Source organism: Schistocerca piceifrons, chromosome 1 (assembly GCF_021461385.2).
Source record: "Schistocerca piceifrons isolate TAMUIC-IGC-003096 chromosome 1, iqSchPice1.1, whole genome shotgun sequence".
In the NCBI taxonomy this organism is placed as follows: Eukaryota; Metazoa; Arthropoda; class Insecta; order Orthoptera; family Acrididae; genus Schistocerca; species Schistocerca piceifrons.
In genome coordinates, this window is record NC_060138.1 from 125532248 (window position 1) to 125820605 (window position 288358).

The window sequence follows — 288358 nt, forward strand, 5'->3', positions numbered from 1 at the left end:
ACAGCCGTCCTTATGATGTAATTTATTTTATGGTTACCACTTTAGGTGCTTCAGTGCACCATCTTCAGGCCTTACCTGACGCTAATGGGGTTAACACCATCGGTATGCACGATGCATCAGTGGCCAACATCTATAACTGCTTTTCGCAGACTACCTTTAACAGCGATGTTGCCCCTCCAACCATCAACTATAGCTAATGGTTGGATGATGTTGGTGACAACATTGTCTCTCCAACCATCAACTATAGTTGGTGACAACATCGTTGTTGAAGGTAGTCTGTGAAAACCAGTTCCATAAGTTGGCCACTGATGCATCGTGTATACAGATGGTGTTAACCCTATTAGCGTCAGCTAAGGCTTGAAGGTGGTGCACTGAAGCACTGAAACTGGCAGCCCAAAATCAATGACTTCATAAGGACGGTTGCAGGTGTTACATTTTATTATATAACTGAACAGTCGAAGTCCCTCAGACCTCTAATCACAAGGGTGGATACACAATAACTTGGAGAACGTTTTGATTGACAAGAGAAAAAGGGTGCCTGAAGATACTAAGTATCTCAATACTAAACACACTTGTTCTTCTTTCACTCCATTTTACGTGCCGCATCCTACGCCAGTACCAAAGCTCAAATGCATCAATATGCTGCTTGTCTCTGTCCGTAAGGGTTCATGTTTCGCAACCATAAAAGAAGAGGGAAAAATTACTGTTTCAACAAGCCTGACCCTTGGGGTGTCCGCTATTGCTCTGGTCTATCAGATCTCGGTGTGCTTTTTCATAGCCACTCGTCCCAGCGTGACCCGTCTTCTTACCTCATCCTCAAAGAGTGCACGACTTCCAGTTCCTTTAATCGACCTGTGAGTTTGGCCTGGCAGAGCAATTATCATGCGTTTGGACTGGCTGAGATTGAGGTCCAATACATATGATATATTAATGTCCTTTACTTTTGTTATTATCTCAAAAATGTCGTCTTCGCCGTTGGCTGAAACCACGGTGTAATCAGAAAATCGGTTGTTAATAGTTCTACCACCAATTGGGATGCCTTTAGTCCAACCATCTAGAGCACTGCTAATAACATGCACTGCATAGACGTTGTGTAGTTGGGGTGGATAGAACACAAGCCTGTCTGACACGTTTGGAAACACTGGAGAGTTCAGACGCCCCAGCTTCAAGCTTCACAGACGTGGGGCTATTACTGTATAGACTTCTGACCAGTGCGGTCAAGTGCTGTAGGACACCGGACTCTGCAAGCACCATCCACAACTTTTCCCAGCCAGCACAAAGGCGTTCCTGTAGACAAGGAAGCAGATGGCGAACACTGAACTCTCGCGCTTTCTCGACTGTTTGTCGTATGTTGAAAATCCGTACTCGAGGTCCTTTTTCTTCGAAAAAATCTGCGTGTTATGTGGATTTGTGAGGTTGAACATATGGCTTCAGACAATGGTTCAGGATGTAGAGCAAAGTTTTCATTGCGTGGGATATGAAGGCAATAGTTTGGTAGTTGGAACAATTCCTGATTGATCTTTACACATCACTATCTCTTTAGAAAGCATATTGAGAGTAAAATTGGTATTTTTTAAATTTTTTGTGGTAGTCGTAAGATACCCGCCAATCCCTTGGTAGTGCGTGTTACTGAAAGTGTGTTAGCATTGCTAAGAATGTGCTAAAAGATATTTAGGTTCGTCAGTACCTCTTTGAAAAGTACAGTATTGACATAAGTCAACAACAATTAACAATTTCTTGAAGGTGGGCATGAAGTTCCCCCACCCTCACTGCTTTACACCCACGGCCCACCATCGTAACACGCGCTGCGGAAAATACGTAGGTATTGTTACGCTTAAATGACTTCCTTATGGCGCTCAAGACCTACCAGTAGCTCAGAGCATTTCACTTAAGGATACTATTTGTAAGTTGCGTCAACACGCTGCAACCCTATTACGGTGTGTAGCAGAGAGTACTGGTGGTATTACTACCATTGCAAAGTTCGCTGTTCAATTTGTGAATGGACGATAATGATGTAATTTCGCCAGAGCTCAGATTTCTCCGATTTTCTTGTTGTTCGCATTTCACGAGATGTACCTAGAAGTAACACGTTTCCTTTCTCTCCTTTGCAGGTACGCTCTCAGAATTTCAAAAGTAAACCACTTTTGCATCGTCTGCAACCGGTGTTTGCAGAGCATCGCTTGAGTTTACAAAACGACCCCCTGTAAGAACTCTTGCCATTACGTTGTCTATTATCATTAACCCAGTCTTTAACGGTGGTACACTGTTGCGCAATACGAAAGAATCGGTCGAACGATTATTTCGTTATTAGCGTTTTTCCACAATATATCAAATTTTCTTTGAGATTCTTCCAGTGCGCTGAGAATACCTTTTTCATTATGTCCAGTGAATAGCCATTAGAATGAGTCACAAGGACAATTTCCAACTATTAACTGAACAAAGAACCGTAATATATGGGTTCCATCTACAGTTCTTTGTTCAGAGATTTTCGTAAAACATACATATTGCAAGCAACTATATGTCTTCCCATTTACATGCAAAATTGAAATATATGAAATATAACTGTGTAATTTCAGAACAATCGTCTTGAAAAACGCTGTCTTGAGTTTTTATGCACTTCTGCTTCTTAAAAAAGGGATTAATAATTCAGAGATCTGATTTCGAGGAACCTTACCCCAGTGTTTCAACTCATTCTATGAAGTCGGTAGAGACACGTCGTTGGAGCCTGACCTATTACATAGATACGGGAGGAGGAAGGGAGTGAAAGGATTAAATTGAAATCTACAGTATGGTACTGCTGCGTATTTTCATGTCCATACGAAAACATCACTTCAGTTGCAAATTGGTTCCCATGACGGATACCAATTCTGCTAATTTTCCACATGCACCCACAAAAGATACGGTCTATTAATTCCGCTGCCTGTTACGGGCAACAGCAACAGAAAATTTCACAATCTTACAGATCAGCAACATAATTCGCTCTACAAGACTGGAGGATGGACGCCATTCTTTTCATAAAACTACGGAGAGCTAGAGACTTACAAGTGAGCCGCACATCGCAGCACCCTTCGGTTACTTTGCGCCACATGCAGGATTTCATGATCTCTGAAACAGATGAAAAGTTGTCAACTTGTTTATTTGTTTAAGTAAAGACGTCAACAGTCGATCAGATTAGATGACTTTTATACGTCTTTCGATGGCTTGCCTGTGACTCAACGTCAGAATCTAAAAGGAATAAAGATAAATTTTTATTCTGTATTACACAAGGCGTTCTCTGCTAAGAAATGCAAAGAAAACAGATAGGGCGTTTACTAGCGGAAGTTGACCTATTAAAGTTTATCGCTTACATTTGGGAGTGTCTAATTCTAAATAATAGAAAACTAATTTCTGCCAGATAGAGGATCGCCTTTTCAGTATCGCAGTAACTTCTCGTTTGTTTTGTAATAAGTGGGAATTATTTTGCATACCGTTAAGCAACAATCATGATGGAATGATTTCGATTAAAATGCTTGCATATTTATTTGTTGTCTTCGTCCCATCCTAATATGTAATAATATTGTGTTTTCGTAAGTAAGGTACTGAAACTATTATCAAGTATTTGTTTTGTCGTTCAGTCACGAGTTCGAATATCTCTCTTCTGCTTCCCTCATAGAGTAGAAATATCTCTGGAATGAGCATTCAGAAGCGCAGAATTTATTTTGTGTTGTCAACATACGTTGCCACAATGGTCACGTGATCTCGGGACGCCGCAGATTTGTCCGACATTTGTCCCATAAATTTTGAATGTTGTCATATCGCTAGTAAAGACAGATTCCCTTCGTAATTGTTGTTGATTTAGTATAGACGTTTGCAGGCACCATAGCAGTTTACGTCTGATATTTTGAAATAAATGGGGCTCTTAGCTTTGAAGAGCAAAATGAACGAGCATGACGTCACAGAAGTTTCACGTCAGCATGTATTTACAATGTCTTTCATGTCACATCTCGTCAAGTCGCTTAACACAGTATTGAACGGCGAAATTGGGGTTTTGAGTCACCATCCCTAATATGCATAAAATGTTAGAGCATAGTATCAGAACTGAGGAGCTAACAACGACAAAATTTGTCAATGGCCGAAGCAAACTTTATGACCTATGTTCTTGATCAATTATGTTTGGTAAATTACTGAGAAGTGACACAGCGTTTCAAAACATCGACAGTTATTTGCTAGGGAAAATATGTACATTCATACAGACCAAAGAAAGATTCAAACGAATTAATGAAGCCTGTTAAACTTATCCATTATGTTTTTTCTTACGCAGTTAATAACATCATAAATTTTACTCCTTCATTAAAGCTGACTTTTTTGCTTAAAATGTCATATGGTGGAATTTGCTTTGTCTACTTATGTTCTTATACATACACATTGTGGGCGTCAGCGCCGTTGTGTTATCGTAAAACCTAAATAACTTTTCGCCTTCAGATATACGACCTCGGTTGTGTGAGAAAGTGGAAAAAATATCCCAGTCGTCATGGAACATCTCCAATTTGTCACTAAAACAAAGCGCTATTATAAAATAAAGATTATGAAGATACAACAGTACAAAAACCACTATTATAAGGAGAATGAGCGCGGCGAAAATAAGTTAACTTAAGATGTTAACAGACTGGTACCGTCAAAATTTTCTTCCCGAGAAACCTTGACGTACCGTGAAATGACGTGACGTTCCGTTGACGACCTGTGCGAATGCCTCCATTCGAAAGGATTGTAGAATGTTTTGGTGTTATGTGACGAGACGTGACGTCACCTGATGGCGGACGCGAATTGGCGTTAAACAATCGACGTCATCCCTAGATCATGTGACAATTCCAGTTTAATGTTGACAACATGCGCAGGACGCAATGCTCACTCCAGAGATATTTCTGCTCTATGGCTTCCCTGCGTTGTATTCATGGTTGTGCCAGTTAATATCATGGAGGTAAAAAAAGAAAGGATATGGTACTATAGACTTACACTGTACGTTGTTTTGAAGCCAGGCCTGTCGCCATTTTAAGTAGCCCAAAACATTAGCAGATATTGTTTACCATTGCTTCTTGCCAATTATTTCTGTCGTGTGCATGCAACAACTGCTTTAAATATTAAAATTACAGTGCTTGCACAATAACATAGTATCAGGAAGGCAATTTCGAACGTTTTTCTGTTCTTGAATGCGTATTTACTTTAGTAATACGACACACTTGGCCTCGTTAATGTAACTTGCTTTTGTTGGTGCATTTCGAATAACTACGGCGAAAAGGATGTGACGTGAAAGAGTCCTATCGTAATGCATTTTATTCCACTTTTACTATACCTATATCGACAGCAACTGAAGCTAGAACTCCGAAGCTAATGCTTGTTAATTGGAAATGCTTCTTGTTAGTCACTTTTAGCTTTCAATTCGTATTCACAATCTTTTTTAATGTTCACATTTGCAAAATTCTTACTTACGTGTTCTTTGTTAGCCTATAAATGCGTGGGCTGAGGAAAGAATCAAGGCAGGCTGTCGTATCTTGTGCATGTCAACAAAGTGAACGATTATGGAAATGCCAAAGAAAGAGAACTGCATAGAGGTATACATCCATGCAGAATACAGTTAGACTGTCTGTGCATTAGTTTCACTGTAGTTTAAACACCTTCTCACTTTGGAATATTACCTATGATTTGTCATTCAGAGTGTGACCAATAACAGCATTGTGGAATGCTATAAATGTGTAAGGGAATGTGATTAAGGGAATGGATATTTTGCTGTAACATGCATGTAAGTAATTTTTTTACTAATGATTGCCTAACCTGTGTAAGGTGTAGGCCTAAGTTTCCAACAGTGGCCTATTTGGTTCTTTTCCCAGAATATTTGTCTGCCAGTGTTTGAGGAATAACCAAACATAGCACAATTGGAATGTACACCTACTTTGATCATTGATTCATTTTACTTATGAATTTTATTTTGAAGTTTTCAAAGTGCATAAACCTGTACCATGCTTTGTGATATACCAATAGTTACTTAGTTAGTTTCATGTTCCATGTATCATTTCACGATAAATCGTAATAATGTGGAACGAGTCAGTATACTGTATACTGATCAATTTTTTTTTATAAATATGCCTCCATGCTGGTAATTTAATAGTTTCTTTCCTTTTTTTACTAAAGACAGACAGATGTTAGTCAGCAATTCCTAGGCATCACCATTTACGCCTTACAGTAACAGATAATCTTCCGTGGAATAGGAGGAGTTCTCAAAGAGAAACGTTTTCAGTTTATTTTCAAATTTTACTTTGATGTCTGTCAGGCATTTTATATAAATGGATAGGTGATCAGAACTTTTGGTTGCAGCGTTGTGAACCCTGTTTGTGCCACAGACAACCTTAATGCAGCGTAATGAATGTCATTTTTTTCTTCAGGTATTGTAATTATGTATAACATTGTTCCTGTTGAAGTGCAATATATTATTTACAACAAGCTTCATCAGGGTATAAGTAGACTGTGAAATGGTTAAATTACTATTCGCATGCCGCGTTGCGGGCAGGCACAACGAAAAGAGTGTTCTCATAAGTTTTCAGTCAAAGCATTCTTCAGAAAGAAAGCAAAGAAGCAAAGCACACATACACATTCATACAATCAAACAACAAAAACTCACACACACATGACCACTGTCTCTGGCTGTTCTAGTCAGAATCCTTTTTAAAGGGGGAGGAAATGTGAACAATGAAAAATTACCAGCGGGAGGAATTTACACCGTAGAAGCTGCAGCAACAATCAATGCGGTTACGTAGTCGTGTGTTGTGCGGCGGCGAGACCGTTGACACAGTATGGCTCGAACGTAGGAGCGTTTGCGATTTGGAAGGCAATGAAAAACACAGGAAAGAAGGGAAAGAACGGACACTGAGTCAAGTAAGGCAAATCTAAAGTCAAATGGCAGAAATAAAACCAGTACGATAAAAGTAAACTGTTGTGGATTGGCAAGACAGCCAACCCACTATGAGAGGAAGCCGAAAGGCACGCGTTTTAGCTCACGCGGGCTGGCGTGAGGTCTGGAACAGGTCAAGGAAATGAGACTAACAAAAAACGTACGTAGCTGCTGGAATACTTAACTTTAATCCATAATTGGTGAACATCGCTCTTGATGGTACATGTTTTACAGCATCAATAGTAACTGGTAATGGCGCCTTGCTAGGTCGTAGCAAATGACGTAGCTGAAGGCAATGCTAACTATCGTCTCGGCAAATGAGAGCGTATTTTGTCAGTGAACCATCGCTAGCAAAGTCGGCTGTACAACTGGGGCGAGTGCTAGGAAGTCTCTCTAGACCTGCCGTGTGGCGGCGCTCGGTCTGCAATCACTGATAGTGGCGACATGCGAGTCCGACGTATACTACGGACCGCGGCCGATTTAAAGGCTACCACCTAGAAAGTGTGGGGTCTGTCGGTGACACCACATAAACAGTCCACCCATAATTCATGTATACAAAAGAAAATATTACTAGAACGGCTCCGCTTACCAATCGACTGTGATTCTTACGATCGGATTGATTAGTATAGCCGTAAAAAACGCAAGCTGACATTTTTGGTGAAACAACTACGTCTCCACACAGTCAAAGCACCCACCACGATCAAAACTGGGCTCGGGCACGGCAATGTGACGCTACGAGGAACATCAGGTGAACGATGGAGATATGAATGCGGTGAACCTAATGTTTTGGGTTACTTAAGATGGCGGACATCGGCTTCAAGTCTGTGACGTAATGACAACTCTCTTCTTTTTTTACCTCCTCTGTAAACATATTAAGTTGCAAGCAGTGATCTCATACAGATTGCTGGTTGTAAATTCTGATTCAACGAAAGGGACTACATATGTACGTGAAGTAGACAATCTTTGACGTTTTATAGCTTCAATGCTCTTGGCTTTTTATGACGCATCTGTGTATTCTGTTCTACTAAAAGCTTCGCACTGTTTTACGATAACGCGCAACGTCATCTGTAACAACAGAGGGATGTACATGTTTGCAGTTAATTAAATACGTACGTCTGTTATTAAAGTAAGTGTCTTTTAGTTATGTTTAGATATTCGTCTACATTTTACATAAAGTGAATCTTGTGGGTAGAACGTAAATCAGTAGAAGAAATGCACTAAATTTCGCTCTTTCTGATACAAACAATTATTCAGGAATGTATCCATTCTACGGAATGAATCTGACTCCGGAAAAACCGACTGTCAACTTTGGCATGCCAGTGTACAACCCAGCATTACGACCGTAAATTAGCGGTTAACATAGTTTTATACTGCACTTATTTTTCGTTTCGATGCAGCATTAAACTGCGTATGTGAAATACGAAGTTCCTACGACCAAGTCGTTTGCTTGGATGTCCAGCTCCTTTTACATTTCTCCGCGAGCTCTTCACAGTGATGTAATGATGTGTAGCCTAGTAGTTTGTATTGAGAGTCAATAGACAATAACAGTTTTGTGACTCTACTTTTTCTTCACACAATCTACCAGTTATTATGACAGGTAGAGTTTGTGAAGAAAAAGTAAAACTTGGTTTTCAGGATTAACTTCTCACATGTTCCCCTCACCCCCATTCTCCCTCGTAACCGAGTGTTGGGCAAATGTTTTATTTTAAAGATCAATAGTCGGACTTATTATCCACAACGTTTTGGCAACAGTTACAATATGCTTCTGCCCCATTGTGTTTTCATTTGATTTACAGTGCCATTACATACTCACAATGATATGCACGATAATACTGGACAGAGATTTCCGGAATAGATATTACAATTTTTACGAATTTACCTTAGGTTTTTAGTTATTTGTAAAGTATGTTTTGTTAGAAATGGGATGAATATTGGAAAATTCAGATTCTTTCCGAAATTAGAAGTGACTGACTCAGCTACAAGGCACTAAATATATATCGTGATTTTCATGTGAAAGATATACCAATCGCCATGACTGTTGTTTAAAAGCAGTTTTGTGCAGCATGCTCGGGTCTAGTAAAGCAGGGGATACAACCCGTCGGCTTTGACCAGTGACGTCATACATTCCTCATAGATAATAATGTCTTTACTTTCAGCCATAGGTAATAAAACAATTCTGTGATCCGGATGTGATTTTGAAAGAGATCGCCACATATTGCTCAAAATATTCTTCCTGTGCATTTATTTAAATAATTGGTTGTTTGCAATTCATTCGGTATTTAATTTCATTCTTAGTGATATTGAGGTAATTTGGACTATTAGCTTCTTATTTTACGACAATTTTTAGTACCTCAATTTCGTTTGTAGGTATGGATTTATCTGTTCCGATGAACCTGAATGATTTGAGAGAGGCTATGGACGTAGACATGTTGGCCACGATTTGTTTTTTTACAAATGTGTGGTCTCGTTGCCGAGTATGTTCGATGTCGTGAGTGCGGCGAACATGTGCGCCTCACAAATGTATCTCGTCGCCGTACTCACGACTTACTCGTATGGCGCTGCAGCAAAGATCGATTGTGGCGGTCCATTAGACGAGGGACGTGGTTCGAAAAATCTAAGCTCGCCTTGAGAGATATCATGAAAATCACGTACTGTAGGTGTTTGAGATATCCTGTGTGGCTGTGTGTCTATGAATGTCGTGTGAGTAAGCGTAACAGTTGTGGTTCAAAATGGTTCAAATGGCTCTGAGCACTATGGGACCTAACTTCTTACGTCATCAGTCCCCTAGAACTTAGAACTACTTAAACCTAACTAACCTAAGGACATCACACACATCCATGCACGAGGCAGGATTCGAACCTGCGACCGTAGCGGTCGCGCCGTTCCAGACTGTAGCGCCTAGAACCGCTCGGCCACTCCGGCCGGCAAGGTTGTCGATTGGTGATCTTTTTATAGGGAAATTTGTGGGGAATACATGAAATATAGGGGGCCATTGAGGGGGGCCGGGTGTTATGTTCGAAACTGACGAGTGGCATTTTGGCAAAAGGAAGTACAACAGGGGGAATTATGGGTTTGGGGGGCTGTAGTTTCTGGTCAAGAGTGTGACGATATAGTGTTGAAAGTAGTGCCCAATCGAAGGAAGGAAGTTATGGTCAGCTTAATTGAAGATCACCTTGCAGAGGTTTCCACTGTAATTTCAGATGGTTTTTCTTCATATAGGGATTTAGGAGAAAGGGGTTATCAGCAAAATGGCTCTGAGCGCTATGGGACTTAACGTCTGAGGTCATCAGTCCCCTAGAACTTAGAACTACTTAAACCTAACTAACCTAAAGACATCACACACATCCATGCACGAGGCAGGATTCGAACCTGCGACCGTAGCGGTCGCGTCGTTCCAGACTGTAGCGCCTAGAACCGCTCGGCCACTCCGGCCGGCACAGTTGTGGATTGGTGCTCTTTTTGTAGGGAAATTTGTGGGGAATACATGAAATATAGGGGGCCGTTGGGGGGCCGGGTGTTATGTTCGAAATTGACGAGTGGCATTTTGGCAAAAGGAAGTACAACAGGGGGGATTATGGGTTTGGGGGGCTGTAGTTTCTGGTCAAGAGTGGGACGATGTAGTGTTTAAAGTAGTACCCAATCGAAGGAAGGAAGTTATGGTCAGCTTAATTGAAGATCACCTTGCAGAGGTTTCCACTGTAATTTCAGATGGTTTTTCTTCATATAGGGATTTAGGAGAAAGGGGTTATCAGCAAAATGGCTCTGAGCGCTATGGGACTTAACGTCTGAGGTCATCAGTCCCCTAGAACTTAGAACTACTTAAACCTAACTAACCTAAAGACATCACACACATCCATGCACGAGGCAGGATTCGAACCTGCGACCGTAGCGGTCGCGTCGTTCCAGACTGTAGCGCCTAGAACCGCTCGGCCACTCCGGCCGGCACAGTTGTGGATTGGTGCTCTTTTTGTAGGGAAATTTGTGGGGAATACATGAAATATAGGGGGCCGTTGGGGGGCCGGGTGTTATGTTCGAAATTGACGAGTGGCATTTTGGCAAAAGGAAGTACAACAGGGGGGATTATGGGTTTGGGGGGCTGTAGTTTCTGGTCAAGAGTGGGACGATGTAGTGTTTAAAGTAGTACCCAATCGAAGGAAGGAAGTTTTGGTCAGCTTAATTGAAGATCACGTTGCAGAGGTTTCCACTGTAATTTCAGATGGTTTTTCTTCATATAAGGATTTAGGAGAAAGGGGTCATCAGCAAAATGGCTCTGAGCACTATGGGACTTAACGTCTGAGGTCATTAGTCCCCTAGAACTTAGAACTACTTAAACCTAACTAACCTAAGGACATCACACACATCCATGCCCGAGGCAGGATTCGAACCTGCGACGGTAGCGCTCGCGCGGTTCCTAGAAGCGCCTAGAACCGGTCGGCCACATCGGCCGACTGGTTATCAGCATCTCGTAGTTAATCACAATATTGATTTCAGATAGTTATCCACGGGGGCTTGCACAAGTAGCATAGATGGTTATTGGTCAGCTGTGAAATCTCTTGTAGGGAAGGGGAAACGCCGGATTTCCCCACTTCAAGGTCACTTAGGCGAATATTTATGGAGACGTACTATTCCCCAAACATATTGCCCGTTTAAATGTCTTTTTAAACATGTTGGGTAAATGTACTGTCCGAAGTACGTTAGCCAATTTCACATTAGAATAGGGGGTGGGGTAGGGTGGGATGGGGAGGGTGACTGTGTGTGTGTGTGTGTGTGTTTTAGTAATGTTTTGTTTGTTGTGTATGTGGGTATGTGACTTTGGTTGTCTTTCTAGGTGACTTCGGTTCTTTTTTAGAAGTTCCCGTGCGGTAAGTTTAGTTTTCCATTTTTTTTCTTTTTCTGCATTTGACGATTGACGTGTTTCATTGTTGTATTACACCAATACGTATGTCTTAGTGTACTCCAGTACTTAATAGATATTTCGCAGCTGTCGTTCTTCTTTCGTTTCCCAGCACGAGTATCAGTACGATTTTTTCGAATCTGTACTAGTAGTATTAAAGACGAAACGCCCGACACAACTAAAATTTGTATCCCGTCCTTCAGTTGACCCTTAAACACTGACACTGCCTGTTCGAAAAGAACGACGTATGAGATTTACCTACATATGTCAACTGCAGAGCAGGATACAAATGTTGTGTATAGCTATATAGCTCAACTAAAGAATGGGATACTATTGCCACTGCTGTGATCAAAACTGTAACTTTCTGTCGATACTATTAGCATCAAAGGTAAAAAAAAAAGTTATGGTCCGTAGTGATGTACGGGATACAAATTGTATATGTGTCGTTTTATTGCCTCTTCGCGTAGTTCAACCGAGGTACAGGTTGCAAACGTTAGCAGTATATATATGTCAACGGATGTATGGGATACAAATATTATGTACGTAGCTCCTTCTGCCATCGGTAGTAGTACTATCTAATTAAGAACAGACTATTACTGGTAACGGAGGCGAAAGAAACAACACATTTAAAATTTGTATCCCGTGCTTCAGTTGACATATATTTCAACTGAACAACAGGATGTTAATGGTAACGAAAACGAAGGAATCGACGTACGCTAAACTTGTATCCCGTAGTGCAGTTAACCAATACAGTTCGAATGAGGTTCGACATACAACCCATACATATGTGACGTGATGTATTCTATGCTACTAACATTTCAAACCATTTTTCCCCTTCATTTTCCACATAAATAATACGATACAAACACGCGATATTAACGTGACAATACTACTTGCCTTGATATATGTCAACTATATTTTTCGTCTCTCGTATTCCTTTGTTCCTGAACAGTCTGTGTGATAAATGCTCTCTGGCCATTTTTGACGTCATTGGTCAAAGCTTACCGGTTGTATCCCTACTTCACTAGACTCGCATGCTCTCGCCTACTTTTATGTAGTCTATAATGCAGAATGCATTTCGAAGCCTGTGTCTTCATTAGGCTATAGACTGATCATATTTATTCTGTGGAAATTTCTTAGTTTGCAATATACTGTTGCAAGTGGTTACAGACGAAACATGATTAGGTTTCTTACAATTCTCTGAACAAGATTTCTTGACCACGTGTTCAATAAGCAGGTATTGTAAATATTGCCAAGCTCCAACATTACTAGTTCCTGTAGATTTAACTTAATTTTTTGCTGTAAATCAAGAACTACTTCTACGAATTGTGTGTTGCACCTTAGATGTTACAATATCTTTGTTATGCATGCTTGACTTGTTTGGATGTCTACTCGTAGAACATGGTCATGTTCTGGCCTCCCAAAAGGTAGAGTACGTATTGTACTAGCGATACCGAATGAACTATTATACGTCTACATAGATGGTCCGCAAGCCGTTTGTAGTGAATAGCAGAGGGTACTTTGAACCATTGCTAGTTCTTACCTTTCATGCTCCACTTGCAAATGAAGCGAGGGAGAAGTGTTTATCTGTATAACTCCGAACAAACCCTAACCTCCCTGACTGCATACTTATTGTCCTAACCCAAGGTACGTTAGAGGCAGCAGAATGGTTCTGCTGTCTGTCACAAAAACTGGTTAGCTACACTCCTTCAATACCGCCACCTTCTGTCAAAGGAGTCCCACGCAAGTTCATTTCCGCAATGCTTTCGTACTGACGGAACCCACGGGACACACAAAGCGGCTTGACACAGAATTGCTTCATCTTCCTTTAATCCGACCTCGTGCCGATTCCAAACAACAAAGCGATACTCAAAAAGGCGCCGCACAAAAATTGAGAATGCGGTCTCCTTATAGGTAGCACATCTGCTGCAAATCTTCCAAAAAACCGCAATTGATCCTTTGCCTTTCTTACAACTCACGTTATGTGCTAGTTCCATTTTATATCGTTTCACAGCATCACGCTTAGCTATTAATACGTATATTCTGTTTCCACAAAACATTTGTATTAAAGTAAATTGAACTGCTTTTTAAATAATATACGATTTATCACACCAGAGCTAAATTCTTTCCAAGCCATCATGAATATAGTAGCATTATCGGTAAAGTCTATTTGCTCCTAAGCCTATCCGACAGGTTGATCAGGGAAACAGTATATAAGCAGTTGTATCACACTTCCCTGGGGCAATTCTGATCTTCCTTTTGTACATAAAAATTGCGACTGCTTACAATTTACGTTAACGATTTACGTTAACGATTCAAACTATAAATACTGTAGGTTGGAAAGAAACGCTACAAAATGAACACATAAATATATTTGTGTGATAGCTAGGATGATTTTGAACACAGCTGAAAAACTATGGGAAATGATAAGAGAAAAAAGATCTGGCTCTGATTAGAACCATCAAGCTGTGTTTTACATCGGACCAGTTTTTCACACATGCAGTATCCTTTTTCATTATAGTTATCTAAGAAATAACATCTTTAATATGACAAATAGTATTAAAATGATTTGAGTGCCCGTAGTGACAATGTGAGTAAATAAGACTGACTACGAACTCATAAAGTTAATACTGGCATTACTTCTACTAGTGCTGCTGTTGCTACTAATACGATAACAGTGGTAACAATAATAATAATAATAATAATAATAATAATGACAATGATAACTAAAATGATAGTGGCAGATGCGCAAAGAATTTATAGGTGTACAAAATATATGTTTTCTCATACAGTGAGTCCTGGGGAAAGGAAATTTAAGGAGACTGCAGCAGCTAAGAGTAGTGAGAAATGAGGAATATCTGGCTGGAAAGAAGGATATACAAAGGTAACGAGTGCGTGTAGCGACTTTGGTAATCAGTATTGTTGCTTTGGTAGTATGCCATTAACTGTCTCCCGAAGCTGAAGATGGTATGTCATTAACTGTCTTCTGAACCTGGAGATGTTATTCAGTTATCTAATATAAAGTGGGAGGTTATTCCAGATTCGGGTTCTTGCTACTGAGAAGGCCTTCGCGAAAGTGGCTGAACGATGGAGTGGGCACAAAGTATTCTGCACTGATGGGACGGAAGTGTCTGCTATGTTTTTCAGACAAGAGCGCTAAGGTCGCGGAAGCATATGGGGCAGTGGACGTTGATAAGGCAGTAGAGTAGACAGAGGGTATGGCATTCTCTGCAATTTTCTACACGCAGCTAGGACAGGTGTGCATGTGACGGTGAAATATGATCAAAGAATCGAACGTTACAGACATAACAAACACAGATATTCGTAACCAGTTGCAGATGCCGTGAGATTTCCAGAGATAACATCGCTGTAATCAATAATTGGAAGTATAAGTGTTCGTACAAGTTGCTTTTTCAGGCCACGAGAGAAGAGGTTTTTATATTTTTGTAGGGCATCGAAAGGTGCTGATGCCTCCTTGTTTATTGCAGTTACGCACTCACTCCAATTTAGGTTTTCATTTATTATTACTTCTTGGCCATTTTCTGAAGGAGAGAAGATGATATTCCTCCCATGTATGATCAAGGATGGTAGGGATTCCCGAAAATTTTCGGCTAGTGAGCCTAGAATAATCAATCAGTACCGCTTCGGTTTTGAATGGGTCGAGGTTTAACCCTATATTCTGCGCCCATTTTGATAGTATACACAGGTCGGTATTGAGATTCTCTATCGGTTTATTCTCTTCAGATTTATTGTTTTTGAACTTCAATACGATTAGAGGTCATCACCGGACATGTGGTATTTCCAGTAGGAAAAAACTAATGACATATCATTGACATGCAATGAAAAGACTACAGGACCTAATACCGAACCCTGTGGTACGTCTGGTACTACCTACCTCCACTGTGATTTTATTGTGCCGAACATGACGCATTGCTGGCGGGGCATCAAGTATGAGCGAGAAATTTAGGCTGCTAATTTTGGCAAGTGAAATATCGAAGTCGACAGTATTAAAGGCTTTGCTGAAGTCTAAACAGCAGATGATAGTCGCCTCTTGTGTATCCATAGGTCATCTGTTAACTTTATTAAGGCAGAAGTTGTGCTGCGATGTCGATGGAACTCTGACTGGTATTCGTCTAGTAGGTTGTTTAAGGTTACACAGCTTATTAGCTGGTCGTCGACTATATTATTCCAAGACCTTGGACTATGTAGGAAGAATGCAAATAGGTCGATAATCAGAGGCTTCTGTGGCAACGTCGTTTTTTGATAATGGCTGAACTAATCCGTGTTTCCAGGCCTCAGGGAAACACTTGGCCAGGCATTAGTTGGAAATATATTATAGTGGCCATTGGTGGGTCAGTAACTAGTTTCATCATTTAGGCTGTGATGCCATCGAGCCCAGTAGATGCTGATCTGATATGCATGGTTGCTCTTATGACTTTATTGCAGGGAAATGCCATAGATAGAATGTCGTGGCTGCAGTCGTTTACACCCATGAAGTAATCAGTGAGTTCTGTTTCCTTTGTGATTCAGCTGTGGTTGTAGGTAATGTGAAGTACCAGTTCAGTTCTTCAGCTGGGACAATGGGATCAGCTGCAACTTTTACTTTGATTATAAAAAGACCACACAGGTTTTTCCATAGAACGGCTGGTCTATTTCTGGCATGGGGCACAGTTTGTATGCCCAGTGCATAGCGTTTCTGAGGTTAATAAGCTATTTTACTCCTTCAGTTAGCCAAAATGATGGTTTCCTTCTTACTTTTCATGTCTTTAGGGAAACGTATTTGTCATATAATTCAGTAAATTTGCTAGTAAATCAATTCAGTTTTTCATTTACGTGCAAGAAAGGAGTAGAAGACGACCCCCAAGCCTTTTCTTGTGTCTCAGTTGCAAGTTCAGATAAATGAATGTGTTCGAAATCGCGGTATGTACTCAGTCGTGTTTTCTTTCTGGGACATTCCATCGAGTATGTCATGAGAATTAGGTCATGGGCAGACATGCCACGTGCAGATATTTGACCGCTATGAATTACTCTGTGGGGGGATCTCGTTGCAAATAAATCTATGAAAGTGTGAATTCTGTTCGTATGACGGGTAGGAGCAAGCTAGAGTAGCGGCATATTTGAAGAAGAAAGCACCGTCTTAAATTTTACACTGGAAGGAATAGTCTATAGAAAATTCACATTACTGTCACCAGCTAGAATTATATGCTCGTAGAAGACACATGTCAGGACTTTTAGTTAAGGGATTTGATATCTAGGAACACATATTCCACTCGTTTAGCTTAATTATTGTTAGTTGTTTGTAGCACAGTAGACGATAAATCAGAGCTTATTTATGCCCTTACTCCACCCCTCGTTTTTTACGTCTGTCATGTCTTGAGCCAAGTCTGCAACAGAAGTATTATATGGATGTCTCTGTATTGAAAAACGTGACGGAACTCGTCGAGATGAGCTGGCAGAGACTGAGCATTTTCGTGTACAATGTGGAGTTTGGTGAGTTCAGGACCAGAGCTTGTGAGGCTGCCCCTACTGGACACTAACGACTCTGGATCAACGCTGGTGGTGGAATAGAGCATAGCGAAGCTCGATGAGGTAGGGGAGGATGGGTTCGAGGTAGTGAAAGTGGCAGGTCTCTTCAGGGAGGAGGGAGATTTTGTCGCCAAGTCTAGCAGAGTTTGCAGCGGTCGCTAAACAGCCAACTGGTGACAGGAAAAGAAACTCGCTAAAAAGATCTAGAAAAATCTGCACGCAACACTGTTGAAAGAAAGGTAAACGGAATAAAAACAGTGTTCTATTATTGGCGCTAATGATGAGTAACAACAATAATATGATGATACATTTCTAAATAAAAAGGGAAGTAAATTACGTTGGTACAGTAACTGACAACGTAAATAAGAAACAACAACAAAACATTATCTTCGATTTTTTATTATTGTAGTACGTTTGTGAATCATGCAATTGTGTATACCTGCATTTGTGTTATGGGAAGAGTTTATAATCCCAGATTGTAATAGCTGACAAGTCACCAGACAATGGGCTGGGCCTGAAAAATGTTGTGAATATGGAAATTAAAAAAACCTCTTAAAGCAGCTACAACATTTTTTCAGCAACCAACAAGCAGTTTTAGAGTAATTTTTACTATAGTAAACCAGGAATTGTTAGTAAGAAAAAACAGTTAACGCATTAGTTGTGTCATGGTTAACTATAATTCACATTAACAGTATAAACAAACAAACTGTTGGCAGCAAGAGTTGACAGACTTTAGAGTTTATCTGCATTGAAAACTGATCTTTTTCCATTTTCAGTCTTCACCATTATCCTGGCATCATTCGTCCATACGTTTTGAAGCCCAAATCTCGAAACTTCACTCTTCAAAATGTTTAAGCTTTTAGAGGTGAGATCCTCTCGTATTGTCAGACCTGACTTCGTGAGTCTCTTCTTCGCTCTGAAGATTCCATATCTTCTTTATCATTGGTCTTGGTTTTGTAGACGCCGACGTCCGATGTCCCACTCTTTGACTTTTGTCAATGTCATTCAGTGCCACCTGCAGGCATAGCTACTCACGAACAAGATTCGTAGCTAATTCACCTGTGTTCTATCTATTTACGTACTGAAACTATATTGGTGGCCAGTTACGGCATTCAGAAGCAGTACAATGTTACCCTCCGTAAGGAATTTTGTAGATTCGACTGTGAAATGCCCAAAGGAGGTTGCCTATCGGACAAGAATTTTAGAGTTACGTAAATACACAGCTAGCAACAGATACTGTTTAGAAACTGTTAACTTTAGTAATATTTACTTTTGAAACTAACCTCAAGATGGTTTGTTGCCTATTATCACAGTCTTTTTAATTTAAAGTCAATGATTAAATAGTTAACTTTAAAGTCCACAAAACATTAAATTGAACTATTTCAATCACTGGGAGGCTTTTACAAAGCTACATTTACTACCTCCCACAATTTTACCAAATCCTTAGTAAATATGAATACTCCCTTTCTACCAAATATCAAACAACATTACTTAATTAATTGTTTGGCTTTGAGGCTTTCATTTGCTACAACAAGGACACTCGGTAATCATAGTTCAAATGGAGAGGAACCTAAGAGTTGTGGTGATAAGGAAAAAATCAATGTAGGTACATAAATTGAGGTATAAGTTAAGTTATATTTGAGCACACTAGAACACCCAATGAGCTGATCCTTCACTTTACATATCTACAATTCCTCCATTGCGTTACAGTGATTGTGCAATGTGGTGGCGAGAACATCTTGGCAGGTGGATTTACAGTTACTAATGTTAAGCTCTGTCATTTCTTGGTGGCGATGATTCTCAGATTATTAAATATAATTTCCAAAACAGAGCCAGCTAATTAATCCATCCATCCGAGGCTTTGGCACAGTGGAAACAAACACAAAAAACCTCGTTCGGCACCAGTACAACTCACTGTTTGAACATGAGCTGTTAGCGGTTCGGTAGCTCGTCTCCGACTAACTCGTTGTCCCACCTCTTCCTTCATGCCAACCACATTTTGATTCCGTTCCCGAGGTAAACCACAACACCTTTTATACATATAAAGAACTAAGAATCCTAAGCGAGGATCAGTATATACAAAGTAGCAACAAGGTATTTTGAACAAAACATATCGTTTGCACATATTTACAATTCTACAAAAAATTATTTACACAAATTCCAGTTATATATGATAAGTTTTGTCTCCCTCCAAGTGAGACGAAGAATTTAACTAATAAAGACAATATGTTACCTAGTATTTTACCAATACATCAAAGTTTTTACAAAGAAAAATATAAATACTCTCATGGTATCGATTCAATCCAACACAACAACATTTACAGAAACTCAACGATATAATATTAAATAAAACAAAAGACAAAATAAATCAGTAGAGCATTAGAGCTATGGTATTACTACCCCTATGTAACACGAAATTCACCACTAGATGTCACGATAGGCGGGCCTTCCAGTATAAAAAAGAGGCAAACGGTATTGCGATGTCAACAGAGAAGCAGTAACAGCGGAATGGATTGTTAAGTAGAGGTCAGAGACTTCGAGCGTGGACTAGTCACCAGATGTCACCGAAGTATCGAATCCATTGGGGATATGTCTACCCGTCTAAAACTGCCAAAGTCAAGTGCGTTGGTGGTGTGATTGTGAAGTGTAAACGCGAAGAGACAGCCAGAGCTAAACCAAGACCAGACAGAATTCATGTATTGAAGCCCAGGGCCTGCCGAGCATCACCGGGTGTGGTTGTAAAAATAGCAAGAACTCAGCGGAAGGAATCACTCACGAGTTCCAAAGTGCTACATGCAGTCCAGCTAGCGCAATGAGTGTGCATGGGGAGTTAAAAAGAATGGGTTACAACAATCGAACTGTCCTCAAAAGCCAACATTTCTGTAGTAACTCATAAGCGACGCTAGAGGTGATGTAAAGAGCGACGTACTGGGCAGTTGACGACCGGAAACGAGTGACTTTGAGTGATAAGGCCAATGGAAGGATTTGGGTTTGGCAGAAGCCTGGAGGACGTTACCTAGCGCTAAAAGTGAAGTATAGAGGAGGTGGTGTTACAGTATGGTGGATGTTTTGTGATTAGGGTGTGCTCACATATTGTTAATAAAACGCTAAATATAGAAGTATATGAAAACATTTTACAACATTATGTATTGAATTATGTATTGATTACAGTAGAGTAACAATTCAGAGACAGTGATTGTTTCAAAATGACCATTCTCTCTGGCATAACACAGCATCTGCTAGGGAATGGTTTCTGGACAATAATATTCCTGAAATGGACTGATCTGGCAAGAATCAAGGCGTGAACCGAAATGAACACCTTTGGGTTTGGTTAGAACGTTCAGCGGCCAACATCAACACCTCATTTGGTTTCGGTGCTTGAGAAGTTCCCAGCAGAGTTCAGACCGTAATAGAGGTAAAGGGTGGACACACTCTAATTAATGTCCACTAATAGGTGTCTGAACACCTTTGGTCAGATAGAGAATATAAATTACAGCAAAACGTACATCGTTTCCCATGACCATCTGTCGCCTGCGCATCGTCCCCATGATGTGGTTGCCACGAAAGATGAGAACTGCTTCGGCTTCGGGGTATGGGCAGAGATTATTGGTGACCCTCTCACGAATTTGGTCGTCCTTCCAAGACGCTTCATTGTCGAGGTATATCCGCACTTCCTGATGGTCAGGGTACGCTTCCTGCCTAGCTGGTAACAACATTCAGTTGCTGTCATGTGGTCTTCCACGTTACGGTGCGCAGCACCATGAGGTCTTGCTGGCCATGGGTCGGATGGGGTGGTCCAATAGCATGAAATTCCCGGCCTCAACCCTTGGGATTTATACCCGTCGAGCACCTGAAAACCATCGTTATATGTGGAATGCATGCGAGTTGTGAAGAGACTGGGATAGCACATTTGTGCTGTCCACAATATCATTCTGATATTGGATGGCACATTTGGAAAAATGGGACAGTCCATCTTGTTGGCTGTGCAAGAAAACCTTGAGGCTGCACAGGCGGGAAGACAGCGCGTTGTCCACCGCAATGAGGTATACAGTGCCTTGTGTGACATTAACAGAAGGGCCTCAACGCTATGTTCTTCAGCCCTTATTTGACCATGCAAAGTATCCTCTTTGGCCCAAAAATACAGAATAAAATCTGTAAGCGCTACCAAAGATATTCAAAAACTTTGGGATAAAACTGTATTCTATAGAATTATTTTTATAGGTAATTATAGAGTAAATATAAAATAAATGAGTTAAAAGCGGAGAAAGGAAACGCCGCTGACTTAACCAGTCGTTCTGGGCGAAATTTCTGGCTACATCTTTTCCTATCTTTCTGATTACGTTTATTGCAGTTTCCTTAAATCATTTCATATATACATAAGGGATTACGCTTCAAGACTATTCATTTCTTCATTGTCTACCAAGTGACATGAGGCATAAAAGGTAATTACTTTAGGGGCAAGTAACAAATATAGTGAAATAGCTATTACCTTAGCTCATCAGGGTCTCCTATAACCTTTTCTTGCATAGCACAGCATTTTCGTCAAGGTGGAAGCTATATGAGCAAAAGGCTCGTCAGTTGCTGTTTACTTTCCCCCAAAATAATCAGCAAGTAGAATCTCTTTGTATTCCAGAAAATCTTGACCATCTCCTTTCTAGAAATTGAAATCGCTGATCCCTTTATGGTGGATGGACCACGAGCTTCTGCTGGTTTGGTTACTGTTTCGTTTCTCACGTGAGGTGGTGGCCCAATGTCTGATTCACAGTTTCCACATTGCTTTTTGTCAGCGTTCAGTAAATGAGACGGCTATCCTGCACGGGGATTTCTCGTAGTTCATTAGCAGTGTACATGGCGGCGCCATACCTTTTTTTTAATGTACGGGGGGCTTCAGCTGTCTAGTACACTTTTAATTACCAATCCACCTAAGGCCGCACTTTTGGGATGTGCTTCATTTATAGTGAACCCATTTTGAAGTTAAACCTCCGATTTTTTAATTGCTGAAAGAGGTATGACTCTTTGTACAACTTCACCAACGTTGGAAGCATTTTTATTGACGATCAGCCGCCCTACAGATGACATTTTATGACACCACATTATTATATTTCATGAATTTGAAGACAACATAATTATACCACTGTAAATAACACACAGAAAATTTACACAGATAAGGATGCCACATTACTGCTCAACATGTACAAACATAAGGAAAACTGGACAATGTACATCAATGATATTTGTGCTGTGTCCAGCAATGTATAAATACACCGGAGCAAAATTAGCCATACCCAGGAAAGATCATCAGAATACCGTTTTACACCAGCTATAGCCTCAGTAATGGTTTCGTGTATCAGCCACATACTGATAATCAGCTCTCATAGAGCTAATAAGCTACTGAGATGTTGAATGGTAAGCTTCATCGGATGTTCCATGTAATTCCAGACATTTGCTGTGTGAGTGTGTGGGTGCTATTCTGCCATTCTGTGCAACGGATTAATCTGAGATGTACCCTTTACCCTGTGGCTCCTGCAAGATGCAATTTCCACCCCTACACTACTACAGAAGTCAGACAAACGCTCCTAACGTTCTAAAGAGAAATGCCTGAAAAACTTTCAGCAATAAATATCTTCTGGACTCGTCCACTCTAAGGAAATGGCACAAAAATTCACAAAATTTCTTACGTAACTAGTGGGATACTTGGGTACTGGAGTAGTGCTCGTTAGTGTAAGAAAAACATGAAACTAACGAAAATTATTATTTATTTTGCAAAAATTCTGAGAAATCACAATGGCACTTTTAGTTATGAACTGAACAAATTATTTCTGGGTTATTTTCGGAATGTGAAGTTACCTCTTAAGGACAGGATTCGCTATTGAAATTTCTATACAAAGTTTAAGATTGTTATTGACTTGGCAGAATGGCTGAGAGCCGCGCCTACTCAACTTGAATAATTATCCATTAGAATGTTGCTAGGTACGGTCGAGGCTGTTGCGTGTGAAATGCTGTGAAGTGTACTGTTGTGGACGAAATATAGAGCACGCAAGAGCTGTAGTGCACAATACCGTAAGCTGCTATGACTGCTGTCTGCGCCGCTCGCTGCTGACAAATAAGATAATTCTCGTTCTATCTGGACTAATCTTTGCCAATCAAACTCTCCCTACGCCTTGATGAAGTCAAGGACTCCTATTCGCCCCTAGTCTAACTATTGGCGTAGTACACCAGTCAGATAACCAGTCAGATAACCAGTCCACCGACTCAAAAATTCGCTCGCAGGCGTTTAACTATAACTCTGTCTGTTCACACCGCACAATAAGTGTGGCGGCCAACACAGTCAACAACGCTTAATCGCAAGGACTCTCGACAGAGGTGCTCTCCCAGTGAAGTACTGAGGAGAGACTTGTTCCTCTCTCTTTGAGTACATGTACACATGCTCTCGTTACGTGTTCTTGCTCCAAGAGCGACAACGGAACGGCCCCTCTTCACGCCAGACGTGAAGGGGTATATCTTTACATTTCTTCCATTACTCCTTCAGCTCAAGGCGTCAGGAATATCGTCTGACAATCAGCATTGCTCTTCTAAAACGGGAGAATGACGTTTCGTTTAAGGCGACCAATCCGGAAATCTGTAGCATCGGCGTTTGCTGTCTCTGTGTGAAAACCTCTGAAACTGGGTGCCATGTTTGTAAAGAATGCGTAGGCTGGGCTCTCCCACTCAATGTAGCGGAATTTGCTTTTAAGCCGAACATGGGGTCATTCTCCCTTTCACTCGTGCAAATGCTGCCTGCTCCACGGGCGGTCGCTGGCCGACGTAGCTGACTCGTCCTCTGAAGGGACCGGCCTCCTGGCATGCGGTCTACCTCTCCCGAACTAAAAGCTCCTGTGACCGTCGTGTCTGGAATGTATGTGTGTACGCCAGCCTCGAGTATTTCAGTCTCGGTGCGCATTTGTGCTTTACTAGTTATTTGCATATCGTTTACATGAATTCATGAGTTTGGGTTCGAATGAAGCTTCTTGATGTGCGGAATATGATTGTGAGGGTGGCATATGTAAGCAATGAAGGTCAGGAGACCATGACGTGTGGGACTAAGATCAGGTTATTAGGTAGCCAGTCGAACAAAAAACTCCCAGAAAAATCACTGAAACACCTCCAACATGAATTACACCCACCACAGAATGTGGGGTAAAGGTCTCATTGAGTCATCAAAGCACCAAACGTCATGCATAATTTTGTCGAGACCCAGGAAGCTGTGGATTCTATGAGCATAGGATGCCGAGTATGGCACAGTGTTATGAAAACGCCCGAGGGCGTCAGTGCTTCAGAGCTGGCTTATTCATGATTCAAAAGCCCAAATAACTTCTCCATGGCGTTGATCGAAGGCGGCAGAGCGGTGGACGCAGCTGGGAATTGCTGCCTCATTCAGCTCAGCGGCGTCTAATTCCCTTCCAGAGTTCAGAAACTGCACCTTCAGAGGAGCAGCGTCATGCCGATTGATGACCAGGATCTCCGCAGGCGTTATCAGCCCCGCTGGGGTGCTGACAGAGTGGCATGCTGCTTTATAGGGTCACTCTCGAAGACATCGTAATTACTCGTCTAGGTTAGCGGCCAACAGCTCCACGTAGGACGATGTCAGCCAGGCAGATGTATGCCCTGCTTCTCGTGGACAGTCAGTGTGTGGAAGGCAGCTAGCAGGTCACCCTCAATTGATCCGCCAGTGGGATATTGGTCGAAGGCGTTTAGGTCTTCACATCAGTGGCAACAAAGGCTTTCTAGAGAAGAGGAGTGCATCAGGCGAGCTGGTATCTTGCAGCTGAAGTCACCAGAAGAATACTTGGGAGCACATGAAACAGTCTCGATGTGGACTCCTTATAAATCACTGCAAGTGACGACTGACTGCTTACAGTACAGAACAGAGTCGAATGGCCTGTGTGCTTCAGAAGTCCCAGTATTTATCTTGGTTGGCTTATGCTGATGATATCAAGCAGTGGCAATGAGCGAATTTGGCCTCGTTTTCTAAGATTGTTAGTTCTTGCGCCATACTGCGGTGTCCCAGTTGTGGCTATTTGCCTTTCAGCTTGGCAATTTGTGCCATATCAGCAGGCTGCATATGATTTACGTGCTGTTGCGCCACTTTACAGTGCTGGCAGAATGATGTTATGATGAGGTCGTTCTGCTGTGACTGCACTCTGTATTCTCTGCTCGAATGTGGTGTGGTAATGCCTCAATTGTGTGCCACGGTAACTGCTGCATTGGCTGTTCTTTCTGGTTACATTCTGGTTTTGATACTGTGCTCGGGCCTGCATTGGATCGGTTCTGCGCTTAAAAAGCTTCAAAGAATTTAGGTCCCCTACGATTACTTGCTGTGTTGCAGCAATTTGGATTGAGGTAAAATAGCGACTCATGGCACCTCAGTGCAAGATCCCAGTCAACTTCTGTCCAGATTCTATATTGTTTGGCCCACTCAAGACAACTTTCTTTATATACCACTGTAAAAAATGGAATTGCACGATACACCCGCCAATCTATGCAGTTTCCTTCGCACTGTTGGTTCGGAAACTGACTGAGACGAACTTATATTCACTGATACTGGGAATACCTGTCAGGTTTAAAACTAGACTACTGGCCATTAAAATTCCTTCACCAAGAAGAAATGCAGATGATAAACGGGTATTCATTGGGCAAATATATTACACTAGAACTGACATGTGATTACATTTTCAGCCAATTTGGGTTCATAGATCGTGAGAAATCAGTATCAAGAACAACCACCTCTGGCCGTAATAACGGCCTTGATACACCTGGACATTAAGTCAAACAGAGCTTGGATTGCGTGTACAGGTACAGCTGCCATGCAGCTTCAACACGATACCACAAATGTAACGTCCACTGTTCAAAGTGCCGTCAATGCGAACAAGAGGTGACCGAGACGTGTAACCAACGGCGCCCCATACCATCACGCAGGGTGATACGCCAGTATGGCGATGACGAATACACTCTTCCAATGTGCGTTCACCGCGATGTTTGCCAAAGACGGATGCGACCATCATGATGCTGTAAACAGAACCTGGATTCATCCGAGAAAATAACGCTTTGCCATTCGTGCACCCAGGTTCGTCGTTGAGTACACCATCGCAGGCGCTCCTGCCTGTGATGCAGCGTCAAGGGTAACCGCAGCCACGGCCTCCGAGCTGATAGTCCATGCTGCTGCAAACGTCGTCGAACTGTTCGTGCAGATGGTTGTTGTCTTGCAAACGTCCCCTTATGTTGACTGAGGGATCGAAACGTGGCTGCACGATCCGTTACAGTCATGCGGATAAGATGCCTGACATCTCGACTGCTAGTGATACGAGGCCCTTGGGATCCAGCACGGCGTTCCGTATTACCCTCCTGAACCCACCGGTTCCATATTCTGCTAACAGTCATTGGATGTCGACCAATGCGAGCAGCAATGTCGCGATACTATAAATCGCAATCGCGATAGGCTACAATCCGACCTTTATCAAAGTCGGAAACGAGAAGGTACGCATTTTTCCTCCTTACACGAAGCATCACAACAACGTTTCACCAGGCAACGCTGGTTAACTGCTGTTTGTGTATGAGAAATCGGTTGGAAACTTTCCTCGTGTCAGCACGTTATAGGTGTCGCTACCGGCGCCAACCTTGTGTGAATGCCCTGAAAAGCTAATCGTTTCCATATCACAGCACCTTCTTCCTGTCGGTTAAATTTCGCGTCTGTAGGACGCCATCTTCGTGGTTTAGCAATTTTAATGGCCAGTAGTGTAATTGTCATTGACAAGGTGAGACACTCGTCTTCGGTCCCTATTGGTTAGGATCTTCTTTCGGTCTCCGTTCTTACGTCGTGTTACGTGACTGTCAAACTCACCCATTAAGAACTTCTTAGCAGAACCATCGATCTACACTTACATAAAAAAGAAGTTGCAAAAACTCTATGAGAAGACTCTCACATCGACCCACCATCTAATTCACTAGCTAGGTACACAATACCCCGACGCTTCAGATAAGAGACCAATCTTCACACTAACAAGACAATTTAGGGAATAACAGTTATAGACAAACAGTGATACATACAAATATCATTTGATAAACCACAAAAGCTATTTCTCAAAATGTCATTCAGCCACGCTAGATGTCTGACGGGCATACAATTACAGATAGACAGCAGCCTTAGATATGTTTATCGTTCATAAAAAAAACTGCTTAATTTGGTGACTCTTTCCTGATGCCTTCAAAAAATGGTCCAAATGGCTCTACGCACTATGGGACTTATCATCTGAGGTCATCAGTCCCCTATACTTAAACCTATCTAACCTAAGGACGTGACACACATCCATGCCCGAGGCAGGATTCGAACCTGCGACTGTAGCAGGAGCGCGGTTCCGGACTGAAGCGCCTAGAACCGCTGGGTCACAGCGGCTGGCCTTGATGTCTTCTTTCATCTTACCATCAGCTCCGATGACAGAACACAAGCACTTAAATTTACGAACCATATCTAGTGGCTTCTTTTGATGGCGGTGTCTTGTCTTCCGTTTTGCTTATAATGATGGATTTTTGCTTCTGGTAACTGCAATCCTTCCATAACTCCTTCACCCAGACTCTATAATTGTGCCGGAGAGTTTCTTCACTATATGCTACAATGACAAGACTTTCTGCAGCAGGCCGATGTAGCCGAGCGGTTCTAGGCGCCTCGGTCTGGAACCTCACGACCGCTACGGTCGCAGGTTCGACTGCTGCCTCGGGCATGGATGTGTGTGATGTCCTTAGGTTAGTTAGGTTTAAGTAGTTCTAAGTTCTAGGAGACTGATGACCTCAGGCGTTAAGTCCCATAGTGCTCAGAGCCATTTGAACTGCTTGCAACATTCAAGCTGGTCTATTGAACGGTTTTCATCTAATGATTTTCTGTTCATATTTAATTCCCATACTTTGCGCAAGGTTCGCAATTGCTCTACATAAAAGATGACTAACTCTATTTTCATGTAGGAACCCCAGGAATTCAACTCTACCAGCTCTGTCAAATGTCTACTCCAAGTCAAAAAGTATAGCATTCGAGGTCTTATTTTTTGCTCAACCTTTGTAAAAATTTGCTTCGTCTTGGATAATTATCAAATGATATCGTGAGTCGAAAACTACTGATACCAATATCTATCGGTCAAGCGGTATTTTAAAAGTAGCAGGAAAAATGAGTACGTTACTGTAGTAATGGTAGTGCAAATACCGTTGTATGGTTGTACACGTCTAACAGTTACTAAACGAGATTTCAGAAATATAGGAATTGCACAGATGAGATTACTGAGTGTGGTACCTGGCTACACATTACCTGACAGAAAGAGAAATAAAGGTATCAGGATAGAATTAAATACGTTTAACCTGAACAAAGGAATAGTACAGCACGATAGCTAACTGAAAGAGCGTGTAATAACAAAGTATGAAAACAGTACAAAAGATATTTCTGAAGAACATTTTAGGTTAAGCTTTACCGTGACTGTTATTGGTATTAAATGAAACAACGAGTTTACTGTTACCAGTCACCGTTTTTTTTATTTCCACGACGCGTTTCAAAGGTTTAAACCTCCATCATCAGGTGGATTTACAATAGTCAGTATGACATTTGTGTGTGTGTTGTATTACGATTTTTTGTTTACAAATGTGACATCATACATGTGATGTGTTACGACAGCGAAAGGAACCTGTGACCACTGGAGGCAGTGCCACAAGTTCCTCCAAAAAAACGTAATACAACACACACACAAATGTCATACTGACTAATGTAAATCCACCCGATGATGGAGGTTTAAACCTTTGAAACACATCATGGAAATAAATAAAACGATGACTGGTAAAAGTAAACTTGTTGTTTCATTTAATATTTCTGAAGTACAGGGTTATTACAAATGATTGAAGCGATTTCACAGCTCTACAATAACTTTATTATTTGAGATATTTTCACAATGCTTTGCACACACATACAAAAACTCAAAAATTTTTTTTAGGCATTCACAAATGTTCGATATGTGCCCCTTTAGTGATTCGGCAGACATCAAGCTGATAATCAAGTTCCTCCCACACTCGGCGCAGCATGTCCCCGTCAATGAGTTCGAAAGCATCGTTGATGCGAGCTCGCACTTCTGGCACGTTTCTTGGTAGAGGAGGTTTAAACACTGAATCTTTCACACCACTATGCGTGAAACTTGCCCGCACGCTTTCAACCGTTTCTTCGCTCACTGCAGGCCGACCCGTTGATTTCCCCTTACAGAGGCATCCAGAAGCTTTAAACTGAGCATGCCATCGCCGAATGGAGTTAGCAGTTGGTGGATCTTTGTTGAACTTCGTCCTGAAGTGTCGTTGCACTGTTATGACTGACTGATGTGAGTGCATTTCAAGCACGACATTCGCTTTCTCGGCTCCTGTCGCCATTTTGTCTCACTGCGCTCTCGAGCGCTCTGGCGGCAGAAACCTGAAGTGCGGCTTCAGCCGAACAAAACTTTATGAGTTTTTCTACGTATCTGTAGTGTGTCGTGACCATATGTCAATGAATGGAGCTACAGTGAATTTATGAAATCGCTTCAATCATTTGTAATAGCCCTGTATAATACAGTAGAAGAAATAAGGGCGATGGGTTGGTGAAACAAAAACATGGAAAGAGCTAAATAGCTGAGGAAAGAAAAGACAAGAGGTGGTTTAACCCTTATTGATGTCGCCGACGAGGAAGACCACTTTTTGAGTAGATATTATAAGTGTAAAGATGAGATCTTGGGTGCTTCTGACTAGAAGAGTAAGGGTGCCTTTTATCTGATTTGTCTATTGTCTACTTTATCAAGCTATTTTCCCAGATCTTAGAGCTATCTGATGACGTACAGAGAGCAGTGAAACTCCTTCATAGTGCTGCACTCGCAATGACCACTTTCATTTAAAAAATAAAAAATATACTTGCAGTAAGTAGTGAGGAGTTGTACCCGACTCAGTTTATTGTTCGAGAAATAGGAAATGTATTTGTGTTGCAGCGCTGAGTAATCGATCGAGATGAACCGTGAGGTGTTCATTGACGACCACCTGATCCCGCTGCGGATCTTCTACCAGCGGCATCACACAGACCCGGACAACGGGCTAAGCGACGAGCGTGCCGCGGTGCTGCTCTCCATGTACGGGCCCAACAAGCTCAAGAGGCCGCCGCAGGAGAACAAGTAAGTCGCGAGTACGTAGGGCAGCACGGTGGTAATCAGCTGAAGAAGAGAAATAGAAATGAGCGTTTGGCGTCATTGGCTGGGAGGCCCCTTACGGGGCAGGTCCGGCCGTCTTGGTGCAGGTCTTATTACATTCGACGCCACATTGGGCGACCTGCGCGTCGGATGGGGACGAAATGATGATGAAGACAACACAACACTTAGTCCCTGAGTGGAGAAGATCCCCGTTCCAGCCGGGAATCGAACCCGGCCCGTAGGACGGCACACCATCACGCTGACCACTTTTTTTTCGGTATTGTTCGCTGCGTTTGGTCTGGGGGACGTTCAGGTTTATCGTTGATTCCTTTACTCAGATTTTTTTATTACAGAGGACGAGCAGCCCTCTGATCGAACACGCTGAGCTACTGTGCCGGCGTCCACTCAGCTGTCGGGGCGGATAGCTGAGGAAGAGGGAGATGGTAAACAAGTTAACTAGGCACTCGACAAAACAGCGAGGCGCCCTTACAGTACTTCAACTCCATATACAGGGTGAAGTGAAATTCGAGCTCTCGGACTTCGCAGCGCGATTCCTCACATGCCAGCGACATTCGTACGGCGAGTACATCCGGCAGGAAAAGGACGTTAAAAAGTGGCAATCCGGCAACACTGTAACCACATGTATGGTAACTACCTCCACTAGCGTTTATTGCTCTTGTTGTACAATTGGTACAGTGGACAGGGTTGTGCGTTAGCATGCGGGAGGTCGATAGTTCGACCTTGGATTGTGGCGCATTTTCTTTATTTACTAATTTCATTCTGACATTGCATACTGTAATATACACCGTTTCCTAGGTCACATGTATTCTAATTTTACAACATTTTGTAACGCTGAACATAACAAATGCGTGGTTAGACAAATAAGAAACAGACTGTTGAAACAAATGACCTATCATAGGACAGAAAAACTAAAAAAACAATATCAGTTTCGGGATGGGAAAGTTGATAGCATACTACAAAAGCACAACATCTACTTGTCATTTATACACACGTAACATGAGGATCCAGATGTCACACGTTAGCAACCAGTGACAATAATAATGTCCATATTAATGACTGCATGACCTTCACAACAGAATACATTGCTCTCAGAACCACAGATGGTCAAAGCGACCTCCCTGCATGTCCAAACATTGCGCAACCCTCCGGATCATACAGCTCTGGACCCTTCGCAGTAAAGCTGCATCCACTGTAACAAGAGCAGCATGAACACGCTCTACCAATTCTCCGATATGCGTCGGCGGAGTAGAGTATATATGCTCCTTCAGGAGTCCCAACAGGAAGAAATCCAGGGGATTTAAATCAGATGAAAGTGGTGGCAATACAACTGGACCCCAGTAGAGAACTGTGAAAACGGAACTAACAAAAACGTTTTTTTACGTTTCGTAACTACAAAAAGTAATATTCTTACCGAGACATGTCAGAGAAAATTTACTACAGATGTTATTATGGTCGTCTTTTCCAGCTAGACGTCTCTGGACAATGGTAATAAGCCGAAACACGTCTGACGTGTAAAGTATTTAAAGAAATAGGAGGGTTGGAAATTTAATAGTGGCAACTATTTATTTACAACTCGTACAAAATAGATACGTGTTTCAAAGTTTTACTGACCTTCAAAGTAGTCACCAGCATTGTGCATAACCCGTTGCCAGCGATGTGGAAGTCGTAGGATACTCTTAGCAGTGCCAGTTGTGTTGACATTTCTAGCGGTGCGGTCTATTGCCCAACGAATTTGTAACAGTTCTGAAGCGAATGCCGTGAAGTGTTTCCTTCAGTTTAGAAATCGAGTTGAACTCACGAGGGCTTAAGTCAGGGGAGTGCAGTAGGTGGTACAGCACTTAGTAGCCCCATCAGTCAAACGTATCAGTAACAGCTTGCACTGTACGTGCTTGAGCATTGTCCTGCAAAATGATGGTCAGGACCTGCAGAAAGTGTCATCACTTCTGTCTCTACGCTGTTCATTTTTGGAACACAACCTACGACCAGCTTAGAGACAGAAATGATGACACTTTCTGCAGGTCCTGACCATCATTTTGCAGGACAATGATCAAGCACGTACAGTGCATGTTTCAACAGACACGACGGCATTGCCGGTCGGAGTGGCCGGGCGGTTCTAAGCGCTACAGTCTGGAACCGCGCGACCGCTACGTCGCAGGTTCGAATCATGCCTCGGGCATGGATGTGTGTGATGTCCTTAGGTTAGTTAGCTTTAAGTAGTTCTAAGTTCTAGGGGACTGATGACCTCAGAAGTTAAGTACCATAGTGCTCAGAGCCATTTGAAGCCATACGACGGCATTATTGTACATTATTGGGGCGATAAGGTAAATGTCCAAGCTGCACACTCAACTAAAAGACATTAATATGAATTTCATGTTTTAAATCTGCCACAACGTTCTTAACGCGCACACATCTATGCATGGGCACGTTCCTGGGCAGACAATTTTTGGCGCGGTTTAACGACAATTACTGCATATATCTCTCTCCCCAACCAATACAAATATTACTCCAGTGTGTGGGGCCTGTACCATACAGGACTAACAGGGGTTATTGGACAAACATGGAGAAGGGCAGAACGAATGGTCACAGGTTTATTTGACCCGTGGGAGAGTCACGGATATGCTGAAGGAACTGAACTACTGAACTAGCAAACGTTTGGAATATAGGCACAACTATGTTGTGAAAACCTACTTGGAACGTTTCTAGAACCAACTTTAAGTGATGAATCTAGGAAGATACTACAATGCCCTACGTATCGCTTACATAGGGATGACAGTAATTACAGCACTCACAGAGGCAACACTCTTCCTGCGATCTGTAATGGATGGAGCGGGAGAAAGACCTAGTGATCGGTACAATGCCACGAATTTCACAGTGGTTTGCAGAATATAGATGCAGATGTGGATTTAAAAAGTGCCTTAGGAATATGTTATGGGGGCAACGGCTTTGCAGCAGTGGATACACCGAAATTAAGCGCTGTCGGGAGTGGCGGGCACTTGGATGGGTGACCAACCGGGCCGCGATGCGCTGTTGCAATTTTTCGGGGTGCACTCAGCCTCGTGATGCCAACTGAGGAGCTACTCGACGGAATAGTAGCGGCTCCGGTCAATGAAAACCATCATAACGACCGGGAGATCGGTGTGCTGACCACACGCCCCTCCTATCCGCATCCTCAGTTGAGGATGACACGGCTGCCGGATGGTTCCGATGGGCCACTTGTGACCTGAAGACAGAGTTTTTTTTAGGAATATGTTGTAATTGTGTATACTCATTCAGTTGTTCACGAACATGTGGAACGGAAATCGACTACTCAATAAGGGCACATTGTTCAATGAATTCATTGTGGTAGTGATGGTGATGACGACTAAATCGTGCTAATGATGGTTTAGGTGAATGTGAATATGAGAACTTTACACTTAACAACAATGTTCAGAATTCTCGAAAAATCATTTCAATATTCGTTGTAGGCATAAATTTGTTGTCGTTAGATGTAATAGCTTTTGTGTCGTCCATTCATGAAGGATAGGTGCAAAATATACATTATCATTAAAGGTTTCCGTGTAGCATTACTGCAGAAAGTACTTTAATGGAGTATCACGACACATTATGTAGAATAAACATCTGTTTGGAAATAACATTCGATCTTTGGCAAAAACATTTGACAATCGGCAACAGAAACCAAAACATTGCATTGAAACAAGCGTTCAGTTCATAGTGCTGTGGAATTTGAGAAAAAACCGCAAATTGGCATTCATAAGAAGAAGAACAACACCAAAAATGCAACAGGAGCGTAATATGTAAGAAATTGTCCACGCGACCTGTAAGTACATTTCAACTCATTACTACCTAATAGGAAATACCAACCACCAGAAATGTTTATAACCTATAGGCACAGTGACGAAAATGTAAATTAAGTAGCTAACATACACTCCTGGAAATGGAAAAAAGAACACATTGACACCGGTGTGTCAGACCCACCATACTTGCTCCGGACACTGCGAGAGGGCTGTACAAGCAATGATCACACGCACGGCACAGCGGACACACCAGGAACCGCGGTGTTGGCCGTCGAATGGCGCTAACTGCGCAGCATTTGTGCACCGCCGCCGTCAGTGTCAGCCAGTTTGCCGTGGCTTACGGAGCTCCATCGCAGTCTTTAACACTGGTAGCATGCCGCGACAGCGTGGACGTGAACCGTATGTGCAGTTGACGGACTTTGAGCGAGGGCGTATAGTGGGCATGCGGGAGGCCGGGTGGACGTACCGCCGAATTGCTCAACACGTGGGGCGTGAGGTCTCCACAGTACATCGATGTTGTCGCCAGTGGTCGGCGGAAGGTGCACGTGCCCGTCGACCTGGGACCGGACCGCAGCGACGCACGGATGCACGCCAAGACCGTAGGATCCTACACAGTGCCGTAGGGGACCGCACTGCCACTTCCCAGCAAATTAGGGACACTGTTGCTCCTGGGGTATCGGCGAGGACCATTCGCAACCGTCTCCATGAAGCTGGGCTACGGTCCCGCACACCGTTAGGCCGTCTTCCGCTCACGCCCCAACATCGTGCAGCCCGCCTCCAGTGGTGTCGCGTCAGGCGTGAATGGAGGGACGAATGGAGACGTGTCGTCTTCAGCGATGAGAGTCGCTTCTGCCTTGGTGCCAATGATGGTCGTATGCGTGTTTGGCGCCGTGCAGGTGAGCGCCACAATCAGGACTGCATACGACCGAGGCACACAGGGCCAACACCCGGCATCATGGTGTGGGGAGCGATCTCCTACACTGGCCATACACCACTGGTGATCGTCGAGGGGACACTGAATAGTGCACGGTACATCCAAACCGTCATCGAACCCATCGTTCTACCATTCCTAGACCGGCAAGGGAACTTGCTGTTCCAACAGGACAATGCACGTCCGCATGTATCCCGTGCCACCCAACGTGCTCTAGAAGGTGTAAATCAACTACCCTGGCCAGCAAGATCTCCGGATCTGTCCCCCATTGAGCATGTTTGAGACTGGATGAAGCGTCGTCTCACGCGGTCTCCACGTCCAGCACGAACGCTGGTCCAACTGAGGCGCCAGGTGGAAATGGCATGGCAAGCCGTTCCACAGGACTACATCCAGCATCTCTACGATCGTCTCCATGGGAGAATAGCAGCCTGCATTGCTGCGAAAGGTGGATATACACTGTACTAGTGCCGACATTGTGCATGCTCTGTTGCCTGTGTCTATGTGCCTGTGGTTCTGTCAGTGTGATCATGTGATGTATCTGACCCCAGGAATGTGTCAATAAAGTTTCCCCTTCCTGGGACAATGAATTCACGGTGTTCTTATTTCAATTTCCAGGAGTGTATTTACATATTCCAGGCCACTGATGATGCGTTGCAGAAAATAAAGGCGAAACGCGTATGGCACTAAAATTGTGTTTTATTCAGTTGCTGTCAGACGGTCCATAAGTAAAAATTATCAATATACCGTAATATTACATGCAACTGAGGAAGACAGGACTACAAGAGTTGAAGATGTCAATACAGATATGTCAAGCATTCCCTGTCAACATGTACAACAGGTTCAAGAAAATGTGGTGTCACCGCCAGACACCACACTCGCTAGGTGGTAGCTTTAAATCGGCCGCGCGCCCTTAGTGCATGTCGGACCCGCGTGTCGCCACTGTGTGGTCGCAGACCGAGCGCCACCACAAGGCAGGTCTCGAGATACGGACTAGCACTCGCCCCAGTTGTACGACGACTTTGCTAGCGACTACACTGACGAAGCCTTTCTCTCATTTGCCGAGAGACAGTTAGAATAGCCTTCAGCTAAGTCAATGGCTACGACCTAGCAAGGTGCCATTAACCATTTTAAGATAGAGTCTCACTTGTATCATCAAGGAATGCTGTATACAAATGATGGATTAAAAGTTAAGTATTATAGCAGCTACGTACTTTTCTTGCTACCATTCATTACGTATCCTGTTTCAGACCTCTCTCTAGCCTACGTGAGATTAACGTCTTGTTACGCCACAACAGAAAATACATCTGAGACTCCATAAGACGATACATCACATAAAATTCAACAAAACATGCAAAAAGAACGATTTAATTCCTTGTTACATTAATGTAAAGGTTAAAAACAGTTCTACAGTGGCACAAAAGTCGAAATCATTTGCAGAACGATATTGGTTACTACACGAAATTAAGATGCTCTATTCGAAAAAACAGCACCTAAACATGATGCTCTATGAGACTCATCCAGAATTGGCAATAAACGTAGGAAACGCCACAGTTTTCATGGCTCTAGTAGAAAAACTGAATACAACACATACACAGCAATGAAATATTTACAAAACAAACATAAACAGAAGATAATGAAACTAAAAGTAAAAAAGACGCAAAAAATACATTCACATTTTAAATGTGAAACCACATGAACACCAACACACATTCGATCCACGTTTAGTTAACGTAACAGAGGCAGAACTACATGAAAATGAAAAAAATGCTCTTGGAAAAAGGTTTGAAACACTGCACGAATAGCAAAGTGAACAATCAATACATAGAAAATCTCATAGTAGAAACTGAACACATGCTTACACGTGAAGAACAACAAAATAATTGTGAAATAAACATAGGACTGACAAGATAACTAGTAAAAGAAGAAATAAAAGGCATAATGAAACAAACACTGCAGACACACAATAAGAACAACCAAACAGAAGCAGCCACTTTGAAAAGGTTAAAACAAAAGTTAACAAACAATAACATATTAATAACAAGAGCAGACAAGGGAAATGTAACATTACTCATGGATAAAGAGCAATACATCACAAAAACCAAGGAATACATAAACACCAATGCCATACAAAAACTGAAGTCAGATCCAACTACACGATTACAGGCAAACGTGAAACGAACACTGAAAACCATTGAACACACACTCACAGACAAACAGAAATACTACATAACACAGAAAAACCCACAAGCTCCAACACTCCGCGGTCAACCGAAAGGACATAAAGACGGAATGTCAATGAGAGCTGTTATCAACTTCAAGAAAGCCCCAACATACCACATAGCCAAACACCTCCAAAAGTTAGTTACAAAACACTATAAAGTAGAAAACAACAGAACAATGATAAACACAGGAAATCTAATAGAAAACATACAGAACATACAGGTACCACACACAGCATCACTGATTTCATTCGACATACAAAATATGTATACCTCCATCCCTATCACAGAAACAATAGAAATCATAGAAGAACATCTCTCATCCCACAGCAACATCACCACAGACGCAATAAAAGAAATAACAGATATGCTCAGACTGACAACTGAACAAAACTACTTTCAGTTTGAGAAAGAATATTATGTACAAAGTGATGGACTGCCCATGGGATCCTCAATATCAGGAACACTATCAAACATTTTCATCCGTCACCTAGAAAATCAGGTATTTGAAAAGATAACCACTAATGAAAGTTTCAAAATCATATATTGGTACAGATACGTGGATGACATTATTTGTCTGGTAGATGAGCCAAGTTGAAAGGTGGCTACACTGAGCCACTGCGCCAGAGATTGCGCCAAAGAGTACTATTAAGCCGCCTCCACAGTGCTTGTTAAGAACTCGTAGAAGTCAGTGCTTGTCGAGAGCTCGTAGTAGTCAGTGCCTGTTAAGATCTCGTAGAAGTCAGTGCGTGGGCAGAGCTCGGAGAAGACAGTTCGTGTTGAGATGTGCTAGTGGGCAAGGCTTGTCGAGATGTTGTAGTAAGGAGTGTTTGTTCCATGTTTTATCCAGTTATTTGATGGGAGAGATAGCAGATGTTATTGTAATGATCAGAGTGCATTTCGTCAATATGTATGAAGGTAAAAACCACAATGTTCTTTTATTATTTGTGTGTCTGAAATAATGCGTCATTACAGGTTCAGTCAACAAAGCATCTGGCTTGTGTTCTTGTATTAGAGTGAATTCTGGTTTTCTTGCGTAATTATAGTTTTTCTAATTTTCTTTTATCACGTCAGTATAATTGGTATTTAAAAATTCTTGTCTTGTTGGAGAAGAACCGTGCCAGATGTGTACGTTGAGTCACACTCCCACATACAGAACAGTTACTCTTGTGCTTATTGGTTTTGTAGGTTTTATAGTTGCTGGGGACTTAATTAATTAACTGTGTTTACGAAAATTTTCTTTCATTGTTTGTTGCAGTCAGATTGCGTAATAATTCTAGTCAGGGCCAACCGATTACGAGAATAGCGTAATCGGACAGACAGCTACTAAAAACGAAAAAGATTAAAAAGTATTTTCAATCATATTTAATTAAGCCCGTATGCACGTGGCGACCGCTGCTTCGGATCGTCCCTTGGAATTCTTCTGATTGTAAAAATAGTAGACCATAGTATTGTTGTAGGAATTTGAGTTTAGTAATTGTAGTCTGTATTGCATGTGTAGATTTGGTAATTGTCATTCTTCTAATGGTATTTTTCAAAATTTAAATTGTTGTCTTGTATACGCGTTTGACAATCTAGTGCAATTATTTCAATTGTTCGATTGATCGTGTTTGAGGGAGACATTGCATGTAAATGGTATTGTTGGAGATAAAGAGTAATTGTGTGTAATTTTCGTACAGTGACGAATTTTTTTTATGTTTTGTAAATGATTACGCGGTCGATGAAAAAGGCGAAAATGATGAATAGTGAGAATGACGAAATTGTTGACATGGCGAACTCGCCAACACAGGAGAACAGTGTGATGAACAATGAAGTGGAAAACAATGTAATAAGTCGGGAAAATAGTCCGGAACCATTTCAAAATTTTTCTCAATCAGAAAATTCACAGAATCTGAGATTAACGACAGAAGATTCTGGAATAGTATCGAACACAGATAGCCTTATGGCTATGCAGAAGGAAGTTAGTTTTGCGGGAAATGTTAGGGGTGAAAAGAATTCTGAACAATTTAATATGGAGCAGTTGATGAGTGCTATATTAAATTTGGGAGCACGTATGGAAACACGGTTAGACTCACAAATAGGAACAATTAAAACAGAGATGGGAACTTTACGATCTGAATTAAAAACTGATATAGGAACAATGGAAACACGGATGGGAACAATGGAAACTCGGATAGATTCACGAATAGGAACATGTTTCAAAAATATGAAAGATGAATTAAAGAAAGAAATCAGAGAAGAAGTACAACCAATTTTGAATGCTCACAATAATAGATTAATTGCAGTAGAAATCAGACAAAGGGAACAGGATAGAGAACAGGAAGAAAGAGATCGCGTGATAGTACAGAAATTTTCAGAGTTAAATTTACAACGTGCAAAGGATAAGGAAGAAATATTTGAGAGAATCGAGGAATCCGTACCAAATGACAGATTAAATAACGTAACACAACAGTATGAACAGTTAGCTACCAAATGTGTCAATACTGAAACCCGAGTCGCGACACTTACGGAAGACGTAAATAAACAGAAAGAACAAATAGGTGATTTATCGGAAAGAGTTGAGGAGATATCAGATAAATTGACAAATCTTAGTTTACATGGGGACAGAGATTCAGATGATACAGCACCATTGCCATTTGCAGAAACCGAAGAGTATCAGAACATAAATAAGCATGTTGAAAATCAGGGAAAATTTAATGAACGCGTGAAAAGGGAATTTGAGGCATTACGAAAGCAAGTCAAACAAATTGAAGGCGAAATAGTAGGAAAGGACAGTAGAAGAAACTTAGAATCACAGATAGCAGAGGGGTATGAAGAAAGTAATTTATTTCATTTACGAGAAGCAACAAGAGAGCGCCAGGCGCGCGAACTTGACAATAATCGACATTCGGACTGGGACAGACGCGGTAGGTCTTTGTCGCCACGAGGCGAAAACTTTGACTATAAACACTTTTTGACTGTTCGGAAATTTAAGATCTTCCGCAATTCTAAGAATGACATACACCCATGTTCATGGTTAGATCAATTTATGTACGCACTCCCACCAAATTGGCCACTAAGTCACAAACTGGAATTTATGTGTGGATATTTAGAAAACGAACCGGCGACGCGGATGCGCGCACTCATTAGAGATTGTAATAATCTAAATGATTTTTATCATGCATTTCTATCGGCATATTGGTCCGAAAACACGCAAGACAGAGTCAAACACAGTCTTATTATGCAGCGTAGTTTCAAACAGTCTGAGTTCCGCACGCCAGCAGAATATTTCGAAGACATGATTCGAAAGAATCAGTTCCTTTCCAACCCTTATAGCCCGACTGAATTAATTCGCATTTGTTTAACTAAGCTGCCACAATCCATAAGACAAATTGCTTTAGCCGGAAGATGTAAAGACGACATTGAGACTTTTAAGACTTTGTTGCAAGAACTCGAGTTTGACAACGACGATGGGACTTCCTGTAATTTTTTCAGTAACAGTAATTACAATAGATTTTCAGAGAAAAGGGATAGTGATCGGAACGGGCGTTATATGGGTAATGTTGAGAATGACAGACGTAACAGACAGGACAATAGATACCAGCCCTATGACAATAACAGACGTTCTAACAGAAATTACACAGACAATTACAATAACGGTAATTCGTACCGGAATGATCAATCATACGGAAACAGTAATCGGTATCATCAGGACAGAAATTATTCATACAGTAATAGAAATTCTTACTACAGAAATAATCAGGGTAGTAGTACAACAATAATTTCAGAAGTGACAGTCGAAATTATACAAGAAGTAGTTATGCAGACAGACAGGAAAACAGAAATTTTAATAACAGACACAACCAAGAATTTGCATCTAACAGACAGGAGGGACCTAATTGGCATCCTCCACGTGACAGAACTTCAGAGAGACAGGTGCAAATAGTAGAAATTGATCCGCGAAACGACGCGAATACTCAAAGACGTGACGCAAACAATCGACAATGACTTGCAGCTTCGGCTTCTGGCAGCAATATAGACGGTTCAGAAAGTAATGACACTACGACTTTACACTACGTACGCCTGGAAGACATGAGAGACATTTTGTTAGACGAAAAGGAAAATAATGTAGACGCATTTTTACACCCTGTTATTGAAGTATGTGTGGGTAAGAATAAGTTCACTGCAGTTTTAGATTCTGGGAGCCCATTGAATGTCATTAGTGAATCAGTTTTTCGTATATGTGAAAGAACTATTGCTTGTCCTGTGTTACCTATTTCTAAAACTACAATTCGAGGAGCGATTTCTGGAAAAAGTGTGGAAGTCAAACAACAGACCAACTTAAATTTCATTTGTCAAGGATACGAATTTTCTGCTAATTTTATTATTGTTCCATTACTCAGTACCCAAATTATATTAGGTATGGAGTTTCTTAACGCACATAAGGCAATTTTGAACTTTAAAGAAGGAAGTGTAAATTTGACTGTTGCTGGAATGCCGAAATGTTTGAAATTTTTCGAGTGTTTAACAAGATCTGAGTCAGATACAAAATGTTTAAGGTTTCTTACTTCTGATGTTTTCGTTGAGTATTATGACGACAATGTGTTCATTCATGACAATGACAATAGATACAGGGACGCGATGGATGATATAGTTAATAGCGAAGAATTAATTAATGAAAAGGTTAAGAAAGCTGAAGTGCCAGATGATGTTGCAAGAGAAGAGCTGCACCACATTTTGACTTCACATGCTACAGTATTTAGTCATGACACAGGAACTATACAAGGCCTACAATATTTATTTAAAGTAAAAGAACACACACCATTTCGGGGGAAAATGTACGCTATTCCTTTGGCTTACAGAGACAAGGTTAAGAATGAACTTCAGTACATGTTAGATCAGGGCATTATTGAGCCTTCAGTCAGTCCTTATACCAGTCCATTACACGTTGTTCTTAAAAAGGATGGGTCAATTCGTTTGGTTTTGGACTCCAGACAGATAAATAATATCATCATTCCTGAAACTGACCGCCCACAAAATTTAGATGAACTTCTTCAACATTTCCATGGAATCAAAGTTTTATCCACGATTGATATGCGCGCAAGTTTTTGGCAAATAGAACTCCACCCTGATTGTAGAAAATATACTGCCTTTTTAGCCTTTGGTAACTGTTACCAGTTTCGGAAATTACCGTTTGGACTTACTGTATCTTCAGCAGCATTCATTCGTAGCTTAAATGAAATTTTACCTGTTTATCTTCGTGACAATATTACTTCATATGTTGACGACATTCTTATTGCTAAACGTTCTTGGAGTGAGCACAACAAAATTTTGGATTCATTATTACGTATTTTTGCGCGAGTTGGCATTACAGTAAACTTGGAAAAATCTGAATTTGGTCGTTCTCAGGTGAAATTTCTCGGTCACATTATTTCTACAGAGGGTATTCTTCCTGATCCAGAAAAATTAGACGCTATTCGTAACTATGCTGTTCCTACCACGAAACGTGATGTTCGTAGCTTCCTTGGTGTCTGTAATTTTCTTAGACGCTTTGTTAGATTGGTCGATTTGGCCACACCTCGTTTATGTGAACTATCTGGAAAGAAATCTAATTGGTGCTGGGATGAGGAAGCTCAGTCAGAATTTGAACAGCTTCGTGATGCTTTAGTTGCTGCTCCACTTCTTTCACATCCGGATTTATCTAAAGAATTTTGTTTGGCAACGGACTCATCATACAAGGGCCTAGGGGCACACTTATTTCAAGAGATAGAAGAAAACGGCGTTGTAGTACAAAAGACTATTGCATTTGGAAGTCGCGTTCTTTCTAAATCAGAAAAGAATTATTCGATTACGGAACTTGAAGCTTTGGCTGTTGTTTGGGCTTTCACAAAATTTCGGACATTTTTGTTTGGCAGACATACTAAGGTTTACACCGACCATCGAGCTCTGGAATTTCTTATGTCAACAAAATTAACTCACGGCAGATTGTCACGATGGGCGTTGTACCTACAGGAATTTGATTTTAGTATTGTTTACATACAGGGTTCTTCAAATATTGTTGCTGATGCTTTATCACGTGCACCTGTGGGTTTGAAACAAAGTGCTGAAGAGGACTGCATAGAAAACAATTATTGTTTGGTGTATATTCAAGGTGTTGCGTTTGAGAACTTTATTTCGTCTTCGCTCCAGGACATCGCTAAGGAGCAAAATAAGGATCCAATCTGGAAGGACATTAAGGAGAAGTGGAGGAGAAAGGAAAGCGTAGCGATTAGACAGCATTATTTAGTCCGCAATGACATTCTTTTTAAACGAAAATCGGTCGACAACTCTGTTAGGTTAGTTTGTATTCCTGATGAGTGGGTTAATAAGCTGATTTGGTATACGCATTTCAGTTATGCACACTTTGGGCCCAGAAAATGCTTTCACAAATTACGAGAAAATTGTTATTTCAGTAATATGAAAAAACGTATTCGATCTGTTCTGGCCAAATGCAAATTATGTCAAAAGGCTAAGCCGCCAACAGTTTCTCACAGAGCACCGTTGTTTCCTATCATTCCAGCGAAATTAAAGGAGATGGCTGCAGTCGATTTGTTCGGTCCAGTGGTTCGATCTACTAATGGTTTTGCGTACATTTTCGTAGCAGTGGAACTGACGTCAAAATATGTGTGTTTTACACCTTTACGCAAAGCAACAGCTCGTTCAGTATCGAATGCTTTCATCAAACATTTTCTTAAAGAAGTTGGTCATGTTGATAAGGTTATATCAGATAATGGATCACAGTTTCGTTCTAAAATTTGGCTTCGTACTTTACAGCGTCGTAAAATTAAACCAATTTTCAGTTCACTTTTTCACCCCCAATCTAACGCTTCAGAGAGATGGATGAAGGAAATCAATAAATTGTGTCGTCTTTATTGTCATCAAAATCACAGAACGTGGGATCAGTATCTTCATATTTTTCAAAACATTCTGAATGAACTCTCTAATGATTCAACTTCTTTACCGCCTATACTGACATTAAAAAATAAAGAACCGACAAATCGCATTTCTGAAATAGTTCCTTTTCCGCCTTCACGGAAACTACGGCATTCTGAAGTTGTCAACCTGGCTCTACGAAATATTGCATCTGCGGCTGCTAGAAGAGAGAGATCAGCTAAGCGTCCTGGTCGTTCAAAAATCTTGTCAGTTGGTCAGAAAGTGTTATTTAAGTCTCATCGTTTGTCTCACAAAGGAAAAGGCTTGTGTCGCAAATTTTTTCTGCTTTATAACGGTCCATATAGAATTCGTAAAATTATTCATGAAAACACTGTCGAAGTAGAAACTCTTAAATCTCGACGCTCTAAGGGAGTACATCATATATCTAACGTAAAAATTTTTGTGGAATGACATACTTTTGAGAAACCAACAGCTAGATGTAAACATGCGGAGAGTACAAGGATACCGCGCTGTGTTTTGGCGGCGGCACATACTCAAAGCAACAGTCAAGTCTGCGCGCCGCAAAAGGCAGTCGTTGACCGCGAACAATTGCTTCCTACGTCACGCGCCTACAGCTGATCGAGCGCTCAGTGCGAATGCACTGACAGTCGTAAACAAATACACAGTTTAATTTCTCCGACTAAATTCAGTATAAAGCTATAGTGACTTGATGAATTCTGTTATTAACATTCAGTATTTTTCAGGATACGGTTCTATAAAATATTTAAGAACTTCAGGTAAATTCTGTGCGTGTCCGACGTTAAGACGACTTGCTGTCGAGAAATTTTCAGGAAGAATGTAATTTCGAAGAAGAAACTAATGAACTAAAAAGGCACCTATTAATTGAGTTTATTTTTCAGGTAACATATTTCCACTTAGGTACGTGCTTTAGACGTAATTTGCTGCTCGCGATTACGTGATTCATACTTTGTGCTAAATTTCATGTTCTATGAAATTACTTGTGAAGCGACGTGCTTGCGTACGTTAACTGATTTTGACAATGATTATTAATGAACTGGGTTGTAACTTGTGTATATTATGCATCGCTTGGCTGCTATGATTTTTCACTGATGTCATATTTTTTAATTATGTGCCTGCTGTGCTTATTTATTTAAATTATAATTGTAACCTGATTTATTGTGCTGATGTGTTTAGGTATGTAAGTTATACTTTGTGATTTATCTGCTTGCGCCTTCATGTTTACTTATTAAGATGACATATGAACATTTATTTGCTTATGCTGATATGATGCTAATGACATGTTTACTGCTTTACGTACAGATTGCATATTTATAAATATCTGTTGTTGTCATAACTACTCTTTAATTTGGTGTATAGAAATGGTGATGTACAGTGTACGAATACAGAGTTTAGGTTACACTATGGTATAGGTTACAGATTGTTCGCTTGGCAGAGCCTCGTTGTAAGGATTGTGCTGCATCCACTTGTTGACATTGTGTTCTCTACTGGTATATTTACTCGCTATTGCTTGTTTTGCTTACGCTCAGTGTCTTATATTTTTAAGATAGGAAAATGAACTGCTATAATTCGACGAACGACATTAGTACAAGAAACTTCATAGAAGTCACATGAGCTGGAGGTTTTATGGAAGCTGTATAACTTTATGCTAATAGGAAGGAAGCTAACGACATGACATACCAACACTAGGTTTAGACCATTGACAGTTATTACACTGCATTTTTCGGGAGCAATTGAAATAGTAAGTGACACTTGACACAAGAAATACTCCACATGTTTGCTTCTGTTTGCCATAATTCTTGAAGTGGTGTGCACACTGTGAAATATTATGATTATTCACATTCCGTAATCGTACTTAATTACTGAGAGTTATTCGAACTAAGTCTGTTAGAGGTCATGTATGCATTTCTTTGTTTATAATTCATAATGAGCAGAAGATTTGGGTCAGATGGATTACACAGAGGTTGTGTGTTGGCAATGTGTCTTCAGATTGTATGGGATGATGAGGTTTGCATTAGGATTTTATCTGTACTTGTTCGAGGAGACTGACTAGAGGAAAGAGTTGTTATGGAAGTGAAATGATATTGGTAATAAGGTTTATATGTATCGACGCATTGAAGAATTATTATTGAGGTATTATTGAGATTGTGTGAAGTTGATGATTATTGGAGTTTTGGTGGATAAGAGGTAAAGTAAGTGAGGAGCATATATTGGCAATAAGGTTTATATGTATCGACGTATTGAAGAGGTATTATTGAGGTATTATTGAGATTGTGTGAAGTTGATGATTATTGGAGTTTTGGTGGATAAGAGGTAAAGTAAGTGAGATGCATATTTTTTTTGTTGGTCTTATGGAACAAGGAGGATGAAGATAGCAGACTAGAACACTAAAGCAGAAGGAAGATAGTCTATACACACACTTTGTTAAATCACTAAGCGGTATATACTTTTTTTGAGGAGAGGAAGTATTTGCATATCTTGGCTCACTGACAGTTGTTCAACAACAGTACATTTGATCTGGCTTCGCAAACATTGCTCTTGACATGATGACTATGATGTTGACTTAACTATTATTGACTGTGATACATTGCTGCCATTACTACTTGATACACACGATGCACATCAGATTTTGACAGAATTACATTTACACAGTTAACACCATTCAATTACACAGTAGTATTTAATGTGGATGAAAGATGAATGAGTGTGTTTTGTGTGTTTTCCTTTCCTAATCCTACCCACCTATCTCGTAAATATTATTTTATTTGTTTGTAGTGGCTTGCACTGACACCCATAAATATTATAGGTTTACTGATATTTGAGTATTTGTAATAGTTAATATGACAATTATCTGAAATCATTTGTGTGTTTATTAGAATTTATATGTTTAGTGTAAAAGCATTTGTATGTGTATTCGAACTATTGTTCATGCCTGAACTGTCTGATTAGTGATGGTAAATATTATGAACTGTTACCTGCACTTTTCAACGTAATGTGTGACACTTAGGAATGATTAATTTCTGCTGATGAACTGAGTGATCAGTGATAGTGAATATTATGGACTGTTACTTGTACTTTATCTACATGATTGGTGTCACTAGGACATGTTTAGTTTCTGCTGATGAACAGTGTGATTAGTGATAGTGAATATCATGGACTGCTCTCTGCACCTGCTCAACATTGCTGGGTGCAACTGATGGACTACTTCTACTGAAATGATGTCACTTGTTGGAGTCTGCACCTGCTCTCAACATTCCTGGGTGCAACTGATGGACTGCTTCTACTGAAATGATGTCACTTGTTGGTGTCTGCACCTGCTCTCAGCATTGCTGGGTGCAACTTATGGACTACTTCTACTGAAATGATGTCACTTGTTGGGGTCTGCACCTGCTCTCAACATTGCTGGGTGCAACTGATGGACTGTTTCTGCTGAAATGACGTCACTTGTCGGTGTCTGCACCTGCTCAACATTGCTGGGTGCAACTGATGGACTGCTTCTACTGAAATGATGTCACTTGTTGGTGTCTGCACCTGCTCTCAACATTGCTGGGTGCAACTGATGGACTACTTCTACTGAAATGATGTCACTTGTTGGTGTCTGCACCTGCTCTCAACATTGCTGGGTGCAACTGATGGACTGTTTTTGCTGAAATGATGTCACTTGCCGGTGTCTGCACCTACTCAACACTACTGGGTGCAACTGATGGACTACTTCTACTGAAATGATGTCACTTGTCGGTGTCTGCACCTGCTCTCAACATTGCTGGGTGCAACTGATGGACTGTTTTTACTGAAATAATGTCACTTGTTGCTGTTATCAACTTCAAGAAAGCCCCAACATACCACATAGCCAAACACCTCCAAAAGTTAGTTACAAAACACTATAAAGTAGGAAACAACAGAACAATGATAAACACAGGAAATCTAATAGAAAACATACAGAACATACAGGTACCACACACAGCATCACTGATTTCATTCGACATACAAAATATGTATACCTCCATCCCTATCACAGAAACAATAGAAATCATAGAAGAACATCTCTCATCCCACAGCAACATCACCACAGACGCAATAAAAGAAATAACAGATATGCTCAGACTGACAACTGAACAAAACTACTTTCAGTTTGAGAAAGAATATTATGTACAAAGTGATGGACTGCCCATGGGATCCTCAATATCAGGAACACTATCAAACATTTTCATCCGTCACCTAGAAAATCAGGTATTTGAAAAGATAACCACTAATGAAAGTTTCAAAATCATATATTGGTACAGATACGTGGATGACATTATTTGTCTGGTAGATGAGCCAAGTTGAAAGGTGGCTACACTGAGCCACTGCGCCAGAGATTGCGCCAAAGAGTACTATTAAGCCGCCTCCACAGTGCTTGTTGAGAACTCGTAGAAGTCAGTGCTTGTCGAGAGCTCGTAGTAGTCAGTGCCTGTTAAGATCTCGTAGAAGTCAGTGCGTGAGCAGAGCTCGGAGAAGACAGTTCGTGTTGAGATGTGCTAGTGGGCAAGGCTTGTCGAGATGTTGTAGTAAGGAGTGTTTGTTCCATGTTTTATCCAGTTATTTGATGGGAGAGATAGCAGATGTTATTGTAATGATCAGAGTGCATTTCGTCAATATGTATGAAGGTAAAAACCACAATGTTCTTTTATTATTTGTGTGTCTGAAATAATGCGTCATTACAGGTTCAGTCAACAAAGCATCTGGCTTGTGTTCTTGTATTAGAGTGAATTCTGGTTTTCTTGCGTAATTATAGTTTTTCTAATTTTCTTTTATCACGTCAGTATAATTGGTATTTAAAAATTCTTGTCTTGTTGGAGAAGAACCGTGCCAGATGTGTACGTTGAGTCACACTCCCACATACAGAACAGTTACTCTTGTGCTTATTGGTTTTGTAGGTTTTATAGTTGCTGGGGACTTAATTAATTAACTGTGTTTACGAAAATTTTCTTTCATTGTTTGTTGCAGTCAGATTGCGTAATAATTCTAGTCAGGGCCAACCGATTACGAGAATAGCGTAATCGGACAGACAGCTACTAAAAACGAAAAAGATTAAAAAGTATTTTCAATCATATTTAATTAAGCCCTTATGCAAAGTGAAAAAATAGATGAACTCCATTCGGAAATAAACAAAGCTCATCAGAACATAAAATTAACACTTGAAAAAGAAAAAGATAATCACATAAATTTTCTTGACATTACAATAAAAAAAGAAAATGGCAAACATACATTTAACATCTTTAGAAAACCAACAGCCACAGACATAATAATACATTCCCCATCCAACGACCCCCACAGCCAGAAACTTGCAGCACTAAGACAAATGTTACATAGATTAAACAGAATCCCACTCAGCAAGAAAAACTATGTACAAGAAATGAGTACAATCATAGTAGCAACGAGTATGACACACATGTGGTACACAGGCTCAATCAAAAAATAAAAACACAAATACAAAACAAACACAACATTTCCAGAATACAAGAGAACTCACAAGCTTAAAACTTACAAACACACTCAACAAACACACACCATGACAACACCACACAGAAAAGAACCAGATGGTACACCATGACCTACACACGTAAACTAACACACAGAGTTGCAAACATCCTGAAGACACAGGGCTTCAAAATAGCATATAAGCCTGGGCAAACCCTCCAATCACACCTAAGCCAGCCAGCTACCAAGAGGGACAAATTCCAACAATCAGGAATATATAAACTTAAATGTCAAAGTTGTGATGCAGTATACATAGGCATGACATGCAGGAATTTTGAAACACGATACAAACAACATATCAGATGTTGGAAGTATGAAACAAAGCATTTCACATTTGCAGAGCATTTAAAACACTATAACCATCATCCTACAAACATGGAATAAGAAATGAAAGTAATGAGAATAAGCAACCATGACAAACATCTTATACAAATGCAAGAAAACTTCCACATCCAGAAAGCCATAGCAGAAAACAAACATGTGATAAATGAACAAACACGCCTCAGCACAGGATCCCTACTACACTTAATAAAGGAAATGATAACATAAAACAAAAAAACTCTTCCCCACACCATCTGGACACACACACACACACACACACACACACACACACACACACACACACACGCGCGCGCACACACACACACACACACACACACACACACACACACACACACACACACACACAAACAGCCCACAAAAAAAGCCATAACACACACACAGCTAAAAAAAATTATATCACACCAAAACACACACACACACACAAACGCACACACAAATGAATACACGAAGAGATCACAGAAATTGTCCACGCAACCTGTAAGTACAGTTCAAATCATTACTACTTAATAGGAAATACCAACCACCAGAACTGTTTATAGCCTATAGGCACAGTCACGAAAATGTAAATTAAATAGCTAACATATTTACATATTCTAGGCCACTGATGATGCCTTGCAGAAAATAGAGGCGAAACGCGTATGGCACTAAAATTGTGTTTTATTCAGTTGCTGTTAGACGGTCCATAACTAAAAATTATCAATATACCGTAAAATCTGCGTGTCTAATGACTTACTAAACTCAATCCTGTTGTTGCAGTTCACCTCATATTTAGAACGGCATCCATGTAAAAGGTAACTAATTCATGGTTTGCTACATTTGCTGCCTTTTTAAGATAATGTACATTGTGATCAGCAGTCACACATTCCATAGTAAAAGAAATTCGTGCTCCTTCCTAGCCTACAGCTATGTATTCGAATTTCATCTGTCCGAAACGTTGCACGAAAGACATTGCGAACACAAGCGAGAAAACTTCCATTAAAGCACTAAATCAGAAGGACTGATAGGCGTAAACTAGTAAAGCTGCAGGTGCTATTCTGGGAAAGGTTTTTGGCACACAGACGGCCTTAACATTGTGATTATCACACGCAAGGCCACGGATGCCTGAATCGGTGCGACTGCACCGTATGAGTTTCAAACTAAGGAGAAGGAAGTGTAATGCTATTCAGTATCGACATTGTTGGAAACGGGGTAACAGTTAACCTAATTAAAATTTGGAAACAGTCGTTTGTGGCTTTGCATAACGAACAAATCAGCTTCCATCGGAAGTGATGCGGTGTAAGCACGAAATACCTAAACCTGAATAACAGGACGGGGCTTTGATGTGGAGACACTTCGCGAGTACGAGTTTCTTGTCTCCCACGCACCGTGTTTGAGGTGTAGTAATCGAAAAGGATAGCTAAATTCCAATGTGCTTCGGCCACAGTACACATTTGAGGTGAATTAAGTTGGGATGACGTTATAAGAATATTTTCAGCTGTAAAAGAACCGTTAGGAACGCTGATAATGCGGACATTCTCAAACTGTTTACTATAACAACCAGAAGAAAAACACAGCCAGACTTTTGTCAGACACATTCGAAACAGTTTCCCCAAGAGAGGAGGGACTCTTACTGCTGGATTATATTGGTGACGTCATAACAAGAAAACAGTGTAATTTCTTAAGGGTTGCAGTTGAACCATTTGCGTGAGAGAATGAAACTACTTCTGCGGTCTTTCGGGTTCATCAAGCGATTTTGGTGACAAATTTAGATGTACGGTCGTATAACAGTTTCTTAAATAAATAAAAAAGTTTACAAAGTTGCACTCGTACCTGAACGAAAATAAATCTGATGCTTTTATAAAGCTGTGGTAAACAATGCCAATCATTTTGGGAAACCTTGAAATACTACCTAAAATAATTTTCTTTGAGGCTTGTCATTGGTAGTTAATCGTTAAATAATAATAATAATAATAATAATAGTTATTATAATTACCCGTCAACAAAGTCAAACATTCTGCAGTGACGATATTAACAAACTCTCTTTGGGAAAAAAACGTGTTCGGAGGAGGGTGATTATGTTGAGGAATAAATATGTAGATAAAGATGTAGACTGTTAATAATTTTGTTTTATTTGGTAAGCTTTGAAAGTATTTGCATAAAATATTCCGAGGCATTACTTTTCAGCATGCCCTCGTACAAGATCCCATACTGCAGATCACACCAGAAATACCTGGACCAATACAGACATCCTTGGCTGGTCTGCCAGATGCCCTAATAAAGTATACTTTTTTTATTTCGGAACGGAACCAGTGACTCACGATGTAGTACCTTCTATTTCCGTGAGTGGGTACGAGTAAAAATTCATACATTTTAGGCTATTGCGTTTCTATTCTCTGGTTTGTAGGATTTCTAGGAATGTGATGGAGTCTTTCACTGTTATCGACCATACTCCATACAGCCTCGACTTGGCCCCATAAGATTTTCATCTGTTTCCAAAACTTGAATAACACGTTCGAGGACTTCACTTTGATAGTGATTAAGTGGTGCAGGCAGAGGACAGGTTGTGGCTCACTGAAGAAAGCGAGACATTCTACAGTGGCGGTATCAGCAAACTAGTGTCTTATTAGGAACAACTGTGATCGTCGCGAGTGTAACTATGTTGATAAATAAATATGTAGATTTGCAGAACTATAGGCCTATATCTCTAACGTCAATCAGTTGTAGAATTTTGGAACACGTATTATGTTCGAGTATAATGACTTTTCTGGAGACTAGAAATATACTCTGTAGGGATCAGCATGGGTTTCGGAAAAGACGATCGTGTGAAACCCAGCTCGCGCTATTCGTCCACGAGACTCAGAGAGCCATAGACACGGGTTCCCAGGTAGATGCCGTGTTTCTTGACCTCCGCAAGGCGTTTGATACAGTTCCCCACAGTCATTTAATGAACAAAGTAAAAGCATATGGACTATCAGACCAATTGTGTGATTGGATTGAAGGGTTCCTAGATAACAGAACGCAGCAAGTCATTCTCAATGGAGAGAAGTCTTCCGAAGTAAGAGTGACTTCAGGTGTGCCGCAGGGGAGTGTCGTGGGACCGCTGCTGTTCACGATATATATAAATGACCTTGTGGATAACATCGAAAGTTCACTGAAGCTTTTTACGGATGATGCTGTAGTATATCGAGAGGTTGTAAGAATGTAAAATTGTGCTGAAATGCAGGAGGATCTGCAACGAACTGACGCATGGTGCAGGGAACGGCAATTGAATCTCAATGTAGACAAGTGTACTGTGCTACGAATACATAGAAAGAAAGATCCTTTATCATTTAGCTACAATATAGCAGGTCAGCAACTAGAAGCAGTTAATTCCATAAATTATCTGGGAGTAGGCAATAGGATTGATTTAAAATGGAATGACAATATAAAATTAATCGTCGGTAAAGCAGAGGCCAGACTGAGATTCATTGGAAGAATCGTAAGGAAATGCAATCCGAAAACAAAGGAAGTTGGTTACAGCACACTTGTTCGCCCACTGCTTGAATACTGCTCACCGATGTGGGATCCGTACCACGTAGGGTTGACAGAAGAGATAGAGAAGATCCAACGGAGAGCAGCGCGCTTCGTTACAGGATCATTTAGTAATCGCGAAAGTGTTACGGAGATGATAGATAAACTCCAGTGGAAGACTCTGCAAGAGAGACATACTAGCTCTGTATGGGCTTTTGTTGAAGTTCCGAGAACATACCTTCACCGAGGAGTCAAGCAGTATATTGCTCCCTCCTACGTATATACTGCGAAGAGACCATGAGGATAAAATCAGAGAGATTAGAGCCCACACAGAGGCATACCGACAATCTTTCTTTCCACGAACAATACGAGACTGGAATAGAAGGGAGAACCGATAGAGGTATTTAAAGTCCCCTCCACCACACACCGTCAGGTGGCTTGCGGAGTATGGATGTGGATGTAGAAGTATGACAATAAAGTTGGTTTTATTTAAAAAGCTTTAAGAATATTCACATAAAAAATTCGGAGGCATTACTTTTCAACACGCCCTCGAATATACCGTATGTTAAGAGTCTTTCACTTACAATGTCGCAGTCCGGAACCACGCGGCTGCTACGGTCCCAGGTTCGAATCCTGCCTCGGGCATGGATGTGTGTGATGTCCTTAGGTTAGTTAGGTTTAAGTAGTTCTAAGGGACTGATGGCCTCATATGGTAAGTCCTATAGTGCTTAAAGCCATTTGAACCACTTTTGAACTTACAATGTCGCAAATCACAAATTTTATCCTCCTTTCTGCGTGCAGAATTTTAGGCGTAGACCTGGTAGAGAGAGAACAAGCAAAAATATATTTGAAAACAAATAGATCATTTAACGCAAACATTATTATTAAATCCCGTTTCAGTGTAAACAACTGAACCTTTTTCATTTTTTAAGAAAAAAGAATCGTTCATAATTCTGGTATAAAATGTGGAGAAACTGAATTACAAAAATAATGAGACCGTCCTGGTTTTGAAAATACAGAAATAGCACAATATAAATTGAGGAAGCTTACACTTAGATACAGCGAAGCGAGTTAGTAGTTACATTTGTGGCGAGCAAGAATAAAAGTATAAGCGAGGTAAAAATGAGGAAACTAGACTATTCTGCATATTTCTGTTCATTGTTAAGTCACAGTTTTCTTTGAAACAATAAAAAAACAAGGTTTTCAGAATACAGAGTTGTGTCACAAGAATTAAATCTGATGTTAGTGCCAGAAGGTCTTAAGAAGTTTATAAACAGTATACAAACTCATTAATGTGCTTCATTGTTGCCAGAATTTCTCATATATTAATAAACAGTTAAAAGAACATTTATAATGTCAAGGCTGAATACAATATCTACAAAAAATTCTCCGAAAAGAGTGAAACAGACAGGTCCAGATGTAATGAAGACCTGTCTGGAATTTAAGAGTAAATCAAAAAACTTGGTTGAGCAACCATTGATACTCCTGTTCCTCAGTTAGACTGTATCTTCACATGGATTCTAAACTGTAATCGGTTGTAAGATAATTCTTATTGGCTGGGTTATACACTGTCGTAAATTTAACTCGTTCTGTTCTATTAAGCGAATATGTTAAACGAAGTGCTCATTGTTGATTATGAACAGAGCGACGCGGAGGAGTGTTTAGCACACTAGACTCACATTTGTTAGGACGTCGATTAAAATTCTAGTTCGACCACCTCGGTGTAGATTTTTCGTGATTTTCCTGACCCGTTCCAGACAAACTACAGGATAGTTCCTTTGAAAGGGCGTGCACGATTCCTTTCCTCATTTTACGTTAATTCGGAGCTTGTGCTCCGCCCCTAATTACGGGCCGTTAGACCCTAATGTCACTTCCAGCCTTCGCTAACTTATTTGCACATATCAGACGCTCCTCTCAGTGGCGGCTAAGTAATTTAACTGATTGTTATGGTGCGGGAAGGTAGGAAATTGGGGCAAGTTGCTCACGTTTTGCACGCTTTACAGGTTCATCAGATTCCTGAAGAACTTCTTCGGCGGGTTCGCGGTGATGCTGTGGGTGGGCTCGCTGCTGTGCTTCATCACGTTCAGCATCCAGAGCATCGAGGCGGACTACGACCACCTGTACCTGGGCGTGGTGCTGGTCACGGTGGTGATCATCACGGGGCTGTTCACGCACTACCAGCAGAGCAAGAGCGGCAAGGTGCTGGAGGCGTTCCAGAGCATGCTGCCCGAGCAAGCCACCGTCATACGCGACGGCCGCAAGCTGGTCGTGTCCGCCGAGGACATCGTGCTGGGGGACGTGGTCGACCTCAGAGCGGGCGACAAGGTGCCGGCCGACATGCGCATCATCGAGTGCCAGGGCCTCAAGGTCACCCGTCTCGTTTTAGTTACCTATTTACTAGTTGTTCCCGGCCACGCGTTACTCTGGCTCCCTCTAGTGAAATGGAAGAGAAAGAAAAACGAAAGCACACGTATGAACATTGGATATAGGCCCTAACCTCCTGCCCCCCTCCTTCCCCTTGTCATTGTCCATCTCCTCCTCCACCTCTCTTTGTCCATCTTCTCCTGCTGCCCCTCTCTGCTCATCACCTCCTAACCCCTCTCTCGGTCCATCAACTCCTAACCCCTCTCACCCCATCTCCCCCTCTCTTTGTCCATCTCCCCACCTTCCACTCTCTGCTCATCACTTCCTAAGGCCGGTATTACACTATCAAATTTCTTTTTCAAAGATATGATCAAAGATGTGATCAAATATTCCGTCAAATATATTTGACAAAGATCTTTGACGTAGCGCTAGAAGGGGTATTACACTGTCATCAAATTTTTTGTCAAAGTTCAAGATGGCTGACAACAACTTGTTATTAACTGCAGCAGTTGTACGTACCCCAATTGCATTGTGTGCACATGCGGAAAAGAAGTGGGGGAAAAAATGGAACTATACATACAAGGTTGACAGTCTTAAAAGTCCTGGGATTACAACTTGATAATAAATTCAGTTGGGAGGAGCACACCACAGAACTGCAGAAAGGCCTTAACAAATCTGTTTGCAGTTCGAGTGTTAGCAGACATAGGTAACATAAAAATGAAAAAGCTTGCATACTTTCATTCCATAATGTCTTATGGTATAATATTTTCGGGTAAATCTTCAAGTCAAACAAAAGTTTTCAGGGTCCAAAAGCGTGTAATACGTATTATTTGTGGAGTAAATTCACGGACGTCCTGTAGAAACCTCTTCAATGAACTGGGTATACTAACTACTGCCTCTCAGTATATTTACTCCTTAATGAAATTTGTCGTAAATAATATATCTCTTTTTCCAACAAACAACTCAGTTCATACATACAATACCAGGAACAAAAATGATCTACACAAGGACTTAAAAGCACTTACTTTAGTTCAAAAAGAGGTCCACTACTCAGGAACACTCATCTTCAATAATTTGCCAGCAAACATAAAAAAATTTAGTTACAAATAAAGATCAGTTTAAAAGGAGCCTGAAAGACTTACTAGTGGCCAACTCCTACTCCACTGACGAATTTTTTAATAGAAACAAATGATGTATTGTATTTACTCATACTATTAGTATTGTTATTTCAGCTTAAAAAAATTGACATGTTCCACATCCACGAGGATCTCCTCAGCACGGATCTATGGAACGAAAAACTAATCTAATCTGGGTGAAGCCGTTGGTTTTACGACGACACGATAAAAGCATTTAACAAAACTTCTTATGTGAGCTTACAGTGGAAGACGTCAAGTGGTACATCAATTACTTAAGAATGGATGAGCAAACATTCCTGTATGTGCTCAGTGAAGTGTATCCTCATATCACAAAGCACAATATTCACTTAAGAACTGCTACATCTTCAGAAGACAGGCTCACTGTAACACTCCGATTCCTTGCTACAGGAGAGGGTTATGTTATGTTAGGTTAGGTTAGGTTAGGTCAGGTCAGGTCAGGTCTCGTCTCCAATCTTCTTATTTTATTTTTGTATTCAGGGTGCCTCATGTTGTAAAGCGCCTCATCAGCATCATACATCTCTATTAATTTTGTAGTTGTCGGCACACACCAATTGTATTTACTGGCAATGTTTATAAAAACAATACAGACGACAGAACGCTGCAGCCATGTGGTAACATGTCACATTGCAGTGAACAGAAGACAAGTGATTTCTTTGATCAAATCTACAGCGAGGCCCTAGATTCGATCAAATATTGGACGACATTTGACAAAGTTCCTATTACACCATCAAATATCTTTGACAAAGATTTTGGACAAAGATATTTGACAAAGAAATTTGATAGTGTAATACCGGGCTAACCTCCTAACCTCTGTCCATCAACTCCTAACCCCTCTCACTTCACCTCCTCCTGCCCCTCTCTTTGTCCATCTCCTCCTCCTTCCCCTCTCTGCTCATCACCTCCTAACCCCTCTCTCTGTCCATGAACTCCTAAGTCTGGTGCTACGATCGTTTGGTAGAGGTCTTTCAGCAGGAAGTGTGGCCCCACCGCCATTACTAGACAAGCTCAAATGTCTGGAGATCCCCTTCACACGTGACATACGGCAATCGGCCTCACTTAACTATAAATGCCTCCTTCAAGAGATGCGCTCCAACATCCGTGGCAATCTCCTGCGTGCATTAGACATGACACAATGGGTGGATTTTGTTAACGCTCAGCTGGCTTACGGCTATCCCATCTGGCACGTATTTTACCGATGCCAAAGGCAACAGAGCACAGACACCGCAGGAGGCGTTTGGCTACCTTCTAAGCGAGGGACTTATAATCAGAGTTCGTTGTGACATGTTAAGTCTTTCTCTTCGTGATGGAGGCCTCAGTCTTGTCAATGTCCATACAACAGCGGAGCAGCTGTCTTTTGTGTAAGTACACTGGTTACATCGTGGACCCTCCAGCGAACTGATTTACGGGAAGGCTGATTGATGAACTGGCCCGTGCCTCCCGAGTGGCGCCCGTTGCAGTAGCACATATTTCTAAGTCCCCCTCACATGTCAGGACCTTTTCCATCGAATACAGTTTTGTCCATACCGACTTGCCTTGTACCAGGAATACTACTAAAAGTGATATTTATCGCCTAATTACGAGAGACCATGTCCGGAATGTGGTGGAAAGACTATACTGTACAGTGAAATGGCCTGTAGCCTGGGTTTCTGTGACCATGTCCTCCTCAACACAAATGCTCGTGCGACCTAGTATCAGGTTGCTAGTGGGACATACACGACACAACTTCGTCTACATGCCATTAACACGACAGATTCGACACTTTGCCCCTAGTTTCAGACGCCTGACAAGGATAAACGTCGACTAATATATGGATCTTCTGTAGAGGTGTGGCAGCTGATTCGGAAAATGCTTGCCTTTCTTTTATGTACGACTCCTCATGCCGTTGCACCGAAGTCACTTCCATTCCCATATGAGACCTATTTCTCATGCACGACGACCAGCGCAGTGAATTGGATAAAAGGTCTATCGATCTCTTACGTGGTTCATGAAGGTGGTTTTTGGACAATCCTGCAAGATCGCTAAACCTTTCTTGCGCAATTCGAGATACCGTTAATACTGTGCAAACTTTAGTGCGTTCTTGGACTCCCCTCCTGCCCCCTGAAGTTGTCGTGTCACGGGTAGGAGGTGATTTCAATGTGAGTGTTAAATACCGGGACTCGGAACACTGTATTGGAAAAATGGAATATTTCTCGATAAGACATGCCCGGAACGTGCCTGACTGCTTTTGGATTCTGAGTGCGTCTACTCACAAGTTGGCAGCGCACTGATGTCATTTTGTTTGTTTCGCCATGAGGGTGTTCTAACTTCCGTTTATGTTTTGTTTGTTACTGATGTTGATTGCGAATCATTAATTGAGCTTGTTTGTCACTCTGAAAGAAAAAAATGGTAAGGCAACCGCTCGATAAAAGCGGGAAATCCGAGCCTGTGTCCTCGTCCGGCACAAATTTTCATTGTCGTCATTCCATAACACAGAAGATGTTTGCCCTTATTTGCAGCTGCGAATACCTTTCATGTGCACATCATAATGTTCTATATTTAGAGTGAGCTAACCGAGTGAATCGGTCGCCAGATTCTCCCTCTGGGAGGGGCGGAGTTATGACGCAACAAACATACGGATGAAAAGACAACTAACTTAATCCTTATCTGTATAAAAATGAATGTCTGCCTGTCCCTTCGGAACGTATCATATAAAAAAGTAATGACCCGATTTACGAGTGTTTTTTTTTTTCAAAATGGTAGGTATTGTCTGGAGAAGGACTGCAGTTATATAGGTATCGAGCAACATTGTACTGGTTTTCCTTTAAAATAGGCTGCAAGAAAGACATTGCCGCAATTCTCGACATTTCGCCTTTTGTATGCTGCGATTTCTGTAAGGTCTCACATGTTGGTACTTCTGTGTAACAGTTTATTTAACTCTATGAGTACTAGTGGATTCTGCCGGAAACCGCCATTTTATTAATTTTATTTTGAAGTACGAATGTTAGGCCTATTTTAGCCCGTTATTTAGCACTATGCTTTGTTTTAGGTGTTATGAGTTCACGGGAGTTCCGAGATGCGGGATTGTGTCTAGGAAAAACGCAAAATTGCTTCCACGTATATCACACTAGATGATAGGTGACTGAAAATAGTATGTCCCAGTGATTCAAAATTGAAGCCACCTCCGTAAAACAATTGATTGTTTACTTTTTGCTGATTCCCTCTTATATTCGTTGCCTACTATGATAACAAAGAACAATTGTGCAAAACAAAATTAAAATTGCTATTGCGACTCAAAGCGTTACCAAAATTGAGTTTTTGAATTCGCTGGATCTTCCTAGTGTCCCATCACATACATAGTCACTCAGAATCGAGCCACCAATAACTCTTTTGCGGAACATTAATCCACCTCGACTGCGCAGTGGAATCAGGTTCGCCGTCAAAAAAGTTATGCTGAACGTCATTCAGGCAACAATTCTCAAACGAAGAAGGTGTGTGAATTACACGTATTCTTATCATTCCGACCGGCATGCCATTCCACTTTAAGCGACTACAGTTCCCCTTCGCCTAGCATTCTCAGTGACCGTTACCAAACCACATTAACAGTCGCGTCAAGTGTGTGGATTATGTGAATTAAACATGGAAAATCCATGCTTCTCACAACGTTGCTTGCTCACGCATGGGACAGCCGAAAAATTTTTCGTTTTCGCACACGATGGAAAGACCAAAAATACTACACTACTGGCCATTAAAATTGCTACACCAAGAAGAAATGCAGATGATAAATGGGTATTCATTGGACAAATATATTATACTAAAACTGACATGTGATTACATTTTCACGCAGTTTGGGTGCATAGATCCTGAGAAATCAGTACCCAGAACAACCTCCGGCCGTAATAACGGCCTTGTTACGCCTGGGCATTGAGTCAAACAGAGCTTGGATGGCGTGTACAGGCACAGCTGCCCATGCAGCTTCAACACGATACCACAGTTTATCAAGAGTAGTGACTTGCGTATTGTGACGAGCCAGTTGCTCGGCCACCATTGACCAGACGTTTTCAGTTGGTGAGAGATCTGGAGAATGTGCTGGCCAGGGCAGCAGTCAAACATTTTCTGTATCCAGAAACGCCCGTACAGGACCTGCAACATGCGGTCGTCCATTATCCTGCTGAAATGTAGGGTTTCGCAGGGGTCGAATGAAGGGTAGAGCCACGGGTCGTAACACATCTGAAATAAAACGTCCACTGTTCAAAGTGCCGTCAATGTGGACAAGAGGTGACCGAGACGTGTAACCAATGGCTCCCCATACCATCACGCCGGGTGATACGGCAGTATGGCAATGACGAAAAAACGCTTCCAATGTGCGTTCACCGCGATGTCGCCAGACACGGATGTGATCATCATGATGCTGTAAACAGCACCTGGATTCATCCGAAAAAATGACGTTTTGCAATTCGTGTACCCAGATTCGTCGTTGAGTACACCATCGCAGGCGCTCCTGTCTGTGGTGCAACGTCAAGGGTAACCGCAGCCATTGTCTCCGAGCTGATAGTCCATGCTACTGCAAACGTCGTCGAACTGTTCGTGCAGATGCTTGTTGTCATGCAAACGTCCCCATCTGTTGACTCAGTGATTACGACGTGGCTGCACGATCCGTTACAGCCATGCGGATAAGATGCCTGTCATCTCGACTGTTAGTGATACGAGGCCGTTGGGATCCAGCACGGCGTTCCGTATTACCTTCCTGAACCCACCGATTCCATATTCTGCTAGCAGTCATTGGCTCTCGACCAACGCGAGCAGCAATGTCGCGATACGATAAACCACAATCGCTATAGGCTACAGTCCGACCTTTATCAAAGTCGGAAACGTGATGGTACGCATTTCTCCTTCTTACACGAGGTTAAATTTCACGTCTGTAGCACGTCATCTTCGTGGTATAGCAATTTTAATGGCCAGTAGTGTATATATCGCATAGCTCTTGAATAAACTTATTCAATATAACGCAATCATGAAGAAAGAATTCTTTTAGTAACACTGTAGAAAAGGGTTTAAAAACATAGACAAATAATGTAGCTACAAAATTATTAACTGCTGTATTGTGCAGTTTGAGGAATCCTGGAATGTAGCGATGGGACACTTTAGTAATTCCATCACAGACGGTGGCAGCTATGGCGCTTTATATTGCTTCAAAATGGTGAAAACTATAGAAATGTTTTTTTTTTTATTTTAGCATAAAACCTGTTCGAAGCTTCGTTCTTTGAACGTTAATTGCACTATAGTCATCAACACAACTATCACCTTCATCATTGCTGCCCTCAACAGTTTTTAAGCGAATGTAAAATATTTGTAGTTGTTTTTGATTACCCCACTTTCGACATGGAATCATGAAAAAAGGAACTTTAAACAAGCTCACGAGATAACAAAGAATTGTTGATGTGACACCATCAGCAAAAAGATAGGCTATGCCTGTGTTTTCACAAAGTACGTTGGCTTGAAGAAAAGTTTTTTCCAAAGGTAAATTTTCACGTCTAAAATCGTAAACAATATAAACGATAGCTAGAAGTTAGTAATTTCATTCATTTACTTTTTTTCGTGCTAAAACTGCTACTCATCATACGGTTGTTCAGAATCAAGCACGAAGCCCACAGTTACATTACGCACACCGTGACGGGACACTAAAAACAAGATAACTGCAGAATGATATTTTCACTCTGCAGCGGAGTGTGCGCTGATATGAAATTTTCTGGAAGATTAAAACTGTGTGCCGGACCGAGACTTGAACTCGGGCCCTTTGCCTTTCGCGGACAAGTGCTCTACCATCTTTTTTTCGTTTTTCTTTCTTTCTTTTTTTGTAGCCTTTTTTTATCTAACAAAAGAAATAAAACAAAATCATAGCCATCCCTACGGGGCACCGCCACTTGTGTCCCTGCGAAACAAAAATGAACTCTTACCTTTTCAGGCGTTGTCTTCCTAACTATACATAACCATCCCCAATCTAAAATGCGAAGAAACTACACTATCCGGGACTAACGTGTGTGCGGCAACCCACAGATAACACGATGAAAGGAAGGGGGAAGGGTATTTCTAGTAGCGTGCGGAAGGTATTTTTTAATTTTTTTAATATTTTGATTGATTTATTTATTTTAATTCTTTTTTTCTTTTATATAGATATCAATGTGAGAACAGTCATAGTTAATCAAGCCTGGAAAACTAACACAGAATGAAGACACCATCGAAGATAGGACACATAAATAACATGAAAAGAAAGCTACCACTTCGTAGTTAGGCTTCCCAGCGACTTCGCTCACTGATAAAGATAGTTCAATATCCGATCGTTTGCAGTTCGTTCTGACCTCATCTGCCACTGCCTGGAATATTCCAGCTACACGGTGGGCTGTGAAAGGCACTCCATATGTGGTTTGCGAAGCATTGTCGATATCTGGTACGCCGGAAATAGCATGATGTCTTTCTTGCAAATAGAGCCAGAGGTCAAGTAAATTATTGTGTCTGTCACGATAGAGGTAAGGGACCGCATGTCCACGTATCCAGGTGACAGAGTTGGTCCGAGTCTTGGGGTAAAATGTCTCATCCGGAAACAATAACGTGCATGCAGATATATGCTCCGGCGTAACTCGCAAGAGATAAGCCAGCATCTGCTGCACTAGGCCATCTGAGCTACCCAAGCACGACTCACGCCCCCTCCTCACAGCTTTACTTCCGCCAGTACCTCGTCTCCTATTTTCCAAACTTCACAGAAGCTCTCCTGCGAACCTTGCAGAACTAGCACTCCTGGAAGTTTCATATCAGCGCACACTCCGCTGCAACGTTAAAATCTCATTCTGGAAACGTCCCCAAGGCTGTGGCTAAGCCATGTCTCCGCAATATCCTTTCTTCCAGGAGTGCTAGTTCTGCAAGGTTCGCAGGAGAGCTTCTGTGAAGTTTGGAAGGTAGGGGACGAGGTACTGGCAGAAGTAAAGCTGTGAGTACCGGGCGTGTGTCGTGCTTCGGTAGCTCAGATGGTAGAGCACTTGCCCGCGAAAGGCAAAGGTCCCGAGTTCGAGTCTCGGTCCGGCACACGGTTTTAATCTGCCAGGAAGTTTCAAGATAACTGCAAATCGTTTGAAGTTACCCCGTTAACCCAATTTTACGGTAATGATGCCGTAGCACCCTGTGAGGTTTACTCAGTATTCTTGTCTGGATGTCGAGTGTGCTCTCACTTGGTGTGAGACATGCAAGATGAAGTCCCGGTGATGTAAGATCGCTGTGTGCCCACATGAATGTTAATGAAGTTTGTACTTTTCTACTATCCAACTTCTACATCGCAAAACATTTTTTTAGTATTGCAATATCTTCTTACAGAGCCAATTACACATACGACTGATCTCGGGAACCTTCACTTTAGTACTGACTCTCGCTTCATAAATGCTTGGGGTCGTTGAAATAAACTCAGAGTCAACTGAAAACGTTTTTTTGACGCCACAAACGGTCGTCAAGCCACAGTCACTAAAACAATGGAATTTTCAAAACGTTACACAACTAGCTAGTATCGACGCACTGAGATTAGTCTTGGTTAGCCCCAAATGGGAGTGCGTAGTCTTTGTAAGATTTGATTAGCAGAAAACAGTAGGATTACGTGCTGCGTTATAGTTTTGGCCTTTCTGCACGTTATAAAATTACGACGTGTGAGCCTTTGTTTGCAGAATGGTCGTTGCATCACTACAGGACGTAACGCAAGAGCATATAATATTTTTCGTCCCGATGCAGTTTTGATCTGCATTGCATAAGTTGTGACATGGCGGATGAACCAAAAATTGTTATGACGTCTTGTGACCCATTTCTGCCGCTTTTTCTTCGTTTACTGGTTTAAGTGTATTTTTCGTAATATTTGGAAGAGGTATGGTTGTAATTAGTTTTCCAAATTTGTAATTACGTTTTAAAAGTGTCATTGTTTTAGTGACCGCGGCTTGACAACCGTTTGTGATGTCCAATAAAGATTTTAAATTTCATTGAGTCACACTCCTTGATGACAGTTATATCGAAATACAAAACCAAAGTCAATTAGTTGTTTACGATATTAAGTTTTGGTAGAAATGTTAAGAAGAGTTTACAGTAGGCGTGAAATTTAGTATGCATAATGATATGTGTTGAACATAGATCCGGTGTTGTAGTACTGGTGCTTAAATATGCAGGTATGGTTTTACAAAATCTTTTGTAAGTAGTACATGTAATTTGACTAGCGTATTGTACTTTGGGTGACCTTTTCAACATTGATTTTTTTTATATATTCCTGAAACCTGTAGTGCTTCTTGTGTTAGCTAATTAGCATGGCAGTGTAAAAAACATACGTGGAATTTTGAGTACGTCAAAGTTGTGAATCTGAATCTGCTGCGTTTTGTATGAGTTGTTTACGACTTAGTAAGATTTGCACTTATCTCGAATAATCCCCAATGTAGCAAGTTTGGAGGAAAGTGCGAGTTTTACCGGCTTCTGCGTCGCCTGAGCATTATGATGGGATATAAACTTCAGCATAGTTAATTAGTTGTTCATTTATGAAGTTTCTTAAATTATGTGTCGTTTGAAATCAAATACTGCTTCTTCTGTATCCCGCCTGGTAGGCGGCGCGTGTGTGTGCTCCTGTGAACTGCTTCTGCAAAATAGGTCGAGAGTGAAGGACGCGAGTAGGAGCAAGGAAAGGTGAAGTACTTCGGTACTGCGTGTAAATTTAAAGCACCTTTACTATAGGAAGAATATGAATACATAAATTGTAACTTAACTTTGGCTGAGATGAGCACGTAGGTGCGAAGCTGTACATCAATCAAATCTAACATCGGCTAGAAGTTACAAAGGAAAAATCTGTAGTGGCTCGCCCACTATGAAATAGAAACAATGTCGCTTGGTCGTCTCCTCGGAATCCACTGGGCAGAATCTGGAGCGGCGCTCGTAGAGCTGCACAGCGCTGGCTAGAGGTCGCTGTCGTCGGTGTCGATTTCGTAGTGCCAACCTAGCAGAGCGCACCTACGTTGTGGCGTCGTAGCTGTAGATACCACAGCTTTCATGTTTTGGTGACTTTAAAGTTGTTTACAAGACGTGGTATATCAGAGACTAGATTGAGCATCATTCCTTTTTTCTATGATCTGGTATTGTTTTATTGCGTAGTTTCATTCATTATAAGAATTTTGGCTTATCACCAACTGTCGCTATATGAAAGAGATGACTGAGTCTTTTACGTCGGTAAGCACATGTCATCATTTCAGATAGTACTGAGAACATTATTATTCAGATTACTAACATTAATCTTCACTTAGAAGTGGAAAATTGTCAAGCGAATTTACTGAGTCCACTTCTGACGAGATCAGTAGTTTGGTTATTGATAATAAAGTGCAGGGAACAATGTGTTGTTGTTGGTGTGGTCTTCAGTCCCCAGACTGGTTTGATGCAGCTCTCCATGCTACTCTATCCTGTGCAAGCTTCATCATCTCCAAGTACCTACTGCAGCCTACATCCGTCTGAATCTGCTTAGTGTATTCATCTCTTGGTCTCCTTCTACGATTTTTACCCTCCATGCTGCCCTCCAGTACTAAATTGGTGATCGCTTGATGCCTCAGAACATGTCCTACCAACCGATCCCTTTTTCTAGTCAAGTTGGGCCACGAACTCCTCCCCAATTCTATTCAATACCTCCTCATTAGTTATGTGATCTACCCATCTAATCTTCAGCATTATTCTGTAGCACCACATTTCGAAAGCTTCTATTCTCTTTTTGCAGAAATTATTTATCGTCCCCGTTTCACTTCCATACAAATACTTTCAGAAACGACTTCCTGACATTTAAATCTATACTCGATGTTAACAAGTTTCTCTTCTTCAGAAACGCTTTCCTTTCCATTGCCAGTTTATATTTTATATCCTCTCTACCTCGACCATCATCAGTTATTTTGCTCTCCAAATAGCAAAACTCCTTTACTACTTTAAGTGTCTCATTTCCTAATCTAATTCCCTCAGCATCACCCGACTTAATTCGACTACATTCCATTATCTTCGGTTTGCTTTTGTTAATGTTCATCTTATATCATCCTTGCAAGACACTGTCCATTCGGTTGAACTGCTCTTCCAAGTCCTATGCTGTCTCTGACAGAATTACAACGTCATCGGCTAACCTCAAAGCTTTTATTTCTTCTCCATGGATTTTAACACGTATTCCGAATTTTTCTTTTGTTTCCTTTACTGCTTGCTCAATACACAGATTGAATAACATCGGGTAGAGGCTACAGCCCTGTCTCGCTCCTTTACTAACCACTGCTTCCCTTTCATTCCCCCTGACTCTTATAGCTGCCATCTGGTTTCTGTACAAATTGTAAATAGCCTTTCGCTCCCTGTATTTTACCCCTGCCACCTTCAGAATTTGAAAGAGAGTATTCCATTCAACATTGTCAAAAGCTTTCTCCAAGTCTACAAATGCTAGAAACGTAGGTTTGCCTTTCCTTAATATATCTTCTAAGATAAGTCATAGGGTCAGTATTGCCCCACGTGTTCCAATATTTCTACGGAATCCAAACTAATCTTCCCCGAAGTTGGCTTTTACCAGTTTTTCCATTCGCCTGTAAAGAATTCGCATTAGTATTTTGCAGCCATTACTTATTGAACTGATAGTTCGGTAATTTTCACATCTGTCAATACCTGCTTTCTTTGGGATTGGAATTGTTATATTCTTCTTGAAGTCTGAGGGTATTTCGCCTGTCTTATACATGTTGCTCACCAGATGGTAGAGTTTTTTGTCAGGACTGGCTCTCCCAAGGCTGTCAGTAGTTCCAATGCAATGTTGTCTACTCTCGGGGCTTTGTTACGACTTAGGTCTTTCAGTGCTCGCAGTATCATATCTCCCATTTCATCTTCATCTACATCCTCTTCCATTTCCATAGTATTGTCCTCAAGTATATCGCTTTTGTATGGACCCTCTATATACTCCTTCCACCTTTCTGCTTTCCCTTCTTTGCTTAGGAGTGGGTTTCCATCTGAGCTCTTGATATTCATACAAGTGGTTCTCTTTTTCCAAAGTTTTCTGTAATTTTCCTGTAGGCGGTATCTATCTTATCCCTTGTGAGATAAACCTCTACATCCTTACATTTGTCCTCCAGCCATGCCCGCTTAGCCATTTTGCAATTCCTGTCGATCTCATTTTTGAGACGTTTGTATTCCTTTTTGCCTGCTTCATTTACTGCATGTTTATATTTTCTCCTTTCATCAATCAATATTTCTTCTGTTACTCAAGGATTTCTAGTAGGCCTCGTATTTTTACCTACTTGATCCTCTGCTGCCTTCACTACTTCATCCCTCAAAGCTACCCATTCTTCTTCTACTGTATTTCTTTCCCCCATTCCTGTCAAATGTTCCCTTATGCTCTGCCTGAAACTCTGTACAACCTCTGATTTAGTCAGTTTATCCAGGTCCCATCTCCTTAAATTCCCACCTGGCCCGAGAACGGGGCTCACAACCCGAACCACACGACACTGTTAAGCACTAATGAAGGTCTGGGTCCCTTACTTCGATTGCACATAATTCATTAAGGTCAATCCAACATATTTATTTCAAGTAACATAAATGAAGTTACATTTGAATCTGTCTGTATTTAACAGGAATAAAATAAACCAATTTCAATATCAGCTGATTTAGTACGTGAAGCGCGAGTTAAGCCAATAACCAGACAAACTAAACAATTCATAGTAATTCGAAAGAAAGAGAAAAACAAAATTTGATCAATACACCCCACTGATTAATATCCAAAAAACCTTATAATACTACTCAAAAGAATATACTGGTGGGGAGCAGTCATTCAGTCGACAGAACACTTCAAAATGAGTTCAATAACACAGCTGCTTGCCCCAGAAAACAGCAAGACATTAAAAAGACTTCATTTGAAGATTAACAAAAACTCATTAACATTACGCCACTCCTGCTTGAACTGCAGTGTCCCTAAGAAACAGGCGCTTATTCTGAAAGAACAATTTTTTATATGTTTAAATTACAGCATTAAGGAATTCCAAAACTTTTCCCTTTCTAGGCGGAGGCTGAGCCAAAAACACAGACTGCTACAAAAACACAGTTTTGCTGTGAAATCTTATAGGACACCCGAAAGCAGTAACAGACAAGGGGTCGGCACCCACAAACAACACAGGCTAAGAATCAGGCTGGGAGCACATCCTACGAGAACTTGTTCTCACTATGCTCACCACAAACTGTAGACATTCCAGCCGAAAATCCGCTTGCGGTGGCTGCCAGAAGGACGAAGCAACCAACAGGCCCACGCCGTGCTTCTCACACAGGCACCTCAATTTGTACAAACATCTAGGCCAACACCAACTCTGGACTCCTCTCTCACTGCGAGGCTTGGCACAGTTTATATGAAATGCCTTCCAGGCAAGCAGTAACCGCCGCAGGAGTTTCACGGTTAGCAAACAGCCCCAGCGTAACCACACATGTTCTTACGCCCGAGCCACAACTCCCCGGTCTCACCCGCCGCCCCAAACCAACTGCCACGCGCCGTTCCAGCCGAAAACGAAAAGATGCTCATGTCCGGGGACGCGCCAAAGATGACAAGCCGTTCGTTGATGATCGACCAGCGATTTGGCTCACCACCTTTTTGCAGGGATCAATACCACAGGAAAATCGTTTCAGCTCGAACAGACGACTTTGTTAGATTTAATGATTTTACGCAGAACTTCGGGCAGAGAGGGTCAGTGGGATATGAATTTCGGAAAAGTTTTGCGCTCTTGTGCAGGTAGACAACTCGTCGCTGACGGGCGAGTCGGAGCCGCAGCCGCGCACGACGGAGCCGACGAGCGACGTGCCGTTCAACACGCACAACATGGCCTTCTACTCGACGCTCGTGGTGTCGGGCACGGGACGCGGCGTCGTCGTCAGCTGCGGCGACTCGAGCGCCATGGGCCGCATCGCCGAGCTGACATCGGGGCTGAAGTCGGCCGAGACGCCGATCGCCCGCGAGATCAAGCACTTCGTGCGCCTCATCACCTGGGTCGCCATCGCCGCCGGCTTCGTCATCGGCGCGCTGTCGCTCAGCATGGGCTACCACTGGCTCGACGCCGTCGTCATCCTGATCGGCATCATCGTGGCCAACGTGCCCGAGGGCCTGCTCGTCACCGTCACGGTCTGCCTGACGCTGTCGGCGCAGCGCATGGCGCGCAAGAACTGCCTCGTCAAGCACCTGGAGGCGGTCGAGACGCTGGGCTCGACGTCCGTCATCTGCTCCGACAAGACGGGCACGCTCACGCAGAACCGCATGACGGTGTCGCACGTGTGGTTCGAGGGCGAGGTGATGGCCGTGGACACGAGCGCCGAGCCGCGCTTCGACAACCTCGACGTCGCCGACGAGCAGTTCCTCGCGCTGGCGCGCGTCGCCATGCTGTGCAGCCGCGCCGAGTTCGACGCCGAGCAGCTGGACCTGCCGGTGTACGCCCGCCGCGTCTTCGGCGATGCCTCGGAGACCGCCATCCTCAAGTTCCTCGAGGCAGCCCTCGGCGGCGTCGAAGAGTACCGCCAACAGCACCAGAAGGTCTTCGAGATACCCTTCTCGTCAGACACCAAGTACCAGGTACTCGTCCACAACGTCTCAGTTTCTATATACAGGGTGTAAATTTTAAGCTGACAAACCAGTATAACTCGAAAAATGAGCTTCACACGACAAAATGTGTAGAATCCAAAGTTGATTATTTTCGAGAGGGACATCTTCTGGTGCTAAAATTAGACCGCCACCCCAACCCCCTGGGGGTGGGGTGGGAGGCAACTCTAAAATTTCAAATGAGAAACCCCATTTTTTATTGCTAAAACCTTTCCGTCTTCTCTATATCTCTTTTGTTACGCAACCTTCCCTTTTACAATTACATATGAAATTCTATTTTACATAAGGATATATAGCCTACAGTTGCAGGTTAACTTTATCGTTTACCTAGGTTTCAACTTAGTAATAACATCTTCTTCAGAACATAAAATATTATTTAAACGTTTGCCTAAAACAGGCCATGTCCTAAGTCAACTGCATAAAACTTGATGCATAACCATAAGGTTTTGTCACTCCTATTACACCAGCTGTAGAAAATTCACTTTAAGCCCGTTGTATGGGCCTCGTCGTGTGACTACAGACTGTCACACGACGAGGCCCATACAACGGGCTTAAAGTGAATTTTCTACAGCTGGTTTAATAGGAGTGACAAAACCTTATGGTTATGCATCAAGATTTATGAAGTTGACTTAGGACATGGCCTGTTTTAGGCAAACGTTTAAATAATATTTTATGTTCTGAAGAAGACGTTATTACTAACATTGAAACCTAGGTAAACGATAACGTTAACCTGCAACTGTAGGGTGTATATCTGTATATAAACAATATCAGTTGCTGTCGGTGCATAAAAGTGTTAAAAATTACGAAATTCACTTTTACAATTACCTATGAAACATTCCCTTACGATTTCTATCTCTTGCTTAATAATAACAAACGAAATCTTCCCTTTGAAATTAATTCTCTTTCTCAATCTTCGCATACAAATTTAAATGCTGCTTATTAAAAGTTACTTGCTGATTATTTCGACGAAACATAGAATGTGTCGTCGTCGTGGCCCTCAGTCGCTATCTGTAATAACCCAAAACTGTTCCTTACCTTCTTTAATGTTACTGGATCGCCATCTGACTGCTACATCGAACTGCGACATGAATATACTTACTCTGTTTTACTATACTCTATTAACTGCTGATGGGCTGTCATAATAAGTGGCTGTATTTATTACCAAAGCTGACGTTATTCTTTAATAGTAAAGCTGACGTTATTCTTTAATTAATTTGACTGAAGTTACGTAATTCATTTTTTTTGGTCATCAGTCTACTGACTCGTTTGATGAGGCCTGCCACGAATTCCTTTTCTGTGCTAACCTCTTCATCTCAGAGTAGCACTTGCTACATACGTCCTCAATTATTTGCTTGACGTATTCCAATCTCTGTCTTCCTCTACAGTTTTTGCCCTCTACAGCTCCCTCTAGTACCATGGAAGTCATTCCCTCATGTCTTAGCAGATGTCCTATCATCCTGTCCCTTCTCCTTATCAGTGTTTTCCACATATTCCTTTCCTCTCCGATTCTGTGAAGAACCTCCTCATTTCTTACCTTATCAGTCCACCTAATTTTCAGCATTCGTCTATAGCACCACATCTCAAATGCTTCGATTCTCTTCTGTTGCGGTTTTCCCACAGTCCATGTTTCACCACCATACAATGCGGTACTCAAGACGTACATCCTCAGAAATTTCTTCCTCAAATTAAGGCCGGTATTTGATATTAGTAGACTTCTCTTGGCCAGAAATGCCTTTTGTGCCATAGCGAGTCTGCTTTTGATGTCCTCCTTGCTCCGTCCGTCATTGGTTATTTTACTGCCTAGGTAGCAGAATTTCTTAACTTCATTGACTTCGTGACCATCGATCCTGATGTTAAGTTTCTCGCTGTTCTCATTTCTACTACTTCTCATTACCTTCGTCTTCTTCCGATTTACTCTCAAACCATACTGTGTACTCATTAGACTGTTCATTCCGTTCAGCAGATCATTTAATTCTTCTTCACTTTCACTCAGGATAGCAATGTCATCAGCGAATCGTATCATTGATATCCTTTCACCTTGTATTTTAATACCACTCCTGAACCTTTCTTTTATTTCCATCATTGCTTCCTCGATGTACAGATTGAAGAGTAGGGGCGAAAGGCTGCAGCCTTCTTAATACGAGCACTTCGTTCTCGATCGTCCACTCTTATTATTCCCTCTTGGTTGTTGTACATATTGTATATGACCCGTCTCTCCCTATAGCTTACCCCTACTTTTTTCAGAATCTCGAACAGCTTGCACCATTTTATATTGTCGAACGCTTTTTCCAGGTCGACAAATCCTATGAAAGTGTCTTGATTTTTCTTTAGCCTTGCTTCCATTATTTGCCGTAACGTCAGAATTGCCTCTCTCGTCCCTTTACTTTTCCTAATGCCGAACTGATCGTCACCTAGCGCATTCTCAATTTTCTTTTCCATTCTTCTGTATATTATTCTTGTAAGCAGCTTCGATGCATGAGCTGTTAAGCTGATAGTGCGATAATTCTCGCACTTGTCAGCTCTTGCCGTCTTCGGAATTGTGTGGATGATGCTTTTCCGAAAGTCAGATGGTATATCGCCAGACTCATATATTCTACACACCAACGTGAATAGTCGTTTTGTTGCCACTTCCCCCAATGATTTTAGAAATTCTGATGGAATGTTATCTATCCCTTCTGCCTTATTTGACCGTAAGTCCTCCAAAGCTCTTTTAAATTCCGATTCTAATACTGGATCCCCTATCTCTTCTAAATCGACTCCTGTTTCTTCTTCTATCACATCAGACAAATCTTCACCCTCATAGAGGCTTTCAATGTATTCTTTCCACCTATCTGCTCTCTCCTCTGCATTTAACAGTGGAATTCCCGTTGCACTCTTAATGTTACCACCGTTGCTTTTAATGTCACCAAAGGTTGTTTTGACTTTCCTGTATGCTGAGTCTTCCGACAATCATATCTTTTTCGATGTCTTCACAATTTTCCTGCAGCCATTTCGTCTTAGCTTCCCTGCACTTCCTATTTATTTCATTCCTCAGCGACTTGTATTTCTGTATTCCTGATTTTCCCGGAACATGTTTGTACTTCCTCCTTTCATCAATCAACTGAAGTATTTCTTCTGTTACCCATGGTTTCTTCGCAGCTACCTTCTTTGTACCTATGTTTTCCTTCCCAACTTCTGTGATGGCCCTTTTTAGAGATGTCCATTCCTCTTCAACTGTACTGCCTACTGCGCTATTCCCTATTGCTGTATCTATAGCGTTAGAGAACTTCAAACGTATCTCGTCATTCCTTAGTACTTCCGTATCCCACTTCTTTCGTATTGATTCTTCCTGACTAATGTCTTGAACTTCAGCCTACTCTTCATCACTACTATATTGTGATCTGAGTCTATATCTGCTCCTGGGTACACCTTACAATCCAGTATCTGATTTCGGAATCTCTGTCTGACCATGATGTAATCCAATTGAAGTCTTCCCGTATCTCCCGGCCTTTCCCAAGTATACCTCCTCCTCTTGTGATTCTTGAACAGGGTATTCGCTATTACTAGCTGAAACTTGTTACAGAACTCAATTAGCCTTTCTCCTCTTTCATTCCTTGTCCCAAGCCCATATTCTCCTGTAACCTTTTCTTCTACTCCTTCCCCTACAACTGCATTCCAGTCGCCCATGACTATTAGATTTTCGTCCCCCTTTACATACTGCATTACCCTTTCAATATCCTCATACACTTTCTCTATCTGTTCACCTTCAGCTTGCGACGGCGGCATGTATACCTGAACTATCGTTGTCGGTGTTGGTTGCTGTCGATTCTGATTAGAACAACCCGGTCACTGAACTGTTCACAGTAACACACCCTCTGCCCTACCTTCCTATTCATAACGAATCCTACACCTGTTATACCATTTTCTGCTGCTGTTGATATTACCCGATACTCATCTGACCAGAAATCCTTGTCTTCCTTCCACTTCACTTCACTGACCCCTACTATATCTAGATTGAGCCTTTGCATTTCCCTTTTCAGATTTTCTAGTTTCCCTACCACGTTAAAGCTTCTGACATTCCACGCCCCGACTCGTAGAACGTTATCCTTTCGTTGATTATTCAATCTTTTTCTCATGGTAACCTCCCCCTCGGCAGTCCCCTCCCGGAGATCCGAATGGGGGACTATTCCGGAATCTTTTGGCAATGGAGAGATCATCATGACACTTCTTCAACTACAGGCCACATGTCCTGTGGATACACGTTACGTGTCTTTAATGCAGTGGTTTCCATTGCCTTCTGCATCCTCATGTCGTTGATCATTGCTGATTCATCCGCCTTTAGGGGCAATTTCCCACCCCTAGGACAAGAGAGTGCCCTGAACCTCTATTCGCTCCTCCGCCCTCTTTGACAAGGCCGTTGGCAGAATGAGGCTGACTTCTTATGCCGGAAGTCTTCGGCCGCCAATGCCGATTATTTATCAAAATTTAGGCAGTGGCGGGGATCGAACCCGGGACCGAAGACGTTTTTGATTATGAATCAAAGGCGCTACCCCTAGACCACGGGTACTTCAACTAAACTTTTCTTGACAACAATAAAATTTTGCAAAGTTTTACGTTGATTGTTTTTGAGATGGATTATAATCAGTAATGCAATATTGCTGGCAAAAATTAATTATATTCTGAATGAAATTATTTTACAAACGTTCAAATGGGACTTACTTTTTACAATAATCTTACAACTAGCGTTGCACAAACATACCTTCAGTAGTCTTGAGTTTCGCAAAGAAAATAATTCAATAATATTAGTTCTTCTTATGATAATAGTTAGCTGATGTCTCTGTACATCAGTTTATAATCTCTTGTAAATCATATCTGGTGGCTGGCGGGCACACTGCTCCTCTCAACCTCTCGCTTCACATCTCGCTTGCTACTGACTTCTTACGAACGTTACAGTGCTGTCTCTCCTGCCAACAATGCTTTCTGGTGCAGACAATCCCTGCTACCACAATTATTTCCGACGTGACAAATATTAATTATTCCTACTTAATCGTATTAATAAAATATGAACATCTTTCATAAATTGTGGTTTGACAATAGACAATAGAAATATACACGTCTTACATTGCAGAATCAGATTCTACATAAAAAACTACGTACATTTTGTCTTAAACATTTGTTTTGATTCTTGGTAGTTGGCGCTGTAATTAAAGAAAATCCATTTTCTCATTTTTGCGTAGAAAATGGTTACGGATGAATAAAAAATACTTATTTACTTCGTAAATTTTGATTCGCTAAAGCTAAAACTCTCCCTCTCTCCCCATAGGGTTGAGTTTGAGAGAGAGGAATTAAGAGTTTTACAAATGTTGACCCAAATATAAATTTTTTACGCAGATTGGGATAAGTTTTGTTTGGTTCCTCTCTCTCAAACCCCACCCTATGGGTAGAGAGGGAGAGTTTTACCTTTAGCGAATCAAAACTTACGAAGTAAATAAGTATTTTTATTTATCCGCAACCATTTTTCACGCAGAAATGAGAACATGTATTTTCTTTAATTACAGCGGCAACTACCAAGAATCGAAACAAATGTTTAAGGCAAAATGTACGTAGTTCTTTATGTAGAATCTGATTCTGCAATAAAAAATGGGGTTCCCATTTGAAATTTTAAAGTTGCCTCCCGCCCCATGGTTCTGGGGTGGCGTGCTAATTTTAGCACCAGCAGATGTCCCCCTCGAAAATAATAAACTTTGGATTCTACACATTTTTTCGTGTGAAGCTTATTTTTTGAGTCATCAACTTAAAATTTACACCCTGTATATAAACATGTAGTGATACATCCCACTCGTCGAATCAGAGCTATCATGTCCTTTAATACATATGCCAGAGAAAAGATGTTCGTGACAGAGCGGACGATAAGTGGTGAGCACACAACTGTTGGAATGGTAATGATGATGATGTTGGTTTGTGGGACGCTAAACATCGTGGTCATCAGCGGCCGTACAGGTTCCAAATCTTTCCATTTCCATTCTCGGCGCTTCCCGAATGATGATGAGATGATGACGACAACACAAATACCGACTCCCCAGGCGAAGAAAATCCCCGACTCGGCCGGGAATCGAACCCAGGACCCCATGTTGCAGCAACTGCTGGGGGGTGCTTTAAATCGTACCAGAGCCAACGGTCCAGTGACTGTAGCGAAGTGGGTAGCAGTCAGACGATCCTGTCTGCTACGGTGAAGATAGGAATTCCATAGAGCGGGCGGTGCGGAAGAAAAACCTCCGTGAAATCTAAGAATGCGAAATGTCAAAGATAATAAATGTACTGAAATTATTAATTATCCAGTTCAATATCTGATCGGTTACGTCTATAGTACGGAGACGCATTATACAAGTTGATAGCTGTCCTCATTTTTCACATATTGACTTGTAGTTTTATCTATGTGGTCGAGTAATTTTCAGCAGCATTAACTGCAGCCTGTACAGAGGCAAAGTCTGTGCCAACTTGGAGGAAGAAAGCCCACGGATTCAGGGCTCAAACTAGCTGGACCGTGAATAATAATAGTTAATGGCGACCGAATATTCAGTAAGCAACATTCATTGCGTATGATAGGAGTGTTCAGCTGGCATGACGTGAAGTACAACAAACCACCACGCAGCCCAAGCCAACCTGAAAAACTTCAAACCAACAACACGGTCGCACTCTCTATCAACAAAATTCTTCAAGGTATGTGGCCGCATGGTCAGTATGTCAAATTTTCCAACGTTTTGGCCTCAGTTGCAAATAGCCTTCCTCAGGGTGCTGAATTGGAGAAACTTAAATTCTTATATTCGAGGGCGCGCTGAACAGTAATTATGTTCTGTAGGCGCCCCCCGGTGGTCCCGGTCGCCTACGGTGGACTGGAGGCCGAGAGGTGACCTCTCCTGTTGTCAGGATGCTAGGAAATGGCTGTAGAAGCGTCAGAAACGCCAAAGAAACATTATTAACTCATAACACCTTTATTCCTGCCGAGTACAATGTGGCTTGGTGGTATCAACAACCTTCCCGAGTCCTCGCTGACTCGTAGCGATGACACCAGATCCGGACCGCACGGTCTTTCTAGCGCAGCGCCGCGTGCTGTGACATAGCAAAGGAATGTCCTTACTTCGTACTTCGGCCACGAGTGGCTGGCGGCGCCCGGCTGGGTGGCCGGCTGGGCTGCGGACAGCAAGAGGCTCCGGGTTGGAGTCCCGACGCTGCCGGCACGAGAGGCGTTCTCGTAGTGCGGAGTGTACTCTATCCCACCCCGTCTTCTTCCCTGCTCCTCCTGGTGGCTCGTCTGCGGTGGACGGGCGGAACGGGCTGCAGTCCCCCAGCGTCATCGGCTCACCCAGTTGCGACGGCGGATACACAGGACCTAGGCTCCGCACGATCTCGACGACGGCTCACTGATGTGGTCAGCATTGGCGGCGAGCGAGTCTGCCGCGATGTCTGCTAATCCTGGGTTGATGATTGACAGTGGCAGCAGAGAGGACCAGAGCTGGTACTGTCCCCTCACGTCTGCTGCTGAATGGGCCGCCCTTACTGCAACATCTCCTTAATAAAGATTAACATGTCGATCACCGAGCTGAGCGCTACGCGGCGACCCAGTACACATCTAACTGCAAGTCTAACTGCGAGTGCCTTGTTGCTATCACAGCTGGCGTATTTAAAGGAAGCACGAGCGACGTCCTGACGTCATGCTCGTTTGTAATGAACGCCTTCGTTCCACTTATACTGCTGATTGATCTGTCGTACTCGACCCTTAGGTGTTCTTGTGACAGAGTTACGTGTTGTTACGGCAGACTTACGCGAAGTTGTGAAATGCAGTACAGCTGACGCTATACCTCTGTCTTGCACTCTACGAAAGTCTCCGTCTAACACAAACCCGCGTGCTAAGCAATTCTCTCTCGCCTGTTGTGTGTAACCAGGCCATTGCCCCTGCGTGACGACACATTCCGATATATGTGCAATCCTCCTACCTCATGGCTAACTTATTGCCTCTGGCTCTCGGCATAGGCAACGAAATTTTGACAATATTCCACGTTTCCAACTCTTTACTATTCTGCACTACAGTCCTTTTAAGCAGGTGACTAATATCTTGTCCGGTAAGCTTACGTTCAGGTTTGCATACCATGTGAACGATGCTTGGGTTGAACCAGCATTCTTCATTGAGACAACTGTGAATCTTACAACACGTGTGGAATTGAATCCAAGTCTCGTCCACAAAACGAGTCACATTCATTTTAATATGATCCAACAATATGAATTCGTGTGCATATTTGGTTTTGCTCAACCTTTAACGTATATGACACCTATCTTTGCACAATACCTTTTCAAAGTTAATTATTGGTGTAAAATATAGCAGACGCTTAATTATGATATACTAGTGGCTTCTATTTAACATGTCTTTAATCACTGTACATCCACAGCGCATTTTGCACTTTACCATTGTTTTCAGGTAACCTTCAAATGATTAATTTTATAGGGAAGTTCGTCCACATTTGAAGTCACTGCTTTCGTAATTGTTGGAAGTGAAAAAAAAAAAAAAGATTCCTTGGGAGAATTTCCATCAGCAATAAATCATACTGAATTGTAACAGTCCGATATTGCAAGATAGATGTATCTCCGAAAACAAAGATCATTATTCCACATCATGTATGAACATGAGTGCCAACTCTACGAGACAGGCCATTTCAGTTCACTTATAGGCTATGTGTGGAACCTGTTCTTTCGGCACTGTCCGAAAAAAAAAAAACAGACACCACACTTGATAGGTGCCTTGACGACAATTGATTTTCATTTCCGACCTCTTGCAGGAATCGGTGTGAGGTTTCGAGCAATGGGAGTAATAGATGGGGACACTACGTATGTAGAGTGTGGCAAGTTGGGAATTTGGGTTAGACGGAAAACATGCTTAAATGGCTGAAACGACAGCCGGCACGGCAGCTCAGCGTGTTCGGTCGGAGAGCAAGCTGGTCTCTGTAATAAAAAAAACTGAGTGAAGGCATCAACAACGAACTTCAACGGATGTCTCATGTGACGTCCGCTACGATCAAATAGAACGAACAAAATTGGATAAAAAAGGTGAAGGTAACCGCTCGTGTAAAGCAGGAAATCCTGGTTCTCACTTATTGTCTTTGAATTTATTTCAATGCTCGATTGCGGCTAATGTAGACATTTCAGTTTCGTCATATTTCACTTTGCATCATACGCCTAATGCCCTGTTTCTGCTCACCACATGTGCACTAGTAGCTCAGTTTTTCTCATTTGTTCAGAATATAATTTATGCAGATGTCCAATATCCTTTTTTTGATTTTTTATATGAGGCCAGACGCAACTTGGTTCAAAAATGGTTGAAATGGCTCTGAGCACTATGGGACTTAACATCTATGGTCATCAGTCCCCTAGAACTTAGAACTACTTAAACCTAACTAACCTAAGGACAGCACACAACACCCAGCCATCACGAGGCAGAGAAAATCCCTGACCCCGCCGGCAATCGAACCCGGGAACACTCGCGTGGGAAGCGAGAACGCTACCGCACGACCACGAGATGCGGGCAGACGCAACTTGGTAAGTAAGTTATATTTTGTGTCAGTCACAGTGATACACAGCGTGTGTTGGGAGAGGGACAGAGAATGTGTCCACTATAGTTTCAAATTATCTTAGACAAGTAAGTTTAATTTTCCCACTGTGGACGTGCAGCTATTACAAGAGGCAACAGTGTTGCTCAGAGTGGTAGAGCAACCCAGGGGTGAAAGGGGCCACTACGTTGCAGATGTGCTGGAGTGGCAGATTCTGAAGGCGGACGTGCTGGTTGGGGGTTTCTAGGGAGACACAGCTGCAAGATACAACGTATTTTATTCGTCTTGGATTACAACGTGGGAATGCTGTGAATTCGCCCTCTTCAGGCGCATGGTCCACGGGCGATGTGGTGACGCCGGAAGGCCGCGCCATGTGATGCCCGTCTGACGTTCACGTCGTGCTTTGCTGACGTTGTTCACCTCACTCAGCCGCAAGTGCAAGAGTTAGCATTATGCGGTCCCGAGTGAGGGGTGCCAGCGCACGTTTGTCTGCTAAATCCCCGTAGGCAGCCACAGCTACTGGGTTAGAAGCTTCCTGTGGTGTGGAGGGAAAGCGGCAGTTCTGCCCTAACAGCGAGCCGCTGTCCTCGAAGGCAGAACATCGGAGCTGCTGTGGCCCCTGAGGGATGACTCCCCGTCGTCACCATGGCGGTGGATTTACAATCGTGAGCTGGTCTGGTGGAGTTAGCCGACTAGACTGGTGTCGTCTGCTGCCTGGCCCATAGCGTGTTGACAACGGGCGGGAACACGATGTCGTGGAGGGTGCTGCCATACAGCACAAAACTGTGCTACAATCAGAGGGAATTTAAGTGATTAGTAAACACTTGTTCCGTCGTTACTATGCTTCCGGGCACCTCAGGGTCCCAACGGTGTGAGAATATACACACATCAAAAAATGTTTTGCATCACCCCGGTTCCCAGAACTCCTGAAGACAGACGTTGACTGTGGATATTGTATCACAGACACAGTCTCTTTGACTGTTCAGAGATGTTGCTAAGTCCGCCCTAAGATGTAAACAACCATGCATGAGCAGCGCCTATGAAACAGAGGGGGTCCGACAGCCCATCAGTTCCAATCATTCCACCAGGAAGGAGGTACACGGCTCGTGTTGTCTGTGGTTCAACCGTGCCTGAACGGTCAATACTGTGCTTCGATCGTCCTCATTGTTACGCTGTGGCCGGAAGGGCTCTCAACAAGGGAAGTACCCAGGCGTCTCGGAGTGAACCAAAACGACGGAGGGGGATACAGAGAGACAGGAACTGTCGATGACATGCCTCGCTCAGGCCCCCTAGAGCCTACTACCACAGTGGATGACCGCTTCCTATGGACTATGGCTCGGAGAAGCACTGACAGCAACGCCACTATGTTGAATAATGCTTTGCGTGCAGCCACAGGACGTCATGTTACGGTTCAAAATGAGCTCAATAGGCTGCATGGTGCGCAGCTTCACAACTTCACTCCCGACGTCCATGATGAGGTCCGGCTTTTCAACCACGACACCATGCAGCGCGGTGCAGATGAGCCCAACAATATGCCGAATGGACCGCTCAGGATTGGCATCACGTTCTCTTCACCGATGAGTGTCGCATACGCCTTCAACCAGACAATCGTCGGAGACGTGTTTGGAGGCAACTCGGTCAGGTTGAACGCCTTACACACACTGTCCGGCAAGTGCAGCAAGGTGGAGGTTCCCTGCTGTTTTGCGGTGGCATTATGTGGAGCCGACGAACGCCGCTGGTGGTCATGGAAGGCACCGTAATGGCTGTACGATACGTGAATGCCATCCTCCGCCTGATGTCTGAAGCATATTGGCGAGGCATTCGTCTTCATGACGACAATTCGCGCCCCCATCGTGCACATCTTGCGAATGACTTGCTTCAGGATAACGACATCGCTCGACTAGCCAGCATGTTCTCCAGACATGAACCCCATGGAACATGCGTGGGATGGGTTGAAAAGGGCTGTTTATGGACGACGTGACCCACCAACCACTCTAATGGATCCACGCCGAATTGCCGTTGAGGAGTGGGACTCTCTGGACCAAAAGTGCCTTGATGAACTTGTGGATAGTATGCCACGACGAACACAGGCATGCCTCAATGCAAGAGGACGTGCTACTGATTACTAGAGGTGCCGGTGTTTACAGCAATCTGGACCACCACCTCTGAAGGTCTCGTTGTATGGTGGTACTACATGCAATGTGTGGTTTTCATGAGCAATAAAAAGGGCGAAAATGATGTTTATGTTGATCTCTATTCCAATTTTCTGTACAGGTTCCGGAACTCTCGGAACCGAGGTGATGCAAAACTTTTTTTGGTGTGTTCTACAGGCCTGTCTGTCGTTGTAAAGCATTTATATGATGTCATCGTTAACTCGGATGCCTTGCGACGTACAAAGTCACTTGCGAAATTACTCATCAGCTTCTGCACCTGCCTGCATGCTTCACACTTGCCTGCCATGCTGTTGTTTCAATCCGCTAACGTTCAAAATTTAGCGACGGCGTTGCAGTGGATTACCCTAGAGACTGTCGATGTCTAGATGACGCCGGCAGACTTCGTTGCTCAATTGTCGGAAATATTCCCCCAATGAAATTTTTTCGGCCTAACGCTGATGGGGTATTTGGTTATAAACAGGTGAAAAAATGTTGGGGTTGACTGTACACAGCCATTACTAGTACAGATGAAAGAACTGCTTCCCCATTAAATTTACTTGGACACAGTTGAGCCACACAGGATAGCAACCTCAAGAAGCGGGATATAGAAAACCCAGATCCGACATATACAGCGAGAGCGCAAAACAACCCTAGTCGGCACCAGGTAACGAGACATTGTTACTAGCATGACAGTAATTCAGCTTCTCAAAATTTCTGGTCCCCTCTAACGAAAGACTGAAGCAGACTCCTGGATAACGTATACTAATAGTAGTACTTGTAATCCATTTACGAGTTTTTACCTCGATGTCAGCAAACGGCTGATATATAAACACTCTGACCTACCGACTACACCATTTGACAAGAAGTAAACCATAGATGGTGATCATAATAGTTGCTTGACGTGTTAACGTTATTAAAACTAAAGTAAATAAAAAGAAAATTAATTTTTAGCTTTCCGTCAACGACGACGTCTTTCCGGATGGGAGTAGAAACTCGAACTGGGAAACTATGGGGGAGGAATTAGGTCGCGTCTCTTTCAAAAGAAGTAACCCAGAACTTAAGGGAAAAACCTGAATGTCGATGGTAAAGTGTTACTTATTGTAGAAACCATATATTTTCTTTAATCTTCAACAAGATTTTCGTTAATGTTTGTAAAGAGCAAGTCTCCTGTGCATGTTTTTTCTGTACTAGTCTCTGTCTATAATAATAAAGTATTCTGTGACACCGTAGCGGAGATTTATCGATGATTAGCAATATTGAAATGGTCCTTTTCTGAAACAGAATAGAGTACGGAAAATTTTTTCTTCTTTTGGCTTAAGAGTACGAGCTGACTCTCTCTTCCTTTGGCATTCTCTCGTGCTCTGCCTTAGCGAATAGACATGCTGTGTAAGATGAGTTATAATAATTTAGTTTGATCGTTTTAGAGTAATTAAATATCGTATCTGTTAAGATTTTTTGCGATTATTTTTGAATTTTACCTCCTCCAAATTGGATAATTGACACGAGTTTTTGCCACAGAAATCAGAGGAGTCGGAAAATCGTTGTGAGGAGACGCAGTGACCGAAGGAGTATTGAATTCAGTTATTAATTTGTACTTTCTCTATAGCAATCAGTAATTCTGATCAACGTCCAATCGTTTTAATGTATGTTGTGATCATTCCCGACAAGATATGTTACAAATGGTTCGGTCATTCGTCGCCGAATGATGCTCTAGGTCTTTGTCCAGGTCAGACACTGCTCCCATGTTTTAATAATTAGTTACTTTGCCCATCTTGCAAAGACGTGTTGACCTCCAGACGAGATAATAAAGGTAAACTACAAAAGAACTTAAACTAAAAACTAAGGAGCAACATGTTAACGGCAATTCTACAGGATATGAGTCTAGTAACTTCATCACTGAACCATTAATTTGATTTTGTTTTTATGTATCTGTTATTTCCGTTCCAAAAAAATGTTCAAATGTGTGTGAAATCTTATGGTACTTAACTGCTAATGTCATCAGTCCCTAAGCTTAGACATTACTTAACCTAAATTATCCTAAGGACAAACACACACACCCATGCTTTCGGGAGGACTCGAACCTCCGCCGGGACCAGCCGCACAATCCATGACTGCAGCGCCCTAGACCGCACGGCTAATCCCGCGCGGCTTTCCATTCCACAGAAGGGACTTGCACAATAGCGGTCATGTTGTCGCTATTCAACCTTTGAATAAAACAAAATAGATTAATAAGAGTGAAAAAGATATGTATTGGAAACTTGATGAGATGTTTTTAATGTGTATAGTCCTGAATCCCGTAAAGATTAGGGTACTGTGGTTTCTCAGTAACTGATCTTGACGCAGAAGGGATTAGAAAAGAAGTGACATGAAAATGAACTTGTAATGAGTTTTAGAGGGGATCCAGAGACAGGGTGTGAATTGTAATAAGTAGGTATAATGGTATATGAATAGGCCTCGAGAGTGTCTTGTCAGGGAGGGTAAGGACGTCGAAATTATCCTGGAAAGGGAAAAAGACACGACGTTTATAGAGCACTGCAAGGTTGTGACACAGGTGCGTATTAAGTCAGTTCTAAAGGTAGGACTGTGTAGGAGATATAGGAGGGTTCCATTTTTCTGGGAACATAGGACAGACGAAAGTACTTGAGGTGTTTCAAAAGATGTATAAAAGTTGGTAAAGAATGCAAGTGTGGGAGGATATCACATATAGAAGGCTATGGTGAATGCAATATGTTCTACGGTTTCGAATAAATGGTAAAATTTGAGAGGGGCAGTTCCATGAAAGAACTACATAGGTGATGATGGGGCAGTTGTACTGTAGCTAAATATCGTATGTATGATAGCTGTATTAACATGAGAATATGCGGCTTATTTTGGAACACTAGGTAACAGAATGTGATTCACAACAAGAGAAAAAATATTATCAATTACTTGACATTGTCCAAGTGCGCATCTACGTCTGCACATACTCCGCAAGCGGAGGGTACCCGGTACCACTACTAGTCATTTTCCACTCGTAAATAGAGAGAGGGATAAACGACTGTGTATATGACTACGTCTGAGCCAGTATCTTACCTTCGCGGTCCTTGGGCGAAATGTATGTTGGCGGCAGTAGAATCATTTTGCACTCAGCTTCAAATGCCGGTTCTCTAAATTTTCTCAGGAGTGTTCCTCGAAAAGAACGTCGCTTTCCTTCGACGGATTCCCATTTGACTTCCCGAAGCACCTCAGGAACACTTCCGAATTATTCGAAACTACCAGTAACAAATCTAGCACCCGCCTCTGAACTGATTCGATGTATTCCTTTAATCCGACCTGGTGGGGATCCCAAACATTCGAACACTACTCAGTAACAGGTCTCACAAGTGTCGTTTGTGCGGTCACCTTTTCAAATGAACCGCAATTTCCTAAAATTCTCCCAATAAACATAAGTCAAGCATTCGCCTTCGCTTCATCTGTTCTCACACGCTTGTTCTATTTCATACTGCTTTGCAACGTTACGCCCAGATATTTAAACTGTATCAGGCAGGACACTACCAATGCTGCGTCCGAACATTACGAGTTTGTTTTCCGTACACATCTGCAATAACTTACATTTTTCTACATCTAGAGCCACTGCCATTTTTTAACCCAACTATAAATTTTGTCTAAGTCATCTTTATATCATCCAACAGTCACCCCGTACACTACAACATTATCAACAAACAACAGCAGATTGCTGCCCACCCTGTCCGCCAAATTATATGTGTATATGGAGAACAACAGCGGTCCTACCACACTTCCCCGTCACACTTCCTGGCGATACCCTCGTCTCTGATGAACACTCATCGTAGAGAACATACTGGGTTCTACACTACTGGCCATTAAAATTGCTACACCACGAAGATGACGTGATACAGACGCGAAATTTAACCGTCAGGAAGAACATGATGTAATATGCAAATGATTAGCTTTTCAGAGCATTCGCACAAGGTTGACGCCGGTGGCGACACCTACAACGTGCTGACATGAGGAAAGTTTCCAACCGATTACTCATACACAAACAGCAGTTGACCGGCCTTGCCTGGTGAAACGTAGTTGTGATGCCTCGTTTAAGGAGGAGAAATGCGTACCATCACGTTTCCGACTTTGATAAAGGTCGGATTGTAGCCTATCACGATTGCGGTTTATCGTATCGCGACATTGCTGCTCGCGTTGCTCGAGACCAGTGACTGTTAGCAGAATATGGAATCGGTGGGTTCAGGAGGGTAATATGGAACGCCGTGCTGGATCCCAACTGCCTCGTATCACTAACAGTCGAGATGACAGGCATCTTATCCGCATGGCTGCAACGGATCGTGCAGCCACGTCTCGATCCCTGAGTCAACAGATGGGGACGTTTGCAAGACAAAAACCATCTGCACGAACAGTTCGACGACGTTTGTACCCTTGACGCTGCATCACAGACAGGAGCGCCTGCGATGGTGTACTCAACGACGAACCTGGGTGCACGAATGGCAAAATGTGATTTTTTCGGATGAATCCAGATTCTGTTTACGGCATCATGATGGTCACATCCGTGTTTGGCGACATCGCGGTGAACGCACATTGGAAGCGTGTATTCGTCATCGCCATACTGGCGTATCACCCAGCGTAATGGTATGGGGTGCCATTGGTTACACGTCTCGGTCACCTCTCGTTCGCACTGACGGCACTTTGAACAGTGGACATTACATTTCAGATGTGTTACGACCCGTGGCTCTACCCTTCATTTAATCCCTGCGAAACCCTACATTTCAACAGGATAATGCACGACCGCATGTTGCATGTCCTGTAAGGGCCTTTCTGGATACAGAAAATGTTCGCCTGCTGCCCTGGCCAGCACATTCTCCAGATCTCTCACCAAATGAAAACGTCTGGTCAATGGTGGCCGAGCTACTGGTTCCAAGCTCTGTTCGACTGAATGCCCAGGAGTATCAAGGCCGTTATTACGGCCAGAGATGGTTGTTCTGGGTACTGATATCTCAGGATCTATGCATCCAAATTGCGTGAAAATGTAATCACATGTCAGTTTAGTATAATATATTTGTCCAATGAACACCCGTTTCGCTACGGTCGCAGGTTCGAATCCTGCCTTGGGCATGGATGTGTGTGATGTCCTTAGGTTAGTTAGGTTTAAGTAGTTCTAAGTTCTAGGGGACTGATGACCTCAGAAGTTAAGTCCCATAGTGCTCAGAGCCATTTGAACCATTTTGAATACCCGTTTATCATCTCCATTTCTTCTTGGTGTAGCAGTTTTAATGGCCAGTAGTGTATTATTTAAGAAGTCTTCGAACTACACATAGATCTGGGACCCTATTGTGTACGCTCGTACCTGCACTGGTGCACCGTGTCAATGCTTTCCGGAAATGTAGAAATATAGAATCTGCCTTTTGCCTTCATCCATAGTTCGCAGTATATTATGTGAGAAAGGGGCAAGCTGAGTTTTGCACTAGCGGTGCTTTCTGAAACCGTAATGTTTCTTAAGCTTCTCCGTCTCAAGAAAACTCGTGCTTAAATAATGAATGCGATGTGGGTTTGCAGGTGTCGGTGCACCGGACGAAGGAGGACGGGCCCTCGGAGTACCTGATGGTGATGAAGGGCGCCCCGGAGCGGCTGCTGGAGCGCTGCACCAGGGTGATGGTGGGGGAGGAGGAGCACCCCCTGGACCACAAGTGGCGGCTGGCCTGCCAGGAGGCGTACGGCCAGATGATGGCCATGGGCGAGCGCGTGCTCGGCTTCTGCGACCTGGCGCTGCCCCCAGACACCTACAAGCGCGGGTACGTCTTCGACGCCGAGAAGCAGAACTTCCCGCAAACGGGCATGCGCTTCGTGGGCTTCATGTCGCTCGTCGATCCACCGCGCCCCGGAGTTCTCGAGGTGAGATTCGTTACGATGCGAGTCGGTAGCGGCTACGTTTTAGCTACTCCGATGTTATGTCTTCATTGCTAGTGATAAGTTTGTGGAAGGCGGCCAGAGATGTCCGTCGCTGTACGAATCTGGACAGGCGAGCAAAAGATTAGGTAAAAAAAGTTGCAATTTTATAAATTTGTATGGTAGAACCTCACTGATCCGTTCCATACGGGATCATATAAAATTTATTGTTGGTAAGGCGGGTGCCAGGTTGAGATTCACTGGGAGAGTCCTTCGAAAATGTAGTCCATCAACAAAGGAGGTGGCTCACAAAACACTCGTTCGACCTATACTTGAGTATTGCTCATCATTGTGGGATCCGTACCAGGTCGGGTTGACAGAGGAGATAGAGAAGATCCAAAGAAGCGAGGCGCGTTTCGTCACAGGGTTATTTGGTAAGCGTGATAGCGTTACGGAGATGTTTAGCAAACTCAAGTGGCAAACTCTTCAGGAGAGGCGCTCTGCATCGCGGTGTACCTTGCGTTGTGTACATAGTTCCGCGTAGTCAGCGCATACACAACTTACCCACTAGAGCACGCCCCGCTAAGCACAACAGCGCAGGCGCAGCGCTCGTCCGTCTCCGCACTACGAGATGGCCCTGCCATAGAGACGGACCAAATTCTGCTTCCACCGATCCGCGTATTAATATGTAACGCAGCCAATGAGATTGCTGCAAATTCTGCTTCCACCGATCCACGTATTAATATGTAACGCAGCCAATGAGATTGCTCCTAACGTAGAACCTTTTCTCCTCACGGATCACACTCGCGCAGTGATACATGAACGCGCGAGGTATTATAACGAGTGTACAGACCTCCAATTACATCTAGAGGGTTGGATCCCCTCCTTCGAAAGCGTCAGATTGCAAAGCCTGGGCTACTCTCAGGGTGGAATCTCCGTCTTCGAAGATTGTGTGTGTCTGTCTGTCTGCCCGCTGCTGTCGCTGTTCGTTCGTTCGTTCGTTCGTTCGTCCGTCCGTCCGCCTGCTGGCTGTCCATCGCCGTCGTCGTAACCGCTGCCGCCGCCGCCGCCGCCGCCGCCTGCTGTTCGTCCGCCTGTTCGACGCCGACGCCGACGCCGACGCCGCCTGCTGTTCGCCGCTGCCCATCGCCGACGCCGACGCCGACGCCGCCTGCTGCACGTCCGTCTGTCCGTCGCCGTTCGTCTGCAATGAGTACTCCCACCTCCACCGTCATCTACACCTCCCCCTCCCCCTCTCCCACAGTCACTTCCTGGAGTGCCGCCTCTGGCCTCCCTCCTTCCACCTCCCCTTCCCTTCCTCCACTTACCCACCCCCCTATCTCCTCCCCTGCTGTATACCCACACCTCTACACCCTTCCTCCAGCCTCCACACCCTCAACAGCTCCCACTACTACCCCCGCCCTCACGTACGCCTCTGTTGCCGCCTCTGCTGCCGCCCCTCAGGTGGTTGGCTTCCCCTCTCTCACCGACCCCGTCGCTTCGTCTTCTGCATCTCCCGCACGCATCACGCTGCGCCGAGCCACCATCGCCACCACTGAACCAGCTGCTTCTCCCGGTGCCTCCACTACGCCACAGGGATCTGCCACCCGCCACCTCCCTCTCCTCCCCGTCCCTCTCCCCTCCTCCCAGCCTCCAGTCTCCAAAAAACCCCAAAAGCGCGTCCTTACCGACTCTGCTCCCGCCACTTCCCACAAAAAATCAACGCCACCTCCCCCTCCCCCTCCCCCTGCCGTCACCATGGACACCACCCCTCCTCCTGCCACCCCTACCTTGGCCCCCACCCTCCACACCTTTGTCCTGTCCACTCCCGATCCTAAGTTCCTCGACGCTCGTACCCTCACCAAGGAAATACGAAAGTACTTACCTGGTGCTCCCATCTCCCAACTCATTCCCCGCAGGGACTCAGTCCTTATCAAGTCCCCATCCCCATCATTTCACACAGACCTCCTGCGAAAACTCCCACGAGTTATGTTTGGCCCCCACGCCTCTCTGACACCCTTCCTTTCCGCTTCCACTCCTCGTCAGCCCCAGCCTCCCCGTCGCCCCCCCACCTACACCGCTGTGATCACCAAGCTCAGCCCGGTGATCACAGAGGATGAAGTGTTGGTAGAATTGAACTCCCACCCGGACTTGGACATCCGCTCTGCTCGCCGTATCCACAATGCCTCTGGTCCCACCTACCTCATGCGGGTATTCTCAGAGTCCGCCCCGTCCATAGACCATCTCCTCACCCAGGGTGCCCTGATATACCACCGTCGCCACCCTGTTGAATCCTCCAAATCCCCTCCCCAATCCTACCGTTGCCAACGGTGCCTGATGTACAATGACCACCTGACTCCCAACTGCAAAAACCCCCCCACCTGTCCCCATTGCAAGGCCTCCCACTTTCTCAAGAACTGCCCCAACCTCGCTGCTCCTCCTTCCTGTAATACCTGCAATGGCCCCCATCCCACATACTCCTACAAGTGTAAAGCTAAACCCCCTCCAGCCACCCCTGAACTTACAGTCCCAGTTCGTCCCGTCGATCCTCCTGTCCATCCTAACAATTCCCTCCGTCCACCCCCCACGGCCGAGGACATCATCCGGTTCATTACCGTTGTACTCCAAAACATTCACCCTTTTCAGCGCCCGCACACCTTCCAACAAATATCCCTTGCTGCTCGCTCTGTGTTCCACCTGAACACCTTCGCCACTTACTCCCACAACCAAGCCCACTTCACCTTCACCCGCCTCGACACCCTAGTTTAAGTCTCTTCCCTTCCCTCTCTTCCCTCCCTCCTTCCCGTCATGGCGCGGCACGAGTCTCGCATCCTCTTCCAGAACATTCGCTCCTTCCGCTCCAACAAATACCTCCTCATGCACACCCTCTCCCACCACCAGGTCGACGCCTTCCTCCTGAATGAAACCTTTCTCCAGCCCCACCATTCTGTCCGCTCCTCCCCCTATATCCTCCACCGCACTGATGCTCCTGGTCCTCGTGCGCAGGGTGGAGTCGCGATTGGCCACCTTAAGCATATCCCCGTCCGGCCACAACCTCTCCTCAATGACCCCACTGAACACCTTATCCTTAGCGTCTTCTTCCCCTCCCTCACCATTACCTGTGCCACCATCTATGTCCGCTCCACTGCTCCTCTTCCTTATGACTTCATCTCACACATTGATCACACCTTCTCCACCTATGTGATTGCCGCCGACCTCAACGTCCATAGCCGCACTCCTGCTGCCCTTCGGCGGTGGCATCAGTTCCTCTCCACAATCCAGGGTGACCTTGTTCCCATTCCCCAGCACACCCGACCCGAAAGTAACACCACCCCCGATGTTGTCATTGCCTCCGCCAACCTCCTTGGGCGTATCACTGTCGCCGTCCTTGACCCCACAGGTAGCGATCACCTCCCTGTCCTTCTCACCATAACGTCTGCAAACCGCCCCCCTCCAGCTCCGCAACCTGCACCCCCTCCCAAGGTCGTCCATGACTATCGCCGTGCCAACTGGGCTGCCTACCGGGACTCCATCTCCACCCAGGTCGAAAGCCACCCTCTTACCTATCGCCATCCTGACGACATCATCCGCGCCTCGTCCTTCCTTCAGACGGTAATTACTGACGCCGTGGAGGCCCATGTTCCTACTAAAACCATCCACCCACACCGTCCCACTCTCCCTCCACGGGCTGTCCTCCTCCTCCGTGAATCCCGCCGCCTCTATCGCTCCTTCCTCCGCACTCGTGACAGGGATACACTCCAACGCCACCGGCAAATACAGCGACACGTACGGAACCTTATTACAGCAACGAAACGCCGGGACTGGCGCCAGACCTGCACACGACTCAATGCCACCCTCCCTATCAACTCCTCCAAGTACTGGTCTGCCTTCCATCGTCTTACTGGTTCCCTTTCCGCTCCCCACTACCCCCTTCTCCATAACGATCGCCCCCTTCCAGACAACCTCAGTAAGGCCAACCACTTCGCTTCCCACCTTTCCGAGGTCTTCTCCATCCCCGATGATCCCCACTTTGATTATTCTCTTTTCCCCACCGTCATGGAACGTGCTGATACCTCAGTTGCTCCACTTGCTCCTAGTCTCCAGTACTTGGGGCAGTTGCCCCCCTCGGACGTCAACACTCCCATCACAGCACAAGACATTAAACTTCTCCTCCAGTCCAAACGCAACACGGCCCCTGGTCACGACTGTGTCACCTACCGTCACCTTCGAGAAAGCCCCTATTCCTTCCTAACTGTCCTCGCCCATCTCTATAATGTCATCCTCTCTACTGGCTTCTACCCTGACCTGTGGAAGACCTCCCGCGTCCTCCTCTTCCTCAAACCCAACAAACCCCCTTCTGCCGCCTCTTCCTATCGTCCCATCTGCCTCACCTCCGTCTTCAGTAAGGTCCTTGAATCCATCCTCTCCCACCGTATCCATCGGCACCTTGCTCAACACCACCTCCTCCCCCTTACCCAGTGTGGCTTCCGACCCTCCTTCTCTGCTGATGACCAACTCCTCAACCTTGTTCACCTTCTGTCCCTCCAGCTCAACTCCCGTCGCTCCGCCATTTTTGTTTCCCTTGACCTCCAAAATGCCTATGACCGTGTATGGCATCCCGGTCTCCTCTTTAAACTCCAAACCTACGCCCTGCCTATCAATTTTGTCCGTCTGGTCGCTTCCTTCCTCTCGCACCGTCCTTCCTATGTCGCCCTCCACAACACCAACTCCCGTATCTTTTATCCCACGGCTGGCGTCCCCCAGGGTTCTGTCCTCTCCCCTCTCCTTTATCTCTTGTATACAGCTGATATGCCCAAGCCACCCCCACCAGTTCACCTTCTCCAATATGCTGATGACACCGCCTTCCTGGCTCTCTATCCTACCCTTCAAAGGTCTCAACGTACCCTCCAAACCCACCTTAACCAGTTCACCACTTGGTGTAACCAGTGGCTCCTCCGTCTCAACCCCTCCAAAACCCAGGCAATCATCATAGGCCGTACCACTCGCTCCTTTCGCCTCCAAGATTTCTACCTCACCCTTTATGGTCGTCCTATCCAACTCACCCCCACCCTGAAATACCTTGGCCTCACCCTTGACCGACACCTCACCTGGACCCCTCATCTCCTGACCATCCAGCAGAAAGCCCATTCCCGCCTCCGCCTGCTGAAACTCCTGTCCGGCCGGACATGGGGATTGCATCCTTCTACCATCCTCCACACCTACAAATCCCTCATCCGTCCTATCCTCTGTTATGCCAGCGTCGCCTGGATCTCCGCCCCCACCCGCTTTTACAAGGCTCTCCAAATCCTTGAACGCCATGCGCTCCGCCTTGCCTTCCGTATCCGCCTTCCTTCCCCCACACGGCTCCTGTATGAACTGATCCCCTTCCCCCACCTCCTCTTGTTCCTCCAACATCTCCGCATCCTTTACATTGTTCGCAGGGTTGATCCCCCCCACCCTCTGGTTTCCTCCTTCCTCTCCACCCCCCGCCCGTTGCCGCGCCTCTATCGCTGTATCCCTCCCTCTCTCCACCTCCACACCCTCCATCTCCTTCATCAGGGCAATTTCCAACGCCTCCCCCTCCCGGATGACGAACTTCGCCGTGACATATACCCTTCCTTCCAACTATAACCCGGCCTTGTTCCCCCCCCCCTCCCCAGGGCCCCCTTCTCCTCTTTCCTCCTTCTCCCAGAGCGGATTCTCCTCCATCCCTCCCTCCCCTGAGACCCTGCACCCCATACTTGCCTCTCTCCTTCCCACATCCCTCCCTACCTGGCCCTCTTCCGAGCGCCCCCCTTTTCCCCTCCCCCATCTCTTCCCCTCCCTCCCTTCTTCAGGTCTCCCTCATCTCCTTGAACCTGGCAGATCCTCTGTATTGATCAACATCAGTGTGCCACGTCAGTGTTGTGTTTCGTGCTTTTCTCGTGTGCGTCAAGAGGTGTGATTTTAATTGTGTGCTGCCTTGAGGTTCGCCGTCAGTGCTACGCTGTGTGCTATGCCAGCCGTCAACACCTTTATGCTCCAGTCATACTGTGCCTTGTGTTTCTTTTAATCGTCGCAGTGTGTGGCTTTTTGTGTGTGCTACTTTTAAACAGTTTTTTATCTCCATTTTACAGTCACCCCGTTTTTTGTATATTGCCTTCCATGATGTTCTCCCTTTTTATATCTATGTTCGCCTTCTTCTCTCCTTTGCTGTTTTTAAATGTCTTCTATTGTTTTGTTCTATGTCTTTCGGCTGAAGAGCAGCGCATATGCTGCTGCCAGCCCGCCCCGATAGGGGAATTGAAATACAATAAAGAAAAAAAAAAAAAAAAAAAAAAACCTCCAATTAGTCAGCCTGGATTTGTCTGCAACAGTCTGTACGAGTTCTACATTTGTCTGTGCCAGTCTATAGTCAAGTTTCAGTCTGCGCCTAATAAGATTACCGTAGTCCTGTACACAGCCATGAAGATAAATGTATAGACACTTTTGTCAAGTATCAGAGATATATGTGGGAATAAGATAACGTACCAATACCAAAGGAACTTCAGATTGTCAATTGTAAATAGCATCCAGAACCAAGTTAAGTAATTTTTATGCTTGTTATTATTTTAATAAATGTGTGTGAAAATTCATCAAGTTCTGTTTAAAGTTGGTCACCGTCAATCTGCTACTCTAAGCGTGCAAGTGGCATTTCTATCGTCTGACCTAACGGCAGAAGATAAAGACGCCACGATAAGACCACGAGACATATTGCTGACACTCGCCTACTTCGTTAGAGCGACAAGTCAAATAATCTGATGGTGTGTGTACTGCAGGTCTTACAGTACGCACACCCCAGCTTGCTGTCCAGGTTTCGAGAGGGTGCATTTCTGGATGAGGTATCGTATATATTGCTTCCCCCTACGCATACCTCTCGAGGAGAGCACGAATGTAAAATTAGAGAGATTCGAGCGCGCACTGAGGCTTTCCGGCAGTCGTTCTTCCCGCGAACCATACGCGACTGGAACAGGAAAGGGAGGTATTGACAGTGACACGTAAAATGCCCTCCGCCACACACCGTTGGGTGGCTTTCGGAGTATAAATGTAGATGTAGATGGATCGGGAGCATGGTCGGGATGTAAAACAATTCGGATTACACAGTGCAGCAAATCTGAACTATCTGTCTTGGCGTGAGATGAAAGTATGTCTTCTTAACTAAATCACATACGCTGATAGCGGAAATGAAATCAGAAATGTTCCATCATGTACTAGTTTTTCCGGAAAATATGTGGCATGTATACCAATATCGAGAAACACTGAAACGATTCAGTAAAAATAGAGGAGGAATCTGTAGTTGATTAATATACCGGTCAAGTAATAAAATTAATCGATTGTATTACAGAACATAAAATAAAATGAAAATAACATCGAGAAAGCTAAATAAAGCTTGAAATTTACTTACAGGTTAGAAACTTTCCCTGGAAACTTTCCGTCTGTGGGTGAATGGTGAAACTTGTTTTGGGAGTTGTCCAGCAGAAATCTGCCAAACGATTTGGTGACCATCTTCCTAAATTTGGATAAGAAACTGTGCGTTTAGTTCTCTTGAGATTCCTATTACTTCCGCCAAACAAAAGTAGTAGTCTGTACTGTGAACTCTAGGTTCCCTCGACAACTGTGGAACGGCAAATGGCATAGATGGGTCGCTTCAATGCATCCAGCCTCTAAAATTGCTGGAACAACTTGAACAACAATCCTGTGGTGCCCAACACTTATCCTCATCTACCTTTGATTCAAAATAAAACTCGTATGTCATTTTGACGATCAGTGAAATGTGATGTCTGTGAGACTTAGTCTTAAACTCGCCACACACATAGCAAAAAATATTTGGTTCAAAATGGTTCAAATGGCTCTGAGCACTATGGGACTTAACAGCTGAGGTCATCAGTCCCCTAGAACTTAGAACTGGCTCTGAGCACTATGGGACTCAACTGCTGAGGTCATTAGTCCCCTAGAACTTAGAACTAGTTAAACCTAACTAACCTAAGGACATCACACACATCCATGCCCGAGGCAGGATTCGAACCTGCGACCGTAGCAGTCGCGCGGTTCCGGACTGCGCGCCTAGAACCGCGAGACCACCGCGGCCGGCCAAAATATTTGGAGAATTAAGTTACTGCCTAGACATCCCTGAGTATAACAAACATGCAAACACGCACACACAATATTCTTGAAGGTAGCGAATGTACACCCGTCAAAAATCGATATCATGTGATTTCACAGTGAGATAGTCGATTGACTGGTGCAACTGCAACTTCCATTTACCTACCCCAAGTGGCTATCTCCCCCTCCCCTCTCTACTCGCACCAATAGGCAATAACATTCTTAAAATAACAGATTGTGACAAGCGCAGCGACAACACAAATAAAGCAGTCGAGCGCAGATAAAATTGCGTTTCGAGAAAAAAGTTTAGGTGATAGCGAACAATGGTTTTCACCGTGATCGTCAGGGCACTGAACTACATAAAAACCTCGTATTTTTATTCTGCTACAGATTTCACTGTCGCACTGTGTAAAAAAAGAAACGAATGGAAATTGTCGACACACTAAAATATATTGCGCCAAAATGTAATGTACAGTAGTGCCCGTACTCGAAAATACGTATGTATCGCAAGGCAAAATATTGTTACTGTGAGTGAAAATTTAGCAACTGTACGTACCTTATGATAGGACTGCACTGGCGCACAACAGAGTCACTGTATGGCGTATGCAGTTAAAGTTCTTGCAGGGACCATTTTGTAGTTTAAGTCAGATTCACGAATGTTATGCACTTTATCAGAGAACAGCTTAAGCTCTTTAATAAAGTTTTCAAACTTCGTAACAAATTCATTGGCACATTCCTCCCAAGCAGACAGCTTCTCGCTGGAACGAATTACATTTCGAACATCGTGTCGTTTTTTCCACAGATATGGCCAGCTTTCACTCGCTGTAAACTTTTCATTTTCATTGCCTCCATCTAATTTTTCGCCCAAATCAGTGACTTTTTTGTCATGATTAGTGCAGATGACCAAGTTCTTTTTCTTCTCTTCTGTTCAGACCACACCAACAAAGCATTGTTTGGAATTTCCCTTTCGTGCTTATTTAAAGTCTTGCATGTTTTCAGTCCGTTGTTATAATCAATCGTCATTGTGTGACTTTCAAGAGTTTTCCTATTTTTTCTCCAGTCTTTAACAGCTGTTACCCTAACATCTACCTCACTTGCAGTGTTTTGAATAGACTCGTCTCTGTCTAACATTAAAAGTACTTTCCGTTTCCCCGCTGAATACAGTGTCACATGGTTATGTTTAATTGAGGGCATAATTTAACTTTTAGACACTTTAATACGTATGAAGAGCACTGTCACTTTTTTGTAAAAAGTCTGTGCGCACAGTAACATTTGTTGATCGAGTTAGAAATAGTTATTTCATAGTAAAGCTGATCAACCTACCGCACCTATCATCAGTCAGCTGCCTACTGACCCGTGTCGCGGACGATGAGTCACTGACATGTCCAAACAAACACCGGAAAATGGATAGTCGGACAGTGAGGGCAGTCGGACCATCCGAGATCGGAATAGCGGGTTTCTACCGTACTCAACTAGTGCGAAAGAACGGATACGCTGTTGACAATCTGTGGCAGAAACGGCTAGCTATAAGCAGAGCCTCGACATGGCCGTGAGTCTAACCACATTGCATGTTTACCGGCGAAGTTAACTATCAACAGTTCGGTGTAACGTTCGGCATCAACTGGCAACTAGATGTGGTCTTGAACTAAAAGTCTGACGCCCAGCTGGCCGCCGCTTACAGCACCGCCCTCGTCGTCTGCATTGGTCGGTGGCTTTGAGGTTCTTCACTGGCGGCGATCTTCAAAGCGCCGCTCGCGGCGCCCCCAGGAATCTTCGAACAACATGGGATTCGCACTTGATAACTGAGACACTTTACAGCATACTTCTCCGTGTTATGTCACTTTACAAACTATTCCATTGCTTCACAAAGGATTTTACGTGCGTATTTTACGTGTATGCGTTGGGCAGCTTTGAACCTCTGTATCTCGGAAACGGATAAAGACATGAAGAAAATTTTCGAAGTTGTTCAAGATCAGTATCTTAGGAATACACGGAAAAAATGTTATCCATTTGCTGTGCGTAGCCCTCTTGGATCCATAGACTGGCTTTTTAGTACGCTGTTGACGGCGAAAACATATTTAAAAACCTTTTTTGTGGGGTTCTCTGAGGAACCTCTGTGAACTAACCGATTTGCTCCATTTACGTAAGCAACTGTACTGTAGAATAGCGACACTAAAACGATCGTTTTATTGGGTATACAAATACTCCCTCCATAACCGTTGACCTACCTTTTTGTCACCAAAAAACCCGATATATGAGCACCGGAAAACCCCGATTGCCGGCCGCGGTGGTCTAGCGGTTCTAGGCGCTCAGTCCGGAACCGCGCGACTGCTACGGTCGCACGTTCGAATCCTGCCTCGGGCATGGATGTGTGTGATGTCCTTAGGTTAGTTAGGTTTAAGTAGTTCTAAGTTCTAGGGGACTGATGACCACAGATGTTAAGTCCCATAGTGCTCAGAGCCATTTGAACCAAACCCCGATTTTATGCGGTGTCTTTTTGGCGTTTTGGAACGTATTAGGTACGCATGCTGTCGCATGCATACCGATTCGGCTACAGAGACAGGATTTCAGAGCTTTAAAGCCAGCACAGTCTAGCGGTGTACACTGGCGCAGCTACAATACTCAAAATTCCCGAACGGTAACAGTCACCAGCCGGAGGCGGCAGTTCTGTTCCTTTTCGCAGCAGTGGGTTGGAAACACGTTATCGTGATTGAACCTGCTACACCTACCTCTTATTTTTACAGCTACACAAATAATTTTTCAGTTCTACAGTATGCAGACTATGGGTTTACCACAATTGACGTTGGTTCAGAGGGTCGATTTGATAGTTAAATATGTTAGTAAATACTTAATTAGATACAAAGGTAAGGTATGGAACAGCTTAAATAAGCGCTCAAAGGGAAATAATTGGGTATGTTGTAGTGCAGGACGAGGTACGTCCGTTGGTTGAAAATGTAGCGCGACATTTTATGCAGCAGCAAGTTTCTAACGAGCATGGCAACAAACATACCAATTATGGAAGTATCGAGCAGGAGCTTTTGGTTTGTTGGGAAAAAAAAACATTTCGGGTATTCAGAAATGCTTTCGCATTTAAAATACGGACCGAAGACAATGTGGTGAAGTTTGCGTATGTATTCCACAGTTAGTTGTCAGTAAACTGGCAGTTCTTGGCGTTTAGTAGAGTTAAAATCAAAGGAGGAATACTTTCGGGCAGAAGGAAAATGAGATGAAGAGACCAGGTGACCGAGGATCTACACCTCATTAAAGTGTCACATTGTACCTTGTGACAGCGATTTTGTGTGACGGATTGGTAATGCTAGTAAATTAGTATGGTAAAGTGAGCATTTAGCAAAGCGATGAGCGCCGCTGCGTTCATTTAATTAATTATTTCATTATTCATTTCCTTTGTCATCCTCATTATGTTGTTATAAATTATAGAATTATTGATTTCGGGAACGTCTGCAGAGGAGCTGTAGGACAGAGATGTAAGCTTTACTTAGATTTTGGTGCCAACCTAACTCTTGTGGGGAAGTGACAAAGATGCATCTGTAGTAGTAGTCTTCGAGGCTTGGAGGATCCCCTTCCCCCCCTCCCGTTCCGCCTTAGGGAAGAGCTGACTGACCGTTAGAAGCGCACCGCCATTCTTCGACATTCGGTTCCTGTTCTGGCTAGAGGGTGGACAGAAGCTATGAACGGCTCCGTAATGTAGTTTGCAATCGTTGAAGAGGATGGGTGTATTATTGTTAAGATGATTACTCCGTTCTCTTTCAACAAAATTACGGTAAGGATTACGTGACGACCATCGTTTGTCGTAATTTTGCACATGATCAGAAGATGGTGTTTTGTCGAGAGCATGGAGCGCAATGGAGTCCAGTAATACAAAGTCAATCTTCAGCACATTTGGAATTATATGAATTCTGTCCTCAGTAATCTTGCTTTTAATGATTAACGTAAATTAGTACGCCAAATATCAAACGATTTTTTTTTACAATGGGCCTCACTCAGCGTGTTCGATACAACCATGTGGTCGCCAAAGTAGAATAAAAGATAGTAGAGATTATAGCACGATTTCTGGTTTGGCGTTTTTCGTGTGAACTTTGTGAGATACTTAAATAAAGTATGCCACGACGAATATAGGCATGCATCGATGAAAGAGGATGTGCTACTGGGTATTAGAGGTACCGGTGTGTACAGCAATCTGGACAACCAACTCTGAACGTCTCGCTGTATGGCGGTACAATATGCTAAGAGTGGTTTTCATGATGAATAAAAATGGCGGAAATGATGCTTATGTTGATCTCTGTTCCAGTTTCCTGTACAGGTTCCATATCTCTCGGAACCGAGGAGATCCAAAACTTTTTTTGATGTGTGTATTTTAAAGTTACGTCGTTCTTGTCTTCAGGTCAGTGTACACTGCGAACCCCCGACTTGTTAACTATCTGAAGAATTCATTAATCTTCCAAGAAACCAGGTGTTGCCAATTCCGATCTTTTAAGGCTTTTATTGCGCCATTAAATACAACGCATATTCGATGACAAGTGTTTTGTTACAGGAGATCTTCTAGGTAACCAATAACAAGGTTTTTCCCATACATACATACACTACTGGCCATTAAAATTGCTACACCAAGAAGAGATGCAGATGATAAACGGGTATTCATTGGACAAATATATTATACTAGTGAAACGTCCCCTTTGAACAATTATACATGACTGTCCTTAAACTGACATACAATATTTTTAGCGCAACGCAATCTGACTTTCAAAATTCCCTACAAAAGAATGGCCCTGACTAACATTAAACTATACCTTTCACAAATCACTTACCTCACAAAAATCTTCGCTGCTCAAGCTACTGCAATACAGGGAGCGCCACTACTGCCAGCTAAATAAAAGATTCAAACTACTGAAGGCACTAACTACTGATAGGGATAGTTAGCAAATGAAAGATATTAATAGAGAACAAACAATGTATTTACCTTGATATCATCATATATAAATATAGCAGTTCATGACAAATTTCAAAACTCCGCCCTCTCTCTCCCCACATCCACCACTGCTGGCGGCTCACCTCCAACTGCCCAACGCTACGCGCTGTTCACATCCAGCTGCCGCTGCCCAACACTACAATGACAGACAACAATGCAAACCAGCCACAGACTGCACACAGCACAGCCAGTGATTTTCAGAGCGCTACGTGGCGTTACCAATATAAGAACCTAAACAGCCTACTTACATAAAGAAAACATAAACAGCATACTTACATAGCCCCCATGCTCCCCACAAAAAATTTTTACAAATGGTGTTGGGCACTGGCCAATACAGATTTGACAAAAATTTTTTCACAATTACAGTAACAAAGATATAAAATGCACACACTTATTGATACAATGTTGGTCAAAAGCTAAAATTTTCTCACAGTCCATAAAGATAGTCCTGATCATTCATCATAATAGTAATTACAGTGTTTTTCCTTTTTTTTTTTTTTTTCAAAGTCTGAACAGTAAAAGAGAATGCACACAAAAGTAGTGGATTTCCATGCAGGTTTGAAGAAGTAGTGTTGTCCTTCCAAAGGAAAGACAGTGCTGACTCTCGACATGCAGACGGGTAATGGGCCACAACAGAGCAAACCCACAGCAGAGTCAGTCGTAGTTTGGAAGAATATTGGTAGGTAGGTCATCACAGAGCAGACCCACTGGAGTCTTGGTAGAGAGTATGGTATTGGTGGGCCACCAGAGGTGCAGACCCACTGCAGACCTTGTAGAAATAATGGCGTTGGTGGGTCATCAAAGATGCAGACCCACTGTAGTCCTTGTAGAGATGGCCAGCAGCCATCTGTTGTGACTGTGCAGGTGCACAATCACCACTGAAGAGTCTTGCGGATAATATAGCAAATCCATAAACCACCACTTGTGCACTCACAAAGTTTTCGGAACTGTCCTTAGAACCAACAATGCTGTTATCCAGTCCCTTGCTGAATTATTAACACACGTGCAAACACTAACAGTCCCTACTTCTCACATATTGTCCATATACTATGACCAACAGAAATGTGTGCAGTGAAATGTAACTTACAAGTTAATAATAAGATGAACTGGTGTCAATTACAATTTTATAACATGAGAATACAATTACAAAGGTACAAAATACATCATTAAAGAACATAACAACACAGATAACATTTGTAGTAAAACAGGCGTTACAAAAGAATAGAAATAGACATATACGTCAGTGTTACAGGAATTATGACATGAGTACATACATAAAAAATCAGAATAACTTTCGAAACATCAACTTCACACATGAGCATTAACACAAAACAGAATAAATAATGTCTAAACATCTTTACAAAGTAAATAACACATTATTAATGCCAATTGTATTTGAGGATAACAGTATTCCTCATCATAGTGAATGTAACTTAGTATTAGAAGAGAAAAAAGTTCTATGAAACAGTACACAGAGACAGGAAGAAAACAAATACACAAGGGTACACAAACATATAGTGGGATAACACCAATAGGAAAGGAGAGGGTTCGTTTTCAGTGTAACATGTGGTACTGCAGTCCAACCCAAAACTTCATATATCTTTCCTCTTATTTCATCCTTTGTTTCCACCAAAAAAATTCTATCTAAGCATGCTTTCTGTATTTATACGTTCACACATTTCTTACCTCAACATTTATTTCCAAGAAAATCCTACCTAAACCTGTTTTCTGTACTTTTTTTCGTATAACTTCTCAATGCATTTCTTCCAATTCATCGCAACTCATTCTCTTAGAGGCTACCCCCTCTTAAGCTAACTTAAATCTACTGAGCTCAGATGCTAAACTATGGGACGAGGCAATGCAGCAGCACATAAAACAATTAATATAAACAGCAATGAAAAAAAATGGAAAATCGCAAAGCAAGCTACAGTAAATCTAAATTACCAAGCAATTCAACATTACAACTAATATGAGGCAATGCGCAGCAAACAAAAAAAAAAATAAATCTGGCTTAGCAGAGTAACACAAATTAAAGTTCAGTAGCACTATGCCTGGCAAACAGCAGCTTATATCTAAACATGACATAGCTCAAGCAGAAAAAATAGTACACTAAAGATAACAATGCAGATAAGGGAAATGTATAATCACACCTTAATGTCTATGTAATTAAAGTGGTGCACCACAACAACTTATTGCAAAAGAAATATTACCATGTACTTGAAAAGAAAATTATGTGTCCAGTTACTGTTACTAGTCCCTTCTTATTGTTCTTTCCTTTCCAAGTGCTCCTTTTTTTTTAAAGAATGTGGATTACAAAATTATCATTTAATAGATCTGTTGACAGAAAGTGTTCACATTAGCAAATGCATTTAAGTTTATTTTACAAAACTAATGCTGTAACACAGCTGGAAAACAGGTATCAAATGAAATAAGCAATTATGCAAACCAAAGCATAAAAATATCATTCAATAGTCATGTGAAATTTCATAAGTTAGTACAAATTCTCTCAACTCTCGTAGAAAGACGCTTGTCGTAATCAGGTGTGCAGATGTAAAAATATTTCTCGTCATTTCATTAGGCATTTCAGTAAATATCATAAATTACGAGCTCCACAGTATGCTTTCAACAAGGAAATGTCAATATGGAGGATAATGGCCTCCCCCCCCCTTTTTTTTTTTTCTACCTGTGCTTCCGGAAAGGCACACCCTAATGGCTTGTTCTCCAGGTGTCTGACACAGCGGTGTGCCGACGACGCAGGTGCAGGTGGTCACTTAACTTTCTTATGGAAATATTTACGACAGCAGTTTCCGCTACAGTGACAGTCTCACATAAAAATATTTCACAGGTCAAGAATTAGCGTTGCAAATCTGTAGAAAGAAAATCCTATAAATATAAGTGTCCAAATAAAATATTCGTCAGCATTGTGATACAGTCACGCATTTACGCACATTTCATAACTCTTAAAGTACGATTCTTGGTTTCCAACATACTTCTTATTCCTCATATACGGTAGCATCATCTTATTGATCATAAACATATCTCAACAGCATAGTACACATCGTCGTCGTAATAATAACATCATAACACCTCAGTCAAATCTCAAAAACGTCGTAGCTTTCTGTAATAATTTCAAAACCAAAAAAAAATTCTCTGCTCATTTCAATAGTGTCATCTACCTAAAACGTACTTTAAAATCATGCTCCCTTACCAAATATATCATTCAAAGCTCTCATAGTATCACAATGGTTCCGAAAAAATATGAACAGTTTACAAAGTACAGACAAAATACAGTTTCATAAGTGTGAAGTTACCCATCTGTGTATTGCATAAACATGTGTCACTGATGTAGTAAAAAAAATGTTTATCTCTCAGTTAAATAATCAGATAGCTGTGTAATTTGTGTGTTAGAGAAATATGGTACCGATGTGTAAAGTTGTATAAGCAAATACCATATTAGCTAGGGTTCCTTGTGGTTGCCACACACATGGTACACAAAGTAAGCGTGTACCCCCCTGAGGATTAATGTAATTATACCCTCAGGTGTTACAGATTACAGCAATGAAATGAAATGTATCACTGAAAACCTTTGTATCATTGTACTTCAAATATCTTTAAAAATAAATGTTTTAAGTACAAAATTAATCACTCAAATACGTGTCCTGTAGCGCTAAATGTGCGTCTTGTTGCAACATAATCTCTGTGGAAGTGTCGTAGTTATCGTCCTCCGAAAGCTAAGTTCTGCAGAAGTCAATGTACTTACCTCATGATAAACAAAAGTGAAATGCTTTGTGTATAGATATCGTAGGTATTACGCTTATTGCCATGATGAAGAAAGTACTGTGCTGTAACGTATTGTTGTGCTACGGAAAAGGCAATCTCATTGTAGCTATACCACAAAAGTTACTACTAAAACCTGTTTTACTTTCCAGAATAAAACAGAAAACTGTGCAGATATAAAACAGAAACACTACAAAAGCAACATTGTAAATTGTCACTCATTAGTAGCGTCGTGATAAAATCGTGTAACTGTCACATAAACTAACACTGTGTCATCTGGTATCTCACAGAAAGTACTTTAAATCCAGAATATATTTTCAAGTCAACCAAAATGTTGCATTAAAATCTCATTAGCAGTACTGGTAAATGTTCTAAATATGTAAGCCTTATAGTCGTTCCATAATCGTGCAACTAACAAGCAAGAATGTACACACACAATAACACTGTGTCGTCTGTTCACTACAACAATGCATTCGTAATTTCTGTTTAAAAATGATCCCTAGGTTCTCGACTGGATATTTAACTTCAAACATAGTTGTATGTTAACAGTTTCTTAAGTCTGACACAGCATACTAGTAATGTAAAGTGAAAAGTTATATGACAAAGACAAAGTTAAAAAGCAGATTATCTTTCAATAAACGGTTTTACATGTGAAATGTGGTGTAAACCTTTACTCTTCCTAGTACGCAGAGTTTCAACTTCAACGCAATTATCATGTGGTATACGTCGGATTCTGTAAGGTCCATTGTAAACTAGAAAGAATTTGTGACTCAAGTGTTTCTTCTTATGTGACAATGAATGAGCTTTAATGAGAACTTTCTGACCAATATACAATTTCTTTGCATTTGCTTTACCGTGTAGTTTTCTCCTTTTGTCTGCTGCAGATTTTATATTTTTAAGAGCCAAATCAATTATGTCTTTGTGTCGAAGTTTACGTGTATTCGGGAAAGGTACAAGCTCTCTGATTCTGTTCGGTGGTTCTTCATTCTTCAGTACAAGAGTAGGTGGTAAAGCAGTGGAATCATGAGGCATTTCATTCAGCACATTTTGAAATAATTGTAGATATCTGTCCCAATGCTGATGCTTTATGTGACAATAAAGTCTGCAAAGCTTATTGATTTCTTTCATAATCCGTTCAGACGGGTTGCAATGTGGTGAGTACAATGAAATAAAAACAGGTTTGATTTTATGATTCCGAAGCGTGCGTGACCAAACAGCAGATCTAAATTGCGGTCCGTTATCTGAAATGACTTTAGCAACGTGGCCAACTTCACGTAAGAAATTTTTAACAAAGGCGTTGGATACAGATCGTCCAGTGGCTTTACGTAACGGAGTGAAAGAAACAAATTTTGAAGTAAGTTCAACAGCGACTAGAACGTACGAAAATCCATTGGATGTTCTGACAAGCGGTCCCAAGAGATCAACAGCAGCAAATTCTTTTAATTTAGAAGGAATAATAGGAAACAACGGAGCACGATGTGAGACAGTAGATGGTTTCGCCTTTTGACAAAGTTTACAAATAGACAAGACTCTTCGAATTCGCTTTTCCATATTGTTAAAATAACAAGTCGTTCGAAGAATATGATAACATTTTCGTGGGCCAAAATGTGCGTAGCTGAAATGAATGTACCAAATGAGCTTATTAACAAAATCGTCTGGAATTCAAAGTACCCATAGCTTGTCATCAACAGTGCAGCGTTTGAACAGTATGTTGTTTCTAACCAGATAATAATGCCGAATCTGTGTGTGTGTCTTTTCATGCCATTTGCTCTTGATGTCTTTCCAAATCGGATCTTTATCTTGTTCATGAGCAATGTCCTTTAAAGATGTGGTGATGAAGTTTTCAAAGGCGACTTTCTGAATGTAAAGAATACTGAAATTTTTCTCGAGGTTGCCTTCTGTGGTACTTTTCTCAAGCCCAGCCGGTGCGCGTGACAGTGCGTCCGCAACAATGTTCTCCTTACCGGGAATGTAGACTATTGTGAAGCGGAATTCTTGCAGAAACAATGCCCAACGTTTTAACCTATCATGATTTAATTTTTTGAAGACATAAGAAATTGTAATGCACGATGATCACTGTATACTTTTACGTGCTTACCAGAAAGAAAGAAACGGAATTTGTTAAATGCCCAAACGATAGCTAAAGCTTCTAATTCAGTAACGGAATAATTTTTTTCAGATTTTGTTAGCACTCGGCTAGCAAAAGCAATGGTTTTCTGAACAGTAGTGTCATTTTCTGTGGCTTCTTGAAATAAATGGGCACCAAGACCGACTTTAGAAGAATCCGTGCTAAGGCAGAAATCTTGTGACAGATCTGGATGAGCTAAGATTGGCGCGTGAAGTAACGCTTCTTTCAAAGAATTGAGTTCCAACTGTGCTTGTTCGTCCCAGTTCCAAATAGTATTTTTTCCAGTGAGAGAACAAAGTTTTGGTGTAACAAGAATTTGCATATTCAGAAAACGACGGTAAAAATTTACGAGACCTAGAAAACTGCGGACTTGTCTTTTTGTGGATAGAACTGGAATGGCTCTGATTGCTTCTAACTTTTCAGGATCCGGCTGAATGCCTTCAGAAGAAATAATATGTCCCAAAAACTTCACCTTTGTCCTACCGAATTCAGACTTTTCCAAGTTAACTGTAATTCTAGATTCTGCAAAAATACGTAACAAACTGTTGAGGATGCGATTATGTAGTTCCCATGAAGCTTCTGCTATTAGAATATCGTCCACATATAAGGTGATGTGACGTTTTAAGAACTCAGGTAATATGGAATTAAGCCCGCGAATGAATGCTGCTGAAGAAATGTTCAAACCAAAGGGAAGTTTCCGAAACTGATAACAAACGCCGAAACAAAGGAAAGCTGTGTATTTTCTACATTCTGGATGAAGTTCGATCTGATAAAAGCTGGATCTGAGATCAACGGAAGACAACACTTTTACACCATTAAAATTTTGAAGAAGTTCTTCTAACGTTTGCGGCCTGTCTGTTTCAGGAATAATGATCGTATTGATTTGTCTCGAATCTAAGACAAGCCTGATCGATCCATTTTTCTTCTCAACAACATGTAATGGATTGTTGTATGAGCTTACTGCAGGCTCAATAATGCCCTCGTCGAGCATAGATTGTATTTCTGTTCTAACACGGTCCCTATAATGTGCTGGAATTACATATGGTCTAACACAAAATTTAGTATGCTCACGAACACGAAATTGGTATTGAAATCCCTTGATTGTTCCTGTTTTATGAGTAAAAACTGTGGGATGTGCTTGTAAAATCTCAAAAAGGTCCTGCCTATCAGTGTCATTACAATTCTCAATTGTTTGAATTTTATTCTGAATTAACTTATTAGTGTCAAATATGCCGTCGACATCATCCCTGTCAGTACTTGCAGAGTGATTGTTAGGGTCTAGTTCCGTAGAAAATTCCGAACTGTTATCTAACAGAAGGTAAAGCCGATTAATTTCTTCGTCATGATTTTAGAGCCAATCTTCAAATTTCAAAGCTACTGACTTACCTTCTTTTTCTAAACTTATTTCAGCATCGTGAAAGTTTAAGATTGCTTTGTATTCATTCAAAAAATCTACTCCCAATATAATTTCCGTCGACAATAATGGAACAATAAGAAAGCTCATAGAAGAATTCTAAGTTGGTTTGTTGGCGTACATCTACACTTTTTCCAAAGATTGCACCTTGTAATTTAATCTTACGTAACGGAAGTGTGGGACAATCGTTCGATTTGTTGCATTTGCGAAAGGCTGTTTCACTAACCACTGAGATGGGACTGCCAGAGTCAAGTACTGCTGTAAATTTTACGTCATTTACAGTAATGTGAATCACAGGATATGCAATGTTGTTAAGTTTTACGTCGTGTTCCTGGAGTAAGATGTCCCTAATGTCTTCCATTTTTACGTAATTACTAGCTACTGCAGCTGCGTCATCAGTTTCATAAGTACGTTTTGTTGCTGCCAGCGGTGTGAGTCATTGCCTATTGTCTCTTTGTTGGCGCGCGTCGTTATTGGGATTTGGAGACCTAAGTTCTACAAATTCACCGTGACGAGAGGGCCCTGCTCTGTTTGAATCCCGCCAGTTCTGATGCAATTCAGGTCTGTCGTTACGATCATATCGTCTGTCGTCATGTCGGTAGATTCCATAGTTTCTTTCTTGTCGGTCACATGGTGGAGAATTTCTCCCTGAATCGTAACTGCGCGCTGGTCCGTTGCATCTAAAGTTATTCTGTCTCCCTTGATAGTATTTATTTTGGTTCCCATATTGTCTGTTTCTCTTATTGTCTCTGTGATAGTCATTGCCATGGAGAGGTGATCTTTCCCTGTAGTTATTACTACTCTGCCAACGGTTGTCATACGGGTGGTGTCTGTTTTGGTCACGATTTGTGTTGTGAGAATAGCCTTGTCGTGTCAAGTTATTACTTCTTTCATCGCGGAATTGCGACGGATGTGACCTGTAATTGTTGTGTTCCTGGTTTCGAGTTCCGCGATTGTCAGTGTCAATTTCTAATTCTTGTAAGAGTCCCTGAAATGCTTCAATGTCGTCTTTGCAACGTCCTGCCAAAATAATATGTCGTAAATGTTCAGGCAGTTTGATTAAGCAAATGCGGATGAGTTCTGAGGGGCTGTATGGGTTTGAAAGATACTGATTCTTATGCAACATGTCTTCAAAATATTTCATAAGACTGGAAAATCCAGATTGTTCGAAACATTTCATCATTATGATGCTATGTTTTACTCGGTCTTGTGTGGCTTGAGACCAATATGCTGAGAGGAAAGCACGGTAAAACTCTCCTTCACTGTGGCAATCGTGAATTACCGATCGCATTCTTACAGCTGGTTCATTCTCCAAGTAGCCACACATAAATTCTAATCTGTGTTCTAACGACCAGTTGGGAGGAAAACAATGCGAGAATTGATGGAGCCATGCTTGTGGATGAATGTCGTTGCCAGAATTCTTAAATGTTTTGAATTTACGTGTAGTAATGAACAGCTTATAGTCAAAATCATCATGTCGGCGAGTCGCATATCGGTCATTGTTAGGTCGTGTCGGCCGTTCCATCTCAAAATTCGGTGCACATTGCCAATTTCTTTCATAACTTCCGAAATGCCCTGTGTTATTATTTTGCGGCTTTTCCGTATTCCTAAGTCTCTCTTCCCGTGTTGGAGCGCGAGTGTCCTCTGAAATATGTAATTCTTGTATTACCTGTGTCAGCTGATCTTGTACTTCCCGGATTTCTCTTTGGTGTTGTGTATTAATTTGATTCTGATTTTGTTTGAATTTCCTAATTTGTTCGTACTCTTCTGTGTCATTAAAGACTACCGGTCTTGCGTCAATCAGATTATCATCTACCTTCGAAGATAAATTAGTGAACTGATCCAAAAGTTCGGCTACTTTCTCCGATAGTGTACTTATTTCTTCAGTGTGTTTTTCTGAACCAAGTTTCAGAGTATCTACTGTGTCCTTAAAGTTTTCCTGAGTTTTTGCAAGTTGCGTAACCGAATCGGTAGATGCAACTGAGTCAAATTTAGCTTGCAAGGTCACATGATTTTCATGAACAATAATTTGCAGTTCTTTTATGGCTGCTTCGTGAATCTGTAATGCATTTTCATGCCGCGAAAAAATAGGTTGAAAATGCTCACAAATTTGAGTTTTTACGTCATTACAGACTTTTTGACATTTCGATTCAATGTTATGTAACTCAGTAGTTAAATCTTCACGCGTTTGTTCAAGAGTTTGTTCCAATGAGTCTAACTTTTGAAGCTGTTGCTGTGTTTGTCTCTGATTTTGTTCCAGTGTGTCTAACAGTTGCTGTGTTTGTCTCTGATTTTGTTCCATTGTGTCTAACTTTTTAAGATTTTGTTCCACTGTGTCTAACTTTTTAAGATTTTGTCCCATTTGTCTCTGATTTTGTTCCATTTGTTGCATTAATTGCAATAATAGTGTATTAGTGTCTGGAATCTGTTTCTCTACGCTTTTCGGCAGTGCATTTGCACCGGCAACATTCACATTTTGACAAGCAGAAAATGTGTCTTGACTTATTTGAGAAAACGGAGATGACCCAAAACCTGAATCTACAGTATTTGCGAAATTGTGTCCTGTCATTTCGGATTCCTGAGGCGAGCTGTTGCCGACCGATCGATCGATAATGCTTCCCTGTTCACTACCTGTTTCACTGTCTACACCATTGTTTGCAGCCCGCTCCATTTCCATATGCACAATTACCAAATTACTACTTTGAACATCAGTTAATTCATTACTCGGTGGCGCTAACACACTGCTTTCATTTTCACTGTCATTTCTCAGTTTACTTTGGAGCCTAGTATTACGTTTTTCACACGCCATTATTGTTACAGTATTTCACACGACAACACAGAAAAACACAATTTGAAGATCAAAAATAAGAGAACACATTAACATAGCACTGAAAATAATATCTAATTAATTGCAGCTGCGAAATACTTGGTGCAAATCTACATGCATGCCACACCTGTTTTACTGTACAACAATGAAAGACTGCAACTACAAAGGAGATTCTCTCTACAATTACGAGCTAGCACTAAACAAAATCTACACTAATTACACAAACTACAAGAAAAAATCAGAAGATTCCAGTGAGGTATCCTCGGCTAAGGGTCTACATATGAAACGTCCCCTTTGAACAATTATACATGACTGTCCTTAAACTGACATACAATATTTTTAGCGCAACGCAATCTGACTTTCAAAATTCCCTACAAAAGAATGGCCCTGACTAACATTAAACTATACCTTTCACAAATCACTTACCTCACAAAAATCTTCGCTGCTCAAGCTACTGCAATACAGCGAGCGCCACTACTGCCAGCTAAATAAAAGATTCAAACTACTGAAGGCACTAACTACTGATAGGGATAGTTAGCAAATGAAAGATATTAATAGAGAACAAACAATGTATTTACCTTGATATCATCATATATAAATATAGCAGTTCATGACAAATTTCAAAACTCCGCCATCTCTCTCCCCACATCCACCACTGCTGGCGGCTCACCTCCAACTGCGCAACGCTACGCGCTGTTCACATCCAGCTGCCGCTGCCCAACACTACAATGGCAGACAACAATGCAAACCAGCCACAGACTGCACACAGCACAGCCAGTGATTTTCAGAGCGCTACGTGGCGTTACCAATATAAGAACCTAAACAGCCTACTTACATAAAGAAAACATAAACAGCATACTTACACTAGAACTGACATGTGATTACATTTTCACGCAATTTGGGTGCATAGATCCTGAGAAATTAGTACCCAGAACAACCACCTCTGGCCGTAATAACGGCCTTGATACGCCTGGGAATTTAGTCAAACAGAGCTTGGATGGCGTGTACAGATACAGCTGCCTATGCAGCTTCAACACGATACCACAGTTCATCGAGAGTACTGACTGGCGTATTGTGACGAGCCAGTTGCTCGGCCACCATTGACCAGACGTTTTCATTTGGTGAGAGATCTGGAGAATGTGCTGGCCAGGGCAGCAGTCGTACATTCTCTGTATCCAGAAAAGCCCGTACAGGACCTGCAACATGCGGTCGTGCATTATCCTGTTGAAATGTAGGGTTTCGCAGTGATTAAATGAAGGGTAGAGCCACGGGTCGTAACACATCTGAAATGTGACCGAGACGAGTAACCAAAGGCACCCCATACCATCACGCCGGGTGAAACGCCAGTATGGCTTTGACGAATACACGCTTCCAATGTGCGTTCACCGCGATGTCGCCAAACACGGATGCGACCATCATGATGCCGTAAACAGAATCTGGATTCATCCGAAAAAATGACGTTTTACCATTCGTGCACCCAGGTTCGTCGTTGAGTACACCATCGCAGGCGCTCCTGTCTGTGATGCAGCGTCAAGGGTAACCGCAGCCATGGTCTCCGAGCTGATAGTCCATGGTGCTGCGAACGTCGTCGAACTGTTAGTGCAGATGGCTGTTGTCTTGCAAACGTCCCCATCTGTTGACTCAGGGATCGAGACGTGGCTGCACGATCCGTTACAGCCATGCGGATAAGATGCCTGTTATCTCGATTGCTAGTGATACGAGGCCGTTGGGATCCAGCACGGCGTTCCTTATTACCTCCTGAACCCATCGATTCCATATTCTGGTAACAGTCATTGGATCTCGACCAACGCCTGCAGCAATGTCGTGATACGATAAACCGCAATCGCGATAGGCTACAATCCGACCTTTATCAAAGTCGGAAACGTGATGGTACGCATTTCTCCTCCTTACACGAGGCATCACAACAACGTTTTACTAGGGAAGGCCGGTCAACTGCTGTTTGTGTATGAGAAATCTGTTGGAAACTTTCCTCATGTCAGCACGTTGTAGGTGTCGCCACCGGCGCCAACCTTGTGTGAATGCTCTGAAAAGCTAATCATTTGCATATCACAGCATCTTCTTCCTGTCGGTTAAATTTCGCGTCTCTAGCACGTCATTTTCGTGGTGTAGCAATTTTAATGGCCAGTAGTATTGGTGTAAACTTCTGGTCATTGGTATTCGTTGACAGCGTGGCTGGCGTAGAAGACTCTTGGCCGTCTGTGACTGTTTTGCCCGTCAAAGACTGCAGATACGTCTTCAGCTCCCTTGTAATGGCACGGAGACCAGGCGGAATACCTCATACAAGTAAGGTTGGTAGGTTCCAGGAGAAAAGGACCTAACTACAGGATCGTCAGTCCCTCATACAAATAATAAAATACACAAAACACGACTCGTCCGCTAATAAATCTTCTTAAATAACAATTAGAACTTTATATTCTGAACGATTATCCTGGATAACAATATACAATATTAGTATGAGATTTCCCTTCCACTCAACGAAATTATTTATTTCCTAACTGTGGCTGCGAAACAGCTGGAAAATCTCGTGCCCTCACATGCTATGTTAGAGACAGGCGATGTCAGTGCGAAAAAAAGACAATAAATAATATTCTGTTTTTAAATGAGTCATGGCTTGACTGTCATAATAAGCTGCATAATCAGTTGACAATCTTCGGTTTCGTAGTCTAATAATTTCAGCCCCAAAATCATTCGTGATAGGAATTCCGATTAGTTATCCCAATTGATGTTCGCTCCTGGTAGCTGAGTGGTCAGCGTGACGGAATGTCATACCTATGGGTCTGGGTTCGATTGTCGGCCGGGTCGGAGATTTTCTCCGCTCAGGGAGTGGATGTTGTGTTGTCCTTATCATCATCATTTCATCCCCATCTACAAGCAAGTCGCCGAAGTGGCTTCAACTAGAAAGACTTGCACGAGACGAACGGTCTACCCGACGGGAGGCCCTAGCGACACGGCATTTCCATTTCCATCCTAATTGATGAATTGTAATCAATCAGTATAGAAGTTTGGAAAGTAAATGAAAGACAGATCGTATCTGACTGTAACGGAAATACCTACTAACTTTCTAGGGTGCTTGAGCCCTCCCAAGCGTTCTGCATAGATTAACAGTTTGTATTTCACATAACAATCAAATAATTATTTTGGGCCGACCCCTTTTTATGAAATCACAAGCATTATATCAAGGAACTTAGCAAAACTGAATGTCCTGACTGGATAGTAAGTCCATGCAGTCTGGCAATGATCTCGTTCTGGCTATGATCTCCCCGGGAATTCGACGTCAAGAAATAAAGTGCAATCGGACGTAGCTAAATGCAAAGAAGCAAATCAGAAACGAATGGTAATCGGTAAGCACTTAGAGCAAGGGAAGAAGATGCCAACGATTAGAAGGCTGTGCAGGAAGGTACTTGGCAAGGCCGAAAACCGACTGTGGTTTGTGTGTCAGGAGAGTTAGAGTAAATAAATAAATTCGTAATTATCAGAGGGTGAGCAATGTTAGATATAAATAAATTCTGTTTACTTGGCCTTAGAATAAATCCTTTCTTCAGCTACCCTTTTCCATATTGAGAGTTTTGTTCAGACAATCAGGATGGTTCAAATGGCTCTAAGCACTATGGGACTTAACATCTGAAGTCATCAGTCCCCTGGAGTTAGAACTACTTAAACCTAACTAACCTAAGGACATCACACACATCCATGCCCGAGGCAGGATTCGAACCTCGACCGTAGCAGCAGCGCGGTTCCGGACTGAAGCGCCTAGAACCGCTCGGCCACAGCGGCTGGCCAATCAGGACGCCGTGTGCCGTACAGGAAAGGTACTTTAGTTCTGTTAATTGTCCCGATATCGTATCAATGATCTGGCGAGCAAACATACTTCCCTGAGCAGGCGGATGGACGTTGCGCCACCGCCACAAGCCCTGCATAACAATACGCAGGTAGCAGACCTGCGCTGACTTTCAACAGCACGTGGCACGCATGAACTAATCACCTGCGTCTCAGTACACGCACAGTCTTACGTCCTTCGACACTATCGGCTTTCTTGTGTCAGTGACAGGTCGACTGCAGCGCCCCTGGCGCTTTATCCTTGTACTGAGACGCGTCTGTCACGAGTAGTCATTTTCGTTTACACGTCAGGACCAGAACTGCGTGTGTTGTGACAGCTTGTGCCGTTTATGTCACGTCACTGCCATATTGGTACCACGTTTTAATGCATGGTAAGATTATAAGGCAGACTCCTCGGACAACGCGCCAGATGGCCGCGTAGCGTGAGAATGGCCGGCCGGCCAAGAACCTTATCGTACTGCTGCGGAGAGAGGCTAAAGTGGTTCAAATGGCTCTGAGCATTATGGGACTTAAAATCTATGGTCATCAGTCTCCTAGAACTTAGAACTACTTAAAGCTAACTAACCTAAGGATATCACACAACACCCAGTCATCACGAGGCAGAGAAAATCCCTGACCCCGCCGGGCATCGAACCCGGGCGCGGGAAGCGAGAACGCTACCGCACGACCACGAGCTGCGGACGCGGAGAGAGGCAGTTGGGACTCACCTAGAACGCTGGACGCCAAGAAACGAGCCTTTAATTTTTCATGTTCACTGTTTCTTTGTTAATGTACAGCTCCAACCGTGCTAATGACGTTACTTGCATTGACAACACGTAAATAATGACTTCAATGTCACTCAGTTCATCAGAAAATTTTAGTTACTCTCAGTGCTTATTGATGCAATGGATGGACCAGTCACAAGTGCGCCCTGAGACGGCAGGGGCCAACCTAGTGAGATATCTCACCACTAGTCTGCGATTGGATTCCGAGGAGGTATTACGTGAATCCGAGTCTGAAATCTAATGTCATGTAAAGACGGACAGTTTGTTAAAAAAAAATTGCCTCCGATGAGGTACTTGTGCGATATTTTGATATCAGTTGTAAGTAGGCTGTTCATGTTTTCTTATTGGCAACGTTACGTAGCGCTCTGTATGAAAATCACTGGCTGTGCTGTGTGCAGTCTGTGGCTAGTTTGCATTGTTGTCTGCCATTGTAGTGTTGGGCAGCTGGACGTGAACAGCGCGTAGCGTTGCGCAGTTGGAGGTGAGCCGCCAGCAGTGGTGGATGTGGGGAGAGGAATGGCGGAGTTTTGAAATTTGTAAGACTAGATGTCATGAACTGCTATATATATTATGACCTTTGAACACATTGTTTGTTCTCTATTAAAATCTTTCATTTGCTAACTATGCCTATCAGTAGTTAGTGCCTTCCGTAGTTTGAATCTTTTATTTAGCTGGCAGTAGTGGCGCTCGCTGTATTGCAGTAGTTCGAGTAACCAAGATTTTTGTGAGGTAAGTGATTCATGAAAGGTTTAGGTTATTGTTAGTCAGGGCCATTCTTTTGTAGGGATTATTGAAAGTCCGATTGCGCTGCGCTAAAAATATTGTGTGTCAGTTTAAGCACAGTCTTGTATAATTGTTCAAAAGGGGACGTTTCACAGTCTACGATTGATTTTTGGGATGGCAACACACGAACTACTGTGCGAAGTACAAACTAGCCTAAAGACGAAATTAATCGTTAAATTTGCCTCTAAAAAATATTTTTGAGATCTCACGTTGATTCTAAGACCTGTGAAGTACTGTTGTAACTTTTGCGATCCTCAGGTACTAATGATTAATGTCCAGGAATCTTGTTATAAATTTTAACGATAGACTGCCTCTAGAAATCGTTATACTGATTGTGCAATTAGTGAAATACAATAAAATTAGTTGGCATCCTAACATTTTATGAGTTTTATTGTGTTTAGCATCTAAACGTACCCACCCAACTGTCACATTATTAAAGACAACGTTTACAAGATGCGACGCAAGCAAATTTGCTACAATTCAGGTACGAGAAGTATGGTTGGACGCACTAGACGTTCATCTGTTAATCCCACGTAGGGTCACTGTGCTTCCCCGCGTACATACTGTGGCAGATGCTAGTTCGAACATTCATACCCCTGTCTGCTGTGATAGTATTACACTTGGCGTTCCTTTTGTGCGGAAAAATACTATTAAACGCCAGTTATTTTTTATAGGATGACTTAAACCATCATAACAGTATTACAAGCTGTCTGCTATGTGGTTGTTAACCTGAACGGTCAAAGTACAGTCATGACGACTGTCCTTTTTACGAAAAGCCGGCCAGGGTGGCTGAGCGGTTCTAGGCGCTACAGTCTGGAACCGCGCGACCGCTACGGTCGCATGTTCGAATCCTACCTCGGGCATGGATGTGTGTGATGTCCTTAGGTTAGTTAGGTTTAAGTATTTCTAAGTTCTAGGCGACTGATGACCTCAGAAGTTAAGTCGCATAGTGCTCAGAGCCATTTGAACCATTTTTTTTCCGAGAAGATCGTCATGTACAGGGTGGGGCAAATAAAAGTGGCCCCGACGAGTGGACACAATCGGACGTGAATCTGTGGCAGCTTAACGGAGGAGGAAAAAACCTACAGTTACTTCCAATAGGAGGGACCAACTGCCCATACAGCCGGCTGAACCTTGGAGCTCGTTTACATAATATTCACGCTGCATTCAAGGACTTAATTTTTATGGATGGCAATGCGCCATCTCCACGGGCCACAGCTGTTCGCGATTGGTTTGAAAAACGTTTCGGGCGATTCGAGCCATTGATTTCGCCACCTTGATCGCCCGACATAAACCCATCGACTTAGTCCCGCTTCGCACGTCGGGCGGCTAGGTTGTGCTATTAGTTCCGCCTCTACCGTAACCCTGCGTGTTTTCCTCGTGGCTGTTTAGTGTCGTGTTAAGTCTCCGTGCACGTCGCATCGCCGGTTGTCGGATAGTGTTTGGTGTTCGTGCGGCCCTTTCTGTCGCGGCGTCGTCTCGCACCGTGATGCCCACCACGGTTCCCACGAAAATTCCGCGTACAGCTACTGTCAGCTTCACCTTCGACAAATCCACGCGTCACGTCCAGCCTGGTTCTTTGGGAATAGATAACTGGTTAGTGTAACTGGTTAGTGGATACAATGAAAGTGACTACTGATCAGGTGCATACTGTTAATTTTGACAGCGAATTATATGTGTTCTTTGTTAAGATTCTTGATCCGCTCCAGGTTGATAGGATACTTCCTCGTTACGGTTCTCAGGTGCCCTTTGCGCACCGTGATGGTTCCACTAGGCAAATGCGCAAGTGATATATACGAATGTCCGGGTGTTTAAACTTCCCCCCGAGGTAGACGACTGTTTTCCTAGGCCCGTTTTGCTTCCTTATGGAGAAATACGTCATATTCGAAAGGAACGGTGGTCTGCTCAGCACCGCTTACAGGTCTATAGTGGTATTCTGTCGGTGGAAATGGTGGTCAAAAAACACATTCCTTCTCATCTACAGGTATGTGGTTATAGGGTCGATGTTATGCACAGTGGCCAAGAAGGAACATGTTATTATTCTAATCAAACCCGACATTTCCGTACTAACTGTCCGCGGCGTGTGTTAGTATTAAAACCTACATACAGACAGCGTAGAAAATTGACTTTAGCTGATCTTCTCACGCAGGGATCTCAGACTGAATCGCTCCCTGTTAGACGCAGTGCTCCGTTGACTGACAACGCCAGTGATTTTCACCCGCTGTCCTTGCGTCTGGATGTTGATGCCGTTAATTCCGATTTGCCCGCCATGATTTCTCACAACAAGCACCTCCGAACACAGGATGATGCGGCAGATGAACCTTCCCTATTGTCTCGTCCTTCCGATGGGCCTCCAGTAAAGGACCCACTTTCTCAGTCTGAAATCGTGGGTGAGGACGCCACAGGTGCTTTCACGCCTGTACAGAAGATCCCTGACACCTTACCTAGTGTTGTTCCTGTTGTCGCGGCCGCCCCTTCGGAGACGCCCCTGAAGGAACCTGCTTCTGGTTCCCACGTGTCTTCTCCGTTTCTCTCGGACACTTCTCCTGTCGACTCTGTTTCCCATCCCCCTTCCACGACTTCTGTCGCTCCCTCTGGGTCACAGCCTTCTCCCATCAAACAACTGACTGATTCTCAAGAGCCAGTGGATCCCGTTGTTAGTCACCAACCGTTCTTCCGTGAACCCATGTCTGCGGACGAGTGGGATGTAGAGGCATCTCCGCATTCTGATACGGAATACCTACATGATGCTCCCACGCGACCGAACGCGGCAGCGTCGGCGCCGCGGAGCCGCAGTAGAATCCGTCAACAGCGACAGAGAGCCGCGTCACGGCCGAAGAAAAAGCAGTGAGGGTTCTGTTTCGTTGTTCTTCTCTCTCTGGTTCGGCGATTGATTCTTGTATGGTTACTTGAATGTTGCTCCGTCAACTGACGGATCTCTACCGTTGTTTGCTCTTTTTTCAGGGTTGACGTTCCATGCAAGCATACATATTTCCTCCTCTGAATATTAACAGAATGTGTTCTGAGCTTCGTCTTTCCGCTTTGCGACAGTTCATATATCAATCTGGGGCAGATGTTGACTTTTTACATGAAGTATTATTCGACCAGTATTCCATTCCTGGATTCTCAACCTTTTTTAATGTAGCTTCCGAACTTTCGACGGGCACTGCCTTGTTTTATAGGGAAGGCATTCCGTTGATGGATTTCGAAGTACTTGACAGTGGAAAGGGGATCAGATGCACGTTTTGTGATCTGCTTACTCAGTTTACTATGCCTCTTCTGGCACAGGTCGTACTACCGCACGTTCGAGTTTCTATGATAAGAAATCATTTACCTGCTTCGTAAATCCCTGACAAAGATTATCTTAGGTGGGGACTTCAATTCTGTTCTACGGCCAGTGGATCAGTCTCCTAATTTTAATTTCAGTAAAGAACTCGACGACCTGGTGCGCTCCTTGCGCCTGCGTGACGTGTGGGGGTTCTCGCTATTCTACACTTGTGTCACATACATGCTTTACTTCCACGTCAGTCTAGCAGTCGCGTCGATCGCTTTTACCTTTCCGAATCCTTGTATGGGTAACTTCTGAATGTTGATGTGATACCAGCCTGTTTTACTGATCATTGCGCCGTAGCCGTGACGTTTAATTACGAGCGGCAACCGGTAAAATTGTTTCGTCCTCCCTGGATGCTCAATATAGCCTATTTGCAAGATACCGCTCTTGGTGTCGACCTGGAGGACGTAAGGGTTCGTTGTTCTCGCACTATGGACCGGTACTCGTTTATTGTGGCATGGTGGACACTGCATGTTAAACCACAACTCCGCAGGGCTCTCATGCGTCCCGGAGCTACGAAGGTGGCAGATGATAGACGTACGCAAGAATTTCACTACTCAGTCTTACGTCAACTGTACGATAGTGCTACGCATGCTCCCCTACGGGTTACTGATTAACAGCACATCAAAGCCAAATTGCTGCAGCTCAAACGCATTCAAATGGAAGGACTGCGGACGAGGTCTCCACCACGTTCTCTTTTACAAGAGAATTGACATCACTATACCATCTAGTCCGTTCACGGGCGCGCCTCCCTCACAGCCGCTGACGATCGCATGTTCACCTCTCACCGTGACATTTCCGACTTGTTTGCACCTATTTTACTGATCTGTCCGATACCCATGTCCCGGCTGAAAACTCTCTCGACGACTTTACATCCTTGCTGCATCGCGTCGTCACTCCTCAATTAAATGACGCCTTTCTGCGTCCATTTCACACGGATGATATATATGATGTTGTTACAGGACCTCAGTCCCGCAAGTCGCCTGGATTAGTCGGTATGCCTAAGGAGTTTTATGTTCAGTTTTGGTCACTCATTGGTGACACCTTAACGTCAATGGTAAATGAAGTGATGCTCCTTTTCAGGATGTTAAACTGATCCTCCTCCCGAAATCCATAGGTCGACCTGCGATTGATTCCCTGTGTCCTATTACTCTCCTTAACTTCGATTATAAAATTGTCGCTCGAGCAATTAATATCCGCCTCTCTAAGCTGCTCGATACCATTATTGCCGCCCATCAGAGCTGTGTGCCTGGACGCACGATACTCACTTCTGTTCTCGAATGTCACTATGTCATTTCGGTAGCGGCTGCCGCTAATATCCCAGGGGATTTCCTTTATATTGATTTCCAAAAAACGTTTGATCGTGTCAGCCATGATTTTTTAACGAGAGTGCTTACCGCTGTCGGCTTAACTCGCATTTTTACCGGTATCAGCGTCTCGGTGATTGTGAACGGTCTTCCTACCCCCCGGATATCGATCAAACGGGGTTTACCCCAGGGAAGCCCCTTATCCATGTCCCTTTTTGTCTTGTTCTTAGAGCCCTTACTTCACCGCCTAGCCATGCAGTTACGTGGCTGGACTTTAGTGGGGGAACTTTTTTCGGTCCGTGCATACGCCGATGACGTCATGGTTTTAGTACGACATGTCGAGGACATGCCGAGGCTTAAGGAAACCTTGGATTCATTTTGTCGTCTTGCTGATGCTCGCATTAATGATCGTAAATGCATGTTCCTACCGTTGGGAGGCTTCGATCATGTCGTCAGTCCTTGGGCGACGGTCGTCAATCGCCATTAGACCTTAGGGTTCTTAGTGGATCGTAATCCGATCAACATGGCGACATTCAATTTGCGTGAGGATACGAGTCGTGTTCACGGGGCGATCCTTGAGCACGAACGCCGTCCCCTTAGCCTCATTCACAAGGTACGGGTTTTAGAAACCTATGCCTTTAGTAAAGTACATTACGTTGCGCGGGTCTTCCCGCTTCCCGCGATGATGGCCCGCAGACTGAAACAGCTGTCTGGTCGATTCCTGTGGCGCCGCCATATCTTTCGTATGAGGTAGTGGCCAGTCCTCGAAAGCTTGGAGGATTGGGTCTCTCCGATATCAAAGTGAAGACATCCATCTTATTTGCCCGCCGCAATGTTTTAACCTCTACGCGGGCTCCGCATTCAGTTACCTCTCGTTTACTTTACAGCCTCCGGCCGGTCTGTCTGGCCCCTCCTGTTGATGTTGGAGGGATTAATCCTAAATTGCGGCACATTCGTGAATATTTTCTAATTATCGGTATCTTAGGTGCTAATATACTTTCTATGACGCATATCAATTATCTTTCCTTACTCGAGGGCCTGAAACCGCTTTCCCAGACGACATTCTCCTACAACCTGACCTATCCTTTTTTGCTCAGACGAAAACGAACACGATTCTCTGGCTCTTGGGTTACTACGTTCACTAGGTCGTTGAAGGCAGGAATGACCCATATCCCCGCATTTTTCACCATTATCTGACAACTGCGCATTGGAAATGGCAGCGGTCGCCACGATTCCGAACGCTTTTAGCGAATATGCTTTTTCTTGTGTTTAACCGTCAGGGTGTTGGTTAAGCTCCAATGTGATACCTGTTTCGCCCCTGAGCTTGAGTTCCCTTTCTTGTAGCTCTGCTTTGTCACTTTTTCTCTTCCACTTGTATATAAAAAGAAATTGACAAGAAGGGTGGGATACTGGGTTATTCCTCCCGTTCAGAATTTAGCAATTGTTTATGCTTGAACTAATTTGTTGATTTTCCTTTTGCAGCTGATATTAAATGATGATTTGACTATGGTTGTCTGATTTTCATTAAAATACTAAGTCAATCTGATAATAAAAAAATGGTCTTGGAGTAGCGACTTTGATTTGTAATCAAAACTTTTAGGTCCTGGGTTCAAATACCGCCGCTGTTAAAATTTTGATTAATAATCAGCACTGACGGCCGAGGACTTCCGGCGTGAGATGTCACCCTCCTTCTGCCAACGGCCTTGTGAATGAGGGCGGAAGAGCGGGCAGAGGTTCAGGGCTCTCTTGACCTAGGGGTTGAAAACTGCCCCAGAAGGCGGAAGAATCAACAAAGATCAACGGCATGAAGATGCGGAAGGCAATGGAAACTACTGCATTAAAGACACGTAGCGTGTATCCACAGGACATGGGGCCTGTAATTGAAGAAGTGCAATGATGATTCCCCTTTAGCAAAAGATTCCGGAATAGTCTCCCATTCGGATCTCCGGGAGGGGCTTCCAAGGGGGGCGGGGGGGTTACCATGAGAAAAAGACTGAATAATCAACGAAATAATAATACTCAACGAGTCGGGATGTGGAATGTCAGAAGCTTGAACGTGATAGGGAAACCAGAAAATCTGAAAAGGGAAATGCAAAGGCTCAGTCTAGATATAGTAGGGGTCAGTGAACTGAAATGGAAAGAAGACAAGGATTTGTGATCAGATAAGTATAGGGGAATATCAATAGCAGCAGAAAATGGTATAACGGGGGTAGCATTCGTTATGAACTGGAAGGTATGGCAGAGAGTGTTTCATTGTGAACAGTTCAGTGATCGACAGAAAACCAACACCGACAACGATAGGTGAGGTATACATGCCGACGCCGCAAGCTGAAGATGAAGAGTTACAGAAAGTGCATGAGAATATTGAATGGGTAATACAGTATGTAGATGAAAATCTAATCGTCATAATAGGGGACTGGAATGCAGTTGTAGGGGAAGGAGTAAAAGAAACGGTTACAGGAGAATATGGGCTTTGTACAAGGAATGAGAGAGGAGAAAGATTGAGTTCTGCAATAAATTTCAGCTAGTAATAGCGAATACCCTGTTCAGGAATCACAAGAGGAGGATGTATACTTGGAAAAAGGCCGGGTGATACGGGAAGATTTCAGTTAGATTACATCATGGTCAGACAGAGATTCCGAAATCATATACTGGATTGTAAGGTGTACCCAGGAGCAAATATAGACTCACAACACAATATAGTAGTGATGAAGAGTAGGCTGAAGTTCAAGACATTAGTCAGGAAGAATCAATACGCAAAAAAGTGGTAAACGAAAGTACTAAGGAATGACGAGATACACTTGAAGTTCTCTAAGGCTATTGATGCTGCAATAAGGAATAGCTCAGTGGGCAGTACAGTTGAAGAGGTATGGACATCCCTAAAAAGGGCGATAACAGAAGTTTGGAAGGAAAACATAGGTACAAAGAAGGTAGCTGTGAAGAAACCATGGGTAACGGAAGAAATAGTTCAATTGATCGATGAAAGGAGGAAGAACAAAAGTGTTCTGGGAGACTCAGGAATACAGAAATACAACTCGCTGAGGAACGAAATAAATAGGAAGTGTAGGGAAGCTAAGACGAAATGGCTGCAGGAAAAATGTGAAGACATCGAAAAAGATATGATTGTCGGAAGAACAGACTCAGCATACAGGAAAGTCAAAACAACCTTTGGTGACATTAAAAGCAACGGTGGTAACATTAAGAGTGCAACGGGAATTCCACTATTAAATGCAGAGGAGAGAGCAGATAGGTGGAAAGAAAACATTGAAAGCTTCTATGAGGGGGAAGATTTGTCTGATGTGATAGAAGAAGAAACAGGAGTCGATTTTGAAGAGATAAGAGACCCTGTATTAAAAGTAGAATTTAAGAGCTTTGGAGGACTTATGATCAAATAAGGCAGAAGGAATGGATAACATTCCATCAAAATTTCTAAAATCTTTGGGGAAGTGGCAACAAAACGACTATTCACGTTGGTGTGTAGAATGTATGAGTATGGAGACGTACCATCTGACATTCGGAAAAACATCATCCATACAATTCCGAAGACGGCAAGAGCTGACAAGTGCGAGTTTTATCGCGCAGTCAGCTTAACAGCTCATGCATTCAAGTTGCTGACAAGAATAATATACAGAATAATGGAAAAGAAAACTGAGGATGCGCTAGATGACGATTAGTTTGGCTTTAGGAAAGGTAAAGGCACGAGAGAGGCAATTCTGACGTTGCGGTTAATAATGAAGCAAGACTAAAGAAAAATCAAGACTCGTTCATAACACTCGTCGACCTGGAAAAAGCGTTCGACAATGTAAAATGGTGCAAGATGTTCGAAATTCTGAGAAAAATATGGGTAAGCTATAGGGAGAGACGAGTCATATACAATATGTACAACCGTCAAGAGGGAATAATAAGAGTTGACGACCAAGAACGAAGTGCTCGTGTTAAAAAGGTGTAAGACAAGGATGTAGTCTTTCGCCTCTACTGTTCGATATGTACATCGAGGAAGCAATGATTGAAATAAAAGAAAGGTTCAGGAGTGGAATTAAAATTCATGGTGAAAGGATATCAATGATACGATTCGCTGATGACAATGCTATCGTGAGTGAGAGTGAAGAAGAATTAAATGATCTGCTGAACGGAGTGAACAGTCTAATGAGCAATGTCGTGTCACCGCCAGACACCACACTTGCTAGGTGGTAGCTTTTAAATCGGCCGCGGTCCGTTAGTATACGTCGGACCCGCGTGTCGCCACTGTCAGTGATTGCAGACCGAGCGCCACCACACGGCAGGTCTAGAGAGACTTACTAGCACTCGCCCCAGTTGTACAGCCGACTTTCCTAGCGATGCTACACTGACAAATTACGCTCTCATTTGCCGAGACGATAGTTAGCATAGCCTTCAGCTACGTCATTTGCTACGACCTAGCAAGGCGCCGTATTCGATTGATATTTATTATGTGAAGCATGTATCATCAAGAGCGATATTCTACAATTATGGATTAAAGTTAAGTATTACAGCAACTGCGTCCGTTTTTCTAAGTTCTCATTTCCTTGTAATGTTCCAGACCTCACGCCAGCCTGCGTCAGCTGAAAGCGTGCCTTTCGGCTTCCTCTCCTAGTGACTTGGCTGTCTTGCCAAGTCACAACAAGTAATGAGTATGGACTGAGAGTAAATCGAAGAAAGACGAAGTTAATGAGAAGTAGTACAAATGAGAATAACGAGAAACTTAATATAAGGATTGATGGTCGTGAAGTTAGGGAATTCTGCGACGCAGGCAGTAAAATAAGGAGTGACGGACGATGCAAGGAGGACATCAAAAGCAGACTAGCTATGGCAAAAAGGGAATTTCTGGCCACGAGAAGTCTACTAATATCAAATATCGGCCTTAGTTTGAGGAAGAAATTTCTGAGAATGTACGTCTTCGGTACAGCATTTTATAGTAGTGAAACATGGACAGTGGGAAAACTGGAACAGAAGAGAATCGAAGCATTTGAGAGGTGGTGCTACAGACGAATGTTGAAAATTAGGTGGGCTGACAAAGTAAGGAATCAGGAGGTTCTGTGGAGAATCGGAGAAGAAAGGAGTATATAGAAAACACTGATAAGGAGAAGGGACAGGATGATAGGACATGTATTAAGACATGAGGGAGTGACCTCCATGGTACTAGAGGGTGCTGTAGAGGGCAAAAAGTGTAGAAGAAGACAGAGATTGGAATACATCCAGCAAATAATAGAGTATGTAGGTTGCAAGCGCTTCTCTGAGATGAAGAGAGAGCTCAGGAGAGGAATTCGTGGCGGGCCGCATCAAACCATTAAGAAGACTGATGCCCTGCACTCTCCCCCCCCCCCCCCCCCCCCCTTCATCGTGGACGGCTTTAGAGGGAGCATGCCTTAACATTCCCGCATGTGACTTCCAGCGAATTGTGAGTCCATCCTACGTCGAGTTGATGCACTACACCGGCAAAAGAGTCCGCCCCCGGTAGCTGAGTGGTCAGCGTGACAGACTGTCAATCCTAAGGGCCCGGGTTCGATTCCCGGCTGGTTCGGAGATTTTCTCCGCTCAGGGACTGGGTGTTGTGTTGTCTTAATCATCATCATTTCACTCCCATCGACGCGCAGGCCGCCGATGTGGCGTCCAATCGAAAGACCTGCACCAGGCGAACGGTCTACCCGACGGGAGGCCCTAGCCACACGACCGGCAAAAGAAGGTTCGACACGACATTAGGAATTATTTCATGACTTTTGTCATGTCAGTGTATTCCACACTAAGCAGCAAGGGTAGTACCAGCCAGGGGCGCAATTGGAGCTTCGATCCGTACGCTGACTCAGATCCGTTCGGCTTCGGTGCGGAGCGAGACCGACCAGCAGTGTCTTCAGTCTGTAAAGCTGGCCTCGGCGTCGACCTCTGGGCGGGCAGCTGGCGGAGTTTTGGCCGTAATGGCTGGGCAGACAGGCTTCAGTTTTTGGTTCGCGAACCGGTGGCGGCAGAATTCTGGCGACGGCTCCGACTAACACAAAACAGGCGTCACTGCTTCTCGCTGCTGATTCCACGGTAACAGCGATGATTCTGGATCGCGTGGAAACGTCTGGAGCATGTCAGTGTCAGGAAGGTGTGGCGTAACTGGCAGTAGTAAAGCGGTTATTGGTTGCTGTAGACGATGGCGTGAGTATCAACGAACGTTCATTGGCAGAGATGAGGAAAATTAATTACTTGTGGAGATCCCGGCGGAGGTTCGAGTCCTCCCTCGGGCATGGGTGTGAGTGTTTGTCCTTAGGATAATTTAGGTTAAGTAGTGTGTAAGCTTAGGGACTGATGACCTTAGCAGTTAAGTCCCATAAGATTTCACACACATCTGAACATTTTTTAACTTGTGGAGACGATTTCTCTCTTTCTATACAAGGAGTGAGGCTTGTCATTCATCTACCTGTCGATTCCTGTCCCGTCTGTGGCTGGCACTCCACTAATTCTGTCCTAGCCGGGGTTCAATCGATTGTTAATTAACACAATAAATAGGACAACAGAGGGAAGCTACAGACAAGAGAAAATGCCGAAGTTCTGGTAAAAACTAATATATTGTTCGTCCAATAACAGACAATAAATCGGAGAGATACATCTACATCTACATCTACATGATTACACTGCAATTCACATTTAAGTGCTTGGCAGAGGGTTCATCGAACCTCAATCATACTATCTCTCTACCATTCCACTCCCGAACAGAGGGCGGGAAAAACGAACACCTAAACCTTTCTGTTCGAGCTCTGATTTCTCTTATTTTATTTTGATGATCATTCCTACCTATGTAGGTTCGGCTCAATAAAATATTTTCGCATTCGGAGGAGAAAGTTGGTGACTGAAATTTCGTAAATAGATCTCACCGCGACGAAAAACGTCTTTGCTTTAATGACTTCCATCCCAACTCGCGTATCATATCTGCCACACTCTCTCCCCTATTACGTGATAATACAAAACGAGCTGCCCTTTTTTGCGCCCTTTCGATGTCCTCCGTTAATCCCACCTGGTAAGAATCCCACACCGCGCAGCAATATTCTAACAGAGGACGAACGAGTGTAGTGTAAGCTGTCTCTTTAGTGGACTTGTTGCGCCTTCTAAGTGTCCTGCCAATGAAACGCAACCTTTTGCTCGCCTTCCCCACAGTATTATCTATGTGGTCTTTCCAACTGAAGTTGTTCGTAATTTTAACACCCAGGTATTTAGTTGAATTGACAGCCTTGAGAATTGTACTATTTATCGAGTAATCGAATTCCAACGGATTTCATTTGGAACTCATGTGGATCACCTCACACTTTTCGTTATTTAGCGTCAACTGCCACCTGCCACACCATACAGAAATCTTTTCTAAATCGCATTGCAACTGATACTGGTCTTCGGATGACCTTACTAGACGGTAAATTACAGCATCATCTGTGAACAACCTAAGAGAACTGCTCAGAGTGTTACCCAGGTCATTTATACAGATCAGGAACAGCAGACGTCCTAGGACGCTTCCCTGGGGAACACCTGATATCACTTCAGTTTTACTCGATGATTTGCCGTCTATTACTACGAACTGTGACCTTCCTCAAAGGAAATCACGAATCCACTCGCACAGCTGAGACGATACCCCATAGGCCCGCAGCTTGGTTAGACGTCGCTTGTGAGGAACGGTGTAAAAAGCTTCCCGGAAATCTAGAAATACGGAATCAACTTGAGATCCCCTGTCGGTAGCGACCATTACTTCGTGCGAATAAAGAGTTAGCTGCGTTGCACAAGAACGATGTTTTCTGAAACCATGCTGATTACGTATCAATAGATCGTTCCCTTCGGGGTGTTTCATAATGTTTGTGTGCAGTATATGCTCCAAAACCCTACTGCAAACCGACGTCAATGATATAGGTCTGTAGTTCGATGGATTACTCCTACTACCCTTCTTAAACACTGGTGCGACCTGCGCAATTTTCCAATCTGTAGGTACAGATCTATCGGTGATCGAGCGGTTGTATATTATTGCTAAGTAGGAAGCTATTGTATCAGCGTAATCTGAAAGGAACCTAATCGGTATACAATCTAGACCTGAAGACTCGCCCGTATCAAGCGATTTGAGTTGCTTCGCAACCCCTATGGTATCTACTTCTAAGAAACTCATGCTAGCAGCTGTTCGTGTTTCAAATTCTGGAATATTCCATTCGTCTTCCCTGGTGAAGGAATTTCGGAAAACTGCGTTCGATAACTCCGCTTTAGCGGCACAGTCGTCGGTAACGGTACCATCGGCACTGTGCAGCGAAGGTATTGACTGCGTCTTGCCGCTTGTGTACTTTACATACGACCAGAATTTCTTCTACATCTACATCTACATTTATACTCCGCAAGCCACCCAACGGTGTGTGGCGGAGGGCACTTTACGTGCCACTGTCCTTACCTCCCTTTCCTGTTCCAGTCGCGTATGGTTCGCGGGAAGAACGACTGTCTGAAAGCCTCCGTGCGCGCTCTAATCTCTCTCTAATTTTACATTCGTGATCTCCTCGGGAGGTATAAGTAGGGGGAAGCAATATATTCGATACCTCACCCAGAAACGCACCCTCTCGAAACCTGGCGAGCAAGCTACACTGCGATGCAGAGCGCCTCTCTTGCAGAGTCTGCCACTTGAGTTTATTAAACATCTCCGTAACGCTATCACGGTTAACAAATAACCCTGTGAAGAAACGCGCCGCTCTTCTTTGGATCTTCTCTATCTCCTCCGTCAGACCGATCTGGTACGGATCCCACACTGATGAGCAATACTCAAGTATAGGTCGAACGAGTGTTTTGTAAGCCACCTCCTTTGTTGATGGACTACATTTTCTAAGCACTCTCCCAATGAATCTCAACCTGGTACCCGCCTTACCAACAATTAATTTTATATGGTCATTCCACTTCAAATCGTTCCGCACGCATACTCCCAGATATTTTAGAGAAGTAACTGCTACCAGTGTTTGTTCCGCTATCATATAATCATACAATAAAGGATCCTTCTTTCTATGTATTCGCAATACATTACATTTGTCTATGTTAAGGGTCAGTTGCCACTCCCTGCACCAAGTGCCTATCCGCTGCAGATCTTCCTGCATTTCGCTACAATTTTCTAATGCTGCAACTTCTCTGTATACTAGAGCATCATCCGCGAAAAGCCGCATGGAACTTCCGACACTATCTACTAGGTCATTTATATATATTGTGAAAAGCAATGGTCCCATAACACTCCCCTGTGGCACGCCAGAGGTTACATTAACGTCTGTAGACGTCTCTCCATTGATAACAACATGCTGTGTTCTGTTTACTAAAAACTCTTCAATCCAGCCACACAGCTGGTCTGATATTCCGTAGGCTCTTACTTTGTTTATCAGGCGACAGTGCGGAACTGTATCGAACGCCTTCCGGAAGTCAAGAAAAATAGCATCTACCTGGGAGCCTGTATCTAATATTTTCTGGGTCTCATGAACAAATAAAGCGAGTTGGGTCTCACACGATCGCTGTTTCCGGAATCCATGTTGATTCCTACATAGTAGATTCTGGGTTTCCTAAAACGACATGATACTCGAGCAAAAAACATGTTCTAAAATTCTACAACTGATCGACGTCAGCGAAAGAGGTCTATAGTTTTGCGCGTCTGCTCGACTACCCTTCTTGAAGACTGGGACTATCTGTGCTCTTTTCCAATCATTTGGAACCCTCCGTTCCTCTAGACACTTGCGGTACACGGCTTTTAGAAGGGGGGCAAGTTATTTCGCGTACTCTGTGTAGAATCGAATTGGTATCCCGTCAGGTCCAGTGGACTTTCCTCTATTGAGTGATTCCAGTTGCTTTTCTATTTCTTGGACACTTATTTCGATGTCAGCCATTTTTTCGTTTGTGCAAGGATTTAGAGAAGGAACTGCAGTGCGGTCTTCCTCTGTGAAACAGCTTTGGAAAAAGGTGTTTAGTATTTCAGCTTTACGCGTGTCATCCTCTGTTTCAATGCCATCATCATCCCGTAGCGTCTGGATATGTTGTTTCGAGCCACTTACTGATTTAACGTAAGACCAGAACTTCCTAGGATTTTCTGTCAAGTGGGTACATAGAATTTTATTTTCGAATTCACTGAACGCTTCACGCATAGCCCTCCTTGCGCTAACTTTGACATCGTTTAGCTTCTGTTTGTCTGAGAGGTTTTGGCTGCGTTTAAACTTGGAGTGGAGCTCTCTTTGCTTTCGCAGTAGTTTCCTAACTTTGTTGTTGTACCACGGTGGGTTTTTCCCGTCCCTCACAGTTTTACTCGGCACGTACCTGTCTAAAACGCATTTTACGATTGCCTTGAACTTTTTCCATAAACACTCAACATTGTCAGTGTCGGAAAAGAAATTTTCGTTTTGATCTGTTAGATAGTCTGAAATCTGCCTTCTATTACTCTTGCTAAACAGATAAACCTTCCTCCCTTTTTTATATTCCTATTAACTTCCATATTCAGGGATGCTGCAACGGCCTTATGATCACTGATTCCCTGTTCTGTACATACAGAGTCGAAAAGTTCGGGTCTGTTTGTTATCAGTAGGTCCAAGATGCTATCTCCACGAGTCGGTTCTCTGTTTAATTGCTCGAGGTAATTTTCGGATAGTGCACTCAGTATAATGTCACTCGATGCTCTGTCCCTACCACCCGTCCTAAACATCTGAGTGTCCCAGTCTATATCTGGTAAATTGAAATCTCCACCTAAGACTATAACATGCTGAGAAAATTTATGTGAAATGTATTCCAAATTTTCTCTCAGTTGTTCTGCCACTAATGCTGCTGAGTCGGGAGGTCGGTGAAAGGAGCCAATTATTAACCTAGTTCGGTTGTTGAGTGTAACCTCCACCCATAATAATTCACAGGAACTATCCACTTCTACTTCACTACAGGATAAACTACTACTAACAGCGACGAACACTCCACCACCGGTTGCATGCAATCTATCCTTTCTAAACACCGTCTGTACCTTTGTAAAAATTTCGGCAGAATTTATCTCTGGCTTAAGCCAGCTTTCTGTACCTATAACGATTTCAGCTTCGGTGCTTTCTATCAGCGCTTGAAGTTCTGGTACTTTACCAACGCAGCTTCGACAGTTGACAATTACAATACCGATTGCTGCTTGGTCCCCGCATGTCCTGACTTTGCCCCGCACCCGTTGAGGCTGTTGCCCTTTCTGTACTTGCCCAAGGCCACCTAACCTAAAAAACCGCCCAGCCCACGCCACACAACCCCTGCTACCCGTGTAGCCGCTTGTTGCGTCTAGTGGACTCCTGACCTATCCAGCGGAACCCGAAACCCCACCACCCTATGGCGCAAGTCGAGGAATCTGCAGCCCACACGGCGGTCGCAGAACCGTCTCAGCCTCTGATTCAGACCCTCCACTCGGCTCTGTACCAAAGGTCCGCAGTCAGTCCTGTCGACGATGCTGCAGATGGTGAGCTCTGCTTTCATCCCGCTAGCGAGACTGGTAGTCTTCACCAAATCAGATAGCCGCCGGAAGCCAGAGAGGATTTCCTCCAATCCATAGCGACACACATCATTGGTGCCGACATGAGCGACCACCTGCAGATGGGTGCACCCTGTACCCTTCATGGCATCCGGAAGGACCCTTTCCACATCTGGAATGACTCCCCCCGGTATGCACACGGAGTGCACATTGGTTTTCTTCCCCTCTCTTGCTGCCATTTCCCTAAGGGGCCCCATTACGCGCCTGACGTTGGAGCTCCCAACTACCAGTAAGCCCACCCTCTGCGACTGCCCGGATCTTGCAGACTGAGGGGCAACCTCTGGAACAGGACAAGCAGCCATGTCAGGCCGAAGATCAGTATCAGCCTGAGACAGAGCCTGAAACCGGTTCGTCAGACAAACTGGAGAGGCTTTTCGTTCAGCCCTCCGGAATGTCTTTCGCCCCCTGCCACACCTTGAGACGACCTCCCACTCTACCACAGGTGAGGGATCAGCCTCAATGCGGGCAGTATCCCGGGCAACCACAGTCGTAGTCCGATCAGGGGATGCGTGGGACGAGCTGGCCGTCCCCGACAAACCCCCATCCGGACCCCCACAGTGATGCCCATTGGCAACAGCCTCAAGCTGTGTGACCGAAGCCAATACTGCCTGAAGCTGGGAGCGAAGGGATGCCAACTCAGCCTGCATCCGAATACAGCAGTTGCAGTCCCTATCCATGCTAAAAACTGTTTTGCAAAGAACGTCTGAACTAATCTACAGAGAGCGCAAACAAATCAACAAAATTTAAACGGTTATTGAAATACAAGATTGCCTAGTAAATGCAGTAATGCTGCTACTTGCGCACTGCTGACACTGCTCGGCGGCGGAAGGAGACTACGCGAATTTACACTATTCAGGTACTAAAACGCGATGCTACACTCTCAAATACTATAATGCGCCCGAAATTTATGAATTAAACAATGCAAGTACCAAAAACACGCAAAGAAATTAAGAATTAAACTATGTAACAAATGAGTGAGCTAGGAGTATACGACTTGCTGCTGCAGCTGCTATCCAACGGCGGCAGGGAGCACACTGACTGACCAACCGACACTGGCCGTTCAAAACAAAAACAGAAGACAAACGACTACGCGAATTTACACTATTCAGGTACTAAAACGCGGTGCTACAACTCTCAAATACTATAATACGCCCGAAATTTATGAATTAAACAATGCAAGTACCAAAAACACGCAAAGAAATTAAGAATTAAACTATGTAACAAATGAGTGAGCTAGGAGTATACGACTTGCTGCTGCAGCTGCTTATCCAAAAGCGGCAGGGAGCACACTGACTGACCAACCGACACTGCCCGTTCAAAACAAAAACAGAAGACAAACGACTACGCGAATTTACACTATTCAGGTACTAAAACGCGATGCTACAACTCTCAAATACTATAATACGCCCGAAATTTATGAATTAAACAGTGCAAGTACCAAAAACACGCAAAGAAATTAAGAATTAAACTATGTAACAAATGAGTGAGCTAGGAGTATACGACTTGCTGCTCAGCTGCTTATCCAACGGCGGCAGGGATTTTCTACCAAATTTCGAGACAATGTTTCGTTGTGGAACCTATTAAAGGCATCTCGCATTGAAGTCCGTGCCAAATTTCGCGCGTCTGTAAATTTTAGCCAATCTTCGGGATTTCGCGTTCTTCTGAACTTCGCATGCTTTTTCCGTTGCCTCTGCAACACCGTTCGGACCTGTTTTGTGTACCATGGGGGATCAGTTCCATCTCTTACCAATTTATGAGGGATGAATCTCTCAATTGCTGTTGCTACTATATCTTTGAATTTGAGCCACATCTCGTCTACATTTGCATAGTCAGTTCGGTAGGAATGGAGATTGTCTCTTAGGAAGGCTTCTAGTGACACTTTATCCGCTTTTTTAAATAAAATTATTTTGCGTTTGTTTCTGGTGGATTTGGAAGAAACGGTATTGAGCCTAGCTACAACGACCTTGTGATCACTAATCCCTGTATCAGTCATGATGCTATCTATTAGCTCTGGATTGTTTGTGGCTAAGAGGTCAAGTGTGTTTTCGCAACCATTTACAATTCGCGTCGGTTCGTGGACTAACTGCTCGAAATAATTTTCGGAGAAAGCATTTAGGACAATCTCGGAAGAACTTTTCTGCCTACCACTGGTTTTGAACAAGTATTTTTGCCAACATATCGAGGGAAGGTTGAAGTCCCCACCAACTATAACCGCATGAGTGGGGTATTTATTTGTTACGAGACTCAAATTTTCTCTGTCCGAAGGAATATGTGAGCTTCCTGTGTCCTTCCGTTCTACCACCAGTTTCACAGCTCTGCTTGTTCCCCAGTCAGCCAACATCCAGTCATTATACAACAAATGAAGTGTACTAGACGATGTCAGTCACATATATTTTTTTAATGAACGAGCCAAAACCTGTCTTTTCTATCATTGAAGAGGCTTATTTATGTCGTATTGGATGCATACGTGGTTTGTAAGTTGTAAAATAACGCCACCTTACATAGTCATTGTAAAGTATTAACTTTTCGTCCGGCCATCCTGATTTGGGTTTTCCGTGATTTCCCTAAATCGCTCCAGGCAAATGCCGGGATGGTTCCTTTGAAAGGGCACGGCCGATTTCCTCCCCCTTCCTTCCCTACTCCGATGAGACCGATGACCCCGCTGTCTGGTCTCTTCCCCCAAACAATCAAATCCAATATCAACTTTTGTTGTTTAAATATATTGTTCTATCATTGGCTGCACTTAATTTTTTTCTAGAATCGCGGATGTATTCAGATTTACATTAATGTTCGACTGTAAATTATTACAGATTCTGAAAAATCTGTTAGAAGCCATCTTTCAGTTTGGCTCAAAGGCCGCCATTGCTGGTTATTCCACGTTCTACTAAGAGAGGTGACCGTAATTCCCAGCTTTGGGTCTTATCCACATCCGGTTACGCTATTCCCTGCACCTGACTGGTCGGTGGTGGATGTGATGTGCCCTCAGCCCTGGACCCACACAGGCCAGTTCACCTCTCCTCAATACCAGGCCTAAGTGGACGAGTAACCCACCCACATAGTCTTGACGCAAGACTATAAAAGCCGACATCATAGGATTGCACAAGCAGCGTGCACTTGCGTGGCAAGCGCTTTAATACTGCATGATGACAACCATTTTTCATCTTGAAAAATCTCGTCATAAACTGTGGACTTTTTTGTTCTCCGTGAATTAATTAACAGAAGAAAGTTGTTCTCCTGCACACAAGGCTTCAGCACATTAGTCAAAAAATGTTCGTGTAAGGCTGTTGTCTACGTTTTCCCGATACAGGCGAAGTAATGGTGTCAGTTCCAGCACAGGCAGTAGCGTTTATGAGTTGCAAAATGCATTCTCAGTCCATCCTGCTGAATCACCATTATTTACTGAAAAGTATTCCCCCCCTACGCTCATCCATTATCAATTCCTTCCATTCCTTGTATAGGAAGCTATGGATGCAGTCCTCAGCTATATGCTTACAGGTAATACACTAATTAAGCTCCTCTCAGTCCAACACCAACATCTCTCTGCCGGCCGGTGTGACCGTGCGGTTCTAGGCGCTTCAGTTTGGAACCGCGTGACCGCTACGGTCGCACGTTCGAATCCTGCCTGGGGCATGGATGTGTGTGATGTCCTTAGGTTAGTTAGGTTTAAGTAGTTCTAAGTTCTAGGGGACTGATGACCTCAGATGTTAAGTCCCATAGTGCTCAGAGCCATTTGAAAAACACCAACATCTCGTCAACTGAACAGAATTCCCATCAAAAATAAATAACTTATGTCGTTACTCTCTAGCTTTTGTTCCTGTAAGTGTTAAGCAGCTGAGTTTATTTGAATTTCTAGCAGTAAGGCTGTTAGGAAATTCTTCCAGAGGGATAATACATACATAAATAAATTAACACAGTCCTTCCTCTCCAGCAGCTCAGCACAGCTCAACACAACAAGCTTAGAGCTCTAAGCTTGTTGACACCAGTGCCTACCAATTTAAATTGTATATTACAGCACTGAGGATGGTCACTAAGTGACCGAAAATCGATTTTGCGGTTAATAAAACAAAACAAAAAATACGTCCAATGCTGTCTCTCCAAGAAATTAGTAACAAAGTCACACAAATGAGTTAAAAGATTTACTTATCTTCGTGGCTTGTCGAATAATTAAATCTGCAACACTGCTTGTAATATAACATAAAAAAGCCCTCATTGGCAAAGTGCAACTAATCGCAAGTAGACTTCACAGTACATGGTAAATGCAATTTACAACAACTTTCTGTTCAATTCTAAGAGTTCATTAAACGACGTTCCTACATCTACATCTACATCTACATTTATACTCCGCAAGCCACCCAACGGTATGTGGCGGAGGGCAATTTACGTGCCACTGTCACTACCTCCCTCTCCTCTTCCAGTTGCGAATGGTTCGCGGGAAGAACGACTGCCGGAAAGCCTCCGTGAGCGCTCGTATCTCTCTAATCTTACATTCGTGATCTTCTCGGGATGTATAAGTAGGGGGAAGCAATATATTCGATACCTCATCCAGATGCGCAACCTCTCGAAACCTGGACAGCAAGCTACACCGCGATGCAGAGCGCCTCTCTTGCAGAGTCTGCCACTTGAGTTTGATAAACATCTCCCGAACGCTATCATGGTTACCAAATAACCCTGTGACGAAAGGCGCCGCTCTTCTTTGGATCTTCTCTATCTCCTCTGTCAACCCGATCTGGTACGGAACCTACACTGATGAGCAATACTCAAGTATAGGTCGAACTAGTGTTTTGTAAGCCCCTCCTTTGTTGATGGACTACATTTTCTAAGGACTCTCCCAATGAATCTCAACCTGGCACCCGCCTTACCAACAATTAATTTTATATGGTCATTCCACTTCAAATCGTTCCGCACGCATACTCCCAGATATTTTACAGAAGTAACTGCTACCAGTGTTTGTTCCGCTATCATGTAATCATACAATAAAGGATCCTTCTTTCTATGTATTCGCTATCTAAGTCAGCCCTGGACGATGATCTATATCCAAGTGGGCGAGAGCTGCTCTTCTATCTTCCGAGTAGGCTCCTGTCCGTCTTCTTCCGGTCATTGGCGGATTGTACGCGGCCGGCAACTGACCGAGGCGAAGTCGATTTCTTCATTCTCAGCGCCATTGTTAGGCTGGTGGAACTCGCGCAAAAGACGAGTCAATGGCACTGGCACCGGATCGCATTTTTGCACCTGTTGCGCTTTAGCCCTGGCTGTATCTTGTTCGGACGAGACAGCATAATCTATGCCTAAAATTTCCGATAAAGATTTTGTCTATTTGAGGAAACCCGCGATGGGCGATTTCGGTCCATAGATTCTGAACTATATCCCGGTTGCGATATTTTGATCCTCAGTCTTCCTTGAACTAAACTTATCAGTTTCTCACGCTCCATATTTCGTGTGCGAGAATGTCGTTCGATTTAACCGAAGAAAACAAACTGATCTAAATTTTACCGATTGTCGTCCGAAGTCTGTACATTCGGGAGATTAGATCGGCTATACAGGGTGGTGCATTGATCGTGGCCGGGCCAAATATCTCACGAAATAAGCGTCAAACGAAAAAACTGTAAAGAACGAAACTCGTCTAGCTTGAAGGGGGAAACCAGATGGCGCTATGGTTTGCCAGCTAGATGGCGCTGCCATAGGTCAAACGGATATCAACTGCGTTTTTTTAAAGAGGAATCCCCATTTTTATTACATATTCGTGTAGTACGTAAAGGAATATGAATGTTTTAGTTGGACCACTTTTTTCGCTTTGTGATAGATGGCGCTGTTATAGTAACAAACATATGGTTCACAATTTTAGACGACCACTTGGTATCCGGTAGGTTTTTTAAATTAAAATACAGAACGTAGGTACGTTTGGACATTTTATTTTGGTTGTCAAATGTGCTACATTTACCTTTGTGAACTTATCATTTCTGAGAACCCATGCTGTTACAGCGTGATTACCTATAATTACCACATTAATGCAATAAATTCTCAAAATTATGTCCGTCAACCTCAATGCATTTGGCAATACGTGTAACGACATTCCTCTCAACAGCGTGTAGTTCGCCTTCCGTAATGTTCGCACATGCATTGACAATGCGCTGACGTATGTTGTCAGGCTTTGTCGGTGGATCACGATAGCAAATATCCTTCAACTTTCCCCACAGAAAGAAATCCAGGGACGTCAGATCCGGTGAACGTGCTTCGACGACCAATCCACCCGTCATGAAATATGGCTATTCAATACCGCTTCAACGGCACGCCAGCTATGTGCCGGAGATCCATCATATTGGAATTATATCGCCATTTGTCATGCACTGAAACATCTTGTAGTAACATCGATAGAACATTACGTAGGAAATCAGCATACATTGCACCATCTAAATTGCCATCGATAAAATGTGGGCCAGTTATCCTTCCTCCCATAATGCCGCACCATACATTAACCCGCCAAAGTCACTGATGTTCTACTTGTCGCAGTTATCGTGGATTTTCCGTTGCCCAATAGTGCATATTATGCCGGTTTACGTTACCGCTGTTGGTGAATGGTGCTTCGTCGCTAAATAGAACGCGTGCAAAAAATCTGTCATCGTCCCGTAACTTCTCTTGTGCGCAGTGGCAGAACTGTACACGACGTTCAAAGTCTTTGCCATGCAATTCCTGGTGCCTAGAAATATGGTAAGGGTGCAATCAATGTTGATGTACCAGTCTCAACACAGTCGTTTTTGAGATTCCCGATTCTCGCGCAATTTGTCTGCTACTGATGTGCGGATTAGCCGCGACAGCAGCTAAAACACCTACTTGGGCATCATCATTTGTTGCAGATCGTGGTTGACGTTTCAGATGCGGCTGAACACTTCCTGTTTCCTTAAATATCGTAACTATCCGGCGAACGGTCGGGACACTTGGATGATGTCGTCCAGGATACCGAGCGGCATACATAGCACACGCCCGTTGGGCATTTTGATCACACTAGCCACACATCGACACGATATCGACATTTTCCGCAATTGGTAAACGGTTCATTTTAACACGGGTAATGTATCACGAAGCAAATACCGTCCGCACTGGCGGAATATTACGTGATACCACGTACTTACACGCTTGTGACTATTACAGCGCCATCTATCACAAAGCGAAAAAAGTAGTCCAACTAAAACATTCATATTTTTTTACATACCACACGAATATGTAATAAAAAATGGAGGTTCCTATTTTTTTTAAAAAGTATTTGATATCCGTTTGAACTATGGCAGCGTCATCTAGCGGGCCAACCATAGTGCCGTCTGGTTTCCCCCTTCAAGCTAGACAAGTTTCGTCCTTTGTAGTTTTTTCGTTTGACGCTTATTTCGTGAGATATTTGGCTCGGCCACGATCAATGGACCACCCTGTATAGCCGATCTAATGTCCCGAACGTACAGACTTCGGACGACAATCGGTAAAATTCAGATCAGTTTGTTTTCTTCGGTTAAATCGAACGACATTCTCGCACACTAAATATGGAGCGTGAGAAACTGATACGTTTAGTTCAAGAAATGCTGAGTTTGTGGCACCATGAGTATCAAAATATCGCAACCGGGATACAGTTCGGAATCTATGGAGTGAAATCGCAATTCGCGGGTTTTCCTCAAATAGGCAAAATCTTTATCGGAAATTTTAGGCATAGATTATGCTGTGTTGTCCGAACAAGACACACGCAGGGCTAAAGCACAACAGGCGCAAAGATGCGAGCCTGTATCAGTGCCATTGACTCGTCTATTGGGCGAGTTCCACCAGCCCCACGATGGCGCTGAGAATGTAGATATCGACTTCGCCTCGGTCAGTTGCCGGCCGCGTACAGTCCGCCAACGACCGGAAGACAACGGACAGGAGCCTACTCGGAAGATAGAAGAGCAGCTGTCGCCCACTTGGATATAGATAATCGTCCAGGGCTGACTTAGACAGGGAACGCCGTTTAATGAACTCTTAGAATTGAACAGAAAGTTGTTGTAAATTGCATTTGCCATGTACTGTGAAGTCTGCTTACGATTATTTGCACTTTGCCAATGAGAGTTTTTTTGTGTTATATTATAAGCAGTGTTGCAGACTTAATTATTGGACAAGCCACGAAGATAAGTAAACCATTCACTCATTTGTGTGACTTTGTTACTAATTTGTTGGAGTGTTGTAGAACCTTCGTTCTCCCATCCTGTTACCTTACCCTGGAACATAGCTGTGTAATAATGGCAGAGGGAAATTGTCTTAGCTGTGTACTGCACCAGAAGCCGTTCCACCAACTCACAAACTCGGGTCTACCGTAGTAATGGAAACTCGGCCTCCACTGCAGTAGCGGCGATCCCTTTACAAACCTGGCGACGAAGGTTTAACTGCCGATTTACGAGCGATTAGTCGACGCGAGCGGACAAGCAATAGTCGCTTTCTGGCAGAAAGCCGCTCGTGTAATACGGACTTTTCTCGAGACGTATACGGCGCGTGTGCAGGCGGTGCGCAAGTGCCGGTCGGCGGGCATTCGCGTGATCATGGTGACGGGCGACCACCCCACGACGGCGGCGGCGATCGCGCGCGCCGTGGGCATCTTCACGGTGCAGCACAGCTTCGACTCGGGGGCGGCGCGGCGGTACGCGGAGGGGGCGCACGGCACGCCGACGCCCGCCGGCTCGGGGCACCACCTGGCGCACGGCGGCCAGACGCCCGGCGGCTCCCACCAGGACCTGCCCGGCCAGGCGCCGGCGGTCGCGCGCTACCCCTCGCTGCTGCAGGACCTCGGCACCTCCGTGGCGGCGCGCTACCCCTCGCTCGTCTACGAGCCGTACGCGGGCATCTCGCGCCAGCCGTCGCTGCTGTCGGAGCGGCCGACCCGCGACTCCAACTGGCCGCCGCTCACCGCGCCGGGCCGGCAGGCGTCCGTCTTCCCGCAGCAGGACCAGCTGTCGCGGCAGGGATCGCTGCTATTCCCGCCCACCTCCCAGCCGCGCACCGCCGCCCTCATACATGGCGACGACCTCCGCGACTGGTAACTGCCTAGCTGAACGTTTTTCCTGTCTGGACAGTGGCTCGGCTGCTCCATCAACACAAAGACTGGTAACTGCCTACCTGAACGTCCATCCCGTCTGGATCGTGGGTCAGTTGCACCGTCAACACAAAGACTCGTAACTGTCTACTCGAATGTTTGTCTCATCTGGACTGTGGGTCAGTTGCACCATCAATACAAAGACTTGTAACTGCCTACCTGAACATTTGCCCCATCTCGACTATGGGTCACCTGCACCATCAACACAAAGACTCGTAACTGCCTACCTGAACATTTGTCCCATCTGGACTGTGGGTCAGCTGCACCATCAACACAAAGACTGGTAACTACATACCTGAAAGGTTGTCCCATCTTGACTGTGGGTCAGCTGCACTGTCAATGCAAAGACTAGTAACTGCCTACATGAAAGTTTGTCCTGTCAGGAGTGTGGGTCAGCTGCACCATCAACACAAAGACTCGTAACAGCCTACTCGAATGTTTGTCCCATCTGGACTGTGGGTCAATTGCACCATCAATAAAAAGACTTGTAACTGCCTACCTGAACATTTACCCCGTCTCGACTATGGGTCAGCTGCACTGTCAACACAAAGACTAGTAACTGCCTACCTGAACTTTTGTCCCATCTGGGCTGTGGGTCAGCTGCACCGTCAACACAGACTGGTAACTGCCTATCTGTAAGTTTGTCCCATCTTGACTCTGGGTCAGTTGCACCATCAACACAAAGACTCGTAACTGCCTCCCTGAAAGTTTCTCCCATCTGGACTGTGGGTCAGCTGCACTGTCAACACAAAGACTGGTAACAGCCTACCTGATAGTCTGTCCTATTGGGACTGTGGGTCAGCCACACCATCAACACAACGACTGGTAACTGCCTATCTGAACATTTGGCCCATCTGGACTGTGGGTCAGCTGCACTGTCAACACAAATACCAGAATGAAAAACGCTCCAATCATAACACAGTAAAAATTGGCGAGATACTAGTAGAAACTAGCGCACTGTCGGTTCTGTAAAAACTTAATTATACAGGGTGATTTTTTCCACCGTGTACAGACTCTAGGGATTGATCGATAAGAGGATAGGGAACAAAAAAAAATCTAATGAACTTATGTCTGGAAATTCATGATTTCCATGCTACAGACCATTTATTCAATCATACTTTGTTACAGAGACTGTGGTCTAATACGCACTGTACCATGCAGCCACAGTTACAGTATGTATGGATTCTTCCTAGAGGGCGATACTGTTCCTCACACTTCGCGCCTTAGGACCATCTCCTGCCATAGTAATTGGTAATGTTGTGGCCGATTCACTTCTCTTGTTGACTCATCTTGTAGTGGATGTGATACAGTGTTGTACACAATGATTCCGTATTTGAATCGAGACTTTGCCGACGTGGTGTTTACTTACGGAAAGGCAAATGGCAACGAGCAGCGGGCTGCGAGGTTGTATCAGGAGACCTATCCACGCCCACAACATTCAGTGTTTGCAACAGTATTTCGCCGTTTGTTAGAGTCAGGGTCGTTTCAGGAAGCAGGAAACAATGAATAACGGACGTGCGTGGTAGCCGCGCGGTCTGGGCGTCCAGCCACGGTTCGCGCGGCTGCCCCCGTAGGAGGTTCGAGTCCTCCCTCAGGCATGGGTGTGTGTGTTGTCCCTAGTGTAAGTTAGTATAAGTTAGATTAAGTAATGTGTAAGCTTAGGGACCAATGACCTCAGCAGTTTGGTCCTGTAAGATCTTACCACAAATTTCCAAATTTTCCCTGAAGAACGTACCCGAAATGCTCGGACACCAGGTTTGGAGGAAAATGTGCTTAACACTGTGGAAGGCGAACGCCGTGCCAGTTCCACGTACAGGGGATAGGCAAAATAGTGTCAACAGTCGTAGTAATGGGATGGTTATGTTTGACGGTCAACAACGCAGGTAAGGAACGTGTCGCGCTGGACTGTGCGTGTTCAGTACGGACTAGGCATCAGTGCAGGTTGTCTACGAGTAGTGTGTAGTTCGTATTTGCATTCGGAGGCCGAGGTCGACGTGCAATGAAAGACCTAACGGAGTTCCAAAGAGGGCAGATAGTGGGGGCTTCATTCGCTGGAGCATCAGTAACCAAGACAGCCACCTTACTCAATGTTTCAAGAGCATCTGTTTCAATAGTCATGTCAGCCTACACAAAATATGAAAAGATATCATCGTGTAGACATAATAGTGGGCGAAATCAAAACTAAATGACAGAGTTGGTCGTACGCTAACACGAATTGTGTCAGAACGACACAAAACTACCGCGGCTAGAGTGACTGAAGACCTCAACAGCCATCTTCGAGACCCCGTATCTATCGACACTGTCCGCCGAGAACTCCCTAAACAGAACATTCATGGACGAGCTGCTATACCGAAACCATTAGTGACGACAACCAACGCAAAGAAGTGTAAAACATGGTGTCAGGATCATAAATCTTGGACGGCTGATCAGTGGAAACACACATATGATCTGACGAGTCTACGTTTTCGCTATTTCCAACATCGGGCCAGGTTTACTTCTGGAGAACGCCAAAAGAAGCCTACAATCCTGACTGCTTGATTCCGACGGTTAAGCATGGCGGTGTAAGTATGATGGTGTGGGCAGTCATCTCATGGCATTCTCCTGGTCTCATCATTACTCTCAAAGGTCGTGCTACAGCCAACGATTATGTGAACATTTTAGTTGATCAGGTGCACCCCCATGATTCCAAAAATGATGCCATATTTCGGGACGATAATGCCCTCATTCAGACAGCCAAGACAGTGCAATCGTGGTATGAGGGGCATGCAAGTGAAATGCAGCGTCTTCTGTGGCCAGCACAGTCCCCGCACTTGAACATTATCGAACACATTTGGGCCATATTGGAGCACAAACTCCGGAGCAGATTTCCGCCTCCCTCGTCACTTTAGGAGTTAGAAGAGGTTCTGATCGAAGAGTGGCATAACATTCCACTGGAGACTATACAGTCATTATATGCCAGTATTCTAAGAAGTATCGCAGCTGTATTACGGGCAAATGGTGGTCCAATACATTATTAATAATCCATTCCCAAGTACGTGCAGGTATTCAAATTATTTTGCCTATCCTCTGTAGTTGGCCCGCGAGTACAGGCTATGCCAGCCTACCGTGTGGAACATTCTCGACAATTGTTATACCCTTTCACTTACAGCGTGTGCAGGGCTTACTAGCGACAGACTTTCCACGTCGTGAGCAGTTTCGTCACTGGTTTCTTCCCCAGGCAACCACGATTCTGGGAATCGTGTCATACACTCCTGGAAATGGAAAAAAGAACACATTGACACCGGTGTGTCAGACCCACCATACTTGCTCCGGACACTGCGAGAGGGCTGTGCAAGCAATGATCACACGCACGGCACAGCGGACACACAAGGAACCGCGGTGTTGGCCGTCGAATGGCGCTAGCTGCGCAGCATTTGTGCACCGCCGCCGTCAGTGTCAGCCAGTTTGCCGTGGCATACGGAGCTCCATCGCAGTCTTTAACACTGGTAGCATGCCGCGACAGCGTGGACGTGAACCGTATGTGCAGTTGACGGACTTTGAGCGAGGGCGTATAGTGGGCACGCGGGAGGCCGGGTGGACGTACCGCCGAATTGCTCAACACGTGGGGCGTGAGGTCTCCACAGTACATCGATGTTGTCGCCAGTGGTCGGCGGAAGGTGCACGTGCCCGTCGACCTGGGACCGGACCGCAGCGACGCACGGATGCACGCCAAGACCGTAGGATCCTACGCAGTGCCGTAGGGGACCGCACCGCCACTTCCCAGCAAATTAGGGACACTGTTGCTCCTGGCGTATCGGCGAGAACCATTCGCAACCGTCTCCATGAAGCTGGGCTACGGTCCCGCACACCGTTAGGCCGTCTTCCGCTCACGCCCCAACATCGTGCAGCCCGCCTCCAGTGGTGTCGCGACAGGCGTGAATGGAGGGACGAATGGAGACGTGTCGTCTTCAGCGATGAGAGTCGCTTCTGCCTTGGTGCCAATGATGGTCGTATGCGTGTTTGGCGCCGTGCAGGTGAGCGCCACAATCAGGACTGCATACGACCGAGGCACACAGGGCCAACACCCGGCATCATGGTGTGAGGAGCGATCTCCTACACTGGCCGTACACCACTGGTGATCGTCGAGGGGACACTGAATAGTGCACGGTACATCCAAACCGTCATCGAACCCATCGTTCTACCATTCCTAGACCGGCAAGGGAACTTGCTGTTCCAACAGGACAATGCACGTCCGCATGTATCCCGTGCCACCCAACGTGCTCTAGAAGGTGTAAGTCAACCACCCTGGCCAGCAAGATCTCCGGATCTGTCCCCCATTGAGCATGTTTGGGACTGGATGAAGCGTCGTCTCACGCGGTCTGCACGTCCAGCACAAACGCTGGTCCAACTGAGGCGCCAGGTGGAAATGGCATGGCAAGCCGTTCCACAGGAGTACATCCAGCATCTCTACGATCGTCTCCATGGGAGAATAGCAGCCTGCATTGCTGCGAAAGGTGGATATACACTGTACTAGTGCCGACATTGTGCATGCTCTGTTGCCTGTGTCTATGTGCCTGTGGTTCTGTCAGTGTGATCATGTGATGTATCTGACCCCAGGAATGTGTCAATAAAGTTTCCCCTTCCTGGGACAATGAATTCACGGTGTTCTTATTTCAATTTCCAGGAGTGTAGATGCTATTCAAAATGAGGCCACCTTTACGCGGAGTGATATCTTAAACTTTCATTACAGTCATCTATAGAACGCTATGCAGAACCTCCACGGTATGGTGACAGTGAATCATCAGCATCGGTGCAGCCGGAATGTGTGGGCTGGGAAAATTGGCGACCATATTTTGGCACCAGTCTTCTTTCCACGTCGCCTAAAAGGCCGCGACTATCACCGTTTCTTGCGGGTGACTTTTCCTCCGCTGATGAAAGAAGTGCCATTGATGATTTGAAGGATTATGTGACTGCTAGCCGGCCAGAGTGGCCGTGCGTTTCTAGGCGCTACAGTCTGGAACCGAGCGACCGCTACGGTCGCAGGTTCGAATCCTGCCTCAGGCATGGATGTGTGTGATGTCCTTAGGTTAGTTAGATTTAAGTAGTTCTAAGTTCTAGGCGACTGATGACCTCTAGAAGTCGCATAGTGCTCAGAGCCATTTGAACCATTTTGTGACTGCTACAAGATGGCGCTCCATACCAATTCGCCGCTAACGTCCGGACGCATCTCAATAGTGACTTCCCTGGTCGATGGATCGGACTAGGGGGTCCAGTTGGATGGCGTGCTCGTTCACCAGACCTCAACCCGTGCTATTTTTGGTTATCGGGCCATCTCAAAAGTATGTTATTTGCAAAGGCCATTCCATATGTGGCACTGAAACAGCGTATACATTCTGCCTTTGACACTGTTGGGATGCATCCTGGACGATGTGAATATGTGAGACATAAAACGCTGCAGCGAGTTGACGCATGCATTGAGGCACATGGAAACAATTTTCAACACATACTGTAACTACGGCTGCATGGTACACCGCGTATTAGACCGCAGTCATAACAAACTTCGATTGTATAAATGGCATGGAAACAATGAATTTCCGGACATAAGTTCATTAGACCTTTCTTGTTCCCTATCTTCTCATCGATCAATCCCTAGAGTTTGTACATGGTGGAAAAAATCACCACATATATATAAATACAGTTTATACACTCCGTGAATCGAGCTTATTGACAAATTTTGCCTTGTATCAACTTTGTTATTGCAAGATGTCGACCGCAGGGATTCCACATTTTTTTGAAAATGTTTTAATTTCAAGTTTGAAAACGAATAATAAATGACAAAAGAAATATCTTTTCGTTTGATCTAAGCACAATTTAACAATTCAGGAGTTTTTTCTGTACTTGTACTGTCATGCCTTGCTTCTCACCAAATTTCGTGGTTTTGAACGGCCAGTGTTGGTTGGTCACAGCCAGTGAGGTGCAACTGCCGCCGTTGGATAAGCAGCAGCCAGCAACAAGTCGCACTCTTAGCTCACTTATTTGTTTTATAGTTTAATTCTTAATTTCATTGCGTGTTTTTGGGTACCTACATAGCTTAATTCACAAATTTCGGGTGTATTATAGTATTTGAGAGTTGTAGCATCGCGTTTTAGTACCCGTATAGTGTAAATTCGCGTAGCAGTCAGTCACCTGTTTGTTTTGAAGGGCTCGTGAGATAAAAGAGAGGGAAAAAAATTGTTAGCGACGGATAGGCACTGCACCTGTTGTGTACGGATTCAGGGGGAATTCGCCACCGTCCGTAAACAGCTGGAAGCTGTGTTGACCGTGGTCGACAGGCTCCAAGCTGTTGCCCTGGGCAGCGGTGACAATGGGACGCCCGAGGGGAGCGCTTTGGCGTCTCTGGAACCTGTAGCATCGCCTGGGATCTCTGATGCCACTGCGCCCTCGGTTTCGGACGTCCCTGCCGGTCGACGGTGATTGGCGAACCGTGGCGGGGTCGCGAATCCCTGGATGGAATGCGAAAGTTGAAGCTGGCCGCAAGGCTGTACTCTTACGCCTCCGTAACAGGTTTGAGGTACTACCCACTGCTAAAAGTACTTCTGAGCCAGCAAGGGCGGCCTCGCCTATTGCTGCATTGGTCGGTCTTCCTTAGAGGTCCGGACAAGCGCAGAGGGTGGGATTGCTTGTCATTGGGAGCTCCAATTTTAGGCGGCTGATGGAGCCCCTGAGGGATATGGCAGCTAGGGACGTGAAGAAAGCCAATGTGCACTCCGTGTGCATACCGGGGGAAGTCTTCCAAGATGTGGAAAGGGTCCTTCCGGATGCCATAAAGGGCACAGGGTGCAGGCACCTGCAGGTGGTATGTCGGCACTAATGACGTGTGCCGCTATGGATCGAAAGAGATTCTCTCTGGTTTCCGGCGGATTTCTGAGTTGGTGAAGATTGCCAGTCTTGCTAGCGAGATTAAGGCAGAGCTCACCATCTGCAGCATCGTCGACAGGACCGACTGCGGACCTTTGGCACAGAGCCGAGTGGAGCGTCTGAATCAGAGGCTCAGACGGTTCTGCGACCGTGTAGGCTGCAGATTCCTCGACTTGAGCCATAGGTTGGTGGGGTTTTGGGTTCCGCTAAATAGGTCAGGTGTCCGCTACACACAGGAGGCGGCTACACGGGTAGCAAGAGCTGTGTGGCCTGGATTGGGCTGTTTTTTAGGTTAGTATCGGGAAAGATCTAAAAGGGCTCCAATCTCAAAGGGTGCAAGGCAAAGAAACGACGAGAATCGACCAAGCAACAATCGGTATTGTAGTTGTAAATTGTCGTAGCTGTGATGGAAAAATACCAGAGCTTCAAGCGATTATAGAAAGGACTGAAGCTGAAATCGTTATAGGAACAGGAAGCTGGCTAAAGCCGGAGATAAATTCTGCCGAAATTCTTACAGAGGCGCAAACCGTGTTCAGAAAGGATAGATTAAATAAAGTAGTTAGTGGTGAGTTTGTGTCTGTTGGTAGTAGTTTATCTTGTAGTGAAGTTGAGGTAGATAGTTCCTGCGTATTACTGTGGGTAGAGGTTATTCAACAGCCGAACCAAAATAATAATTGGCTCCGCCCCCCGACTCAGATGATATATAGCTTATCTTGTAGTGAAGTTGAAATAGATAGTTCCTCCGTATCACTATGGGTGGAGGTTATTGAACATACATACCAAAATAATAATTGGTTCCGACCCCACGACTCAGAAGATGTAATAGCTGAGCGGTTCAAAGAAAACTTGAATCTCATTAGAAATAAGGACCCCACTCATACAGTTATAATTGGTGGAGACTTCAATCTACTCTCTATTTGTTAGCGAAAATACATGTTCAAAGACGGTGGTAGACAGGAAACATCTTCCGAAATTGTACTAAATGCTTTCTCTGAGAATTACTTTGAACAATTAGTTTATGAGCCCACACGAATTGTAAATGATTGCGAAAACACACTTGACCTCTTAGCCACAAATAATCCTGATCTAATAGAGAGCGTCATGACGGATACAGGGATTAGTGAACACAAGATCATTGTAGCGAGGCTCAAAACCATATCAACCAAAACCACTAAAAATAAACGCAATATATATATAAATTAAACCGGAGATAAAAATTCGCTTGCCGGCCGCGGTAGTCTCGTGGTTCTAGGCTCGCAGTCCGGAACTGTGCGACTGCTACGGTCGCAGGTTCGAATCCTGCCTCGGGCATGGATGTGTGTGATGTCCTTAGGTTAGTTAGATTAAGTAGTTCTAAGTTCTAGGGGACTGATGACCACAGCAGTTGAGTCCCATAGTGCTCAGAGCCATTTGAACCATTTTTTGAAAAATTCGCTTGATGCCTTCCTAAGAGAGAGTCTCATTCCTTCCAAGCTAATTATGTAAGTGTAGACCACATATGGATCAAATTCAAAGATACAGTACCTACAGCAATAGGTAGCTTCATACCGCATAAGTTAATAAGAGACGGGACTGATCCACCATGGTACACAAAACACGTCAGAACACTGCTCCAGAAGCAACGAAAAAAGCATGCCAAATTCAGAAGAAGGCAAAAACCCCAAGACTGGCTAAGTTTCACGGAAGCTCGAAATTTAGTGCGGAAATCAATGCGAGATGCTTTAAATAGTTTCCACAATGAAACATTGTCTCAAAATATGACAGAAAACCCAAAGAGATTCTGATCGTTTGATAAGCACACCAGTGACAGAAACAGTCAATACCGTCACAGCGCGATAGCGATGGAAATATTGCCGATGATGGTGCCACAAAAGCAGAGTTACTAAATACAGTTTTCCGTAATTCCTTCACGAAAGACGAAGTAAATATTCCGGAATTCGAAACCAGAACAGCTGTTAGCATGACTGACATAAAAGTAGATATCTTAGGTGGGGCGGAACAACTCAAATAAGGCAAGTCTTCCGGTCCAGATGGAATGCCAATCAGGTTCCGCTCTGAGTATGCAGACACAATAGCGCCTTTCTTAGCACTCATATACAACCGCTCACTTGACGAACGGTCTGTTCCTAAAGGCTGGAAAGTAACACAGTCACACCAATATTCAAGAAAGAAAATAGGAATAACCCATTGAATTACAGTCCCATAACACTACCCTCAATTTGCAGTAGGATTTTGGAGAATTTACTGTACTCGAACATCATGAATCACCTTGAAGAAACTATTATTGATACATAATTCACGGATTCAGAAAATATCGTTGTTGTACAACACAACTAGCTCTTTATTCCCATGAAGTAATAAGTGCTGTCGACAAGGGATCTCAGATTGATTCCATATTCCTACATTTCCAGGAGGCTTTTGATACCGTTCCTCACAAGCGACTGTTAATCAAATTGCATACATATAGAGTATTGTCTCAGTTGTGTCACTGGATTCGTGATTTCCTCTCAGACGGGTCACACTTCATAGTGATAGACGGTAAATCATCGAGTAGAACAGAAGTGATAGCTGGCATTCCGCAGGTGGTGTCATAGGCCCTCTGCTGTTCCTGATTTACATAAATGATCTAAGTCATAATATGAGCAGCCCCCTTAAATTGTTTGCAGACGATCAGTTGCCATTACAAAATGATCAAGCCGGCCGGTGTGGCCGAGCGGTTCTAGGCGCTTCAGTGTGGAACCACGCGACCCCTACGGTCGGAGCTTCGAATCCTGCCGCGGGCGTGGATGTGTGTGATGTCCTTAGGTTAGTTAGGTTTGAGTAGTTCTAAGATATAGGGGACTGATGACGTCAGATATTAAGTCCCGTAGTGCTCAGAGCCATTTGAACCATTTTTTTTACAAAATCATCTGAGCGAATTTCTGTATGGTGCGAAAAGAGGCAATTGGCACTAAACAAAGAAAAGTGCGAGGTCATCCACGTGGGTAATAAAAGAAATACGGTAAATTTTGGGTGTACGATAAATCGCACAAATCTAAGGGCTGTCAATTCGACTAAGTACATAGGAATTACAACTAAGAGCACCTTAAATTGGAAAGACCACATAGATAATATTGGGGGAAAGGCGAACAAAGACTGCGCTTTCTTGGCAGAAAACTGAGAAGATGCGACAAACCCACTAAAGAACAGCCTACATACACCTGTCCGTCCTCTGCTGGAATAATGCTGCGCGGTGTGGGATCCTTAGCAGGTAGGATTGACGGGGATCATCGAAAAAGTGCAAAGAAGGGCAGCTCGTTTCGTGTTAACTCGCAATAGGGGTGAGAGTGTCACTGATATGATACGCGAGTTGGGATGGCAGTCACTGAAACAAAGGCGGTTTTCTTTGCGGTGAGATCTGTTTACGAAATTTCAGTCACCAGCTTTCTCATACGAATTTGAAAATATTTTGTTGACACCCACCTACGTAGGGAGAAATGATCATCATAAAAAAATAAGAGAAATCAGAGCTCGAACGGAAAGATTTAGGTGTTCCTTTTTCCCACGCGCCATTCGAGAGTGGAATGGTACGAAAATGGTTCGATGAACCCTCTGCCAGGCACTTAAGTGTGAACTGCGGAGTAACCATGTAGATGTAGATCAACGGGAAGCGTTTATATGAGTGAGATTGCGAGTATCAGAGTATACGACGTAAATGGCCGCATTTTTTGACTGCATTGACTTAGGAGATTCATGATTTACACCGCCAAGAGACCATAGGTCTTCGCACGTGACACAAATTTCAACTTCAGAGGTCTGCCCGTCGCTAAGAAAAAGGAGTCTTAATAGACGGGCGAGCACACAGAGGGTCAGATACGAAAAGAGAAAAAACTTTCTTGTTTGATATAATTACAGATTTACAGTTTTCAGATTTTTTCCTTTAGTTGTTCTGTGAGACCTTCCCTTTTGCCAAACTTTATGATTCTAGATCAACGGAAAGTCCCTGTAGGTTTTGATGAGTCAGTTTGTGAGAGTGAAAATATATGACACAAATTACTGTATCTTTTGACTGAAATGTATTCACAGCCAAGGGACCATCGACCTTAATACACTACTGGCCATTAAAATTGCTACATCACGAAGATGACGTGCTACAGACGCGAAATTTAACCGACAGGAAGAAGATGCTGTGATAAGCAAATGATAAGCTTTTCAGAGCATTCACACAAGGTAGGCGCCGATGGCAACACCTAAAACGTGCTCACATCAGGAAAGTTTCCGACCGATTTCTCATACACAAACAGCAGTTGATCTGCGTTGCTGGTTAAACGTTGTTGTGATGCCTCGTGTAAGGAGGACAAATGCGTACCATCACGTTTCGACTTTGACAAAGGTCGCATTGTAGCCTATCGCGATTGCGGTTTATCGTATCGCGACATTGCTGCTCGCGTTGGTCGAGATCCAATGACTGATGGAATCGGTGGGTTCAGGAGGGTAATACGGAACGCCGTGCTGGATCCCAACGGCCTCGTATCACTAGCGGTCGAGATGGCAGGCATCTTGCCCGCATAGCTGTAACGGATCGTGCGCCACGTCTCGATCCCTGAGTCAACAGATGGGGACGTATGCAAGACAACAACCATCTGCACGAACAGTTGGACGACGTTTGCAGCAGCATGGACTATCAGCTCGGAGACCATGGCTGCGGTTACCCTTGACGCTGCATCACAGACAGGAGCGCCTGCGATGGTGTACTCGACGACGAACCTGGGTGCACGAATGGCAAAACGTCATTTTTTTCGGATGAATCCAGGTTCTGTTTAGAGCATCCTGATGGTCGCATCCGTGTTTGGCGATATCGCGGTGAACGCACGTTGGAGGCGTGTATTCGTCATCGCCATACTGCCGTATCACCCGGCGTGATGGTAAGGGGTGCAATTGGTTACACGTCTCGGTCACCTCTTGTTCACATTGACGGCACTTTGAACAGTGGACGTTACATTTCAGATGTGATACGACCCGTGGCTCTACCCTTCACTCGATCCCTGCGAAACCCTACATTTCAGCAGGATAATGCACGACCGCATGTTTCAGGTCCTGTACGGGCCGTTCTCTATACAGAAAATGTTCGCCTGCTGCCCTGGCCAGCACATTCTCCAGATCTCTCACCAACTGAAAACGTCTGGTCAATGGTGGCCGAGCAACTGGCTCGCACAATACGCCAGTCACCACTCTTGATGAACTGTGGTATCGTGTTGAAGCTGCATGGGGAGCTGTACCTGTACAGGCCATCCAAACTTACTTTGACTCAGTGCCCAGGCGTATCAAGGCCGTTATTACGGGCAGAGGTGGTCGTTCGGTGTACTGATTTCTCACTATCTACGCACCCAAATTGCGTGAAAATGTAATCACCTATCAGTTCTAGTGTAATATATTTGTCCAATGAATACCCGTTTATCATCTGCATTTCTTCTTGGTGTAGCAATTTTAATGGCCAGTAGTGTACGTCACACAAATTTGAACTTAAGACGTCTACTTCTTCCAGAGAAAAACCGTTCCTAACAGTCGCACAGACAGACACACAGGCAGACGGACAGCAAAGTGATGCTATGAAGGTTCCGTTTTTACAGATTGAGACACGGGATCATAAAAAAGTTGAATATTTCCTGGAGAGATTTATGGATGTAAAAAGAGGTAACTAACTTTTCGACTTATCTGCCAGCTTCAAACACGTTTAAATCAAAACATCTTGACATATGCACGCTTTTTTAGCGTTTCGGACCACAATCGGTATAAAACGGAAAACTTATAATTTTGTTGTCCGTCCGTCTGTCTGTCTATCGGCCAGTCTCTATCTGACTGTTAAAATCCTTTTTCTCTGGAACGGGTAGACGTATCGAATTGGCCAGTCTCTATCTGACTGTTAAAATCCTTTTTCTCTGGAACGGGTAGATGTATCGAATTGGAATTTATGTCCCGTACTAACACCTATTGTTCCTTAGCGGTGTAGAAAATATAAGATTGCAAGTCAATGCAGTCAAAAGATACGGCCATATATGTCGCATACTTTGACACTCGAAAACTCACTCATCAAAACCAATAGAGTACTTACCGCTTACCTAGAATCCCGGAATTTGGCAAGAAATAAGGTTTCACTGTTCAACCAAAGAATAAAATTGGAAAACTTTTAATGTGTAATTACATCATACGAAACATATTTTTTGTCATTTCTAATCAGATTGTCTGTCTGTTCTTACGTATGGGTAGACGTATCAAGTTGAAATTCATATCACATATTAGGCACTATGGCCCTTTAGTGGCGTAAAATAAGCTTCTAAGGCAATGCAGTCAAAACCAAGGCCGTTTATGTCGCTTATTTTAATACTTCCAACCTCAGTCATTGAAATCCACCCCATACCACACATTGACGCAGAATCATGAATTTTGGCAACAAGTAAGGTTTGGCGGTACAAGAAAAGGAAAAAAATCAGAAAATTGCTAAAACGTAATTACGTCACATGAAAAAATATTTGTTTTGTCGTTTGTTATCCGACGTCAAACTTGCCACCACGTCACCTGTCATGGGATATGTCATGTCGTGCAATTGTGACACAATGTGTCTTTGAAGTATAGGATGCGTGCATCCCCACTCTCTGATACTTCCTATTATAGGTACGCCTCCACTGGTTAGAAGCACATAAATCTGTGTCTCTTTCTTCTTACACTTTCTTCTTATATCCCTCACTACATATGTAACATGGGGTGAGCTTAAGGGAGAAATGGCCCACTAGGGGAAAAAATCAACTCCAACCCACTTGAAAGTCAAAAAACTGTTTCAGCTCCCCCCCCCCCCCCCCAAACAACAAATCTACTCCTGGAAATTTTACAATCCCAGTAGTATATTTGTCTCATGAATACCTGATACTGGACTAGAAATTAATCTGAGGTCCCGACAACATATTAATATGTACCACACGTTCGAACTGGAGCAAGTTCTTTTCATTTATGCCGCCGGAAAAACCTGCACTGTGCCCGAGGGTTTGGATGTGGTTGCACACACCACCATGGTCTGGAAGACTTCGCCAAGAAGGAATCTTAGGAAGGGAAGGCATTGCCTTATGCTGTGTCATAATTTGCGTATCAAAACCACAAGTGATTTTCTAGTACGACAGGAAGAACACCCGCGGTGCGTCTGTGCAAAAATGGTTAGCGACATCCGCGAAGAGTGTTCGAATTCCCACAATCTGCGACATCAGATGGACCTATTGAACTGCACCGATACCTAGTGACGACGATAAATAAAGTGAACATTTTTATTTGCTGATATGTTTTTGACTATAAACAAATACTTTATAGAGACGTGTGTAAAGGAAAAAAGGGACTAAAATTAAATTGTATAATAATAAATTCTGTGTAATTAGAATGGAAAGATTTTATATGTTAATCATTGTACAAGGATAAAGAATTCACTATTAGGTTTCTCTCATTCTGGAATGCATGCAACGATCGGCCATTGAACATTTAAATCTGTACTAATTCAACAACAGTTAAAATAGCTTATATAAAGAGTCATTATTGTTTCATTAAAGCAGACAGTCCTTTCTCATGCAGGAAGTAGTAACTCTTCTAATTTTCAGTGACTGCAGCAGAGCGGAAAGATTGTGCTAATAAAAGTAATTGTTGGCCACTATTACCGACCGTAGCATGTCTTAATATTTTCACAGCTTCTATCAGGCGTTTATCCCTGAGAATGTATAAATAATTTCTCTTTGACAGGCCTTACATGAATATATTAGAAAGTTTAAGGCATTTGCAGTATTTATCGTAATTTGTGGACTATCAGTTGAGTGGTTCAAATAGGCCTCTTAACAGCGCTCGATTGCCATTTGAAAGACAATATGTTGAGGTAAAAAATATAACTTACGAAGAGACAACAATATTTCGCCACGCGACACCCACGAATAATAATATTTTCTCATGCTTAACTTTATCAAGGTACCCTGAGACGTTTAGCTTTTCGGTAGATCACGTAAATATTTTACGCGTTACATTTTAAGGCATCTCACGCCACGCATCCGTAGCGAGGCTGTGCGCCGTTATTTATAACAAAACTTATTTTAATTAAAGAATCAGAGCAGATTTCAGTACATTGTACCCAGTTTGTAACGGGAATTCTATCCTTTTCTGCAGTATACATTCCATTAAGTACTTTTTCCCCCATTGAGATTTTACGCACCAGTGCAATACCACCTGTCAGAGATTATAGCGAATGATGAAACAGCTATAAGACGGGTGCTACCCTGAAAGGTGGAAAGCTGTCAGGTCTGTTCCTTTTCATAAAATATGTGTAATTATGCAGATTCTTTGTGAAACTGTGAAATAGTAGGCTACATAATTGCTGATTTTTAGTAAAGAGAAATGAGTTAGTAGCGTTACAATGAGTGGATGGTCTGATTTTCATTTTTTTCTAAATAATACAGTAAAGCGTGGTGCTGGGAATTTCTTACGCTGTAGAGGCGAGTACTGGGCTCACGGTGTGTGCGAATTACAGGTAACGGTAAGGCCTCGATGGTGCGGAGAGGAGAACAGAGGCTTGATGTGGAACTGGATCTAGCCAGACGGCAGTACAGTATTATCAAACGCGAGAACACATAAAATTCCGCGACGGCCGAAAGGAAACGGTGCTCCTGTGCTGCGTCTTTCTCGCGGCCTGTTGCGAGGATGGGAGCTGTTTTTAACATACGACGACCATTGGTGAATTACTCTCCGACGCCAGATGGACGTCAGGTGGCAAATACGATTTTGCAAAGAAGGGAGGAGCGGGCGTAGATTGACGCTCAAGATGTTACGTCTATCGGTGGAAGTTTGTTAAAACAGAAAACATTAAGTTTTAAGAAACTATGGCAAGATGGGTAGCCACAGGTTTTCTCAGATGGACCACACCACGAAAGATTGCAGAATTATTCTTCTGATTCGAATAGATGTAAGGCAAGAGCTGAAATCTGAGCGCAGGTAAGAGGCGGAGCGTCGCCACGGACAGTCGGAAACATTACTGGAATCTGTGCGGGGATCCCGAGCTGCGATGCGTCGTTTAGCGGTGACACTATTCCACAGACGACATGGACTTCCATAGTGTTGAGCCAGAGTGAACTGAGATAGTGCGTGGCGTTCTACGGTGTTCAGCAGTGAGTCTTGCTTGTGTTTGTGGCGGTCTGATCGCGGCCTGTGTCTCTCTAGAAGACAATTTTGAGCCGTGCGTGTCTCATGTTCGTGCCATCACTTATTTAACATTCTCTTTTATCCGTACTACCACCTAGTTATGTTAGTTTCAATCACTTGTATCACTGAGTTGCTGCTTTGCCTGCCCGTGGGCGGCAGCAGCAGCGCTTATCAATATAAGTCCTGCCGTATTATCTTTGCTGGACTGCTACTACTTCCCGGTCGTCGTGTGTCGACCAGTCAGTTGGAACGTGCCAGCAGTAAGTTGTGACCTGGCAGTGTTTGAGTTGGCACGCGGCACAAGTTCAGTCGGGGCGCGGCAGCAGCAGTGAGGTCCGGACCGCCATGACTCGCCCGACGGTTGTCGACACACACGACTGGAGTGGGGACGACTGGTTGGTCGTCGGTCGGTGGTCTAGCCGGACGACGTGTATTTGGCCGGCGATCGCTTATGGGTTGGCTGCGTGTGCCGCCTCGTGATTCGTCCCTATTACTGTACAGTCACTGCCGTTAGCATTGTCTGGTTCTTCGTGCATGTGTTCGGGAAACTATGTGTAGTTTGTATGATTTGACTGACAAGTTATTTTAAATGTTGTCGGCGTACTGGCTCTGAGGAGTCGGTCAGTTGGTGTGGATAAGTGAGGAATTCTCAGCGGGGCGTAGTTTGACCGGGGCCCGCTGGCGGTCTCTACGCGGTGTCGGAGAGTGTGGCGCTGTTCCCATTGTTACGAGGTCCGTGGCTCACCGACCCTGGACACGAAAGTTGAGTTTTGATTTAACCTACCAGCAAGTCACGACTGTTCACATTGTGTCGTTTGGAGTTCGCTGTCGGCTGTTGGGATTTTTCCGCGAGCGACAACGTGGTTTTCAAGTTGGAAAATTCTAGCCACCCTCCGGTGGAGTTTCACTGTATTTGGTTATTTGAATTGAAGTGCACCAGCGGAATCTTCTGATCTTCTGCCTTGTGGCCGTTAACGTTCCGGTTACCTGCCCTGGTCGTTGACGTAAATTTTTGGCAGTGTAGTTTCCTCATCGTGTTGTTGCTGTCCAGCTCGGTGTGTAGTTTGACAGCTCCGTGTATGATTGGTTGTGGGCGCCAATATCTTCTACGTTGAACTCCCTGTTGTGCCCTGGTCGGGTGAAGTGGAAGTTGTCTTGTCGGTGGGTCCACTGACTGTCGGTCGGTTGGGTTGTCGGGTCGTGAATGGTTGGCTCGACTCCCTGTCTCACCTAAGCGAGCGTTAGTGTTTGAATTACATGCCGACCCTCGAACATCTGGGCGCCCTTGTGTGTACTGCCTTACTTTTTTTTTTAATTTGTGCTTGTTGTTGGTACTAGTACGGCGTCTAGCCGGTTTTTTGTTTTAAATTAGAGTTTTTTTACTCTTAAGGCCTTCAGCCTAGTTTAAAGTACTGTTTCACGTAAGCACTTTGGTATTTAAAAAAAAAATTAGTGTTTTGGAGTTTTAATTGTTCGTCCTTCAGCCGATTTGAATTTAACCTGTATACCTCAGCCTAACTATAGAATTGTTTTGAGATAAGGCTAGCTTTTTAAATTTCTGATTATGCTTACGTTTTAAGTTATTGGCCTTCAGCCGTTTATAAATTAAAATGGCTTTCAGCCGGTAATTAAGTCCCAAAGATTAAAGCTGTATTAAAAAAAATTGTGCTCTTGTAATGTTTCATCAAATAATAAAGTTGTATGTTCGAGTGTAACTGACAGCCCCTTATTTTGGGCCCTTTCCACAATTTATTCTATCTGTCCTGTCCTGCGGGTTAAGCAGGGTATTTCAATCTAATTACATCACAGGAAGCAGCGATACTGGAGACCGTTCGCCTCTAGCTCATGGAGCTGTTGCGTATGGCGAGAGAAGTGATTCGGTAACTGTGGGAGGTAGGCTGGATGCTCGCCAGTGCGTGGCGAGAGTAGTTACTCCTACTTCCGTACCATTGATGATCAGGATGTGACATATGTGGTTTCAGTAACTACTTGCTTCACGGCCTGGTAAAGCCAGGTTGTAATCTTTCTCACGTTAGAGTTCTCCCATTCAAGGGGAGAGCCGCCATCTTGTGCCCTGTTCGTGGGGAAACTAATTTGTATCTATCTCTCGAGAGAATGACGACGTCTAACTCGTTCCTACTTCTGGGGCTTCCAAGTTTGATTAACTAAAAGACAGTGTGTGGACAGAGCTTAAACCACGCGAAGAAAAAGACTACTATTTAAAGGTTCATATGCTGAAATTCAGGATCTTACACATAGCCATGAGCAGCATTCACAACGTACTAATATAACAAGGAAATCATTGCAGAAAATGACACGCGAAACATTGGTATACACTTAATGGGAGACTGTCATTATTGATAAGCAAGTAAGCACGTGGTTGTAACACCGTGGTGGACAGCTTGCCGTTGTACTAGAGCAGGGTCGCCCTTAGGGTGCCAGACGGCATGTGAAAACGGCGCAGGGGACGCGTGCGGGTCCAGTCTTGGCCTTTCTCGAGTTTCTCGACCTTATTGGAAGTGCCCGGAACAGCGCGATACTTCATTTGCTATCATGTTGCGGCATTTTTCGGTCGGCGCATCTGTCTTCATTTCGGCAGAATAGCGATGTCGGCGATGTTTATCTTTCGCTAATTATTCGTGGTATGAAGGACATTCACATGTGCAGTGGCTTTTTGGACAAAAAGAGGCAGTCTAGCGTCTGTTCTTAGATGAATGAGAGTGACAGAAGGAAAGGGTGGGAGTTCTCGATATCTATTGTGCTGTCATATAATCAAAGATGACCGGAAATGCACTATCGAACATTGTAACACCATGCAGAAATAATATAAAGATTTAGATGACGACATAAGATCAGAAAAATACTACTATCAACAGACGCGATTCATTGTTCTGTACATCAAGAACCACTTTGTGCTAAATTTGCAGGCATGGAACACGTGATGAACCTGATGGTACGAATACTGCTAATGTTCTGAAGTCACATGCATTCTCCCACAGTCATTTCAACAGTTTTCGCTGGAGAATTAATAAGAGTAAGGAAACACTCGTACATTATTGCAGAGTATATTGGCTAACTCAAAGGAGCATGTCTGGAATTATTTTTCAATTTAGAACCTGCTATTGTTGAATTTTTGAAGCAAAAAGAAGAGCAGGAACTAAAATTAGAACATAATTAATGGACTGCAGAAATAGTGATTTAAGTGGCACTGACTGGACTCTGCCCATAATAAGATAATGCAAGGTGAGAAACAGTTTATTTCAGATTTTATGCGGATCCGTTAAGAAAGAAAACCGCACAAGGAAGAGATAAATTCTGACAAAAAACAGTATCCGTTTCCCTAAGCTCAGTGGTGTCAAGAAAACTCGAGGTTTGAAGAATTCATTGTGGTCTGAAAGAATTATAAGGGCAGTTTTATGAACATTTTGAGGATACTGCCACTCCTAACATCTGTTTTAGAGGCAGTTTGCCCTTTGATTTGAAAGTGCCCTTATGCATGTGCGGGTGGAACTGATTATCCTGCAGTGTAATTCCCATTTCAGAAACAATTACTTTTATGTTAAAATTGTACAGGGCGTCTACATTGTGTACGTCAGATAGTTTCCACATCTCCGTAACAATGATGCAGAAGTGCTATAATATTCCTAAGCCGCGCCGTCGGGGCGCCTCGCCACGGTTCGCGTGGCTACCCCCCCCCCCCCCCCCCCTTCCCGTGGGAAGTTCGAGTCCTACCTCGGACCGAGCGAGGTGGCGCAGTGGTTAGCACACTGGACTCGCATTCGGGAGGACGACGGTTCAATCCCGTCTCCGGCCATCCTGATTTAGGTTTTCCGTGATTTCCCTAAATCGTTTCAGGCAAATGCCGGGATGGTTCCTTTGAAAGGGCACGGCCGATTTCCTTCCCAATCCTTCCCTAACCCGAGCTTGCGCTCCGTCTCTAATGACCTCGTTGCCGACGGGACGTTAAACACTAACCACCACCACCTCCTACCTCGGGCATGGGTGTGTACGGACCGATGACCTCAGCAATTTGGTCGCATAGGAACTTAACCACCAATATTCCTATCAACGTATGTGTGTGAAGCCGGCCGGTGTGGCCGTGCGGTTCTAAGCGCGTCAGTTTGGAACCGCGTGACCGCTATGGTCGCAGGTTCGAATCCTGCCTCGGGCATGGATGTGTGTGATGTCCTTAGGTTAGTTAGGTTTAAGTAGTTCTAAGTTCTAGGGGACTGATGACCTCAGTAGTTAAGTCCCATAGTGCTCAGAGCCATTAGCCAGTGTGAAAGACCGTTTTTAGATTTTGAAATTAAATGAGTGACGATTATGTTGGAACTTGGTTCCGAAGATCTGAGAAACTGTCCGCGACTGTTCGTATGCCGGCAGTTTGTACCACGCAAAATTTATAATATGTTTTCAACATTTCACAAGTAATTAAATAATACTGAAAATGTGATTTGTTTGTCACCTATGTTATTGAGAAAAATGAAACTAAGTCGTATGCAGTGTGACCGCATTACCATTTAAGTGTGACACGTTCGCAGTTTCTCCCTCTTCCCCCTCCTCACCTTCAGGTAGCGTGGCGTGGCGGTGCGGGAAGTTTGCAGCCACTTGAGAGACTACCGCATGCAAGCCAAAGTCCTCTTTGCGAGGCGAATTCTTGGCCGTCCCTGCACTAGACGATAACTTCTATCTCTATGGTAGTGATACTGTGGGGAAATAATTTCGAGGTAAGTCAGAGAAATCAAAGAGGTATCTAACCACAAAGGAGGGCGGTCAAGGCAAGAAAGAAAGGAGAGGGATGGATTTACAAAGTCTTCTTGCTTGATAGCAATGCTTATGGTAGTTTGCAGACTGCAACAGACTGCAATGATATTCCCACAAGGCAGTTGCTCATGCCGGATTACAACAATGGCGCTTTATTACTGGTTCATTACCCTTCTCTGTGCAATGTAAGGATTAGTAATGGTTCAAATGGCTCTGAGCACTATGGGACTTAACATCTGAGGTCATTAGTCCCCTAGAACTTAAAACTACGTAAACCTAACTAACCTAAGGACATCACATACATCCATGCGCGAGGCAGGATTCGAACCTGCGACCGTAGCAGCACCGCGGTTCCAGACTGAAGCCCCTAGAACCGCCCCCCTCCGTCCATCTCTGTCTCTCTCTCTTCCCCGCGCCCCTAACTTTGAGAGAACCACCTCTGAAGTTCATCACTCAAAATTGAGAGGATGGACAGATAATTGAAAACACTTCTTTTCCTAGAAATCGGGGAACGATTACGACTTCTCCAAATGCATTCAGAAAGTAAACGCTTCTTCACGAAAGCATCGCTGATGTAGCGAATAAAGTGTCTGTCTGCGGAGCCGAGAGCCTTGTTCGATTGCCAAACGTATTCTGCAGATTTTTGATCTGTATTTTTTTCATATTCAAATTGATAGGAATAGGGCAGTTAAGAAGGTAATCAATAAGGACTAATAACAATATAGCCAAATACATTTTTCAAACTACTTGTATTACTAAAGAATTAATATTTTAATCCTAGTTATCTTGGCTCTTTCACTCACTCTGTTACATGTCCTCACTTTTCTTTGTGCTTGTCATATAAAAATTCAGAGAAAATATACTTGTGATACCAAGAACATGTAATTGATGCAATAATGGCGCTCTTACATCGTTCCTTTCGATGAAAACAGACTTGGTTCACATTTCGAAATATTTATTTTCCGGAAATACGACGGATACGATAAAATCGCCTGAAAAATTGGTGCTGAAAGTTGATCGTCAATTACGCTATGAATCGTTGTCGTATGCATTTTTTTTTTAATTTTGTAATGGAACTAGAGACATCTTCTATTTCCGTCAATGTGTATGATTAAAAATTCACACATTTTACGCTTTGCTCCAAGGTGCGTTTCAGTTTACTCTGGTTCGCAGGGTTTGTGAGAATGTGATGGAGTCGTGATGCGGCATACGTCATCACAGTGTGCCGTGGTGCGCAGGTCGTCGGAGGAGCTGGACAACATCCTGAGCACGTACGACGAGTTCGTGTTCGCGCGCACGTCGCCCACGCAGAAGCTGAGCATCGTGGAGAGCTGCCAGCGCCTGGGCTACATCGTGGCCGTCACAGGCGACGGCGTCAACGACGCGCCCGCACTCAAACAGGCCGACATCGGCGTCGCCATGGGCGTGACCGGCTCAGACGTCGCCAAGCAGGCAGGTGACAGCACCGCAGCAAGCCCAGCCCTCGATACGAGCGCCAGCCACACCAAGTAGATGTCTGTGCGTCCTCTATACGTGTAGCACTTGCTCAGACAGTGTAGAACACACATGAAGTGGTATGCAAAAGTTCCCCAAATATCTTCTCTCTATTTATTTATTTACACGTCGAGTTTCGTAGGACCAAATTGAGGAGCAAATCTCCAACGTCATGGAACGTGTCAGTACATGAAATTACAACACAAAGGTAGTAACAGATAAAAATATAGTGTTTATGAACCCGAAAAAAGTCCGTCCATAAGTTTAAGTAAACGCAATCAACGATACAATTAGAATCATCTTAATTCTTCAAGGAAGTCCTCAACAGAATAGAAGGAGTGACTCATGAGGAAACTCTTCAGTTTCGATTTGAAAGAGCGTGGATTACTTCTAAGATTTTTGAATTCGAGTGATAGCTTATTGAAAATGGATGCAGCAGTATACTGTACACCTTTTTGCACAAGAGTTAAAGAACTCCGATGCAAATGCAGATTTAGTTTCTACCGAGTATTAACTGAGTGAAAGCCGCTTATTCTTGGGAATAAGCTGATATTGTTAACAAGAAATGGCAGTAAGGAATATATATATACTTAGAGGCCAATGTCAGAATATCCAGACTCGTGAACAGGGTCGACAAGACATTCGTGAACTTACACCACTTATTGCCCGAACCGACCGTTTCTGAGCCAAATATATCCTTTTAGAATGGGAAGAGTTACGGCAAAATATAATACCATACGACATAAGACTAATATTCGTGTCGAACGATCACTCACTTCAGATACCGTTCGAATAGTAAAAATGACAGCATTAAGTCTTTGAACAAGATCCTGAACGTGAGCTTCCCACGACAGTTTACTATCTATCTGAACACCTAGAAGTTTGAACTGTTCAGTTTCATGAATCATATGCCCATTCTGTGAAATTAAAACGTCGGATTTTGATCAGATGTGTGTTAGAAACTGTAAAAACTGAGTCTTACTGTGATTTAGCGTTAATTTTCGACACGCCATGAACTTAGGTCATGAACTGCACTATTTTCAAGGAGGCCAATGATGCACACAACATCCTTTACCACCAAGCTAGTATCATCAGCAAACAGAAACATTTTAGTTACTTGTAACACAAGATGGCATATCATTTATACAAATAACGAACAACGAACAGAAGTGGCCCCACACTGATCCCTGGGGCAACCCCCCCCCCCCCCCCCCCGCTCTCCCCATTTTTTGACTGTACCACACACCACACTCAGACTTTTTGACTTTTTGTTGTCTGTTGTTAAAGTAAGAGGTCAACCAATTGTCCAATTGTCCATATTCCATAATGATTCAACTTCTGGAGCAATATTTTGTAATCAACACAATCAAACGCCTTAGTTAAATCAAAAAATTTGCCTAGCGTTCGAAACCTTTTGTTTAACCCATCCAGTACCTTACAGAGAAAAGAAAATGTAGTATTTTCAGTTGTTAAACGACTTCTAAAGCCAAACTGTACATTTAATAGCAAATTATGTGATATGAAATGATCAATTATCCTTACATAGCAGCCAGTACCCCGTTTAGAACATTCTAACGGAAAGCAACTCTCAAAGAGCATGAGAAATGTGTTAAGCAAAGCATTATATTTATCATCTATGTTATCGGCACCGTTAATATCCTGCCACTCTTGTTCCGTGACAAGGTGTAAAAAACTCTCTATTGCTGTTGGATTAACTTTCCTACATAGTTTCTAGTTACATGTGACCTTTGTTTAAGAAGAAAAGCATTTTAGTGTTAAATTTGTGCATCATGGTCTAACACAGTGCCCATCTAGTAATGAAGAATGAATTAAAATATTGTCTATGGCTGTGCTACTGTTCCACTCCACCCTAGTTGGAAAAAACATAGTCTACATCAGATCATATGTATTTAGGGGTCCGCAGCTCGTGGTCGTGCGGTAGCGTTCTCGCTTCCCGCGCCTGGGTTCCCGGGTTCGATTCCCGGCGGGGTCAGGGATTTTCTCTGCCTCGTGATGACTGGGTGTTGTGTGATGTCCTTAGGTTAGTTAGGTTTAAGCAGTTCTAAGTGCTAGGGGACTGATGACCATCGCTGTTAAGTCCCATAGTGCTCAGACCCATTTGAACCATTTTTTTTTAATTTAGGAGATCCGTCAACATCCTTTTTCTTGCACCATCGCATACAAAAGTTATATTGGAATCACGACATACAATTAATTTCCGGTACTTCCCATAGAGTGAATCAAGAACCCTCTCTAACTTGAACAGAAATGCTCTGAAGTCAGAGTTAGGGGACCTATAACCTACAAAAATTAGAAGTTTAGTTTCACTAAATTCAACTGCCCCTGCACAATATTCAAACATCTGTTCAGTGGCGTGCCCGAATACTGTTTTTTACGATGGCCACTCCCCCACCTGGCAAAGAACTACTTGAAAAACAGCCAGCTAATCTGTATCCTGGTAAAGGAAGCCTCCGAATTGTCAAATTATTTAAGTCGTGCTCCAATATACCAATAATTTCAGAGTCAACATCTATAGGCAGTTCACTAACTTTATATCTAATACCTCTTACATTTTGATGAAATATGCTAATTCCTTCTCTACTTGGAAACATGACATCCTCTGAAGGTGATTCCTTAGTTAGAGGGACTTCGTTTAAGCACGTACACCTGTCAGCTGACCTCAGTCTAAAAAAGGTGCAGCACTAATGCCAACTACTATAGGAATTTTTCCATGAGTGATCCCACCACTACCCACCACACTGTCACCCACAAGCTTTGCCAGCCTCCCCTCTCCATACCTATTGAGGTGCAGGTCATACCTAGTGAAACCCGTTCTACTGATAGACAAAACTGGCACCACTCCAATGTGATCCATGCCCTGTACCGTCAGTGCCTTCTCTAGCCCATGTTAACGCGCCTTACAGCCGCATCCAGATGAAGCAGATCATGACGCTGAAACACTCGTGAGCGATTACACTACATTCTACCTATTTCAAAATTATCATCAGTATTTAGATTAGGTTTTAAATAGATTCTTCCTTCAGAAGGGTGTGTTGTACAATTTCCTCCTACTAACCGGTATTATTTTTCTTCTTTAACGGTCAATTATATCGGAATCCTGTAGACCGATTAGGAAGGTGGGGCGGCGCGGTTCCTTTCTGGGTTTAAACCAGCGCCTGCCTGTAAACTTGTCGCAGCAGAGCGCCAGTAGGAAAGCCGAGAAGAAACCTAACGTACTGCAACTCGTACCAGGGTGCATAAAACGTAACTATTCTAAAAACCGGTAAAAGGGCTTAATTTTGAATGAAAGGTGGAAATACTCGCAAAACGCCGGTATATTCTGAAGTTTAGAATTGCAAGTTCACTGCCAAGCTCGTGCTAATGCTAACACAGTCATGCACAAACCCTTTCATTCACGTTAGCAAGTTCATGGTAACATATTTCCCGAAATCTGAACAGCTGCTAAACACGGATAGTTCTTAAATGAAAATGCTCGCCACACTACTAAGTTTATCGGTGTCTAATGCACCCAAGTTTTTGGCCACCGATCTGCTCAATATGCCACGCGGAATTACTGTCTTTTCTCATACACAAAATTGCTTTAAAAATCCGTACTTCCTAAAGAAAAACACCGGAATAAATATGCCTTCTCTTTAAATCCTTTTTGAGGCATGTAGCCTCCATTGTCAGATTACGTGACTTCCATCACAGGATATGGTACCTCCACTGACGCCAATGGTTCTCCCAGTAACTTATGCGGTGGCATTCACAGCATCTCCGCCAGCCCAGACACAACAGACCGATGCTATAGTACCAGAACACCCCTCCGTGGACCAATGCCTGGCCTATTAGTCAGCTTGGCCAGTGGCAGAACTCTGTCTGTTGACATTCATTCCACAGAACTCTATAGGCACCGCTCACCGCAGGATTATCATACTAACCGAAGCCTTTATGCTGGCGAGTCATGAGCCAATGCCATCATCCAACACGGAAAGCCACAAACGAAAACAGTGTTCACTGAAGTGCCAAAAGCAGCACCGCAGGACCATGTTGGCACATGGTAGCTTCCACCTGCCGGAGGAAGACGAACTGATCCAGCAGGATGCCAACCATGAGGCTGGCACCATTGATACCGACTCCAGTCCTGCAGAATGGATGGCAAGATGGACGGCATCTATCAGCCAGTCCCCTATGGCAAACTGTGACCAGCAGGAAGGTTCCAGTGCAAGCCGAAAAGCCACTCAGTGGCTTCCAAAAATCAACCACTACGATCTTATCGAACACGAATAGAGTTCTGTGCCCACGCTGCGGGCCAAGGACGTTGAGACCGTGCGGGACCCCAATCTGGGGCATGGTGAGGTTTCAATAACAGCGGAAGGACTGCAGTAGGTGGGGTGTGACGTCACTCATGATGCTAGCTTCTCTCCTCCATCATACTGCCTAACCACCACGCCGCCAGGCTTACTGCTTGGCCGCAATGAATATCAACATCGTTAGCTCCCCTTCCAAGATCGAAATTCTGAGAGGAACAATACAAGCTACAGCAGTTGACTTCGCATTCCTGCAAGGAGCGCAACAAACGCACTCTTTTATGATTATGCAACCTATGTGGTATCTGGTGGTCCCGCAGACACTGGTGAGGCGATTTTAGTGTGTGAGGGCGGTGAAGCCACTGACATCGCGTATCTTCTGTGTGCTCGAGGATTAACAGTCACTGCACTGGACAACCGATTTACTAATTCTTATGCACTTTTGGGCACCACCAAACATTGTGACTGGGCTAGATTGTACTCCTCAGACATTGCGTCCTTTTTCCTAGGACGGTATGAACACAGTGTCTCACCTCCCGGACCTGGACTGCCGTCAGCAAGTCGCCACATTGTGGGCCAACAGTGAACAACGTCACTCCCGATGCTCCCCTACTTTAGCGTGGTGGCTCCTCTGCGCCAAATTAGCAATCTGCAAGACACTTATGCCATTTGCGAAGGACACGGCAGCGTGTCACTGACAGATACTGGATTTTTACTATACAGTGCCCAGGAACATCTACTCCCATCAACGAACAGACAACGAAAACGACACTGCATAGAGACTCACGTACTATCATTGACAAAATACCCTTTATAAGGCGCCAAAGTTCGCTCGCGACGACACAACCCAACGGTCACAGAGATTCCTACTTATGCGCCACGTTGTGATGGATATGCGCTAACGTCGTTGCTGGTTATCCGCATACCTTACAGCGCGAAAAGGTTGCTTCTACACAAGCCGAGCAACCATAGCGAAAGGCATACAGGATCATTTTCGTCAACTTTATGGGGAAAGAACCATAGAGGATGAAGTGTTACATTAAGTGACACACACTATTGACAGGCCAACAGTGACTTTGTTAACGAAGGAAATCTCGCTTGAAGAGGCGGAGGACGCTTTGGACCAGAGTGCAGTTAATAAATCTGGAGGACCTGATAGATTACCAATCGAGTTTTATTAGACCTTTCATTGCTTCATGACGCCCCATTGGACTACAATGTTCAGCAAACTCGTGTCCCTGGACTGCAGTGTAGCACCTACATTTGTTCAAGGACTTTAGATACTGGTTCAGTAGCCAACAGGAAGGCAATCAGTCAGTGACTAGTGGCCACTTTCGCGGTCCAGTCATACAATTTGTAAACTATGTGTCTTTCGGTATGAGCACTGATCTTCGAATATGTAGTAGAAATGGCCCGTCAGTTCTAAATGAATAACGAGTGGATGCTTCCCACACTTTTTTTGTCGATGCTTCCTATACATAACAGAAAAAGAGATTTTGCGATTCTCTCTTTGGAGCTCATTTTTCCAGTGTCGATAACAATTCAGCAAGCAGTTGCCAAAAGAAAAACAATCCTTAATGTGACTCGACAGAAAACGTTTCTATTTCATTGAAGAACAAAAATAGGTTAATATTAAACAGAAAAGATAATTCGATTATTTTAGGTTACATAATGATTATTAATTTATTTCAGGTATTCGCATTCAGCATGTCTGTCGAACCGAAGTCGTGGTAGTAATAAACGAAAAATTGCTTATGAACATCGAAATTTCCAAGAAAGTATGAAACGAAGTACTTTTACTGTGAACCACGAAATATAGAAATCTGCTTAAAATATAAAATTGTTAATGGTGTACCAGTTCTATACAACATTAACCAAATTACTCACTATATGATAATTAAGAGTGGTTAATTGTAATTAATAATCTTAATATTTTTATTTATATTGTTCGTAATTACGATTTTTTGTGTATAAAAATGTACACCAGCACCACTACTACATTTTAAACAGATAATATGATTCAAAACAAAAAACTTAAATTCCCACTTATTCTGAAAATTTCGTCGTTCATGAGAAATTTTCCGTTTACTGCACTACTGAAATGTATTAATATTTGTTGTGTAACATAAAATAATAGAATTTCTTAATGAAAACTGATATACCACAGATGTGTCGTCGGGGATCCAAATGCTACAGTTCATGTTTACGAAAATATAAAAACAAAGTGAAGCAGCTAATATGTCTTTTCAGAATTGATAATTACATATTGGAAAACTTTTGTTGATGGTAATTCGTGTTAATTAAAATTGAAGAAATTACTTTCCCGCAAAATGTGAAAGCTCTTAAAAACAATACTCATATGAAATTAACTCCGTATTCGGAATCAATTATTAGTGCGAGAAGGTATTTACTTTCATGACGTCAGAGAATCCTCCTGTCTGATCCAGAATTACTGACATCAATCTTGCGATGATATTTCAAGTAATTATTAAAAATAAAATTACCCCTAAAATAAAGATAGTAAAGCAACAGATGGTAAGTATGAGGAAGAAAACCTTAATTTTATCATTGTTCTCAAGGTAAACATTTTTTGCTAACTATCCGAAACTTATTCCTTGCTCGAGTTCGTCGTACTTACTGTATCTATATCAATTAAGAGAAAATAGAGTTTACTTTAGACTTACATACTAATATGTGCAGGAATAAGCTTGTAGAACGAAAATTATTTTCTGTTTCACCAGGCAGCGGACATGATTTTGCTTGATGACAACTTCGCTACCATCGTCACAGGCGTGGAGGAGGGTCGTGTGATTTTTGACAACCTCAAGAAATCCATTGCATACACATTGACCTCCAACACGCCCGAGATGCTTCCTTTCGCCGTTAGCGTCCTCGCAAAGGTAATATTTTTTTTTGTGTCCTGCTCACTTCTTAAACTTGTATGTGTTTCTTACTACTGTTCTCAGATGTACAGTCAATCGGAACGTAGCATGCACTTGACTCCCTTTTGGGAGGAGTAAGTTAAAATCCTCATTGGGTCATCCAGAATTAGATTTTCTGTGGTGTCTCTGAAACGTTCAGAGAAAATGTCGGGATGGCTCCTTTAATAGAAGACCGATTTCATTTCCAGTCTGAGGGTGGGTTCAGTCCTTGATGGCTCTCATTGTTCGCTAAATGTTAAATTCTAATCTTCTTTCCCTACTTCAACAGCTCTCAATTATTTAGTAGTACCTTCTAGTCAGAGTAAAACTGTTTGCCACAGCAGCAGTCAGACTCGCACTCTTATCTTTGGTCAACTGTGCTTTTGCCTGATTGAGCTACCTAGGACGAACATTTAACTCCTTTTTATAACTTTTGTTCTGCCCGTATCACTTTGCTATTTTATAGACTCCAGAGGCGCTCTGCTACGTACCTTGTTCAACTTGCATTCCTGAAACACAGGACGCTACAAAGAAATGTCTTAGCCACAGCGCGAGTGTGTGATTTTTTGGAACTTACTTGCAGATTAAGAAAAAACCATATGCCATATCGGTTCGTGAGTGGTGCTCAGACAAAGAGGATTTTTTCTATGGTAGACGAGATTCCTGGTTTGAGAACCGGTCTGGCGCTCATTCTGAGTGGAAATTTCAATACAGCTCCCAGTCCACCGCAGAGTGAAAGACTTTGTAAAGATAGATTGCCAATTGCATCACTAACAAAGATATACAGAGTGTAACATAATTAATACGGGAAACTGACAAGGCTGAAAGTAAGTAGATATGCAGGGCGTGTACTAGATGATCCTGACCTTGAGTATCTGGTTATTCATCTGGTGTCAAGCTACTTACCTTGTGACATGTTACACTCTGATGGTAGTTAAATTCAAGGTCACCCTCCACTCCCCCCCCCCCCCCCGCCCCACCCCCACCCCACCCCCCGCCACGGGAATCACCTCGCAGTCGAGGTAACTGTGTTAATTATATTCAAGATCACCCATGGGAACTCCCATCCTGCCTACGCACCTCAGGCAATTGTGCAAGTTATGTTCAAGGTGACCAGAATCAAGTTACGTTATAACCTTGAATATATCCGGTGCAGTTGCCCTATGTGTGTTGGTACGATGGGGCATCCCTTGGGCGACCTTGAGTATAGCATGAATATCCCCCATGCAATTGCCCTAGGTGTGTTGTTAGGATGGGGATTCCCCTGGGTGACGTTTAATATAGCTCACACAACTGCTTCACGTGTGTCATGCTTACCTGGTTGGGAGGGGACTGGGGGTGACCTTGAGCCCCAGATATGCAATCTCATACTGAGGGTGAAGGTCATCTCATACCGTGCGTATCTACTAGAATAGATGATAATAGAAAGAAAAATGTTGCAATAAACATGGCTTCAGATATGAGTCATCGAGGAAGTAAGTGGGCATGTGTAGTTACGAGTTTTCAATGAGTTTCGTGCGAAATACTGTCCTAGCTAATATAAATTTATTTGAAATACAAAAATTTACATTATATGTCTCCATCTGGTTTGTGGACCCATGTTTACTGGAACCTTTATCCTTTTATTGTCATGTACTTTCACTGGCGTCGCCGCGCGGGATTAGCCGAGCGGTCTTAGGGGCTGCAGTCATGGACTGTGCGGCTGGTCCCGGCGGAGGTTCGAGTCCTCCCTCGGGAATGGGTGTGTGTGTTTGTACTTAGGATAATTTAGGTTAAGTAGTGTGTAAGCTTAGGGACTGATGACGTTAGCAGTTAAGTCCCACAAGATTTCACACACATTTGAACATTTTGATTTTTTCACTGGTGTCATGTTTTGCTTACAATTTCTCCAACAAAGGACTCCCTGATTTTAAAACTAGATAATATGAATACAGTGATCAATAGAAGAATGTATCAAATGGCATGTTTATTATCAAAGCTATAAGATTTTTATACAGAAGTTTCGAAATGGTAGTTACAAAATATACAAACAGATGGCACTGCAATCACCAAACACAGTTCCTATAATTAGGATTGCGAAGATCAGAAAGATCACTCCCACAGTTAAAATGAGGCTAACAGACGGAAAGAAGACACTAGAAACATGTATTTCATTAAACAATGTGTGTTTCTGGTATTAGGATGTCACAGATTAGAACATCATATTAGAACGACAAGACGCAGTTTTGAAACACGATTTGATGTAGCAAACCAACCTGATGGAAACACCATTTGAAAGATAGCAGATCCATTTAGGCTGCGGCTCATTCATAATTGTGATCATTATGGGGTTACTTATCAGTATTGTGATGAGGTGTTAAAAATGGCTCTAAGCACTATGGGACTTAACATCTAGCCGCGCGGGATTAGCCGAGGGGTCTAAGGCGCTGCAGTCATAAACTGTGCGGCTGATCCCGGCGGAAGTTCGAGTCCTCCCTCGGGCATGGGTGTGTGTGTTTGTCCTTAGGATAATTTAGGTTAAGTAGTGTGTAAGCTTAGGGACTGACGACCTTAGCAGTTAAGTACCACAAGATTTCACACACATTTGAACATATAGAACTTAACATCTGAGGTCATCAGTCCCCTAGACTTAGAACTACTTGAACCTAATAACCTAAGGACATCAGACACATCCATGCCCGAGGCAGGATTCGAACCTGCGACAGTAACAGCAGCGCGGTTCTGGACTGAAGCGACTAGAACCGCTCGGCCACAGCGGCCGGCTTGATGAGGTGTGTTTGGTCTAACAGTTAGAGGGTTCGACTTTAGTTGCTCTGGTTAATCACGAGGTTATGGATCCTTCCTTCGTTTGTCTATTATTTGCTTGGTGTGTCTTGCTGCTGCTATGTGCAGAGAGAAGCGAGTTACCGTGAGGTGTTTTCGGAAGGCGATGGCCAGGTAGGTGTTCCCAGAAGCACCGGCCGTCCGTACAGCAGGTGAAGGTTGCGCGGCGCTTTCCGTACGAGGGGACCTCACGCAAGGAGAGACAGACAGCAGCTTCGCCGAAAGGGTCCTGGCTATGGCTGCGGGCGCCGGCAGGCTCCACTGCCCAATAGCCTGTCAGTGTGTATAGCAGTCCGCAGGGGTCGCCCCCAGTGCTAGGCAGGAGCCATCCAAAATGTTTTATGCCAGAAGATGACTGTTTTCAGACTCTCTCGGCATCTGTGTGCTGAATGGACGAACGCCTGGCTTCAGATATCCGCATCTGCAGGCATTGTGAAAGTTCCGTTTCCAAGTAATTACTGGACGCGCACAGCGGGGTGGACGATAGAGTGTCCTCCACGTAGACAGCATATTTTTCTGTTGTCGTTTTGGTTCTCACGGCTAATGATTTCCCGCGCGCGCAGCAAGCGAGCATCGTGATTGGAAACCAGATGGTGACGTCAGAAGAGAAGACGCAACGAGATACCTCTAACGTTTAGGCGGCAAGCGACTCTATCGGGAGTGAGACTTCTGCCGGTCTGCTGGAGGGAAAAAGATGGTTCAAATGGCTCTGAGCACTATGGGACGTAACATCTGAGGTCATCAGTCCCCTAGGCTAGCTAACTTAAGGACATCACACACATCCATGCCCGAGGCAGAATTCGAACCTGCGACCGTAGCAGCAGCGCGGTTCCAGATTGAAGCGCCTAGAACCGCTCGGCCACAGCGGCCGGCTGCTGGAGGCAAAGAAGCCGGGAATGTTCGTTTATGTGATTGACATGGAAATTTATCGCTGCTTGCTACTGGTTGATATAAGTTTTTAGTAGTCAACATGGAGTAATTTGGAAGCGCATTGCGCTCGATGAGGAGATTCAGGGAGGAGAGTCTGTGGCGTGAAGCCTAGGCGGAGAGTCCTTAATGACGACAGGGTCCGGCGTTTGTGGCAGGACGCAGGCGGCCTCGTCGATGATTTGCATCTCATCACAGCGTTGAGCACCCAAACCTCCAGATGTCAGATACTCAAATCGGTATCAAACGTTGTACGTCGATAGAGTATCAACCAAAACACTGATCGTGCTATGTGCTGTCGTCCAGTAGAAAGGCCGTAGACGTTCATAAAAAGTAACATCAGAACTGCGAAGCACAAGAAGAGCGTATCTGTGAGTAATTGTTTACAGGTCTCGTTTCGCCATATGGGTGAGTTGGCAGAGCGAGGTCGTCGTACCAAAGATCCGCTTTCTAGGCCCACTGACGACTTTTTTTATCTTCACTGTTTAAGCGTGAAACTGTTATATGTAATTTGCTTTACACACTTCTTCGTATCCAACCATTTTTGTGAAGCCTTTTGTTTCTGAATGAATGACACTGTGGGTGTTGCGTGTTTCGTTATTCTTCTGTTCTGACTATACATTTTGCGAAATAATAAATGTACTCTATAGGTTTACCACTTTCAAAGAAACGAAGAGAAAGAAAAATGCCTAGAGAACGGTACTGTAAACTGCAAACATCCCTTTTATATGTCAGACACATATTGTCCCAAATAACGCTTTCACACATAATACAGTAAAAAAATTGTCATTATTGAGATTTGAACCCAGAACTCTTGGTACGACGATATAACACTCTACAAACTTCTCCATGTAAGCTACACATGGTAGTTACAGTTACGCTGGTCCTGTGGTGCTTAGTTCTAGTTACGGCCGATCTGCTGGACGGAAGCGCGCAGTACAAACTAAATCGGAGTTGTTGATCCATTAAGTCAGTTTTTTATTACAGAGGGCAGCTAACCCCCTGATCGAACATGCTGAGCTATCGTGCCACTCGGCCGCCACATCATGGAAAAGATGGCCAAGCAGGGGTATACATTTGACGACCGAAATTATCTTGCGATTTTCTCAGTAACGCTTGAGAAGTACGCGCTACTGCTTACACATTTTGTTGTCCTCATGGAGTACTACGAATGTACGAAGCCTGCAGCAAATCCCCGTTCCAGGCGTCGTGGCCTCCCCTTGTAAGTCCACAGGACGGTAACGGGCTGTGGTAAATACGCTCGCAGCTGTGGCATTTAGGGAATTCCGCAGTTTTGCCATTAACGCTCATCGTAAATGTGGTGTCACCGCCAGACACCACACTTGCTAGGTGGTAGTTTTAAATCGGCCGCGGTCCATTGGTACATGTCGGACCCGCGTGTCGCCACTGTGTGATCGCAGACCGAGCGCCACCACAAGGCAGGTCTCGAGATACGGGATAGCACTCGCCCCAGTTGTACGGACGACGTAGCTAGCGATGCACACTGACGAAGCCTCGCTCAATTGCAGAGCAGATAGTTAGAATAGCCTTCAGCTAAGTCAATGGCTACGACCTAGCAAGGCGCCATTAGTAACATTGCATGTATCTAAAGAGTCTCACCTGTATCGCCACAATCTCCAGATGTACCAAAAGGATGGATTAAAGGTAAGTATTCCAGAAGCTACATACTTTTCTTTATAGCATTCATTACGTATCCTGTTTCAGACCTCACGCCATCCTGCTTTAACTTAGCGCGTGCCTTTCGGCTTCCTCTCATTGTGTCTAGGCTGTCTTGTCTAGACACAACAGTAACCTGCTTCCGATTTAGCGGCAGCGGCCCATCAGTTGTTGCATATACTGCAGCCAACAACTTTTGCGGGTCCACAATCACTGCCTCGCAGAGTAAAATCAGACAGCATTGCCAGTAGCACTCAGTAGGTGGCATAGTGAAGAGTATTCGAACAGGAGCTCTTTAGATATCAACGTGTCCAACTGAACACATCAATTGCCATAAATGTGAGTCACTCATCTGAACTAATTTCGTTTTATTTTGCTTACCACAAAAGCAATATTTTCACATGTTTTTTATATAAATGAAGCTATCTGCTATATTGAAACCTCTCATTTTAACACTAATAAGTCCTCTAGTCACTTAATTTTGCAATTCTACTTTTATTTGTAGGATATTGCACTCGATATACAGGGTGATTCAAAAAGAATACCACAACTTTAAAAATGTGTATTTAATGAAACATAATATAACCTTCTGTTATACATCATTACAAAGAGTATTTAAAAAGGTTTTTTTTCACTCACAAACAAGTTCAGAGATGTTCAATATGGCCCCCTCCAGACACTCGAGCAATATCAACCCGATACTCGAACTCGTTCCACACTCTCTGTAGCATATCAGGCGTAACAGTTTGGATAGCTGCTGTTATTTCTCGTTTCAAATCGTCAATGGTGGCTGGGAGAGGTGGCCGAAACACCATGTCCTTAACATACCCCCATAAGAAAAAATCGCAGGGGGTAAGATCAGGGCTTCTTGGATGCCAGTGATGAAGTGCTCTGTCACGGGCTGCCTGGCGGCCGATCCATCGCCTCGGGTAGTTGACGTTCAGGTAGTTACGGACAGATAAGTGCCAATGTGGTGGCGCTCCATCCTGCTGAAATATGAATTGTTGTGCTTCCTGTTCAAGCTGAGGGAACAGCCAATTCTCTAACATCTCTGGATACTGTAGTCCAGTTACAGTAGCACCTTCGAAGAAAAAGGGACCAAAAACTTTATTGGCTGAAACGGCACAGAAAACGTTCACCTTAGGCGAGTCACGTCCATACTGAGTTGTTTCCCGCGGATTCTCAGTGCCCCATATACAGACATTGTGACGGTTGACTTTCCCGTTAGTGTGGAAAGTTGCTTCATCACTAAACACAATCTTTGAAACGAAAGATTCATCTGCTTCCATTTGAGCAAGGATAAAATCACAGAAATCGATTCTTTTAATCTTATCAGCTGCAGACAGTGCTTGAACCAATTTCAGACGATAAGGTTTCATAACTAACCTTTTTCGTAGGACTCTCCATACAGTTGATTGTGGAATTTGCAGCTCTCTGCTAGCTCTGCGAGTCGATTTTCCTGGGCTGCGAACAAATGCTTGCTGGATGCGTGCTACATTTTATCACTCGTTCTCGGCCGTCCAGAACTTTTCCCTTTGCACAAACACCCATTCTCTGTAAACTGTTTATACCAACGTTTAATACACCACCTATCAGGAGGTTTAACACCATACTTCGTTCGAAATGCACGCTGAACAACTGTCGTCGATTCACTTCTGCCGTACTCAATAACACAAAAAGCTTTCTGTTGAGCGGTCGCCATCTTAGCATCAACTGACGCTGACGCCTAGTCAACAGCGCCTCAAGCGAACAAATGTACAACTAAATGAAACTTTATAGCTCCCTTAATTCGCCGACAGATAGTGCTTAGCTCTGCCTTTTGTCGTTGCAGAGTTTTAAATTCCTAAAGTTGTGGTATTCTTTTTGAATCACCCTGTATATTGCTTTATGTCGGAGTGCCAGCTTCAGATCCACTATAGGGCCAAAATTTAATTAATTAGCATCCGATCAGGGGGAAATTCCGGTCCAGAAGTAAAAGTATGATAGATCCCACACTGCCACAACCACCGGTATTTCCTTCCGAAGAAGTATAGCAGGCACAGGTTTGAAGCGTTTCAGCACTCACACAAGAGTCACCTGGTCGTGCCTGTGCCCTCCAAGAGCAGACTTTGCGAACCAGCTTCTCACAATCATCGATAATGAAAGATTTTGTATCGTTACATCTGGTTCACAGACGAAACACACTTCCACCTGAATGGAATCTCCAAAATGGCGATTTCGGCCATCCGAAAAGCCCCATCTGTGTGGAGAAGCGGAACTACTGCACTCCTCGAAAGTTACTGTTTGGGCTTCGGTATGCAGCAGAACCATTATCGAACCATTTTTCGTGTGAGAACCGGTAAGTAGTAAACGTCTCGCCATACAGCAAGCGTTGAAGGATCGACGAGGCACCGAGTGCTCTTAATACAAGGTGGGGCCCGACCACAACGCATCGAACGCGTGGTTCCCTGTTGCATACTTCGGGAATAGAGTCCTTGCGTTGGATTATCGCAAATTTACTGACGCAGGCTTGGATTGACCTCCATCCTACCACATCTGACGCTTTGTCACTACGTTTTGTGGGATACATCGAAAGATGTTGTCTACCGGAACTGTTCCACCACTCTGAGCGGACTTCAATCGTTGATGTGTGTGGCTACTGAATCCATTTCGGTCCAGATACTATAAGATGCGATGCCAAATTTCACTGCTCGTTTACGCCACGTCTCTGTTGAGAGCGGTGCACATTTTGAAAAGGTTGTGATGTGACTGCAAAAATCTGCTTGTAGAGGACGAGCTTATTTATACACACTGATACTATACGAGCTGTACAGCGTATAGTACTTTCTTGCTAGCAGCTTTCGTAATGACTATTTCTAAATGTCTGCATAAAATTGTAACAGCCTTCACACTTAGCATAACATTTGTTGCATTTTAATGTAGCTTGTTGTTACTAGAATAAGTAGTTTCCACCATTCCTTAATCAAAGTTTACGATAGAAAGTTTAGGATATATCAAAAATTGAAAGTGATCCTTGTCTTCATCGAGGCGCAATGTCTGCAGTGGATATTACTTCTTTAAAATGGCAATGAGGTTTCATTGAGTTTTTATTGAAATGATAAAATATCAACTAGGCTCATAATCTTTATGCAAGCGATCCATTTAATAACTGCGTGACCTTGTGACTATTAAACGGTTTTCCTTACATGAAAATCTCATTTAATGCTATATTTGGACTTCGTTTCTTAATTTGCAGGTTCAGTTTTAAAAATGTTAGTGAATTAACTAGACCTATATGCTGCTCTAAATTTCTACACGAAACGAATGGGTTCCCTTTTAAAGATGGCCACATTTAACATTACTGAATTAATTTTCTCGCTAATATTTTTTGAAAGGTACTTTTCTAATAATTATCACGACATGATCACTGCTGAAATGGATTATTATTTTTCAGAACATTGTATATAACTAACGAGTAAGTTGGGCGACATTCTACAGAATAATAAAATACGATCAAATAGACGTAATTCTTTTTATCTACTCAAGAAGACAAACATATTCTTCTTTGTTAGTAATTATAAAATCGTTGTTCCTAGATGTCTCTAGGTCTTTTATTGTCTCAACTTAACTTTCCGTCGTAGCACGGCGACAAAATGAAACTATGTCGTGTTACTGAATTCGGAGTTTTACTTAAAAAATTAAAAAGTGATGTTACAGAATTATTCTGTCGACCTTTCTTTCAATGTTACTTAATTTTAAAACTAGGGGTCTTTTGTTGGAGACCAACCTTCGAGAGTGAAATGTTGCTGTCCACCACGTTAGGTGTATGTTATCATCATTTTGCGAGCACTGTGGAACAGACACCACTCTGTTCCATGCAGCCACTATGAATCAGGACGCAAAGAAGTTAATGACATTAACTGCCAGTGGTAATTGATTTATATATCAATGATTCAAGTTGAAAACTTGAGCTGGACCAGAAATGGAAGCCGGGTCTCGTGTTTGCTAGCCAGACACGCTGACCACTACGCCATACAGAGACAGCGCTCATCGTGTATGGTGACTACAATTTCGCACCTTACAAGCACTCATCCGCATACTTTGCCATGAACTACAACCACAATTAGATATCATTTGATAGGTTGTTCATCGTATATATGAATTTATAGAGGAGACTGACATTGTCATGTACTCCTTGTAAATAATTGTTAACGCTTATTGCATGAAAGGTGGCGGAGTGTCTATATTATCAGAATGGCGTAACGAACGATTGATTGTCTATACTAGTAGAGGTTGCAACGACAGTGCAAATGAAACGGTAGGCGGAACTCAAGCCCTGGTGGAAGGCCCACGCAGGTGTGGTGGTTCAGCTCCACACAGGAAGTGCCGATAGGGACAGTCTGGATGTCCGAGCCAGAGGACACGATACAGTGGCGACCGGCCGCTATCGGCTGCTGTTGTAGTAGGGCCGGAAGGATAACACGATAGTAGTTCCGAACTCTGCAAATATTGGATGCAGGTGAGAGGAACGAAGAAGCGGCACCTCGGAAACCACGCAGGCTGGGTTATTTCCAAGGATTTCTACTCAGAAGCGTACCATTGTACGAGTATAGGTATTTCCTCGCAAACTTTCCGTGAAAGATGACAAAAGACTAAAATATGGTTGGTCGGTGTTCGGAAGAATCTGTAGAGGGGGAGAATATTCCGTGGTTTCGGGAATATGACTCTTTTTCGGAATTAAGAGGGTGGGGAGCCGACCCTTGCTGGGAGGCCAACGGTGGAGAGACGAAGTCTTCCCTGGTCTGTCACGGTCGCTCGGTATCAGCTTTTGTTGGTACAGACGGACTTGCTTTCTTTGCTCTCAGCAGAGTTTATAGTTAGTACAGTTACGCGCTGTACTGTTGCGAACGTATACGATTCTGGACTTCACCTCCGGGTTGGAAGTCGTCGTTGAGTACACAGCGTTCACTAATTGAGAGAAAGTTGACATGTTATCTGAATTCCGTCCTTGTGGCTGAGAGTTCGCGTTTTTCCTCTGTAGAACACAGAGAGGAGAAGACAGTATTAGAGTTTATTAGTCAGAGAACCGCCTTTTGCCGTCCTAGTGTTTCAAAGAGTTTATTTGTGGCTGGAGTTCTTCCATCGTCGCAGACGAGTACGAGAACCATCGCTTCGACGCACCGGACGCAGTACATACGGTGATATCGCAAATTGCTTCGGCTTATTAGGGCTATAAAAGCTAAGCAGCTGTGATCGCTGAGGTTCCACATCACCTTAGGTCATCTTTGAAAGTAGTGTCTTCTAGTGTTTGGTACGTAGATGATGTCAGTCATTTCGCGTTACTGGTATTAGACCGCGCAGTCATAATAAGGGGCAAAGCTGATCAGTAATTTTACTTAGGAAATGTTAACTTTGTAAAATAAAGGTTTTCTTAATCTACAATAAGTATATAAGCAGGAACAACGTTTATCATTTAGTAGGATTAGTTGCCTTCATCATTTTTTATGTTTAGATTGTAATTTATAGAATTAAGAAAATGGTTCAAATGGCTCTGAGCACTATGCGACCCAACTTCTAAGGTCATCAGTCGCCTAGAACTTAGAACTAATTAAACCTAACTAACCTAAGGACATCACACACATCCATGCCCGAGGCAGGATTCGAACCTGCGACCGTAGCGGTCACGCGGTTCCAGACTGAAGCGCCTTTAACCGCACGGCCACACCGGCTGGCTAGAATTAAGAGATCCTAAGATCTGCTTCAGGGGGTAGTCAGACAGGGCCAAATCTTCATTTTAGCGTTTATTATTTTCCGTTGCGCACGTTCATTTTACACAGTCCTGGAGCAGCATCTTGAAATCGTAAATACATGGACTACCCTAGGACGCCTCCCATCAGTGTCAAATTCTCAACTTATACCACACGCTACTGGTGTAGTGTCCCTTTCCCATTATTCTCATTACCCGCGGCATTTCCGCCGATTACCGTAAGAGTTCGAGCCTGGTGTGCATCCGCACTGAGGAGATCACTAGTCGTCATCGCCTTAATTACATGTGTGGTATCTGTTCTTTCGGCTAATGAGCAGGGGCAGTACGTCAGTAGGGTGTCGCGTAAGTTGAGAATTTGGATCTGACGGGAGGGGTACTACGGTAGTCTTTGCGGTTTTGGTGACCACCCTGTCCGGGTGGCATAGTGGTCAGCGCAACTGCCTGTTAAGCAGGAGACCCGGGTTAGAAACCGAGCCTTGCACAAATTTTCAACTTGCCTCATTGACGCAAATCAGTGCCCACTGACAGCTAATGTTACTAATTCCTTTGTGTCTCGATTCGTACAGATGTGTCGGCAGTGGCGCTCGGTTGCAGGTGCCGCTGCCTCTGGGAATAATGGCGATCCTGTGCATCAACATCGGCACCGACCTGTGGCCGGCCATCTCGCTGGCGTACGAGCAGGCGGAGCAGGACATAATGACGCGCCGGCCGCGGGACCCGGTGCACGACAAGCTGGTCAACTCGCGCCTCATCTGCATCGCCTACCTGCACATCGGGCAGCTGCAGGCCGCCGCCGGCTTCTTCGCCTACTTCACGGTCATGGCACTCAACGGCTTCATGCCCTGCCGCCTCTTCGGCCTCCTCGAGGTAACACCGCTCTCCGCTACTCGGAATAGACCTGTTCAAAATGGCTCTGAGCTCTATGGGACTTAACATCTGAGGTCATCAGTCCCGAACTTAATCCTAACTCACACACATCCCGAGGCAGGATTCGAACCTGCGACTGTAGCAGCAGCGCCAAGAACCGCTCGGCCCCAGCGGCCGGCAGTACACCAGTTTTCTGCTACTCACCCGACAGTGTGTTGCGGAGGGTTCGTACCTGTAGTACCACTCTCACTTGGTACCTGTCCTGTTCCACTCGCGAATAGTGTGCGGGAAGAATGAAAGTTAGCAAGTGTCAGCGTGGGCTCGCATTTCCCTGATTTTTCCATCAAGATCGTGCCTATAACAAAGTGAAAGGAACTAACAACTAAAACTGTGAGTTGTATTAATGTAACCCCTAACTGCAGTGCAGATTGAACGTTGTTAGATTTGTTGTCTAGACAGCAAGCAAGAGAATTTCGTGGAAGATAAAAGCTGCGTCATACATCGTGTGCAGTGATTTGTTGAAAAAATAAAAACAATGCTAATGTTACCTTTCGCTAGATGAATAACATGTGACAATATAGCAAGACCACAGTCTACAATTTCATATTTTTGTCTTATAAGACAAAATCCAATAAAAAAATTAATCTTTTGAGTCATTGACGCTTTCGTGTGCGACTTTTACCAGCAGCAAGAAAATAAAATGAACGAATGCAGCGGCGATAACATTTAATAAAATGTTCTTGGGCTTCCTGCCGCGTCAAGAGGTTAAAACACGACCAGTATTCGAGCAAGCGTTTCTTCGTCGTTGTCAAGTGGAGTAACTGCTGCTGGGTTGGCTGTACGCCCTCATATACTCTCTAGCTGCCGGATGTGACGTCAGTGTTACCGATAGGCAAACGTGTTCACTGCGCCTGCCTCACCTTGCGATCGCTGCGTCACAGCCAGCAGCTCGTACAGTCTTTACACACTGCACACCAGCTCATCAGGAAATGTTGGATCGATATCCGCTCCTCTCAAGCTCTACAAGTTTCTCCTTATCCTCTAACGCAGCCGGCCGGGGTGGCCGAGCGGTTCTAGGCACTTCAGTCTGGAACGGCGCGACCGCTACGGTCGCAGGTTCGAATCCTGCCTCGGGCATGCATGTATGTGATATCCTTAGGTTAGTTAGGTTTAAGTAGTTCCAAGTTCTAGGGGACTGATGACCTCAGATGTTAAGTCCCATAGCGCTCAGAGCCATTTGAGCCATCTAACGCCAAGTTTTCCGCCTCGCTTCCCCCACAAGAATCCTTTACCAACTCATCAAATTCCCACCTCTCCTCACTCTGCAAACACTTACGAACAATCTACACCATCCGTAAACTCGACTCCAACAGTCCTATTGTGTTGCCTCTCCGTTCGCAGTCGCGCTTCTACACACACATCCTACCAACCCTCCACCTGCACATCCTCCACGTCCTCTCCCAAAGATATTCCGACTGCTCCCTCTCCCAGATCACAAATTCTACCCTCACATATTCCCGTCCTATCAACTCTGAAATCCACGCCAACCTATCCAACCCCCCTCTCCCAAAGGCTCCCTTCTCCTTTTCCCTGTCGCCCCCACTCCCTTTTCTCCTCAGATTTATGGAATCCAATACCAGCTACCTCTCTCTTCTTGTCCCCATAGCCACCCCTGTCTCATCACCACCTCTTACCACTCCTCAGTCATCATCACCACCACTCTCGTATCTCCCTCCATACCAACCTTTCTTTTCATCAACAATCAACCATACCAGGACAGGTCCTTTTCCAGTTTTAGTAAACGTCTACAATACTTCGTTTTTAACCGGCACTCTCTCTTCTGTCGTTTTCAGTGTTTTTTAAGTGTTCTTTTCAAGTCTTCAATGTTCTTCAATTGTTTTAACTGTGGTGTCTGTCCACATTTTTATCACTACTTTTAAACTATTCCTCAAGACAGAATTATTTCTTACTTTCTCCCATTAATATCATGTTTTAAAATAATTCATGGTAAATATTTCTCCTTGCTTTATGTTCAGCATCTAGGTTAGAGAATAATGTGTACTAGCTGTAGAGTGGGTTCATTGTACTGTTGCTAACCCCCACACGCACATGGGGCGGAGGGGAACGAAATAACAATACAGGAAAAGAAAATTAATCAGGAGTCGTTCCACTTGACAATTGCCAATAAGTGGTTAGTCGAAAGCTCACGGTGTTTTAACCACTTGATGGAGGTGGGAGCCCGAGAACATTGTATCCACGAAAAGAATGCTCTGCCACTAAAGTGATTTACTTCAGTTTCATCGATATTTTACGATCAATGTGAAATGTTGAAAGATGCTTCACTCTTTCTTTCGTTTCCTTACAAACTCGAAAGACGTCACTTCCACAAGATAGGTAAAACTCAGCTCTGACATGACGTAATACTATATTTATCTGATTAATTCTATGTTTCGAACTAGTACCTATTCATTTTTTAAATAATGTCCGCAAGACCATGGCAGAACATAATTCCAGAAGTTCATTTCTACTCAGCTTCCCACATTGTACACTTGAACAGCATAACAAACATTACAAGGTGGAAGTATGTTTAACACAGCTCTAAGAGAGAGAGAGAGAGAGAGAGAGAGAGAGAGAGAGAGAACGTTTTACACTGAAGAGCGAAAGAAATTGGTACCCTGCCTAATATCATGTACGGCCTATAGCACGCAAAAGTGCCTCAGCCCGACGTGGCATAGGCTCGGCTAATGTATCAAGTAGTGCTGGAGAGAAATGAGACCATGAATCCTGCAGGGCTGTCCATAAATCCATAAGAGTACGAGCGAGTGGAGATCTCTTCTGAACAGCACGTTGCAAGGCATCCCAGATATGCTCAATAATTTTCATGTCTGCGGTGTTTGGTGGACAGCGGAAGTGTTTAAACTCAAAAGAGTGTTCTTGAAGCCGCTCTGTAGTAATTCTGGACGTGTGGGGTGTCGCATTTTTCTGCTGACCGCCCTGCAGGTTTCATGGTTCAAATCCCTCCATCACTACTTCAGACATTAGTCGAGTCCATGCCACGTCGTGTTGCGGCACTTCTGCGTGGTCCCTACACGACGTTAGGCAGGTGTACCAGTGGTCGCGGGGACCCTGCACGATATTAGGCAGGTGTATCAGTTTCTTTGGCTCTTCAGTGAACTCAAACTATGTGCACTTTTCTGAAGGCTTACATAAAGACCAATTTTCTGCACGTAGCCGAGCCCTGTAGCCAATGACATCGCAACATGATCTTAGCGCAACGATTCACTCGCGAGCTGCAGAGTGCTACCAGCACACCAGTTAGCATAATGACTGTGCCTAGGGAGGTATGATGAGCGGAGAACAATAGTCGACAAGCACCTCATAAATTAGACATTTCTGTAGTCAGTGCTAAGCCACACTTGATGTCGTGTAAACGTGGACGCCTCTGGACAGGTGGTGACTGAAAGCGAGTGGTGAATGACGCTTTACCGCTATGGAAGTGTTCCGTTCTGGTGAATGTCTGGAGAAGATTACCTGTCCTTATGTTAGTGGCAATAGTGAACTACGGAGGAGGTGGTGTTTTTTTTGGCAGGCTGTTGCCCTTTATTGCATTTAAGAAAACACTAAATGCAGAACAATATGAACTCATTTTACAGTATTGTTTAGTGTGTACAGCAGAGTAACAGTTCGGAAACGATCATTGATAGTATTTCACGACAACCCATCCTGTTATAAAGCACCATCTGCCAGCCTATGGTTTGTCGACAATAACATTCCTGAAATGGACTGGCCTGCTTAGAGCCCCTACCTGAACTCACTGTATCACATCTGTGTGAGTTAGGACGTCGGCTTCGCTGCAGACTCCATCGTCCATCATCACTACCTTCTCTGGTATCGTCTCTTGAGAAAGGGTAGGCTGCCATTCCTCCACAGACATTTAGACACCTCTTTGAAAATGTTCCCAGCCGGGTTCAAGTTCTAATGAAGACTACAGGTAGATACAATCCACAAAAAAAAAAAAAAAAAAATGTTCAAATGTGTGTGAAATCTTATGGGACTTAACTGCTAAGGTCATCAGTCCCTAAGCTTACACACTACTTAACCTAAATTATCCTAAGGACAAACACACACACCCATGTCCGAGGGAGGACTCGAACCTCCGCCGGGACCAGCTGCACAGTCCGTGACTGCAGCGCCTCAGACGGCTCGGCTAATCCCGCGCGGCAAATCCACATTAATGTAAAATTGTATGTATGTGTGTTCCACATTGCCTGCTAAACCACTGGACCGATTTCAAACAAACTGTCTGTAAATAATCACTGTGGGGATGAGAACCACTTACCTTCCAAAGGGTTGGGAGTGGGGGGTCAAAATGCGTAGCCACGACGCGCGAATTATCTGAGTTTATTCATCTCGTATTTGAGAACGAGACCACTTAGTGACTTGGATCAAACCTTGCACAAAATTTCATACTTTACGAAACTTCCTGATGACCCTCACAAACTTATGAAAGGAAAAAAGTTATCAGTTACTATATTTTTGCTGTTAATGCAGTAAAACTGCCGCATGAAGCCTGACCTTTTTAATTTATTATTTCTATATTTCTAGCTGTATTCGTGACATATTTTGCAGGCAGGATTCACCCATACCACTGAATGTGACCCAAAGTTCAGGATATTCGGCGTCATAAACACTGAATTCATGGTAAACTAATTCATCAAGCATGACGTTCAAATTTATTTCTTCTTCACCATTAACTCTATTTACAACACTTTTCGCAGAGAGTATCCAAATATCATGCTCAATGTACCTACAGAATTACATCATTGCATGACGCACAGTTGAAAATATTTGACGTACTAATCATAGAGTTGCGTGAAGACAAATTTGCAGGGCGAAATTCGCTGGAGGTACAGGTGAACAGTGTGTACAGGTATGTGTGAATATATTAAATACACTGCTGGCCACCGTAAATGCAACACCAAGAAAGACAAGAGGTAGCACAACAAGATATATTTTGTAGATAACATGTTGACCAAGTATCAAATGATTACGTTTACAGACGTCTGTGACATGTGGTTCCTGTCAGAATCAGTAGCCAGAGTAGCCGCCATTATTGGAGATCACCGCTGCCACACGTCTCGGCATTGAGTCAAAGAGACGTTGGATGTGTTCCTGGGGTACAGCAGCCCAAGCAGCTTCCACACGTTGCCAAAGATCATCTGGTGTGGCAGCTGGGAATGTAATCTGGGTCACTCGTTGAGCAACCATGGACCACATGTTTTCTGTCGGCGAAAGATCCGGAGAGCGAGCCAGCCAGGGAAGCAATTCCATCTGGTTATTGACGAAGAACCTTTGGACAATGCGTGCCACGTGTGGTCGCACATTATCCTGTTGAAATATGGCTGGGGCCGAGCCCTGAAGGTAAGGAAGGACAACTGGCTCCAGCACCTCGGATATGTAGCGCCGGCTATTTAAAGTACCGGCAATGCGTACTAGAGGCGTGCGAGAGTAATGTCCAATACCGCCCCATACCATAATACCCGGTGCAAGACCAGTGTGGCGGTGCATAATGCAGCTGTCCAGCATCCTCTCTCCACGGTGTCTCCACACTCGAATCCGACCATCGTGGTGCTGCAGACGGAAGCGTGCCTCGTCAGTAAAGACAACGTCATTCCATTCTGCCGTCCACATCCGTCTGTCATCACACCATTGACGACGGAGACGTCTGTGGTTCTGCGTCAATGGTAGACGAAGAAATGGACGTCTTGCGGACAGACCACTCTGCTGTAAACGGCGTCGAATGGTACGCGCAGACACTGGATGATGCGTTACAGACGCAATGTGCTGTGCTATGGTTCGGGATGTCACTGAGCGATCCGTCACTGCCATGCGCACAATTTGCCTATCAGCACGTGCAGTGGTGCACCGAGGTGAATGCGATCGACCACGTCGGTCCGTCGTACCCTCCTGCATCCAACGGTCACATATCCGCATTACAGTTGTTTGGTTTCGTCCAACACGACTAGCGATTTCTCTGTATGATAATCCACAATCTCGGTAAGCCACTATCCTTCCTCTGTCGAACTCGGATACTTGATCAAAAGATGTTCGCTGTTGTCTACGAGACATAACTGATCGTCTTGTGAAACAACCACAAGGTAAACACACGTGCCGAACGTACACTCGTCGAAATCGCCAAGCCTTAAATGGCGCTATGAGGTGGCGCCACAGGCGCGCGTGATGTGCGTCTGCGCTGAAATTCTAATCAGTTGCATATCTCATCGCTGCAAACCCATGGTGTAAATTTCACTTGATTCGGATGCTTCCTTCAGGGTGTTGCATTTACGGTGGCCAGCAGTGTATATATAAATATGACACATGCATACTTGGGAAAAGCTACCGATGAAAAGCTCCTCCTAAACACCCTGGTCGATTTCAGCGAAACTTGGTATGCATACCACTTACTGTCTGGAAGGAAGTACTGAGAGGATAAGAACCAGCCGCCTCCTATGGGGTAGGGGTCACGACGTGGAGAGAAAACGGGATAGGAGAAGATGGAAGGAAGAGGGAGGGAGAAGACAGATATGGACGCAGATAGGGGGAGGATGGGATGGGCTGAAACAAGATTGGGATAAATACGAGATAGGATCGGATAGTAACACACAAATACGTATTTTTCTCTCCCCTGATATTCTATGTGGAGTCGAAATTTCACGGTGATACAGTCTGAAGTTTGCGCTACAGAGGGTATTATTTTATTTCATGAGTATCTCTAACGACAGAAGCGTGAACTGCGAAACGAAAATGGCGCAAATGTTACTGACGTCAACTTGTGAAGAGCAGCGAAGTAGTTCGATATTTGTGGAGCAAAGGACATAAACCGAGTGAAATTCGCAGGGACATGCGTTACTTGTGTGGAATCGGCTGTATGGACGGTAGCAATGTCTCCAGTTGGTGTGCATTATGATCCTGGAAATTTTAAGTGATGTGGCGTGCATTCTTCCAAGAGGGCCGTGTGAACCTTAGTGATTCGGCACGCTCCGGGCGGCCGGTTATAGTTGCAATCCCGCAGACTGTCGGAGACACTGAGGCAGCAAATTTGAACGACCTTCGTGAGCAGCTGCGCACATTATCGCAGCAGTTCAGTATCTCCTATGGTGCGGTGTACGATGTCGTTAATGATGCGTTGAAATTTCGTAAAGTTAGTGATCGCTGGGTGCCCAAGAACCTGACAGACAATTACAAAGGCCAGCGAATGATGACAAGCTTGGATCACTTAACGCGTTATGACGCAGAAGGACGTGACTTTATGAAAGAAATAATCACTGGTGATGCGTCGTGGGCGTACCACTGCACGTCCGAAACCAAGGAGGCGTCTCTATGGAGTGGAAACGTGCTGGTTCCCCAGGACGATCAAAATTCAAAGTGTCTCAGTCTGCTACGAAGTCCTTGTGACAGAGTTCTGGGATATGCGTGGTGTGTTATTGGTGGACTTTGCTGAATGCGGGACCACAGTCAATCCCACAAACTACATAAAAACTTCAGTTAAGTTGCGTCGTGCCATTCCTGACAAACGCTACAACATTAATGCTGATGATGTCAGACTTTTTCACGACAATGCTCGTCCCCATGTTGCTGCTCTAGTTCGTGAGAAAATCGCCAAATTTTGATGGGAGGTGCTCCAGTGTCCACCATACAGTTCGCATTGTGCACCGTCGGGCTTTCATTTGTTTGGTCCCATGAAGTAATTTCTGGCCGGCCAACGCTTTGCGACAGATGCGGAAGAGAAATCAGCAGTTCACTGATGGCTGTACTCCAGCTAAACGGACGTCTACGAACTGGGCAAGTGCATCTGGGCGACCATTTTCGCGAAACTGTGATACCATGAAACAAGCTCTTATTCGGTATTTTCCGTGTCCTTCATTGATCCTATCTGTTAACGGTACCACACCTATATATTCAAGATCGATCGAACGAGGGTTTTGAAGCTACCTGTTTCGTGGGTGAATTATAAATGAAATGAAGGGATGTGAGCAGAAAATGTAGCTTAACGAATTTGTGGTAGGAACAAGGGAATTACGCGGTATTAGCCGAGCGGTATAAGGCGCTGCAGTCATGGACTGTGCGGCTGGTCCCGGCGGAGGTTCGAGTCCTCCCCCGGGCATGGGTGTGTGTGTTTGTCCTTAGGATAATTTAGGTTAAGTAGTGTGTACGCTTAGGGACTGACGACCTTAGCAGTTAAGTCCCATTAGATTTCACACACATTTGAACATTTTGAACAAGGGAATTATTTTATGTATTCTGAGATGAGAAAAGGCGGGAATGACGATTTTGTGCAGAGTGAGTAGATGGCACCATAAAATGTGAAGGAACAATGTTGTTTCGCATATTTGAAGAGCGTAATGCATGAAATAGTGTAGATGAGATCTTTATTGTCCTGTGAGTTGTGAATGGCCCTTGTTGTATTAACTGCTCGCAGTGCACTTGTTGCGTCAATTCTCTATGACATACTGAACTTTTGTCAATATCGAACATTGCCTTCGACAAGAAAGCAACTAACTTTTGTAAAAGTAACGAAAAGACGCTGCTCTAATAGGACCTGATTGCAATGCGCACTATAACATCACAATTCTATTTATTGTGTTATCACGGTCTCGTGCAATTTTTTTAAATTGCGTCATATTCACCATCGGCTGAAATATTTATTACAATTTCCAAGATTGCAGTTTGGGCATTAAGTCATTTTAACTGCTCAAAGCTGGAATGAGTATATACTTAAAAGTTACACACATCACTTACAAAAACTTATATGTTTTGCAGTACATCAATGAAAAGTTCGGGTTAATAATTAATCTAAAAGCGCTCACGTGTTGAAAAGAAAGCATTTGTGAACAAAAATGAATAAAATAAGAAAGATGTGAGCCTCTATGGCTTACGTAAGCATTTTTTTTTTGTTATTTTATCTCCCCTCTTTCCGTATGGGAGGGATGGAGAAGGACGGGGGGGAGCTGCCAGCAGTATCCACCCAACTCTCCAGCCTAGGGCATTTACAAAAGTTAATGAAGAAATGAGAAAACATATTTATAAATGCAAAAAGTTAAAAATATTATAAAATAGAATGTAGAGTTGATTACAAATATACAGAGTGGTTTCCTTCGGTTAAAGAGGAACATAAAAAGTATGACAGATAAAGATAGAAATAGAAAAATGGACATTTAAAACTTTAAAATGAAAATGAAACGGCAACGTTCGTTAAAATGAAACACTTCGCATCACTTTCACTCCACAGCTGAAAGACCTTCGCAGGGTGAAGAAGCTGTGGGCAGATTAAGCGTTTGGATTATGGTGGGTATAAATTTATAAGCCGTTGTGTGGTATCTATAGAATGAGGGTAATTGGTAAGGTGTGTACTAGGGAAGCCGGAAAGGAGGAATCAGGCTGGTGAGTGAGCAGGACCGAGGTATCAGGAGTGGGAGAAATGGAGAGGGAGATTGTGACGTGTAATTTTTCGGTGCCTACAGTGTCACGTCTTTCAGTGTCACACAAATTTTTATTTTAAAGGGGATCACTTAAGACTATTGCCATGAGTTCGCCCCTCAATTTTCTTCCTCATATCACAAAATTGTCGTCTGATGTAGTACAAACTGAAAAAATAAATTCCTTTTATAGCACAGTTTCGTATATAATTTATATTCAAAACCTTACACCTGTGTCACAGAACAAATCCTACATCGAGAATACTTTACACAAGTTTAAGGGAAGAAATGCTTCCGATAATTATTACAGTATTTAAAGAACATCAAAATATGAACAAGCTGGAATGAACAAACAGTACATGAGACTATGTTAATCAATTCAACTGTGAAAAGCTAAGGAGCATATTATTAGCAAAATGAGAAATATGCAAAAGTGAAATGGCAAAATGAGCACTTCTCAATTGGGAGTAAATCAAAACAATCAGAATGGCTGAAAGAGAGCACAGTAACATGAGCCATAAACGAATAAGAGCTAAGCAACTAAGCAAATAAGAGAACAGGCAAAAATGAGATGCCAGCGAAAGGAGAGCTGGCCGAACTCCGTCGGCACTTTTATACGGTTGCGCTCGTGGCGGCACCTCTCGGCCCGTACGCAACAGGCGCGCCTGCGACCGCAATGCACTCTTAGCGCTCGCGGCGGCGTCTAGCGGCCAGTACACAAGTTGTGCGATTGCTGTCGCAGGTCGACCCTTAATCTATGATGTTACAAGATGAAAGAAAATAAGCAGCGAAAGCTATAGCTGGTAGGATGGATAAATATCGGAGCGGATTTCATTACCTGGGAGAGGAGAGTCGGTTGAAGTTGCGTTGGCACTACCATTCGCCAGATACATTATCTGTATGACGTATACATTACACCATCTTGTTGCGAGAACATATCGTGAAAGAAACACGTGAATGCAGAACCGTTACCAAATTTTACTGCTATATAACCCATGACATTAATTGCAAGACGAAATGTTGAAATTGAAATCGTCGGTGGCGAATATGGTGTCATTTGAGAAATTATAAGACACTGTTATCCTAAAACAAACATAACTGTGATGTTAGAGTGTCCACTGCAACGAGCCACTACTGCCTCCATATTTCCGTTTACTTCTTTGACAATGATTTGCTTTCGTGACGGAAGTCGCAGAGAATGAAAGCGGTAGGTGTACCGAGAATGTTCAACGATGCTTTGAATGATATAATCAGTGTATATTTTGAGAATGATCGTAATTTAGCTATATTTTGAACGATAAAACATATGATTTTTTGTAAAGAGATTGACATGTTGCATGTCGTAGCGAAATATCGTCTACTTGTTCCGTAGAATGTGGAAGTACTCCACCGACTATCGGATACAGGTCTTGTAACTCGATGCGTTTCGGTTTGTGCAGCTTCTACCTCACCATATACAACCGTCCTATCCAGCTTATTTAACACCTTTGACTAACCCTCACGCTGACCGCAGTGGCCGAGCGGTTCTAGGCGCTTCGGTTCGGAACCACGCGGCTGCTACGGTCGCAGGTTCGAATCCTGCCTTGGGCATGGATGTGTGTGATGTCCTTAGGTTAGTTATGTTTAAGTAGTTCTACGTCAATGGGACTGATAACCACACATGTGCATAGAGCCATTTCAACCATTTGATTAACCCTCGACCAGCAACTAACGTGGAACACTCACCTACTGATCGTGAAACAGAAACCCCACAATAGACTGAAACTACTAAAGCTACTAACAGGCTGAACTTCGGGATTACACCCCTCCACAATTCTCCACACCTACAGAACCCTGATCTGACCCATCCTTTGTTATGCAAATGTTGCACGAATCACTGTCCACCAAAGTCCTATAAATCCCTCCAGTCTTCGAACGCCATGCACTCCGTCTCACTTTCCGCGTCCGTTTACCTTTTCCCACATGGTTCCTCTACCGTCTCATCAAATTTCCACCTCTCCTCACCGACATCGAACACCTACCCATCTCCTATACTGTCCGCACACTAGTTTCGAATAACCCCATTGTCTCCTCTCCAACCACTAACCATAACATGCTACTGCGTCTTCACAAACACATCCCTCCATCTATACACCTACAAACACTCCATATCCTATTCCTACACAACTTCAACGAACCCCCTCTCCCATACAATGAGATCTGCCCTGATATTTATCCCTCCTAACAACTTTAACTCTTCCCCACCTCTCCCAATCCATATGATTGCAGCTGTGACCGCGACCGTGCAGCTCTCTAGAATGAAATAATTCAAACAAGACCTTTAGCTGCCGACAGGCGTTGATATACATCAACGGGAACAGTTGAAAATGTGTGCCTCGACCGGGACTCGAACCTGGGAACTCTCACGGGGAGTGTGCAAGTGATAAGTCCCTGCAGTCGCTCTAACCTCTGTGCCCTTGGTGGCTCAGATGGATGGAGCGTCTGCCATTTAAGATCACGGGTTCGAGTCCCGGTGGGGCACACATTTTCAACTGTCCCCATTGATGTATAGCAACGCCTGTCGACAGCTTAAGGTCTCGATTTAACTGTCATTTCTTTTAAATCCACGTCAGGGCTCCTCTCTCCTTTCCGTCTCCACCCAACCCTACCCCTTTCCTCTTGCAGCCACTGCCCTACCCACATGTCACACTATGCCTCAACCTCTGCCTTTTCCACAGACTGTATTTCTCACCATCCACCTCGGCTCCTAAATCTTTTCTCCATTGATTCTCTCTGTAACACACCCCTATCTTCCTACCCACAGCCCTCACACCAATAGAATATACTCTCTGCTACAGCAATATCTCTCATTCTTGTGCAGTTCATTCAGATTATATGGAAAATGCAGTGCTCGAAGTGCTGTAACTGTTCGTCTTTGATTTTTAGTTTAAAATAAAAGGCAGCCCCAAATTCTGTTTTCATTTCCTTTACATATGGGGCGAGGGGAATGAAATTACATCTATATCTACATCTACATGATTACTCTGCAATTCACATTTAAGTGCTTGGCAGAGGGTTCATCGAACCACAATCATACTATCTTTCTTCCATTCCACTCCCGAACAGCGCGCGGGAAAAACGAACGCCTAAACCTTTCTGTTCGAGCTCTGATTTCTCTTATTTTATTTTGATGATTTTTCCTACCTGTGTAAGTTGGGCGCAAAAAAATATTTTCGCATTCGGAAGAGAAAGTTGATGACTGAAATTTCGTAAATAGATCTCGCCGCGACGAAAAACGTGTTTGCTTTAATGACTTCCATCCCAACTCGCGTATCATATCTGCTACACTCTCTCCCCTATTACGTGATAATACAAAACGAGCTGCCCTTTTTTGCACCGTTTCGATGTCCTCCGTCAATCCCACCTGGTAAGGGTCCCACAACGCGCAGCAATATTCTAACAGAGGACGAACGAGTGTAGTGTAAGCTGTCTCTTTAGTGTACTTGTTGCGCTTTCTAAGTGTCCTGCCAATGGAACGCAACCTTTGGCTCACCTTCCCCACAATATTATCTATGTGGTCTTTCCAACTGAAGTTGTTCGTAATTTTAACACCCAGGTACTTTGTTGAATGGACAGCCTTGAGAATTGTACTATTTATCGAGTAATCGAATTCCAACGGATTTCTTTTGGAACTCATGTGGATCACCTCACACTTTTCGTTATTTAGCGTCAACTGCCACCTGCCACACCATACAGCAATCTTCTCTAAATCACTTTGCAACTGATACTGGTCTTCGGATGACCTTACTAGACGGTAAAGTGCAGCATCATCTGCGAACAACCTAAGAGAACTGCTTAGATTGTCACCCAGGTCATTTATATAGATCAGGAACAGCAGAGGTCCTAGGAAGCTTCCCTGGGGAACACCTGATATCACTTCAGTTTTACTCGATGATTACTACGAACTGCGACCTTCCTGATAGGAAATCACGAATCCAGTCGCACAACTGAGATGATACCCCATAGGCCCGCAGCTTGATTAGAAGTCGCTTGTGAGGAACGGTGTAAAAAAGCTTTCCGGAAATCTAGAAATACGGAATCAACTTGAGATCCCCTGGCGATAGCGTCCATTACTTCGTGCTAATAAAGAGCTAGCTGCGTTGCACAAGAACGATGTTTTCTGAAACCATGCTGATTACGTATCAATAGATCGTTCCCTTCAAGGGGATTCATAATGTTTGAATACAGTATATGCTCCAAAACCCTACTGCAAACCGACGTCAATGATATAGGTCTGTAGTTCGACGGATTACTCCTACTACCCTTCTTAAACACTGGTGCGACCTGCGCAATTTTCCAATCTGTAGGTACAGATCTATCGGTGAGCGAGCGGTTGTATATGATTGCTAAGTAGGGAGCTATTGTATACGGGAAAAACTCTGTGCGGCAGGAGTGGAACGCGAAGGGCATCAAGGACCTGCAGGACTCGTGGGGCCGCGAGTGGACGTTCGAGGCGCGCAAGGACCTGGAGTACATGTGCCACACGGCGTTCTTCGTGGCCATCGTGGTCGTGCAGTGGGCCGACCTGCTGATCTGCAAGACGCGCAAGGTGTCGCTGCTGCAGCAGGGCATGCGCAACTGGCCGCTCAACCTGGGCCTGCTCGTGTGCTCGGCCATGGCGTGCTTCATGGTGTACACGCCCGGCGTCAACACGACGCTGCGCCTGCGCCCGCTGCGGCCCGAGCTGTGGCTGTGCGGCGTGCCCTGGGCGCTGCTCATCCTCTTCTACGACGAGGTGCGCCGCTACCTCATCCGCAAGCACCCGGGCGGCTGGGTGGACCGCGAGTTCTACTACTGACGCCACGTCGGAAAGCGGACCTCTCACACAACGCTGTCAATTCTAATGTTTTCATTACTTATCCTAGTCAATTATGGAAGAAAAAGTTTGTATTAGTTCTCAATGCTGTATTTTGGTAAAAGTAAGAATTAAACACTAAATTCAAAATTTGTTTGACCTGGATCCCTCATCTCCACTCCATCCAATCCAAAGCCCACAACCGCCTCCGACTCCTCAAACTCCTCTCTGGCCGGACATGGGGGTTGCAACCCTCTACCATCCTCCACACCTACAAATCCTTAATCCGTCCCATCCTCTGTTATGCCAGTCCCCCCTGCATATCTGCCCCCCAAAAATTCTATAACTTCCTCCAGATCCTTGAGCGTCATGCACTCCGCCTCGCCTTCAGTACACACCTCCCGTCCCCCATGCACATCTTCTATGACATCATTCCTTTCCCCCATCTGCTCCTATTCCTCGAACATCTCTGCATACTCTACACCTCCCGCCGCCTTGATCCCCCTCCCACCCTGGTTGCTGCTCTCCTCTCCCATCCCCACCCCCTGCCACGCCATCACTGTTGTGTCCCCCTACCCTCCATCTCTACACCCTTCATTTCCTTTCTGAAGGTGGCTTCCATCAACTCCCCCTCCCAGATGATGCCCTCTCTCCATCCATTTATCCCTCCCATCAACTCTGATCCTCACCCCCCTCCTTTCCTCCGTCCTTTCCCTGGGCTCCCTCTCCCCCCCTTCCATCATGTTTTTCTCCCTACCTACCCTCTCCCTACCTCCCTTCTCCCCCCCCCCCCCGAGTCCTTTTGTATTCCCCCCCTCTGCCTTCCCCACTCCCTGTCACGTCTGCCCAGCACCTCCCCCCTCCTCTTATGGGTCCTCGTCCTCCATCAGCTACTTCCTCCCCCCCTTCTCTCCCTTCGTTTTTCCTCTCCTTCCCTCCTTTTTATTTTCCCATCATCTGTCCAGGTTCCCCCCACCTGCCCTGGGCTCTGGTATGTCATATTTGCCAACTTTTTAGTGCAGTGTTCAAGTGAATGTTCAGTGTTGTTCGTCTTTTCAAAGTGTTGCGAACAGAAATCATGATGCCGCTGGGTGTGAATTTTATGTCTCTTTCGGACAGAAACCAGACTGTCGCCGTGTTTTTTAATTGTCTGTCTATTATTTTACCTGTCTGCTTCATATTTATTTTATTAGCATCATCATCCCTTTGTCACTGTGTTTTAAGTTCCACGATTTTTTTCCGCCATGTTACCATTTAAGTCTCCGATTTTATCGCCTGTTTTTCTTGTTTATTATCTTCCTCTTTTTAAAACAAATTCTGTAGGTTGAAGAGCGGCATACTAAGCTGGTGCCAGCCCGCTCCCTTTGGGGAGAATCGAAACTCAATAAAGGAAAAAAAAACTGTTTGATTGAAAAAAGTTTTGGCACATATTCAGAGTCAATACTACACTCATATTCAGAAAAACAAAACACCTTACACGACTGGAGATCGGCGTTCATATTCACAGGACATGTACATTAGTATGTTCTGCACCAACGATTAGCACTTCAGTCACCTCGGTCAAGCATGTGTCCTGTTGCCTAGTAGGCACAGGGTCTACCGTAAATTGTTCTGTGCGTGATGGCATCGACGCGTATAAGGCGCGAATGGTGTCCTTTGGTATAGCCATCCATGCTGCATTCATCTGGTTGCAAAGTTCATCTGTGGTGGTTGGCACTGGGTCACAGCACTGCACCCTTCATTTCACCATATCCCACATATTTTTGAGAGGCGACAAGTCTGGTGATCTCGTGGGCCAGAACAAAAGACTGACATCCTGTGACACCAAGAAGTCACGTGTCCGTGCAGCAACATGTAGTCCTGCATTCTCTTGCTGAAAAATAGCATCTGACGAGTGAGGCAGTGAGGGTATGGCTTCGGGTCGTAGGATGTCATTCACGTAGGTCACACAGGTCTCAGTGTCCTGGGCAAGCACCAACAGTGATTTTTGGTTGTAACAAATAGCGTCCCACACCATGTCGCGAATGATAGAAAACAGGGTTAAAAATCTAGTAAGATGTAGGCTTGGAAATTCTTGCTACCAGCGAGACGGAAGTGACCGGACGTAGCTTATGTGTAATGTTTACTCTACTAACAAGAATTGACTATGCCGCATCACGAGGCTCGAGAGCCGTTACAAGCCGCAACCCTTGGACATAGCGAACATAGCGGAGTTCGGCCTGTCCGTCACGTAGGCATCACGTGCTACCGCGTGACACACACGCAATGCTCGAGAGTACTGGAAACTTCTAGAACAAGTGGTGCCGCGTGCACTACCGCCTATAAAAAGGCTAGCCGCCATAGTGTAGGGGCAGTGACGGCAGTGATGGAGCAGCTGGTCAGTCGGTCAGAAATGGTTTAGCTGGAGCTATGATGGTGTGAGATTGTAGTGCAGTGCTGCGTAACCGCGAGGAGACTTAGACTCATTTCCATGTAGTCAACACTTAGTCTGGTGCGCCTTCCTCTGCTATACTGGGTTCAAAATGGTTCAAATGGCTCTAAGCACTATGGGACTTAACATCTGAGGTCATCAGTCCCCTAGACTTAGAAGTACTTAAACCTAACTAACCTAAGGACATCACACACTTCCATACCCGAGGCAGGATTCGAACCTGCGACCGCAGCAGCAGCGCGGTTCCAGACTGAAGCGATCCGAACCGCTCGGCCACAGCGGCCGGCTGCTATATTGGGACTTAGAATCAGGGAGCTATGAAAAGTTACACTTCTAAGAAGGCGGTTAGTAGGCTTTGTATATAGAACTGTTTATAAAACGGATGTGCCAGGGGTGTTTCCAGTGCACATATCCTCATGCAATGATTTATGATTGCATCCAGTGTAGCCTGAGATCCCAGCCGAGTTCCGTATTCTAACTCACCCTACAGCCCTCTTTTCAGTGGAGCAGATGCACAGAAGACAGCCCACAAATACGAGACCTCCTGCCAAGTAAGTTCTTTGACGCGCATTCTTTCAGTCCTTCCACTACCTCTGATGACTTGTCAGTGGGACACGACAACCATAAGCTCTCGAGCTGGCGTTGTGTGTCTTGTGCGGATGCACTCATTGTGATCCTGTGCCCCCTGTCTGCGGCGAACCAAAATGGAATCATTTTCAAACAAACAGAACCTGGATTCGTCCGAAAATGCTACACGATACCATCCTGTCCCCATTGACGTCATTCCATACAACACTGCCGTCTAGCAAGTTTCTGCACATTCTTCAAAGGTAGGCGGAGAACTGGACGACGCGCATATAACCCAAGACGTAATAAACGGCGACGTACTGTCATTCCTGATAGTGTATGATATACGAGGGCTATCCACAAAGTACATTACGTTTTGGAATTAAAAATAAATAAAGTATTGGAATTTTTTTTTATTATATGCAGATGAAAGCTACACTTAAATACTACTTTTCTACATAGTTGCCATTTAAATTAAGGAACTTATCGTAGCGATGGACGAGCTTTCCTTCGTCGTAAAATTCGGCCGCCTGCGCCTTCAACCACGTGATTACCTCTTCTTGAAGCTGTGCGTCGTCATCAAAACGCTGCATAGCCAACCACTTCTTCATTGCTGGGAATAAGTGGAAGTCGCTCGGTACCAGGTCGGGACTGTACGGCGGATGAGGAAACAACTCCCACTTCAAAGATTCGAGAACTTCACGAGTGGCATTTGCCGTGTGGGCCCGGGCGTTGTCATGAATCAGCAAGATCAAAGCCCAACTTTCCCCTACGCTTGTTTTGCATTACTCTTCTGAGGTTGTGCAGAGTTTGGCAATACCTTTGAGAGTTTATTGTAGTGCCTCTTTCCAGGAAATCCACAAAAATCGTATTTCTACCGGGTTACTGATTAACCACGTGGTTGAGGGTGCAGGCGGCCGAATTTTACGACGAACGAATTTCCAAGCTCGTCCGTCGCTACGATAAGTGCCTTAATTTAAATGGCAACTATGTAGAAAAGTAGTATTTAAGTGTGGCTTTCATCTGTATATAATAAAAAAAATCCAATACTTTATTTATTTTTAATTCCAAAACGTAATGTACTTTGTGGATAGCCCTCGTATTACAATGTTCCACTATTGCGCCAGAGCCGAGGAAGACGCAGATATCTCCTACAATGCCATTCGGATGAGGTGACAATCTAGCCGAGGAAGACGCAGATTTCTATGGCCTTCCGTGAACCACTCTGCACACACCCGATGCACTACCGAAACACCTAGTCCTACAAGAGCAGCAACTTCCAGGATGGATGCATCACATTCTCTCATGCTAATAATGCGCCCTCTTTCACTGATTTGATGGTACCGTTCGCGTATGCGTCTGTGAGACATTCCGCACGTCTTCCCAATTCATACTTGAGCCGTGGCGACTGGCGCTAGTTATGCTCCACTTGCGTTGCTGATATCGGCACTCGTCTGGTCTTGTATCTCTCACTGTTACGCCTTTGGTTTTCCGCCTTGGTGTGGCCGAATGCTTCCTCTCCGGTCGGCGTTCAACGATTCAACACGTTTTCAAGACAGGCCCTCGCCTCTATCCGCCATGCCTGGGCTTCGCCGTTCTCACCGTCCTTGCCGTGCGCCGGGTGGACGGCGCCTTCGACTCTCGGTCCAGCACACAGTTTTAATCTGCCAGGAAGTTTCATATCAGCTCACACTCCGCTGCAAAGTGAAAATCTCATTATGGAAACATCCCCTAGTCTGTGGCTAAGCCATGTCTCAGCAATATCCTTTCTTTCAGGAGTGATAGTTCTGCAAGGTTCGCAGGAGAGCTTCTGTAAAGTTTGGAAGGTAGGAGACGAGATACTGGCAGAAGTAAAGCTGTGAGGACCGGCGTGAGTCGTGCTTCGGTAGCTCAGATGGTAGAGCACTTGCTCGCGAAAGGCGAAGGTCCCGAGTTCGAGTCTCGGTCGGGCACACAGTTTTAATCTGCCAGGAAGTTTCATATCAGCGAACACTCCGCTGCAGAGTGAAAATCTCACTCTGGAAACATCCCCCAGGCTGTGGCTAAGCCATGTCTCCGCAATATCCTTTCTTCCAGGAGTGCTAGTTCTGCAAGGTTCGCAGGAGAGCTTCTGTAAAGTTTGGAAGGTAGGAGACGAGATACTGGCACAAGTAAAGCTGTGAGGACCGGGCGTGACTCGTGCTTCGGTAGCTCAGATGGTAGAGCACTTGCTCGCGAAAGGCAAAGGTCCCGAGTTCGAGTCTCGGTCGGGCACACAGTTTTAATCTGCCAGGAAGTTTCATATCAGCGAACACTCCGCTGCAGAGTGAAAATCTCACTCTGGTAACATCCCCAGGCTGTGGCTAAGCCATGTCTCCGCAATATCCTTTCTTCCAGGAGTGCTAGTTCTGCAAGGTTCGCAGGAGAGATTCTGTGAAGTTTGGAAAGTAGGAGACGAGGTACTGGCAGAAGTAAAGCTGTGAGAACGGGGCGTGAGTCGTGCTTGTATAGCTCAGCTGGTAGAGCACTTGCCCACGAAAGGCAAAGATCCCGAGTTCGAGACTCGGTCCGCCACACAGTTTTAATCTGCCAGGAAGTTTCTTATGGTGACATGTTATATCTACCGGAGATCTGTTAAGGATGGTTCTGAATAAGAGAGGGTTATACGGAATTTACGAATTCTAACGCTTCAAAGTGTTGTTTCCGCGGAGCGGAGTTTAATTAGAGTTTTACTGCTTCTTTTAAAGGTTCCTTGCAATGTTAATTTAATATAGCATGTTAATTAGTGTGCTCTTCACCCAGTTTTGATTTTAGACTTTCTTTGATATGAAGGGCAGATCTTTTTTTAAGTCAGTTTCATTGCGACCACTGATAAGCCTTAAAAGGCTTTTTGTAGGATTAGACATGGTCACTTGAGCCTGCCCGTCTTTCTGTCACGCCCTCTTCGGGTCCTGCAATAATGTATTCCATTGTGTGTATTTGGTCTGTCGTGGCAGGGGTGTTGGCGTCCTACTTGACAGCAACCTCACTGTGGGTCCATGCGGAGCCCTGGCCAACTAAGCGATTCGTTTAAACAATCTGTTATCGCTTTATTTCAGTTGGCGTTGTTAACCTTTCTCATGAATATGTTTACAAGGCAACTTATTCCAGTCGTTTTTTAAGAGCTGACCTTTTCTTTTTTTGATGCAGCTAGCAACTGATTGCGTCTAGATTTGTTAAATTCATTAGCTTAACGAATATGAATGATTTAGAATTTTAAGTAGAAGCTTCTGCCATTTGTGAAAGCCAGTTCTACATTTTCCTAAGAGGAAAAAGGTCCGAATTAAAATTTTATATTGTTATTCTGAAATTTGTTCTTTAGTTGAAATTGAAATTATGTACCAACGACAAGTTTGTCTATCAGCAAAGATCCCTAGCTTCCTCGGAGCTTTGAGTAGCTGTGGGTAGCAGTACAACAAATTCAAATGGTTCAAATGGCTCTGAGCACTATGGGACTCAACTGCTGTGGTCATAAGTCCCCTAGAACTTAGAACTACTTAAACCTAACTAACCTAAGGACATCGCACACATCCATGCCCGAGGCAGGATTCGAACCTGCGACCGTAGCGGTCGTGCGGTTCCAGACTGTAGCGCCTTTAACCGCTCGGCCACTCCGGTCTGCCGCAGTACAACAGCTCAATACTTATTCATTATATTCGGTTTATCGTGATGAGAGCCGCAGGCACATTTTACCGGTGGGTGGCGATATCGATGTTGACCATGATCGCGCAGGCCGACGTTATTCAAATGCTAATCATTTCTGCATAACATACTAATGTACATGTCCTGTGAATATGAACGCCCTACCTCTAGTCGTTCAAGCCATTCTGTTCATTCTGAACACGAGTGTATTTTATGTTAGAAAATAGCTGAAAAATGTGCAATACTGAGAAAACTGAAGATTACTGAACATCTAAAAACTGACAAATCAGTGTCATAGGAATATGAAAGAATAGGTCTATGCCAGTCGCAGTCTCAGTGCTACATCGAAAAAAATATGCTAGGTGAGTCAGGAGGAAAGTTACATGGTTTAAGGGGTGATAGTATTCGTGATTCCGAACAAAAAAACTTCAAATGAATCTCTGCACTTTTCTTAACTATAACCGACATACAGATTTTTGAAAATCGCGAGCATCAGTCGCATGTCCTTATTCACCAGCACTTACGTGCGAATATAAACAAAGCGACGTTACGCTACGTAGATTTGTCTGTCGTGACAGACCTTCTACATCTACATTTATACGCCGCAAGCCACCCAACGGTGTGTGGCGGAGGGCACTTTACGTGCCACTGTCATTACCTCCCTTTTCTGTTAAAGTCGCGTATGGTTCGCGGGAAGAACGACTGTCTGAAAGCCTCCGTGCGCGCTCGAATCTCTCTAATTTGACATTCGTGATCTCCTCGGGAGGTATAAGTAGGGGGAAGCAATGTATTCGATACCTCATCCAGAAACGCACCCTCTCGAAACCTGGCGAGCAAGCTACACCGCGATGCAGAGCGCCTCTCTTGCAGAGTCTGCCACTTGAGTTTGCTAAACATCTCCGTAACGCTATCGCGGTTACCAAATAACCCTTTGGCGAAACGCGCTGCTCTTCTTTGGATCTTCTCTATCTCTTCTGTCAACCCGATCTGGTACGGATCCCACACTGATGAGCAATACTCAAGTATAGGTCGAACGAGTGTTTTGTAAGCCACCTCCTTTGTTGATGGACTACATTTTCTAAGGACTCTCCCAATGAATCTCAACCTGGTACCCGCCTTACCAACCGAGCGAGGTGGCGCAGTGGTTAGCACACTGGACTCGCATTCGGGAGGACGACGGTTCAATCCCGTCTCCGACCATCCTGATTTAGGTTTTCCGTGATTTCCCTAAATCGCTTCAGGCAAGTGCCGGGATGGTTCCTTTGAAAGGGCACGGCCGATTTCCTTCCCCATCCTTCCCTCACCCGAGCTTGCGCTCCGTCTCTAATGACCTCGTTGTCGACGGGACGTTAAACACTAATCTCCTCCTCCCCGCCTTACCAACAATTAATTTTATATGATCATTCCACTTCAATACGTTCCGCACGCATACTCCCAGATATTTTACAGAAGTAACTGCTACCAGTGTTTGTTCCGCTGTCATGTAATCATACAATAAAGGATGCTTCTTTCTATGTATTCGCAATACATTACATTTGTCTATGTTAAGGGTCAGTTGCCACTCCCTGCACCAAGTGCCTATCCGCTGCAGATCTTCCTGCATTTCGCTACAATTTTCTAATGCTGCAACTTCTTTGTATACTACAGCATCATCCGCGAAAAGCCGCATGGAACTTCCGACACTATCTACTAGGTCATTTATATATATTGTGAAAAGCAATGGTCCCATAACACTCCCCTGTGGCACGCCAGAAGTTAGTTTAACGCCTGTAGACGTCTCTCCATTGATAACAACATGCTGTGTTCTGTTCGCTAAAAACTCTTCAATCCAGCCACACAGCTGGTCTGATATTCCGTAGGCTCTTACTTTGTTTATCAGGCGACAGTGCGGAACTGTATCGAACGCCTTCCGGAAGTCAAGGAAAATAGCATCTACCTGGGAGCCCGTATCTAATATTTTCTGGGTCTCATGAGCAAATAAAGCGAGTTGGGTCTCACACGATCGCTGTTTCCGGAATCCATGTTTCCAAAAACGACATGATACTCGAGCAAAAAACATGTTCTAAAATTCTACAACAGATCGATGTCAGAGATATAGGTCTATAGTTTTGCGCATCTGCTCGACGTCCCTTCTTGAAGACTGGGACTACCTGTGCTCTTTTCCAATCATTTGGAACCTTCCGCTCCTCTCGAGACTTGCGGTACACGGCTGTTAGAAGGGGGCAAGTTCTTCCGCGTACTCTGTGTAGAATCGAATTGGTATCCCGTCAGGTCCAGTGGACTTTCCTCTGTTGAGTGATTCCAGTTGCTTTTCTATTCCTTGGACACTTTTATTCGATGTCAGCCATTTTTTCGTTTGTGCGAGGATTTAGAGAAGGAACTGCAATGCGGTCTTCCTCTGTGAAACAGCTTTGGAAAGAGGTGTTTAGTATTTCAGCTTTACGCGTGTCATCCTCTGTTTCAATGCCATCATCATCCCGGAGTGTCTGGATATGCTGTTTCGAGCCACTTACTGATTTAACGTAAGACCAGAACTTCCTAGGATTTTCTGTCAAGTCGGTACATAGAATTTTACTTTCGAATTCACTGAACGCTTCACGCATAGCCCTCCTTACGCTAACTTTGACATCGTCTAGCTTCTGTTTGTCTGAGAGGTTTTGGCTGCGTTTAAACTTGCAGTGAAGCTCTCTTTGCTTTCGTAGTAGTTTCCTAACTTTGTTGTTGAACCACGGTGGGTTTTTCCCGTCCCTCACAGTTTTACTCGGCACGTACCTGTCTAAAACGCAGTTTACGATTGCCTTGAACTTTTTCCATAAACACTCAACATTGTCAGTGTCGGAACAGAAATTTTCGTTTTGATCTGTTAGGTAGTCTGAAATCTCCCTTCTATTACTCTTGCTAAACAGATAAACCTTCCTCCCTTTTTTTATGTTCCTATTAACTTCCATATTCAGTGATGCTGCAACGGCCATATGATCACTGATTCCCTGTTCTGCACTTACAGAGTCGAAAAGTTCGGGTCTGTTTGTTATCAGTAGGTCCAAGATGTTATCTCCACGAGTCGGTTCTCTGTTTAATTGCTCGAGGTAATTTTCGGATAGTGCACTCAGTATAATGTCACTCGATGTTCTGTTCCTACCACCCGTCCTAAACATCTGAGTGTCCCAGTCAATATCTGGTAAATTGAAATCTCCACCTAAGACTATTACATGCTGAGAAAATTTATGTGAAATGTATTCCAAATTTTCTCTCGGTTGTTCTGCCACTAATGCTGCTGAGTCGGGAGGTCTGTAAAAGGAGCCAATTATTAACCTAGCTCGGTTGTTGAGTGTAACCTCCACAAATAATAATTCACAGGCACTATCCACTTCTACTTCACTACAGGATAAACTACTACTAACAGCGACAAACACGCCACCATCGGTCGCATGCAATCTATCCTTTCTAAACACCGCCTGTGCCTTTGTAAAAATTTCGGCAGAATTTATCTCTGGCTTCAGCCAGCTTTCTGTACCTATAACGATTTCAGCTTCGGTGCTTTCTATCAGTGCTTGAAGTTCCGGTACTTTACCAATGCAGCTTCGACAGTTTACAATCACAATACCGATTGCTGCTTGGTCCCCGCATGTCCTGACTTTGCCCCGCACCCTTTGAGGCTGTTGCCCTTTCTGTACTTGCCCGAGGCCATCTAACCTAAAAAACCGCCTAGTCCACGCCACACAACCCCTGCTACCCGTGTAGCCGCTTGCTGCGTGTAGTGGACTCCTGACCTATCCAGCGGAACCCGAAACCCCACCACCCTATGGCGCAAGTCGAGGAATCTGCAGCCCACACGGTCGCAGAACCGTCTCAGCCTCTGATTCAGACCCTCCACTCGGCTCTTTACCAAAGGTCCGCAGTCAGTTCTGTCGACGATGCTGCAGATGGTGAGCTCTGCTTTCATCCCGCTAGCGAGACTGGCAGTCTTCACCAAATCAGATAGCCGCCGGAAGCCAGAGAGGATTTCCTCCGATCCATAGCGACACACATCATTGGTGCCGACATGAGCGACCACCTGCAGATGGGTGCGCCCTGTACCCTTCATGGCATCCGGAAGGACCCTTTCCACATCTGGAATGACTCCCCCCGGTATGCACACGGAGTGCACATTGGTTTTCTTCCCCTCTCTTGCTGCCATATCCCTAAGGGGCCCCATTACGCGCCTGACATGTCAATGACATTTCTCAGCGAATGTCTGGAATGGTATTATTGATGACCAACTCATCGGTCCAGTTGTTTTAAATGACGGTCTTCATGGCGTACAGTATCTTCACTTCCTTGAAAATGTGATATCAGAATACTTGGAGGATATTCCTTTTGGTAACACGACGTCGTATGCACTTTCAGCACGATACAGATTTTGCATGTACGGCCAGTGACACAGTATCTCACTGAACTTTTCCTGTTAAGAACGGTCTGTCTGATCATGGTGCACAGCTAGTTACAGTGTATGATATAGCTCCATACAGTAATGCAAAACAGTCCTCCTTACTAAAGGGATAGAAATATCTTGTAAACAGAAAAGGGAAATGTGTCTTATAGATAGGAGGAGTAATGATCCCAAAACAGTGACACATTATAAAAGCTACCACACTCTATTAAGAAAAGTTATTAAAAATTCCAGAAGTATGTGCATTATGTCTGAGATTAATACATCTGATAATAAAATTAAAACAATTTGGAACATTGTGAGAAGGGGAACAGGGCAACTGAGAGCACAGGAAGACTGTATTTCTATCAAACACAATGTTAACAAGAAGTCAGAAGTAGAAAACATTTTTAATAAACAACTTGTAAGTGTTGTAGAGAAAATAGGATCGAACTATTCATTAGAAAATGCAAGGTATGATATGGAAGAGACAGTACCTATGCAGTTTGAAAAACCCACCGCTCCTATTGAAATTAGGAAAATAATAAATTCACTCGAACGTAAAAGCTCACATTGAATTGATGGCATTTTCAACAGAGTACTAAAAGCTCATGCCCAACAAATAAGTAGGATTCTCAGCCACATATGTAGTAGCTCACTGATACAGGGCATTTTTCCAGATAGACTGAAATACGCTATTGTTAAACCAACAGAAAGTGCTATATATGCTTTCACTGACCAAATATTAAATTCATTGAATAACTGAACATCACCCATTGGGATATTTTGTGATCTCTCAAAGGCTTTTGATTGTGTGAATCACGAAATTCTTCTATATAAGCTTAAGTATTGTGGTATGAGTGGGACAGTTCACAAATGGTGTAATTCATACTTAACTGGAAGAATGCAGAAGGTTGAAATTAACAGTAAAGATAGTCTGCAAAAACCAGCAGAGTCCTCTAACTGGGGAAATATCAAGAATGGTGTCCCGCAGGTTTCAGTCTTGTGTCCCGTATTGTTCTTAATATATATTAACGACTTGCCACTCTACATTCATGAAGATGCAAAGCTAGCTCTTTTTGCTGATGATGCAAGTATAGTAATCACACCTAAGAAACAAGAATCAGCTGAGGAAGTTGCAAATAATGTCTTTCAGAAAATTATTGAGTGGTTCTCTGCAAATGAACTCTCACTAAATTTTGAGAAAACACGGTTTATACAATTCTGTACAGTAAATGGCATAACACCATTGATAAATAAAGACTAAGAACTGAAGTGTGTTGCTAAGGCAGAATACTCAAAATTTCTGGGTGTGTGCATTGATGAGAAATTGAACTGGAAGAAACACATCGATGATCTGCTGAAACGGTTAGGTTCAGCTACTTATGCTGTAACTACAACACTAGATGAAACTACAACACTAGATGAAAGGACGAGATTCACTATTCTGGATTAAATCTCACTTTGGCACAGAAAGGGGTGAATTATGCTGCCACAAAAAACTTTGGTCATTTGCCAAATAGTCTGACAGATAGCCAACCAACATTTAAAAGCAAATTAAAAGAATTTCTGAATGACAACTCCATCTACTCAATAGATGAATTCTTAGATATGAAGTAGTAACTGTAGAAAATAATAATAATAATTTATTTAATTCATTCATTATTTTGTGTAAAGAAAATTTATGTTAAAGTGACAGGTTCCACATCATTACGAAATGTTGTATTCATAATCTATGGAACAAGGATTAATGTATGCATGTATGTATGTTTGTATGTATGTATGGAACGTATGCTGGATCGCCATGGAGTCATATCTTGTCCACTGAGGTTACCCGAAATTACTCCGTTAGATCACTGCTTGGCCTAAGAGCGAAGTCTATAAGCGCAGTGTGGAAACAAAGGAGGAACTTCTCCTTCGTATTTTACATGCGTCAGCTCAAGTAAAGGACCATAAGAATGAGCTCAGATGAGCAGCTCTCTGCAACAGCTGCAAAATGCGTTCACGGCGGACTTCTGGAACATATATTGTGAGAAAACAATGTTTCATGTACTGTCACCTGCACTTGTCTTGTTCCCAACTGTTTTCATTATTTTCCTCGTAAAATGTTAATAACAGGACATAAGTTCATATGACTCTTTTCGTTCATAATTATTACCAGTATAACCCCTCAAACCATGTACCTTTCTTTCTGAGTTGGGTTGGGTTGTTTGGGGAAGGAGACCAGACAGCGTTGTCATCGGTCTCATTGGATTAGGGAAGGATGGGGAAGAAAGTCGGCCGTGCCCTTTCAAAGGAACCATCCCGGCATTTGCCTGGAGCGATTTAGGGAAATCACGGAAAACCTAAATCAGGATGGCTGGACGCGTGATTGAACCGTTGTCCTCCCGAATGCAAGTCCAGTGTCAAACCACTGCGCCACCTCGCTCGGTTTTCTTTCTGACTCACGCTATATAGCTGTATTGTGATAAAGTAAACAGTCATTCTTCAGTGTATGATATATTAGCGTATCACAGCGTGTTTCGAAAACATCCTAATTCAAAATTACCATAAACAAACAAATTACCTTAAGACATGTTGACAATGCGATAATCAGCTTTCTATAAGCAGTTGCAGCCACATACTTGGAATATGCAGATGTCGTTGTTGTTGTTGTTGTTGTTGTTGTGGTCTTCAGTCCAGGGACTTGTTTTGTTGCAGCTCTCCATGTTACTCTATCCTGTGCAAGCTTCTTCATCTCCCAGTACCTACTGCAACCCACATCCTTCTGAATCTGTTTGGTGTATTCGTCTCTTGATCTCCCTCTACGATTTTTTCCCTCCACGCCGCCCTCCAATGCTAAATTGGTGATCCCTTGATGCCTCAAAACATGTCCTACCAACCGATCCCTTCTTCTAGTCAAGTTGTGCCACAAACTTCTCTGCTCCTCAATCCTATTCAATACCTCCCCATTAGTTACATGTTCTACCCACCTTATCTTCAGCATTCTTCTGTAGCACCACATTTCGAAAGCTTCTATTCTCTTCTTGTCCAAACTATTTATCGTCCATGTTTCACTTCCATACATGGCTACGCTCCATACAAATACTTTCAGAAACGACTTCCTGACATTTAAATCTATACTCGATGTTAACAAATTTCTCTTCTCCAGAAACGCTTTCCTTGCCATTGCCAGTCTATATTTGATTTCCTCTCTACTTCGACCATCATCAGTTATTTTGCTCCCCAAATGCAGATATATAGTGTAAAGTATATGCTGCTGTCAGACACAGGGAGTTTGGTTTATTCCTTGAGATATACAAAAAATAAAATTTGGACGTAGCGTATATGCTGCTTAAGGGCTAGAAGTGCACGCGAGCTTATGTGAAAGAAAAGGACCTAAGTTATTCTGTCAACGTCTAATATTTGATAAGCGTAGGTCAGAAAAATAAACTTTATTGCAATGACGATTGAAAAGTACGGGAATGTTCAAATAAGAAGAGTTTATTGAGTAATAGATGTAGTGCCTTAACTGTGAATATTACCTAACCGTCAGTTTAATAGTTCACAGTTACAAATTGCTGATCAGAATTCTTTACGAAAGAATGGAACAGCTGGTAGAAGCCGATCTCAGGGAAGATCAGTCTGGATTCCGGAGGCATGCAGGAACGCGTGAGGCAATACCGACCCTTCGACGTAACTTAGAAAAAAGGTTAAAGGAAGACAAAATTACGTTTACAGATTTTGTAGACTTTGAGACAGATTTTGACAATGTTGACGTGAATACACGCTTTCATATTCCGAAGCCGGTAGGGTAAAATAAGGGAGCGAAAGGTTATTTGCAACTTGTACACAAACTGGACTGCTGTTAAGAGAGTTGAAGGACATGGACACCAAACGGAAGAAGTGGTTCAGAACAGAGTCAGACTATCTTCTAGTCCATGACGTTATTGAATCGGTACATTGAGCAAGTAGTGAAGGAACTAAAGAGAAATATGGAAACGTAAGGGCGAAAATAGAAACTTTGTGTTATGTCAATGACGTCGTAACGTTGAAAGAAAGGGAAAAGAACTAGGAAAGCAGTTGAACGGAATTAGCTGTGTCTTGCAACACATATAAAACAAGGGCAACAGCAATTAGCGAAATTAAACTAGGCAGTGGTGAGGAATTACATTAGGAAGTCGCTGTTGTTTTTTAGGGCGTTCAGCATCGTACTTATCAGTACAATTAGATTATGAAATCACACTAAAAGTAGCAGACGATGAGCTACGTACAGGGGACATAAATATGCTGACAATAGGAGGAAGATAAACTGAAAAGAAAAATTTGTTAACATCGAATATAAATTTTACTGTTAGGAAATCCTTCTGAACATATTATTCTAGAGTATAGCCTTGTACGGAAGTATTTCATACAGGAAGAGAATAGAATATTTTGAAACGTGCTGCTACAGAAAAATTCTGAGGATTAGATGGACGGATCTAATAATAATAAAGAAGAACCGAATATCGAATTGTGGAGAGAATAAAGGTAAGGTACCACTTGACAAAAAGAAAGGATCGAGTGTCACGATGTATAATTACTCATCAAGAAGTCGTCAGTTTGGTAATGGAGGGAAATGTGTGTGTGTTTGAGAGAGAGAGAGAGAGAGAGAGAGAGAGAGAGGGAGAGAGAGAGGATGGGGGGAGGAGACCAAGGCTTGACTACAGCCAGCAGATTTAAATGTATGAAGATGTTTTGACAGGACAGCCTGACATCCAGAGCTACATCCAGCCCGGAATAAATGCAACAACAATAATAAAAGTGACGACTACTACTACTACAATTACTAATGGTAATATTAATAGCTTAACCTACGAAGACCATGGAAGTGATTGAAAAGAGATTGTGTAGAGCGATCCAGTATGTCCTCCCCATAAACTTCCTGTGAATCGATGTGGCAGAGTCACCGCCGATCTTGAAGAAGAACTCCATCACGATCGTTGTCGCAAACTGACATCTACTTCACGGTCCATTATGGATCACCTGTAAATAAAAGAAAATACTTTTATATAAACAAATTATAGCTAAATGTTTCAAGTATGTTCGCAAAAAGTTTCATTTCCCTACTGCAAAAAATAAAAAAAATTAGAGACGATTGTGCAAAACTTTTTGAACGCCCTTTGTATTACAGACAACCGTGAGGCCACAAAATTTACACAACTAGATTTCTTATATCATTTGTTACAGCCAACTTTGACGTAATGATGAGGAAATACATTTTCAGAATGGTAATTGAAGTGATATCGAAGCTACTTGAGAAACAGTGCAAGTTCTGTGGGAATGAAAAGTCGTCCTGGAAGTATGTTTCCTCAATAGTTCCACAGGGGTCGGTCCAGGACCAGCCATAGTTCTCCTTGTTTGTCAATGACATCTCATCGATTCTGCCCTCCCGAAATTTTCACTTCTATACCGATAACTTCTGTCCTTACATTAGTGTCATGCTTGGTGTAACAATACTGCCATCGTCCACATAAATGATGATTTGTCTACAGTAGCTAAACAGTTCAAGACTCAGGATATAAGTTAAATGCGAAGAGGTGTCCAACAAACTGCCTCTTAATTTTCTTCATGGCATCCCAAAACCGTAGCTGAAGATAACGAAGAACGTGGTGTGACTTTTTGGATGAGCACATTCAGTGGACAGAAAGTACTGTAGACACTTGCATGAAGACTTCCAGTTGTCACTGTGCCCTCCAGAAATTTCGAGATAGTCTTGCTCGCGATACGAAATGTACAATTGTGCAGTCACTCGTTCTGCCGAGTCCCCTCTGAAGATTAACGCTGACTCTACGAATTCTCTGATTTATTTACACCCAGAAACGCAATCGCTGTACAATAAGGGAAATAATTCGTAACCTGTCCATGCCGAGTAAGGACTCTTAGAGCCCGAAACATATGGCTGGTGGTCATTGATGCCAAGGAACTTCATAGATGCTGTGACAAAATCGTTCATGGGGAAAAATATCGAAAAGACAGGTATTTCCCTTCATTGTTCCTGGACTTTCCTCGAAAACAGTCGAGTATTCTGAGAGAAGATCGTTTAATTGTTGTTTCTGTGCGACAGACAATTTTTGTTGTGCTGTACCACAGACAATTTTTTTTGTTCGCACCACCACAAAAGTTTCGAATATCGTAGAGTTTACTACAATTATTTCTTATAATATACCCACTGAGGTTTGTACGATATCTTATCAACAAAATAAACATAATTCCTTCTGAAGACAAAAACAATTTTGGTTAGTTAGAAAAAATCATTATAAAACAAAGCAGGACCTCCCCTAACTGTACATCTTGAAAACAAAAATAATGAAAATCTCATGATGTTGATTATCAGCCTTTGGTAGTGAGTATATCCTCCCCGCACGCGGATGAGTTCCTCCACTCTTCGAGGCATCCTCTACATAAGACCATCAGGAGTTTGTCTTGGGGTATGAGGTCCCACTCCTCAGTGGCGGGTTGTGAGTCCTGAGGTTAGTCAGGTGGATTTAGACGCTGTGCCGTGGCCACCTTCAATAGGTACCATGCATGCTCAGTTGCATTTATGCCTGGGAACTCTGCTGGACAATCCATTCGGTTGATGTTACATCTTTGAAGATACCGGGACACTGCTGAGTATATACTTATATGGATATGGTGTCTGTTCTTTAGGACATGTCCGAAAGAACAGACACCATACCCATATAAGTATATAGTTCTGGCAACACCGGGCCATGACCTTCCTCTTCTGTGCGGATGCACACATATTCCCCGAACTCTTAGGGGACTTGGTAAGAATGTCTTCCACGAGTAATGAGTGTGTTGGGGTGGGACACTACGAATGTAGTGTGTGGTCATACAAGGTGAGAATGTGGGTCTCACGGGAGGTGTGCGCGAGATAGTCCCTGAAGTCGCACTATCCTCTGTGTCCTCGGTGGCTCAGATGGATAGACCGTCTGCCATGTAAGCAGAAGATCCCGGGTTCGACTCCCGGTCGGGGCACACATTTTCACCTATCCCCGTTGATATATTTCAACGCCCGTCAGCAGCTGAAGGTGTTAATATAATTCTAATTCCTGCTAGAGAAAGGTGCGGTCTTGCATTCTCATCGACTAAGATGAAATTGTCATCGACTTCACGTTTGTAGGGCCTTACAATCGTTTCTAGGAGGTATTGGGGACCAGTGAAATTGTTGTAGATAGGAATCAGAGGGTTCTGCCGTCCCAACATTATAGCAAACGGATGGCCTTCCTGAAGGTATCGGTCGGTGGTCCTGGTGTCGTCTAGCGCTTCTCCAAACCCGGTCATGAACCAATCCTGGCCTCCTCAGCAAACATGACGTTACCCCATTCTGCAATGGTCCAACACTGATGTGCAAGAGACCAGGTTCTTCGATTGCGTCGGTTCCGTTGGCTCAGTGCAAAGCTTCTCAATGGTCTGCTACAATTAAGATCACCCTGATGCAATCTTTTACGCACTGTTTGCGTCTGAGATGCGAATCCTTATTGCCCGGTAGAAGTCATTTCCAATATTTCTGGCAGTTGATGTTAGGCGCCTGTGAACCGCGACAGCTGGAGGGAAACGATCCTGCTTTGTTGTTGTCATACGAGCACGACCCTTGCGAGGTCTGTCGTTCACATTTCCCTTTTGCTGCACTTTCTCCACACCTTAGACACACTGCTTTGACTGACGTGTAACCGATCGGCAACATTTTGCTGTGTATGCCGTGCTGAAGGGAAAGGCACTATCCTCACTATCAAACTGCTGTTGCATGTTACTGCTACTTCAGTGTTGAATGCAAATTGAATGAACTTGTTGTTGACACTGGACTGCTCGCGGTTTGTCGTTGAAGTGTCTATGTCACTGAGACGTTTATTACCGCTGACTACATTTTGCTTATAGTATTCAAAACTTTTATTGAGCAGTGTATATACCTTTCATCTCGGCAATATTTCCATTGTGTACCACCTCTTCTTACAAGATCTATTGAAATTATAGCTCCCTTGAACGTGAATCTTACTTTCCCCGTTGGGAAGTCTAATTTTGCCTCCTTCTTACGGATCCCTTCTACTTCCAAAATTCAGTCGGCCCTGCAATTTCTTTAGTACTTAGAACGCGCCTTTCAATGCTTCATTTCCTAGCTTTATATTTGATTCTGTTTGTACTTGGATATTCTGCGATAGTGTGCCAACAGCCTCTATAATTCTGCAATTCTATGTTGCCAATACAGACAAATCCTTTGTCCACAAAATCCTCTTGAATAACGTTTCTGATAAGACATTTATCGACGCTCCACTGTCCAAAGTAATGACTGTTGGTATATCTTCAATTACTGCTCTAATTTCTGATGTAGGAACAGCTGGATATTCTATCTGACGTTTGCTGCTGTCCAAGTACATTTCCTCTCTCATATCTTTTCCGTCACTGAATCTCAAAAACTTTACGCTCGAAGCATAGCCCCTACTTCTCCCCATGATAGCTTCTCCGGCGCACCAGTCGGTCGAATTCAGTTTAATGTTGTTTGCTAATTATTCCTAGCTGCCTCCTCCACCACTATTGGTGGGGGATGCGCTCTCCAATCAGTCCCATTATTTGTCATGAATGTTACTATGGAGTACCATTGTTCGTTTTATTCCACCCCTCACAGTTAATATTTGAATTGTAGCCTGGATTATACCTTCTCTCTCCTCCATTTGGACGATTACGATTTACACTAAACTGATGATTTTCTCCATTTGATTTATTCCTGTTATATTGGTAGTTGTTATTATAAGATTTCTGCAAAGAGAAATATCCGTTAGATTTCTGTATAAGTTGGTTTATTTGTCAATTGTTATTATTGTTCACGTTTCCCTGTCCACGGTGATTGTTACAGGCTGACCTGTCCCTGACATTTTCTTGTATTAAATCAATAGAATCAAGAACTAAGAGCAAATATTCTAAATTGTCCTCTGAAGTATTAATAAATTTGGCTCTTACTTCAAATGGTAATTTAGATTTCAAAATTCGTAAAATGTTCCTTTTTGGAAGTGGATCATCCCAATACCTTTCTTTATTGAGATATCTCTCAAGGTATCGACGTAATGTGCCGTTCCTAAATGAAAATGGTTGTCAACTGACCACTTCTTTCCTGAGACGTTCTTGAACTCCTCTGGTCCAATATTTTGCGAGGAAATCGCGCACAAATTCCTCATTAAATTTCGCATGAATCTATGATATCTGTTGCCCACAGAGCACTATCGCCTTGTAAGCATCATAGAACGTAACTGATTTTCTGTCTCTCATTCCGTGATCTCGGTAATACACCGCGAAAACTGCCTATAAACCCGACTGAATTACTTTTCTTTCCATCCTGTAAGAACGTTTGGTACTCTGTGTTTTATTAACCCTGCTCCCGTTAACGCTGGCGCGTAAATATTTGTGGAGGTGGTGTAGCTTGCGCGAAGTGTTGATTATTGCCGATCAGCTGATGTGATGGCACCTCGCTTGTTTTCGAGCTGTGACGTGAAATCTGTTGCAGCTCGGTGTACCTTAATTCAACGCGACTTTCCTTTATCCCCCGTCTTTCTTACACTTCTCTGCTCGCGTACTCTATTGAATTTGACATCTGTGTTTTCCACGTGAAGAAATCAGAATCTATTTGCTTTTTGACTTCTTGTAGTTCTCGTTTTGTGTAACTACAATAAGCTAAATTTTCTGCCGACAAATTCGCGACTGCTTCAGGTAAGCTTTCATTTACGGAATGGATAACTTGGCTTCCCTTTGTCCTAGCCCAGGCAGCTATAATCTATGAAAGAGTGTGCTTAAGTTCATTGTACTTCCATTCTATTGGCTTTTCGTTTCCCTGCGATGTGTCCTAAGCTTGATTCGACGTCATCCTGCTTTGAATTAATGTCTGAAATTTCTTGATTTATCTTCTATATCTCCTGCGGAGAATCTTCGCAGCATTTTTTTAAGTCCACGTAGCCACTTAGAAATCTTGTTTTGTTTTTGTACTACTTCTGTAATTTGAGTTGAATTACTAGCAACATGAGACGACACCTCTGTTTGTTTTGTTAGCTTCGCTGTTTGTTCGGTTAAGATACTAGAAGCGATAACTTTTACAAAATGGTAATCAAAGGATCTACCTCCTTGACTAGCTGTGAGTGGTTGCGAAGCTACACCTTTCTCTTCTATTGCTTGTATGTTAGCTTGTCTTTCGTTCTCCATTTTATACTCTTGCCCATTTACTACCATAACCCCTAAAAATCCCTCACTCACCTGTTTATTTACCCGATAATACTCTTCTTGGCATCTATCACTGTCATACACTGAAGCGCCAAAGAAACTGGTATAGCATGCGTATTCAAATATAGAAATATGTAAACAGGCAGAATACGGCGCTGCGATCACCACCGCCTATATAAGACAAGAAGTGTCTGGCGCACTTGATAGATTGGCTACTGTTGCTACAATGGCAGGTTATCAAGATTTAAGTGGGTTTGAACGTGGTGTTACAGTCGGCGCACGAGCGGTGGGACACATCAACTCCAAGGTAGCGATGAAGTGGGGATTTTCCCGTACCACCCTTTCACGATTGTACCGTAAGTACCGGGAATCCGATAAAACATCAGATCACCGACATCGATGCGACCGGAAAAAGATTCTGTAAGATCGGGACCAACGACGACTGAAGAGAATCGTTCAAAGTGACAGAAGTGCAACCCTTCCGCAAATTGCTGCGGATCTCAGTGCAGGGCCATCAACAAGTGTCAGCGTGCGACTCATTCAACCAGACATCATCGTCATGGGCTTCCGGAGACGAAGGCCCACTCGTTTACCCTTGATGATTGCACGGCACAAAGTTTTACGCCTCGCCTGGGCCCAAAAACACCGACATTGGACGTTTGGTGATTGGAAACAAGTTGCTTGGTTGGAGAAGTCTCTTTTCAAATTATATCGAGCGGATGGACGTGTACGGGTACGGAGACAACCTCATGTATGCATGGACCCATGTCAGCAGGGGACTGTTCGAGCTGGTGGAGGCTCTGTAATGGTGTGGGGTGTATGCAGTTGGAGTGATATGGTACCCCCTGATGCGTGTAGATACGACTCTGACAGGTGACACCTACATAAGCACCCTGCCTGATCACCTGCATCCATTCATGTTCATTGAGCATTCCTACGGACTTGGGCAATTCCAGCAGTAGGACAACGCGACGCCCCACACGTCCAGAATTGCTACAGAGTGGCTTCAGGAACACTCTTCTGAATTTAAGCACTTCCACTGGCCGCCAAACTCCGCAGACATGAACATTATCGAACATTTCTGGGATGCCTTGCAACGTGCTGTTCAGAAGAGATCTCCACCCCTTCCTACTCTTACGGATTTATGGACTGTCCTGCAGGTTTCGTGGTGTCAGTTCCCTCCAGCACTACTTCAGTCATTAATCGAGTCGATCCCACGTCATGTTCCGGCACTTCTACGTGTTCGCGGAGGCTCTACACGATATTAGGGAGGTGTATCAGTTTCTTTGGCTCTTCATTGTAATTAGCACTTAGATAAACATAGGTAATCATGAAAATTTTCACTGATAAAACATGAATATTTAATAAAACTTAAATTAATCCGCAGAAAGAAGTGTGAAATTTATAACACAGTTCTGTGGGAACCACAGATGCCAAGTATATTTCCTGCTCAATGCTGAAAGCGTAACTGTTCAGGCGATTCAGATTTTACAGAAGAAAAATTCCTGTGCATGTGCCTGCCTTTCTGATGATCACTGCGACTGAAATTCGTTTGTGATGGACCTGGCTGCTGCAAAGCGACTTGCTCTTTGTATCCACCAGATGGTTATATGAAAAACAATACACATGTATTAGTACATATACCTTATATGTGTAGAATACAATGAAAATCATTAACTTCTCTTTTCTTTTAATAGCAGTTCTTTTTTTATTTATTTCTATATTTTCTGTCATCCTTGAATTCCTTTTTCGTCGTTACTTCAGCTACACTTCTTCTTTCTCGTTGTCTTGTGCTAGGTCGACATATTAATATATTGCCCAGGTCGGTGTGGGACGAGCTCATTAGTTGGTAGTTGATTGACTTGACTGATGATTTAGCTGAGAATTCAAAAAATGCGATCAGTCTTTACGTAAACCTCACGGCGTCTGTTCTTGCACAGTAACATAACTCAGATGTCCACTGGATTTCTGAGGTCAAGGAATCGTGTAGAGCAATTATTATTATTCTTAGAAATTTATTTTCAAAAATGAGTTTGTGCGTGTAAGCTGCAGGTTCTCCAAAAATTTGCAATACACATCTGTCCGCTCAATTTATGCGAGTCGTAACAGTACGCGAGCTACATACTTAGTGATCAGTGAAATGAAACACCAGCGAACCATTAATTCCTTTAAATAAACTTCTTTATATTGTCTTAGTTGTTTACAATTTAAGTCTTCTTTTTTACAATCGTAAATTACTCTTCCTTCTATATATACTGTATTTTAATATCAAAATCTCAGTGACTGAAAATTAGAACATGTCTGCCGTTAACAACCTAAGATTCCTGTTTTCCGCGTATCTATAATACATCCGTCTCCCCTGAAATCTCAAACAGAAATAGTTTCTTATCTTTGTTCATTCCGCTACTCGTATCAGCACATATTATTAGTGTTCGTACTCGCAGTAGAATATAACAAAATGATTCAAATGGCTCTGAGCACTATGGGACCTACTGCTCAGATCATCAGTCCCCTAGAACTTAGAACTACTTAAACCTAACTAACCTAAGGACAGCACACACATCCATGCCCGAGGCAGGATTCGAACCTGCGACCGTAGCGGTCGCGCGGTTTCAGACTGTAGCGGCTACAACCGCTCGGCCACTCCGGCCGGGAGAATATAACAGACTTGATACATAATTTTATCACTAAACAATATTTTCGGTATTTATCTTTCTTTCCCTCTCCTACGGGACAAGAACATCCTTTGATAATCAGTCTCATGATGTGTCCGCGAAAGGCAAAGGTGCCGAGTTCGGGTCTCGGTCCAGCACACAATTTTAATCTCCCAGGAAGTTTGATACCAGCGCACACTCCGCTGCAGAGTGAAAATCTCATACTGGAAACAGACTGACTACCCCCAAATCTGCACCAACTGAGGTGGTACAATGATAAACCACTGGACACTTATTCGGGAAGACGGCGGACTTATGAGTAATACACGTGCAGCCAACCAGATATCGGTTTCCTGAGGTTTCCCTAAATGGTTAAGGCAAATACCGGCGTAAAATGTTCTCGGGCTTGTGATGCCACAGCTTATGATCAAGCATTCCTCGGCCATTGTCAAGCGTAGAACAACGTGAGAAGGAGCATGAGAGGTTTTTATCGCCAAGCTGTCCAGCAAAATTCGCTTGAGCTAAGCATGCTCTAGAAACAGTCGCCGGATCAGATTCGACGAAACCTCTGACTTCGCTCCGACTACCGGCATCTGGGACTGTGTAGGTAAAGAAGCTATCGAATTAAACATCACTAAAGAACATTCGTAACGGAGATGGCGACCTGCAGTTCAGCGCGGCATGGGACCCAGCAATTGCGGGTCTGAAGTGGGCGCATCGAACGCGGAGTCAACGTATGGTCAAACACAGAGTTGACAGAAGTCATGGGATAGCGATACGCATATGTAAATATGGTGGTAGTATCGTGTACACAAGGTATAAAAAGCCAGTGCATTGGGTCAGCTGTCATTTGTATTCAGGTGATTCATGTAAAAAGATGTCCGACGTGATTATGGCCGGACGACGGGATTTAACAGATTTTGAATAAGGAATGGTAGTGAGCGAGACACATAGATGCATGGCACATTACATTTTCGAAATCTTTAGGGAATTCATTATTACGAGATTCACAGTGTCCATAGTGTGACGAGAATACCAAATTTCATGTATTACCTCTCACCACAGTGGCCGGCGGTCTTCAATTAACGACCGAGAGCAGCGGCGTTTGTGTACAGTTGTCGGTACTAACAGACAGACAACACTGCGTCAAATAACTGTAGAAATCAGTGCGGGTCGTTTGCAGAACTTATCCGTTAGGACTGTGCCAAGAAATTTGGAGTTAATGGGCTATAGGGCTATGGCAGCAGCAACCAAGCATGCAAGTAAATCAATGGTTGGTTCCCTGACGCACTGATACGTCCCATACGCTAATACCTAACGGACGGAACTTTAACGACGTACATGCAGGTCAAAAAGTCAGCACTTCATGGTAAACAGGAGACGCAAACTACGAGCAGTGTCGTGGGGCCACTACATTTTAATCTGTATGTTAATGATTTTCTAAGTGTTGTTGATGTGGTCTTCAGTTCGAAGACTGGTTTGATGCAGCTCTGCATCTACTCAATCCTGTGGAACCCTCTTCACATCCGAGTAACTATTGCAACGTACACCCTTCTGAATCTACTTACTGTATTCATCTCCTGGTCTCCCTCTACGATTTTTACACGCCCCCCTCTCCCCCCCCCCCCCACCCCCCACGCTTCTCTCCAGTACTAAATTGGTGATGTCCCATCGACCGATTCCTTCTTCACTCCGGTTGGTCACAAATTTCTTGCCTTCCCAGTTCTATTCCTCATTAGTTACTGATGTTCTCATCTAATCTTCAGCATTCTTCTGTAGCACCACATTTCAAAAGCCTCTCTTCTCATCTTGTGTAAACTGTTTATCATCCATGTTTCACTTCCATACATGGCTACACACCATACACATACTTTTAGAAAAGACTTCCTAAAACTAAAATCCACACTCGATGTTAAAAAATTTCTCTTTTCAGGAATGCGTTACTTGTCATTGTCAGTCGACATTTTATATCCTCTCTACTTCGACCGTCATCAGTTATTTTGCTGCCCAAACAGCAAAACTCACTTTAAATGTCTCATTTCCCAACCCACTTTCCTTAGCATCACCTGATTTAATACGACTACATTCCATTATCCCCATTTTCCTTTTGTTAATGTTCATCTTATATCCTCCTTTCAAGACTCTATCCATTGCGGTCAGCTGCTCTTCCAAGTCCTTTGCTGTCTCTAACAGAATTACAATGTCATCAGCATATCTCAAAGTTTTCATTTATTCCCTTATCCAAATTTTCCTTTTGTATCCTTTACTGCTTGCTCAGTATATAGATTGAATAACATCGGGGATAGGCTGCAACCCTTTCTCACTCCCTTCCCAACCACTTTTTCCCATTCATGCCCCTCTACCCTTATAATTGCCCTCTGGTTACTGTATGAATTGTAAGTAGCCTTTCGCTCCTTGTATTTTACCCTGCCACCTTCAGAATTTTAAAGAGAGTATTCCAGTCAACATTATCGAAAGCTTTCTCTTTCAAGTCAATGTTGTGGGGTGGCAGGAGAGCCAACACCGGGTACTAGAGGAAGCCGAAAGGCACGCGTTTTAGCTCACGCAGGCTGGCGTGAGGTCTGGAACAGGACAAGGAAATTAGAGTTTATAAAAACGGACGTAGCTGGTGGAATACTTAACTTTAATCCATTAATGATGAGCGTCGCTCTTGACTGTACATGACTCAGTATCAATAGTAACTGGTAATGGCGCCTTGCTAGGTCGTAGCAAATGACGTAGCTGAAGGCTATGCTAACTATCGTCTCGGCAAATGAGAGCGTATTTTGTCAGTGAACCATCGCTAGCAAAGTCGGTTGTACAACTGGGGCGAGTGCTAGGAAGTCTCTCTAGACCTGCCGTGTGGCGGCGCTCGGTCTGCAATCACTGATAGTGGCGACACGCGGGTCCGACGTATACTAACGGACCGCGGCCGATTTAAAGGCTACCACCTAGCAAGTGTGGTGTCTGGCGGTGACACCACACTCAACAAATGCTATGAACGTTAATTTCGCCTTCCATTAACCCATTTTCTACGAGAAATTGCAGGGTCAGTAATGCTTCGCGTATTCCTACATTTCTCTGAAATCCAGACCGATCTTTCCCGAGACTGGCCTCTACACGTTCTTCTGTAAAGAATTCGTGTTAGTATCTTCTGACTACTCATAGCATAATAGTAGGCATCTGTGCGGATAACACAGCTATTCCAGAACAACACTGAAAGTTGTCAAATATCAATTCATCTCAACAGATAGCACTCAGAACAGTCAAGCATTGGCATGGAGAAATGACGAGTTAAAGTAAACACCAACAAGTGAGCAGCAATCCAATTTACACCCAGACCAACACTAATGCGTAAAGATCAGCCCCGTTGAAAAATAATTATATAGACACAATGAAGACAATTTTCCATGAAAATCAAAACCCTCGATGTGAGGCTGGATCAGAAGCTCACTTGGGGATCCATAAAAAACACGTGGCGAACAAAGCTCATGTGAGGCTCACTGCTCAACAGGCAAAGCTCACCGAGCAGGTTCAAAAAATGGTTCTGAGCACTATGGGACTCAACTGCTGAGGTCATTAGTCCCCTAGAACTTAGAACTAGTTAAACCTAACCAACCTAAGGACATCACAAACATCCATGCCCGAGGCAGGATTCGAAGCTGCGACCGTAGCGGTCTTGCGGTTCCAGACTGCAGCGCCTTTAACCGCACGGCCACTTCGGCTGGCCCACCGAGCAGGAGACTGGCTAGGTTCAGGCAGAAGTCTCCCATTAAACATCTGATGACGCACGCAGCACCACTCTGCCAACTGCAGGTCACACAAAACAATGTGCTGTCATAAACAATGCTCCAAGATGCACACGCTCCGTGGACTTGCCGCGCAACCGGCCAAACACACTTTTCCACAGGTGAAACTGACAACCAACGGCCGTCGGCTAACATGTCACCAATAACACAGAACCGGTAAGCTCATGTGTAGAAGCACGCCTATTGGCACCGCCGACCTGTGGTTCAAAATCGGTAGGCATCTTCCAGGGGAGCCGACACCACTGCCCCAGAAACAATGCCTACACCCTTAATTCACTGACAGGCGACTTTTATATTAAAACTGGTCACTCTAAAGCTTCGTTTACACTGCGTGAAACAGCCCAGCTCAACAGTTCAACGAGGGAAGTCTCGCATCGTGTAAATATTGGCTGTACCGCGGAACCTGCTGCATGAGGCTGTTGCGCGGTGAACCAGATTAGTGTCGGGTTCTGGGCGCAAAACAAGTGTCTGTTTCACGTGGTGTAAACGTCTTCCGTTGTTGCGCGCGAGGCAGTGAACAAGGACAGAGCTCGCCGACATTGTCTCTCCCGAATTGTCGGCGCCACCCTATTCGTGCCTGCTACGCGCAACGCTTCACTCTCTGTAAATGAACAGGCGAGATTCTTTCGCGAGACAAGTCTTTCATATGTGAAACTTAATGACTACTCCTGCAGGTTAGAGGAATGATTAACACATGAGACTTGGCTCGAAAGAAGCTGCAGGAGAGACATCTGCGCTCATATTCTTCTAATCCCAAAGTGAATCAAGTCTCTACATTAACAAGTTGAAATTAAAACAATGTAACACACCAGTTTGAATGTTATTTTCATAAATAAGAATTCAAACACGAATCTTGGACTTGTAGTCTAATGTTCTCATAGGTTCTTCTGTACGTTGATTATTACCCATACTTCCCTACAACATATGATTATCTTGCTTAGAATTTCAAACGTCTGTTCATTATCCCCGACGCAATATTGAAAGATTTCGACACAAAAAACGATCATATGCTGTTAAATACACTGCTGGCCATTAAAACTGCTATACCAAGAAGAAATGCAGATGATAAACGGGTATTCATTGGACAAATATATTATACTAGAACTGACATGTGATTACATTTTCACGCAATTTGGGTTCATAGATCCTGACAAATCAATACCCAGAACAACCACCTCTGGCTGTAATAACGGCCTTGATACGCCTGGGGATTGAGTCAAACAGAGCTTGGATGGCGTGTACAGGTACAGCTGCCTATGCAGCTTCAGCACGATACCACAGTTCATCAAGAGTAGTGACTGGCGTATTGTGACGAGCCAGTTGCTCAGTCACCATTGACCAGACGCTTTCAATTGGTGAGAGATCTGGAGAATGTGCTGCCCAGGGCATCATTCGAACATTTTCTGTATCCAGAAAGGCCTGTACAAGACCTGAAACATGCGGTGCTGCATTATTCTGCTGACATGTAGGGTTTCGCAGGGATAGAATGAAGGGTAGAGCCACGGGTCGTAACACATCTGAAATGTAACGTCCACTGTTCAAAGTGCCGTCAATGCGAACAAGAGGTGACCGAGACGTGTAACAAATGACACCCCATACCATCACACCGGGTGATACGCCAGTATGGCGATGACGAATACACGCTTGCAATGTACGTTCACGCGATGTCGCCAAACACGGATGCGACCATCATGATGCTGTAAACAGAATCGGGATTCATCCGAAAAAATGACGTTTTGCTATTCGTGCACACAGGTTCGTCGTTGAGTACACCATCGCAGGCGCTCCTGTCTGTGATGCAGCGTCAACGGTAACCGCAGCGATGGTCTCCGAGCTGATAGCCCATGCTGCTGCAAACGTCGTCGATCTGTTCGTGCAGATAATTGATGTCTTGCAAACGTCCCCGTCTGTTGACTCAGGGATCGAGACGTGGCTGCACGATCCGTTACAGCCATGCGGATAAGATGCCTGTCATCTCGACTGCTAGTGATACGGGGCCGTTGGGATCCAGCACGGCGTTCCGTATTACCCTTCTGAACCCACCGATTCCATATTCTGCTAACAGTCATTGGATCTCGACCAACGCGAGCATCAATGTCACTATACGATAAACCACAATCGTGATAGGCTACAATCCGACCTTTATCAAAGTCGGAAACGTTATGGCATGCATTTCTCCACCTTACACGAGGCATCACACAACGTTTCAAGGCAACACCGGTCAACTGCTGTTTGTGTATGAGAAATCGGTTGGAAACTTGCCTCACGTCAGCACGTTGTAGATGTCGCCACCGGCACCAACCTTGTGTGAATGCTCTGAAAAGCTAATCAGTTGCATATCACAGCATCTTCTTCCTGTCGTTTAAATTTCGCGTCTGTAGCACGTCATCTTCGTGGTGCAGCAATTTTAATGGCCAGTGGTGTACCTTAAGCAAAGATGTGGAAATCATTTGTCAACAACTTTTCAGTTATACATTATCGGTAAAAATTAGTGCAACTGGAAAGATGATGTCGATTTTGATCCAATGATGGTGTATAGTACCTGTGGGACAGTAGATGTACTGATATTGCTTTTAGCGTCGTCTGCCAACGGACTGGGTAGTGGCATAGCTACCAGAGCGCCATCTGTGTCTACCCTGTAATAGGAAATGCTCTCAGCCAGAAGCCTCAATGTGGTGCAAACATACGAAACTAGCAGGCAACTATGCCATCGAGACGCATCGTACTCTCTACAGCCAACTGAAAGAGTTGGAAAGGGGTCAGATTGTGGCTTTCGCAGTGGCGAGGTGGTCCTTTTGGATAACTGCCACACAAGCTGGACATGCTGCGTCAGTTGTGCAAAGATGCTGGTATCAGTGGTCCCATGAACATCCTCACACCCAACGACGGCGTTCTGGACGTCAACACAACACAGAAGCCCGCCAGTATCGTCATACTGTAAGGAGGGCAGTGGCAAATCGTACAGCCACCGCAACACAGAGAAGAAGACTTGTGAGCCCAGACGTGTCAACACGAACTGTTGCGAACCATTTATTAGCAGTGAGACTTCGGGCACGCACACCTGCAGCAGTCTAGCTCATCTTCCCCTCACGCCACAGCATCGGCATGCACGGCTTGACAGGTGCCGTCAGTGGATCACTTCGAAGATGGAATGGCGCGCCGTGGTCTTCAGTGATGAAAGCAGATTCTGCCTGCACGCAAGTGATGGTCATTTGTGCATACAATGTGGATATGGAGAGCTCTGTCTCGTAGAGTACATTCGTGGAAGGTATACTGGTCCCACCCCAGCCTTTGTGGTCTAGGGTGCGATAAGCTAGAACTCTCGTTCACGCTTGGTGTTCCTACAGGGGCCGCCGCTAACCAGCACTCGGCACATGCAGGATGTTTTTGGACCCGTTCTTTTGCCATTGCTGCAAAAGGAAGGTGTTGTGTTGTTCCAACATAATGATGCTTGTCTATACACTACCTGCGAAACTCAACGTGTTCTGCAAGACATTGAAGCAACTCCCTTGGACAGACGATCTTCACATTCGCCTGCAATCAAGCAGATGTCTGATATGATTGGACTGGAAGTGACTCGTGCGACTCGTCAGCCAACAACTCTTTGAGAACTACGTGAACAGATGGAGCAGTCATGGCGATCCTGGGACAGTATTCGTCACCTGTACTATCGACTGGATGCCGCAGTCAGCGCCTGCATTGCCACCTGTGGATGCTAAACGACGTACTAATAAGGATATTACAGCATGGGTCGGTGCCTGGTACCTCCGTTCTGCTTGTGCTATTGATCTGCAGGGGTAATCATTTTACGTGCTCCATGTTGTAACAATAAATCTTGAGTGAATTGGAAACATCTAAAAGGGTGTTCTAATTTTTTTTTGGGCAACCTATGGCGTCGGTTCCTGTGTGCAGTATATAATGTTCAAGAGGAAATAAACATATTTTTGAAATATGTGTGTGGGGACAACGATGCAACTGTAAGTAATGTAACTCTTTTAATGTTGGTTATACATATTTCCGTATGTGGGGAGTTTATTTGTATTGCTTGCTCTTTTTCTAGCGGAGACTTTATGTAGTGTGTTAATCTATCAAATGGAGGTGTCCATCAATGGTAGGTATAGCATTGCTTCTCTAAAAAAGGAATATAAAATCTAGTAATCGATATTCAGCGACAGTGAAAGCGCTACATGCGTAATAAGCGTAATAAGCATGATATTTGTCTCGTATTATTCAGGGTGTTACAAAAAGGTACGGCCAAACCTTCAGGAAACATTCCTCACACACAAAGAAAGAAAATATGTTATGTGGACATGTGTCCGGACGCGCTTACTTTCCATGTTACAGCTCATTTTATTACTTCTCTTCAAATCACATTAATCATGGAATGGAAACACACAGCAACAGAACGTACCAGCGTGACTTCAAACACTTTGTTACAGGAAATGTTCAAAATGTCCTCCGTTAGCGAGGATACATGCATCCACCCGCCATCGCGCGGAATCCCTGATGCGCTGATGCAGCCCTGGAGAATGGCGTATTGTATCACAGCCGTCCACAATACGAGCACGAAAAGTCTCTACATTTGGTACCGGGGTTGCGTAGACAAGAGCTTTCAAATGCCCCCATAAGTGAAAGTCAAGAGGGTTGACATCAGGAGAGCATGGAGGCCATGGAATTGGTCCGCGTCTACCAATCCATCGGTCACCGAATCTGTTGTTGAGAAGCGTACGAACACTTCGACTGAAATGTGCAGGAGCTCCATCGTGCATGAACCACATATTGTGTCGTACTTGAAAAGGCACATGTTCTAGCAGCACAGGTAGAGTATCCCGTATGAAATCATGATAACGTGCTCCATTGAGCGTAGGTGGAAGAACATACTGACGAAACTAAAATGAGCTCTAACATGGAAATTAAGCGTTTCCGGACTCATGTCCACATAACATCTTTTCTTTATTTGTGTGTGAGGAATGTTTCCTGAAAGTTTGGCCGTACCTTTTTGTAACACCCTGTAAGGACATCACACACATCCATGCCCGAGGCAGGATTCGAACCTGCGACCGTAGCAGCAGCCTAGAACCGCTCGGCCACAGAGGCCGGCTAACGCTATGTAAAAATATTTTCTGAAATGTGTATTCTTACTTCTGCATAGCCTTTAGTTTTTCCACAGTTCGCTTCGGTTGGCCCTCCCCTGGCGCGCTGCAGAGTTCGTCGGCCTTTGCGTGAGACGCGTCTTTAAAGGGGGCCGCAGCGTCGGGAACGGGAATCGGAAATAAAACTCCGAACGCCTTGCTCCTGGTACGTACTCCATCCTGTATACAGGCAGACAGATGGCGTCGCTTCTGCATTCCCCCTTCCCAAGCTCTTCCCATCGCAGTAAAATTTCTTTTAAGGAAACGGTCCTAATTTTCGTCTGGAACTATCTACGGTCGCTCTAACAGATCTCTGTCCTTCAATTCTACCCACTTCCGAATCATAACTTGAATAAGATGATAAGCTGTACGCTGGAAAACACTTTCAGAACGTAAGCAATCAAGGGACAATGGCATTGTGCCGGATGAAAAACTCCTCGTCGATATTGTGGGGGGTTCTCAGATTTTTACTTCTCGAGGAAGCCGAGTGGATACCACATTACATGCAAAATATTATATCACTTTATTATAACTCGAACAACTTCGAAATAATTCATGTCCATAGAACTGACTATATAGATTTGTTACTGTCACTGACAAGGGAACCTCCCCATCGCACCCCCCTCAGATTTAGTTATAAGTTGGCACACTGGATAGGCCTTGAAAAACTGAACACAGATCAATCGAGAAAACAGGAAGAAGTTGTGTGGAACTATGAAAAAAATAAGCAAAATATACAAACTGAGTAGTCCATGCGCAAGATAGGCAAGATCAAGGACGCTGTGCGCTTAGTAGCGCCGTGGTCCCGTGGTTAGCGAGAGCAGCTGCGGAACGAAAGGTCCTTGGTTCAAGTCTTCCGTCGAGTGAAAAGGTGACTTTTTTATTTTCAGACAATTATAAAAGTTCAGGTACTCACACATAATCAACTTTGCTCTTCAAAATTCCAGGACATGCTCAGATTTGCTTGGACATATGCAGGATTTGACAGTCTACACACGGAAAAATTTGAAAACGTTAAAAACATATGTTTTGACAGAGCACAGGGAAAACTGTGCGACTGTGAAACTGTTGCATTCATCTGTTGCAGTTTATGTGACAAACTCTTTATGTTTTCATCACTGTTTTGGGAGTGATTATCACATCCACAAGAAAACCTAAATCGGGCAAGGTAGAAGAATCTTTTTACCCATTCGCCAAGTGTACAAGATAGGTGGGTCGACTACATATTCCTGTCAGGTGATGCACATGCCGTCAGCAGTGTCGTATAGAGTATACCAGACGTGTTTTCCTGTGGAGGAATCGGTTGACCTATGACCTTGCGATCAAAATGTTTTCGGTTCCCATTGGAGAGGTACGTCCTTTCGTCTACTAATCGCACGGTTTTGCGGTGCGGTCGCAAAACACGGACACTAAACTTATTACAGTGAACAGAGATGTCAATGAACGAACGGACAGATCATAACTTTGCGAAAATAAAGAAAGTAAAAATATTCTCTCGGGGGGACTTGAACCAAGGACCTTTCGCTCCGCAGCTGCTCACGCTAACCACGGGACCACAGCGCCACTGAGCCCACACGTTGATGTTGCATATCTTGCACATAGACTACTCAGTTTGTATATTTTGCTTATTTTTTTCATAGTTCCACACAACTTCTTCTTGTTTTCTGGATTTATATGTGTTCAGTTTCTCAAGGCCTATCCACTGTGCCAACTTATAACTAAATCTGAGGGGGGTGCGATGGGGAGGTTCCCTTGTGAGAGCTAACGTATCACATGTGCACAGTTGATTCAAAGATTTGCTACATAATTCTGTGCAAAACAGTTCTCGCAATGCTGGCTGTGTAGAGAGACGATGCCCTCTTCTTCGGCGACTGTTGTAGAGTGGGCATGAGTGGCATTCCGCTCTTGCGCAAGTGACACTCATGCCGCGTGGTCTGGGCCGCCCTGCCACGGTTAGCGCGGCCCCTCCCGTAAGAAGTTCGAGTCCTCCCTCGGGCATGGGAGTGTGTTGTCCTTAGCGTAAGGTAGTTTAAGTTATATTAAGTAGTTTGTAAGCCTAGGGACCGATGACCCCAGCAGTTTGGTCCCTTAGGAAGTTACCACAAATTAAATTAAACTCTTGCGCAAGTAAGTCTTCGGCAGTGGCGCCGTATGGAAAATCTTGAGGGCATGACTACGCTGGCGCCTCTCTTTCATCGCGGCGTCTGGCAGCGACTGTTCTTACTTCTGGTTCCTTTGTGAGGTGTCAGCTTTGTAACGGTTCCTCGTTCTGCAGGAGACGCCACAAATGGGATTGTGTGAACCTCGAGGCAAATTAATCATGTAATTAGAATTGCGTTTACGATATCGTAAAAAGGGAAACAAGGCGATTTCCTTATTTCTGTGAAAATGTCTTATCTTTGTGAATGCTTGTATTGTGTTTACGACAGCAAGATATTTATAGCTAAATCGACTGTGAAATTAGAGAATGAAATGAGATATCATACACCACATCTCAATGTCAAGAAAATTAAAAGAAAAAGAATTAGATTTCACGTACCGGTACCACAGAAAATCTTTCAAGTAAAGTAGAATCTAGAGGCCATAAACTGCTTTCATTGTTTGATGGATCTCGTTTAGGGTGACACCTTCTCCTGTCAAGAATTCAATGTCTGCATGTTACTTAAATCGCATTGACCGACCGTCTGCGCAGGGTTCCGTACTTTACACTGTAACAACACAATCTTTCAATGCTAAGGCTTCCCGCCAACTGGAGCCGTAGAGAAGAGGCTACTGAAGAAGCCAATACCTGCCGGATACCAATGCTGCCAACTGTTGAAGAGTTACGAAGGTTGAGGCATTACTTTTCAGTCAACCCTCGTATTTACCTTCCTGCCGCAGGAGAGAACAAGTAATTTCCCTTTCAATCAGAAATGTGCACAGATGTGTCAAATAAAAATTGCTTGGGCCTCCGAAGTGGTGTTTAAAGTCAATAAGTTCCTTGAGCAATCTTAGATGTTCTTTTACATCCACATAAAATGTACTGTGCAACTAAGTTGGTATTTCAAGGGTAGATAGATCATGAAATCTAGTTTACATACCGTGTTCGACTTTGACATATGACCAAAAATCTCTAAGTCTGAAAGTTTGTCTCTGTCTTTGAGTGTAATTTGTTGAAGATTCGTAAAATGACTGGTTTAGTATCGACTCAACTTATTGGTGTGAACGTCAGCTTTGGCAATAACGGAAGATTTAGTTTAACTGAAGTTTCTTGCTTCTCCCTACAACTTTGTGTTAATCCTGTTGAATCTGTCAAACGTGTATGAAGGATAGACGCTAATACTAATGCAGTCACTGAAATGTTTAGCGATGGGGGGCTACCTGTTTGGTATACGATGTATTAATATTAGGTATAGTGGAATTTAAATGGGCCATAACTACGTGACCAACCACAAGTACGGCCTCATAAGTTGCACACGCAAGTGCTTTTGTTAAGTGAATGGATCTTTTCCTCTCTTCGACAAGACTTTTAATTTATTGCACACAGAAATTCCTTTCGAATCGGTGGTCAGATGTCCGTCTAACTGCAGCTCATTACCACGCCATGAAATGAATTTAAACTTCATTGTCTATAGCTGTTGATTCATTAATTTGGATCACAAATTCTGTGTTCTTAAAGACACGGAAGAAATTCTTTCAACGTCAAAAGCCACCATTATAATTCTTCTGTAAACTCTGCCATCACTCCCAAAGGAACTGATTTCATCATAACACATGCATCAGGCCCAGACGTGGAAATACTGTAATTGCACCCTTTACATATTTAAGATAAATTATACACATTGTTCGGGTACTTTTGAGTGTCGCGCAAAATTAATATCGTTTGGATGCTTTTGAACATGATGCCATACTGGCCGCTATCACGAGTAGGCTAGCTCCGCCATTTTTTGTTGAATTTTGCGATGCAACGTTCAGGCTGGATACGCCATCTTAGATTTTTTTTAATTTCCTACCGTTGCCATCTTCCATTTTTCATATTTTTTGCCACCGTCATTCTACACCTTTGAATTTACTACCACTGCTATCTTGTATTTTCGACGACTGCAGCACTGACTAGCGGTAGCTGATAGAACTGTGTGTCAAGTAATACACTGCCATAGTAATAGTAACTCTGCTGATTCATAGGCAGATGTGTGATTTAAGCAATCTGCAGAGCTTACATGCTCTGAACTAGGGCTGCAACTAGTGGGTCTTGAGAGGAGTCGTGGCAACTTCGCAGTGTGGGAATATGTTTTGTAAGGAAGGGGTCCACGAAGAAGAATCTTGCAACTTTTTAATCGCCAGTGCATATTGCTACGCCACATCATAAGTCTGAGTTTATGATAACGCTTATCTGTGCCCATTTTCTCCTTGCCTCTCGCCGTCTGTCTCGTCGTCCTCCCTTCTCTCCCCACAACACCTCGACTCCGCAGTGGCATACGGAACGATGACGGCCTTCTGTAAGTCAAATCGCCACAGTTTGAATGAGGGACGACAGGAAACTGTCTCTGCCAGCACTGTACGGAAACATGTAGCGCATATGATTCAGCATCCGACCACTGAACTCATATACAGTGCTTTCTCATGAATTTTGGCAGTTAAGTGTATTTAATTTTTTAACTAGCTGTCTGCAGCTCGTGGTCGTGCGGTAGCGTTCTCGCTTCCCGCGCCCGGGTTCCCGGATTCGATTCCCGGCGGGGTCAGGGATTTTCTCTGCCTCGTGATGACTCGGTGTTGTGTGCTGTCCTTAGGTTAGGTTTAAGTAGTTCTAAGTTCTAGGGGACTGATGACCATAGATGTTAAGTCCCATAGTGCTCAGAGCCATTTGAACCATTTTAACTAGCTGAGTACCCAGTACTGCCCATATATGTCTTATTCCAGTCCTTCTTCCCCCCCTCTCTGTCAAGCTCCTTCTTTCCCCAATTTGTTCATCTCCTTCTTCCCCCCTCTCCCAGTCCGCCTCACCCTTCCCCTCTTTATGTCTCTCTCCTCCTTCCTTCCTCTCTCTTTCCATCTTCTGCTTACTCCCTCTGCCTGTCCATCTCGTTCTTCCCCCCTCTCTCTATCCAACTCCTCTTTCCCCCTTCACTCTTTCTATTTATCCCACCTCTCCCTGTCCCTCTCCTCCTACACCCTCTTACTGTTCACCTCCACCTCTTCCATTTCCCTATCCATTTTCTCCTTCCTCTCTGTCTGTTCTTTTCCTCCCTCTACCCTCTACCCATCTCTTCATCCCTGTGTCTCTGTCCGTCTCCTCTTCTTTCCTTTCTCTGTCCATACATTCCTCTACCCTCTCTCTGTCTATCTCCTCCTCCACTATATGGCTCCCCCTCTCACTGTGTATGTCTTCCTCCCACTATCTGTGCCTATATCCTCCTTCCCCCTCACTGTCTGTCTATCTCTTCGCCCTCCCTTCTCTCTGCATGTTATCACGCTCACCTCAATAAGTAATAAGGGGCTGATGCTTCATAGCCCACAGTATTTCTTTCTATATTGTAACTAATATGTGTACCGAATATGATTGAAATCGTTCTAGTGCTTTAGGTTGAGTTTTTTACCCGTGGCTTTGCCCACGTTCACACATTTTAAATATATTTCACGTATTTCACACGTATCTTTACACATATTTCACCTGTATCTCTAGCGAATTCACTCCTGCAATTTCATTTTCAAGCAGCTCAATGAATATGACGTGGTATCCCCTGAACTACGTGCTATACAGCGATATTATTTTGCAGATATATCCAATAGTACTTGGAGCTACTGTGAGCGAAATGTCTTGTGAACAGAGTTAGTAGTAAAAAAGTAATAAATTAAAACATCGTGAACGAAGCGGCAATTTTTCACGCATCTAGTGTTAATGACGTCATATCTTCTGAACTGTGTGTCCTAGAACGATAAGCGGCAGATGTACATACTAACAACGAAATGTGTTGCGAACAGAGTTAGTACCAATGAAGTAATAAATTTGAAAGTCTCGAATGATATGGCAGTTTTTCACACATCTCAGTGTTTGTGACGTATCTCCTGAACTATGAGTCGTACAATGATATAATTTTTCTGGCATATTCGGTGGTATAAGAGCATAATCTCTGCAAATATTTGTCGTGGACACAGTTAATAGTAAAGAAGTAATAAATTAAAACGTCATGCATCATGAGGCAGTTTTATTGCATGAACACGGAAAATGTAGTAGGCGATAAACGTCTTTTTCCTTTCATCACTTTGTGGAAGTCTCCAGCGGGAAAAAGTTTCGAAAAGTCTAGAAATTATGTGTAAAGTTTATTGCAAGTCTCTAAGTTCTCTCATCCTCAAATATTGCGTGACTGAAGTATAGGTATTCGAGCATCGTGGGCTACACACTGGTCCCTCCCCCCCCCCCCCCCACCCCCACCCCCCCAACGCCACCCCTTTCATAAATACATGGTTGTTAGTCCAACAGCCGTGATTTCCAGACGGTAAGTGATATGTGCACCAAGTTTGGCTGAAATCTAGTGATTTAGGAGGAAATGTGGAACATACATGCATACATCCACTAAGGTGACAGAAGTCATGGGATAGGGATATGGCCGGCCGCGGTAGCCGAGCGGTTCTAGACGCTTCAGTCTGGAACCACGCGGCTGCTGCGGTTGCAAGTTCGAATCCTGCCTCGGGCATGGATGTGTCTGATGTCCTTAGGTTTAAGTAGTTCTAAGTATAGAGGACTGATGACCTCCGATGTTAAGTCCCATAGTGCCTAGAGCCATTTGAATCCATTTGATAGAGATATGCATACATGCAGATGGCAACAGTATCGCGTACAGAAGGTATAAAAGGCCCGTGCATTGGTGGAGCTCTCATTCGTACTCAGGTAATTCATGTGAGAAGGTTTCTGACGTGATTATGGCCGCACGAAAGAAATTAACAGACCTGGTACGCGGTATGGTAGTTGGAGCTACACCCGTGGGACATTAAGTTTCGGAAATCGTTAGGGAATTCAGTATTCCGGTATCCAAAGTGTCAATTACGTGCCGAGAATACCAACTTTCAGCCATTAACTCTCAACATGGTCAACATAGTAGCCGCAAGCGTTTACTTAATGACCAAGTAACAGCGTTTGCGTGTATTTGTCAGTGATAACAGACAAGCAAAACTTCGTCAAGTAACCACATAAATCAATGTGGAACATACGACGATCGTATGCTTTAGGACAGTGCGGCGAAATCTAGGGTTAATGGGCTATGGCAGCAGACGACCGACGCGAGTGTAGCACGACATCGCCTTCGGCGCCTCTCCTGAGGTCGTGATCATATCGGTTGAACCATAGACGACTGGAGAAACGTGCCCTCATCATATGAGTCCCAATTTTATTTGGCAACAGCTGATAGCAGGATCTGACAAGGGAATCTCCCCATCGCAGCCCCCTCTGATTTAGTTATAAGTTGGCACAGTGGATAGGCCTTGAAAAAGTGAACACAGATCAATCGAGAAAACAGGAAGAAGTTGTGTGGAACTATGAAAAAAATTAGTAAAATATACAAACTGAGTAGTCCATGCCCAAGATAAGCAACATCAAGGGAAGGGGGAGATCAGGATCGCCGTGGTCCCGTGGTTAGCGTGCGTAGCTGCGGAACGAGAGGTCCTTGGTTCAAGTCTTACCCCCGACTGAAAATTTTACTTTCTTTATTTTCTTGAAGCTATGATCTGTCCGTTCGTTCATTGACGTCTCTGTTCACTGCAGTAAGTTTAGTGTCTGTGTTTTGCGACCGCACCGCAAAACCGTGCGATTAGTAGACGAAAGAACGTGCCTCTCCAATGGGAACCGAAAACATTTGATCGCAAGGTCATAGGTCAACCGATTCCTCCACAGGAAAACACGTCTGATATATTCTATACGACACTGGTGACGGCATGTGCGTCACATGACAGGAATATGTTGTCGACCCACCTAACTTGTACATGGGGAAAAAGATTCTTCTACCTTGCCCGATTTAGATTTGCTTGTGGATGTGATAATCACTCGCAAAAAAGTGATGAAAACATAAGAGTTTGTCACATAAACTGAAAATAAAAAATTAAACTTTTCACTCGACGGAAGACTGGAACCTAGGACCTTTCATTCCGTAGCTGCTCTCGCTAACCACAGGACCACGGCGCTCCTAGACTCCCATTCTCCTTGATGTTGCCTATCTTCGCATGGACTACTCAGTTTGTATATTCTACTTTTAATTTTTTTCATAGTTCCACACAACTTCTTCCTGTTTTCTCGATTGATCTGTGTTCAGTTTTTCAAGGCCTATCCACTGTGCCAACTTATAACTAAATCTGAGGGGGGTGCGATGGGAAGGTTCCCTTGAGAGTGTGGCTCAGACCCCACGAAACCGTGGATCCAAGTTGTCAACAAGGCACTGTGCAAGCTGGTGGTGTCTCCATAATGATGTGGGTTATATTTACACGGTATGGACTGGGTCTCTGATCCAACTGTACTGATCATTGAAAGCAAATGGTTGTGGTCGGTTGCTTGGAACCATTTGCAGCCATTCACGGACATATTTGTGTGGGTCACAATGCGCCATGTCACCGGGCCAAAATTGTTCGCAACTGTTTTGAAGAACGTTCTCGACTTGCTCTCGCAGATCACCAGACATGAATCCCGTCGAACATTTATGGGACATAGTCGAGAGATCAGTCCGTGCAAAAAATGTTGCACAGGTAACACTTTCGCAATTACAAATGTCCATAGAGGTAGCAGTATGAATCAGTATTCCTGCAGGGGACTTCCAACAGCTTATTGAATCCGTGAGACGTCGAGTTGCAGCGCTACGCTGGCCAAAAAGAAGTTCGACACGATGTTAGGAGGTATCTCATGACTTATGCCACCTCAGAGTACATATTTACATACATACAGGATGAAGCGAAATTCGTGCACTCGGGCTTCGCAGCGTGACTCCTCTCATGCCAGCGATAGAAAAATGTCTGTCACAGAATTTCGTCCGGCAAGTACACATGGAAGAAAAAGGGCGTTAAAGAGTGGCAAATTGGCAACACTGTAACCACCTGAATGGTAACTACCTCTACAGCACAATTTATCTCTGCTGAGGAGTTGGTGCAGTGGATAGAATTTTGGGTTAGCGTGCAGAAGGTCGAGGGTTCAACTCTGGATTAGGGCGTATTTCTTTTTATTTGCTAATTTCATTCTGACATTTCTCACTGTAATATATACCGTTCCTTATGTCACATGTATCCTAAATTTACAACATTTTGTAAAGCTGAACACAAGAGATACATGGTTAAACAAATAAGAAATAGACAGTTGAAACAATTAATGGGACCATAGTGATAACACATAGAAATAGTAACTGAGTTTGGACATTATTTTCAAAACACGTTGCTAGTCCTACTAATGACGTAAGGCCCTGACGAAATGTAATGGACCTGAACGAGGCAAGAATAATAGTTGCGACCATTGGAGAAAGGTGCCGGCCGGAGTGGCCGTGCGGTTATAGGCGCTACAGTCTGGAACCGCGTGCCCGCTACGGTCGCAGGTTCGAATCCTGCCTCGGGCATGGATGTGTGTGATGTCCTTAGGTTAGTTAGGTTTAAGTAGTTCTAAGTTCTAGGGGACTGATGACCACAGTAGTTAAGTCCCATAGTATTCAGAGCCATTTGAACCATTTTTTTTGGAGAAAGGTACAAAGAAAACAGGTATCGCATCTTGTAGTTGAAGTGATGCGAATAAATTCGAGCCCACAATGAGGAAAGGGCTTCTTTCAAAGCTGACCAATCTTCCATTTCTATGATAGAATGATATGTAAATCCAATGATATGTAAGTGCAAACGTTTCCCAGACGACCCACTGCAATCGCTCTTGACGATTAAGATTTTTTACCAAATAAAAAACATATGCTTGAACCCAGGATCGAACGCTCGACTCGCTGCATGCTAACTCAAAACACTATCTACTGTACCAACTAGACAACAGAAGTGGTATATGTTGAGAGAGATGGTTACTGTACATGTGGTTACAGTGTTGCCAGATTGTCACTCTTTAGCGTCCTTTTTCTGCCAGATGTACTCGCCGGACGAAATTTTGTGAGAGACATTTTTTATCGCTGGCATGTGAGGAGTTGCGAAGCCCGAGTGTGCGTATTTCGTTTCACCCTGTATAAACCTATATATACACATATCCATTTTTATAATATGCATGGTTTTGCGCACTAATTTCATATTCTTAAAACTCTTGAAAATATATTACGTTTGTTTCAGCAATATCGACAGATTTCATTCTTTTTCGCGTTTAATAAAAGACTGAGATATGAAATTATTAATACTCTTATAAAGACGCCTCGGCAGTATGCGGTACTGCTCTGTTCTGTCCAAGCACAGTATACAAAATGTGAGGTCTGTAAGTAATTCTCGGAGTCGAGCCATCGTCAGTTCGAGTCTAATTAGTCGCAAGCCATGCGCTAGAAAGCGAACGCTGACGCCACTCGTGCTCCGACGTGGTGATAACGTTTATCGCTACATCGGCAGTTTGAGTGACTGCTTACGCACGATGGGCCACGATTATCTGACAGCTGACGACAAGTTCAGAGATAAAACGAAATATATCCTTGGTGAATACCACGGAAGATACAGAGAAGTTCAAAGACTCCAAAAATAAGCGGAATAATCTCCAGATTACCAGTAGCAGGATCAAAATTCTCTGAAATTCAAAATCTCTAACACGTTATGGAACGGTAACATCGAAAAAACGCGTAGTAGGTGAAAAGTATTTACTTGTCCGAGTTCATCCAGCTAACAGCGCTTTGGAAGAACTCGAAGTTGTTACAAATTCGTACATTTGGGGGCTGTTCTTGGGTTCTTCCCCAATGCCGTAAGTGATTGCTTTCTGTGCAAAACAAATCTTTAGAGCTGGGTTTTCATGCACTAGCAACTCGTAAAACATACATACATTCATTAAGAGCAGCAAACAAAAATATGCGGTATCAAAATTCAGTTCTTCTTTTCCTTTAAAGCAGTACACAACAACCAGTTTCTTCAAACGCTCTTCACCCGACAGAATTTAAAAATTTAAAACGCTTTCATAAAGCACTCATCAAAAAGATATAATCTTCGGATATTTGATACGTTAACTCCCATATAAAATAATCAGACTTTTGAAGGTCTTTTATACACGGCAGTTCGATTCTGCAAGAAAGTGGGCGTGAGGAATTGTAGTACAATACAAGCAGGTACTGATTCTGAAGGCAAAGGGTAATGCACCATCATACTGACGTGCCAAACTACGTGCTGTATGTAGCTACTCAGGCGTCACTCATCAGTGCAAAGAGCGCCTCCGTCATCTAATCCATACACGTCAGCGGATTACGAACAAGAAATTTGGGTGCCCGGTTAATGCTGACTTTAATGCTTTGAAATAAATGCCAGTTGCTAGTTGAACCCGTTACATAATTAACCAGGAGAATGAGACGTGTTGCGTCCTGAGGGTGGCTCGAGGTGTCAGTTTCCTGGAAGAAGATCGTCACTGGAGATTAGATGTGCTACCACTGCGAATGGAATCAAACGAGAGTCCATTGCCCTGCGGCGTGAAAATTCCCTTTTTTCAGAAAAACTGTATGCTGGTAGAGCGATGCTTACTTTCTCTTATGACAGGCAGGCTTAAAAACTTCTGGATATACTGCAACATGGAGAAACTGTAAAATCAGATCGCTAGAAGAAAAGACTGTCCTATGTGAAAGCCGAAATTTCTGATCAAGCTGGAAGGGAAAACTTTTGTCTTAGGGCATGTTGACAGCAAACCTCATCCCATTTTTGCTAAGACGCTGCATTTCCAAATCTTTTCGGCACTTTCTTTCCAAAGACGGCTTAGACAAAATTTCCAGTTGAAGCGATGAATGGCAGCTAGCGGTAAATGTGGAAAAATTTAAGTTAATGTGGATGAGTAGGAAGATCAAACCTGTAATGGGCATAAAGATGCAAAGCGATATGAGGTGGAACAAGGTGGTGAAAAGTGCGGTAGGGAAGGCGAATGATCGACTCCGGTTTATTGGGAGAATTTTAAGAAAGAGTAGTGCACCTGTAAAGGAGACCACATACATAAAGCTGGTGAGACTTATTCTTGAGTACCACTAGAGTGATTGAGATCCGTAATCCGTACCAGATCGGATTGAAAGAAGACACCGAAGCAATTCAGAGGCGGGCTGCTAGATTTGTTACCAGTAGGTTGGAACAACACGTAAGTGTTACGGAGATGCTTCAGGAACTCAAATGGGGATCCCTGGAGGGAAAGCGACGTTCTTTTCGAGAAACACTATTGAGGAAATTTAGAGAACCGGCATTTGAAGCTGACTGCCGGAAGATTCTACTGCCGCCAACGTACATTGCGCGTAAGGACCGCGAAGATAAGATACGAGAAATTATGGCTCATACGGAGGCATACAGACAGTCGTTTTTCCTCCGCTCTATTTGCGACTGGAACAGGAAACGACATGAGAAGTAGTGGTACAGGGTACCCTCCCCCATGCACCGTACGATGGCTTGCGGAATATCAATGTAGCTGTAGATGTAGAAAAACTTTTCCTTTCAGTACCATAGAAGGTGTTAGGTATATAAGTGCAAATATTTTTATTGGTGGCTGAGGATAGTGTAAAGATCGAAATTACATCTGTATTTACTTTATTTGCAGGTTAATAATTGTAGCTATTTGGTGTAGTATATTTTTAGGTTGCATGGTACTTCCAAGTACATGTGGCAAGAGCAAACGATTGATGTTTATTTCCCACTGGGCAACAGGCCAGGTGCGGAAGTGTGGATGCATGGATGCATAACGGTTAGTTTATGCTCACAGGCGCAGTCCACAAAGTAGTGCAGTTACAGCTGTGGAGAAAACATTAAGTAGTAAATAATGTGACGTGTTTGTGGGAAGAATGTTAGACACAGAGAAAAAAACAACTAAGACACTGCCATCGGTACATACTAACGTACTAATGATCCCAATATCTGCACATATATCCCTAACATGCTGCATACACGTCTAGTGAAGAAAGTATATACGTATGTATGTATGTATCAGATATTTAATGAGGTTGGTCACTGTATTGAAAATTTCTTGCCTGGGCTGAATCCTGCATATTATCCTAAGTTAAGCATTATCTGTAAATACTGAAGCAAAATATGGGATGTGTCAGGGTAGTGTCCATTCCTATTCATGTTATATCGGATGTTTCAAAGTCTTTGCATCATACATCTAGAGGTGATGGACCACGTCTTGGGCAGCAATTTTTGTTACAGAAAAAATGTTTCTTGACGCTGTATGATGACAATAGGCATCCTTTAGTATTTGCTGGAGCTGGGACGACGAGATTTCACTAAGATAGCAGGGTCTACTAAATAGGTGTGCTGCATACTGTTTACATCAGTAAATTGATAGAATGATTTTCAATAACAAAATCTTAAGGATGAGGGTCTCTAAGCCGAGAAAGATATTTTAAAAGGGAATCAGGAACTTTAATTTTGTTGGGCCTATTTCCTTTCGTATGGAGCAGATGACTGGATGATAGGCAAGACATAAGGCATATGCACTCCACAGTCTGCCTAGCCCTGCAACCTCCCATGTGCATAACGAAGACAGAAGGACGTCTAACGTCACCGAATAGTGTTAGCGAACATGCTGTCTCTAACAAAAGTTCCTCATGACGTGATGTATGACCCATAGGCGTTTGAAGCAAACATGTTGAAAAACCATGTATATTTAGGAATCATTTATTATAATAGCTGAAATGCCAAATTTATCACAGTGGTGCGTTTACCTATAAGCATATACCTATAAGCATATTTTATCTAATTTGTACGGCATAAACTGGAACATGGTCCTAAAGCGTAAGAAGAGATGAAGGCAGAGCTCACCATCTGCAGCATCGTTGACAGAACCGACTGCGGACCTTTGGTGCAGAGCCGGGTGGAGGGACTGAATCAGAGGCTCAGATGGTTTTGCGACCGTGTTGACTTGCGCCATAAGGTGGTGGGGTTTCAGGTTCCGCTGAATAGGTCAGGAGTTCACTACACTCAGCTGGCGGCTACACGGGTAGCGGAGGCTATGTGGCGTGGACTGGGCGGTTTTTTAGGTTAGAAGGCCTCGGGAAAGTACGGGGTGGGCTGCAATCTCAAAGGGTGCATGGCAAATACAGTACGTGCTTGGATCAAGAAACAGTCGGAATTGTAGTTGTAAATTGTTGTAGTTGTGTTGGGAAAGTCCCTGAGCTTCAAGCGCTAATAGAAAGCACAGAAGCTGAAATCGTTAAGGTACATAAAGCTGGCTAAAGCCTGAAATAAGTTCTGCAGAAATTTTTACGAAGTCTCAGGCGGTATTCAGGAAAGATAGATTATGCAGAATTGGTGGTGGAGTGTTTGTGTCTGTCAGTAGTGGTTTATCTTGTAGTGAAGTCGAAGTAGATACTCCGTGCGAATTGGTATGGGTGGAGGTTATACCTAACAGCCAAACTAAGTTAATAATTGGCTCCTTCTACCGACCCCCAGACTCCGATGATATAGTTGCTGAACAGTTCAGAGAAAATTTGAGTCTCGTAACAAATAAATACTCCACTCATACGGTTATAGTTGGTGGGGACTTCAACCTTCCCTCGATATGTTGGCAAAAATACTTGTTCAAAACCGGTGGTAGGCAGAAAACATCTTCCGAGATTGTCCTAAATGCTTTCTCCGAAAATTATTTCGAGCAGTTAGTCCACGAACCCACGCGAATTGTAAATGGTTGCGAAAACACAGTTGACCTCTTAGCCACAAACAATCCAGAGCTAATAGAGAGCATCATGACTGATACAGGGATTAGTGATCACAAGGTCGTTGTAGATGGCTCAATACCGTTTATTCCAAATCCACCAGAAACAAACGCAAAATAATTTTATTTAAAAAAGCGGATAAAGTGTCACTAGAAGCCTTCCTAAGAGACAATCTCCAATCCTTCCGAACTGACTATGCAAGTGTAGACGAGATGTGGCTCAAATTCAAAGATATAGTAGCAACAGCATTTGAGAGATTCATACCTCATAAATTGGTAAGAGATGGAACTGATCCCCCATGGTACACAAAACAGGTCCGAACGGTGTTGCAGAGGCAACGGAAAAAGTATGCGAAGTTCAGAAGAACATGAAATTCCGAAGATTGGCTAAAATTTACAAACGCGCGAAATTTGGCACGGACTTCAGTGCGAGATGCCTTTAATAGGTTCCACAACGAAACATTGTCTCGAAATTTGGTAGAAAATCCGAAGAAATTCTGGTCGTATGTAAAGTACACAAGCGGCAAGACGCAGTCAATACCTTCGCTGCGCAGTGCCGACGGTACTGTTAACCGACGACTGTGCCGCTAAAGCGGAGTTATTGAACGCAGTTTTCCGAAATTCCTTCACCAGGGAAGATGAATGGAATATTCCAGAATTTGAAACACGAACAGCTGCTAGCATGAGTTTCTTAGAAATAGATACCTTAGGGGTTGCGAAGCAACTCAGATCGCTTGATACGGACAAGTCTTCAGGTCCAGATTGCAAACCGATTAGGTTCCTTTCAGTTTACGCTGATACAATAGCTCCCTACTTAGCAATCATATACAACCGCTCGCTCACGGATAGATCTGTACCTACAGATTGGAAAATTGCGCAGGTCGCACCAGTGTTTAAGAAGGGTAGTAGGGTAATCCATCGAACTACAGACCTATATCATTGACGTCGGTTTGCAGTAGGGTTTTGGAGCATATACTGTATTCAAACATTATGAATCACCTCGAAGGGAACGATCTATTGATACGTAATCAGCATAGTTTCAGAAAACATCGTTCTTGTGCAAGCTCTTTATTCGCACGAAGTAATGGCCGCTATCGACAGGGGATCTCAAGTTGATTCCGTATTTCTAGATTTCCGGAAAGCATTTGACACCGTTCCTCACAAGCGACTTCTAATCAAGCTGCGGGCCTATGGGGTATCGTCTCAGTTGTGCGACTGGATTCGTGATTTCCTGTCAGGAAGGTCGCAGTTCGTAGTAATAGACGGCAAATCATCGAGTAAAACTGAAGGATTATCAGGTGTTCCCCAGGGAAGCGTCCAGGGACCTCTGCTGTTCCTGATCTGTATAAATGACCTGGGTGACAATCTGAGCAGTTCTCTTAGGTTGTTCGCAGATGATGCTGTAATTTACCGTCTAGTAAGGTCATCCGAAGACCAGTATCAGTTGCAAAGCGATTTAGAAAAGATTGCTGTATGGTGTGGCAGGTGGCAGTTGACGCTAAATAACGAAAAGTGTGAGGTGATCCACATGAGTTCCAAAAGAAATCCGTTGGAATTCGATTACTCGATAAATAGTACAATTCTCAAGGCTGTCAATTCAACTAAGTACCTGGGTGTTAAAATTACGAACAACTTCAGTTGGAAAGACCACATAGATAATATTGTGGGGAAGGCGAGCCAAAGGTTGCGTTTCATAGGCAGGACACTTAGAAGATGTAACAAGTCCACTAAAGAGAAAGCTTACACTACACTCGTTCGTCCTCTGTCAGAATATTGCTGCGCGGTGTGGGATCCTTACCAGGTGGGATTGACGGAGGACATCGAAACGGTGCAAAAAAGGGCAGCTCGTTTTGTATTATCACGTAGTAGGGGAGAGAGTGTGGCAGATATGATACGCGAGTTGGGATGGAAGTCATTAAAGCAAAGACGTTTTTCGTCGCGGCGAGATCTATTTACGAAATTTCAGTCACCAACTTTCTCTTCCGAATGCGAAAATATTTTGTTGAGCCCAACCTACATAGGTGGGAATGATCATCAAAATAAAATAAGAGAAATCAGAGCTCGAACAGAAAGGTTTAGGTGTTCGTTTTTCCCGCGCGCTGTTCGGGAGTAGAATGGTAGGGAGATAGTATGATTGTGGTTCGATGAACCCTCTGCCAAGCACTTAAATCTGAATTGCAGAGTAATCATGTAGATGTAGATGTAGAAGAGTCGCTTCAGGCTGGACTAGTAAGGTACAGCGAATGTAAATAGGAAGCTTGGACAATGGAGGAAAGAACAGCAATTGATGGCTGAATCCGTCGTTGTATTACAGCAGATCTACACTTCAACCACTACGTAGCAACCTTGAGTGCTAAAAACTACAGAACAAGAGAATCAGGAACAAACTTGAGATTTTTAGTGTTACGATGACGACGAACGAGTCGTTTCCAATGTTGACTGATGGCCAATGCTAAATAGAAAAATATAAATCACAGCAAGTTCGTCAGTAACGTCGATAAAGTTCTGGCTGCATGGTCTGGATCTGCAACAACTAAAATAATTAGAAGTCATTGATAAAAAATAATACATATTGTACTTAGATGGTTGTACAGGATTCTCCTTGGCTGCATACAATTATAAACAGATAGCTATTGAGGCCTCACTTGGGCCGTACGTTACTAAGCGCCCTGTTAGAGGTTGCTTCCTATCAGCTGAAGGCTATGGTAGTTTACTACTTGACGTCCCGAGTGGCCGAGAGCTCGCTAGAAACTTGATACAAGCCGCGGAGCGGCGCTAGCGGCGCTGGTCGCGACTCGCGGGTCCCACGATACTAACACGGACCGCGGTCGATAACTGCAACCCCTAACAAGTGTGGTATCGAACGTTGGTACCACATTTACAATAGGAGCTGTAGAGCTTAGAAGAGTCTTACATGAACTGTGGCCGTTTCTTACATGCTTGAACAGGAAGAAAAAGTGACGTCAGAGCCATGTGGTCGTCTCTATCTGTACTTACTATCACTGAGTAGGCTACAGGTATGTCTCCATACATGTTTAACAATTACTTGTGGTTTTATTGTTCAGCATATCGTTAAAAAATTGAAAACTATTCACCTTTACTACTATTGTAAAGGTTTTTTAAATCACATCTACTATCACGAACTTCGTCAATTATTGTATTACTTATTTATTTAGTGACATGTTCCGAGGGAATACCTCATCTTCAGGCTAAACGGCATTACAAAAACAACTTCACAATAAGGCCATATTGATGTTACATAGTCTTTTTAGAAATCCTGTGGAAGAAGAGAAAACTCAGTGAGCGGCGATGTCACTTTCGAAGCTAGACTGATGTTTGCACGAAATGTTTTGTAACGGTCACTCACTTTGTTTTTTCTGGCGTGGCAGTATCGTTGTGATGCGCTGAGGTGTTTCCATTTCCGTGGCTCACTTGGCTTTCTTGCTCACTGTGCACAAATTTTCACTAACATAGCAGTAACTTGGAAAGACGATCACAGACAAATCTGTAGTGCAGTGGACAAGATGGTGGTCGAAATACAGCTGGTTTCGATTTGACTATCGATTTGTCGATCTATGTGGTGACAGATGTTTGCATGTCTTTTGCACGTTTGTTATCGTATCACAGATGTAGGTTGACGAAATGCATTACAAATTGAGCACTTGTTACAATATTATTGAACACATCATAATATAAACTATTTATTTTACATACATCTAAGCTATTGCTGTGGCTAGAGTCAAACGACATTCATGTTATGTATCTTTTATTCCAAGAGTACTGTAGTGAAATTGGAAAAGATATGCAAAATTTTTGAAGTCTGTCATATCATTCAGTGACCGTTACAAAACATTTTCGTGCAAACATCAGTCTAGCTTCCAAAGTGACATCGCCTCTCACTAAGTTTTCTCTTCTTCTACAGGAGGACCACAGCATTTATAAAAAGACTATGTAACATCAATATGGCCTTATTGTAAAATTGTTTTTGTAATGCCGTTTAGCCTGAAGATGAGGTATTTCCTCGAAATATGTCGCTAAATAAATAAGTAATACAATAGTTGACAATGTATGTGACTGGTAGCGGTAATTTAAAAAACCTTTACATATTCCTTGAGACAGTCACGGTCGAAAAATAGTCAAAATGGCTTCAAATTCCTTTACTACTATTGACTATTCACCGGCGACTCAATAGAGGGCACCACATGCCTCTGACGGCACGTTTTCTTTCTGTTCAATCAAATAAGCAACGACCTCAGTTCATGTTAAAACTGCAGTACACTCTACACCGAGGTGACAAAAGTCGTGGGATACCTCCCAATACCCCGTCGGAACTCCTTTTGCCTGCCCTGTACAGCTAATCGTCGTGACATGGACTCCACAAACCGTTGGAAGTCCCCTGCACAAGTACTGAGCGCCTATATAGTCGACCACAATTACAGAGTTTTGCCGGTGCAATTTATGCGCACAAAGTGACCTCTCGATTACGTCCCATACATGTTCTACGCGATTCACATTCGGGCGATGAGGGTGGCTAATCGTTAGCTCGAAATTGCCTAGAATGTTCTTCATACTACTCGCGATCAATGGTAGCCCGGTGACATGGCGCATTGTCATCCGTAAAATGAAGTCCATGAACGGCTGCAAATGGTCACCAAGTAGCCGAACCCATTTCCAGCCAATGATCGGTTCATTTGGGAAAGAGGACCCAGGCCATTCCATGTAAATACAGCCCACATCATCACGGAGCAACCACCAGCTTGCATAGCGCCTTGTTGACCACGTGGGTCCATTGCTTCGTAGGGTCTGAACCACACTCGAAACCTACTATTAGCTCAGCTGAAATCGGGTCTCGTCCTACCAAGCCACGGTTTTCAGTCGTCTAACAAGGGAATCTCCCCATCGCACCCCCCTCAGATTTAGTTATAAGTTGGCACAGTGGATAGGCCTTGAAAAACTGAACACAGATCAGTCGAGATAACAGGAAGAAGTTGTGTGGAACTATGAAAAAAATTAAAAGTAAAATATACAAACTGAGTAGTCCATGCGAAGATAGGCAACATCAAGGACAACGGGAGTCTAGGAGCGCCGTGGTCCTGTGGTTAGCGAGAGCAGCTACGGAACGAAAGGTCCTAGGTTCAAGTCTTCCCTCGAGTGAAAAGTTTAATTTTTTATTTTCAGTTTATGTGACAAACTCTTATGTTTTCATCACTTTTTTGCGAGTGATTATCACATCCACAAGAAAATCTAAATCGGGCAAGGTAGAAGAATCTTTTTACCCATGTACAAGTTAGGTGGGTCGACAACATATTCCTGTCATGTGACGCACATGCCGTCACCAGTGTTGTATAGAATATATCATACGTATTTTCCTGTGGAGCAATCGGTTGACCTGTGACCTTGCGATCAAATGTTTTCGGTTCCCATTGGAGAGGCACGTCCTTTCGTCTACTAATCGCACGGTTTTGCGGTGCGGTTGCAAAACACAGACACTAAACTTACTGCAGTGAACAGAGACGTCAATGAACGAACGGACAGATCATAGCTTTGAGAAAATAAAATTTTCAATCGGGGGTAAGACTTGAACCAAGGACCTCTCGGTCCGCAGCTACGCACGCTAACCACGGGACCACGGCGCTCCTGATCGCTCCTTTCCTTGATGTTGCCTATCTTGCGCATGGACTACTCAGTTTGTATATTTTACTAATTTTTTTCATAGTTCCACACAACTTCTTCCTGTTTTCTCGATTGATCTGTGTTCAGTTTTTCAAGGCCTATCCACTGTGCCAACTTATAACTAAATCTGAGGGGGGTGCGATGGGGAGGTTCCCTTGTAAGATCATACCTGTATGGACACAAGCCTTAGCAAATCCACTCGGGTCGGTTGTCCGCTTCGACAGCCGATTAACGCCGAATTTCGCGTACTGCCCTAACAGATACGTTCGTCGTGCGTCGCACATTGATTTCTGTATTCCACGCGGTGTTGCCTGTCCGTTAGTACTGACAACTCTACGCAAACGCCACTGCACTTGGTCGTTAAGTGAAGGTCACCGGCCACTGCATTGCCCGTGCTGAGAGGAAATGCCTGAAATTTAGTATTCTCGGCACAGTCTTGACACTATGGACCTCGGAGCACTGAATTCCCTGACGATTTCCGAACCGTAATGTCCCTTGCGTACAGCTCCAACTAAACTTCCGCAGTCAGATTCTGTTAATTGCCGTTGTGCGGTCATATTCAGGTGAGAAATATTTTCACATGAATCATCTGAGTGCAAATGACAACTCCGGAAATGCAGTGTCCTTTAGTACCTTGTGAACGCGATACTACTGCCATCTATACAGGGTTATTACAAATGATTTAAGCGATTTCACAGCTCTACAATAACTTTATTATTTGCGATATTTTCACAATGCTTTGCACACACATACAAAAACTCAAAAAGTTTTTTTACGCATTCACAAATGTTCGATACGTGCCCCTTTAGTGATTCGGCAGACATCAAGCTGATAATCAAGTTCCTCCCACACTCGGCGCAGCATGTCCCCCATCAATGAGTTCGAAAGCATCGTTGATGCGAGCTCGCAGTTCTGGCAAGTTTCTTGGTAGAGGAGGTTTAAACACTGAATCTTTCACATAACCGCACAGAAGGAAATCGCATGGGGTTAAGTCGGGAGAGCGTGGAGGCCATGACATGAATTGCTGATCATGATCTCCACCACGACCGAGCCATCGGTTTTCCAATCTCCTGTTTAAGAAATGCCGAACATCATGATGGAAGTGCGGTGGAGCACCATCCTGTTGAAAGATGAAGTCGGCGCTGTCGGTCTCCAGTCGCGGCATGAGCCAATTTTCCAGCATGTCCAGATACACGTGTCCTGTAACGTTTTTTTCGCAGAAGAAAAAGGGGCCGTAAACTTTAAACCGGGAGATTGCACAAAACACGTTAACTTTTGGTGAATTGCGAATTTTCTTCACGAATGCGTGAGGATTCTCTACCGCCCAGATTCCCACATTGTGTCTGTTCACTTCACCATTAAGAAAAAATGTTGCTTCATCACTGAAAACAAGTTTCGCACTGAACGCATCCTCTTCCATGAGCTGTTGCAACCGCGCCGAAAATTCAAAGCGTTTGACTTTGTCATCGGGTGTCAGGGCTTGTAGCAATTGTAAACGGTAAGGCTTCTGCTTTAGTGTTTTCCGTAAGATTTTCCAAAACGTCCGCTGTGTTACGTTTAGCTCCCTGCTTGCTATATTCGTCGACTTCCGCGGGCTACGCGTGAAACTTGCCCGCACGCGTTCAACCGTTTCTTCGCTCACTGCAGGCTGACCCGTTGATTTCCCCTTACAGAGGCATCCAGAAGCTTTAAACTGAGCATACCATCGTCGAATGGAGTTAGCAGTTGGTGGATCTTTGTTGAACTTCGTCCTGAAGCGTCGTTGCACTGTTATGACTGACTGATGTGAGTGCATTTCAAGCACGACATACGCTTTCTCGGCTCCTGTCGCCATTTTGTCTCACTGCGCTCTCGAGCGCTCTGGCGACAGAAACCTGAAGTGCGGATTCAGCAGAACAAAACTTTATGAGTTTTTCTACGTATCTGTAGTGTGTCGTGACCATATGTCAATGAATGGAGCTAGAGTGAATTTATGAAATCGCTTCAATCATTTGTAATAGCCCTGTATATGTGCGCATCGCTATCCTGTAACTTTTGTCGCTTCAGTGTACACCACCATTATTAGAATGAGCTTTTCACTCTGCAGCGGAGTGTGCGCTGTTATGAAACTTCCTGGCAGATTAAAACTGTGTGCCCGACCGAGACTCGAACTCGGGACCTTTGCCTTTCGCGGGCAAGTGCTCTACCAACTGAGCTACCGAAGCACGACTCACGTCCGGTACCCACAGCTTTACTTCTGCCAGTACCTCGTCTCCTACCTTCCAAACTTTACAGAAGCTCTCCTGCGTACCTTGCAGAACTAGCACTCCTGAAAGAAAGGATATTGCGGAGACATGGCTTAGCCACAGCCTGGGGGATGTTTCCAGAATGAGATTTTCACTCTGCAGCGGAGTGTGCGCTGTTATGAAACTTCCTGGCAGATTAAAACTGTGTGCCCGACAGAGACTCGAACTCGGGACCTTTGCCTTTCGCGGGCAAGTGCTCTACCAACTGAGCTACCGAAGCACGACTCACGTCCGGTACCCACAGCTTTACTTCTGCCAGTACCTCGTCTCCTACCTTCCAAACTTTACAGAAGCTCTCCTGCGAACCTTGCAGAACTAGCACTCCTGAAAGAAAGGATATTGCGGAGACATGGCTTAGCCACAGCCTGGGGGATGTTTCCAGAATGAGATTTTCACTCTGCAGCGGAGTGTGCGCTGTTATGAAACTTCCTGGCAGATTAAAACCGTGTGCCCGACAGAGACTCGAACTCGGGACCTTTGCCTTTCGCGGGCAAGTGCTCTACCAACTGAGCTACCGAAGCACGACTCACGTCCGGTACCCACAGCTTTACTTCTGCCAGTACCTCGTCTCCTACCTTCCAAACTTTACAGAAGCTCTCCTGCGTACCTTGCAGAACTAGCACTCCTGAAAGAAAGGATATTGCGGAGACATGGCTTAGCCACAGCCTGGGGGATGTTTCCAGAATGAGATTTTCACTCTGCAGCGGAGTGTGCGCTGTTATGAAACTTCCTGGCAGATTAAAACTGTGTGCCCGACAGAGACTCGAACTCGGGACCTTTGCCTTTCGCGGGCAAGTGCTCTACCAACTGAGCTACCGAAGCACGACTCACGTCCGGTACCCACAGCTTTACTTCTGCCAGTACCTCGTCTCCTACCTTCCAAACTTTACAGAAGCTCTCCTGCGTACCTTGCAGAACTAGCACTCCTGAAAGAAAGGATATTGCGGAGACATGGCTTAGCCACAGCCTGGGGGATGTTTCCAGAATGAGATTTTCACTCTGCAGCGGAGTGTGCGCTGTTATGAAACTTCCTGGCAGATTAAAACTGTGTGCCCGACAGAGACTCGAACTCGGGACCTTTGCCTTTCGCGGGCAAGTGCTCTACCAACTGAGCTACCGAAGCACGACTCACGTCCGGTACCCACAGCTTTACTTCTGCCAGTACCTCGTCTCCTACCTTCCAAACTTTACAGAAGCTCTCCTGCGTACCTTGCAGAACTAGCACTCCTGAAAGAAAGGATATTGCGGAGACATGGCTTAGCCACAGCCTGGGGGATGTTTCCAGAATGAGATTTTCACTCTGCAGCGGAGTGTGCGCTGTTATGAAACTTCCTGGCAGATTAAAACTGTGTGCCCGACAGAGACTCGAACTCGGGACCTTTGCCTTTCGCGGGCAAGTGCTCTACCAACTGAGCTACCGAAGCACGACTCACGTCCGGTACCCACAGCTTTACTTCTGCCAGTACCTCGTCTCCTACCTTCCAAACTTTACAGAAGCTCTCCTGCGTACCTTGCAGAACTAGCACTCCTGAAAGAAAGGATATTGCGGAGACATGGCTTAGCCACAGCCTGGGGGATGTTTCCAGAATGAGATTTTCACTCTGCAGCGGAGTGTGCGCTGTTATGAAACTTCCTGGCAGATTAAAACTGTGTGCCCGACAGAGACTCGAACTCGGGACCTTTGCCTTTCGCGGGCAAGTGCTCTACCAACTGAGCTACCGAAGCACGACTCACGTCCGGTACCCACAGCTTTACTTCTGCCAGTACCTCGTCTCCTACCTTCCAAACTTTACAGAAGCTCTCCTGCGTACCTTGCAGAACTAGCACTCCTGAAAGAAAGGATATTGCGGAGACATGGCTTAGCCACAGCCTGGGGGATGTTTCCAGAATGAGATTTTCACTCTGCAGCGGAGTGTGCGCTGTTATGAAACTTCCTGGCAGATTAAAACTGTGTGCCCGACAGAGACTCGAACTCGGGACCTTTGCCTTTCGCGGGCAAGTGCTCTACCAACTGAGCTACCGAAGCACGACTCACGTCCGGTACCCACAGCTTTACTTCTGCCAGTACCTCGTCTCCTACCTTCCAAACTTTACAGAAGCTCTCCTGCGAACCTTGCAGAACTAGCACTCCTGAAAGAAAGGATATTGCGGAGACATGGCTTAGCCACAGCCTGGGGGATGTTTCCAGAATGAGATTTTCACTCTGCAGCGGAGTGTGCGCTGTTATGAAACTTCCTGGCAGATTAAAACCGTGTGCCCGACAGAGACTCGAACTCGGGACCTTTGCCTTTCGCGGGCAAGTGCTCTACCAACTGAGCTACCGAAGCACGACTCACGTCCGGTACCCACAGCTTTACTTCTGCCAGTACCTCGTCTCCTACCTTCCAAACTTTACAGAAGCTCTCCTGCGAACCTTGCAGAACTAGCACTCCTGAAAGAAAGGATATTGCGGAGACATGGCTTAGCCACAGCCTGGGGGATGTTTCCAGAATGAGATTTTCACTCTGCAGCGGAGTGTGCGCTGTTATGAAACTTCCTGGCAGATTAAAACTGTGTGCCCGACCGAGACTCGAACTCGGGACCTTTGCCTTTCGCGGGCAAGTGCTCTACCAACTGAGCTACCGAAGCACGACTCAGGTCCGGTACCCACAGCTTTACTTCTGCCAGTACCTCGTCTCCTACACAGTTTTAATCTGCCAGGAAGTTTCATAACAGCGCACACTCCGCTGCAGAGTGAAAATCTCATTCTGGAAACATCCCCCAGGCTGTGGCTAAGCCATGTCTCCGCAATATCCTTTCTTTCAGGAGTGCTAGTTCTGCAAGGTTCGCAGGAGAGCTTCTGTAAAGTTTGGAAGGTAGGAGACGAGGTACTGGCAGAAGTAAAGCTGTGGGTACCGGACGTGAGTCGTGCTTCGGTAGCTCAGTTGGTAGAGCACTTCCCCGCGAAAGGCAAAGGTCCCGAGTTCGAGTCTCGGTCGGGCACACAGTTTTAATCTGCCAGGAAGTTTCACCACCATTATTGTTTACTATGTGGCGCTTTGGACTAAGTTCATCTGCTGTAATATTGTATGTAACTGTGTGCTTACGTTTGCACTTACGATACAGTATCAGCATCCTACATTTATCACGGTTGTCCTGTTCTGTAGTTTGTAACACTGGAGATGATTATGTAATAGTTGAAATCTAGAGCTGCTGTAATAAAATGACTAGTTTCGCTATCGATTGGTGTTATTTTCTCCATTGTCTATATTCAACGATCGCTGCGCGCAACGGGATCACATTGATGGTTCAAATGGCTCTGAGCACTATGAGACTTAACATCTGAGGTCATCAGTTCCACAGAACTTAGAACTGTACAGACATAACTAACACACCGAGCGAGGTGGCGCAGTGGTTAGACACTGGACTTGCATTCGGGAGGATGACGGTTCAATCCCGCATCCGGCCATCCTGATTTAGGTTATCCGTGATTTCCCTAAATCGCTCCAGGCAAATGCCGGGATGGTTCCTTTCGAAGGGCACGGCAGACTTCCTTCCCCATCCTTCCCTAATCCGATGAGACCGATGACTTCGCTGTCTGGTCTCATTCCCCAAACAAACCAACCAACCTAACTAACATAAGGATATCACACACATCCATGCCCGAGGCAGGATTAGAACCTGCGACCGTAGCGGTCGCACAGTTCCAGACTGAAGCGCCTAGAACCGCTCGCCCACTCCGGCCGGCGGATCACATTGATTCCAATCTGATTAAAAAAGTAAGCTTATTTGACTGGAATTAAGTGTACAGAAATAGTGAGGAGTCTTTGAGAAAGACACTCTTTTTACGCGAAAACTTACTTAAAAATTTCAAAAAATCCGCTCTAAAAGCGGGTTGTGATTCGATCGGGTAGAGATTCTGAAGATAAAACTACACTAAGATAACAGATATCACAGTGGCATGCGAGTCATTATTCTTCTCTCACTCCATCTGTAAATGGAATGGAAAGAAAGCGACTCTTGTGGTACAATAAAAGGTATTTCTACATTTTTGTCTAACAGTTTATAGTGCTTCGGGGAATATAGAGGCAGGTCTGATTGGTCTGTTCTACTGTATGTATCAAACAGTCGGAACATAGCGCCTTCAGAAGTCCACCTCTTCTTTTCTTTGAAATGACTGACTACGTGGGCAAGATTTCGAGAGAGTCACGTTATCCTTCGAACGATATGGAAGTAGGAGACCTTCGTTGCTCCAGAGGTTTACGAGTATGTCTTACAGGCTCTTGTTCTGTACTTACAGAAGTGCCTAGTTAATTATGCTGACTGCTTCAAAAAAAGACCGTAACTATCTAAAACAAGATTGCATTTCATTTTCGTGTTTACTCCTCAGTATCCGCTGCACCTTTTATGGTAACTAACAAACAGTGGCAGTGAGTAAGATACTGGAATATTTTCGTGCAAACTGAAGATTTTTTTGGGGCCCGCAATTGGTTAGGTTCCCTCTGGTTCCTCAACAGGTATGGTATTTCAATGGGTCGATTCCTTTCCAGATAAACGTATCCCAGAGCCAGTGTGCTGTGTGCAATATGAGATCAACCGTGCTCTGCAGACTTTTGTCGTGGAAGTGGTGTTCTGCCGGTATCCTGATTCGTTGCGCCTGCTCACTCTTAGCAACAGTACTGTAATGTATCACGCTTTGATGCGGGTAGTGAAGATATTTCTGAGTACTCTAATCTGATTGCGGCATCTTTTCGATAAATCTCACAATTAACTAAAAAAATATGGGTGTGGCGCTATAAAACTTATCGTGCGCGTCAGCAAATCGTTCGTGTGAGTCACGCAATCAAGGCACTACACAGAGGCCGTTATCAATCGGTCAGTAATCTCGCATCTGGAAGAAGTATTCACCTTTTGTGTTTCAAAAAATTAAACCTAAACAATAAGCCCAGAAGAAAGTTGTATCTTAAACGAATCAGAATGTTGGAACTATCATGGAGATAAGTACGAAAATCGACTTTGTTGGCGTACATTGTGACGAAAAGTACTCGTGTTCGGAAGTGAACAGAAATTTTGGAAATACCTATGATGGAGTAGTGGAATCAAGTCTCTTTTTATTTAGGTTACGTGTATGACATAGTTCAACTGTGTAAAAACATAGTAATACTTTCAAAATTGACACAACCATTCTTAAAACTAAAAATCCGATTAATTACTATCTATGTACAACTCATTGACTCCAATCGTACACAAGGCAAAAAACAGAGATTAGGAAAATTAAATTCTTTCAGAATTTAAGTAAAATTCACCCAATTATTATGAAATGGCTACCAAAATTATATGAAACGACGAACAGGTTCAGTCTGAAACATTAGTAAACACGATATTGCAGTGCCTTTGTAGTTTAGAAGTACGATGCAATTTTCCTTCGGACACACATGCATGTCCGAAGGAAGAGGCATTGCGAGACTACAGCTGTAATAAAATACATGAAATTTATTCGCAGTTGCGAATAGGGACAACCATCAGCTGGATCATGGTATGACAACAACGAAAATTTGTGCCGGATCGGGTATTTCCCGTTTATCGCGCGCTATAGCCTTAGCATTAGCCTATCCGAGCTCGCTTCAAGACCTAACCCAAACTCTCATATGTTGTCAACCATGTGTCTACAACCTGAGAAGCTCATCTGCAGAAACCAGCACGGTTTTAGCAAACAGCGGTCGTGCGAGACACAGCTGACCCTCTTTGTGCATGACATACAATAGGCTCTAGATACCGGCTCCCGGGTTGATGCCATATTTGTCGACTTTGGAATGGCCTTCGACTCAGTTCCGCACTGTCGCTTGCTCCAAAAAAGTGCGCGCTTACGGTCTATAAGATGACATATGCTGTTGGATAGATAGTTTTCTAACAGACACAGAGCAATATGCCGTCTTGAATGGATTGACTTCGGCAGAAACAAGCGTAACATCATGCGTGCCCCAGGGCAGCGTAATAGTCCGCTGCTTTTTACGATTTACATAAACGATCTGGTTGATGGTACTGACAGCGCCATTAGACTGTTTTCCAATGATGCTGTAGTCTACAGGAAAGTAGTATCACACGAAAGCTGCGAAAAAATCAATGAGGATTTGCAGAAAATGAATGCGTGGTGTAATGACTGCCAGTTTTCTCTCAATATTAGTAAGTGTAACCTACTGCGTATAACAAGGCGAAAATCCCCATTAATGTACGAGTACAAAATAAATGCCCAGTCTTTGGAAGCGGTAACATCTGTCAAGTATGTGGGTGTGACTATTCGAAATGATCTCAAGTGGTATGATCAGATTACAGAAGTAACGGGTTTGGCGAACTCTAGATTGTGGTTGATTGGTAGAATCCTGAAGCTGGTTCAAATGGTTCAAATGGCTCTGAGCACTATGGGACTCAACTGCTGAGGTCATTAGTCCCCTAGAACTTAGAACTAGTTAAACCTAACTAACCTAAGGACATCACACACATCCATGCCCGAGGCAGGATTCGAACCTGCGACCGTAGCGGTCTCGCGGTTCCAGACTGCAGCGCCAGAACCGCGCGGCCACTTCGCCCGGCAATCCTGAAGCGATTCAATCTTTCAACAAAGGAAATTGCTTACAATACCTTGTTCGTCCAGTCTTAGAGTATTGTTCGTCTGTATAGGACCCTTACCAGTTGGGTCTGATTCAAGAGACTGAGAAGATCCAAAGAATAGCGGCAAGATTCGTGACTGGTACATTTAGCCATCGCGAGAGCGTTACAAATATCATTGAAAGTTTGAAGTGGGACACTCTTGCAGGTAGACGACGCGCTAAGCGGAAGAGGCTGCTCACTAAATTCCGAAATCCGATCTTCGCCGAGAATGTAGAGCATATATTATTACCACCAACTTTCAAATCGCGCAATGATCACCACTGAAATATAAGGGAAATTAGAGCTCTTACTAAGGCGTTCAGACAATCGTTTCTCCCTCGCGCGATCCGTGAGTACAGAAGGGGGGGAAATATGACTTTGGCGCAAATTTTGCCCTCCACCACACGCCGCTTGGTGGCTAGCGGAGTATATATGTAGATGTAGATCCGTTATGTATATTTACGTAGAGTGGAGACATTCTAATTGAAAGTCGCTTGCCCGGTGTAGATAGACAAATAAGATATTGAAGTGCCTGTGCAGTTCAGAAGTTCGTAACCGCGAATGAGATTCCTGTATTTCATAACGGCTGTAGTTGCCGCAGTGCTTCTTCCTTTAGACATACATGAATGTCCGAGGGAACGCTGCGCTGTATTTCTGAAGTACACAGGCACTGCAGTATCGTATTAATCTGCCGACACAGGGCAAGCGAGTTTCAATTGAAATGTCTCCCCTGCACAGGAAGAAACATAATGGACGTACGAGCGCATGCTGAAGACACATGGTTGGTGACTCATGGGATTTTGGGTCTCTCCGTGAAGCGTGCTCAGATAGCATAATGCTAGGTGACCGCTCCCGATAAGTGGGAATATCGGGTTCGAGTCCCTATCTCATACAAATTTTCATAGTTTCATTCCGTTATACAGGGTGTTTCAAAATGATCATACCTGTTTTAATACATTATAGCATTTATTATACTCAATTTAAAATTAGAGATAGTACGTTTCTAGCATTTGTAGACTTAGAGAAAGCTTTTCACACTGTTAACTGGAATACTCTCTTTCAAATTCTGAAGGTGGCAGGGGTAAAATACAGGGAGCGAAAGGCTATTTACAATTTGTACAGAAACCAGATGGCAGTTATAAGAGTCGAGGGACATGAAAGGGAAGCAGTGGTTGGGAAAGGAGTGAGACAGGGTTGTAGCCTCTCCCCGATGTTATTCAATCTGTATATTGAGCAAGCAGTAAAGGAAACAAAAGAAAAATTCGGAGTAGGTATTAAAATTCATGGAGAAGAAGTAAAAACTTTGAGGTTCGCCGATGACATTGTAATTCTGTTAGAGACAGCAAAGGACTTGGAAGAGCAGTTGAACGGAATGGACAGTGTCTTGAAAGGAGGATATAAGATGAACATCAACAAAAGCAAAACGAAGATAATGGAATGTAGTCAAATTAAATCGGATGATGCTGAGGGAATTAGATTAGGAAATGAGACACTTAAAGTAGTAAAGGAGTTTTGCTATTTAGGGAGTAAAATAACTGATGATGGTCGAAGTAGAGAGGATATAAAATGTAGACTGGCAATGGCAAGGAAATCGTTTCTGAAGAAGAGAAATTTGTTAACGTCGAGTACAGATTTAAGCGTCGGGAAGTCGTTTCTGAAAGTATTTGTATGGAGTGTAGCCATGTATGGAAGTGAAACATGGACGATAACTAGTTTGGACAAAGAGAGAATAGAAGCTTTCGAAATGTGGTGCTACAGAAGAGTGCTGAAGATAAGGTGGGTAGATCACGTAACTAATGAGGAGATATTGAATAGAATTGGGGAGAAGAGAAGTTTGTGGCACAACTTGACTAGAAGAAGGGATCGGTTGGTGGGACATGTTTTGAGGCATCAAGGGATCACAAATTTAGCATTGGAGGGCAGCGTGGAGGGTAAAAATCGTAGAGGGAGACCAAGAGATCAATACACTAAGCAGATTCAGAAGGATGTAGGTTGCAGTAGGTACTGGGAGATGAAGAAGCTTGCACAGGATAGAGTAGCATGGAGAGCTGCATCAAACCAGTCTCAGGACTGAAGACCACAACAACAACAACAACATCAAATGAAAGAGTAGCTCAAATATTTTTATTTGTAAACCTGTTACAAGCTCTAAAGCCTACAGACTACGGTCTACTTACCAACTTTGCAAACAAAAAGTTGGTGCATGACCATGAAGCTTTCCTGGATCGTGTCGTCTTCAATGATGACTCAACATTTCATGTAATTGGAAATGTGAACACACATATTGTATGTGTCTGGAGGTCACCAAATCCCCACGAAACGGCACAGTTGAAACGAAACTTCTCTAAATTAAATGTTCCTTGTGTCATATCCCAGCGGAAAGTTTAAGAGTCTCTCTTTTTGCTGTGCAGCAACTGTAGCTGGTGCTTCGTATCGTGATGCGTTGGAAGTGTGGCTCTTTCTGTAGACTGGAAGAAGCTGAAGAGCAGAACTTTATTTGGCAGCAAGATGGTGTGCCGTCTCTGGAGTGACAGACTACACGATTGATTAAACGACGTTGGTTGTAAGGCGCGGAATGACAGAGCTTGTTACGCTTGATCTCCACCGTCACCTGATCTGATGCCAAGCGATTTTTACCCTTGTGATTCATAAAGGATCATGTGTATCAACCTGCGCTACAAGCTGGAGTACGTGACTTCAGAAACAGTACTGAAACAGTTGTTGCAACAATTACCTCTGACACAGCAGTCAAGCTTTGGGAAGAACTCACCTATCAGCTCGATGTGTGCTGTGTGACGAATAATGCTCACGTCGAACAGTTGTAAGGAAAACTATTTGAGTTGTTCTTTCGTTCAATATTTTTACAATAATGTAAGCTGAATGCAATAAATGTTACAAAGCCTTCAAACCGGTATATTCATTTTGAAACACCCTGTACACCAGACAGTTGCCCATATTCAAAACTGCGAATACATTTCATGCACTAGTACATGGCAACTCCAAAATGTAAACAAACTCTGTCACCATGGAGACATCTAATTCAAACATCTGTTCCATGAACGAGGTACACACTATTGCATCCTGAGTGGTCAAAGGCGGCCAAGATAATTGCGAACGCTAAAGTGGGACCATATTCAATACAGGCGCAACATTATGGAACACAGACTTTGAAATAAACACGCCGAGACACTCACACATAAGCAAAAGATCAGCTTCCCAAACACTCGAAACTTACATGTACACTGGCATGAGATCCTTCCTAATACCGTGTCGGACCTCCTTTTCTCCAGCGTAGTCCAGCAACTCGACGTGGCATGGACTTAACAGGTCGCTGGAAGTCCCCTGCAGTAATACTAAGACATGCTATCTCTGTAGTCGATCATAACTGCGAAATGTTGCCGATGTAGGTTTGTATTCAATAAATGGCCTCTCGATTACGTCCTATAGATGTTCGATGAGATCCACGTAGGGCGAGTTGGTAGCCAAAATATTCACTCGAACTGTCCACAATATTCTTCAAACCACTCACAAAAAAAACTGTGGCCCAGTGACATGGAGCGTCGTTGTTTGGGAATATGAAGACTAAGACGGCTACAAATATGCTCCAAGTAGCCAAACATAACCATTTCCATTCAGTGATCGGTTCAATTCCACCAGAGGACTCACCACATTACTTGTAAACACGGCTCTTACCATTACGGAGCCACAACCAACTTGCCCAGTACCTTATTGATAACTTAGATCCATTGCTTCGTAGGGTCTGCACCACACTCAAGCCCTACCATCAGCTCTCATCATCTGAAATAGGGACTCACCTGACGAGGCCACAGTTCTCCAGTTGGCTATGGTCCAACCAATACGGTCAGGAGCCCAGGAGAGGGGTCGCATCTGTCGTCTGTTACCATAGCCCATTAACGCAAAAATTGCTGCACTGCCCTAACGGATAGGTTCGTCGTACTTCCTGCATTGATATGTACGGTTATTTCACGCAGTATTGCTTGTCTGATAGCACTGACAATATTACGCAAACACCACTGCTCTCTGTCGTTAAGTGAAGGCCGCCAGCCGCTGTGTTGTCCCAGAGGTGAGAGGCAATATCTGAAAGTTGGTATTCTCGGCACACTCTTGACACTATGGATCTGGGAATAATGAATTCCCTAACGATTTCCGAAACGGAATGTCCCTTCCATCTCGCTCCAACTACTATTCCACGTTCAAAGTCTGTTAATTGACGTCGTTCGGCCTTAATCATGTCAAATATCTTTTCACATGAATCACCTGAGTAAAAATGATGCTCCGTTGAAGGGGACGAGGGAAGCATGAGGGTCCTTAGTGATGGGTGGAGCTAGAGGAGGAGGTCTGTGTGTAGGTTAGCATTCGCGCATTTTATAAGAACACAGTCTTTTTAGGGTATTGTCTGGGCAATGGGGATGTGTGGATGGTACTTCCTGATTTCAAGAGTAAGGGATTTGTGACCAGTATGGGATAGAATAAAGGTATGAACAGTTGGGGAAGAAGATGCAGGGAGGGTATGGTGTCCATGTATTCAGTGAGATTGGGATTTGTTTGGGGTTTTTGGTTATGGTGGTGGTAGTAGGGTCTACGTTATCGCACTTTTGTAGTTTTTTAGAGGTAGTAGGATGGAGTGGAAATTGGGAAATTGGAGAAGGTGGGACATGTGGTGCAAATTTGGCTTGAGTTTTCTGATCTGCTTGTTGACTTGGTAGCAGGTTTTGTGGCTACTGGCAATGTCACAGTAGCACAGCGATATTTGATTTATGTGGTGTTGAAGCAGGGGGTGTGTCCAATGGGGGATAAGCTTGTAAGATGTATGCTCCGCCGGCGATGGGCGAAGTATGACAGAATCTCTGACCAGAGAGTAGTTTATCGTTAGTTGTTGCTTGTCGCTAGTCTGCGCTTGTCTGCGCAAGTGGAAAGTGGTAGTCTGCGTGAGTCGTCGGGAGTCGGCATGCGTCGGCTGTGTGCTCTGCTCGCGACTCTGGACGATGAGTATTGTTGTAGAAGGTAAAGAAGCAACATTGCGCATATCTAATAATGTATGTTAATTGTAATGTAATTTGTTCCAAAAAGATGCCCCAATAATAATTTTTATAACATGAAGTAACTCCTTTAAAGAAAAGCATTCATTTCAATTTTAAGAATATTTCCAATGCATGATCATTCCTTCCAAAAAGAAAAAAAATAATATACGCCAGCATTGCACGAAGCTGTGTCGAAAGATATCTAATTAAGAGCAGATATAATTGCAGTTTTTATTGAGGTAAGAATTTTTGCTTTTTTTATTCAGAATACAGGGCCGAAGGTCAGCGCTGCTGTCCTTATAAAATTTATCAGATTACTAAATTTTTTTATTATTTTGGTGTTTAGGAATTTTTCTGTGTCGAACTTGACATTAAATGAGAAAAGAATTTTGTGGGAACTTTAAATGTGAATGCTTGTTTGCACACAGACTATAAATGGGAGCCAATTTTGTTCAGAGGTTGCAATATTAGAAAAATTCATTTAATTATTATTTTTTGTGGCGAGGCTACACTTGGCCCATTTTCATTTTCATTTAACAATTATTGTGTGTGGGGAGGTTACAAGCTGGAAATAGGGACAGGCAAAGGAAGTGGCAAGAAGTTCGAAATAGGTCATGATAAAGGTTAGGTATTCTAAAGGAGATATTGCAGATGGGGACAAAACAGATGTAAGCAGAAGATGAACATAGGGTGATGGACTGGAGGAAGTACTCCATGTAGTGACAGATGGAGCAGGGGAAGGTCTGGTATAAAGAGTGAGATAGTAGGAGAGACCATAGTGGAATAAGAGAACAGCTAACAGTTAGCACTTGATGATTACTTGCGATGAAGTGTTCCTGAGATGGCGTGGAACGACAGTAGCAGCGTTCAGAGTGATGTGGTAATGAAGAGAGAAGATGTAAGTGGCGGCAGTGGCGAAAGACGAAGACAGTGCGTCGACTGTGGCAGCAGCGGTGAGAGAGCTGCAGCGACCATGACGATGATCCACAGTGCAGATGGGGGGGGGGGGGGAGAATGATGATGATGATGATAATGATAATGATGATGCGATGACTACAAAGAGAAGAAGACTAGAAAATACGAAATAGACACTCACAACAGGTATGGATGTGAAGCATAGGGGAATACCCCTACCAGGCTACAAAGGATAAGAAGGTAGGTGAGTGCAAACTACAGATATAACACTAGCAAGTGCCCTAGAAATCTACTCTAACAGCTACTGGGGATGAGGGATTGAAATTTTACTGTGGTTATGGCTACTATATACTCCTATGTCATTATAAAGGGCACGAGTGTGTCAGGGCGTCTTAAGGGATATATACATTCACATGGGACAGACTGCCGTACCACGTGAGTAACACCCCAGCTATCAGTGGTCAATGGATACCTGGCTGAGTTCAACTGTTGTCTTCAGAATTTGTTTATGTGCAGACATTGCTGTGGACTGCAGGTAGGTTCTGGACCGCTTTGTTCAACTGGTGATAGCACAGTTTGAGTTGAAATGCTATGCATAAGAACGGTACAAACCAAAACTCCTCCTTCATTCTTAGCATCTGTGTTCGCCACGTCTTTTGATGGTTGCTATTCGACGTAACTAAGTATGAACATGTTTCATCCTTAAATCATCCCTTAATTATTTCTGATACATCATATGTGCATATAATTTCATTTTTTTTCCACTGCACACATTTTCCCCACCAGGAGGACAAGTGTTTTCGTTGCAATTTTTGTTTTCCTTTAGGATGTACGTGAAGGTTATTGTTCAAATTGAATTTCCCACCATTTTTTCAATGTAGGTGATAGTGGAAGAGCGCTTCCTCCTAATTCCGTGTTTCTTGCAATTTTAACCCTTGTTGTGTGGACTGCGACAGCGGTTGTGGGAGTGGATGCAGCGACATCATAGTACCATACTATGGGTGGGAGTCGGAACTCCTATCCTCCACTTTGCTTTAGGCTATTTAAAGGGTAGAATGAGTGCAGCGTCTCTATATCAAGAGCTGTGATCGGTGGATGGTGACCTGACTATCTTCTACCTGATTGATGTTCTGCCAGACTCGTATATCTCCTGCACTCTTTCGCAGAGAAGCAGATGAGACTTGCCACAGCATGTTGTCCTGCCCCCGAATAGCTGGTTGTAGACTTGGCGATGAGAGACCATCAAAAAGGTCCTCCTCAGCATGCTGTTTCTTCAAAATAAAGACTTAAATATCATTCGCTTTTCCCAGGATAGCACATGTGGACAGATCCAGACTTAGGGTGATGCCAAAGAGGACTTGGACTTTAACTTAGAACAAATAGTATGTGTGACATCAGGGGCATAAATCCAGTGCCCAACTTGAAATCTACATAAGTCAGAAAAAGTGACCTGACTGCAGGTCTCTACGTGTCTGAGTGAATAATAACTGCTGGAAAATATCTTAAAAGATTTCTTATGTCAGCAGCCATATAACCTGTGCCACTATCACAGGTCAGCCATCTTGGATTCTGATATCATAGAGCTAGTAGCAGTGTCCTAGGTCTGCCATCTGGGATTATGTACTTAGCATGAGTGGCTTACTTCAATCAACAGAGCAATGCACCATCTTGGATTTCCTGCCAGTTTGTACTTATGGCAAATGCTCTGCTTCTACAGTGACATCAGAGGAGTGGGGTCAAACCTGTAGTACATTTGGGCTATTTTGAATTTCCCAACAATTTACACAAAGGGCAATTGGCCTATGACACAGGGAAGGGTGGAGGGGCAGAATCTTGCAACAATATCTGATGTCATTTATATCCTATGGGAAGGGGGAAATCTGGCAACAATGCCTTTCGTGCCAGAACTTGCATAGTCTATTTGCAAACTGTTTTGAACTTCAGACCACAATTTAATTTGTTAACTGTCTCTTATTCATTAATTCGGAATCCTATCGTGGTTACACTGGCTGAATATACAGGGTGTTACAAAAAGGTACGGCCAAACTTTCAGGAAACATTCCTCACACACAAAGAAAGAAAATATGTTATGTGGACATGTGTCCGAAAACGCTTACTTTCCATGTTAGAGCTCATTTTATTACTTCTCTTCAAATCACATTAATCATGGAATGGAAACACACAGCAACAGAACGTACCAGCGTGACTTCAAACACATTGTTACAGGAAATGTGCAAAATGTCCTCCGTTAGCGAGGATACATGCGTCCACCCTCCGTCGCATGATGCAGCCCTGGAGAATGGCGTATTGTATCACAGCAGTCCACAATACGAGCACGAAGAGTCTCTACATTTGGTACCGGGGTTGCGTAGACAAGAGCTTTCAAATGCCCCCATAAATGAAAGTCAAGAGGGTTGAGGTCAGAAGAGCGTGGAGACCATGGAATTGATCCGCCTCTACCAATCCATCGGTCACCGAATCTGTTGTTGAGAAGCGTACGAACACTTCGACTGAAATGTGCAGGAGCTCCATCATGCATGAACCACATGTTGTGTCGTACTTGTAAAGGCACATGTTCTAGCAGCACAGGTAGAGTATCCCGTATGAAATCATGACAACGTGCTCCATTGAGCGTAGGTGGAAGAACATGGGGCCCAATCAAGACATCACTAACAATGCCTGCCCAAACGTTCACAGAAAATCTGTGTTGATGACGTAATTGCACAATTGCGTGCGGATTCTCGTCAGCCCACACATGTTGATTGTGAAAATTTACAATTTGATCACGTCGGAATGAAGCCTCATCCGTAAAGAGAACATTTGCACTGAAGTGAGGATTGACACATTGTTGGATGAACCATTCGCAGAAGTGTACCCGTGGAGGAAAATCAGCTGCTGATAGTGCCTGCACACGCTGTACATGGTTCGGAAACAACTGGTTCTCCTGTAGCATTCTCCATACAGTGACGTGGTCAACGTTACCTTGTACAGCATCAACTTCTCTGACGCTGACATTAGGGTTATCGTCAACTGCACGAAGAATTGCCTCGTCCATTGCAGGTGTCCTCGTCGTTCTAGGTCTTCCCCAGTCGCGAGTCATAGGCTGAAATGTTCCGTGCTCCCTAAGACGCCGATCAGTTGCTTCCAACGTCTTCCTGTCGGGACACCTTCGATCTGGAAACCTGTCTCGATACAAACGTACCTCGCCACGGCTATTGCTCCGTGCTAATCCATACATCAAATGGGCATCTGCCAACTCCGCATTTGTGAACATTGCACTGACTGCAAAACCACGTTCGTGATGAACACTAACCTGTTGATGCTACGTACTGATGTGCTTGATGCTAGTACTGTAGAGCAATGAGTCGCATGTCAACACAAGCACCGAAGTCAACATTACCTTCCTTCAATTGGGCCAACTGGCGGTGAATCGAGGAAGTACAGTACATACTGACGAAACTAAAATGAGCTCTAACATGGAAATTAAGCGTTTCCGGACACATGTCCACATAACATCTTTTCTTTATTTGTGTGTGAGGAATGTTTCCTGAAAGTTTGGCCGTACCTGTTTGTAACACCCTGTATATTAAGTATTACATAGTTCAATTTTGCAAATACACATCCCAGTGACATTAATACGACCACCAGTCAAAGCGGGCGTGCAGGAGGAGAATCAGTAATGTTCTGGAAGGAGCCGACGGGGATATGGAGCCACGTTGACTGCGCTAGGTTTCTCACTTGAGGGTTCATGCCGCGAACTGCCCGATCCAGGAGGCCTCACAGATCCCCGGCTGGGTTTGAATCCAGATTTGGAGGCCAAGGGAGTACCGTAAAGTAATCACGTGTTCTTCGAAGGATTCACGAATACTGTGAGCTGTGCGACACGTTGCATTGTCCAGCTGGTAGATGCCATCGTGCCGAGGAAAAACAAATTGCTTGTAGGACCGGATATGGTCCACAAAGATAGATGTGTACTTGTGTTAATCCACTGTGCTTTCCAGAATGACGAGGTGAGCCAGGGAACGACACAATAACAGTCAGTCAGGGAACGACACGAGAACAGTCCACAGACCTTAATGCTCCCTTCTTTGGCCTGGACTCTTCCGACGATTGTTGCAGAGCCATATATGCCCACGGCCATCTGCTTTGAAAATGTAGATGACGACCAAAATGCTATCTCCAGACGTTTTACTCAAAAATCAATTAATTTTTATCGATGTATCATTGAAAGTAGATGACAAAAGGTTGCTGATAACAAGGGCCATTACATCATCGATTAAAAATAGAAACTTGCTAACAATTTATCAGTTTGAATTTAATGTAAAAAAACGACACTACTTTCCGGTGCACCTAATACTATTGCAAGCGTATACTTTGCATTAAGATGTCGATAAGCTGTAGGAGATATTAAGCTTGCTCTGGTACTGTAGTCCACAATTCACCCACACGTCGTTGTAACTGGCTCATGATCGCCAGTGAAGACGTTGCTTCTAACGAATCAGTTGCTTCACAGCTATGCAGCTTTGTAAACCTTTTAGCGAGCTTCAGTACATCTTCTTCCTTAGTCTATCTGTCTTAAGAGGGATTTCAACTGCAGGCTCCATTCTTTTCTGATCATCGTCCTTAGTCTGTATTTTCGGCCATTTCCAGTGCCATCAATCGTTACAATTATCTTCGTACCTCTTGCTCTTATTCCTGTGACGCTTTCCTGTCTTCTGTCTGTTGCTGACAATTCCTACGCAGCCAAGATTTTTTCCTCTTTCTGATAACTTGCAATAATCTCCGCCATATGTCGCCCGCCATATGGCCCGACAGCCACTGGGGTGCCATTTCTTTTCATAGCAGCCGTTTAGTGCGAACCACCCAACATTTGCGTGAAGTAATTTAGGAAGAACACGGAAACCTAAAGTAGGATGGTCGGACGACGATAGCAGCTTCCAGTCTCCTGAGTACAAAGTCAGCGTGCTTAAAGCTGCGCAACCGCATTAGTTTGATTGTTTTGTGGGGGTTGAAGGGACCAGACTACAAAGGCCATCGGTCCCGAGCATTAGGTTTATCTCTGGTGCACAACACTGTGTCGGTTATGTATTACGTAATAACGTAAGAAAAGGTAAATCTACAGTGTTGATTCTTTTCTTAACACTGATAAAAGCATATGCTACACACCCTGTACGCATCTTGTTTCGTAATGTAGCATTACACACACTGTCAAGTAACGTCAGTACCAGTACCCGCTTGGTGTAGTCACTCGTAACGTCCTCAATGGTTTGAACAGTGGATGATTCTGTTGTACAGGGCTATTACAAATGATTGAAGCGATTTCATAAATTCACTGTAGCTCCATTCATTGATATATGGTCACGACACACTACAGATACGTAGAAAAACTCATACAGTTTTGCTCGGCTGAAGCCGCATTTCAGGTTTCTGCCGCCAGAGCGCTCGAGAGCGCAGTGAGACAAAATGGCGACAGGAGCCGAGAAAGCGTATGTCGTGCTTGAAATGCACTCACATCAGTCGTCATAACAGTGCAACGACACTTCAGGACGAAGTTCAACAAATATCCACCAACTGCTAACTACATTCGGCGATGGTATGCGCAGTTTAAAGCTTCTGGATGCCTCTGTAAGGGGAAATCAACGGGTCGGCCTGCAGTGAGCGAAGAAACGGTTGAAGGCGTGCGGGCAAGTTTCACGCGTAGCCGCGGAAGTCGACGAATAAAGCAAGCAGGGAGCTAAACGTACCACAGTCGACGGCTTGGAAAATCTTACGGAAAAGGCTAAAGCAGAAGCATTTCTTAAACAGGAGATTGGAAAACCGATGGATCGGTCGTGGTGGAGATCATGATCAACAATTCATGTCATGGCCTCCGCGCTCTCCCGACTTAACCCCATGCGATTTCTTTCTGTGGGGTTATGTGAAAGATTCAGTGTTTAAACCTCCTCTACCAAGAAACGTGCCAGAACTGCGAGCTCGCATCAACGATGCTTTCTAACTCATTGATGGGGACATGCTGCGCCGAGTGTGGGAGGAACTTGATTATCGGCTTGATGTCTGCCGAATCACTAAAGGGGCACATATCGAACATTTGTGAAAATATCTCAAATAATAAAGTTATTGTAGAGCTGTGAAATCGCTGCAATCATTTGTAATAACCCTGTATATAGAGAAGTTGCAACGCCAGAAGTCTTTAGCGAGTTGCAGGAAGAGATCAGAGGATCAACACATGATTAACAGTTACCCCGCAGTACCTCAGTATAAAGAAATATAATAATGAGTGATCAAAATGTATGGCTAGGGCCCCTCGTCGGGCAGACCGTTCGCCAGGTGCTGGTCATTCAATTAGACGCCACTTCGGCGACCTGCAGTCGATGAGGATGGTAGGATGATGATGACAGCACAACACCCAGTCCCTGGACGGAGAAAATTCCCCGACCCAGCCGGGAATCGAACCCAGAGGATTGACAATCCGTCACGCTGACCATTTGCATATTGCTGAAACTTTAATATTGAACGTCGTGATCCAAAAATACGTTACGATATTAACAGACTGGTTTCTTTGTAATGTAGTTGTAACGGAAACAGTCCATGTTTCTGCCGTGAGCGGGTAGCATGTTCAGTCTATAATCTTGCCACCTGTAAACATTGTTGTATTTGTGCTGTGTGTGATTACGAGAGTTGTGTTGCTTCAGGATTGTTCGGACGAACAATAACGTACGACCTGAGGCTCCATACAGTCTCTCCATCGCAGCAGGATTGAGACGTAGACGTGGCAGCGAATAACTCTATGTGTCGGAGTGTTGTCTCTATAATCTGTAACAAGTTTCCAGCGATAGGATCAGTTGAGGATCGTCACACATATGGCCGCAGAATCAAAACAACAAGTGTGCAGGACCGATATTTGCATATCATAGCAAGCAGAAACCTTCAAACGTCTACGGCGGCAGTTCCAAACAGCACAAGAGTGCAAGTGTCAACCCAAAGGATACGAAGTAGGCTCAATGGGCAGGAATTACGTGCCAGACGACCTTTCACGGCTCATCCCCTACATCAGGTTCAGACACGATCTAGCGTCACATAGGCATGAAACGGCGATTTGTCTATTACACAATAATGGGTCATCATTCTTTTCTGATCAGACCCAAATCAGTCTCCACCCTGATAAATCTGACATTCATGTCTGGAGAAAACGAGGACATTGTTACACTCTAACTGTATATAAGAACGCCACCCTTATCAACACCAGTCATATTTTGAGGCGGAATCATGTGTGGCCGCAACTCTCCATGTGCCAAGAGATGACGGGATGACACCCTTGCACACACTGGGGCTCCTTTCGGTGAACGTGTTGGAGCGGGATGCACGCTGATGGACGACAATACACGTCACTGTCGCCAAAATCTTGTGGGCACCTTCCTAGTGCAGCACGGAATCATTCGGATGGAATGACCTCAAGTGCACTGAGAGTGCATGGGACACGCTAAAACGAACGGTTTACAATCTCACTGCTCCACCAGAGACATTACGAGGAGCGTTTGAAAAGTCCGAGCAAAAATAAAAACTACTTTTGTGTTTCGAGTAAACGTTTTTTTTTTTAATTTTCGACATAGTCTCCTTTTAGAATTATGCACTTCGTCCAATGCTGTTCTAATTTTTTGATCCCTTCCGAATAATAGGAATTGTCCAAGTCTGCAAAATAGCTATTAGTTGCTGCAATCACCTCCTCGTTTGAATAAAATCATTGTATGTCCTGCCAGCCATTTCTTCAAACTGGGGAACAAATAGTAGTCCGAGGGAGCCCAGTCAGGAGAGTAGGGGGATGTGAAACGAGTTGGAATCTTATTTCCATTAATTTTGCGACCACAATTGCCGAGGTGTGTGCTGGTGCATTGTCGTGATAGAAAATGACTTTTTCCGGTCCAATCGCCGGCGTTTTTCTTGCAGCTCGGTTTCAAAATGGTCCAATAACTATGAATAATATGCACCTGTAATAGTTTTACCATTTTCCAGATAGTCGATCATGATTATCCCTTGCGAATCCCAAAAGACTGTCGCCACAGTGTTTCCGACCGAAGGAATGGTCTCCGCCTTTTTTTAGTAGAGACTCGACCTTGGTAATCTACTGTTTATATTGTTGTTTGGTCTCAGGAGTGTAGTAACGTATCCATGTTTTATCCACAGTGACGAAACGACGCTTAAAGTCCTGTGGATTCTTCCTGAACAGCTGCAAACCGTCCTTGCAACAGTTCACACGATTCCGTTTTTGGTCAAGCGTGAGCAATCGCGGAACCCATCTTGCGGATAGCTTTCTCATGTCCAAATACTCATGCAAAATATTGTGTACCCGTTCATTCTAGATGCCCACAGCACTAGCAATCTCATTCACCTTAACTCTTCTGCCATCCATCACCATATCATGGATTTTATCAATGATATCTGGAGTCGTAACCTCCACAGGGCGTCCAGAACGTTCAGCATCACTTGTGCCCATATGGCCACTCCGAAAATTTTGAAACCACTTATAAACTGTTCTAATCGAAGGTGTAGAGTCACCAGAATGTTTATCAAGCTTCTCTTTAGTCTCCTGAGGCGTTTTGCCTTTCATACAGTAATGTCTAATCACCACAGGAAATTATTTTTCGTCAATTTTTTGACAATCACTCAACTTCCTTGATTCACACGGATGCCAAACACAAAGAAATAGACCAATATGGCTGAACCTTGGTGTGCGTTCTTTCCAAAGATGCTGCTAACTAAACATGACCTCTGGTGCCATCTCTCGGACTTTGCACGGACTTTTCAAACGCCCCTCGTATAGAGCCTCATATAGCCCGCTGTGGAGGAATGGGACGGTATCCCGTAGACTTACCAAGACAGTTAGGTAGGGAGTATGCCTAACCACATTCAAAAGTGTCTTTAGTTATGAGGGGGGCAATAGGTTCGTAAACAATGTCTTATGCAAGATGAAAGTGAGAAGCAACTGCAGTGTTGGCATGGGAATCTTTTGTAAGATACTGTTTTTGTCTCTTCTGCTTGTGTTTATCAAGTGGAAATGTTTGCCTTCCTTATTTTTATTTTCTTATTGCTGTTCCTGACAGAATAAAGACAGTTTTGTTTCCCATTATGTTCAATATTGACAATGAAGCAATAAACAGTTTTTATTTTTGCGGTGTCATGTATCGATGAAACACCACGGGCGTCATAAAGTGGGCAACGCCAGCAGTTGTCATGCAGTATTTGGTGGACCCAATGGATCATGCCTACTGATCCACGCCTTCAGCGGCTCCGTACCACAGGCGCCCTCTGACACTGCAGTATAAGACCGCCGGCGGCAGCCGCAGAGCTCACCCGCACTTGGAGCCTTTTCACTACGTGACACTGGACAGATGCCGCCTACTTGTGGCTCTGACGCTATCGTTCGTGCTTTAGATCAGAGAGGCTGATCCTTGTCGTTATTGTGTTAGCTGGATTCTGTTCTTGCTGCATTCTTTGTAATGAGTCCCGTACACTTGGCGAAATACAAGTAAATCTTTTGTTTACTGTGATAACTTGTTCGTTAATCAGACAGACACTTTAATATTGCTCGTCAATCTGCGTCCTTTACCAAACAGTAATGGGTATAGAGAGGATCCAAAGAAGAGCATAGCGTTTCAGCTCAGGGTGGTTTAGCAGTGTGAAAGCGTCAAGGAGATTCTTATCGAACTACAGTGGCAGTAATACCAACAACAACAAAAATCGTTGTACACCACGATGTGGTTTACAGTTAAAATTCCCCGGCTGTAAGTTCCTGTGAGAGCCTGCCAAAATATTGCTCCCTCAAAAAATGGTTCAAATGGCTGAGCAATATGGGACTTAACTTCTGAGGTCAACAGCTCCCGAGAACGTAGAACTACTTAAACCTAACTAACCTAAGGACATCACACACGTCCATGCCCGAGGCAGGATTCGAACCTGCGACCGTAGCGGTCGCGCGGTTCCACACTGAAGCGCCTAGAACCGCTCGGCCACATCGGCCGGCATAGCTCCCTCCCATGCATAACTTGCAATAAGAGCATGAAGGTAAAATTAGAGACATTCCACGGCTTACCATCGAACGTTCTTCCCGAGCGACATTCGCTCCAGCGACAGGGAAGTAGGGATGGCGGTCATCCCTGAAACAACCAGTTTTCGGTTATAGCTTCTACAGCCGGCCGCGGTGGTCTCGCGGTTCTAGGCGCGCAGTCCGGAACCGCGCGACTGCTACGGTCGCAGGTTCGAATCCTGCCTCGGGCATGGATGTGTGTGATGTCCTTAGGTTAGTTAGGTTTAAGTAGTTCTAAGTTCCAGGGGACTGATGACCACAGCTGTTAAGTCCCATAGTGCTCAGAGCCTTTCTTCTACAGCTACTTAACCTGTCTGCTAAAACCTCTCTAAACGACCAGTTTATGAAATAACCGATTTTCGGTATTTTATTCCTATTATTTCCTGTAATAAAAGTAAAAATCTAACAAAGACTGAAACATTTTGGCTCGTTTTCGAGATTCAAATAACTTCCGGGAATTCAACCAGGTAACACTTTCAGCGACTGCCGATATTTCGGCGGGAGAACACCCCGCCATTTTCAAGGCAAACTGCAACGGACAAGCGACGTACATGCAAACTTAAAACCTCGGTTCTCGGACTGCTGCAGGAAAGATAACACACACTCTGAACACTAGTACCACCAAAGATGACCAAAGTCAGAGCTATCGATAGTGAGACTACGAACTCGCAGGTGAGGTAGCATTGACTCTGTTTTTTGACAAGGGAGAGAGTCGGATTCCAAACAGAGTCTAAACAAAAACCTCCACCCCTGTTAACGAGGTAGCTCGCTAATTTAATCTCAAATGCCTCCTGAATAACACTGTACCAACAGCAGGACGTGCATGCAAATATCTCGGGGTTGTTATATAACATGAGGTGACCAGTATGGTTCAAATGGCTCTGAGCACTATGGGACTCAACTGCTGAGGTCATTAGTCCCCTAGAACTTAGAACTAGTTAAACCTAACTAACCTAAGGACATCACAAACATCCATGCCCGAGGCAGGATTCGAACCTGCGACCGTAGCGGTCTTGCGGTTCCAGACTGCAGCGCCTTTAACCGCACGGCCACTTCGGCCGGCGGGTGACCAGTATCCAAGAAATGTTCGGCAATAGAAGATCTACTTGGCTGCTGTAATCGTGTGTGCCGTTTATGCTCAGTACATCGGTCCTCCACGATCCTGATAGTTTCACCAATATACACTCCTGGAAATGGAAAAAAGAACACATTGACACCGGTGTGTCAGACCCACCATACTTGCTCCGGACACTGCGAGAGGGCTGTACAAGCAATGATCACACGCACGGCACAGCGGACACACCAGGAACCGCGGTGTTGGCCGTCGAATGGCGCTAGCTGCGCAGCATTTGTGCACCGCCGCCGTCAGTGTCAGCCAGTTTGCCGTGGCCTACGGAGCTCCATCGCAGTCTTTAACACTGGTAGCATGCCGCGACAGCGTGGACGTGAACCGTATGTGCAGTTGACGGACTTTGAGCGAGGGCGTATAGTGGGCATGCGGGAGGCCGGGTGGACGTACCGCCGAATTGCTCAACACGTGGGGCGTGAGGTCTCCACAGTACATCGATGTTGGCGCCAGTGGTCGGCGGAAGGTGCACGTGCCCGTCGACCTGGGACCGGACCGCAGCGACGCACGGATGCACGCCAAGACCGTAGGATCCTACGCAGTGCCGTAGGGGACCGCACCGCCACTTCCCAAAAAATTAGGGACACTGTTGCTCCTGGCGTATCGGCGAGGACCATTCGCAACCGTCTCCATGAAGCTGGGCTACGGTCCCGCACACCGTTAGGCCGTCTTCCGCTCACGCCCCAACATCGTGCAGCCCGCCTCCAGTGGTGTCGCGACAGGCGTGAATGGAGGGACGAATGGAGACGTGTCGTCTTCAGCGATGAGAGTCGCTTCTGCCTTGGTGCCAATGATGGTCGTATGCGTGTTTGGCGCCGTGCAGGTGAGCGCCACAATCAGGACTGCATACGACCGAGGCACACAGGGCCAACACCCGGCATCATGGTGTGGGGAGCGATCTCCTACACTGGCCGTACACCACTGGTGATCGTCGAGGGGACACTGAATAGTGCACGGTACATCCAAACCGTCATCGAACCCATCGTTCTACCATTCCTAGACCGGCAAGGGAACTTGCTGTTCCAACGGGACAATGCACGTCCGCATGTATCCCGTGCCACCCAACGTGCTCTAGAAGGTGTAAGTCAACTACCCTGGCCAGCAAGATCTCCGGATCTGTCCCCCATTGAGCATGTTTGGGACTGGATGAAGCGTCGTCTCACGCGGTCTGCACGTCCAGCACGAACGCTGGTCCAACTGAGGCGCCAGGTGGAAATGGCATGGCAAGCCGTTCCACAGGACTACATCCAGCATCTCTACGATCGTCTCCATGGGAGAATAGCAGCCTGCATTGCTGCGAAAGGTGGATATACACTGTACTAGTGCCGACATTGTGCATGCTCTGTTGCCTGTGTCTATGTGCCTGTGGTTCTGTCAGTGTGATCATGTGATGTATCTGACCCCAGGAATGTGTCAATAAAGTTTCCCCTTCCTGGGACAATGAATTCACGGTGTTCTTATTTCAATTTCCAGGAGTGTATGCCATGCCGCGCCTACAAGGAATGCGATATACACACGCCTTACGCAGATCATCCTTAACAGAACTCAAAAGCGCTCTAGTTGTAGATGGATGCCGGAAAACAAATTTAACATCGTATTTCTGTAAAATACGACCGATCTCGTTAAAAGTGTTTCCTACGTAAGGCAAAAAGACAGTACACTTAGGTGTCGACTCAGAATTATCACCAATCACCCGATGTAAAGTTGGTCGAAAGCGCAACGCACGTTCAATCTATCACTATAACCATTTTGACGAAACGTAACTTCAAGATGGGACAGCTCAGTTGTCAAAGTCTCAGCGTCGGAAACGGCATGTACCCTGTGTACGAAGGTACAAAGTACCCCTTCACGCTGAGCTGGATGGTGACAACTATTAGCCTGTAAGTACAAGTCGGTGTGAGTACGTTTCCTGTAGACTGCATGTCCCAATGATCCATCATCCTTCCACCTAAACAACACGTCAAGAAAGGGAGGGCAAGCATCCTTTTCCACCTACATCATAACACGAATGTTCGGGTGGATCGAGTTCAGAAGTTCTAGAAAGGCATTCAAATTCTCCCTACCATGAGGCCAAACAACAAAGGTATCGTCAACGTATCTAAAGAAACAGGCGCGTTTCAAAGGGTCCGACTCCAATGCATTGGGGTGTTCAGAGTGTGTATTATCTTTCCTGCATCAGTCCGAGAATCGAGGTTTTAAATTTGCATGTACGCCGCCTGTCCGTTGCAGTTTGACTTGAAAATGGCGGGCTGTTCTCCCGCCGAAACATCGGCGGTCGCTGAAAGTGTTACCTGGCTGAATTCCCGGAAGTTATTTGGAAGTTGTATACGTCAGGAGAAACTTAGGTCTCACATCTTTTTCAAGGTGTACAGAACCAAAATATTGCATTAAATAGTCAAATAAAAGAAAACTTGCTCCGTCTACCGTTCGCTGTTTTTCACAAAAGTGATAAATGGTTGAATACTACCAAAAAAATCATCACTATTCTCCTATTGATTCAGATTTTTTGAAACTCCGTTCAAAAATCATGTTGTAAGCGGAGGTCGTACCCTGTTTTTCGTGTTAATTTCTCCGTTTTCAAGGGCTACCCGCAGATGAAAGCATATTATGTAGACAAAGGCAGCACCTCAGCTGCTTTCTACTTTTATTGTATAGAATGAAGGAATTGAGGCAACGGCCTTGCCGCAGTGGATACACCGGTTCGCGTGAGATCGTCGAAGTTAAGCGCTGTCGAGCGTGGCCGGCACCTGCATGGGTGACCATCCAGCCGCCATGCGCTGTTGCCAGTTTTAGGGGTGCACTCAGCCTCGTGATGCCCATTGAGGAGCTACTCGACCGAACAGTGCCGACTCCGCTCGAAGAAAACCATCAAACTTCCGGCAGAGCGGTGAGCTGATCACACGCCCCTCCTCCTCGCATCCTCAATGAGGATGACACGGCGGTCGGATGGTACCGATGTGCCACTTGTGGCCTGAAGACGGAGTGCAAAAATGGATGAATTGCATTTAAGTTTTTAATTTATTACTGTTACCATAATTTCCTTACTTTTCTTTTATTTCATAGGAATGACAGGGAAATCTGTTATCTTTTAAAGTAAATGAAGCGTTGTACTTCATTGCCACATCATTTCGAAAAAACATTTCCAGACGAGAGTTGGTGCCATTCAGCAGTACAATGCACCTCTGGTGACGACAGACGGAAACTACCGTATAGGCCAGGTGGGGGCAAATATTGCACACAGCTCATACAAGCTTACCTTAAGCCACAATACACGGCAGCAGGGACATTATTGTCTCAGCAATGATGTATCTGTTCTTATGCCATCTGTTTTTTGCTCGTTGCTATCGACACTGTTATTAAAGTAGCACTGATCACTTGTACCACTTTCTATAATAAAGCATAATTTAAAAACCAATTCAAATTTTTCGAATTAAAATTACTCCTTTTTTAAAAAGGTATATTTAAAAACGAAAAATTTTAGCACTGCTGTTATGGCTACTTCATACACTACTGTCCATTATAATTGCTACACCACGAAGATGACGTGCTACATACGCGAAATTTTACCGACAGGAAGAAGATGCTGGGATATGCAAATGATTAGCTTCTCAGAGCATTCACACGAAGTTAGCGCCGGTGGTGACACCTATAACATGCTGATATGAGGAAAGTTTCCAACCGATTTCTCATACACATACAGCAGTTGACCGGCGTTGCCTGGTGAAACGTTGTTGTGATGCCTCGTGTAAGGAGGAGAAATGCGTACCATCACGTTTCCGACTTTGATAAAGGTCGGATTGTAGCCTATCGCGATTGCGGTTTATCGTATCGCTACATTGCTGCACGCGTTGGTCGAAATCCAATGGCTGTTAGCAGAATATGGAATCGGTGGGTCCAGGAGGGTAATATGGAACGCCGTGCTGGATCCCAACGGCCTCGTATCAATAGCAGTCGAGATGACAGGCATCTTATCCGCATGGCTGTAACGGATCGTGCAGCCACGTCTCGATCCCTGAGTCAACAGATGGGGACGTTTGCAAGACAACAACCATCTGCACGAACAGTTCGAAACAAATGTGTGTGAAATCTTATGGGACTTAACTGCTAAGGTTATCAGTCCCTAAGCTTACACACTACTTAACCTAAATTATCCTAAGGACAAACACACACACACACTCACACACACACACACACACATGCCTAATGGAGGGCTCTAACCTACGCCGGGACCAGCCGTACAGTCCATGAGTGCTGTGCCTTAGACCGATCGGCCAATACCGCGAGGCGCATGAACAGTTCGACGACGTTTGCAGCAGCATGGACTATCAGCTCGGAGACCATGGCTGCGGTTACCCTTGACGCTGCATCACAGACAGGAGCGCCTGCGATGGTGTACTCAACGAAGAACCTGGGTGCACGAATGGCGAAACGTCATTTTTTCGGATGAATCCAGGTTCTCTTTACAGCATCATGATGGTCGCATCCGTGTTTGGCGACATCGCGGTGAACGTACATTGCAAGCGTGTATTTGTCATCGCCACACTGGCGTATCACCCGGCGTGATGGTATGGGGTGCCATTGGTTACACGTCTCGGTCACCTCTTGTTCGTATTGACGGCGCTTTGAACAGTGCACGTTACATTTCAGATGTGTTACGACCCGTGGCTCTACCCTTCACTCGATCCCTGCGAAACCCTACATTTCAGCAGGATAATGCACGACCGCATGTTGCAGGTCCTGTACGGGCCTTTCTGGATACAGAAAATGCTGGACTGCTGCTCTGGCCAGCACATTCTCCAGATCTCTCACCAATTGAAAACATCTGGTCAATGGTGGGCGAGCAACTGGCTCGTCGCAATACGCCAGTCACTACTCTTGATGAACTGTGGTATCGTGTTGAAGCTGCATAGGCAGCTGTACCTGTACACGCCATCCAAGCTCTGTTTGACTCAATGCCCAGGCGTATCAAGTCCGTTATTATGGCCAGAGGTGGGTGTTATGGGTACTGATTTCTCAGGATCTATGCACCCAAATTGCGTGAAAATGTAATCACATGTCAGTTCTAGTATAATATATTTGTCCAATGAATACTCGTTTATCATCTGCAGTTCTTCTTGGTGTGGTTATTTGAATGGCCAGTAGTATATTTCGTTATTTTTACTGAGTTTTAGTAAAATATAAAAAAACACTTATTATAACAGAGACCAGATAAATACCGAAAAACACCGATTATTCGGAACTAAACATCGGTTTTTAGCCGGTAGGTTTTTCGCATCCCTACAGGAAAGGAGATAAGTGACAGTTGTACACAAGGTACCGTTCGCCACACACGGTAAGGGGGCTCGGGCAGTATGGGTGCAGATCTTGAGAGCGAGCGGAGCGAGGAGCGGCGATATTGACAGCGGTCTCGTCGGCGCCGGCCTACGTGCTGCGCCGACAATTTTTCGTGGCGTCGCTCATCAATAAGGCGAGACGGCGTCCCGCTTCCGGGAGCAATAACAGTTTAGGGCCTCCCGAAACGGCCGCGGGTAACGCACGGCGTTGCGTGTGCGCGTCACGCACCGGCGTGGGCCGGCACGGCGCCGCCGCGGCTCCCTCTTACCCCCGCCGGTAATCCAAGTTTACCGCAGCGGCAGCCGCTAATTGCTGGAGTGAACACCAGTCGGTCTGCGTCGATGTCATTACCATAACTTGTAATAATGCGCCAGTGTGGAAGTGGCGTCATTTCTGCCTCAATCGCGGCGTTAATTCAAGAAGGGCAGAGCCAAACTTGGGCTGGTTCACTGCGCCGGAGTGGCCGAGCGGTTCTAGGCGCTTCAGACTGGAACCGCGCGACCGCTACGGTCGCAGGTTCGAATCCTGCCTCGGGCATGGATGTGTGTGATGTCCTTAGGTTAGTTAGGTTTAAGTAGTTCTAAGTTCTAGGGGACTGATGACCTCAGAAGTCCCATAGCGCTCAGAGCCATTTGAACCATTTTTTGGTACACTGCAGCGCCACACTGAATCCTCGTCGCAGGACCAACTGTTTCAGAAAGTTGTACAAACAATTTTCTCGGCGACTCGTACCATCCCGGCTTCGCATGGGTAACACACAAAATACACTCCAAGAAGAAAAAAAAAGAAAAAAAAACGCACCACGTAGAATTATCCTACCGGGACGGAAATCAGTAGATGTGACGAACATGCGCAGACAAACAAATCATTACAAAACTTCCTGGCAGATTAAAACTGTGTGCCGGACCTAGACTCGAACGCGAGACCTTTGCCTTTCGCGGGCAAGTGCTCTACCATCTGAGCTACCCAAGCACGACACACGCCCTGTCCTCCGCCAGTACCTCCTCCTACAGTGGCAAGGGAAAGAGCTGTTAAACGCAAATGGGAGTGAGTGAGCTGTTGGCAGGCAGTTCTAATACTCCATAACACTGCACAAGTTCGGGCACAGACAGAATGCTGCTCAGTGGACTTGACGAGTGGTAGGAAACACAGATTTTTGTAGTCACAGAGACGCATGTGTTCGTTATCGGTCTGGAGCTCGTAGCAAAGAGCAGGCTGGGACCACCACTACATAAGCCATGTGGGGCTCGCTTCAATAGAGTGGATTCCTTGGGTGCAGTAGTACTCGAGTTTTCAGTTGGGAAAACTAAGTTCAAGGATCGCATGGAGGTATTGCCATGTGTAGGCGAACGTTATTCAGTGATTTTCTGGCTAGACTTTCTCAACAAACATCCTGCTATGGTTGATTCTTGGCAATGCACAGTAGAACTCAGTGGGACTTTGTTTTAATTTTGGGAAACGGTAGCAACAGCGGCGATGCCACAAGGTTCACCTATTATGGGAATGAGAGAAACTGAACTGAGTACGTTTTCAGCAAACATCCATAACTAGGATAAAATATCAGCAAGTATGGGTAAGATAGTGTGGGTTTCAGTGGAACCGATTTGCTGAGAGAAATGTTACATGTGATTGAACCGCTGTTAAGCAATGAAGAATTGCATATTTTGCATTATTTTATTCACAGGAGTTTGGCTCATATTAGTGACATTAATGGGGACTGGATGATTCCTGTTAGTGTTCATGATTCCTACCTTCCAAACTTTACAGAAGCTCTTCTGGAAACATCCCCCAGGTTGTGTCTAAGCCATGTCTCCGCAATATCCTTTCTTTCAGAAGTGCTAGTTCTGCAAGGTTCGCAGTAGAGCTTCTGTAAAGTTTGGAACGTAGGAGACGGGATACTGGCAGAATTGAAGCTGTGAGGAGGGGGCGTGAGTCGTGCTTGGGTAGCTCAAATGGTAGAGCACTTGGCTGCGAAAGGCAAAGGTCCCGATTTCGAGTCTCGGTCCGGCACACAGTTTTAATCCGCCACGAAGTTTAACATCAGCACACACTCCGCTGAAGAGTGAAAATCTCATTCTGAAATCATTACAATTTTACAAAAACTCGACGATTTATTCAAGAGAAAGAGCTTCACAAATCCAGCAAATCAATGAAGCGTTACTCCACCTCTGGCCCTTATACAAGGAATTTTTGTTTGGCTCGGCTTTGATTGACAGAGTTGTTGGATGTCCTCCTGCGTGATATCGTGGCAGATTCTATCCACTCGGAGCATTTTTTTTTTTCATCAGTCTTCTGACTGGTTTGATGCGGCCCGCCACGAATTCCTTTCCTGTGCTAACCTCTTCATCTCAGAGTAGCACTTGCAACCTACGTCCTCAATTATTTGCTTGACGTATTCCAATCTCTGTCTTCCTCTACAGTTTTTGCCCTCTACAGCTCCCTCTAGTACCATGGAAGTCATTCCCTCATGTCTTAGCAGATGTCCTATCATCCTGTCCCGTCTCCTTATCAGTGTTTTCCACATATTCCTTTCCTCTCCGATTCTGCGTAGAACCTCCTCATTCCTTACCTTATCAGTCGACCTAATTTTTTTTACATTCGTCTATAGCACCACATCTCAAATGCTTCGATTCTCTTCTGTTCCGGTTTTCCCACAGTCCATATTTCACTACCATACAATGCTGTACTCCATACGTACATCCTCAGAAATTTCTTCCTTAAATTAAGGCCGGTATTTGATATTAGTAGACTTCTCTTGGCCAGAAATGCCTTTTTTGCCATTGCGAGTCTGCTTTTGATGTCCTCCTTGCTCCGTCCGTCATTGGTTATTTTACTGCCTAGGTAGCAGAATTCCTTAACGTCATTGACTTCGTGACCATCAATCCTGATGTTAAGTTTCTCGCTGTTCTCATTTCTACTACTTCTCATTACCTTCGTCTTTCTCCGATTTACTCTCAAACCATACTGTGTACTCATTAGACTGTTCATTCCGTTCAGCAGCTCATTTAATTCTTCTTCACTTTCACTCAGGATAGCAATGTCATCAGCGAATCGTATCATTGATATCCTTTCACCTTGTATTTTAATTCCACTCCTGAACCTTTCTTTTATTTCCATCATTGCTTCCTCGATGTACAGATTGTAGAGTAGGGACGAAAGGCTACAGCCTTGTCTTACACCCTTCTTAATACGAGCACTTCGTTCTTGATCGTCCACTTCTATTATTCCCTCTTGGTTGTTGTACATATTGTACATGACCCGTCTCTCCCTGTAGCTTACCCCTACTTTTTTCAGAACAGCTTGCACCATTTTATATTGTCGAACGCTTTTTCCAGGTCGACAAATCCTATGAAAGTGTCTTGATTTTTCTTTAGCCTTGCTCCCATTATTAGCCGTAACGTCAGAATTGCCTCTCTCGTCCCTTTACTTTTCCTAAAGCCAAACTGATCGTCACCTAGCGCATTCTCAATGTTCTTTTCCATTCTTCTGTATATTATTCTTGTAAGCAGCTTCGATGCATGAGCTGTTAAGCTGATTGTGCGATAATTCTCGCACTTGTCAGCTCTTGCCGTCTTCGGAATTGTGTGGATGATGCGTTTCCGAAAGTCAGATGGTACATCGCCAGACTCATATATTCTACACACCAACGTGAATAGTCGTTTTGTTGCCACTTCCCCCAATGATTTTAGAAATTCTGAGCATTAGATCGGAGCATTAGATCGTCAAAATCCCGAGCTGGTTGGACAGGCCCGTCCATAATGCTCCAAACGTTCCCAATTGTGGAGACATCTGGCGACCTATCTGGCCAAGATACGGTTTGGGAAGCACGAAGACAAACAGTAGAAAATCTCGCTATGTACGGGTGGGCATTACCTTGCTGAAATATAAGTTCAGGATGGGTTGCCAGGACGGGCAACAAAACGGGGCATAGAAAATCGTCGACGTACTACTGTGCTGGAAGGCTGCCGCGGATGACATCCAAAGCCGTTCTTCTATGAATAGAAATGGTACCCCAGACCATCACTCCTGGTTGTCAGCCCTTATGGCGAATGATTGTCGGGTTGGTATCCCACTGCTGTCTGGGGCGTCTCCAGACATCTCTTCAGCCTGGACTCTCATTCACTGCAGTTGGCGTCGGTGATGAGTCCCGCTTCGAACTGAGACCCTATGAATAGCGAAAACGTGCCTCAAGACGGCCCGTACAGTGGTAGCATGGGTGGCACCTCAGACCATCAGTCTTGGTTGTCGGCCCGTACGGTGGCTGACTGGCATTCCACCGCTGTCTTGGGCATCACCAAACACATGTCGGTCCCGGCGGAGGTTCGAGTCCTCCCTTGGGCATGGGTGTGTGTGTTTGTCCTTAGGATAATTTGGGTTAAGTAGTGTGTAAGCTTAGGGACTGATGACCCTAGCAGTTAAGTCCCATAAGATTTCATACACATTTCACACGTGTCAGTTCTTCAGGTTCAGTTCGAAGCGGGACTCGTCACTGAAGACGATTTTACTCCAGTCAGTGATATTCCACGTCCCGATGACCAACGAAGAACTACCTGGAGACACCCCAGAAAGCGGTGGGGTACCAACTTGATTCTCGCTCGCCATATGGCCTAACAGCCAGGAGTGATGATCTGGGGTATCATCTCATTTCATAGCACCACCCTGACACCACAGCAGGCCCCGTTTAGTTCCCCTTCAAGGCAGGCCATCCTGGGCTTGTATTTCAGCAAGATACTTCCCGCCCGCACATGTTGCATCTATTGTCTTCGTGCTTGCCAAATCCTACCTTGGGCAGCACCGTCGCCGGATCTCTCCCCAATTGAGAAAGTTTGGAGCGTTATGGGCAGGTCCCTGTAACCACCTCGGAACTTGGACGGTCTAAAGCGCCGATTGGACAAATCTGGGAGGCAATCACTCGGGAGGACATCCAAGAGCTCTCTCAATCACGTCATGTCAAGTGACTGCTTGAATAAGGGCCAGAGATGGACCAACGCGTTATTCTTCAGTTCGTAAAGCTCTCTATCTTGGATAAATCATCGAATTTTTCTGAAATTGTAATCGTTTGTTTCTACCGATAACCTACCGATTTCCGCCCCATTCGGATAATTCCTTTGTATTGCGATTTTTTTTTTTTTTTTTTTTTTTTTTTTTTGCGCAACGCATCTCACAGCCCCCAACGATCACAAAATCTA

General features: G+C 44.0%; 1 protein-coding gene across 1 annotated transcript; it reads left to right on the forward strand.

The window, feature by feature from the left end:
• The first annotated feature begins 30374 nt into the window (after positions 1-30374).
• On the forward strand, positions 30375-198407 carry LOC124788141 (sodium/potassium-transporting ATPase subunit alpha-2-like). The gene is made up of 10 exons (XM_047255323.1): positions 30375-30535; positions 55800-56163; positions 70075-70905; positions 88223-88558; positions 141881-142051; positions 142109-142413; positions 164568-164785; positions 171879-172033; positions 183822-184094; positions 198000-198407. Exons 1-10 carry the CDS (start codon positions 30375-30377, stop codon positions 198405-198407), a joined length of 3222 nt encoding a protein of 1073 aa, XP_047111279.1.
• The last annotated feature ends 89951 nt before the right edge of the window (positions 198408-288358 follow it).

Bases quoted from the DNA above. Each gene is read 5' to 3' on its own strand.
- LOC124788141 (XM_047255323.1), top strand. From the start codon at position 30,375: ATGAACCGTGAGGTGTTCATTGACGACCACCTGATCCCGCTGCGGATC. The intron at 70,906-88,222 runs GTACTCGTCCAC...GTGGGTTTGCAG, and splicing joins CGTCAGACACCAAGTACCAG to GTGTCGGTGCACCGGACGAA. The intron at 184,095-197,999 runs GTAACACCGCTC...TCTGTGCGGCAG, and splicing joins GCCTCTTCGGCCTCCTCGAG to GAGTGGAACGCGAAGGGCAT.